The sequence below is a fragment of the Corythoichthys intestinalis genome, chromosome 20 (genome assembly GCF_030265065.1).
Source record: "Corythoichthys intestinalis isolate RoL2023-P3 chromosome 20, ASM3026506v1, whole genome shotgun sequence".
Classification (NCBI taxonomy): domain Eukaryota; kingdom Metazoa; phylum Chordata; class Actinopteri; order Syngnathiformes; family Syngnathidae; genus Corythoichthys; species Corythoichthys intestinalis.
The window spans coordinates 25,117,648-25,361,508 of NC_080414.1; the positions used below are offsets into that span (position 1 = coordinate 25,117,648).

Here is a 243,861-nt window from a genome sequence, read left to right on the forward strand (position 1 = left end):
AACAAAACAAAATATTTTTTTTTGGTGCTTTTTAATTTTCAGTAACTTAAGCAGGAGTACGAACTATATTTTAAATATAAAGAAGGGCGTTTGTCTTGTACTGTATTTACTCAAATAAAGGTGGATTTTGTAAAACCTTATAAGAGGATGACAAATTCCATTGTTTACATTTCCCAAAAAACTACAGTGGTATGAAAAAATATCTGAACTTTTTGGAATTTCTCACATTTCTGCATTAAATCACCATCAAATGTGATGTGCTCTTTGTCAAAATCACACAGATGAAAAAACTTTCTGCTTTAACTAAAACTACCCAAACATTTATAGGTTTTCATATTTTAATGAGGATAGTATGCAAACAATGATGGAAGGGTGAAAAATAAGTAAGTGAACCATCACATTTAATTTGGCAGCAAAAACCTCAACCAGACGCTTCCTGTAACTGAAGATCAGTCTGGCACATCGATCAGGACTAATCTTGGCCCATTCATCTCTAAAAAACTGCTATAGTTCAGTCAGATTCCTGGGATGTCTGGCATGAATCGCTGTCTTTATGTCATACAACAACATCTCAATGGGGTTCAAGTGTGGACTTTGACTTGGCCACTCCAGAATGTGTATTTTAGTCTTCTGAAACCATTCTGAAGTTGATTTACTTCTGTGTTTTGGATCATTGTCTTGTTGCAGCATCCATCCTCTTTTTAGCTTCAACTGTCCAACAGACGGCCTTTGGTTTTTCTGCAAAACATCCTGATAAACTTTTGAATTCATTCTTCCATTAATTATTGCTAGTTTTCAGAAGCAGCAAAACAGCCTCAAATCATGATGCTCCCTCCACCATGGTTCACGGTGGGGATGAAAAGTTGATGTTGATGAGCTGTTCCATTTTTCCTCCACACACGACGTTGTGTGTCACTCCCAAACAATTCAACTTTGGTTTTATCAGTCCACAAAATATTTTGCCAAAACTTCTGTGGCGTGTCCAAGTGCCTTTTTGCGTACATTAAACGAGCAACAATGTTTGCTCAGACAGCAGTGGCTTCCTCTGTGGAATCCTCCCATGAACATCATTCTTGGCCATAGTTTTACATATAGTTGATGTGTGCACAGAGATATTGGACTGTGCCAGTGATTTCTGTGAGTCTTTAGAAGACACTCTAGTGTTCTTTTTTTTTTTTTTTTTTTTTTTTTTTTTAACCTCTCTGAGTATTCTGCGCTGAACTCTTGGCATCATCTTTGGTGGACGCCCACTCCTTGGGAGAGAAGCAACATTGCCAAACTCTCTCCATTTTTAGACAACTTCCCTGACTGTCAAATGATGAACATCCAGACTTTTAGAGATGGTTTTGTATCCTTTCCCAGCTTTATATAATCAACAATCCTTGATTGCAGATATTCAGATAGCTCTTTTGACAGAGCCAGACAATTCTTAACAGGTGTGTGTTTTATAGTGGGCGGGGCAGCTTTAAACCACTCTTCAGTGATTGGGCACACACCTGACTTAAATTGTTTGGTAAAATTGGTTTTAATTGCTCTTTAAGTATCCTTAGGCTGAAGGTTCACTAGTTATTTTTCCCCCTTCTGTCATGGTTTGCATGCTATTCTCATTAAAATATGAAAACCTATAAATGCTTGGGTGGTTTTAGTTAAAGAGCATATGACACGAGAAAAAAAGTCTTAAATGGCATTATTATGTGAATTAGAATCATATTTTGAGACGATTCGACTATATACAACAATTTAGCAAAGCACAGATGACGAGAAATTAGTCTTTTAATCTGCCGGTTAGCCACGCCTACCATTATAGGGCTATAGCGTCCCCAACAGGTGGATGACGTCAGCGGTAGACTGGGCTCATCGGTTTTACTATTCAGCCCATTGAGGGGGAATTATTCAGAACGAGGAAAACGCGACGAAGACAGCCTCAAAATGTCATTGTTTCAGTCTCTCTACTACAATATTTTTACAGGATATTCTTTTTATCCAAGTATTTTTCCCCAATAGCTATATAAATGGCTTGAGAAGGACCAGTCAGCCCGTCGAGGGGGAACTATTCACAACGAGGAAAACGCGACGAAGAGAGCGGCAAAATGCCGTTTGGCTGGCGTGATGTGAAAAATAAACGTATTAATCCGCAAAATCAGCTGAATCCTTCTTCCTCATACACAACAGTACACTGTAGCGTGAAGAGGACGTCTTCTACTGTACACGTCACAGCGCCCTCCTCCTCAATGCAAGACCGAAGCCGGAAGTCACTCATTTTCATGGCGCGGGATTCAAAAAACTAAATAAAAATAGCGATCGCTTCCACACACATCCAAGTGGCCCATATCATTCAGGGGCATAAAATACCGCGTGTATTATGAAATAAACAAGCTTTTTCGTGTCACAGGGACTTTTAGTTAAAGCAGACACTGTTTTTACATCTGTGGTATTTTGACAAAGATCGGGTCACATTTGATGGTGAATTTATGCAGAAATGTGAGAACTTCCATAATGTTCAGATACTTTTTCATACCACCTTATATCAGGGAATGCTGACAGAAATCAAATCTAAATATGACATATTGGGAAAACACATCATCGCTCTCGACTAAATGACCTTGCACGGTATGAATGGAGTGAAAACTTCTTCACTTATTTATTCCCAGCTGTATAATTTCCATTATCGCAGACATTATGCTCAATCAGCGGCTAATGTTTCATGCTGACAGTTGAATCTTAAACCAATATAAACTTCAATAAGCGTTTTCCAAACTGACAGCTTAAGATGGTGAGCGCCCAGGGTAACAATGTAATATTTAAATGTGGGTGGGATATGTGAAATGTATGGGCATTTAGAGACCTCTGAAGAAATGAACAGAGTTTGAGTTTAATAGCTTTCTGTTGTATGGAAATGCTTTTCGAAAACTCTGCACTAGTCAGTTGCATTTCCACCAAGCATATTAATAACTTGCTTTCTTGTCACATTATGTTCTGAAGGTCTTACCCAACCAATATTGCACACTGATTCCATTTCAGGAGTATGAATCGTATCCCAAATGATGAATGAGAATGCTGCCTATTCCATTTGGGAAATACAGAGAAGTAATTTGAATACAGTTGATTAGAAAATTGCAAAGGCGTAGCTGGTTACAAACCGTTCTGACAGCCAGTGGGTGCAAGCACTGAGGGGATAAATATTGTTTGTCATATAACTGCGAAACTGAAACAATGAACTGGCCCATATCTATCCACTTTGTTGTGTCGTAACAAATTGATTCTCAGCGGAGGAAAAAAACTGCACGCTCACATCAAACCTGCCTAATAACTTCATAAAGTCGTTCCGTTTATTGTAATACAACGTTCAACATGATATACAGTACAGTAAGGGAGTACGGTTAAGCACACAGTTTCTCTTGGCTCTTTATAAAAATGTGTGTACATTTGCAGTCATCCAGGTCATTGTAATCCTTAAAAGTAGAATACATTACATTACATTATGTTACAGCCTATGATTTCCTTATTTAGAGTTTTCGTATTCATGTTTTTATTTCATTCATTCATTTTCCATGCCGCTTATTCCTCATTATTTTATTTTTTAAAATTATTTTTAGTATTTTCCTTACCAATGATCCCCTGGTAGCAAAACAGCTCATTAGTGGCAACTTTTCAAATGGAATGAAACCATCTGTGGTAGAGAAAAGTCAGGACCTTGCTGTTAGATTGTGACATGTTGATTGACCTCCACTTCAGTTAAGACGGGACCTTTGTACTTTGACAGAGATTTTCTTTTCACCCACACATTGTCAATCTAGTAATTCTCTCTATATACAGGTAGTCCCTGGTTACAAACGAGTTCCGTTCCTACGCTGGCGACGTAACCTGAATTTCCATGTAATAATAATAATAATAATAATACATTTTATTTCTAGAGCGCTTTTCATGCTACTCGAAGACGCTTCACAAGAGAGATGACTGTTAGGATTAGGTAGGCAAAGTTGATTTGGACCAAAATGCGAGCCGGAAACAGATGAAGTGTGAAGTGGTATTTATTGTACAAGGACAGAGTGTTGAGCAGCTGGTGGGTTGAATGGTCAATGGCTGTGGCTGCGAGGGCTTTGATGGGTGGGTGTCCTGATGACAAAAAACAGAATTAGTAAAAAGTTCAAAGACCAGAGTCACAAACTACAAGCTTAGTTGGCCGATGTACCAATGGTGACTGGCAGAATCATCTGGCACCTGCTTGCTGCCCAGGCCGCTCCTTAAAAGCAGAGTTGATTGTGATGAGCTGCAGGTGCACTCCCAGGTCTGCCAAGGTTGAGCTCATGCCACATAAAACAGGAAGTGTAACAACAATAAAAGCCAGTAGAGGGGAGTGTGGGCTAGGACCACCACAATGACAACACAATAGCTCAACAACAATAACAACAAAACAATTCTAAAATTAGATTAAAAGCAGGATAAAAGTACTAAAAAATCAAGAGGTCAAGAGAGAGCTAAGGATCATGGTGGGGAGGAAAGAGTAAACAAGTGTGTTTTGAGTCTGGATTGAAAAGTGAGAGGGTAAATATAATGTTAGGATCGGGGGGTGGGAAGTAAGTTGGAATGAACCTTTTAAGTACCCATAAAAACCCCTTAAATTCCAGAATAACTATCCAAAAACATGTATCATACGTCATATTAATAAAGGAAGTAAAAAATGAGATAATCTACTTACCATCAATGTTGAGAGGTGGTATTGTTAAGCCCCTTTCAGCGATAGAATGAACTCCGGTTAGGTCCCGGGATATAAACAGGTAGCCCTTATATCTGAAAGCAAATGGCCCCCACGCCGACTGACACAGTTATGATATGGACATTAACTTGGTCGCGTCCAAGTATAATGTCCGGGATTTAAACAGGACGTGGCATGTATGAAAGCAGAATCAGAATAGATTTATTGTCATCATATAAATGTGCAACGAGATTGGAGATGGTTCTCCTTTACAGTGTAAAGGTAATAAGTTAAAAAGGAGGCTTAAAAATATACAAAATAAAAGGCTTAAAAATACACAAATATGTACAAAGGCTGATGACATAAACTTCATGGCGGGCCGATCGACATCTCCTCTTTTTCGCAGTAATCAATCAAATCAATCAATCAAATTTATTTATATAGCTCTTTGCAAAACCTGAACAGTCCTCAAAGTGCAGTAAGATGAAAATTGGTAAAAACCTATTGCAATTATCAACAAAGCAAACTGAAAAGATATCAACATTAAACTGGAAACAAAATGAAATGAAATTGCTAGTAGATCTTAGAGATGAGGAAGAGACAGTCCATCGTCCATCTTTGGAAATACGTGGTTTACTTTGTTGCTGATGACGACCGAAAATGACGTAATATCCGGGTTATAAAATCCCGTCCCCCACCATCCCTGCAGAGAGAGCGCCAAAACGGGACAAATCTGAAAGTGCCAAACCCGAGTAATTCCCGGTACATCTCCCCATGTATGAAAGCCATAACATGGGTGAATCCCACGTCATATTACACAGGAATTTAGCGGGATATAATTATGAAAGGGGCATCAGCAACAACAAAAAAACGACTGGAGACAGAATGTTAAACGAGACTTCGGCATCGTAAAGTAGAATTCACATAAGTTGGGTACGTCGTAACCTGGGGACTACCTGTACATTGCAAAAACACACCTCCTTGAAAAGCTAAATTCCTTTGTTTTTAGCGTAAATCTACTAGAAATGAGTGGAAAGTGAAATTATCTGCAAGTGCCTCAAGTAAATGTGTACTCAGATTTCTTGAAAAATGAAAAAGCTGAAAATAAGCTTAAAATAATTATTTTAAGCAATAAATGAGTATATTTAATCTTGAAAAAAGCTTGTTTGTCAGAAATGTTCTTAATAGAACAGAAAGAATAGATACTTTTCAAAATATTAATTGAAAATTTTTTCTTGATTGAGCTGAAAAAGGACCAACTTTTAGATGTATTGGCTTAAAAGGAACAATTGTAATTAGGGTTGTTCCGATCATGTTTTTTTGCTCCCGATCCGATCCCGATCGTTTTAGTTTGAATATCTGCCAATCCCGATATTTCCCGATCCGGTTGCTTTTTTTTGCTCCCGATTCAATTCCAATCATTCCCGATAATTTTTCCCGATCATATACATTTTGGCAATGCATTAAGAAAAAAATGAATAAAACTCGGACAAATTCAGACATTCAACATACAGTACATAAGTACTGTATTTGTTTATTATAACAATAAATCCTCAAGATGGCATTTACATTATTAACATTCTTTCTGTGAGAGGGATCCACGGACAGAAAAACTTGTGACTTTGTAAATTGTGACTAAATATTGCCATCTCGTGTATTTGTTGAGCTTTCAGTAAATGATACGGTGGCCATCCCAAATGCATGATGGGAAGTGGAGCCATGACTGTGCAACGTGCTACCAATTGCTATATCTTCTCTGCGTTGGGAAATAACATAAGGTGTTAAGACAATGATCAATTGCCACCTTGCCTCCCCACATTGCTTCCCATGATATTTCTAATCATAGGATTGCAAGGCTTTGCCAATTAAAAGAAGGCTCCAAAGGCTGCCAAAGTTTACTCTACTCATTTTGCGCTGCGCCTTTTATCTCTATAGGTAAAACGGCGTCATTACAGATTGAGCGCGACAATGAGTGAGAGGGTCATGCAGCGCATGCATTAATTGCGTTAAATATTTTAACGTGACACATTTTTTAAAAAATTAATTGCCGCTGTTATCGGGATAAATTTGATAACCCTACCTTAAGCCTAAAGTAAAGACTCTGGATGAGTGTAACATATTATGTATGTGACGTTAAATACAATTAGAAAATGATTTAATTAAAAAAAAAAAAAATATATATATATATATATATATATACATACACATATATACATACACACACATATATATATATATTAAAAAAAGGCATGGCCGATATTTTTTTGCCGATTCCAATACTTTGAAAATGACGTGATCGGACATCGGGACATCTCTAAAAATAACTATCCAAAAACATGTATTATACGTCATATTAATAAAGGAAGTAAAAAAATGAGATACTCTACTCATCATCAATATTGAGAGGTGTTACTATGAAGCCCCTTTTAGCGATAGGGTGAACTCCGGTTAGGTCCCGGGATATAAACAGGTAGCCCTTATATCTGAAAGCAATTGCCCCCCGCGCCGACTGACACAGTTATGATATGGACATTAACTTGGTCGTGTCCAAGTATAATGTCCAGGATTTAAACAGGACGCGGCATGTATGAAAGCAGAATCAGAATAGCTTTATTGTCATCATACAAATGTGCATCGAGATTGGAGATGCTTCTCCTTTACAGTGTAAAGGTAATAAGTTAAAAAGGAGGCTTAAAAATATAGAAAATAAAAGGCTCAAAAATACACAAATATGCACAAAGACTGATGACATACATCATGGCGGGCCGATCGACATTTCCGCTTTTTTCGCAGTAATCAATCAAATCAATCAATCAAATTTATTTATATAGCCCTTTACAAAACCCGAACGGTCCTCAAAGTGCAAAAATAGCTATCTGAAAAAAAAAAAAGCTTAAAATAATTATTTTAAGCAATAAATGAGTATATTTAATCTTGAAAAAAGTTTGTTTGTCAGAAATGTTCTTAATTCAAGAATAGATATTTTTCAAAACATTATTTGAAAGCAATTCTTTCTTGATTCAGCTGAAAAGGAAGAACTTTTAGATGTATTGTCTTAATAGGAACAATTGTAATATTTATTTAATATTTAATCTTGAAAAAAGCTTGTTTGTCAGAAATGTTCTTAATTCAAGAATAAATATTTTTCAAAACATTATTTGAAAGCAATTCTTTCTTGATTTAGCTGAAAAAGGACCAACTTTTAGATGTATTGGCTCAATAGGAACAATTTTAATATTTACTTAAAGTGGAATAATCTGACGCATCTAAAAACTAGTCTCTAACACTCAAAACAAGATGAAGAAAATTATTTGACTAGATTTAAGAAAAAATAATCTTATTAAGACATTATAAATCTGCAGTGAACTGAAATAATAGCTGTCATCTTTTAACGAGCATATCAGTGACTTACTCTGGTCCTGCACTGCGAATTTCTACTGTCTTAATCAGATTACTTTTCTTAATCAGAAAAGTAAATTTGCTTACACCCACCATTACACAGCACTGCATGGGTTTGCCTTCTGGAATTATGTTTCTAAGAAAACATTTTGCTTAAGGATGTTTCTAGGTTTTGAGTACATTGGTCAAGTTGTTTAAAGAAAATCCTTCTCTGACAAATTTACCATGTTTAGAACTGATGAAGTAGTAGTCAAAATGAACTCATCTTGTTTTTTTTTTTGTTTTTTTTAGATGAACATTGATTGCATGATTAATTTGATAAATGCTATAGAGAAAAAAAATGTGTCTAACCATGCATAAAATGTGTATAATATAGAGGTCATCTATCAGACTTAGTACATAGTTCATTTGAAACAAACAAAAATAATGATTAAATGAATGATATTTCCCATTGGGATGTCCTGTTTTTAAACAATTGGTATGTAACTGATTTGGGTTTTACTATATAATTTGTCCAGTTGAAGACCTTTTTATTCATTTGTAATCACAATAATTGGTCTTCCGCTCTTGATCACAACCTGAATTTGTAAAATTAAACAGTTCTCCAGTGACTTTGAGCTGCCAGGAGCCCATTTGACTCAGAGAAAAGAGAGGCATCACATTCATAACTGGGCGAGGGCAAAAGGATTTGTTAGGATTTATTGCCATGTGAGCACATCCATGCTCCGATTGCCCGCATTGCTTCCAAGACTTTGGCTGATGAACTACACCATCCCCTCCAGAGAGTGCTAAAGCCTAGTGTGAGTAATTATGGTATGGTCTTGGGACAAAATAACTGTACAGTATATCTTAATGGCTCTTCCTCACATTGGATCCCTGGGTAGTCATACGCACAAGAGAGAAATTTTGTGAAGTGGGGCTGGTGGGGGCTCCAATAAGCAGCAGATTGGTGATTCTGAATGACCATAATAGAAGCCTCTTTGTCTTGAGCTTGCCTCAAAAGGAGGATGGTGGAAAGACTGAAGTCAAAGTGAAAACTGGTGAATTATAAGATGCTGGACTTTGAATTTGAAAGGTCCTTACACTTAAAGACAGAACATGGATTATTTTGTTTGAAATATACAAACTTCCCCCCCTTCTTTTTAACCTGTCCTGTTTAGCTGCTTGACACAGAAAATGGAGATCTGGGTGTCCTATTGGTCTGAACAGTTTTAATATATCACATGGGAGAATGACATACTCCCATTGTGATCATTCAACATAATTTGTTTATTAGTAGAAAGCTGTGAACAGGAAAGGGTTATGAGGGAACAGAAGAAAAGATGGAGAGAGACAGAAGAAGCACAAACAACACCAAGAAATAAATTACGCCTACACTAACTATGAATATGTTGGTGCTGTTGCATTTCCAGTGAACATCGTGTGTGTGTGTGAATGTGTGTGTGTGTGTGTGTGGGGGGGGGGGGATCTGAAATAAAAGTGATTGAGAAGAGTGGAGTGTACACAAATCAGCCATGTGGTCTAGAACCTAGTATTTTTGTGAATCCCTTGTGGGTGTGAGTATGATGGCATCATATTCTATGCTGTCTCATCTGTAATCCTGACACCAAGGTTTTCTACTCTATATTTTCAAGTTAGCAGGGTTGAATTAGTTGGCGGAGTTGTTTTCAACAAATTCCGTGCAGTTTGTTAGTTATTTGTTAGCTGCAGGGCTCCGGGGTGGCTTTGCTATCAAGGGTCAATGATGCTTGCTAGCATGCCAATAAAAAACTGTGTTTATTAACAGATCTAACATAGAGTCAAATAAATTCAAAATGCAGATCATAGTTCGAAATACCGTATTGGCCCGAATATAAGACGGCCGCGATTATAAGACGACCCCCTCTTTTTCAAGACTCAAGTTTGAAAAAATACTTTTTGAACACCAAATTCATTTCTATACAGAAAATAATTAAAGTACATCTGAAATAAATGATTATAACAATACATTTGAGAGAAAAAGCATGTCATTTTGCTTCATTCAAATCTTAATAGCTGAACATTTAAATATGTAAACTAAAGTGCAATCACATTCGTAAATGAATGGCTTCTGGTTTTTGAAATGTAAATAAACCAATCTATTGTGATAAAACAACAAAATTGCAATAACTGCATTAACCATCAAAGTGAAGTCTTAACTGTAACTGTAGTCTTGAAACAAATCTGAATAACGGAAAACATTGCAATAAAATAATGCAAACTGGTTAAACTTGAGAGTAGCTGAGATCTGTCAGGACAGAACATCGCTTCAATGATATCTGGTGCCATCTAGCGTCGTGAATGGGTATAATGTCTCGACCGCGACTATAAGACCACCCCTACTTTTTTAGTCTTATTTCAATGCAAAAAACACTGTCTTACATTTGGGCCGATATGGTGGTGTTATGGTGTTATGGTGTTATACAATGTCATACCAAACCACTGTAATTCATTTCATCCGACATAATATCACTCTACCCTGCTTGCCTGGATTGCCTGCTCCCTGCAAAACTGCTGGATTACAAATGTTGCTTTTCATACTACACTTATTGACATGCAATTGTAAGTTTTAATAACTTTATCCGGAAAACATAGCAAAAACTATTGATTCCATGGGACATCATTGATTCTCATGTGTGTATATGTTCTTTTTTATTGGCATGCTAGCAAGAACCATTGACTCGCACTGGCTTAGCCACTCCAGAGCCCTGCAACTAACAAATAACTAGCAAACAGAACAGAATTTGTTAACACCAACTCCACCGAGTAATTAAATCCCCGCTACGTCGGAAATAAAGCCTGACATCAAAAATACTGAACTTCACCTTAAAAATGATGTGTAATACATGTTTTTGGATAGTTATTTTGAGATTTAGGGGTAGTTAAAGGGTTCATTCCGACTTACACAGAAATTTGGGTTACTTCCCTAGCATAGGAACGGAACTAATTCGTAACCCAGGGACTACCTGTATCCGATTTTGAAACATAACCTACTGCATATACTTAAACTCATAAATCATTTGACCACAAATACATAAAAATATAGACACAAAATTTGACTTATAGTATTTCCGAAAGTGCAAGATAGTTTGTCTTTTTTTTTTTTTTTTTTTGGAAATGAAGGGTTCAGACAAATGCGGCTATGTTAGTTTCAACACTTGGAAGCTGTTGGAAGTTGTGCTGGTTTTCTGTCAAGATATACTGCTATTAACATAAGTTTGGCACCGTGGCAGAAGCATATCGTGAGCCAGAACGTCCACAGCCAGAGGCAGATCTTAAAGATGTTAGTAACGTGCAAGATACTAGAGGTGGCTCTCCTCTTAATTCTACATTTACACAAAGTTCCAGCAGCCATGAAACATAGTACACTGTGGGATTGGAGCTTCATTTTTAAAAGTCTTGCAAAGTTTTTTTTTCCCCCAATGCTTTGTCATGGTTTATTTTCAATGATTGGCAGGGATGCTGAATCCTGTAGCTTCCAAATCACACGATGATTCTGCCCACGGTTTATCACGGCCGCTCGTATGTTTCCTCCTGGCCATTGCGTTCTGATGGAGTCCCTCAATTTTCATATGCTCTGTCAAGGCTTTTTAACGAATGAAACATGCATGGTGGGCTACTTTGGAGGACGTTTGTGGGCCCAGCAGGAGGGCTTCAGTCAATCCGGCTCTAAAATTGCTCTGACCGCGGGGTGGGGGGGGGGGGTGCATAGTGCCCATTAGTTTTTCTTGACAGCTAATTCACAAATTTACTGTACCAAAACTTTCTATAGTCTGTTAATCACAAGCGCACACACACTTGACATTAAAGGTTATGAACGGTGTACATCTCAGCAGGTATTGTTGGTAAAAAAGACATGCAAGCATGGCTTAGAGTAAGAGTAGTTGGGGAGTATGTGTTCTTTTCACTATATATATATATTATAGTGCAGTACTTTCCTTGCCGGTGCAGGGCTCTAGACTGCAACAAAATGGTTGCATTTAGCGATTAAAATTAGAGCCAGTGTGAGTATTTTTTTCATCTACGTGCACATGCACAGCCAGTAATATTGCATATTTTTTTCTGATGAACTGCTTTATGGTTAAATCCACTAGTAGGCAGTGATGTAATTAGCTGGTTTGCCAAGGGAAAATATAACAGTAGAAAAAGAAGGTGGAAGAGGGCGATGTGTGGACTCTGGAGCGGGTTATAATTGGGGTAGCGCAAAACCTTGACAGCACTTGCAAACAACTCCTCTAGAGCAGTGATATTTTGGGGCTGTCATGGGCAACACGGACTTTCAACTCCTTAGACAGATTTTCGATGGGGTTGAGATCTGGAGAATGGCTAGGCCACTCAGGACCTTGAAATGCTTCTTACGAAGCCACTCCTTTTTTGCCCTGACTGTGTGTTTGGGATTATTGTCATGCTGAAAGACCCAGCCACATCTCATCTTCAATGCCCTTGCTGATGGAAGGAGATTTTCACTCAAAATCCCTCAATACATGGCCCCATTCATTCTTTCCTTTATACAGATCAGTCGTCCTGGTCTCTTTGCAGAAAAACAGCCCCAAAGCATGATGTTTCCACCCCTATACTTCAAAGTGGGTATGGTGTTCTTCGGATGCAATTCAGTATTCTTTGTCCTCCAAACACGAGAACCTGTGTTTCTACCAAAAAGTTCTATTTGGATTTCATCTGACCATAACACATTCTCCCAGTCCTCTTCTGGATCATCCAAATGCTCTCTAGCGAACCATAGACGGGCCTGGACGTGTACTTTCTTCAGCAGGGGGACACGTCTGGCAGTGCAGGATTTGAGTCCCTGGCAGCGCATTGTGTTACTGATAGTAGCCTTTGTTACTGTGGTCCCAGCTCTCTGTAGGTCATTCACTAGGTCCCCCCGTGTGGTTCTGGGATTTTTTCTCTCCGTTCTTGTTATCATTTTGACGCCACGGGGTGAGATCTTGCATGGAGCCCCAGATCGAGGGAGATTATCAGTGGTCTTGTATGTCTTCAGTTTTCTAATAATTGCTCCCACAGTACTGTGGTCCTAGCTCTCTGTAGGTCATTCACTAGGTCCCCCTGTGTGGTTTGGGATTTTTTATCATTTTGACGTCACGGGGTGAGATCTTGCATGGAGCCCCAGATCGAGGGAGATTATTAGTGGTCTTGTATGTCTTCCATTTTCAGTTGATTTCTTTACACCAAGCGTTTTACCTATTGCAGATTCAGTCTTCCCAGCCTGGTGCAGGTCTACAATTTTGTCTCTGGTGTCCCTTGACAGCTCTTTGGTCTTGGCCATAGTGGAGTTTGGAGTGTGACTGACTGAGTTTGTGGACAGGTGTCTTTTATACCGATAATGAGTTAAAACAGGTGCCATTAATACAGGTAACGATTGGAACCTCGTTAGACCTCGTTAGAAGAAGTTAGACCTCTTGACAGCCAGAAATCTTGCTTGTTTGTAGGTGACCAAATACTTATTTTCCACTCTAATTTGGAAATAAATTCTGTAAAAATCAAACAATGTGATTTCCTGTTTTTTTTTCTCCACATTCTGTCTCTCATGGTTGAGGTTTATCCATGTTGACAATTACAGGCCTCTCTAATTCTTCAAGTAGGAGAACTTGCACAATTGGTGGTTCACTACTTATTTGCCCCACTGTAAAATCACGCCAGCAGCCCTCCCCGTAAAAAGGGTGCCAGTGGGCAACACGGAAGAGGTCTGTGGAAGTGTCCAACCTGCGTCATTCTCGGGACATCTCTACATGCGTGAAAGCGATGACGCGAAATCCCGTGTCATCTTACACGGAAATTTAGCAGGATATGTTTGTGAAAGGGGCTAAAGTGACTTTCTTTCCAACACACCTGCTGTCACTGTTTCAAAGGGGGCCAACAGGAGGAATAAGTCTGACTCAGGGGCTCGACACACTGATGGCGAAATGCGAAAGTCATCGCCGTTGAGCTAAAAGCCAATGCACGGGGTTCAATGTGACCGCAGCGGTAAGCTGCAGCGACACGGCACCGCCCTCTGCCTGTGCGTCATCGCTCGTCTGATTAGCTATGAACTTGGGAGGGCATTTTAAAATTTTCGGAGTCTTTTCTGAGCGCCAATAACTTACCACACTGCTGCTTTTTTGTTTATAGCCTGAAAATCATGCCGAAAGGTATCATAAAGTATATGCTGGTTGCATACTGGTAAATGATATGCTCCTCCATGTTGACAAATTTGATGTCAATTTACGGGTTGGCCAGTGTCCTCACAGGTGATTTGTCGATCAATAAATCCGTTTCTAATTGGTTGCAGTGCCAGATGACAGCGACAGAAAAAGAACAATATTCCCATGTTAACCGAATTTCTAAGCAGTATACTGGTTGATGTCAAAAGTGACAGAGAATAAAATATAGATTCATAAGTTTGTAGTTTTATGCATTTTATTATTAAAGTATTTATCAGTTAAACAGGGAAAATTAGAGGACAACTTTGCATGTGGATTTATAGTGTGCGCCCCTGAATCTTCTGCATATGCCCCTAAAATTTTAAGTTAGGGGCCACTGTGATCCTAGAAAAAAATTGTTAGTCTGGAGCCCTGCGGTGCACACTGTATCAGGTCGTAGTAGAACGCAACATGTCTTTTTACTTTTATGAGGATAAAAAGAACATGAGCCCAAGTACACAATTGTGGGGGTTGTTTAAAACATTTAAGCATACACAACCGTTGCTCACATGGAAATGAATGTCAAACAAGTCAAGGGCTGTGATGCCAATTTGAGATGGTTGAGTGGTTTATCTAAAATGGTGAAGGGGAGGACCCTATAGGAATGACATTGTCACCACTTCCATTTCCTGAACAGAATTTATAACAGACATCCATTTTTAAATGGCAACGGCAGATGTGTGCGTGCTCTGCGTTGCATATGTGACCATGACCTTTCTTTATCATGATTATCTGCATCAAGATACCAGGTAACCTTTTGTTAGAGCCATGTGACCAGTTAAACATCAAAATTAAATAATTGCCAGCAATTTTATCGATTTACGGTTGAACATTCTTCTTTCCGACAATGTTTTAGGTAGGTTTCGTCTGTTTAAAAGGGCTATAAGAAAGCATAACTTTTAGTGCATTGTTGGTATTTAGAAAAAAAAAAAAGTTTATTGAGCGAGATTCAACCGGATGCGAAAAGGCTGCCCTCCATTGTTTTGTAATGTGTACTTCATTCAAAGGAGGAAATCATGATGAATGTGATTCACCTTGAGTCAGAGTGATTTGAGTGTTCCCTTAAAACACTGCAGCTTTAGAGCATTTATCTTTCTGCTCCGGATATGCTTGCCATGCTAGCTTTCACATTTGCCTTATTGAGTGTGCATTGACATATTTTACCTGACTGCAAGAGCACATTCCCTCTTCTATATACCAGGCCATATAGCCTATATTTGATAGTGCCATAAAACGCTCCCACGCTTTAGAAAAAAAGGGGATATAAAAAGCTTTAATAAAAGGTGCTTATGCCTCACTGTAGCAATCTTTGAGTCGCTCTGTGTGATGGTGCCTTTACAGTCAATGCATTTCTATTGCTCTTCATCAGCAGCTATATGTATGTAATGCCACAGTTCAATGTAAATGAAAAAAAAAGGAATATGTGCATATATCTAAATATATGTGAATGTGCAAAAATAATCAATTTACACTGGTGAATATTAGACAAAGTATTAACATCAGGTGTTGACTTTCAGCATTATTTGCTGTTGAAAAAGTGGGAATGAAAACCTATGAGTCAAACATACATTTAAGCTATACCATTAAATCCACATACTGGGGAAAAAAATATGAGATTTTAATATGTCTTTACTTTGCTTTTGTCATAGTTTACAAGACTGCAAAGAAATCTGAAATCCCAATTACCAAGGAGAAAGTAAAGACATTTTTTTTCTCCGTCGAATTTGAGGAAATTCAGAACACGTAAAATGTTTGAAAATGGCCAAAAAAGCTATACAGTATAACATAGAAATAGTACATGTTTACCTTTCAAAAATCCTTAGCAACCTACTTTCATTCAAATCAACTGACCTTCATTGTGGCATGAAACTTGCTTGAACGGGCAACTTTTTGAAAGCCTTTTTCTCAATGTTTATGATAAATCTGCTTACAAGAGCACAGCCAAACACAAACTAAGATGCAAACCTTGAGGCGAAAGTTAATGTGGTGAAAGTTAATTCATGAATATTTTCAATGTAGGGTGGCCTGGTTCAGTGGTTGAGTAGTAAATCTCCAACCCAGAGGTTCTGGGTTTAATTCTCTGCCCTGCATGGTGGTGACCTCGTCTAAATATCCTTGAGGAAGACACTGAACCCCAATGTTGGTCAAGATGCTGCGCCTAGGGTTGCCACCTTTCAGAAATAGAAATAAGGGACACACACCCCTCGCGCCCAAAGCCTTACGGGCGAAAAAAATGGGCATCCCCAAAACTCCTAAAATGCATAGAAATGTATCTATTTTTAGATGAGAAAACTGTATTGTGCACTATGTGGGCATGGCAGTTTCCTTGCAGCAGATTGTTTTGTTTTTTTCTGCAGGTTAGATAAAACTAGATAAACTCCGCTTATGAGTGTAACGTGCACAAAAGGCGCACTCATTGATTGGACAAATTTAGAAGAGGAAATATCTCCCTCCTGGGAGAGGAGAGAGCGTGGAGCCGCTGTGACACCGCACAAGCGCACCCTGCTCCGCTTGCATTCACAAGCGAAGCAGGTATACTTAAAGCGGACTGAGATCCACGATTTTTGAGCGGACCAAAATTTGTTTGCTTGGTACGAACTACAGTTCGGATGCGCGTTCACATTTACAAAACGAAACTGACTATCTGAGAAAAGGAACTCTGGTCTGGTTGAAAAAAGACTAAACAGTGCTAGTGTGAAAGCACCCGTAGTTTGGAGACATCTGATAGTCAATAAGCATAACTGCTGTGCTAAGATGTGACCAGCCCTTGTACAAAGGCTTCTACATTCACCTTGATGGCAACATGCATATTGGCCCAAAACCGATATTGAAAAACTGATGTCATTGTTTTCCGATACCCTTTTAAAATGCTTTTATCTGCCGATTTTATCGGCTACCAGATAATATTGGAAAACTTTTTTCTTAGAAACATTAAATACACACATTAGAGGACTACATTATCTCATTTTAACACTGAGTGAGAAGCAACTATTTTTGGAGAAATGACTCACATCCTTCTAAGTAAAAAGGTGCTATTTTCTAAGTTGTGTATTCATTCTGAATGTTTATACCCAGAAACAAAGATGTTGACCTTTTATCTCCTATTATACAGGAGAAATGATTTAATTGGCCTCTCGGTTTCAGTATTTTTAAAGGTGAGAGCACACACAATTTGAAAAAATGTGACTATTTTAGGATGTCAACAAACAAAACACAAAACCAATGTAGCTGAGCTATCAGCTACATAATGTCTGTTTCTTATGTTTCATTTCTCTCTGAAAGGATTTTGGTGTTTTTGTAAATGCATTTGAACTCGCTCAGCAATACTTGTCAAAGCCAATTTAAATGGTGTGTGTAGAGGAGGAATCGGGGGACATCTAAATGCAGCAGATGACAACATGTTTGCCCCCGCATGTATTGGCAATGTGACTTCTCTCACTTGTTTTCACACCACGGACCCTTTCTTCTCTTTATGCTCGCTCTCGTCTCTTCTTAACATTCACGTTTTTTCCTCAGTTTTCTTCCCCCTCAGCCTCTATCTCTCTCCCTCGACTGCCTTTTTTTCCTCTGGTTGTTACATTAGCATAATGCAGCCTTTGCCTGGCAGTGAAAGGGAGCGTATCCAGCCCACACTACCCTCACTGAACCAGCCGCAACGCTGCAAACTGTCAAGGCGCACAGTGACAGCGGCAACCTTCCTCACACATATGGGAAAGATGTTGACAGGATTATAATTAATGGATTCCAGAACCCACACTGAACTCACAACAAGTTAACTTCTGTAAAGCTGCATTTGTAGACAAATCCCACACAGCCCAGTAATGTTTGTGTAAAGATCCAGTATAGCAAAGCGATTCATTTGCATCTGCTCTTAGAGTGCGTTAGCTCATGTCATGATTCCAAGTAAGGCTAGAAGGTGAAGGCTGTGAACCTCTCATCTTGGAATTAAAAATGTATATCAGTCATGTGTAGATATGGAGGGCAGAGGACTTTGCAAGTTATAAAGTATCACTGTTATACACTCGAACACCAAGAACTGTCTGTGAGGTACAAGATCATAAATATTGAAAAGGCACACAGATACTTTGAAATAAAATATTTGAACTATTATTGTGAATGATGTGATGACTTGTAATCATATACAGTAAATACACCCTACCGTAATTTTCGGACTATAAGCCACTACTTTTTTCCTTCATTTTGAATCCTGTGGCTTATAGTCCAGCACATCTTATTTGTTGATTTATTTGGGTTAATAAGTAACACTTTATTTGACAACAGCGTTATAAGACTGTCATGAGATTCTTATTATTATGATATTACACTATCATGGAAATTACTGAATGCTTATGACAGATATTATTAATTGTCATCTGGCAGCTTCATGGTTTTTCATTTGGTCTTATGACAGTCTTATGACGCCGCTGTCAAATAAAGTGTTACCGGTTATATGTGTTGACATCCTATAATACAGTGAGGACAGCTGCGTACTATAGTCCAGTGCGGCTTATCCATGAACAATTACCGTTTTTGTGTCTAATATGGTGGCGGATTTTCGTCAGGTGCGCCTTATAGTCCGAAAATTACGTTATACAGAGCTAACATTAGAATTCACTGCATGTCATTGTCATAACTATGCTTATTTAGAAAGGTTGATCACATCAAAACCCATTTTAAATTTGGTTCAGATATATACAAATGAATATGTACTGTATGTTGGTAACTGCCGAAAATGATCAAACTATAGTGATGCTCGCTACTTCGCGGCTAGGGGCGGATCTACCAGGGTGGCATGGGGAGGCAACTGCCACCCTAAAAGACAAGCTTGCCATACAAGTTGCTACCCCAGTCGGCACGGATGGAAAAATAATTAAGCGTTTTTCAATTTGACATTTACTGCCATCAATAAAGTAGTGGAGTCAGTGAGGATTATAATAATAATAATATTTTATGGAATTATGTTTCTCTATCAGTTCGTAAATGTCACTTGTGCCATTTTGTAGTGTCCACATTTGATGTCTTCGCAAATTCTTACTTGATATGTACACACATCTGCTATATGTTGACACAAGGGGTGTAACAATTAGTTGATGTGGATCAATACTGTATATCAATTAGTTACGCACAATTAAATGTAATTTGATCGAAATGCAAAATAATTATGATTTCAATACCCCGCTTTGTATAAAAAAAAAAAAATGTCGGGGTCCGCAAACGCGGAAACAAAGTTGGACCTGAAAACAGACAACAAACAACCGAGAGACGCGTTTGACGGTTTATTAAATAAAAAACAAAACAAACTCGCGAATTGTGGAAAAAAGGGGAAATATCAAAACAGGTCCATGATAGATGGTCGACGGAGATCAATATTATAAACGCGAGGGTAAAGCAAGGTGGTAGGCAGGAAGCCAATAAAACAACTAAAAATACACTCAAATACCTGCACAAGGTAGAGGAAAACAAAACAAAAGTGGCAGACGATCAAAACCCAAGGCAGGGGCGAAATTACAAAATGCAAAGCGACTCGAAAGTTCAAGGTGTCGAATGGCGACCAGCAAAGTAATATCTCGGCACCCTTCTCTTGGATCGCCTGTGTCTTTATACAACTGCTGATGAGCAGGAAATTAGCTGCAGGGGCAATGTCAGAAACGCACCCACAGTCTGTAACAAAACTTAATCTGACCAGCAGCAGAAAGTGACAAAAAAATTATTATTATTATTATTATTATTATTATTATTATTTTTTTTTTTTTTAACGAAACATTGACATCCACATATAATTGATTTGAATTGTCTTACGGTAAATTGGAACATATTTTATTAAATGTGAGATTATTAGTATTAAAGAGTCAACAATATATTATACTATGATGAAATATTTGAAGTCCTGCCAACCCCATAAATATTTTCCTAGATCCGTGCCTGTTCGCGGCTCAATTTTTGCATCGCGGACTTTGGGGAACAAAAAAATAGTCATCTAAAATTCAAGATTGGGAAAAAATATTCATCAAAAATTCAAAACTGAGAAAGTATGGCATGAAAGTTGCCTATGCGCTAGCACAGGGGTTGGGAACCTATGGCTCGAAGCCAGATCTGGCTCTTTTGACGGCTGCATCTGGCTCGCAGACAAATCTTTAATTATGACAAAAAAAAAAAAAAAAGTTTGTTTGTACTCCTTTGCGCATTGCGCGAAATGGCGACGGTCACCGGTCATACGCTGGTGTTGTACAGTAATGAGCAGACATGACTTTTGCGGTGTATATTAACTTTTTTAACGCTCCGACAACACTCCCACACTTCGCAATAGATATCATGAAATAGCAACCTAGATATGCTACATTTGTTTCCCCCCAAGTCCCATGCCATTGGCGGCGTGAGCCCAGGGTGACCATGGGTCCATATACTACAACCGCCGACTAGAAGGCCGGTTCACAGCAATTTTAGTGGGAAAGTGGCAAACATACTGTAATTTCTTGAATATAAGACACACCCGTGTGTAATGGGCACCCCAAATTTACTTGTAAAATCTAGGGAAAATTATTGTACCCATTTATAACGCGCACCCTAATTTTAGCACCAATAAATAGAAGAATACAAGAAAACAGAGCTCGTGTACAGATACAGAAATGTCATTTTATTGACTGGTGTAACACAGCACAAGCATAGCATATTGGTAGTTCAAAACATTACCATAAACTGACAATATTTACCGTAATAATATGATTTGACAACTTCTCCAATTTACCAGAATCTAGGAGAAAACAAAACTGATGTGACTTTTCTTTTAAAGGCTGCTGTATAACTTACTCGTTTCATCATGATTAATAAATGTTTCTTCCATGGATTGATACAGTAAAATGAAAGTGAGAACGTAAGTCGGAAATCCGAGACAGCTCATCGCTGTCGACACTGTGACATATTGGTATTGTTATGTTGTGGCACTGGTGGATCCATGGTGCTGTAATGTCATATCTATGTTGTGATTGTCTATGAGCCAGAGGGCCGCTGAGGCTAGACAAAAGAGCGCCGCATTATAGACTGTCGGCATTTAAGTTCATTGAAAGCAAGAAATAAACCGTTGAACACGGCACTCGAAGTATTCTAGTTTTTTTCAAGACAAGATAAAACAGACATGACAGTAACAATAGGAACTATTGTTATTTGGGTTTGAGTGTCGCGAGGGACAGATATAGTTGACGGACACACACAGGAAGTCTGTGTTGTTACGTTTGTTATGCTCTGAGTTGCGGAGCTGCAATAAACGTTGACTCAAATGAGTTCAAGAAACTAAATTCTGTGCTTTATGAAGAGTGAAAAAAGCAGAATTTAACACAGACGAAATCATTCGGCCGATCAGAGTGAAGTATTACCGAAACAAAATGGTGACGTCAGGTACCGGAATGGTCGGCAACGGATCGCCTCATACGTTTCTTCAACACAACGTGGCCGTGTCAATTAAAAAAAAAAAAAAAAATATATATATATATATCGGTTTATATATATATATATTTAATATATATATATATTTCTGTCTCCATCAATGTACCCATTTATAGTGCGCACCATGATTTTACAAGTTGATTTTGGGGAGAAAAAAAAGTGCGCGTTATATTCGGGAAATCACGGTACATGTGGTTGTGCCTATCTATCTATTTATCTATCTAGCACTTGCATACGCAACGCAGAAAAGACAGAAACACTGTTCAAGTGGGGTTGCCGTATTTTGCTGTCGAAAATAGCGGCCGATCTGCACGTGTGTAGTTAGTAAACTTTCCCCTTTTGAGAATATGGCAAAAAGAAAAAAAGACAAGCAGTATCGTACTTTTCAGCAGGACATAAGGACATCAATGGGGCACCGTTTTTTTATCTCGCTTTGAATGAGTCAACAGACTTAAGCTATTTATCGCAGTTCAGTGAGATTGCAAGGTTTTGACTATGAAAGGGACAACAAGAGGGGAGGATTTATTTAAGTCCTTCACTAAGTTCGGAAAAGAAAAATATCTACCGATGGATAAACTTGTTTTGGTGTGCACTGATGGTGGTCTGTGCATAGGTTTCTCAACGCCAGCATGAAGCTACCAAGTATCAACCAGACTACAAAGCCATCAACAAAACCATGCAGCACCAGTCGCATTAATGGTAAGAAATACTCATCATAGATTAGCAACAGCATAACTATGTTATTAAAAATAATTCAGAGACTTATTGTACTTTAAAAGTGTTGAAATTACTAGGGCTGTCAAAATTATCGCGTTAACGCGCGGTAATTAATTTTTTAAATTAATCACGTTAAAATATTTGACGCAATTAACGCACATGTCCCGCTCAGAAAGTATTCTGCCTTTTGGTAAATTTTACAGCAAGGCTTTTTATGCTGTCCAACAGCGAACTCTTGTGGTTGCTTTGCGACATGGTTTATTGTTTTCTTACCAGTTCATTATGGCTGCACGACGTCTTGGGCTGATAATGTTGTGCTTATATGATCCTTGGACAAGATTTGTCCGTAAGTATGGTTGTTGTAAAGAATGTACATATTATGTTAGTAAGCGAAATGTTATATTTTTTGTATGAGACGCTTTTTGTTTATGTTTAGTGAACCTGTATAGCGTGCTAAGCTAACGTTGTTGCTAATGCAATGCTTGTGTACTTTTATTTTGTAGTTTTACGACGGTCTAAAGAGGACAATGGTTTGAGACCATTTTATTAATAAATTAGATGAAAAAGGAAGAAGAATTATTAAGGCGTCGTTCACTAGCTGTCTAGCTTTGGTAAAAGTAGACGCTTCGGAGTGAGGACAGCATAGACAGATTTAAATGACAGTAGAGTGAAATGCCCACTACAGTCCTTATGTACCGTATGTTGAATGTATATATCCATTTTGTGTCTTATCTTTCCATTCCAACAATTTATTTTACAGAATATATATATAATTTACAGAAAAAATATGGCATATTTTATAGACGGTTTGAATTGCGATTAATTAATTTTTAAGCTGTAATTAACTCGATTAAAAATTTTAATCGTTTGACAGCCCTAGAAATTACACAAAATGCATACATTACTTGTGTTTTTAGTTTTAAACATATTGTATGGCTCTCACGGAATTACATTTAAAAATATGTGGTGTTCATGGCTCTCTCAGTCAAAAAGGGTCCCGAACCCTGCGCTAGCAGAAGGCAGGGAGAGTCTGCACAACTCAAAATCCACCTCTCTGATTCGCTGGCCAGTATGCATGTACACTTACACCCCCCCACACACGCCTATAATATGAGAGAGAGTGAGTGAATGAAGGTACAGTATGTATTAACTATATTCTTTTATGTTATTTATATTATTTTATTTACATGTTTCAAACTATTCTTTAACATTCTAATGATAACATATGCATTTATAGAGTTTTATATACACTTATTGATGTTATTTATTATACAAAAAATATGTTAGAAATGGGGGCGGAGACACTACTTCGCGGTTTTTTAACTGGCGCTGTAGGTTCTGGTCCCCATTAACTGCGATAATTGAGGGATGACTGTACACTGTGTTTTTACACAGATTTGAATTCTCTTAGAACTCATGTCATGACCCCACGTCAGAAGTTGTCATAGCATGTTTGTAAGGTTAACAAGGACCAAATCCTGATGTGATCCGAGTCAATAATAATAATACGTATTTTTGTTATGCAGTAGTTTATTGTAAAAGGATTGGCAAATGTATTTGATTATGTCACCTGCGTTACTTTGCACCCATTTGGTGAAATGCTTTGAATTCAACGATGAATGTCACATAGTTACAACGATGGATTTGCGTGGGGAAGTTGGAGTCTAAAAAGTGGAAGAACAAAGCACAGGAAAGCAAAGCAGGATTAATCTCAAAAAGAATAATTGATTAAACAAACAAAACAAAAAGGCAGACAAAGAAATGACAGAATCAAAACACACAATTAATGAGCCAGTCATAATAATGTAAAAAAAGTAGAATGAACAAAAAAAAAAAAAAAACACAGGGAAACAAAACACTAATCGCAGGGAAACTTGACATGAGACAGCTGCAACAACAATGGTGCTTCACAGACTGCAAGAGTGAAGGGAACTAAATACAAGCAAACTGGACAAGACAAGATTGCCAGTAGGGACACAAAGAATAGGTGGAGAAGGAAACCTAACAAGTAGACAGCACATGAAAACACTACATCAAATGAAACAAAATTAAAATCCAATCTATACATTTTCAAAACACAGAAAATGAATACTATAGTATAGTGAAATGTATACTATACATATAAAAACAGACGTAGATTAATGTATATATGAAAATTGACAGGATTTGATCATACCATATGAGTTCGTAAGTAACCTCAGCACAACAAAATCTGTGACCGTGGTCATCAACTGGAAATGGATGAAGCAGTTGAAGATAGGGGAGTCTCGGTTCATCCACTTATAGCTGCTGCAGGCCAGGACTGGACCCAAGATAAGAGATGGATGGACAGAATTATCTATGACCCACAATTCCTACATTTTGGCTATAAATAATTGAGTTAGGGCAAACACTGACTGACTTTTTAAATTTTCTGACTAGCAGACAAAGTTTTTGTAGTTGGACAGCTAATTCCTAATGCAACATTCTCTTGAGGCTGTATTTATTTATTCTTATCATAATTACTATTACTATTATTATTATATATTTTTTTTACTATTTTACAAAATATGGGCCTTCATTCTAAATAGTACTTAAAATCTAACACTAATTCCTGTCTTTGGAAAATTTGGTAACTTTATTTGACAGTGGGTTCATAAGACTGTCATAAGAACGTCACTATTATGACATGACACTGTCGTGTGCATTAATGTATAGTATGCTTATGACAGATGTTATTAAGTGTCATCCGGCAAATTATGTCACTTTTGATGCAAAGTTGACACTGTTTCTGTCATGACAACTTGACACTGTGGCTGTCGGGCTGCAGCAATGGGTTATTTAGGTAATTGATTAATCGATCAACTAGTTAGTTCGAATAATCGAGTAATCAGATTACAAACATTTAATGCATTGCTGAATACATTTTCGGCTTTGTAAAAGACACAAGTGTTTATGCTTGCAATAATATTTATTTTGGCTTGCTAAGATTACACTTTCAAAAGAACATAAAATGCGAATGTAAAATTACTGAGTGTTTCTTCATTTCACAAGAGCCATATCTACATTTAAAAATAAATTCAAATTCCTGAGCATAGCGTCTATGGAGGTAGATTTGTGTCTTTATTATTCAATCAAAAAAAAAAAAAAAAGTTGCTTCAATCAAAATACATATTTTCAATCGAAGAAAACGTCACTTCAAATATAAAAAAATGTGTTTGAATGCAAAAATAAATTTGAAACTCAAAAAAATATATTTGAAAACTATTTTTCTTTGATTGAATTTTTTTTATTTAAGTTTTTTTTTTTTTTTTTTTTTTTTAATTGAAACACCATTTTTGATTGAAGTCATGTAATTTTGCGTTTGGACCACATTTGGCTAGGACATTTGTGTCATTATTATTCAATCAAAAAATAAGTTGCTTCAAACAAATGTCACACCCCCGTACCGGTGCTCTATATTCGGCTTGGATTCCAGGAGACTCCAATGGCTGGATGGAGCCCTGGTGGCCATTATTCTTGCTTCATACTTTTATGCCATTGGCGTAATCACCTGCCACTCAAACACACCGGAACTAGCGTTGAAGTTGAATCTTTGTGTCAAAATGATTCAATCGAAAAAAAAAAACCTTCAAAACTTTTTCAACTTCAAAAAAAAAAAAAAAAGTGTTCAAAACTTTTTCCACTTTGAAAAAAAAAAAAAAAAGAGTTTAAAACGTTTTGCTTTTCAAAAAGAGTGACACTTCAATTAAAAAAAAAAAATATATATATATATATATATATATTTCGAATAAAAAAATATATATATTTTCAAAAAAAAATATTTTTGCAAATGATTTTTTTCTTTGATTAAAAATAGTTTTTTGATTAAAGCAACTTTTATTGCGATTGAATTATTTAGACACAAATGTCCGACCCCCAATATGGCTCAAACACAAAAAGGATTGCTTCATCTGCAGAAAACAGTTTGAATGAAAAATAAAGTGTTCAAATGTGAATTTCTGAGTCTCAAATATTTTTTCACATTCAACCCTTTTTTTCTACGATTGAATTTTTAAAAATTTTTGATTGAAGTATTTTTTCTTTTGAAAAAATATATTTTTTTGTTTGAAGCAACTTATTTTTTGATTGAATAATAAAGACACAAATGTCCTAGCCAAAATGTGGTCCTAACGCAAAATTACATGACTTCAATCGTAAATGGTGTTTCAATCAAAAAACAAAAAAACAAAACTTGACTTAAATCCAAAACAAAAAAAAAATTCAATCAAAGAAAAATAGTTTTCAAATATATTTTTTTGAGTTTAAAATTTATTTTTGCATTCAAACACATTTTGTTTTCTTTGATTAAAAAATATATATTTTGATTGAAGCAACTTTTTATTTGATTGAAGCAACTTTTTTTTTGGATTGAATAATAAAGACACAAATCTACCTCCATAAGCCTCAAGCGATATATAAAAAAAAATAATAATAATAATGAATGAGGATCTATGTACAACAAAATAACAATTGGCTAATGTGCAAAGCAAAACACAGCTTAAATGCTACAAAGTTTTTTTTCTTTCTTTTTTTACAATATTCTTAACAAATTGTTCAAACACATATTCCCACAAAAAAACTGCAAAATATACTTCTAAACTAAACATCGAATGCATAAACAAACATATTAGCTAAAATAAAAACAAAAAAACCAAACCCTTATGTTGGTCTTAACTGGGAGCAATTGGATTCAGCCATGCTAGATGAGTTATGGCATATTCACTGTTGTCACTAGAGGGCCATGTATTCACCCAAATCAATAAAACTAAATGCAACAGTTTCAAAACAAACCATGACAACCTCACTCTAATTGAACAAATACTCGAAGCAGCTAAATTTGATTCGAAGGTTTTTTTCGAATGAAATGACTCGAGTTAATCGATTAATCATTGCAGCACTAAATGATTGTGGTGGTTGACACTTTTTCTATCATGACAATGCAACATACACATAATGCCACTTTTGATGCGAAGTTGACATTTAGTTGAAATATCTCTGTACTGAGAATTTGACAGAAGCCAAGACAAAATTACCAAAATTACAGAAATCAATGAATGAAGTCCTGGGTATATTAAAAGATTTGTATCTTAACATGGCATGAAATATGTTACATTGTTGGTTTTGAGTGTAAATGTTAAGGAACCATTTTTATTGTGTCGTAAATGTATTCATTTTATCACGTGTACCGACAATGAGTTTAAAACTCATATTTTCCGTCTTTGAGTGATATAATTTGAACTTTTCATTGAGGTGTCATTAAGTGTAATTACAGCGTTAAAACAGGTTATGACAGTAACATGACTGATTTCTCAGAGTTCAAATAAAGTGGAAACATTCAAACCTTCTATTAAGATGTCATAGGTTCCGCATAGGTACCGCAGGTCTTAATGCACAAATCCGATTTTTCCGTGTTTTTCCTGCTCGAGTGAGGCATTAACTTGACTGTCTGAACGTGACAAGGCGCATAGAAGTGGACTATTTCAAATTCGATCTGGGCCACATTTTTGTAGAATGTCGCGGTGGTCTGAACTTTCAAGTCCCCCAAATCGGAATTTATGCAGAAATTACGTCATCAAAGAGCGAGAGAGGCAGGGTGCTATGGTTGTGGTGCAGCTGTGCGTTAGCGCCTAGCTTGCCTTGAACACGGATTTTGGGGAATGGTCGAGCTTGACAACAGTCATAAAAAAATAATATGGGTTGAGGATAAGCCGCTGGGAATGCTGGGTTTTCTCTCTGCTCCCTATGAACTATATTTTAAGATTGCTAACACAGCCGAGAGTCGGGCCAAACTGTCCGTATGTGTGTGTGTCATGCACGTGCACGCCAAAAAAACAGATATGACAAAAAATCGTATTTGTGCATTAAGACCTGCAGTATGAACCTAGTCAAAGTGTCATTTCACTGACAAATCAGTTTGTGACAGAGTCAAACCTTTGGGTGGGAGCCACACGGTACGATACAATTTGCGATATAAAGACTCACGATAATAATGATCTCACAATATGGCGATATGACAATTATCGATGCATGGGTCAGGAAATCATTCTACAATATTTTACTGTACAAGTAGTAAACAAGAAAAACTGGTATTTTCATCCTTCTGCTGGAAATTGGGTTGAGTTTGTCACTAGTAGACGTCCAATTTATTTTGACCTAGGAGGGTGGCAGCGAATCAACCTTTGTTCATGCGCTACCATCCCTCCCACTTCAAACGGATTGGACATTTATGGCAGTCAGTGGCATCAATGAGTTAAATCTGGGGCGTTTCAGGTCATTTGCTGTTGATTTTGGGCATTTATGACTCACTTCCAGTTAGGCCTGAACGATATTGGAAAAAACTATTGTTGCGATTTTTTTGGGGTGTGCAATATATTGCGATATTATATTGCGATAGTAATAAATTAAAAAAAAAAAAATAATAAAAAAAATATACATATATATATATATATATATATGTTTTTTTTTTTTTTTTTTTTTAAAGAAATGTTCACTAGATGACTTGAATAGCTGTTTGGAAATACTTTGCATGACACACCGTGACCACAGTGTATTCATATAATACCGTTTCATTAGTGAATGATTAGGATTGCTGTATGAAGGGATCCAGGAAGCCATGTCTGCTCAAAATAGATAATTTATTGAACACAATATTTGACACTTCAACAGCAGCAAATATATTACATGACAAATAAAAGAGCAGGTGCATTCGTCCCCCAAGTTTTTGACAAAATATAACAATAAATAAAAACTTCTGTAAAATAACAACAAAGTTGTAAACATATTTGAACAAAAATATTAAATATGACAAATAAGAGTTGTTCACAAACTATAACAATAAATAAAAACCTTAGTAAAACAACAATAAAGTTGTCAACATATTTGAACTTAAATATTAAATCTGTCAAATAAAAGTGCAAGTGCATTAATCCCCTGAGTTGTTTGCACAAAATATAACAATATAAAACTGTAAAACTGCAACAAAGTTTTAAAAATATTTAAACAAAAATATTAAGTATCAAAACTTTATGTGCAGCTGTACTATAGTTATTTGAAAAATACGATTTACAATTAATTTAAATATAAAAGAAACAAACTCCATTCAGCTTGTAAATAATTGAACTGAATAACTGCAAATAACTGTGATGAATAACAGAACCATTTTAACTCCCAAATTTCCTTCCTTCCTGATAGCTGTCACATGAGTAAAAAGAAAAGACATTCCTGCAGCTGTGTTATGTATTTGTCTGCATATCGTCCACCTTCCTTGCTCAGCAATTCTCAACTGGGTCTCATAGGTTTTTGGCCAAGACTACTAGTTTATCCACCATTGCAGGCTTGAGACAAGAACGTTGGCACGTAACAATGTTCCCACCTGGACTAAAAAGCCTCTGATGGGAGGCTCGTAGCAGAAATGCATAGATACCTGCGTTTTAAATGGTCCCATATGTTCGACGGATTACTTCTTGTTGAGGCAACCACGGCGAGGCACTGTCAACAGGGCTGTTTTTTGTTCCTTATAATCTTGTCGATAGCCAAAATACTTCCAAAACTCCTTTTGGAGACAGTCTTCCCTATTCAACGTGTTGCTTGCTTTCACTTTGAAAACGGCCCCTCCTCCCTCCGCTCTGCTGTTCGGCCCCTCCTCCCTCCACTCCGCTGTAGCAGGGGAGGGGGAGGAGCCGATGACTGCGAGTTGGAGGGAATGAGAGGCTGTCCTTCCTGCTCCTTCCTCAAAACAAACGTTAGTGGATTAAAAAAAGTGAAATGAAAAAACTATCGCACGTCCTTGCGATGGGACTATTGCGCATGCGCACATCGCGATGGCGATGTTTAAACGATATATCGTTCAGGCCTACTTCCAGTTGATGTTGGGTTACAGAACAGGAATGGACTCAAGAATGTCCCCAAATGAATGATAGGTGACTCAAAATCAACAGAAAGGAACCTGTAAATGCCCTAAAATGAACAGAAAGTGACCTGGACAAGAAAGTGACCTGTACATGCCCTGAAAATCAGAAAGACTGGCTGGGATTGTTCTGGTTTCGAATCATTCTCTCCTACCAGTCTAAATGGCTTGGGTGCCTAGCGCAGTCAATGGCAGCCACTGATTTAACAGAGACACTGTTCTAGTGGAAGACTTTGGTAGCAACATGTAGGTTCTTAAAAAAAAAAAAAAAAAAAAACGCACACACAATAACAACTTTTTAAAACGATATGGCGGTAAACACTCAGGTGACTTGAAGTTCCGCTCTGAGACCCCAAATTTGGTCAACTTTCAAAATTGTCCGATATGCATGTGTGATACATAATTGGAAAGATTAAAATCTCCATTTTATGGGGGGATAAAAATGTTGAACAGGAGGGCATTTAAAAAAATAATAAAACATTTTAAACAGCGAAACCCTATCTGGAGGTGAGAGCACGCGAGAGCAGATTTAAAGACGCCATGACTTTAACGAGATATTATCGCACACTTACCTTGATTGGATCCAAAAACTCCATGTAGCATGTATTACTGAGTGTCAAGACACAGCTGTGAATGGCCACAGCTGTTTTTTGGGGCGATTTTATGGGTGAAACATGGTAATATAACAAGAGTCGCGACGCAGAAATCGCAGACATCAAGAAGTCGTCGAGATTTTCTTTTTCATATATTTACCCTTTTAAACATTTTTTCTCAATTTTTTTTTGTTTGGATCAATTATTTATCATCTAACATATCGGGGAAAATGCGACAGTGACAAAAAAAAAAATACAATTAAGCGATAGGTATGAGGTAGATATCCGTGACTTTTTTACAGACACCTTTTCATTGTGACGTCATTTGTTTAAAAGTTTAAAATATGCGAGTGAATAATTTTGTAAAGTTTTTTTTTTTTTTTTAAACGAAATATTAGACATCAATAAATGATTCTTAGCAAAATTGACGGACATTTTTAATCATAAATATAATTACCTTTGTGGCTGGGTTGAAACAAAACGGTTTCGCGACGTCTGTAAACAGGAGTTTCCAGGGTAAAACGGACAAATTAAAAATAGTTCGGGGGCTTAATGCGCCATTAATCTGCTATGGCAGCGTATAGACATATTGTTCTGTCAAACACAACACAACAGTCGTTTTGGCTTAAAATACAGCAGTTTCTTTTAAAGAGGAGTGCAAGAGCAGAAACTGCTTTTTAAGTCGTCTGTGTTTTCCGCCATATATAGATTCTGAACAGGAGTATATCGATAACATTTGGGGGACAATGTATCAGGATATACTGTATATCACCATTTCAATATACTGTCACACCCCAAGTCATGCCTGTCTCATGATGTCTGCTACGTCATGCTTACGACAGGGAATGTTATTGTCATGAAAAAATATCTTCAAACAATGTCAACTTAATATCAAACGTGATCTAATTTGTATGTCAAGTAATGACACCAAAAGTGACATAATTTTCTGGACGACACTTAACGACATTTGCCATAAGCATGCATTAATGATCATGACAGTGTCATGTAATAATAAGGACAGTCTTTTGAACCCACTGCAAAATAAACTGTTTGTGAACATTTTGAATAATTAAGAATACACCGACATTTGACTTCCCGAGTCCGTACTTCAAAAATATTTTTTTTACACAATCTCCTTTGTGATCCTATTAAAAGTAATATATACAAATAAAAAATATATGTAATAAAATAAAGATTTGAATGATCCAGAAAGTATCTAATTAAATCACATGCAATAAACCCACCAAATGCTTTTGCAATCTGTTAGAGTGCACAAAGAATTTAGTGCCTGCTATTTGGGATCTTAGTAAATCAGGCACTATGTAATTCAGTAAAAAACGAATAACACTTGATTTACATGATAAACAAACCCATTTGTTTGTAATGAATTTGTGAATTTTTTCCCCCCTCACTGGATGAGCTACTGTGTGTAAACTTAGCTAATTAAAAAAGTTGGTCTTTGATCCTCATGATTTCGACTAAAAAGCGACTTTTTCCAGTTGAAAAGAGTTGCTGAAGTCGAGGGGGTGTGCAAGCCACTGTGGACATGTGGTTAGCAGTGCCTTGAAAGGCTGAGGAAGAAGTAACATCACTCGCAAATCTCTCGAGACTTCATTTAGTCTTGGTCTTCATAAGCCAGTGTATAGCTATAGTCAAATACGTACATGCTTAACAAGCCAAGGCAAGGCAAAACAATAATTGTAAACAATTTGCCAAAACTCAGCATTATACCTAATTTACAATGGTCAGAAAATTATGACCATATAGAATTCATGTCTAATATAATGTCAAATTAAGGCAAGTTAGCATTAAGCAGTGGCAAACAAAATAGTGTGGTGGGAATGTGGTAAAACGGCCTAGAAAACACCTAATTACAAGGCCGCCTTGAAGATAACGTATATATCAAGGTTACTGAGTAAATGCTCAAATTTAAAAAAACAAGCATAATTCCCACACATAACCTTCCACGGTCATACTTGAATGCATCCTTGACATTCAAGCCAACCACAGTGTTTTGTGTGTCAGCCAAACATCTAGTATTTAATTAGGTTCAAGCACAGCAACAGTTTTCTCAAACTGGTTATCATGTTGTAAAACAAATGTACCGCTTTCATCCAAGCACAGCACTGCTTGTGTCACATGAAATAAAAGCATATCTTAACATTGCAGCTTTCCTTCACACTTTAATTGAGTTTTTTCAGGATTTGATGGACGTGCTGCAGCTACAGCCGCAACTTATCATTTTGAAAGATTCATATGGTAACAAAATTGAAGATTGTGGTGGTGACAATGCTACATTTTCAAACAAGGGCATTTTTATATGAAGACGCTAACAAGACGGACTATCACACAATTGGCAGTAGGAAATACATTTTTTGATCATTTCAACCCTACATTTTCTCACTAAAACGGAATTGAATGAAATCAAATACCGTATTCATCCACTGCCTCGACTGCAGGTGACTGTGCGCTGGATCCTGCGTCAGTTTGCCAGATGCAGCCGGGATTATCAATCTGACAGTCCAAATGAACGCGCAGACCGGACAAAAGCTCAAAATCTAAAATTTAACGGTTGACGTGTGACGTCACAACAGCGAGAACCCTGAAGGCGGGCATCTGCGCTGCGACACTAAACAGGAGGACACACATGACGCAGGACACAGCATCCCGGTGGACGGCAAATTTTTATGGTAAGTGCTTTGTTTAAAGTCATAATCACGTATTCTGTATTGCTGCAAATGTTTCAATGTTGGAATACTGTTAAGGATCCTTCCCCCTGCGTCCTGCTCCTCCTCCTTGTGTTTGTGTATGTGTGTCACTGCCTTGATAGCAGGATTGGACAGATGGGTGAGCCTGGGACCAGGTGCCGGTGATCATTGTCAGCAGCTTACTTAAACGGGTCCTTGACCTCACATCATCGCCAGATCACCAACTGAACTGCACAAGTTTGTGACTCCAGCTTTTAGCTCACAAAGAATCTTGTAATCCTGTAACTGACTTCATTTTTGTTTTCTCTCCCTAGATCCTGTACTGCTTGCCTGCCAGAACGCCTGCCTGCCCGTTCACCTGTTCAACCACCAAACTGCCCAACGGATTCTTCGGACACTGTCTGTCACTCTTTCTAATGGTCAATAAACTCTTGGTATCACTACCAGTTTGCCTCCCATCTCTGCGTATAGGTCCCCCATTACCTCAAAACATTATGAAATACAATATGTTGTTAACAGTCTAAAAATGGTTCATCTTTAATGCTTGCTCCAATTAAAATATTTTGTAAAAAACATTGTTCTAATGTTATGGTGCGTTAATATGTTAGCATTAATAAATGGCATGAAAAAGAAAGTGTTGTTATTATTGCTTTGAATAGACAAATTTAATTTGCAATATAAACACATTACAGTATGATACATTGAACCAATTGGAGCCCAGATTTAATAGTGAAAACATTTTTTATACAAATCTGGCACAGACTGGCTAAAATGTGCGCCATATCTGGGCCATACATTAATGTGGTTTCTGCTACTTTGGACCAGAACTGGCCCAAAAGTGTTTGCTGATCCGGCAAGTGAATGAATTCTGAGTCTGGCCCACTGTTCATAAAGACACTAGGGCAGATCTGTTTTACGAAATTGCGCAATTTCCAGAACATCTGACCCATGTCCGCTCCAGTTATACTTTGCTATCTGGGTAGGTAGTTAGATACATAGCAGATTCATGTGATGAAATGCCAGAATACTACTAGAATTTGTTTGGCTAAAAGCTAAGACAGTGATGAGTAAATTGTTGAACTCCTGTTAATTTGAGTGAGTTGGAGTTATTTTTTTAATTTATTCAGTGAGAAATTTTGATGTTGAAATTTATGTGTCTATGGGTATTTTATATATATACTGTATATAAAATATATATATATATATATATATATATATTAAAATCATCAAAACATCACCCTTAAATTCAAATGTAACAATATTCCGAGTTCTCTCGATTATGCTTCTGACGTTCATGTAGCATTAGGCAACTTTTGCGCCCAGCATTCCCACACACTACATAAAAAACGCTTTTCTTAAAAAAACAACTAAATAAACAAATCCAGGTATGAACCAGCAAGACATCTCAATTAATGTATTCAGTTTAGGTCGAGTCTAAAGAATAGTCAAAGTAAAGTTGAACTGTAAAAAGTTCAACAAGCACAAATATATTTTTTATCAAATATTAGTGTTACAATGCAAATTGATAATGTCAATCAGATTTTTTTTCTTAAATGTAGTCAAATATTTTTTTCCATCTTGTTTAGAGTGTTAAAAACTAGTTAAAAAATTAATGTGTCAGATTATTCCATTTACTTTAGGTAAGTATCATTATTTGCTCTTATTAAGCCCATAAAGCTAAAGGTTGGTAATTTTTCACCTAAATCAAGAAAAAAATGCTTTCAAATACTGTTTTGAACTATATCTACTCTTGAATTAAGACATTTTCTGACGAACAAGCTTTTTTAAAAAAGATTAAATATACTAATTTATTGCTTAAAATAGGTGTTAAGAAAATAGCGATCTGAAAATAATCTGAGAGAAATCTGAGTAAAATATACTCAAAAATTTCACTTATTTCTAGTAGATTTACACTGAAAACAAGGGAATTTAACTAGTTTTAAGGAGGTGTGATTTTGCAGTGTATTAATTATCATGGACATTAAAAAATTAAGATCACCCTTGGAAAGCGGAAAGTACCAGCAATATTTTTTATTACTTGTAACTTTTGTACAACTTGCTGTTGTTGCTAATTTAATATTGCATGACGGAGTATTAGATTTCAATCATTATAAAAGTATTGAACTTTTCCTCTGCATCCCAGCTGTTGTGTGTCACCATATGTGGCATGTTTGCAAAGGCGGTGGAATTAGTTTAAAGAAGTGGTCGTCTTGGTTCTATTGTATGAGGTCTGAATATTTGAGAGGAAAAAAAAAAAAAATCTCATTTTCTCTGTTACTGCAGTCCTAACAGGCTGGTTCTGCATAATACTAATGCCAGACACTTTTCAACACATTCCAATAAAATAATAATAACTAACCCTGCACCTCCTTAGGACCTGTTGCTATTATAATGAAAAGAATTTGGCACAAAGCAGAATCCAATTCTGAGTGCTGTAAGGACTCGCACGCATTAACCAATTCCAATTGAATTTAATGCATCTTTATTTAGCAAAGTGAAGAACTTTATGATGCCTTATAGCCATTATTTGTAATCTTTTTAAACGTTTATAAAAGCTGACATAGAAAAAAAAGCATGGAGAGGTGAAGAATAAGCTTCTCAATTAGTTTGTCTCTTATTTATCCGCCTACAAAAATCAACTTTGAAACCCTTTTCCAGCAGTTCTTACTTTAGTCCAGAGGTGAAAAGTCAAACTTAATTATCATTCCAATCCCCTGAACTCATTACAAAAAGAGTCAGCGGAGTCCAATGATTTGCCAGGAGTAAATGAGAAGCTACTGAGAATAGTTGAAGAGTTTGACCCTTTAGACTCAATTAAGAAAACTTTATCTGAGGTAGTAGTGGTAGGCTTATCTAAGTGAATCTGAGTATGGTGTAGTTTATTGTACGGGGCAAATGTACACGTACGGAATGGCACCAAATGAAATGATTCACAGTCTGTAAAGTGCTGCAACAGAATTCTATGAGTTGCTGATCATCATCAAATAGTTTTGCTACAATTCAAAATTGGAATTGTGTTTTACAGTGCAGTGGAACCTCTAGATACGAAGTTATTTCGTTCCAGGACCTTGTTTGTAAGTGGAGTTGGTCGTATGTCGAGCAGGTTTTTCCCATAAGAATTAGCAGCCCAAAAGCCTACATGAAATCCTTAATAAATACTGCTGGTACTATTACAAATTGCAATTACACATAGCAAAACACATAAATTATAAATACAAATCGGAATAATACCTTAATATAATAAGTCATTCACTCCCAGCCATTTTCACCGGCGCAACCTTCGCTCTTGGCCGTTTTACTGGATTTTGACTGATTTTGCAAGGCCCACAGAAAATTCTGTTCTATTGCTATATAAACATGGAACCTACCAAAAGAAAGATTAGACTGTCTTCTTTCAGCAGGAAAAAAAAAAGTTAGTTCATATGTTTTCCCATTCTTTAGAAATCATCATTAGAAAATAGCTTAGTTTGAGCAATTTTCCAATATCTGATGAAAAAACAGAGAAATTGAGCTTTTTGAAAAAGGATACACTGGGGCAAATAAGTAAACCACCAATTGTGCAAGTTCTCCAACTTGAAAAGATTAGAGAGGCCTGTAATTGTCAACATGGGTAAACCTCAACCATGAGAGACAGAATGTGGAAAAAAAACAAAAAAACAAAACAACTAATATCACACTGTTCACATTTTTTAAAGAATTTATTTCCAAATTAGATTGGAAAATAAGCAGGGTTGTTCCAATCATGTTTTTTTGCTCCCGATTGATCCCGATCGTTTTAGTTTGAGTATCTGCCGATCCCGATATTTCCCGATCCGATTGCTTTTTTTTTTTTTTGTGCTCCCGATTCAATTCCAATCATTCCCGATAATTTTTCCCGATCATATACATTTTGGCAATGCATTAAGAAAAAAATGAATACAACTCGGACAAATATATACATTCAACATACAGTACATAAGTACTGTATTTGTTTATTATGACAATAAATCCTCAAGATGGCATTTACATTATTAACATTCTTTCTGTGAGAGGAATCCACGGATAGAAAGACTTGTAATTCTTAAAGGATAAATGTGACTTTGTATATTGTGACTAAAAATTGCCATCTAGTGTATTTGTTGAGCTTTCAGTAAATTTTACTGCAGCCATTTAACTTCTTCCCAAATGCATGATGGGAAGTGCAACAATGACTATGCGTAGGGGCACCAATTGATATATCTTCTCTGCGTCGGGAAAGAACGTCGGGTGTTAAGAAAATGATCAACTACTACCACCTCTTCCCACATTGCCTCCCACATTATTTTTAATTGCTGAGAGAGGTAGTGAAAGGCTTTAGCCACATAAAAAATGGCTCCAAAGGCTGTCAAAATTCTCTCTACTCATTATACGCTGCCTTTTAGCGCTATCTATAGGTAAAACAGCGTCTTTTTAGATTGAACGCGACAATGCGTGAGTGGGTCGTGCAGCGCATGCGTTAATTATTTAAGGTGATTAATTTAAAAACAAATAATTACCGCCGTTAACGCAATAAATTTGATAGCCCTACTTTAAGCCAAAACTACTCTGGATGAGTGTAAGACATTTTGTCTGTAACGTTAAATACAATTAGAAAACGATTCAAGTAAAAAAATATATATATATATACAGTTTATTAAAAAAAAGCATGTCCGATATTTTTTTGCCGATTCCGATACTTTGAAAATGACGTGATCGGACCTGATCGGGACATCTTTAAAAATAAGTATTTGGTCAACTACAAACAAGCAAGATTTCTGTCTGTCAAAGAGGTCTAACGTCTTCTAACAAGGTCTAACGAGGCTCCACTCGTTACCTGTATTAATGGTACCTGTTTTAACTCATTATCGGTATAAAAGACACCTGTCCACAACCTCAGTCAGTCACACTCCAAACTTCACTATGGCCAAGAACAAAGAGCTGTCGAAGGACACCAGAGACAAAATTGTAGACCTGCACCAGGCTGGGAAGACTGAATCTGCAATAGGTAAAATGCTTGTTGTTCAGAAATTAACTGTGGGAGCAATTATTAGAAAATGGAAGACATACAAGACCACTGATAATTTCCCTCGATCTGGGGCTCCATGCAAGATCTCACCCCGTGGCGTCAAAATGATAACAAGAACGGTGAGCAAAAATCCCAGAACCACACGGGGGGACCTAGTCAATGACCTACAGAGAGCTGGGACCACAGTAACAAAGGCGACTATCAATAACACAATGCGCCGCCAGGGACTCAAATCCTACACAGCCAGACGTGTCCCCCTGCTGAAGAAAGTACACGTCCAGGCCCGTCTGTGGTTCGCTAGAGAGCATTTGGATGATCCAGAAGAGGACTGGGAGAATGTGTTATGGACAGAGGAAACCAAAATAAAACTTTTTGGTAGAAACACAATTTTACATGTTTGGAGGAGAAAGAATACTGAATTACATCCGAAGAATACCATACCCACTGTGAAGGATGGTGGTGGATGAAAATTACCTTATAGTAATTCCTTGTAACAACAAACTCCGCGTCAGCCCTTCTGCATTCGGCAACTGTAATTTCACCTCATTTTGGTCACTCAAGTGGCCAGTTTATCAATCTACACCCCACGTTAACACAGGCTGCGCAGATTGGCTGCAGATTGCCAGATCCACAATGGCGCTTTCCAAGCATATACATATGGCAGAAAACACAGACAAGACTGAAAAAGCGGTTTCTGCTCTTGCACCCTTCTTTAAAATAAACTGCTGTATTTTAAGCCAAAAGACCTGTTGTGTTTGATAGAACAAAATGTCTATATGCTGCTATAGCAGCTTCATGGCGCAATAAGCCCCCGAACTATTTTTAATTTGTCCGTTTTACCGTTTACAGACGTCGCGCAACCGCTTTTGTTTCAACCTAGCCATTAAAAGAGGGTAAGTAATCATATGTATTATTCGAAATGTCTGTCATTTTTAGCTTACAACCATTAATTGTTGTCTAATATTTCATTAAAAAAAAAAAAAAAAAAAGATTTAAAAAAAAATTATTCTAATTTTTAAACAAATTACGACTCATTGAAAAAATTGGCGTCTGTAAAAAAGTCAAGGATATCTACCTCATAACTATAGCTTAATTGTATTTTTTTCATTACTGTCGCATTTTCCCCAATATTTTAGTTGATAAATAATCGATCTAAACAAAGAAACATTGAAAAAAAATGTTTAAAAGGGTAAATATATGAAAAAGAAAATCTCGACCACTCCTTGATGTCTGCGATTTCTGCATCGCGACCCTTGTTTTATTTCCATGTTTCACTCATAAAATCCCCAAAAAATCCAACTCGGTGATACATGCTACATGGAGTTTTTAGATCGAAATAAGGTAAGTACGCGATAATATCTCGTTAAAGTCATGGCGTATGTAATTTTGCTCTCGCGTGCTCTCACCTCCAGATAGGGTTTTGCTGTTTAAAAAAATAAAAAAATAAAAAATAATGCCCTCCTGTTCAAAATTTGTATCCCCCCAGAAAGATTTTAAGCTTTCCAATGATATATCTTATATGAATATCGAACAATTTTGAAATTTGGCCAAATTGGGTGTCTCAGAGCGGAACTTCAAGTCACCTGAGTGTTTTCCGCCATATACTACTATATATAGGCGCTTCCAGGAGTTCACACAACCAAGCAGAGCACAGAAAGTCCCGGGGTTCTATCTACGTCGTGCTGAATTAATTTTGGGAGAATCAGTTGATTTGTCTGGTTTTTTTTGGCAGTTTAAAACGTTGTCTACTTCAACAGAAGTTAATGGTGTTCTGTCTAAACCCTAAGTCTGTAGCGGCAAATGTCAATGATGGTGCCGCACATGTTTCGCTCAGCAAACTTGTCTTTAATTTTATTATAAATCTCAGTGTTATTTTTGTCAACAATGACGATAATGAAAATATTTCGTCAACGAGCACTGTTTTTCACGACGATACGATAATGAATCAAAAAGGTGCTTTGGGAGACTAAAACATAATGAGACGAAAGTTCGGTTTTTCGTCTAATGAGACGAGCCAAAATGCGCAATAGATTTTGTCACATGTTCACAATATGTGACATTTTATGTGTAGTTAGCCTGCATTGTAACAGTATCTGGCTGTGTCACTCACGTGACGTGCTGCTGCTCTCCAGTCTCCCACACACGGTAACATTTGTTTTCTTATCTTGGCCGAAGAGAACATACGTCGCTTTAGCCTTTAAAGGTCTGTGCTGAGTAATCACCACACACTAAATGTAACTCGGAGCATTACCATTAGCGTAATGCAAAAGCGAATGCTTTGCTAACAGCATGCGTCCCCTTAAACTCTCGGACAGGTTTTTTTTTTTTTTTTTTTGTACATACAGTACATGGCGCCAAGGTGAGTACAATTGATTGAAAATAATGTAGTTTTCTTGTTGAGTGTGGTTGATGTAGTCTTTGTAGACACTACAATATGTGCTTGTCTGTCAAAGTTCATTTGAAACAGTTGGAAGCCTTTATTTTTGGAGTAAATTTTTTTTAAATTTTACAAACAAAAACATTTTCAGTAAACGGCGACTAAAACTAGACGAAATTAAGTCTTGTTTTGGTCAACAAAAACTAGACGAAGGCAAACATTTTTTGAGATGACTAAAACATGACTAACAAGTATTATCGTCCAAAAGTCTAAGATTAAAGCAATTAATTAATATTAATTAATAGGGCTGCCAAAAAACATCACTGATAAAAATAATAATCATACAATTTTATTATAGGGATTCCGAAAATAGTTTAAATGCAAGAGGTCACCCGATATTCAAAGCTTATTCATATTTGTTAGGTCATTCATTATTGATAGAGGCTTATAAGGTGATTTGCAAAAGTCACAATGAGAATTGCACAAGTTAAATGCTTATTTTGACCGCTTTTCACAAATTTCGAAATTTTTGTCTTTACTGGGAAACAATGTGCTGCCTTCAACGCAATTTCCAGCGGATAAAGTGTACGCAAAAATCAATAAAACCAAGTGGTAAAATAAAACTTTACAGGCACAGCGTGCATCGTATGTCAACACATGCCGCAAGTCACATGGGAAGAATTGAATTAGAGTCACAACAAAAAACAAACACAAACTCAAAACCTCAACAACATGAGGGACCTCAATTAAACAGTGGACAAAAAGCTTTATACATTATTAAAATAAGAATATTGTTAATTGCAATTTATATGCAGATTTATCTTTTTTAAATCTGCTTATAATGTAATATGAGTTAATTTCTATTGTTTCTAGAAGTACAGTAACAAATTAGTAATGCAATAGAGCAGAATATGCCCAATCGATTTATTTATTTTAACACAAATCTATCCGAACAAGGTTAATTATTAAGTTAAACAAATAATTCTTATATTAATTATAATTCACTTTACACAAAGAGCTGCTTCATGTCATTAAGTTGACCTGCAACTCGACATTGTTGTAATTATTGTGAGAAACCTTTCACATGACAAGTTGCTCACACAGAAGCTTCCACTACCATTATGAGCGCAGAAATAAATAATACTCTATAATAGGGTTGTTCGATATTATTGGTCGCCCTGTAGTATTAGCCGATTAAAGCATTTAAAATATTCATTCATGCATTTTCTGAGCTGCTTATCCTCACGAGGGTCGTGAGGGTGCTGTGGCCAATCCCAGATAACTATAGGCAGGGTACACACTGACTAAATTGCCAGCAAATCGCAGGGCACAAGGAGAATTTAAGATAATATTATTAAATATTGTAATCAGTCTTGCACATGTTTGCATGATGGGTTGTAAGTTAATGTACAGTACAAGCCTACAGCCTTTGTGTGTGGTCATGAAGAGTTCTGGTCCACCTCAAGAAGTCAGGAAACAAAGCGAACATGATTCAGAGTCTGAGGCTAAAGGCGAGCATTCGTGTGAAGCAATTGGTCTGCAACAGTACGTTTTCTTGTTTATTACTGTTATTGTAGTATAATATATTGTGATTGAAATACATTTACACAGAAAACTTGATTATAAATGTCCAAATAATGAAAATAGCTTAATTTACAATTCATGAATTAAGTACCTCGAACACCACCTTGACAAAATAGTTCTCCCTAATCTGAGAAGTGAAAAAGAAAAAAAGTGTCAGTGAAATGATTTTCACTTTAATCCATGTGTCCTATGATTGCCTGCCTGTATTTGTAATTCTTTCTCATCTCATCATTATTAAAGCATCCCAACGGGACATCAAAATATGATTACAATATAGGCCTGCAAGGAGGACTGAACGGGCCCTCGCAGTTTGGCGCAACTCAGCGGGCACGGAGGTGAGGGTGGTGGCTTCTGTTGCCACTAGTTGGCGCTGCAGATTTGATGCAAATAACCGCTACATGACTCTTTAGGGTACAACTCTCACCAAGCAGGGGAAGTTTGGCGCAGATATGTTATATATTTACCAAGGTATGACTGTTGTGGCGAGACAAAATGGCGCTGGTCTTTTTCACTTTCTTGTTTTTGTCCCCTCTGCTTCAACGAAAACTCTAGTTCCCAGCAGGGGGCACCAGGCCTAATGGGTAATATTTTAATGCAGTCGTGTTCAGGCTGGGATACCTCATGTACATGCCAGATATGAAAAGATTGAACATTGTATCAGGGAGTTATTAGTCATTTACTGAATTTGGCATATTGCCAAAAAATGGCTGACTTTGCAACCCTGCCCAGGTCAGGCCCGTGAATGAAAACTCAACATTTTGATAACTTAAGATCTCATATGTCTCATGAACAGTCTCGCCAATTTTGAGGAATCATCTGACTCCTTAGGTGGTAATGCCTCAGATAGGCACCCTATAACTCGATATAAATTTCACATTCAATCCAAAATACCACATTTCCTGTTAGGTTTGGAATATGGGTTCAAGAGACTTTTGGAGCAGTTTTGCACAAGGTATCGACTCCCCAAATTTCATCGCTCTTCTGTTAAAAAAGCTAATAAGACAGGAATTTTTGAAACTTTCAAGGGGGCGCCAATGAGCCATTTTGTTATGTTTTTCCGGAAGGTCGCCAAATTATCGAAATTTATGCCAAACCTCATGTACAGTATGTGCACATTTTCGTGCATGTTAAGGCCTCCAAACTGTCCATTTTCTTTTGCCATGAAAAAAAAACCCTTTGCATTCCAATATGGCTCTCCCGCCAGTTGATGCTCGGGTTCTAATAATATGTTAAGTCCACGACCGCATATTCGGTATCGGTTCGATATCCGCATTTGATTTTGGAGTTGGACAACATTGGGATTTCGGTTAAAAAATCATTATCGGACAACTCTACTCCAAAACATATATTATCAATACTTCTGCCAATAATTGTGCATCTGTAAGAGAAATGTTCTTTATACTATTAGTCACAGCAATTCCAATGTGTGGTATCATCCTCCTCAATTCGTTTCAGATCACAGTCTCGCAGGCAAAATGATTCACCCATTTGTCTATTGAGGTTTACTAAAACCTATCGGGTCTCTTTTTAGACGGCTCCTTTTTAGATTCCAGTGACGGATCAGGGAAATAATCTTAGCCTGTGTTGCCATGACAATTCAGCTTCACTTACTTGACGGTGAGCAAAATTATGATTTCTGGTTTACTACTGAAAGGACAGCTAATCTGTAAAAATTATTTTACAATTCAGAGGATGACTGATTATGCAGTGCCTGACGTCTTCGCAGACAGCTCAGTTCCTATTCCTGACGGTGTGATTGTTTTTCCGTCTCAGTGGCTTGTGATTAAATGGCGATCAGTTCTACTTTACCTTTTACTGAAAGTCAGCTGGGATATCTGACCACACTTGCCAGAAAATGAAATGTAGTTTTATATATATATATATATATATATATATATATATATATATATATATATATATATATATATATATATATATATATATATATATATATATATGTATATATAAAAAATCAATAGAATAAGAAAATAGGAGAGATAAAAGTATCCTTTGGTATTACAAAAACAGTGACACAAATTTCTCTCTTTGAGTTAAATATGTCAGTATTGTAGTGTATGCAGATAGGATTAAAAAAAGCTATTAATTGGCACTATCTATTTACTTTCTGTGAATGAATAGAGCTTGTAAAAAGCCCTTAAAGTACCTTGAAGTTTGAAAATGCAAGCGAAAGTCTATTTACTGACATCATCGCCCCTTTATAATGTAATGATACTAGTATATAGTGTCGCCTGACATTATAAATAATGATTTTAACAACCCATTGTTCAGGACGGAATGTTTACCTAGGGTTTTCAGTTTTGGCAAGTCAAATAAGGTAATGCAAATTTGATCAAATAAGCTATTTGGAGAACATCAACATCTTAAGGAAGTATTCAGACCTCCTTTCAAAATGTTTCACATTCACCTCAAATTACTGGAATGGAGATAATTGGCGCACATTTTCCCCTTACGTGTACCCTTTGTATTGAGGCTAGAGTTGCTTTCATCAGACCTAAGAATTGTGTTTTTCTCATCCTAGAGTTCGTTTTAAAGTTCTGTTTTTAACTATTTCCCAACTTTATGAGGTAATCGTGTGTGTCAAGAAGCACAGAACAGACATACTAATGAGAATGACAAATTGGCTTCTCCAAACAAGTCAAGAATAAGCTCTGTTGAGTTCTCTGGACTACGAATGCCAATGCTATAAGCATGAAAGTTGTTAGACAGTCTTGTTGGGTATTGTTCTCTCTGCACATTAGCAAAGGGGCCAAATGAGGCTTCATAAAGCACTGAAGCTTTCAGCCAGATGTGTTGAACAAGGTTTACTTCTTCAGTTCAAATACATGAAACCCAGGGGTCAAAAACTAGCTTTGAACATTCATATTTAGGATTCTGTTTTCATTAACTAAAAAAACATGCACTGTGCTTCCCCAAAAGAATCCAGCATAGAGCATGAGATTATTGCTATGCTTTTAACTTTTGTTTTCTTCAAAGTGGTCATTTGTCTCAATAATGTAACTACTGTATTTTCATCACCATAAATCATACCTAAAAAGGAAAAAAAAAAGTGAATGAGAGCCGCATGAGAACCTTAAAGGGAGAAGGTTGCGTGGTATTGGGGGCGTGCCCCGAGTAGCTGTAATGTTCAAGTGTGTGCGTTTGGCTAAACAAGATTGATTAGGCGAAGGACCCTCGAAAATGACATCAGCTGTCAAGAGACATGCTTACAATGCCAAGTTCAAACTCAAGGCCATCACCCACGCGAAACAAAAAGAAACTGCCTACTATGGTGGTTCTTAAAAGGAAGACGCTGCCTAAACAGCTGCTGTGTTTGATGGAGACCTAGCCCAGCAGTCAATGAGGATACAAAAGATGAGGACTTTGATGGATTTGTGGATTAAGATTGATGTGAGCACTTTGTTAAATTCGTTAAATAAATGTATAAATGAAATCCGTTTTGCTTCCACTGCCTTATGAAAAAAACCAAAAGAAAAGAAAAAAAAAATGCTAGCACGCATGCATGATAGCGTGTGTTTTTCATGGACGCAACAATGCGGTGCGCTCTGTGTGTATCAATTACAAAGATATCACCCGAAATTGAGCCTGCCCCTTTTAATACAGTGCATTCAATAGTTGCAAAAATACGGTACTCAGTTATATTTTCAGACAAATTTTACAAAAAAATAATACTTTTTTCAGACATAGAGTGGTCCCTCGCTATTTTACGCTTCAAACCTTGCACCCTCAGTCCATTGCAGAATTTTTTTTCAATTAATAAATGCATAAATAAATACAGATGAGCTGTCCCGATCCGAACACGTAGTCTCAATCTCCCTCCTGCTCCTTTTCTTGGTCAGGCAGTGCACTGGAGTTGCTTATTAAAGTTAAGGATGATTGACAGAAGTTAAAGTTTGATCTTGCCAGAGATGCAGGGAAGCCTACGCTTCAAAGTGCCGAATGCGTCAATATTCGTTTAACTTGTTAAACAGTTGCTGTGGCAACTCATTGTGTGTAAGTAAGAGCTTGAATGGATTTGAGTGGACACACTCAATGAAGCATTTAAAAAAGACAAGCATTTTTCTACTTTATTCTTGTTTAAAAATAATCCGGTGGGACAGTGAAATGTTTAAAACTTATAATTACAGCATTACATTTGAAGTGCTCAAAAACAATTTATGAAAAAAATATATTTGGCGGAAAACGCTTACGTGACTTCAAGTTCTGCTCTGAGACCCCCAATTTGTCCAAATTTCAAATTTCAAAATTGTCCAATATGCACGTGTTATACATCATTGGAAAGCTTAAAATATTTATTTTCTGGGGGAAGAAACATTTTGAAAAGGAGGGCATTTTGATGAAAAAAATATATAAAAAAAACAAACAGCAAAACCCTAACTTGAGGTGAGATCACGCGAGAGCAGAATTAAACTCGCCATGATTTCAACGAGATTTTATCGCGTACATACCTTGTCTCGATCCAAAAACTCCATGTAGCATGTATCATCGAGAGTTAAGACACAGATGTGAATGGCCACAGCTGGATTTTTTCAGGATTTTATGGGTGAAACATGGTAATATAACAAGGGTCGCGATGCAGAAATCGCAAACGTCAAGGAGTAATTGAGATTTTCATTTTCATATATTTACCCTTTAAACGTTTTTTTCTCATTTTTTCTTTGTGTGGATCGATTATTTATCATCTAAAATATTGGGGAAAATGCGACAGTAACGAAAAAAATACAGTTAAGTGATAGTTATGAGGTAGATATCCATGACTTTTTAGAGACGCCATTTTTTTCATTGTGATGTAATTTGTTTAAAACTTTAAAATATGCGAGTAATTTTTTAAAGTCATTTTTAAAAAAAAAAACGAAATATTAGACATCAATTAATGATTCAGAGCTAAAAATGACATTTTGAATAATAAATATAATAGCTTACCTTCTTTTTATGGCTGGGTTGAAACAAAAGCGGTTGCGCGACATCTGGGGGTTTTCAGGGTAAAACGGACAAATTAAAAATAGTTCTGGGACTTAATGGGCCATGAATCTGCTATGACAGCATATAGACATATTGTTCTATCAGACACAACAGTTCTTTTGGCTTGAAATACAGCAGTTTATTTTATAGAGGGGTGCGAGAGCAGAAACTGCTTTTTCAGCCTTGTCTGTGTTTTCCGCCATATATATACAAGTTGTTTATTTTAATTACTTTTACTAAACATGTCTTATATGTATTTCTTTGCAACGATAAGTCTGAATAAATACATTGAACACACGGGGCGGGGTATACTACTTTGCGGTTTTCCTCTTATTGCGGCGAGTTCTGGTCTTCATTAACCGTGAAAAAGGAGGGATCACTGTATACAAGGCGTGTAACGGTACACAAAAATCTCGGTTCGGTACGTACCTCGGTTTTGAGGTCACGTTTCGGTTCATTTTCGGCACAGTAAAAAAACAAAATGCAAAATATTAATGTGCTAGTTGTTTATTACACACTTCTGTGCTTTCGACAATAGGAACATTAGCCTATACAAAGCTAGAATTCTGCTCAAAAAGTAGCGGGTATTTAAAGATAATACAGCAACAATTCGCCTTTCAGACCCCGCGTATTGGTCAGCTTTCTGAAAGATAGAAAAAATAAATCCTGTGATAAAGAGAAAAGCAATCCCAATGACAAAGATTTTAACGTGTATTTTACAAATGAAATGCCTCAATGAAACATTTTTTTTCTTATGAACGGTTTTCAAAAGCTTTATTGGTGGATTTTCTCAAGTTAAAGCGCCACACAGAAATTAATAAATTTAATTGTGTAAGCAGGATGTGTGTATTATTATTTAATTACAGGTGTTTTAGCTCATCTCAATTTATTTTATTTAAATGGGCTATTATTTATTTTATTATGTGTTTATATTTTACAAATGTAATGTAGTATTAATTTATATTGTATAACTTTAGTTCCTATGTGAATATTAGTTCCTACTTGTTATGTTGTGGTAGGAGCGTTTTATATTGAACACGGGGCCGTGTTGGTTATTATTATAGCAGAGAAGACAGCCGTAAATCAACAAAGACAAGTCAACTGTGCCCGATCTACCACTCAAGAGATCTGATGGACTCAAAAAGTAGGTTACGATTGCATATTAGTTTGAAAATCGACCTGATCCACCGTATTTTTACACGAGTGACTTCCGGTCTGAGGGCCGTGTCATTACTCGTCTCGAGTCAAATAATAAATTCTGCAGTTCTTTTAACGTGCATCGCGTTGAGCCGCTTCTGGGACGTACCTAACACGCGACCGCCCTGTGACTGGTGTGCATTGACTGATTGACTCTAACGCCCGCGTTTCACTGCGTTCTCGCGGCGGCCACGTTGTCGCGCTGTTGACGTTTCTGGACTGTCCTACCGTGTTGGTCCTCATTATAGTAGAGAAGACGGAGTAAATATAATCAACACAAAGAAACTGTAACCCGATCGATTCACAGCCTCAAAAAGTAAGGGTTATATTACGTCAGAAACTCGTTCGGTACTCGTCCGTTGCGAACAGACTACCACGTACCGAAACAGTTCAATACTATTACATGTACCGTTACACCCTTACTGTATACTCTTTTTTGCTAACTGTAGGTTTACCTTTTTCTTGTACATTGTGACGTAGATGCTGCTGCTCGTCAAAGAAACTTTCAAATTTGATGATGAGTATACAGGGTGATTCAAAAAGAATGTCCTAAAATCATCACACATATGTCAAAAATTGAAAAGATTACAAAGTTCAGGCCTGGACACCTGTGTTGAACACAAATTTTTTACATGGAATTCTTCACCAACACACCTTAGCATGTTGCGGTCCACCATGTTGATTTGAGAGGAATTCTCATATAAGCCTGATGTTGTCCGTGCTGCTGATGATAGCCACATTTGAGTATGTACTAGTAAAACATGAAATCAAACTTGAAGTTATGTTGAACATATGTATCAAAGATAGTGTTTTGTAATGTTTTTCCTTGTTAAAAGATCGCTTAATGATTTAGGCTTATTGTTTTTGAATCACCCTGTATATTTGTTTGGTTCGTCTGTGCAGATGTGGCTGAGGGCTTCAGTATTAAGATACATGCATCTTAACATTTCGTTTAAAATAAACTTTCTGATTCTTGGAAACTTGATTATGGATTGGTCTCCACTTGATTCGCAGAAGTCAATTATTAAATGAGAGTTAATCAAATGTTATCATTCCAAAAGTTATCCACGTTTAAGACTAAATCACACATTAATTAGTTATAATCCCCTTTAACAGCAAAACCATCTTTTGTTTGACTAAAAGGTCTGAAGGGTTTGAAGCTTAATATTACAAGTACAAAAGTTACACTAGGTAACTTTTCAACCTTTATAAAATATTTTCATAACATTTGTGATATGTCGACTGGCAACTAGTTGAGTGACACCTCATTTATATCTTGAGGGGGTCTGTATCGCTTTCATCGGCACTAATTAACTTGAGGAGGGTGGCAGGAACCACGACACACACACACACACACACACAAAAAAACACAAATGTGCTGACTGCTTTACGGCATGCGTCACTTCCCCCTTTCCCCATTCATTATAAAGACGGAAGTTGATGCAAACACTTTTGCGTGAATGCTACAAAGATGGCAGAGCAACAAGAGACAAAAAGTTTTGTCTGAAGAGGAAAAACAGAGAAGCTACCAGGGTATACAGAATAAACAATGACCTGGCTTTCACTCGCTGGCGTGACACCCCCCTTACTCTCCCGAATCTGTCAGTGCTGACGAGTTCGGGTGGGGTATGGGGATTTGCTAAACTAAGCCACACGGTTGCTAACCGTGATATGCTATTGTTTAGCCTCAACTGGATTCATTACCCTATTACTATTTGTCCTTCACACAGAAACAGAAATGTTGTTTAATCCATCTGCAGGCGACCGGGAGACTGATTTTTGATTCATGGATGATTTTACAACACTGTTTGGGTGTGCACTGGTCCTCATGGGAAACACAGTCTTCTTTAAGGCAAAACAGTCCAGCGTTTGTCCACCGGCGTCGCTAAAATCGACCAAACTGAAAAATTGCAAAGTGTTTCTTTAACCTTTTAATATTACATACAACATTAAAATACTACAAAAATATTATTTTCGTCTTAAAATATTAGTTCACATTCAAGAAATAAACGTCATTTATTAAACTCAAACTGGTTTCCGTAAGAAATGATGGACATCATAGACCTTTGAATGTTTGGAAAAATAAGGATAAAAAGTGAGTGGTTTAAGAGGACAGCGTTTCACTGATGGACAGGGTGGCTAAATGAAATCGCGGTCCCCTAAATAAGGGCGAAGATGGAGCACTGAGCTAACTGACAGGCGGCTCAGGGATGTCGGTAACCCAAAGCATATTACAGAGCCATCAGGCTGAGTGACACCTCACCCAGCCCTGCTTTATAGCAGCCATGATGAATGGCAACTCCTTGTTCTCCCTCTTGAAATGACAACCACAGAATATCAAACGCCAATTAAAGAGGAGACAGGCATGGCTGAAGGAGTGGCATCTAATTCTGCTAAATATGATAGAAAGGTGGGGGAGACTCCGGAGAAAGGGGTCACTTTGTGTGGATGATATGTACACACTGTCAGGATATTAAAAGAGAAGCTTGTACACCTGTAAATGGTTATATATATGAGCTACGTGTCCTAAAAATAGAGAACTGAAAATTGTGTTTTTAATGTATTTTCTGAAGTTTTTGTTTTCTCTATATTCACAAATTATTTCATATTTAAAATCTAAATTAGGAGCCTTGGGGACTATGGGGTTTAACTGTGTGGTATTATGCAGAACACTGAAAGCCTTTTTGTCACAAATGTTTTGAACTTTGAATTCTTACAAAAATAAGAAATATATATATATATATATATATATATATATATATATATATATATATATATACCGACTTGTTTTGGCATACTTCCGAACATCCAAACACAATTACTGACTTATAAACTAAAGTTTGAAAAAGATCATACAAGGCCAGATTGCCAACGTGGGCGGTGGCACGCTACATGTACAGTTAGGTTTGTGCAGTTTACTCAGGGACGCATCAAGCCTAATGAGCTGGTACATGGATGCTGGGCTCATATTTCAATTCAATTCAATTCAATCTTTATTTCATTAAATATCAGAAAAAAAATATTTACTTTAACATTTAAAATGCATACATTGTATATGGCGGAAAACACAGACAAGACTGAAAAAGCAGTTTCTGCTTTTGCACTCTTTAAAAAACTGCTGTATTTTAAGGCAAAACTGTTGTGTTTGATAGAACAATGTCTATATGCTGCTATACCAGATTCATGGCACATTAAGCCCCCAAACTATTTTTAATTTGTCCGTTTTACCCTGGAAACCCCAGATTACAGACATCGCGCAACCACTTTTGTTTCAACCCATCCATAGAACGTAGGTAATTAATTATATTTATTATTCAAAATGTCTGTCATTTTTAACTTAGAATCATTAATTGATGTCTAATATTTTGTTTGAAAAAAAAAAAAAAAAAACGACAAAAAAATTATTCACTTGCATATTTTAAACTTTTAAACAAATGACGTCACAATGAAAAAAATGGTGTCTGTAAAATAATCACAGATATCTACCTCATAACTATCACTTCATTGTATTTGTTTTTGTTACTATCGCATTTTCTCCGATATGTTAGATGATGAATAACCAATCCAAACAAAGAAAAAATAAAAAACAACATTTAAAAGGGTAAATATATGAAAAAGAACATCTCGACGATTCCTTGATTTCTGCATCCCGACCCTTGTTATATTACCATGTTTCATGTATAAAATCCCTAAAAAATCCAGCTGTGGCCATTCACACCTGTGTCTTGACACTCAGTGATACATGCTACATGGAGTTTTTGGATTGAAACAAGGTAAGTACGTGATAATATCTCGTTAAAGTCATAGCGTCTTTAATTCTGCTCTCGCGTGCTCTCATCTCCAGAAAGGGTTTTGCTGTATAAGAATTTTTTTTTTTTTTTAGATATGCCCTCCTGTTCACAATGTTTCTTCCCCCGGAAAATTGAGATTTTAAGCTTTCCAATGATGCATCACGCACACATATCGGAGGATTTTTAAAGTTGGCCAAATTGGGGGTCTCAAAACGGAACTTCAAGTCACCTGAGTGTTTTCTGCCATATACAGTATGAAAAGGAGCAGAGAGAAGAGCTGGTATGATGTTTTCAGACCCTTTTCATGGTGAACAAAAATAATTCACAATCACTTTCCTTTATCGTCCCACTTTTATGAAATCTAATCTACAATTATTTTCACACAGAATGAACGCTAGCACGAAAATACTTGCCAAAGATCACGAGCACAGTCTACAAAAACTAAGCCCTCAGTGTTAACGATAGTGTAACCTGTTACAAAGTGACCTTTGCACTGCTGGACTCAGATTGAATTATGCTTTCTTCCACTCTGTCTTTGGAGAGGATTTAATCTTTGATCCTGTTATATGTGCCTTTGTGACCTTTGTGGCCACTGGCATAGATGTGACTAGATTCACTGCAGGATAATACAACTTTTAATAAATATCTGGTACATCCATTCTTCCAGTTACTAGCACAACCTTTATTTTTAGAGCTTATCCTGTGCAGGGTCATAAAAAGCAAAAGCCTTAGCAGGGCATAAGTAAGAGACTGTGTACATACAGAACAACATTCACACCAACAGCCACGTTAAGTACTCTGGAGAGAAGCCAGGCAAACTTTGAAAAAAAAAACATCAAAACTCAGTTGGAAAAGTATGATACTGTATATTAACTACACAAAAGAAACTTGTACAGAAACGGATAACGTTGACAGAAGAAAGAAAGGACGAATAGGCAGCAAATAGCTCATCTATTGAAAATGATTTAAAAGCAACAAAATGGAAGTCCCATATTTTCTCGTTTAAGCAGGGGCGGAACTTAAGGGGGTGCTGGGGTGCAGATACTTAAATATCTGCAGAAATGCGAGGAGTGTACTCACTTTTGTGATACACTATCTACTTTTACCAATTATTTATGATTATTATTAACATTGATTATTTACTGCAATCTAAGGAAATATTAATTTAAACAATATAGGTTAGTCACAAAATTGTGAGCCGAAGCATTTTTAGGGCTGCAGCTATTGATTATTTAAGTAATTGATTAATCTACCAATTAGTTAGTTCGAATAATTGGGTAATCAGATTAGGAACATTTAAAGTGTAGCAGTAAAAAAAATAGGAGATTTAAAACAAACGCTTGCTAAGATTGCATTTTCAAAAGAGCACTAAATGCGAATACAAAACAAAATTTTCTATTTTTTTTTTTTCCCAAACGATGCAGAATTGTATTTAAAATAAAACACCAGAGCTTAGCCTCAAACGGTATAAAAATTTAAAAATAAATGAGGATCAAAGTACAACAAAAGAACAATTGCCTAACTTGAATAGCAAAATATATATAGATATATATATAATACTCCCACAAAAAAAAACAAAAAAAAAAAAAAGGCTCAATATTCCTAAACTAAATAATTAATGCATAAACATATTATCTCAAACAAAAACTTATTTAAGCCTTATTCTGTCCTTAACAGGGAGCAGCTGGATTCAGCAAAGTTAGGCGAGTAATGGCATATTACTGTTGCCATTAGAGGGCAGTGTATCCACCCAAATCAATAAAACTAAATGCAAACATTTTCAAAACAAACCATGACAACGCCACTCTAATTACACGAATCATTGCAGCACTAATTTGTCGCCATGCAATTCTGAGCTACCACCCACCCAACGACCACCAGTGACTGTAATTCTAACAAATTTATTACATCACACTAAAATGCTAATCACACAGTACTATCCATAGTTGTTTTTGCTTGGAAAATTGATGTTATTGTGTTAGTGCCTTATATTAAAGGGTATGAAAACGCAAAGGGGGTGTGAGACATCAATAGAACCGTTATGTGCCAAGATAACAAATATTGATAAAGTTAACAAATGAATCAATCATTAATGAGCAATTATCGAAAATAGATCGAAAATGACGAACATTTCCGAAAGTGTTCCGGAAACAGCCAAATGGGGCAGGGACGTCACTACAAGTGAATGAAAGTCGAGGCGGAGCCAGGTGCCATTGTTTTTTATCGACGAGAGAGTAGCGTTCGGGTTTGTTTGACCAAAACATCACTAAAATGGTTCAAAACTGCTGTGCTATTTGGTGTACAAAAAGCTGGACTACGCAGACAATGGGTAAAGTTCGTCCGTGCAAAGAGGGCTAATTTTCTAGACCCAACCTCCGGCACGGTTTTCTGTGGTGCGCATTTTCCACCTGAAAGCTTCTCGAACTATGGACAAGTGAAGTTTTGCTAAAAGATTGCTGCTCAAAGCAGATGCGGTGCCCACCATACACGCGCAGCCACCTAAATGTCCCGAGATATCAAGAAAGAGGACGATTACTGGCAAAGGAGGCTAAGGCTAAGCAAAGGCCCGAAATGGCCGGAGTGAGTACTCTTTTATAGTAAAAAAATATCACGCATTGGATACAGGACTGGACACATGTATAAATTATCGCTCGTAAAATATATAGAACAAATGCTCTGATCCCATTCATATTTGTGTCTGTTGGCAGAGCGAAAAGCTATGATAGGGCAATGAATGATAATTATTCTGTACTTTATTTTGCGGTCACGGTGTATCAGCTTCACAAAAAGAAATGCAAAACAAATCATTCGGTGTTTCCCACACGATCTGCTGCCGATGTTTCATCAGTGTCATTGCTCCCCTCAATGACCGTTTCATTACGCGGCATTGGCGTTTGTTTGGGCTCAAATTGGAAACCTAAAACACCAATTAAAGCTTCATAACTTTCCTCGTCACCATTAGATGAACATTTGTTACGTCCTTCTACGTCGGATTCGTCGCTGAAACTAGAAACAAAACTGTCTGCCATCATCGCCGCCATTCAGTATTAAAGCACTGAGCTTTTTTCTTGTTGAAGAAACACCCCTCACTGTCAATTCTGAATTCTCCTTTATTGACAACGAGGGGTGTTTCTTCATGAAGGGAACCTGGAATATGTGCAGGACGAACACAATGCAACAGCATAAACAGCTCAAAACACCCCTAATTCTCCCCTCACTAGAAGGGATTATATTGATGCAGACAGGCGCTGCCCCCCTAGTGGCCGGTGGCACTCTCTTCACTTGTAATGACGTCACGCACACAATCTGCCAGATCTCGGGCGCCGGTCGTTTTAGCTTGACAATCGATCCAAATTTCTCTCATTTTCTTGTGTGTAATTACACGAAGTCACATGATATGAATACAAAAGGCATGCGTTTATGGATAAATGATGGAATATTAATATTTCCCCAGGGGTTGACATACCCTTTAATGTAGATATATCTTGTTCTGTAAGTATAAATGTAGTTATTTTTAAACCAAAATCTATTTAATCTTTTAAATAATCCTTTGTAGGAGATTTGACGTTTGAAAATGCGTCCTCACACATCTTTGGCATTTGTAAAGGATTGCAGAGAAGCACAATAAATTGCTGGCATTTGTCCTTGAATCACAGTTTCTAAAGGTGGCTCTTTTGCTTGGCCCCACATATAAACACCTAATCTACGGGAGCAAACAGTCTGTTGCTTATCATGTGTGGCAACGTTTCTTGGTCTGCAGACAGAAGGGTGTCTATGACCTCTGAGAAAAGTCCTATCATGAACTCTCCCTATCTGCTATAGCTTTTTAAGATTGATGTGTTAATCCATTAAAGAAGATAGATTTGGTGGGAGTTTATTTCAATGAGGTCTGATGATAAATCATAGGGAAGCTGTGTGAGTGTGTGTATGTATTGGTCTGAGTCAACCAATAGCTGCCAAGTTGGTACGCTTATATATTCAAACTTGAGCAGTAGTCATTCTCTAAGTAAAGACGAAGTGAAGAGACAACCTTGCCCTACAGTGAATGTAGATTTTACAGGGGTCTCTAAAGTCCCAGTGAATATAGCTGTTTTTGTAAAAATACAATACCGCTCCAAGGCTGTTCTTGTAAACGTTCAGTGTCAACAATGTATATACTAGTACGAGGATTTATGAACCATTAGTCACCTGCTTACATTCAGCTTATGTAATAACAAAAGGCTAAAGTTTCAGCCTCAGGTTCGTGCATTATTATTTTGAATGCTGTGTGTGTGTGTGTTTAGTGTATTACAGTGTTCTTTTTTTTCACCCTTAGGCCTATGTGTGTGCGGGTCAGCGGTTTTGTGGACAGTGGGCGGGAAGTGTAAATTTATTTCAGGTTTAATTAGGTTTTGAACTCAGCACAAATCCTTCTTTGATGATGGTTGGACGGTCAGCATCAAATCCAAAATGTGTTTTTATTTTGTTTTTGTTTACTATTCATAAATAATCACTTAAAATCTCATTTTGGCAAGGCTTATTCCAGTCGCCGAAGGTGAAGATATGAAAACACTAGTAGTAGGGATCGGTTTTCTAAGTATAGTACACATCTTCAGTGTGTATGCCCTGGTGTATCAAATCAGATCATCTACAGCGGAGTATGCACATACTCACACTTAAAGAACACTGATCTTCTAGGCAGAGGAGCAGAGATAATATATTATACATGCTGATAAACAACAACTGTGACAACATTGAAGAAACAAAGCAAGACACGTCTTACCTCCAGTTGTTACTATGCGGTAAATGCCAAACTTCTCACTGGATGCTTGAGACCTGTGAGTGTTGTTCAACACACCACTATTGGTATCAGTCAAACTGCTGCCACACCACAAACACTGCCACAGGGGTTCAGCACCGCAACTCGATAACACTTGTACATGAATGGCTAGGGAGATACTGTGTACAGTGCCTTGCAAAAGTATTCGGCCCCCTTGAACCTTGCAACCTTTCGCCACATTTCAGGCTTCAAACATAAAGATATAAAATTTTAATTTTTTGTCAAGAATCAACAACAAGTGGGACACAATCGTGAAGTGGAACAAAATTTATTGGATAATTTCAACATTTTTAACAAATAAAAAACTGAAAAGTGGGACGTGCAATATTATTCGGCCCCCTTGCGTTAATACTTTGTAGCGCCACCTTTTGCTCCAATTACAGCTGCAAGTCGCTTGGGGTATGTTTCTATCAGTTTTGCACATCGAGAGACTGACATTCTTGCCCATTCTTCCTTGCAAAACAGCTCGAGCTCAGTGAGGTTGGATGGAGAGTGTTTGTGAACAGCAGTCTTCAGCTCTTTCCACAGATTCTCGATTGGATTCAGGTCTGGACTTTGACTTGGCCATTCTAACACCTGGATACGTTTATTTTTGAACCATTCCATTGTAGATTTGGCTTTATGTTTAGGATCATTGTCCTGTTGGAAGATAAATCTCCGTCCCAGTCTCAGGTCTTATGCAGATACCAACAGGTTTTCTTCCAGAATGTTCCTGTATTTGGCTGCATCCATCTTCCCGTCAATTTTAACCATCTTCCCTGTCCCTGCTGAAGAAAAGCAGGCCCAAACCATGATCCTGCCACCACCATGTTTGACAGTGGGGATGGTGTGTTCAGGGTGATGAGCTGTGTTGCTTTTACGCCAAACATATCGTTTTGCATTGTGGCCAAAAAGTTCAATTTTGGTTTCATCTGACCAGAGCACCTTCTTCCACATGTTTGGTGTGTCTCCCAGGTGGCTTGTGGCAAACTTTAAACGAGACTTTTTATGGATATCTTTGAGAAATGGCTTTCTTCTTGACAGTCTTCCATAAAGGCCAGATTTGTGCAGTGTACGACTGATTGTTGTCCTATGGACAGACTCTCCCACCTCAGCTGTAGATCTCTGCAGTTCATCCAGAGTGATCATGGGCCTCTTGGCTGCATCTCTGATCAGTTTTCTCCTTGTTTGAGAAGAAAGTTTGGAAGGACGGCCGGGTCTTGGTAGATTTGCAGTGGTCTGATGCTCCTTCCATTTCAATATGATGGCCTGCACAGTGCTCCTTGAGATGTTTAAAGCTTAGGAAATCTTTTTGTATCCAAATCCGGCTTTAAACTTCTCCACAACAGTATCTCGGACCTGCCTGGTGTGTTCCTTGGTTTTCATAATGCTCTCTGCACTTTAAACAGAACCCTGAGACTATCACAGAGCAGGTGCATTTATACGGAGACTTGATTACACACAGGTGGATTCTATTTATCATCATCGGTCATTTAGGACAACATTGGATCATTCAGAGATCCTCACTGAACTTCTGGAGTGAGTTTGCTGCACTGAAAGTAAAGGGGCCGAATAATATTGCACGCCCCACTTTTCAGTTTTTTATTTGTTAAAAAAGTTTAAAATCATCCAATAAATGTTGTTCCACTTCACGATTGTGTCCCACTTGTTGTTGATTCTTGACAAAAAAATTATATTTCATATCTTTATGTTTGAAGCCTGAAATGTGGCGAAAGGTTGCAAGATTCAAGGGGGCCGAATACTTTTGCAAGGCACTGTATGTGTGATAAATGGCAGCATATTACAATTCACTTTGAGGTCACTTTTTCCAGTTGGCAAAAGTCCTAGCACTCCACGAGGGCAGCACTTTTGTCACCAACCCATATTTTATCTGAGAAAACCAGGTAAATTATCTCGAATTATGGTTTTAGATATCTTCTTTACCAACATTATTTGCATGGAGGTAGTCCCGTTTCTGAACGAGTTCCATTCAGACGCTGGGGACGTAACCTGAATTTCCGCGTAAGTCGGAATTAACCCCTTTAGTACCTCTAAATACCAGCCAAATTTCAAAATATTTATCCAAAAACATGTATTGTACGCCATTGTACTGTCCTTGCCCAGATGTTAGAGCGAAATCCTAGCTAGGCAGCGAGCAAAGCTCCGAAAGGACAGGGTTGCAGACTTAATTCAGCTGCTCATGACATCATCACTTGCAGAATGAAACTAAAATTAAAATGCAATTAAAGCCATTAAGCAATTCAAATTTATGTTTATAAATAACAATCATAACAGTCGACACAAATGATTAGCATGTATCAGTTAGCGTCGGCTTATCATCAAGAACGATCACATTAACTCGCCACCCTCTTCCGACTGAGGACCATGGTCTCGGATTTGGAAGGGCTGATCTTCATTCCAACCGCTTCACACTCGGCTGCGAACCGTTCCAGTGAGAGTTGGAGGTCACGGCTTGATGAAGCCAACAGCACCACATCCAACCCTCATTGGGGACGAATTCGACTTACTGCCGGCAATGTGGACCAAACTCTGACAATGGTTGTACAGGGACCGAACAGCCCTTACCAAGGGGCTCGGTGCCCCGTACTCCCGGAGGACTCCCCACAGGACTCCCCAAGGCACGCGGTCGAACGGCTTCTCCAAATCTACAAAACACCCGAAGACTGATTGGGCAAACTCCCATGCACCCTCAAAGACCCTGCCAAGAGTGTAGAGCTGGTCCACTGTTCCACGGCCGGGACGTAAACCACACTACTGAATCAGAGATTTGACTTCCCGACGGACCCTTCTCTCCAGCACCCCTAAATAGACTTTACCGGGGAAGCTGAGGAGTGTAATTCCTCTATAATTGGAACACACCCTCCGATCTCCCTTCTTAAAAAGGGGGACCACCACCCCGGTCAGCCAATCCAGAGGCACTTTCCCCGATGTCCACTCGATGTTGTAGAGACGTGTCAGCCACAACAGCCCCATAACATCCAGAGTAGGGTGGTCCATAAAAACAAATTTTTGAATTTTCTTGCTCCCTGGGTGGATTCTGTTTCCATTTTGGAAGAAAACAATGTGTGCAAAATTAGAAGCTAATCAAATGATATTTAGAGGTGGCTCAACAGTCTACAAGTTTGAGATTCTCCCTCAGAGTGCATATTGCATCATCATCATGAGGAAAATGAGAAAGAATGCAAAATTGCAATGAAGGACCTATTTGATGTGGCACATGCTAATGCAATGTCATTAATTAGCATTCAAGAAGACAAAGACTTCTTAATTGTACATCAAGAACCTGGCCGCCGCGGCTCAATGGGTGCATTGGACATCAAACTTGCTGCAACTGAAGCAAGGTCACAAAAGCGAGAAAATGAGCTGAAGAGGCGCAGACAAAAACACATTGATGAAGCTGAGGCGTCTACAAGTCAAGATGTATTGGAAGAATCCTCATCAGCACATACAACTAATCTAGATGAAGAGGACTCTTCATCAACTGCGGATTTAGATATAGAACAAAGACAGAAGAAAGAAACTCCACAGACGAAGCAGTGTCGACCAAAGAATGCTAGGACCCCAGAGCTTACAGCAGCTCTGGATAGGACAGGTATGACTGATAGGAATTTGTAGTGGCTGAAACTGACAAAAGTTTGGAACATGCTCCCAGTGAGATTAATATCAGCCATTCGAGTGCAAAACGATACAGAGAAAAACACCGTCGCCAACAATGGATGGATCTACACAATGCATTCAAAGCTGAAGGGAAAACTTGCATTGTGCATTGGGATGGTGAATTATTGCCATCTCTCCTTTGTTCAACGAAGCTCATTGACAGTCTTCCAGTTTTGATTACAGGGTTAGGGTCTCTACTGGAGAAACTCAGCTTCTTGGTGTTCCAAAACTAACTTCAGGAACTGGCGAGAACCAAGCTACAGCAGTTTATGAACTGTTACAGGAATGGTCTTTGGAATAAAAAGTTGCAGGCTTTTGCTTTGATACAACTGCATCAAACACAGGACGTCGGGCTGGAGCGTGCATTCCTCTAGAACAGAAACTTGGACATGCAGTCCTTAATTTAACATTCTTGGTGCAGTATTCGCTACATGCTCTGGAGCTTCCTCAGGTCCTGATGTCCAACTATTCCGTTGGTTCCAAAAGAACTGGGAATCCCTTGACAAGTCCAAGTATCAAACTGGGGAGGACTTAGGGGTGCTGCAACCTGACAGGGAACATATCCTAGAGTTTGCAGAATCCAAGTTGGCACAGGGTACGCACACAGATGATTACAAGGAATTTTTAGAGTTAGTGGTTGTTTGCCTAGGAGGAAACGTTCCTGATTTCAATTTCAAGAAACCTGGAGCTTTTCATCATGCCAGACGGATGGCAAAAGTGTTATATTGTCTCAATATTTGGATGTTCCGTGGTCAAATTAGACATCTCACTAGGGCTGAAGAGTCATGTGTTTGTGATGTGACTATTTTCTCCATCCTCATATATGTGGAAGCATGGTTTTCTGCCCCTGATGCAGCAGTTGCTCCTTGAACAGACTTAGAGACACTGAGGAAACTGCACTCTTATCATAATGACCGTGTTGGAAGAGCAGCCAGAGACAAATTGCAGAATCATCTGTGGTATGTATCAGAGGAACTTGTGGCATTGTCCTTGTTTAATGAAACTGTTTCAACACTGACAAAGCAGTGTATAGTGACAGCCATGATCCCTGAAGAATCAGATGAAAGCAATCAGTCTGCTGATGAGGATCCCCCAAAACGTCTCGAATTGAAAGGTGCCATGATTCCACCACTTGAATTGTTTGCAACTCACAAGTCCATCCGGTTGCAGAAATACCTGGAAATCAACAGCGACTTGCTTAATGAAAACCCTGAAGACTGGAAACATAATGCTTCATTCAAGGCAGGTCTCACAAAACTAAAAAATCTTCCAGTTATCAATGATGTGCAGAGCGAGGGGTCAAACTCATTGAGGATTTTAATGCTCGACATACAACAAAGGAAGACCAACTACAGTTCCTTCTGGGTGTTGTATCACAACACCGTAAGATATTTCCCACATCTTCAATGTCTCTTCTAGCATCTGGACAACAACGAGTGCTTGGCAAGCATGATACCCCCATCTATGAGCGGCTAATACCCAGTTGTCTGACGAACACTGGGTGGGATCCAGGTGCCTGATAGATCGGGACCTTGAGCCACCCCTAAATATTATTTGATTGACTTCAAACTTTACACACATTGTTTTCTACCTAAATGGAAACAGAATCAACCCAGGGAGCAAAGAAATTCTTACTTTTAATTTTCACCCTATGGTAGTGGACCACCCTAATCCAGAGCCTTTAGGATCTCCGGGCGGATCTCATTCTGCGCTATTTCTCGTGTGCGCAAATACATTCTTCTTCGTGTGTACATGCGGTCTTACTCGTGTGTGGAAGTACTACCTGCTGTGTGCTTCCTGGGGCAAAATAAGCATGCATAACAAAACAAAACACCACAATTAAAAAAATAAATAAATAAAATAAAAAATAAAAAACACTGGCGAAAAAATGGCGGACGAGATTCCGGCATCGTAAAGTCGAAATCACATAAGTCATGTACATCGTAACCGGGGACTACCTGTATATCATGTGTTAAAATTGTTATGTGAGGAAAGGTACTCGGAAGGGTAATTCAACACTTGTTTTAATTTACATCCCAAACAGGTAAATTAATTTAAAAATGAGAAATACAACACAGTTAATATAATAATAACAGAACTAGGTAATTTACTCTGGAGATGGCATTGAATTAAATGGCTTAACGTTTGTAATGCAAGATATCGCCTAAAGGCTTGTATACCACCGTAATTTGTAAATGAGCGTAGCCCACTATTAAGTGGTTGCTTTAGTGACTAATGTTGTTTGAGTTATCTGTTAGGTTATGGTAGATGGTCTAATTCCCTCTTATCCAATTTACAATGTGATGATCGCTTCAGCTTCACTTCTGTTGTTCAGATTAATGAGACAGACATGCTCTTTTGACAGGAAAATAGATAACATGCTGTAGAGCTGACTGTAGGTAGCAAGCACTATTCGTTGCTGAATTACTCAAAGACAACCAAAGCAAACATTTTATATACAGTTCCTGTAAAAAATTACTTTCTCGTGATGGCAGTTTTGTTCCCATTTTGTCCATTTATAAGTGATACTCTGCCAACAGGCAGTCTTAGTATGTTCTCTGTAGCACTTTGTATTTATGATGTATTAATTTGGATTTTTTTTCAGACAGGTTGTGTGTTAATATGTTGATGCAACAAATCTAATTTGGCACTTGCAAATGACAGTTTCAAGATCCAATTTTGATCAGCAAATCCAATTTGTCAGCAGCGTGAAGAATGTCTTTGCGCTCCTAAAATTGTAAAGTTGTCGATGCTGGAGCAGGTGCAGAAGTCTATTACTTTACATTCCAAAAACGAAATGACAGGTAACTAACAATAAATTACTAAATACATAAGTTTGCCAAAGGGGGAAAAAAACTGAAGGCCAATAGGTCCTTTTTCAAAGGCATGTTTTCCAAAAAGACATAACTTCCAACAATAAAAGTTTTACGGCAAATATTTGTCCCATTCTAGAGCTAGATAATTTGTCTGGCTGTAGTACAATACCTCTAAAATGACGCATTTCAGAGTCAAGGACCCTCATTGCTGACCAGTGTTGTCACATATTACTAGAAAAATAATTGAATTGCTGACTGTGCTTCAAAAAAGTAATCTAGTTATTTTACTGATTATTTTCAAAGTAACTAAGTTACTTTAAAAGTAATGTATTGGTTACTTTTACCATTTTTTTCTCTCTTAGCTGCCTCAACATAAGAATGTCAACAGAAAAATGTCATTGCATGTAATTGACTTTCCAATAATTGAATTTAAAGGGGAAGATCAGAATTATTCCCAAAAGGCTTTATTGTCGAGTTGGTGGGGGTTTAATTACTGATGGAGTTGATTTCAAGCACCATTGACTTGCGCTAGTTTGGCCACTCCGGAGCCCTGAAACAAACAAATAACTGACAAACTGCATGGAATTTGTTGAAATGAACTCCACTGACTAATTAAACCCACGCTAACTTGAAGACTAAGCCTAATGTCAAAAATTCTGAACTTCGGGTTAGGGTTTACGGGTTAAAAGCATATCAGTGCTAATGTTAAACAATGCAAATTGACTGCACAATAATCAACAACACACATATAAATTGCACAGTGAAATAAACACAAAGGTGGGGGTGGGCGCGAATGCGCGCACAACCTGGAAGTACGGCGTACACACATGCCGTCGATTTGGCCACAAAACTTGGTGGCAACTACGCACTTTACACTCAGTCGGACTTACAACACATCCCAAAGGTGCTCAACGAACACTTCACCTCACTGCATAAATGTGCAACACCAATATGATGTAAACAATGCTCACCGATGACTACCCGCCGCTACAGCAAAGATACAAAACGGCTCCAACCTATCGCTGGAACCCTCCAAAATGAAAGAAAAATATGTACATTCATGGACGTGCACACAGATCAACATTCCAAAGCATATCTCAACAGGTGGCGGCACTCAGCTCAAATGAGCACCCGCAATCCTCACACTTCCCAAAACGCTTAGCGTGTGTGACTGGAGACCAAAACAGGAAGTAACTATGAGCAGTTACAGATGCGTAGTGGGAACCTTTTTAACACATTCTATTCAAAATGCTCTTCATACATGACTACAATATTCTTCATTCTACATACATTATGAGGCAATAACAAAATAGTAACGCACAGACACCAAGGAAACTAACTTTAATCAGATTACTGGTTACGTGTTAGATTGCTCGTTGCTTAAAGAAAGTAATCAAATTACAATAACACGTTACTTAGTCATGCACTAGTGACAATACTGTTGCTGACATATGGATGTGCATGAACATGGATGCAATCCTGTGGACCACCTGCATTGCCTATAACTTCAGGTATGTTGTGAGTGCAGGTGACTCACTAGCCCTGAACCTCTGAAGTTCTTTCGCACGCGACACATTTCTCAAATAAAAGTCTTGAATCCAAGCTTTATGTTGATGCCTTTCTTTTGGTGAAGCTTAACATGATAAAAAAACAAAAGATGAATTCAGAACTTAACATGAATGTGACGTTCAAAAGACTGACGCTTCCAGCCTGGTTCATGGCTTCTGTTCTGTCTTTGGGTCATTGCCGCCACCAGGTGTTGACAATTATTGCCAATTGCGTCACAAAAATGGGCAAACTCTACTAAATAAATTGTTACATCACTTGAAAATTAAATGATAAATTCCAAATATTTATCTAACCACATAAATACACAAATTTCACTCACAACATAAAAAATGGCTCTAACATGTTACTAGGTGCCAAGCTTTGTCCACCACAATTCAGCTTTGAAGGCCTCAACCAAACAACAGCCCTGACAGAGAAACACGAATGTGTCACTTTAAAACAGAAGACGCCTGATAATCTCCAACAACAACTAAACCTGTCCACCTGTGAATTGATCTAGTAAGTGCACACGAAGGAATCCAACTTATTTCAAGCTACATTGCCTTTATGATCAACCTGAGCCAGTCGGAGCATCAACAGGAACGACCGCAGATCTACCTGTCTCGTTTAATGATTCCAAGGCAATCAATAAATACGTGGAGGGTCTTAGACCATTTAGTCTTGCCTCAACGGAATTCTCAGCAGAGAAAACAATGTCTGAATCAAGGTAATTCACGCAGGAACACAAATTAGCGTCCTTCACTATTGAAAAACAACAACAGCCTTGCTATTCTTTTAACTTAACATATGAACTGTGGAAAGTTTTTAGTATTGTTCCTGGTTACTTCTTTTTTATATGGCGTAAAACACTCAGGTGACTTGAAGTTCTGAGACCCCCAATTTAGCCAACTTTCAAAATTGTCCGAAATTCATGTGTTGCATGCATCATTGGAAAGCTTAAAATCTCAATTTTGTGGGGGAAGAAACATTTTTAAACAGGAGGAAGTCATTAAAAAAAAAGAATATGTAATAATAATAATAATTTTTAAACAGCAAAACCCTATCTGGAGGTGAGAGCACGCAAGAGGAGAATTACAGACGCCATGACTTTAACGAGATATTATCGCCTACTTACCTGGTTTCGATCCAAAAACTCCATGTAGCATGTATCAATGAGTGTCAAGACACAGCTGTGAACGGCCACAGCTGGATTTTTGGGGGATTTTATGGGTGAAACATGGTAATACAACGGGTCACGATGCAGAAATCGCAGACATCATGGAGTGATCGAGATTTTCTTTTTCATATATTTACCCTTTTAAACGTTTTTTTCTTTTTTTTTCTTTTTCTTTGTTTGGATTGATTATTTATCATCTAACACAGACATGTCAAAAGTCCGGCCCAGGGGCCAAATGCGGCCCGTGGTAAAATTTCATCCGGCCCCCAGCTTCTGTCATAAAATCAGTAACGTCTGGCCCACAACCAGACTTAATAAATTGGTCAACATTACTGCTACCAGCATATGAAGTACCTTACACACTAAATGCTGCTCCACATTTACCCACTAAAAGACAGCAGCACTCTAAGCAACATTACCCTGTGTGACCCTTTACTTCCAATTTTCTAATTGGCGACAATTAACAAAAAAAAAAAAAAAAAGTTGATGCGACGGCCAACGCTTCAAGGATAGGTGGAAATTGGACTATTTCTTCACTAAAATATGCAACAACTGTGTCTGCCTCATTTGCAAAGAGACAGTCGCTGTTGAGTTCATGTAAGGCGATATTACCAAACAAGACACGCTGATATGTACGACAAGGTTATAGGGAAGATAGGCAGCGAGAAATTGCAGCAACTTGCAGCTAGTTTAATTTCACAGCAGCAATATTTCGAGAATGAGCCCAAGAGTTGAAAAAGAACGCCACAAAGGTGGTTGCAAGATTGTTGAAATTATTAATTAACAAATAACAATTAAGCGAATGTGACACACTTAATGGCTTGCTAAAATTTGCTGAAATATATTGTTCTACGTAAAGGATGTCAGCCAAGGTCGGCCCCCCACATTTTTACCACACCAAATCTGGCCCCCTTTGCAAAAAGTTTGAACACCCCTCATCTAACATATTGGCGAAAACGCGACAGGAACAAAAAATAAATAAATAAAATAAAAAAAAAATAAAATGCAATTAAGCGATAGTTATGAGGTAGATATCCGTGACTTTTTTACAGACACCATTTTTTTCATTTTGACATAATTTGTTTAAAAGTTCAAAATATGTGAGTGAATAATTTGTTCAAGTCATTTTTTTTTTTCAAACGAAATGTGAGACATAAATAAATGATTCTAAGCTAAAAACGACAGACATTTTGAATAATAAATATAATAAATTACCTTTGTTTTATGGATGGGTTGAAACAAAAGCGGTTGCACGACGTCTGTAAACATGGGTTTTCAGGTAAAACCGACACATTGAAAATAGTTCGGGAGCTTAATGCGCCATGAATCTGCTATAGCAGCATATACATATTGTTCTATCAAACACAACAGTTGTTTTGGCTTAAAATACAGCAGTTGATTTTAAAGAGGGGTGCAAGAGCAGAAACTACTTTTTCAACCTTGTCTGTTTTCCGCCATATACTTTCAATGACAACCAAACACACACCCATGGAGTTGCTGAAATGCATTGTAATAGACTCACTTGAACACAATAAATAATGTTTGACAACACAGTTTTGAGATTTCAGTTAAAAGAGTTCCGATGACTAATTTAGTCAAGCACAAATCCACTTGGATGTGTTATGGAGGTGACAGCGGCGAATACAAATGGAGGAACGCTCTGGCCTTTGCCTTGATTTCAATATCAGCTCGGATCTGCCCTTTTTGTCGCTCCTGAAAAGACAGTCTTTAAAAACTCATCATCCTTCTCCACCGGCTGCTGCGGCAAACAATAAAACAAACACCTCTTCCATTTTCTGACTGCGCCTTGCCACCGTTAAGTGAATTATGGTGCGAAACATAGACAGATAAGGGGTGAGGGTTATGGAAAGCAAACCTCAGTTTGCCATACACGTGAACTTAAGACAATGCATCCTCTCAGACCTAAGTGGAAAATTGATGGATGATGAGGGAGAAACATTGGAGGAGATAGACTGAGAGAGCAGACAAAGACTGGGAGAGTGATGCATGACCCCCAATTTCTCAAGGCTTTGTAATAAAAGGCTGCTGTGTGGTGTTCTTTATCTCTGTCACATTAAAAGTAAATAAGACTAATAGCACGATGCTAAAAACTCCACAGGGTGAGACTGCTCCAAAAGGGAACAGAGCGTGCAGGCTGTGTGTTTTTTACTCACAAGTTATACTGTTATTTTAACACCATCTACCCAAACGGCTTCAGTGTTATTATGGCTCCAAAGGCTTGAATGATTTCAGCATCATCTCCAGCATACACTGAGCTGTCTGGGATATATAGGCGATTTCTTTTAACTGCAAGCGGCTGCCTCAGCTTAGTTTGATGATGGATGAAAGCTTGCAAATAATGTTGAGTCTAATTCATCACAAACTACCAGCACTTTTAATCATGCATGAACCTGGGCACAAGAAAATCATTACCAAATAGCATTTTTAAGGGGTGTAGTTAAATCCGTTTGCCATTCCACGAACTCTTTAAATGAATGCAGCGAACTGAGTCTCAGTAACCGAAACATGGAGGCAAGTGCTTTTCCGTTACCAAGTCCTGCCTGACATACATCATGGTAAGAAACAGCAAACCAGCAATGTCATGTGTGTGTGCGTGCGCATTTCTTTGCCCCAGGCACAAAATTGCAAATGAGTCAATTAACAGTCAATGCGATCTTCGAGGGTGAAGGTCTAATGAAAAAGTTTTCCTTGCCTAGACAGACGTTTACATTAAGTTATAAGCAAACGTGATGTGGCTGTTGCAATACACAATGACTAATTTGTTTTGGGTCACACGAGAGTTGGACTATCTGTCACTTTCACTTGAACTTTTATTTGTTCTGCATGCTTCTACAATATTGTCTGCGAAAGTATAAGAATAATAAATATTTTCTTTTCAAAAACTCAACCCATCTCTCAGTTGAATATAAAACAGAAATAATAATGAAACTCACTCTCTGTCAGGTTTGTAGTGCCTGATAATACATTTTACATGAACAATGCTCAGTAACACAAGAAAATAACCATATAGACTAGTGAAATACAGTGGGGCAAATAAGTATTTAGTCAACCACTAATTTTGCAAGTTCTCCCACTTGAAAATATTAGAGAGGCCTGTAATTGTCAACATGGGTAAACCTCAACCATGAGAGACACAATGTGTCCTCTTCTGGATCATCCAAATGCTCTCTAGCAAACCGCAGACGGGCGTGGATGTGTACTGGCTTCAGCAAGGGGACCCGTCTGACAGTGCAGGATTTGAGTCACTGGCGGCGCATTGTGTTACTGATAGTAGCCTTTGTTACTGTGGTCCCAGCTCTCTGTAGGTCATTCACTAAGTACCCCGTGTGGTTCTGGTATTTTTGCTCATCGTTCTTGTTATCATTTAGACGCCACAGGGTGAGATCTTGGATGGAGCCCCAGATCGAGGGAGATTATCAGTGGTTTTGTATGTCTTCCATTTTCTAATAATTGCTCCCAAGCGTTTTACCTATTGCAGACTCAGTCTTCCCAGCCTGGTGCAGGTCTACAATTTTGTCTCTGGTGTCCTTCGACAGCTCTTTGGTCTTGGCCATAGTGGAGTTTGGTGTGTGACTGACTGAAGTTGTGGGCAGGTGTCTTTTATACCGATAATGAGTTAAAACAGGTGCCATTAATACAGGTAACGAGTGGAGCCTTGTTAGACCTCGTTAGAAGAAGTTAGACCTCTTTGACAGCCAGATATCTTGCTTGTTTTAGGTGACCAAATACTTATTTTCCACTCTAATTTGGAAATAAATTCTATAAAAATCAAACAATGTGATTTTCTGTTGTTTTTTCCAAATTCTGTCTCTCATGGTTGAGGTTTACCCATGTTGACAATTACAGGCCTCTCTAATCTTTTCAAGTCGGAGAAGTTGCACAATTGGTGGTTGACTAAATACTTATTTGCCCCACTGTAACTATTTTATACGTTCCATGGTACGCTTTGGGGGGGTTGTTTCTCATGTGAGGGGCATGAACCTCAATAATAAAAGGCTATAATAGTCAATATAAAACATGATTTTCCATCTAACTACATCCATTCATCCATACATCCATTATTCTAAACCAACTGATGTTTATTCAGACCAAGGATTTTTTTTTTTTTAAGTCACAGAACTTCTGTGAATAGGCTGGATGGAGCATTAAAAATGAATTATTCTCAGAAAAAAGGGGGTGAAAAACTCCAGCAACTATATTTTTTTTACTGGGATGAGGCAAGAAACACCATATTTTTCCAGTGCTCTGCCACAGGATAACATGTTTGTTGAATTGTGTAAGAGAGAGAGAGCGCGCGAGAGAGAATCTGTCCTTCACAGCTTCTCTAATCAGCAGTGCATGTTTTATTTAACAAACAGATGACAGAGCCATTGACAACAGCCCCCCCCTCCCCACACTAAAAAAACAGGAAGCAAAACAGTCAGAGCCAGAGTACATTATACTGTACATAAATCTAAGGCTGAAAGCTTATTTGTTTGTTGTCTGGAATCTAGCTTCAGAGTTAATACATAAACAAACTCAAAACATGCATTACAACATACAAGTTAAATTGCAACTTTTATAAATTTGCGATATAAGTTAATTCTAGGTTGTGAAAAACATTCCTAAACAGCAAAAATATTTTTTACATTAACCATTCTATTGTTGTATTGCATGCTCTGTAAAGTGAATAATAATCTTGCATAGGCCCTGGGCATAGGCGAGCTAGGCGGTAGCCTTGGGCACCATCTAGTCGGGGATAAAAAAAAAAGACTCGGAAAGAAAAACAACTCTCATATAATGCTTCCAGAACATTTCCTAAAATACCAAGGGAGAGGATTTGCTAACTGAGTTAGCAGCTAAAAAATTGGAAAAAAGGAAAATTGGGCACTTTAAATGGGACTTCAATGCAAGGGGCGGAATCTATATTCACTCGCTTCAGGTGAATCATAAATAGTGACGGGCGTACACTTTTAAGTTGTGAAAAAAAAACAAAAAAAACAAAAAAAAAAAATATATATATATATATATGGCGGAAAACACAGACAAGACTGAAAAAGCAGTTTCTGCTCTTGCAATCCTCTTTAAAAGGAACTGCTATATTTTCAGCCAAAACAACTGTTGTGTTTGATAGAATAATATGTCTATATGCTGCCATAGCAGATTCATGGCACATTAAGCCCCCAAACTATTTTTAATTTATCTGTTTTACCTTGGAAACCCCCGTTTAAAGACGTCGCGCAACCACTTTTGTTTCAACCAGCCATAAAATGAAGATAATTAATTATATTTACCGTATTTTTTGGACTACAAGTCGCTCCTGAGTATAAGTCGATCCAGCCATAAAATGCCCAACGAAGAGAAAAAAAACATATACAAGTCGCACCGGAGTATAAGTCGATTTTTGGGGGGAAATTTACTTGATAAAATCCAACACATAGAACAGACATGTCATCTTGAAAGGCAATTTAATATAAAAATACAATAGAGAACAACATGCTAAATAAATGTACAGTGTACAGTGTATGAACAACGAAATGTGAATATACTGTCCTACGTTAAGGCTCGGTCGTGGCTACACAGCGAACTCCCAAAAGACAATGCTGGACGTCCGTATAATTTGCTGAATCAATTTGGTCCTCGATAGAAAACAGGTTCGCATCAACGTAAATAAATGATAATTAGGTACTATTAGTAATAAGTAACAGGTTAGCATGCGTTCGCTATCATTAGCACATCGTTCAAACAACCACACAACTGGCTCTAAGTGTCTGATCACGGGTGGAAAACACACAACAACAACAGAAAAGATGATACACGCAGGCGTTGCCTCTGTAGAGATGATTTAAAAACATAAACAATGAAAGTAGGTTCGCAGCCGTCTATTCTCTCTAGCTAACTCGCCCAGTCAACTCACTCAGAGCTACGTAGCTGTCCGTCTTCTTCTGGCGTGTCACGTAAACAAGCGCGAGTGCGCCCTCACGTGGGCGTGAAAGCGCCACAAACTAAATGCATCCATTTCAAGATAAAAAAGTCAATAATACAATTGAACATACACAGCCAAAGGCAGAACACAAACGTGGCCATAGCTATAAAGAGTTATTTAGATAACTATAGCATAAGAACATGCTAACAACTTTACAAAACCATCAGTGTCACTGCAAAACACCAAAATAACATGTGAAATTATATCATAATGTGTTAATAATTCCACACATAAGTCGCTCCTGAGTATAAGTCGCACCCCCAGCCAAAATATGAAAAAAAAAACGCGACTTATAGTCCGAAAAATACGGTAATATTTAAAATGTCTGTCATTTTTAGCTTAGAATCATTACTCGATGTTTAATATGTCGTTTAAAAAAAACAACAAAAAATTATTGACTCGCATATCTTAAACTTTAAAACAAATTACGTCACAATGAAAAAAAAGTCCCGAAAAAAAGTCACGGACATCTACTTCATAACTATCGCTAAATTGTATTTTTTTTTGTTACTATCGCATTTTCTCCAATATGTTAGATGATAAATAATCGATCCAAATAAAGAAAAATTGAAAAAAAAGTTTAAAAGGGTAAATATATGAAAAAAAATTCTCGACCACTTCTTGATGTCTGCGATTTCTGCTTCCTGACCCTTGTTATATGACCATGTTTCACCCATAAAATCCCCAAAAAATCCAGCTGTCGCCATTCACAGCTGTGTCTTGACACTCGGTGATATGTTCTACATGGAGTTTTTGGATCGAAAAAAGGTAACTACGCGATAATATCTCGTCGAAGTTATGGCGTCTGTAATTCTGCTCTCGCGTGCTTTCACCTCCAGATGGGGTTTTGCTTTAAAAAAAAAAAATGTTCAAAATTTTTCTTCCCCAAGAAAATTGATTTTAAAATTTCCAATGATGTATCACACATGCATATCGGACAATTTTGAAAGTTGGCCAAATTGGGGGTCTCAGAGCAGAACTTCAAGTCACCTGAGTGTTTTCTGCCATATATAATGTGATACTTCTACATATGAATTTAATTCGTTCTAGGACCTTCTTTGTAAGTTGAAATGGTCGTATGTCGAGAGGGATTTTCCCATAATTGATTGTAAGATACATCCTAGGATGCACTAGGACCCATCAACAGTGATGTGCCTGAGATAATCGGGGGTTTCGGGTCTTCCAACATCATACCACCTCCTTTAGGTGACCCAGCCAGGGTTGATCAGACCCCAGCTTGTGTCCCAGTAACATTGGCCCACAGATCGCACCTCTTGATCTCTGCTGCCTCCATGGTGGTCTTGATGGCTTTCCTTTTCTCAGCCACTGTGATGCCCAGAAGTGTGAGCGCCTTGCATAGTGAGTGGCCCGCAAAGCCTCTACAACCCACTTCAATGGGCTTACAACGTGTCTTCCAGCCTCCTCTCTGGCATTGCTCAACAAGCTCCTGGTACTTTGACCGCTTCTGCTCATTCGTCTCCTCGATGCGATCCTCCAAGGGAACTTTCAATTCTCTCAGTAGCACCTGACTTGAAGATACTGACGTAAGCACAATCTCTGGTCTCAATGATGTTGTTCTAATGTGGTCTAGAAAATTGAGTTGCTTGCCCAAGTCCACTTGAAGCCAGTCCAATGCTGAGGTGAGCCCGGCAGCTGGTTTGGGCTGTGACTGAAGCTGCTCTCCAGCCCTGACAAAGGTGATTGTTCTCTTGTCGGGTTGTTGTTTGCTGCTGTTGTTTTTAGCCACGGCTTTAGCTATGGCTTCAGCAATGGTCTTCAGCACCTGGTCGTGCCGCTACTGGTAGTGACCCTCCCCCAGAGCTTTAGAGCAGCTGCTCAGGATATGCTCCAGCGAGCCTTTCTTGGAGCACAACATGAAGACTGGAGAGTCATTCAGGTCCCAGAGATAGAGGTTGGCTGGGCTGTGTAGGTCGTCATAAACAGCCTGGACCATGAACTTAATGCACTGGGGTTCTGCCTGCCTGATCTCAAAACAGGTCACCTTCCTCTCCAGTGGACCCTCCCACCTTGTACATGCTCCCTGCTGCTGCATCCCCACCATCTTGTTGGTTCGTTCCTCCTCAACCTCTGCATTAACCTCCTTCAGGACTACCTGGCGTTTGTCCTTAGCACAAGCATTCTCATAGCCCAGCACGGCCTGTTGCCACTCCACATAAGGATACATAATTACATTAATTTGTTCCACAGCACCGCGTGGCTGACGTGACAGCGTGAGATAAGAGCAAAATATATTTTACTTTCTCTTTTAATGTTCTGTAGTTGTTGGCGTCAGCTGCGGAGGACAATAGGCGTGTTGTGTTGCACATGTTCTGAAATACAGTGCCCTCCATAATTATTGGCACCCCTGAAAAAGATGTGTTTTTTTTAGCCTCTAATTGTTTTTTTTTAAATTCAAATAATATGGGACCTTAATGGAAAAAAAAAAGAAAAATCCAACCTTCAATACGAGTGCATTCATTCAGTGGGGAAAAAATCCCACATAAAGAAAAAATTATTTGACATCAAATAATGTGTGTCACAATTATTAGCACCCCTGGTGTTAATACTTTGTACAACCCCCTTTTGCCAACAAAACAAGGTCTGGGGACTGAGATGGCCATGGGAGGAGCTTGATTTTGTGTCTGGTGAACCATTTCTGTGTAGATTTGGCCATATGTTTAGGGTCATTGTCTTGCTGAAAGACCCAGTGACGACCCATCTTCAGCTTTCGGGCAGAGGGCAACAGATTTCGATTTAAAATGTCCTGGTATTTCAAAGCATTCATGAGGCCATGCACCCTAACAAGGTTCCCAGGGCCTTTGGAAGCGAAACAGCACCACAGCATCACTGACACACCCCCATACTTCACAGTGGGTATGAGGTGCTTTTCAGCATGCGCATCTTTCGTGGCACGCCAGACCCACTTAAAGTGTTTGTTGCCAAAAAGCTCAATCTTGGTCTCACACAAAAATACACAGCCTGGGACCGTGTTTGGTCAGATGAGAGAAAGTTGGCACCAAATTGATGAAGAATACTCATCAAGTCCATGCCTCAGAGACTGCAAGCTGTCATAAAAGCCAGAGGTGGTGGTACTAAATACTAGAGCTGTGTTTTGATTGTTATTCCTTTGTTTCTTTCTCATGATTCCATATTTTTTCCTCAGAAAGGAGTGATTCCATATAGATTTCCCTGCACTTGCTCTATAAAAGTAACATTTACCGACCACCACAATGTTTTTTAGCCCTTTCTTTTAGTGGTCTGAATGCTAAAGAGTTTTTGAACTAATTCATTATTTTTTCAAGTTTTTTATCTGAATTTGTTCTACATGCTAAAATGTCTGAGTGAGTGCTCGTCCGAGACTGGTGATTGCATACTTTTTGCTAGGGGTTGTGTTATGGTGGAAGATTTTGATAAAAACTTGTTGGTTCCTTTTTTTTTTTTTAAACATCGACACCTTTTTCAAACGATATCTCAATTCTTGGCAGGAGCATATCGATAATTTTTTGGGATACACAGTATCACGATATTTCACCATTTCAATATTTTGTCACACAAAATAGCATAGCATAGCTAAACTTTCGCCTAAATTCTTGCTTTTGGTGTAAATATGCTGTTAGGAATTTTTCTAATCCTTTTCTCAAAAAAAGCAACCTATTTAATTTGAATGTGCTTTTGGTCACCCCAATCCCCTTAAATTGAATTAATTATGTAAGCCTGATCACTGTTAAATTTGGTTAAAACAGAGATAGTGTGAAGTTTTTGACTTTTTAAAAGTTTTGTTTTTATTATTATTCTCTCTCTCTGCTGTGTGTTATATTTAATCCACTGCCTTTGCCAGGCTGACCAAAAGGAGACTTTACATTTAGATTATATATACACTTTCGTGACATTGCCACTTTACTTGATTTGAACGTGAGCAAAGGTGTTGATCAGTTTCCACTCAAGCAAAACATTAAATAATTGAATCTTCAACACTCTAGCTACTCAAGTCAAGGTGAGTAATTTGGGGTTTGGAGCAACTAAAGCTCCCATCGGTGTAAACACACCAATTTTAGGTAAGGAAAACAATTACTGACGTCGGAGAGACAATAAACAGCAATGAGGCTGTTTTTTTTTTTTTTTTTTTTAATTGTTCACTATGTGCCAAACTGCTGCTTGCTGTGCAGCGAATTGAGTTCACAGCCAAAGTACAGTGTGTGGGCCAAATCAAATACTTGGTTGTACAGCAAAGCAAAAATAAATTAAAATCAAAGTTCTAAATTATAAAAGTACCTTGATTTTCAGACTATAAGCAGTTATTTTTTTCCTCGCTTTGAACCCTAACGTACACACTTATAGTCAAGTGCGGTTTACATATGGATTTTACAGTCTAATGAGCTGCATGCCTTTTGTAAATATGGCTGCGTCATATAGTTCAGTGCGGCTCATACTGTATGTGAACAAATACTGTTTTCTTATAAAATTTCCGCTTATAGTCAGGTGCACTGTATAGTTGAAAAAATACAGTACATAACTTTAGCAATAATTCAGCAGTATTTTTGCATTTCATTGGCAAATTTGTTGTTAAATTATTCATTAGCTAAAATCCAACCACAGTCATCAAGTAATATGATATGCTACAGCAAGGTCGTAGGTTTGCATAGCGACGGTAGGGACATAACACTACCAACTTTTCAGGATGTTCAAATTGTCCCCACCAACTTTTACGGCAACCTTATTTGCATTATGTAATGTGTCCAGTTATACAGGCAATTTAGATTGTCTTCCCATATGTTGTAAGGAGAGAATTGACCCTACCATTATCAACTGACTTATTGTCATTATGTTCAAACTTGCATTTACCGGTACCCCTTTTCCCGTACTGAATGTGCTAGTCCATTTTTTTCCCCTGAAGTTTGATTGGCTGATTTCTTGACCCCTCCCCTCCCTTCACACACACACACGCCGCTCACAGTCGTTGTTCTGTCAAATTTTTCACCCTGATAATATTTCGCTCCCGAAACTTTTGTGGTGGTGAATAAGCACTCTTTTACATTTAGTTGTACTCATAATGTTATCCAAAGGTGCTAAATAAACGACTTACATCATAAACATACACTTGCAACATGAATATGGCACAAATAAATGCTTAAATACACGGTGAAGACATTAACAGTGAGAGAGCGGCGTGCAGCTGAGTTGTGTGCAGCCACATGGCAGGATGTGTCTGAGGAGAACTTTTGTACATGTCCGTCCATGATCAAACGTAAGTAAATATACCTTTCTTTATCGAAAGTTTGTAGTGTTTACTTTGGAACCGCTGCATTCGCATTCATTTTTAACATTAAGCACATGTGCAAAACCGTTCATTTTTGCATTCCTGGATAGTTAAGAGATGATGAACAAGTTTGTATTTCTTGTGTATGTTAATATAATTTGTGTTCAAATATTGCAATTTAAATTTGCCTATAAAATCCAGACACTTATTCTGGAAATTTTCAAAATGTTTCTGTAGTAGTTTTTGATAATAAAGGTTTGAATCGAACGGTGTACCACCTAATCCCATACATACAGTATGCACTGTAAAACCCCACTTCCTTAAAACTAAAAAAAGAAAAGGTTTCTTGAAGTAAGAAAAATAGTTAGCTTAAAATAAGCTTTACACTTATTTTAAGCAAAATGTTTGTATATTTAATCTTAAAAAACGTGTTTGTCAGAAATGTTCTTAATTCAAGAATCAATATTGTTCAAAACATTATTTGAAAGCATTTTTTTCTTGATTTAGGTGGAAAATTACCGACTTTCAGATATACGGCCTTAATAAGAACAATTACTGTATCAATATTTACTTAAAAAGTGGAAGAATCTGACGCCTCAATCTTTTAACTAGTCTTTAAAACTCAAAACAAGATGAAGAAAATTGTTCAACTAGATTTCAGAAAAATGATCAGATTAAGAAGTTATGCTCTAAATTATCACTGTGAAAGTTAGTATAGGTCAATAAAGATTTATTTTGCATTAATGATATAGCCTATCAATTAATTAGGTTCATATTCATATCCATGATAGCCCTTACCCCCGTTCAATAATGTTTTTGGTTAAAGATGTCCCGATCGATCGGGTCCAATCACGTCATTTTCAAAGTATCGGAATCGGCAAAAAAATATCGGACAGTCCTTATAAATATATATATATATATATATATATATATATATATATATATATATATATATATATATATATATGTGTGTATATATTAGGGCTGTCAAAATTATCGCGTTAACGGGCGTTAATTATTTTTTAAAATTAATCACGTTAAAATATTTGACGCAATTAACGCACTAGGCCCGCTCAGACAGATTTAAATGTCAGTACAGTGAAAGGCCAACTTGTGAATTGTGTTTTATGGAGTTTTTCCGCCCTCTACTGGCGCTTGGGTGTGACTTGCATATGTTATGTGGCGTAATGTCGCCCTCTGCTGGCGATTCAGTGCAGCTGATTATTTGGGTTTCGGCGCGCTTTTCTGACGTGATTATATGTCGACGCAAACTCACAGTAATAGACAGTGCTATTCAGACCAGCTAACGTCCGCATCCAATATTCAGTGGCAGTTCTCATAGCCCCATCACACTGTTTGTGTCTAAAACATGCATCGCTTGTGAGTTATATTCCTCCTTTGCTTATATTCATGAGCATTAGATAGTTATTGATGATGTGTATTTGAATTTGTTCACATATATGGTGAAATGCATTTACATTGTTAGATGCTTGTGAGCTAATTGGGTAGTGCTACTGCTCAAATGGACACGTGTGTGTACATTTTATGTTATTTTGTGATTTATGCAAGTTATTGACATATTGCCTTGTTATTTTCAGTTTTACAAAAATACAAGAAACGTGCTCCTGTCAAAAACAGATGACTTCAGTAAAGCCCATGCAACTTTGCCACACCGTCTGATTTCTGTTTGGAACTTATGTTCACTATCTGTCAATTTGTGTACTCACACACATTGAGGACAGAATAGGGCTACTAGTTTATTTTTTGATTGAAAATTTTACAAATTTTATTAAAACGAAAACATTAAGAGGCGTTTTAATATAACATTTCTATAACTTGTACTAACATTCATCTTTTAAGAACTACAAGTCTTTCTATCCATGGATCACTTTAACAGAATGTTAATAATGTTAATGCCATCTTGTTGATTTATTGTTATAATAAACAAATACAGTCCTTATGTACCGTACGTTGAATGTATATATCCATCTTGTCTTATCTTTCCATTCCAACAATAATTTACAGAAAAATCTGTCATATTTTATAGTTGGTTTGAATTGCGATTAATTGCGATTAATTACGATTAATTAATTTTTAAGCTGTAATTAACTTGATTAAAAAATTTTAATCGTTTGACAGCCCTAATATATATATATATATATATATATTTTAATTAAATCGTTTTCTAATTGTATTTAACGATACAGAAAAAATGTCTAACACTCATCCAGTCTTTAGTTTTGGCTTAAAGTAGGGCTATCAAATTTATCGCGTTTACGGCGGTAATAACATTATAATATTTAACGCTATTAACGCATGCGCTGCACTACCCACTCACGCATTGTCGCATTTAATCTATAATGGCACAGTTTTACGTATACATAGAGCTAAAAGGCAACGTAAAATGAGTAGAGAGAATTTTGGCAGCCTTTGAAGCCTTTTTTTAATTGGGTGAAGCCTTACAATCCCTCTCTCAACAATTAGAAATGTTGTGGGAAGCAATGTGGGGAAAAAAGGTAGAAGTTGATGTTTTTCTTAACACCCCATGTTATTTCCCAACGCAGAGAAGATATATCAATTGGTACCACTACGCACAGTCATGGTTGCACTTCCCATCATGCATTTGGGGAGAAGACAGTACCATTTACTGAAAGCTCAACAAATACACTAGATGGCAATATTTAGTCACAATTTACAAAGTCACATTTATCCTTTAAGAATTACAAGTCTTTCTATCCGTGGATCCCTCTCACAGAAAGAATGTTAATAATGTAAATGCCATCTTGAGGATTTATTGTCATAATAAACAAATAGAGTACTTATGTACTGTTTGTTGAATGTATATATTCGTCCGAGTTTTATTCATTTTAATCTTAATGCATTGCCAAAATGTATATGATTGGGAAACATTATCGGGAATGATTGGAATTGAATCGGGAGCAAAAAACAAACAAACAATCGGATCGGGAAATATCGGGATCGGCAGATACTCAAACTAAAACGATCGGGATTGGATCGGGAGCAAAAAAAACATGATCGGAACAACCCTATTTTTGGTCTTATTAATGTGCCGTCCCCAGCAAAAAGTGTACATGCAAGTTATGCTTTTATATCGTCCCTACTAATATTGAGACCAAATGTATGCCCTTGTGCTACAGTTATTGGCCACACAGGTTCCAGTTTCTAATGAGTAAGAAGTTTTTTTCACACATGCTTACATCATTAATGATTACAGTAATTGTCAGACTATAAGCTGCTACTTTCCTACCCCGCCTTGAACCCAATGTAATACACGCCAATGCATGACGAGCTTGAATATAGATTTTTCCAGGCTAGCTGCTGGGCCGTAGCCAACATATTTGCTAGTGCTCTTCCCTGCAACAATAGCTATTTTCACCACTAATATTTAAACACTCACACTAATTCTCTCTCAGCTGGCGGTTTGTTTGTGGGAAGGTACTTGACTTGCCAGGCTTGGACTTGGTGCTGATGTGGATGAGGTGGCTGTAAAAGATAGCCTGGGATGTAAAGAGGTGGAAGGAAAATATTTTAGAAGAACATCTACAAAGAGAGGTAAGTGGGATGTTACATTATATTAGTCAAATAGCTGTTGATTATGAAACCAGCATGACATAACAGTAATGGCGCCTAACTTTAGCAGCCTACTGTACATGGCTCAATAAGGTGTTCCGATCCAGCCACTTTGAAAATATTTTAGAAGAACATCCACAAAGCGAAGCAAGTGGGATGTTACATTATATTAGTCAAATAGCTGTTGATTGTGAAACCAGCATGACATAACAATAATAGCGCCTAACTTTAGCAGCCCACTGTAACTGTCTCAATAAGCTGTTCGGATCCAGCCACTTTGACAGGCAAGGTTGAAAAACAAAATAATTTCATGAAGCACTGCAACTACACAGGACCAAACAATACCAAAGAATTAAATATATGATAATAAAAAATGTGAAAACTGAATTATTTTTTACATGAACGGAATTGCCATTTTAATGAATTAATGACACATTTAATAACAAATGTTTGCATTTAAATCCATGGCAATTTCAGTCCCCCATACTACAGAACTATGAAATTATTAATTGCATATTTAATGCTGTATTTAATTAACTTTGGCACTTTTAGGCAAGGCGAATTTATTTGAACAGCACAATTTAACACAAGGTAAAAGTGCTTCACATCACATGAAAATCAGAAGACACAATTTTAGTCCTCCATACACTTTGTCCAACTCTCAATTTGACTGAAACTAATCCAAACCTGGCTAAATAGTTAAACTATTTCTAAAACATCAGGCCTGGCTAATGACACAGTATAATTTAGCTTTAGCAGTATGTAATCTAAACTCTTATGTAAGTAATGGCTAGCTTGCACTTGCGCTAAGTATACGTGTTTATGCAATTATTATTTATTTTTTTTTTTCATCACAACAAACCTCTGTCTTTTTCACATTTATGCTCCTCCTCTATCTTCTTCTTTCTAAAATGCAACCCAGAGGGCTTTGGTCTTTTCATGACGTCGCTCAATTGCGGAGGATTGCATATAAAATAACACCTCCAGGTAGCTCTCTGGTCTGCAGGGGGTGAGTGGGATTAGAGACTGTGGTGAACTTTAACTTTTTGAATACTGCTAAGATCAAATATCATTTGAACATTTTTTTTCTTGATGCCCTTTTGGACCCTGCGACACCAGGGTTTCCCTTACATATTAAATACTGTGGCGCACCGCCACAACAAAATAGGAGCCGCCAGGTAGCTCTCTGGTCTGCAGGGGGTGAGTGGGATTAAAGACTGTGGTGAACTTACCGCATCACAGGAAACGGGAAAAAATAATTCTTTTTTTTTTTTTTCAAAAAGACTTATTACTATATGTATTGCTGTTCTTTTGTTTTATTGTCTTGTATAACTTTTTGAATACTGCTAAGATCAAATATCATTTGAACATTTTTTTTCCTTGACGCCCTTTTGGATCCTGCGACACCAGGGTTTCCCCTACATATTAAATAATGTGGCGCACCGCCACAACAAAATAAGAGCCGCCACGCCGTGCAAAAGAGATGTTTTATTTTTTTTTAAGGCCGTTTCAAACTAACGACAGCCTATTTGTGAAGGGTTCAGCGGCAACCTATTCATTGTGTATTGTAATGTCCATAAATACACAGGGCCACCTTAAAAAGTGACGATCGGACGGGGAGCTGTGACGTAGAGGGAAGCGAGGATGAGATAGGGGTCGCATGTCGCGGAAGCCCACCGTTATTTTGTTATTCCTTTTCTTTATTATTGTTGCCACAATAAAGTGGCTAAGCCAATACAGACTCCTGTCCTTCTTCCCCCCATCCGGGACATTACTGTATTTTGAATCGAACTTTTCGGCGAAAGTGAGCATTGGATGGCCGTCTTGGATGGAAAGGCAAGTTTGAATGAATTTTGCGCCGAGCGGCAGGTCAGAGTGCCGCCGCGCTAATGTGTCAACAACGCATTCAATTGCAGAAAATGCAGGGCTGTTACAGCGGACGGATATATGCAATCACGGCTGACGAAACCTTGATAAATGTGCTTTTTTTCCCCAAGTTTCACGAGCTCTGGGACACTCGAAAAATGTCTTTCATACCTCTCCTTGCTAAGCTAAATGGTACCTCGATGTGCGTTTGTGTGGAAAAGTAGCTCACGAGCAACAGCAACCAAAAAAAAAAACTATTCACCTTCTCACCGAAACTAGTAAAACTCTACACGGCAGTTAGAATTTCCCCCTACACCTTGAAATGGCTCCATTACAAGGACGTAGGTTTGGTCTCAATATTGGTGGAGACGCTATAACAGCATAACCTGCATGCACACTTTTTTCTGGGAACAGGACATTAATAAAACCAAACTGATTAGGTGAACGGGGATCAGGATTTAATTTCTCGCCAATATGAACCTAATTGATGGGCTAAATGATCAATGCAAAAATAAATCTGCATTGACTTGTACTAACTTTCACTGCAACTTTATGACGTTTCAATCAGATGATTTTTCATAAATCTATTCAAATTATTGTTTCCATCTTGTTTTAAGTGTTAATGACTAGTTAACAGATTAATGGGTCAGATTATTCAATTTACTTTAGGTAAATATTACTATTTGTTCTTATTAAGCCCATACATCTAAAGGTTGGTCATTCTTCACCAAAATCAAGAAGGTAAATTATTTCAAATAATGTTTTGAACAATATCACTTCTTGAAAGAAGAACATTTCTGACGAAAATAAAACTTTTTTTTAAAGATTAAATATACTCACTTTTTGCTTAAAATAAGAGTTCAGATTATTTTCAGATAGATGTTTTTTTTTTTTTTTTTTTTTAATTTCAAGAAATCTCAGTAAAATTTACTTGACGCACTGGCAGACAATTTCACTGATTTCTAGTATAATTACACTGCAAACAAGTGAATTTAACTAGTCATCAGCCAATCAAACATCCGTTTGAGGGGGGAAAATGGTGTCATTGTAAGTCTGAACATATAGTGCCTTGCAAAAGTATTCGGCCCCCTTGAATCTTGCAACCTTTCGCCACATTTCAAGCTTCAAACATAAAGATATGAAATTTAATTTTTTTTTGTCAAGAATCAACAACAAGTGGGACACAATCTTGAAGTGGAACAACATTTATTGGATAATTTAAACTTTTTTAACAAATAAAAAACTGAAAAGTGTGGCGTGCAATATTATTCGGCCCCTTTACTTTCAGTGCAGCAAACTCACTCCAGAAGTTCAGTGAGGATCTCTGAATGATCCAATGTTGTCCTAAATGACCGATGATGATAAATAGAATCCACCTATGTGTAATCAAGTCTCCGTATAAATGCACCTGCTCTGTGATAGTCTCAGGGTTCTGTTTAAAGTGCAGAGAGCATTATGAAAACCAAGGAACACACCAGGCAGGTCCAAGATACTGTTGTGGAGAAGTTTAAAGCCGGATTTGGATACAAAAATATTTCCCAAGCTTTAAACATCTCAAGGAGCACTGTGCAAGCCATCATATTGAAATGGAAGGAGCATCAGACCACTGCAAATCTACCAAGACCCAGCCGTCCTTCCAAACTTTCTTCTCAAACAAGGAGAAAACTGATCAGAGATGCAGCCAAGAGGCACATGATCACTCTGGATGAACTGCAGAGATCTACAGCTGAGGTGGGAGAGTCTGTCCATAGGACAACAATCAGTCGTACACTGCACAAATCTGGCCTTTATGGAAGAGTGGCAAGAAGAAAGCCATTTCTCAAAGATATCCATAAAAAGTCTCGTTTAAAGTTTGCCACAAGCCACCTGGGAGACACACCAAACATGTGGAAGAAGGTGCTCTGGTCAGATGAAACAAAAATTGAACTTTTTGGCCACAATGCAAAACGATATGTTTGGCGTAAAAGCAACACAGCTCATCACCCTGAACACACCATCCCCACTGTCAAACATGGTGGTGGCAGCATCATGGTTTGGACCTGCTTTTCTTCAGCAGGGACAGGGAAGATGGTTAAAATTGACGGGAAGATGGATGCAGCCAAATACAGGAACATTCTGGAAGAAAACCTGTTGGTATCTGCACAAGACCTGAGACTGGGACGGAGATTTATCTTCCAACAGGACAATGATCCAAAACATAAAGCCAAATCTACAATGGAATGGTTCAAAAATAAACGTATCCAGGTGTTAGAATGGCCAAGTCAAAGTCCAGACCTGAATCCAATCGAGAATCTGTGGAAAGAGCTGAAGACTGCTGTTCACAAACACTCTCCATCCAACCTCACTGAGCTCGAGCTGTTTTGCAAGGAAGAATGGGCAAGAATGTCAGTCTCTCGATGTGCAAAACTGATAGAAACATACCCCAAGCGACTTGCAGCTGTAATTGGAGCAAAAGGTGGCGCTACAAAGTATTAACGCAAGGGGGCCGAATAATATTGCACACCCCACGTTTCAGTTTTTTATTTGTTAAAAAAGTTTAAATTATCCAATAAATGTTGTTCCACTTCACGATTGTGTCCCACTTGTTGTTGATTCTTGACAAAAAATTAAAATTTTATATCTTTATGTTTGAAGCCTGAAATGTGGCGAAAGGTTGCAAGGTTCGAGGGGGCCGAATACTTTTGCAAGGCACTGTAATGAAAGTAATTGACTTAATAACGGTAGGGTCAATTCTATCCTTACAAAATATGTGAAGACAATCTAAATTACCTCTGTAACTGAACTCATTATATAATGCAAACAAGGTTGCCTAAAAGTTGGTGGGGAAAATTTGAGCATCTTGAAAAGTTCCTAGTGTTATGTTCCTAACATTCCTATGCAAACCTACGCCATTGGTCCATTAACAGAAGGACTAGTATTGTTGTGTTAATATAGTACATTAAGGACTATGAGATGTAAGTAGTACTATTGGTACGAGAAAAAAAAAGTATTATTTTGTAGGGTAATGTAACTGTAATCAGCTACGCATTTTACGCACATGTACTGTAGCTGAGAGCTACGACATTAGCCTGGCTAATTAAATATTTCAAATAGATCTTTGTTATGGTTCTTCTTGGGTAACAAAATGTTAAAAAAAAAAAAAATTCTCATGATATGACGCAATTTTGCCATGGCACGACATGGTGAGGTGGTCCGACTCCGATGCAGCCCACCACCGCAGCGTCAAAAACCCTGGACACTCCTAGCATTTGCCTGCTCGCCCTAGGGAGCTGGATGTCTTTTCGTGTAAATATCCAATGGTAAAATGTGGACACTTGCGATTTATAGTGGGGTTATGTAGTAGGCTAACAAAAGCAGTTTTCTTCTGATTCTTTTTGGGTGCAGCTTAGAGTTGGGCTCACCTTGTAAGTGCAGAATTATATGTGGTGCTTATTGTCAAAAGATAGTCCTTCTCACAAAAGTGGCACATTTTTTTGTACTAGAAATCTCTTATCCACAGATATTTTAAACTAAATGCAAAGCTTTGTCCTCCAAGGAGAAAAGTAGACTCATTCAACATAAAATACATTTTATGTGGTTCCTTCCTCATTTAACTTTATAATTACTTGCCTTTGTACATTTTTCTTTAGTGATCCCACTAATGGTTAAGGGAAAGTCAGAACAGTTGGCGTTTTGGTCTTCGTGAAAAAGAGATTCTTAAATGTCTCTGATGTGAAATGATCAAATAAAGGACGCCATCAAGGTGATCCTTTGATATCTCATCCCCATGTCTACAATTGTCTATTTGGATTACTAAAGACATACTCAGACATTTCACAAAACATGATTTCTAAAAGACTGATGGCAGATTGGTAGAATAGTCTATGCCCAACCGAAGGCTGTGGTTCAATCCTGAGCTTTTGTAACAATGTCGAAGTCTCATTCATTCTGGGATTGTCAACGCAAAATGTCTTGCAAACATAAGAAAATGACATTAAAGGTTGAGCAAAATAAAGTACAAAGAATCATACAAGGTCACCATGAGGTAGAAGCATTTTTCGTGATCACAAAAGGGCATACACATCTTTAAAATAAGAGCTGATCAATTCAAAAAACTTATGTTCGATTGTATTTTAATATCCTTAGGAAAAGGGGGCAGCAAAAATATTTTGAAACATGACACTGGGGCCATCATAGTTCAGTGCAGGTTTTCAGACGGTGAATATGTTTGCGTTAAAAAAAGAATAAAAAACCCATGTCAGAATTAGTCCTCCTCCAATCCAAGGAAAGGCGGTAGAGGGAATGCGCCTAAACGAACAACCAATATTAAGCAAAAAGAAGACAAAACCAAAACCGACAAAGTTATCATTGATCACTATTAAGAAAGTTTTGGCGAATGTAGAGAGTGAGAATTATCAAATGCAGTAACACTAAAACTTTATGAAGTGTATTTGTGTTATACTTTCAAATTGGGAAATATTTACTTTGCTCTCGCCCAAGGCTGAAGTAATTGAAACACTGAATGGGTATTCATTTTTGCACTATTTCAAGTAGAGATGTCCCGATCCGATATTTGGATTGGATCGGACGCCGATATGGGCAAAAAAATGTGCATCGGTATCAGATCGCCAACACGGGTAAAATTCCGATCCAGACTGCCGATCCAGTATTTTTTAAAAATCCGTTCCGGGTTTTCCAGCGCACCGATTTACATAATCCATTCCAGTTTTTGCTTCGGTTTCCCTAAAACCCGGTCCGCATTTTACGGCACACCTTCAACACACTACATTTACATTACCGTCTCCCAATTTACCAAGAGACTATCGGTAAAAATGTCAGCTGATCATTTCACCTTAAAGGACGACAAAGACGAAGAGGCAGAGTGCAACATATGCCACAATAAAGCGTGGTAAAGCTGTAAGAAGTTTTAATACAACCAACCTAATCAAGCATTTAGCGAAATACCACAACAAACAATATAAGAAGTATGTTAAGAAAACTGAAGACAAAAAGAAAGGTCCTAAGCAACTAACACTGGCAGAAACTTTTGCTATGCATGACAAACTGGCACTCAACAGTCCCAAAGCCCAGGGAATAACAAGAGTCATTGCCGAAGAATTCATTCTGGATGACGAGCCATTATCTCTCGTGACTAAAGACGCACCATCCAACACTTAGAACCACGGTACAACATGCCGAGCCGTCATTACATCCTTGAGCGATTCGGCCGTGGAAGATTCGAGAACGATTCACAAACATCCACATTCCGATTATTGAAATATGTCAAGTAAAGCGGAACTAATACACAGCGCGGTCTTCGGGACGCAATGAGATACGGACCACATTGTGTCCCGAGAGTAAACATCATGCTTGTCATAGACTCGGCTTGTCATAGAGGTAACGCCAATGCTCAACTCACGGCTTTAGCTCATCTCATGCCGCTGGATAAAAAAACACAACAATACCTGACTGCTGCTGCTGACAGCAGCTACAAACTATGTCAACATCGTTTTACTGTAGATAACAGATATCATATGAATATAGAACTAGATGCAAAATGACAGACTCAACGGCGTTAGCAACAGCCACCATCTTAAAGCAGAATTCCCTAGTAGGCTGTTGTGAACCTTCCAAGCGAACCTAATTAACGTTTTATCTAAAATACTCATAAATCAGCAAAATCATGACTTGAATCTATCTTCAAAACAGTTTTAAAACTTTCACATGTCGAAAGTAGACAGAAGGGAAATTATGGAATAACGGGAGCAATTTTAACAACTTTAACAGTTGTTTCGCAAAATTAAATGAATTGTATGTAGTTTAAAGCTGCTGATACAGAATGGGGACTTGAGTATTTTATTTACTGTTTTAAAATGTTAACTTGATACTGAAATAGTAGTTTACTTAAACCTGAGAGGCTTTTTATACAATTTTTGTAACTAATGCACGAAACATTAAAAGCATCTAATAGCTTTGGGGGTTTGTGGGATTTTCCACTGAGGTTGTTTGTGTGTTTTGCTTTTTTAAGACAGTTTACAATATTATATGCATGTTTTACTGACTGACTATGCCATTTCTGTTTGTTATTTATAATGTTTTGTGTTTGTCACTGAATAAACAGGTCAGTTTCTTGTTACCAACCATTGTGTGTTATTCAAACTCACCTAATTCAGCTGGCTAGTTGTTATCAAGAGTACTAAAACCTTTTTCAACATGAGTCTGACAACTAAGTAAGGAGGCTAAATAACTTTAAACTTAAACACATGCTCAGATAGGCCGGTATCGGTATCGTCCAGTATCGGTATCGGATCGGAAGTGCAAAACAATATCGGTATCGGATCAGAAGTGCAAAAACCTGGATCGGGACATCCCTAATTTCAAGAGTTTTTTCAGTTTTGGAACTATTTGTACTTTTTATTTTAATTTTATTCAATACAAAATATATACAATATCTTACATGGGAGTGTATGCTCACTGGTAATGGTTACAGTTACTGTAATCCAACATTGAGAATGGTACTATCATATTTTTATAAAAACGTTTCCAAGGTTGCCCGCTGGGGTGTGCTACCCGACTTTAAGGGCATTTTCACGCAAGCACAGTTTGGTCGTTTCTAAACGGACCAATGTTCTTTTTCTCAGATAGTCCGCTCCGTTTTGTAAATGTGAACGTGCAACCAAACTTTAGTTCTGACGAAATGGCTTTAAGCACACCTTGTTTTGCTTGTGAACGCAAGTGAAGAAGGGTGCACTCTCCTGGAAATTATGTCAATTGACAGTCAAAAATGTCACGAAAGTGGAAACAACTGCGTGCCTGTGTGATTTGGGGTACCACGCTGTTCCCTTTTATGGTTTAATTTTCCGCTATGCATTTTCTATATCCTCCAGTTTGCTCAGGATCGAGTCGGGAGAAGCTAACCCCGCCGCTGGCCGAGCGGCGACTTATGCTACATTGTGTACATCGTCACAGCGTGCTCCACGTTCCCTCCACTCCTAGGAGAGAGGTATTTCCTCTTCTATTGGTCCAATCAATGAGTGCGCCTTTCGTCCACGTGATGCTACTCGGAAAGTTGGCGGTTGGCGCAGTGTGAATACTGAACCTTTTCAACTGGTCCTCTGCAAGTGTTGTTGCGAGGTAGCTCTCTAACCGGACACTGGTCCTAGTCTAATGTAAAAGTACCCTAACTGTTGCCTCAGACAATCCCCACAAAAAAGATTGTGTTTCTATTTTTGCACATAAACTGTGAATTAAAGAATGTTAGTTCAATAAAAAACACAAATTCACAAGTTTGTTGTTTTCTTCTGTTTATTTTGCACAATAAGAGTTGCTTTTTGGTTTTAGCCAACAACACAAAAATTAACTTTCAAATGCTCTGATTAAAAAAAGACTTTTTGTTTTTCTGTTGTACCAAAACCGTACCAAACCGTGACCCCTGTATAGAGGTATGTACTGAACCGTGACTTGTCTGTAATCTTACATCCCTAATGTAACCGGTGTTGCATAGAGCTGCGCTGCGTGACGCGATCCCATCCCCCTTGTCCAGGTCAGGAGTCGAACCCACATGCACGACGCATCTAGCACAGCAGACAGATGCTCTGACCTCCAAGCCAAAAGCCCGGGCTCGCAGCTTAGCTGCCAGCACACCCACATGAAGGCATCGGGAGTGAGGTTTCCACACACCACACACTACGGACCTGCGTGTACCCGTTATACTCAACCACCCGAAATCTTCACTGCCGATCCGGGTCACAGCACCAGTATGTTGCATGGATCTGTGCCGCGCTACCCGATCCCTTCGTCCAGGTCACGACTCGAACCCGCGTGCACGACACGTCTTGCAAGGCAGGCGGATGTTCTGACCTCCATGCCAAAAGCCAATGCTAGCAGCTTAGCTGCCAGCGCACCCACTTGAAGTCATCGGGAGTGAGGTTTCCACGCCCCGCACACTACGTACCTGCGTGTACCCGTTACACTAGTATGCATAAAAAATAAAGCTTAAGGGACTTTTTCAGCTAGATACTGTTCCAGTCACGGCAATACATGGAAAATGCAAACAAAGTGTTTGAATTAGAAGGTCATGTTCATCTCAGTCTTTTTTCTCCGTTCAATCAAAGACACGGGCCGAGCTAGATAAAGACAAGACTCAGGGTGTTGACTCAGCGCTGATGGGTTCAGTGTGTCAGATGATTGTTGTGAAGATGAAAAAAAAAAAATCACAACCAGGGAAGTAGCACGCATTGGGTGTGCTGCTAGATATGAAAATGCCTCGAGGCAACGCGTCTGTGTCACGATAAGAGAGTTTCAAGCCAAAGCACGGGTTGTGGGAGAGTGTAAATATTATTTAACTTAGCTTAACGTGCTTATGCTCAGGTCTACCTCGGCTCATTATCCGACCGTCTGTCTTATGCAAGTTAATTAGCAGTGCTTAATCAGAAAGGTGGAAAGAATGGTCACCTTGCAGCTGAAAGTTTGAGAGTTGGCAAATCTAGATCTTATTATTTTCAAACCAGAATTGAAAAAAAAGTTTGTTATCATTCTCATGAGTCATGACAGAAATAAAACCAATGTTTTGAATCAAGTTAACAAATTTACCATTAAAATTTAACATGGCAATTCATTTAAGACCTGAAAAGATTAAAACAAATTGTGCATCACCTTATCTATATGAGCTTTCACGCAATTTAATCTCGGACAAATATCATTGATGTTTTATCAAAAGTCATCTTTGTGGTTTTCCCAAGACTAACTGCAAATAAAAAGGTCGGCTGGTGGAGAGACATCACAGTTCCCTGAGGACCTCTGCCAGCCTCTGTACCATATGAAAGACAAACAGAGTATGTGCAGCAGAAATTGAAAGAGAATCGTGAGGTGCAAGATTAGATAGTCTGGAGGAATAAACATGGAGCATCTGGTGAATACATCTCTCAAGTGACACACCCGTGTAGCCCATATAATCTTGTTTTGTTTGAATTGCATACAGTATGCCCTTGGGAGTGAAGTTATACACTGACAAGCCCGAGATGAGTAGCAGCACATTTGAGATAAAGCAATTTTCATTTAAAACTTGTGGAGGACTATTCAATGGTTGGAACTTTAACCATTATGCACTATATGTAAGGGCCAAGTCACAAAGATACAGTGGGGAGAACAAGTATTTGATACACTGCCAATGGGTTTTCCCATTGACTGTGTATCAAATACTTGTTCTCCCCACTGTATATACTGGATAATATGCCTACCTCATAGTCAAGACGTTTTTCATTCCAGACTGAATTCCGTTGCAGGCTAGTTTTATCCAGTGGGCTTTAATTTGTCCAAAGGTGTGAATGTTATTCTAAATAGTTGTCTGTGTGTGAAGTGCTATAAATGTAACTACTTGGGCTGTGAAACGATTACATTTTTTTTAATCGAGTTAATCACAGCTTAAAAATTAATTGTAATTAATCGCAATTCAAACCATCTATAAAATATGCAATATTTTTCTGTAAATTATTGTTGAAATGGTCTCACTGCCATAATAGGTCAGTATCTGAAAGCTTCCAGAAGACACAAACAGAGAGGAAGGACAACTTTGTGTGTGCCTATATGTGTCTGTCATTCACCATGCATGTGCCTTAGGATTATAGCAGTGCTTCTCAATTGTTTTCTGTTACGCCCTCCCCCCGGAAAACAACGTTTTGCATCTCCCCCAACTCTGCCACCAATTTAAATAGTATAATTTGTGTATAAAATTATTATTATTATTACAAATACACCCTTCCATAACATTGTGTCCTTTTTAATATTAAAGGAAAAAAGTAATATAGATCAACTTACAACAAAGTATAACTTTATGAACATTGTTTTTTTTTTGTAACAGAAAAGACTGAAAGCACATCAATTTGGCTGAATTAAAAAAGTCAATTCAAATTGATTAGCAACATTAACTCATGAGGACAATATGCCAAACAATTTGACCGAAAAAACAATAATTATTGGAACAAAAGTGACAGTGTCATTGGACAGAGGTACAGTTTTTATTTTTGCTGCAGGCAGTATCAGCTCCTTTGCTATGGTGTAGGGTTATTTTGCACTGAGCAACTTGGTAGGCCACCTTGTATGATGCTAACAGTGCTCGCTACTTTACTGATGTAACACTGACAAAGTGAGACGAAGGTGGGCAATATTCGACACATTTTCACTGAAAAAAAAAAAAATCAAGCGGGTTATCAGTTTGTTTGGGGTGTAACGTTTTTAAGTGACTTCTTAAGTGATTTGGCTTCTTGCTGTCCATTCCAAACAATTTTAGACACAGTAAACAGACTGGTCTTTCTTCGTCTTCCACTGTATTAAAAGTCAAAGCCAAACGCTTTGTACGCTTTGTCATTTTTCCTCGTCTGATCTCTTCATATCTCGAATGCTTGTTGCTGTGTGCTCTTATTTTGTTCAAAAAATACTGCGCACACTTGGGAAATGAAAGCGTCACTGCCACCCACTGAGTGAAAGTGCAATTACACTTTAATCTAGTACGGCAAAAAACGGTATGTTCCCCAAGGTCACGTGTGCCTTCACCGGGATCGCTCTGCGCCACCCTGGGGGGTGTGTGCCCTATTTGAGAAGTACTGGATTATGGAAAGTGCACTTAATTTCAAGTAAATGTCCTGTTTGAAGGTACAAAAAATGTAGAAGGAAGAAAAAAAAGAAAAAAGAAAAAAAAAAAAAAAATGCACAAGGATGAAACCCTAACCCTAACCTAACCCTAACCTTTTTAGTTAAAAATGCAGGGCCCATAAATGGCAACACATTTTGTTCCATATGAACAAAAGAAGTCATATCAGGAGAGTATAATCTGTATTTAGAACAAGGCTTTAAAGTGATAGAGAGCGCTTTGAATGAGATAGTACCTTTTCTCGTAGCCACCGTCTAACTCAATAGTGTCCAAACTATTCCACATAGGGCCGCAGTGGGTGCTGGATTTCATTCCTACAAAACAAGACATCTTTTCACCAATCTGGTGTCTCACAAGTGTAATCAGTTGATTGCAGTCAGGTGCTGCTTGTTTTAGCACAAACACCCTTGGTTAAACTGTCTGTGCTCGATTGGTAGGAACAAAAACCAGGACCCACAGCGGCCCTTGCAGACAGGTTTGGACACCCATGGTCTAACTGTTTGCATTACTCGAACACACTTAATATAATCAATCAGGGAATGGTATCGTTTCTCGTATTTACTGTTTGACTGTTTGTATTACTCTAACACACCCAATATAAAATAAATAGCACTTTTACCATAGTTTAACGAAACAAGCAGCATATAGGGCATAAGAGATAAACAACGCCTTCTTATCACGGAAGCCCCGCGGAACCCCCATGGAAGTTTGGCCTTCTGGCCGGATTGTCGGGGTCTCCCCAGCCCGGGTCGTTAGAGCTACGCCAGCGTGGTTTTGGCGGCTCGGCTGGCGCGATTCCGGCAGTCTGGCTAGAAGGTAAGAGTCCTTCAACCTACATGTGAGAGTATGCAAATGATGCATTTCTTAGACATTAGATAATGTAGAAAATGTTTTAACACAAAAAATTACACCGGTTGCAAGGGCAGCCCTTGTGTGACAACCGTGACGTAAGTCAAGCCATGCGCATATGGCACACAAACCCTGATACACCCAAAACTGGTTAAAAGTAGCTAGGAGAATAGGCACACTTTCGTTATAGTTTCTGTACCTGTGCATTGTCTCCGTCTTTCACCTTTCCCGAATGAGACCTAGAACTCGCCCGCTTCACTTCCTGGGTCAATTAAAGCTTGTTTCTCCAGTAGCTATGTATACAGTTGATAGCCACCTCACTGTGGGTATTGGTTTCTCGAGTCGGAAGGTCAATAGGAGTTACTCACATTTAATTGGCCAAAATAGTACTAGCAATTGAACATGAAATGAAATCGTCTATTTTACCTACGTCTGGGAAATATTGGCTATTATTTGTTTTCCAACAGCATAACACGTTGCTAAAATGAAATTCTGTGTCTTTTCACTTGATTAAAAAAATGATCATTTCCTCTAGGGTGCACATGACTAAGGTATTGTCAATCCCTTAAACCTGAATGAGGACTTTCTCTCAGTCACCTCAAATTACTTGCACGTAAACTGTCACGTCCAGGTCACATAGTCAGCAGTCATGTCAGACTTTTTTTGACTACTGGCAAAATTTTCAGCTGTCTGGGTTGCTGCTCTCGTCAGCACTGATTGCACATAAGCTTGTGGAGCAGCTCAGCAAGATCAAAGAATGGCCGTGCAACGGGAATTAAAGCAAAAGGGAGTAGGAAGTTGGAAAGGCTGCCCAACCCTGAAGGAAGTAGGTGCAGCCTGGGGGTGGGGTTCCTCTCAATTGTATTGAATAAGTGCAATGTGATAGGTGGGAAGCAATTCTTAAAAGATCTGCAGGTTGGCATTGAGGAGGGGGTGCATCAGCTGGTTAAAAGTATTAAAGGTAGTAGGTCAGATGAAGAACACAACAGGGGGATTAGGACTGAAGCCTGGTTTATACCTGGTGGTTTGAACATTCCATGCAGAAACGAGACGCACGGAGTTCAACCGGCACACGTTTTTCACAACGTATAGGTACTCTCGTGAAACGATAATCTCCCAGACTACAGGTGGCAGTAAAAAGTGTGTCTGCGGCATACAAGAAACCTCATACTGGAGAGAGAGAGAGTGAGATAGTGTGGATAATCCATTTTTATGCGTGGGGAAGCTCACGGCTCTCATCAAGGAACAACAATTTGTTTGTTGTTTGATGTCATTCTCATTCCAGTGGTCTTAATCGGGCGAATCATACAAATGTTTGTTCTTGTGAACTTCTGTAATTAGTCATCTGTCAAGTCATCTCCGCCCCCTCCACTCGTCTCTGCCAATAGCAGCTCGTACATCATGAGTTCAGTGCGAAAACATCCATGGTGTTTAAAAATTTCAACAGGTACGCTGTACGGAAATCTAAAGTGTTCGTGTACTGTGCGGAAAGGTATGGCCGCTGAGATGACATGATTTTTCCGCGTGAAGCCTTGCGGACCATGTGGATACGTCAGGTAAAAACAGGCTTAAATCTGTAGCCTGTGACGCTGATTGATCACAAAACGAGGTAAGTGTGCAGTCCTCTGTTACATGATAGGATAGTATCACGTGTAAATATAGAAATTAAAAATCGCTTCAATGTATACTGTGTCAAATTTACAAAAATCAGTATGTGCTAGGTCTGAACGATATTGGAAAAAACTATTGCTGCAATTTTTTAGGGGTTTGCGATATTATTTTGCGATATTAAAAAATATGTATTTACAGTGCCTTGCAAAAGTATTCGGCCCCCTTGAACCTAGCAACCTTTCGCCACATTTCAGGCTTCAAACATAAAGATATAAAATTTTAATTTTTTGTCAAGAATCAAAAACAAGTGGGACACAGTCGTGAAGTGGAACAAAATTTATTGGATAATTTAAACTTTTTTAACAAATAAAAAACTGAAAAGTGGGGCGTGCAATATTATTCGGCCCCCTTGCGTTAATACTTTGTAGTGCCACCTTTTGCTCCAATTACAGCTGCAAGTCACTTGGGGTATGTTTCTATCAGTTTTGCACATCGAGAGACTGACATTCTTGCCCATTCTTCCTTGCAAAACAGCTCGAGCTCAGTGAGGTTGGATGGAGAGTGTTTGTGAACAGCAGTCTTCAGATCTTTCCACAGATTCTCGATTGGATTCAGGTCTGGACTTTGACTTGGCCATTCTAACACCTGGATACGTTTATTTTTGAACCATTCCATTGTAGATTTGGCTTTATGTTTTGGATCATTGTCCTGTTGGAAGATAAATCTCCGTCCCAGTCTCAGGTCTTGTGCAGATACCAACAGGTTTTCTTCCAGAATGTTCCTGTATTTGGCTGCAACCATCTTCCCTGTCCCTGCTGAAGAAAAGCAGGCCCAAATCATGATGCTGCCACCACCATGTTTGACAGTGGGGATGGTGTGTTCAGGGTGATGAGCTGTGTTGCTTTTACGCCAAACATATTGTTTTGCATTGTGGCCAAAAAGTTTTTGGTTTCATCTGACCAGAGCACCTTCTTCCACATGTTTGGTGTGTCTCCCAGGTGGCTTGTGGCAAACTTTAAACAAGACTTTTTATGGATATCTTTGAGAAATGGCTTTCTTCTTGCCACTCTTCCATAAAGGCCAAATTTGTGCAGTGTACGACTGATTGTTGTCCTATGGACAGACTCTCCCACCTCAGCTGTAGATCTCTGCAGTTCATCCAGAGTGATCATGGGCCTCTTGGCTGCATCTCTGATCAGTTTTCTCCTTGTTTGAGAAGAAAGTTTGGAAGGACGGCTGGGTCTTGGTAGATTTGCAGTGGTCTGATGCTCCTTCCATTTCAATATGATGGCTTGCACAGTGCTCCTTGAGATGTTTAAACCTTGGGAAACCTTTTTGTATCCAAATCCGGCTTTAAACTTCTCCACAACAGTATCTCGGACCTGCCTGGTGTGTTCCTTGGTTTTCATAATGCTCTCTGCACTTTAAACAGAACCCTGAGACCATCACAGAGCAGGTGCATTTATACGGAGACTTGATGACACACAGGTGGATTCTATTTATCATCATCGGTCATTTAGGACAACATTGGATCATTCAGAGATCCTCACTGAACTTCTGGAGTGAGTTTGCTGCACTGAAAGTAAAGGGGCCGAATAATATTGCACGGCCCACTTTTCAGTTTTTTATTTGTTAAAAAAGTTTAAATTATCCAATAAATGTTGTTCCACTTCACGATTGTGTCCCACTTGTTGTTAATTCTTGACAAAAAAATTAAATTTCATATCTTCATGTTTGAAGCCTGAAATGTGGCGAAAGGTTGAAAGATTCAAGGGGGCCGAATACTTTTGCAAGGCACTGTATATTTTTTTCAAAAATTTTCACTAGATGACTTGAATAGCTGTTTGGAAAGACTTTGGATGACTCACCATGACCACAGTGTACAGTGATCCCTCGTTTTTCGCGGTTAATGGTGACCAGAACCCGCCACGATAAGTGAAAAACCGCAAAGTTGCGCCCCCTGGTCCCCAAATTTGTATTTTTTTGTGTGTGTGCTCAATGTCTTTATTCAGATTTAGCATTGGAAAGAGATACATGTAAGATGTTTTTTCTCACTTTTTCCCCAAAGTATGATTTTAAAAAATGTGTATGTGTGTGTATATATTAATAAATGGTTTTAAGCACTTCAAATGTAATAATTATGATCAGTTTTAAACATAACTGTCCAACCAAATCATTTTTGAACAAGAATAAAGTACTGTAGTAGAAAAATGCTTGGCTTTATTAAATACTTCTGTTTATCTACCTTAGCTGTGACATGTAGAAATTACAAACTCCTCACGATCACTTCTGGCATTTATTTTATATGTCTCCAACGTCTCCACACACAGGCATTCATTCCAAAGCGGCTTCCTTGCAGAAACTGTTTAACAAGTTAAACAATGATTGACACTTGCTGCGCTGTGATGTCCGCTTCTTTGGCAAGATCAAAGACAACCAGCATCGTTAACTTTAATAAGCAAGTGCTGCAGTGACTGTGAGGTTCAAAGAGATGGGAGAGGGAGGGTGTGAGGCTGTGCAGAGCAGAAAGCAAGGCATATGTGGATTAAAAAAAATAAAAACTATCGCACGTGCACATCGCGATGGCGATGTTTAAACAATATATCGTTCAGGCTTAGTATGTGCTATACAGATGTCAAGTCATTCATTATGATCATTAGCAAGCGTGCGAGTGTTAGTTTTATTACTAAAACTTCAGCAAGGTTCATATTTGCTTCTTTAAACTTAACTGTGGCACACAAGTTGGTACCGTGCAGGTTAGATCATTCCCTCCCACACAGTACTAGCAATCTAAAATTTCTCCTCCTGATATTTACCATATTTTTCGGACTACAAGTCGCACCTGAGTATGAGTCGCGCCAACCATAAAAAGTCCAATGAAGAGAAAAAAAACCATATAAGTTGCACCTGAGTATAAGTCGCATTTTGGGGGGAAATTTACTTGATAAAATCCAACACATAGAACAGATGTCATCTTGAAAGGCAATTTAATATAAAAATACAATAGAGAACAACATGCTGAATAAGTGTACAGTGTACAGTGCATGAACAACGAAATGCGAATATACTGTCTTCACCAGGACGCTACGGCTCGGTCCTGGCTATAAAGCGAGTTAAACTCCCAAATGACGATGCTGGACGTCCGTATAATTTGCTGAATCCATTTCGTCCTCAATACTAAACAGGTTCGCATCAACGTAAATAAATGATAATTAGGTGCTATTACAGCAATGACACAAACGGTTAGCATGCGTTCGCTAGCATTAGCACATCATTCAAACAACCACGCAACTGGCTCTAAGTGTCCACACAACAACAACAACAACAGAAGAGATGATCCACACAGGTGTTGCCTCTGTAGAGATATTTTACAAGCCTAAACAATGAACGTAGACTCGCAGCCGCCGTGTTTCTCTCTCGCTAACTCACCCACTCACTCAGAGCTGCGTAGCTGTCAGTCTTCCTCTGGCGTGTGAGCGCTCTTCTTCGTGTAAACAAGTGCGAGTGCGCCCCGACGTGGGCGTGAAAGCGCCACAAACTAAAAGCATGCATTTCAATATATAAAAAGTCAATAATACAATTGAACACACATTGCCAAAGGCTGAACGTGAACGTGGCCATAGCTATTAGGAGTTATTCAAATAACTACAGCATACATAACATGCTAACAAGTTTACCAAAACCGCCAGTGTCACTCCAAAACACCAAAATAACATGTGAAATGATATCATAATGTGTTACTTTCACACATAAGTTGCTCCTGAGTATAAGTCACACCCCCAGCCAAACTATGAAAAAATGGCAACTTAAATACGGTAATTGCTTTGTGACCATTTAATCATGTTTGTTACTTAGCTTTCCCAGCAATTATTTATTATTATCACATACATCAGCCTCAATGAATAATAATAATAAAAAAAAAAAAACAGTTTAAAAACTTGGTGGTAAATAAAGTAATTTACAAAAACACTACAATAGTGTTTCATTATAACTAAAGACCATCTGCACACGGTATTTTTCCCTCGTCATCCTTTATCAAAAGATCAATTAAGCTGTAACAAAGTAAGTGTCTAATTTGCATAAAGTTTCCTTCATTTATCATTACATTGCTTTCCATTGTCACTACTTTTTCAAGGGACGGCTTAGTCAGCAGATGATGCACAACACTCACCTTTTCCAGAGACAAAGAAAGTGCCCAAGCAGAGTAAGAGCAAACATGGTTTTCTATTGATCACTCGTGACAGGAACCTTTTGAAAGAGCTCAAGATCTGTGTGTCTCTGAAAAACATGAACGAGACGGGTATTGATTACTAAGAATTATGTGCCAGCCATCCATAATACATCAAAGGAAGTAGAGTTGTGTACATGGGAATTAGCAGGACCAATTCTTAAGACTCGTTAGGATGAAGCATTATTTCATTGGGGGAGTGCGTCCAATTGTTTGGAGTTTCTTCGAACAGGACCTTCCTGTGTAGAGTCCCTATGCACTCCTGTGCCTGGATGGGTTATGCGCACATCCTACAAACTGTGTTAACTTAAAACTCTTAATCATTAGTTCTTAACCTTGTAGGAGGTATTGAAGCCTGAAAGTTTTCTACGTCCATTCCCTGAACCTTTTGGATAAACAAAATAGGTTTTTGATATGTTCGTCACGTCCATCCACCATTATTACATTGATACATTATATACACATCCACCTATACCGTAAAGAACTTTAAATATGCATTAACGGACGAAATTCAAACACCGCCGCGTACCAGTGTTGTTAATAATGGCGTTAGAGTATAACAGTGTTGTTTTTTTTCAGGAGTGAAAAATTCATTACTTTTCCCATCTTTGCAACGCCGTTGTTGTGACCGTTACTGAGGATGTAAAGGGGTGCGTTACTACAATTTGGTTGAATGCAGTGCGAGTTGTTGACAGTTGATTGTGTCACACATTAACTTCCTCCTGCCCAGAAAGAGCAGAGCGGGAGGGTGGAGGAAGGATTGGGGTGGTAATGCCATTGCAAACGTGATGATGATTGGCTAGGTGGGCGGATCATGCCCTGCTTAGTAACGGCACTACTTCTCGCCCATTGAAATTAAAGGAAAGAATGAGTCAGTTTACCCATTTAAATGTTTTGGGTATTGGTTTTTGTACTAGAATTATTTTCAATATTTAACATTGTTACTTTATGGAATATTTAAGGATAGTGTTCTGCTTATTGTGCAGTATGCCTATAATACAGTTTGAAATTTGCACTGGTTAATGGTATATATAATAAGTATTTAGTCAGCCACTAATTGTGCAAGTTCTCCAACTTGAAAATATTAGAGAGGCCTGTAATTGTCAACATGGGTAAACCTCAACCATGAGAGACAGAATGTGGGGAAAAAAAAAAAAGAAAACCACATTGTTTCATTTTTATTAGGGCTGTCAAACGATTAACATTTTTAATCGAGTTAATTACAGCTTAAAAATTAATTAAACGTAATTAATTGCAATTCAAACCATCTATAAAATGTGCCATATTTTTCTGTAAATTATTGTTGGAAAGGAAAGATAAGACACAAGATGGATATATACATTCAACATACGGTACGTAAGGACTGTATTTGTTTATTATAACAATAAATCAACAAGATGGCACTTACATTATTAACATTCTGTTAAAGCGATCCATGGATATAAAGACTTGTAGTTCTTAAAAGAAAAATGGTAGTACAAGTTAAAGAAATTTTATATTAAAACCCCTCTTAATGTTCTCGTTTTAATAAAATTTGTAAAATTTTCAATCAAAAAATAAACTAGTAGCCCGCCATTGTTGATGTCAATAATTATTTACACAATGCTCATGGGTGCTGAAGCCTATAAAATCAGTCGCACCCAAGCGTCAACAGAGGGCGGCAAAACTCCATAAAACACAATTAACAAGTGAGCGTTTCAATGTACCGTCATTTAAATGTGTCTGAGCAGGGCATCTACGTTAATTGCGTCAAATACAGTGGAAAGAACAAGTATTTGATACACTCACAATGGGAAAACCCATTGGCAGTGTATCAAATACTTGTTCTCCCCACTGTATTTTAACGTGATTAATTAAAACATTTAATTAACGCCCATTAACGCGATAATTTTGACAGCCCTAATTTTTATATAATTTATTTGCAAATCATGATGGAAAATAAGTATTTGGTCAATACCAAACGTTCATCTCAATACTTTGTTATGTACCCTTTGTTGGCAATAACGGAGGCCAAACGCTTTCTGTAACTCTTCACAAGCTTTTCACACACTGTTGCTGGTATTTTGGCCCATTCCTCCATGCAGATCTCCTCTAGAGCAGTGATGTTTTGGGGCTGTCATTGGGCAACACAGTCTTTCAACTCCCTCCACAGATTTTCTATGAGGTTGAGATCTGGAGACTGGCTAGGCCATTCCAGGACCTTGAAATGCTTTTTACGAAGCCACTCCTTTGTTGCCCTGGCTGCGTGTTTGGGATCATTGTCATGCTGAAAGACCCAGCCACGTCTCATCTTCAATACCCTTGCTGATGGAAGGAGATTTTAACTCAAAATCTCTCGATACATGGCACCATTCATTCTTTCCTTTACACATATCAGTTGTCCTGGTCCCTTTAAGGAAAAATAGGCCCAAAGCAGGATGTTTCCACCCCTATGCTTCACAGTGGGTATGGTGTTCTTCGGATGCAATTCAGTATTCTTTCTCCTCCAAACACGAGAACCTGTATTTCTACCAAAAATTTCTATTTTCGTTTCATTTGACCATAAGACCTTCTCCCAGTCCTCTTCCGGATCATCCAAATGCTCTCTTGCGAACTGCAGACATATCTGGACGTGTACTGGCTTCAGCAGGGGGACATGTCTGCCAGTGCAGGATTTGAGTCCCTGGCGGCGCATTGTGTTACAGATAGTCACCTTTGTTACTGTAGTCCCAGCTCTCTGTAGGTCATTCACTGGGTCCCCCCGTGTGGTTCTGTATGGATCTTGCATGGAGCCCCAGATCGAGGGAGATTATCAGTGGTCTTGTATGTCTTCCATTTTCTAATAATTGCTCCCACAGTTGATTTCTTGACACTAAGCGTTTTACCAATTGCAGATGCAGTCTTCCCAGCCTGGTGCAGGTCAATTTTGCCTCTGGTGTCCTTCAACAGCTCTTTGGTCTTGGCCATAGTGGAGTTTGGAGTGTGACTGACGGAAGTTGAGGACAGGTGTCTTTTATACCGATAATGAGTTAAAACAGGTGCCATTAATACAGGTAACGAGTGGAGCCTCGTTAGACCTCGTTAAAAGAAGTTAGACATCTTTGACAGCCAGAAATCTTCCTTGTTTGTACGTGACCAAATACTTATTTTCCACTGTAATTTGGAAATAAATTCTTTAAAAATCAAACAATGTGATTTTCTGTTTTTTTTTCCCCCACATTCTGTCTCTCATGGCTGAGGTTTACCCATGTTGACAATTACAGGCCAAGTTGTCCAGGCCCTGAGGTAGCAAAACGGCCCCAAATCATGATGCTCCCTCCACCATGCTCCACAGTGGGGATGAGGTGTTGATGTGAGCTGTTCCATTTTTCCTCCACACATGACATTGTGTGTTACTCCCAAATTATTCAACTTTGCTTTCATCAGTGCACAAAACGTTTTGCTAAAACTTCTGTGGAGTGTGTGGAATGCCTTTTTGCGAACATTAAACAATTTTTTTTTTTCGACAGCAGTGGCTTCCTCTGTGGAGTCCTCCCATGAACACCATTCTTGGCCATAGTTTTACATATAGATGATGTGTGCACAGAGATATTGGATTGCGCCAGTGATTTCTGTGAGGGTTTAGAAGACACTCTAGGGTTCTTTTTTTTACCTCCCTGAGTATACTGCGCTGAACTCTTGGCGTCATATTTGGTGGACAGCCACTCCTTGGGAGAGAAGAAACAGTGCCAAACTCTTCTCCATTTGTAGATACATTTTCTGACTGTCGATTGATGAACATCCAGACTTTTAGGGCCTTTACAGCTGCTGCTCCCCGTCTGTGGAACGCCCTCCCAGACCACCCCAGAGCCCCGCAGACGGTGGATGCATTTAAAAAAGGACTAAAAACTCACCTTTTTAAAAAAGCTTATTTTAGCAATTTTTATTTGACTGTTTTATTTTTATCTGATTGGTATCTAATTTTATCTGTGCTTGTGTCTCTTTTGCTTTTACTCTTTTATTCTTAGTCTTCATTTTATTTATTATTATTTTGTTTTTTGCCAATGTGCACTTTTTGAGATTTGTTTCTCAAATGTAAAGTGTGTTATAAATAAAATGCATTATTATTATTATCATTATTTAGGTTTTGTATCCTTTCCCAGCTTAAAACAAATCAACAGTCCTTGATCGCATGTCTTCAGACAGCTTTTTTGACAGAGCCATGATGCATATCAGACAATGCTTCTCATCGAGACATTTCTTACCAGGTGTGTGTTTTATAGTGGGCAGGGCAGCTTTAAACCACTCATCAGTGATTGGGCACACACCTGACTTAAAATGTTTGGTAAAAATTGGTTTGATTGCTCTTTAAGTGTCCTTAGGCATAGGGTTGACTAACTTTTTTTCCCCTTTCTGTCACTGTTTCCATGCTATCCTCATTCAAATATGAAAACCTACACGTTTGGGTGGTTTTAGTTAAAGCAGACACTGTATTTTCATGTGTGTGATTTTGACAAAGATCTGAACACATTTGATGGCGATTTTATGCAGAAATGTGAGAAATTTCAAAACGTTCAGATACTTTTTCATAGCAATGTACATAAAGGGAGATGCGTATTCTATTCCCATGCACATACTTTGAGGAGCCGTTAATGGTCAGCAAGCTTGAGCTTGTTCACAGCTTTGTTAAGGTCACAACAAAGCACAGGGACAAAATGCATACTCCAGTGAAGTGCCTGAGTGGAGATTTAAATTCTTTTTCAAATTTCTTTTGCAGAGTAGGCTTGCTAACTCAGCCACACGTCTGCCAGTGAGCATCATGCTTCCAAAAAAATGTCAGAAGATGGTTTAAAAATTATTTGAAGGTAGCGACTACCATTGTATTGCAAAAAACTCAAACACACGAGGTCATAATCAGTCAAATGTAATACTATTATTGGTCGTGTTTTACATTCAATTATTATTTTGTGAAATGCAATTTGGAACAAAAAACTCTCGGTTCAGACAAATTAGCATTAAACTGTAGTTTGTATTTTCTGAGAAATATTCCCAAATTACGATAATGAGGAACCTTGCGCCAGTCAGCTCATACTGTATGTATTTGTATGTTTGTATGCATTGTACTGTTTATACATTACACAGTATATGTCCCTTTATAGGTCTAAACATTAATTACATTTGTATAACATCTTATAGAAATGTGTTCTTGTTGTACAGTTGCTGTACTGTTAATTTTATGAAGAAGATGTCTGCAATCAAATTTTTTTTAGTAGGTAAAATGCATGCTCAATATAGGTTTTCAGTCAATTCTTCCGTCTTTCCCCTAATGAGCTCATTTGTTGTTTTTGAGTTCATCAACTTACTACTGCATGGTGAACGACCTCACAATCAGCTTTGTTGACCCTCAGTCTTCTGCTGGTCTTTGTAACATACTAAATGTTCCATCAATGTATTCATTTTCTGTAGCGCTTGTCTTCATTACAGTCATATGTGAGATGAAGCTTATTGCTAGAAACTTCGGGATACTGATTAAAACCAATTTAGAAATCAATCTACCGTATTTTTCGGACTACAAGTCGCACCTGAGTATAAGTCAATCCAGCCATAAAATGCCCAACCAAGAGAAAAAAAACATATACAAGTCGCACTGGAGTATAAGTCGAATTTTGGGGGGAAATTTACTTGATTAAATCCAACACATAGAACAGACATGTCATCTTGAAAGGCAATTTAATATAAAAATACAATAGAGAACAACATGCTAAATAAATGTACAGTGTACAGTGCATGAACAACGAAATGTGAATTAACTGTCCTACACTACGGCTCGGTCCTGGCAATCCAGCGAACTCCCAAAAGACAATGCTGGACGTCCGTATAATTTGCTGAATTAATTTGGTCCTCGATAGCAAACAGGTTCGCATCAACGTAAATAAATGATAATTAGGTACTATTACAGTAATAAGTAACAGGTTAGCATGCGTTCGCTATCATTAGCACATCGTTCAAACAACCACACAACTGGCTCTAAGTGTCCGATCGCGGGTGGAAAACACACAACAACAGAATAGATGATACACGCAGGCGTTGCCTCTGTAGAGATAATTTATAAGCATAAACAATGAAAGTAGGTTCGCAGCCGTCTTTTCTCTCTCGCTAACTCGCCCACTCACTCACTCAGAGCTACGTAGCTGTCCGTCTTCTTCTGGCGTGTGAGCACTCTTCTTCACGTAGACAAGTGCGAGTGCGCCCTCACGTGGGTGTGAAAGCGCCACAAACTAAATGCATCCATTTCAAGATAAAAAAGTCAATAATACAATTGAACATACACTGCCAAAGGCAGAACGCGAACGTGGCCATAGCTATAAAGAGTTATTCAGATAACTATAGCATAAGAACATGCTAACAACTTTACAAAACCATCAGTGTCACTGCAAAACACCAAAATAACATGTGAAATTATATCATAATGTGTTAATAATTCCACACATAAGTCGCTCCTGAGTATAAGTTGCACCCCCAGCCAAAATATGAAAAAAAAAACGTGACTTATAGTCAGAAAAATACGATAAAATCTAGAGGGACTTAAGTTATTTTCCAATATTTTGAACTGTTTCATCTATTAAGATTAGAGGTCCACCGATAAGGGATTTTCAAATGCCGATGCTGACATCTAAAAAAATCTTCTGCCGATATCCAAAGCCGATTTTGTAAGCCGATATTTGAGGCCGATATACTTTGCTGTACAACGTTCAGCCTTGACATGCCATGTCATTGTGTTGGCATCGACTGAGCGAATATTTTATTTGAGGGGAAATAAGGAATATTTTGGAACCATGAATACATAAAGAAAGCTTGCCTCCTGGCGAAATACACTTCAATGCCTGCATGGAGCATTTTTTTCCTGAGTAACAGTAAGAGTACAGTATCAGCATTGATAGTGCACCCCTAGTCCACATTTTGGTGGAATTGCATGTCATACTTAGGAGAATGGTAGCTGTGAATTATTAGAGGACGATACGGAGCAATGATTTTTCTCTTGCTCCTCTTCCCAGCTTTATCAATTTCCAGGAAAGAAAAAACTTAATACATTGATCTCGTTTTTTAACTTAAAAAAAAAAAAAAAAAAAAACTAATTAGCTTTTTTCTGTCTACATCTTTGGTATGCAGCCAACTGTTCATCTGTCTAAATGAATTACTGTGGTCATATGTTCTTACCCTGCTGTCAGATCAAATGATATCCGGAACATATAAATTCTTAATTCAGAGAAAACACAAAATATGCATGAGAAATAAATATTGCAATTCTATGATGGTACAGTCTGTGTTAGATGAATTTAAAATGTAGACAACAAATGTATTGATGAGGTATTTCTTTCATGGTAATGTTGATTAAAGAAAGACATGCAGATGATTCAAAATGCTGACATTGATTCACTTTGATATAGATAACTGATGATCACTGAATTTTGTGTCTTTGTAAGCATCTTATGAACTATCAAAGGAAAATATCAGATCTCAGAGTCGAACTGAAATCTTTAAATTGCTGCTGACTGTTGTTTTTAAAATTACCTTTTTGATGAACTTATAGTCCGTCATGAAAATGTTGGTGAAACTCACTGATATTATTGTTATTGGGGATGTAAAAACAATGATAGACATTAATGCCAAATAAACAATAGTCCTGTATTTCAACTGACCATTCACTTGCCTAGTGGCAGCTTGTTAGTGGTCAATCTTCCTGTGCAATGAGACAATCGTTAGAAAACATACTGTATGTCAGCGCATTGTTTTTAGCATATGACAAGTGTTGGCGGAAACCTCTTTCCTCCTGCCATCGGGCAGGTGAAAAACCTCTTGGTATGCAGGATGGTGGTTCATCTGCCACACCAGCAATAGCAACCCTGTTCTGACCATCCCCAGGGACTGACTCAACAGATAAAGAGATTGATAACAAACATGAAGAGTTCAATTGCTCCAATTCAATAGATAGTACTGTATGTAGAATCCCATTTTGAAGAAAGGGTTGGTGAAGAAAAAAAAAAAGACATATAATTGGTGATGTATCCATGAAATACAATCCTTGATTGAAAAGATTTCCCATTTCATAAATTTTTATGCTTTCATCTTAAATGGCAAAGCAGCAATATCTGCATCAACTTCCAAAGAAATAGTATAAATGAATGTCTCCTGTATAAATATACTGTATATTTATTTTTTACATGTGTAAAAATACTTTTTTTATACTCAAGCTTTAATATGTATCTAAACACATTCTATAATTTTAAATGTTCTACATTTAACATCAGAAAATGTGGTGTCTAATATGCATGACTATGCTTGCATGCACATTTACGTACGCAAGTAGCTCAAAACCCTCGCATTTTTCAAGGTTGCTAAAAACACTTTGATGTCAAGGAGTGCCAAGACACCCACAAACACATCATAATTCCTGGTGGAAAGCAGAGAAAAACACTTTCCTACATTTAACTATTTGCATTAACAAACAGTGTGTGTAAACATTAGGTACACGTTTAATTTAAAGAACAGTTGAAACATAACATAACATTCTAAATACAACATATTTAGAGGGTTTTTATTTTTTCTAGGGTGCCATTTACACGTAGTAGAGAGAAATATAACAGAGGGGACATTTTGTGCCAAAGTTAAGCCTCAGCCTAGCTTTGCTAACGTAATGGCTAACAAGACTTTGGATACATGATGAGAAATCTATAATTTTACTAACAAACCTTTTGAAATGATTCAATTTAATTAATTTCTTTGACATAGGGCAGAAAACACAGACAAGGCTGAAAACCTTACTGCTCTTGCACCCCTCTTTAAAAGAAACTGCTGTATTCTAAGCCAAAAAAACTGTTGTGTTTTATAGAACATTGCGTCTATATAACGCCGTAGTAGTTTCATGGTGCATTAAGCCCCCGAACTATTTTTAATTTGTCCGTTTAAGTCTGGACACCCCCGTTTGCAGGCACTGCGCAACCGCTTTTGTTTCAACCCAGCCATAAAAAGCAATTATATTTATTATTCGACATGTCTAAGGCTGCAGCTATCGAATATTTTAGCGGTCGATTAATCGATGGACTAGTTAGTTCGAATAATCGAGTAATCGGATAAGGAACATGAAAAATTAAAATGCCTGAGCTAAGCCTCAAACGGTATAAATTTATTTTAAAAAATGAAATTGAAAAACAAAAGAACAATTGGCTAACTTACAAAGAAAAAGTACGCTAGCTTAAATGCTACATAATGCTAAAGTTTTTTTTTTTTTTTTTTACAATGCTTTAAACAAATGGTTCAGACACATATTCCCACAAAAAATGCCTTTTTATACTTATAAACTAAATCATGAATGCATTGAAAAACATTAGCTCAAACAAAAACTTAACTTACGTTGGTCTTAACAGGGAGCAGCTGGATTCAGCCATGTGAAAAGAGGCAGACGAGAGAGCAGTGTATCCACCCTAATCAATAAAACTAAATGCAAACACCTTCAAAACAAACCATTACAACGCCAGTTTAATTAAACGAATATTCGAGGCAACAAAATTTAATTCAAATATTTTTTTCTGATCGAATGCTCGAGTTAATCAATTAATCGTTACAACACTAGAAATGTCTATCATTTTTAGCTTAGAAACATTAATGGATGTCTGCTGTTTAGTTAAAAAAAAAAATAAAAATCATGGCTATCTACCTCATAACTATCGCTTAATTGTATTTTTTTTTTTGTTACTGTCGCATTTCCCCCGATACTTTAGATGATAAATAATCGATCCAAAGAAAGAAAAATAAGAAAAAAACTTTTAAAAGGGTAAATATTTGAAAAAGAAAATATTAACCACTCCTTGATGTCTGCAATTTCTGCATTGCGACCCTTGTTATATGACCGTGTTTCACCCGTAAAATCCACAAAAAAGTCCGGCTGTTGCCATTCGCAGCTGTGTCTTGACACCCGGTGAGATATGCTACGTGTGGATCAGAACAAGGTGACTACGCGATATCATCTCATTAAAATCATGGTGTATTTAATTGTATTTTAATTTTGCGCTCTAATGCTCTCACCTCGAGTTAGGGTTTAGGGGTTTAGTTTTTTTTTTTTTTTTTTTTAAATGCGCTCCTGTTCCCCCAGAAAATTGAGATTTTAAGCCTTCCAATAATGTATCACGCATGCATATAAGACAAAATTGAAATTTGGCCAAATTGGGGGTCTCAGAGCTGAACTTCAAGTCACCTGAGTGTTTTCCGCCATATAGCTTTAACAGAGTGGACACGTCATGATTAACCACACTGAACGTACTTCAAAAAACTGCAAAAGCTGACTTTTAAAGGAGGTAAAAATGAAAATTTGCTAACCACATTTGAATTTTTTTTCTCCTCTGGTGTGATATTATTGCAGAAGACTGTTGCCATTAATAAATGGGGAATTATCTAAAAGGGAAACTAACACGACAAAGTTGATGGTCACACTGGGGATGAACAGAAAATGTGTTTGGTTTTTTTTAATTAAATAATATACTGTATTTTAATTTAAAAACTACACATGATTAAAGATAGTTTATCCAGGACATTAAAGTCAAAACTATTTATTTTGGATAGTTTTTCTACTCATATTAGTTATTTTATAAACCAAATTTGAATGAAACACACTGGGGACATGGACAATTGGACAATTCCAACCTTTCACCAGAAGTCATTAAAAAAAACAAAACAAACAAAAAAAAAATTAGGAGCACATATCCTTGAATTTGTTATTTAAGCCAAGTGATAGTACACACACAAAAACTAAATAAATAAATAAAATACATAAATTTAAGTTGAATGAGTATTTGTCCGACTTTAGTGAAAATACAGCTTAAATTTATACTGGGGACACAAATGGCACCCTATACAAAAAAAAAAAAAAAAAAAAAAAAAAAAAACAAGAAAAAAAACAACAACCCTAGAAACAACTACAGTGATCCCTTACTTTTCGCTGTTAATGGGGACCAGAACGCGTCGCGATAAGTGAAAAACCGCGGAGTAGCGCCACTCCCCCCATCAAATGTTTTTTTTTTTTTTGTGTGTGGGTAGTTCAATGTATTTATTCAGATTAAGCATAGGAAAGAGATACATATAAGACATGTTTTTTCCCCCCACTTTATTCCCCAAAGTATAATTTAAAAAAAAAGGTTTTATGAATCTATATATTTCAATAAACTGTTTTAAGCATTACAAATGTAATAATTGTTTTAAACATGTTACTGTCCCACCGACTTATTTTTTTTTTAAAGAATAAAGTAGAAAAATGCTTGTCTTAACTAAATGCTTCATTTAGTGAGTCCACCAAAATCTGCTCAAGCTGCTCACTTACACATGAGTTGCCACAGCAACTGTTTAACAAGTTAAGCGATGATTGACGCATCGGGCGCTTTGAAGCTTCGGCTTCCAGGCCCTAATTGTTAACTTTAATAAGCAACTGAAGTGCACTGCCTGTCCAACAAAGAGCAGGGAGAGGGAGAGAGGGAGATTGAGACTACGCGATCAGCTCGGGGCAGCTCATCTGTATTTATTTATGGTTTGTTTGTTTTTTTTTTATCAAAAAAAAAAAAAAAAATCTGCAGTGGACTGAGGGCGCAAAGTTTGAAGCTCAAAATAGCAAGGGATCACTGTATATCAGAATCACCATGGATGGCAAGCAGTGCTGTCTTTTACAGAATACTTTGAGATAAGTTGAGGGTGTGCATTGATAATGGAATAACCTTAAAACAAAGGAGTTTGAAGTCAGCGGGGAATATGCTGTTGAGCTGAGAAAACACACTTTTCTACAATCGTTTACAGTTTGACATCTTGTTTCATGCTTCAGTGATTTTGAAATGGAGAGCTGTAACCAGCCTCTCACATTTCTTTGCAGAAGTTGAGTGTTAGTCCTTTGAGTGTTTTTCTAAATATGTGGTCTTAGCACCTTTCCTAAGCATGGCAGTCTCAGAGGCTGCATTTCAATCTTTACAGAGCTAATTCCAGAGTGAAGACGGCCCGTTTAAAGCAGACATTAACAAGGGCTTCGACAACAGTATCCGGGGACAGCTTCTTTTTGCAACTCCATTCAATGACTACGAGCTCTGGTAAAAAGGATAATATGGTTTTGGATAAGGGGCAAAAAAAGAACGAAATCACACTTTGATTTGAGCATGCTGTCTTGTCAATTGTGCAACAAGTAGAAGAAATTTGACCATTTAAGGCTATAATTAATAATATTCACTAGGTTAACTACACATAGTGTTTTACTCTGCACCAGTGCCCCGCCTTGGCCACCATTTAAAGCTCATTCAGCTAAAATCAGAATTACAGGTACTTGGAGGAAATGTAATTACCACAAAACAATGTCATCTCTATTACCGTAAATAAGGTATATTTCAGAAATAAGTTGTGTGCGAAAGTTAAACATTCTTGGATCTTCCAGAGGTAATGCTAATATGTTCAGACACAAGCCATAATGCGGGGATTAAGAATATGAAAATAAAAGTTGGCATTTAATCTTCACATACTGCCTTAAATAACAGGATTCTCTGGTAGCTCATCTGCAGTTTCAGCTTTGAATATAAAACTTTCATCTGCCTACATGTCACATACGATTTCGTCTCTCAAAAGACAACCGCATTAGCATTGCATGTTTACATTTTTAGTAAAATCTTTGGTCTTAATGCTCCCTGTGACAATTTAAAATACTCTGAAGGAAAAGAGAATGGTCAAAATTGACAAATCTCAATACCAAAGTTATGTATATAGTATTGCTATAATAAAGATGTAATTCATGTGTAGGCTCACTGTACTAAATATGGTTATGAGTGTCTATATATACAAACATGCTGTTGATGTGTTACCTGCCTGGAATAATCAGCTCAAGGTGCAGCCAGAGATATCCCACCCACTTCAACACCTTCACTGGATCAGCTCAGCTTATTCCTACATAAAAACTTATTCATTGCATGTATATTTTCTAAATGTGATTTATTTATTCAACATGATTATAGTGACACTCAATTGATCTGGCAACTCTTTGTAGACATCTTTTTTATGCTGCTTGTTTAGTGTTATTAAAAAATAAAAATAAAAAAAAAAAAGTTTAGAAGCTGAAAGCGAAGAAGCTTCAAATTCTGTTTTTCAGTTCATTAAAATACGGTGACAGGCTTTTGAACAAGTTTACGAAAACAGGAACGAGTCAGGGGAGTCTGATGTCTACAAAACAAGAAGAGGAAAACATGCGCCAAAGTGAGGAAAGGATAATGAGGAAAATGTGAAATTAATCAGTGTCGAGTAAATGATCCAAAGGTAAGACAGTATCGTCAGGCAGTCATGAAAACACATTTTAGGTAAACCACTGAACTGTAAGTGGCATCATGGGGAAATGTCCCCATCTTTAAATCACAGGCTTAAATTTCCCCTCCAAGATTAAACTGAGCATATCTTAAGGTAGACACCCAATTTGTCCCAACATCGATTAAGTAGTTCCATGTTATCCTCACTGTGCATTGTTAAAATATTATGCTAAATAGATGTGTCCCTTGAATTATGCAGGAGGAAAAAAGGCATTTTCTGAGAGAGATGCACTAACACAGTTTTGTTCATTCTAAATGTCCGACGTCAGGGTGGTACATCGTCTCCCCGGATGAAAACTGAATTAAATGTTCAAACAGACGTTAAACTTTTTTAACCCAGTGCAGTATATGCGCTAAATAAAGGGAATTTAACTATGGCCTAGAGCAGACATGTCCAAAGTCCAGCCCGGGGGCCGAATGCGGCCTGTGGTCAAATTTCATCCGGCCCCCAGCCTCTGTCATAAAATCAATAACGTCTGGCCCAAACACAAACTTTTAATAAATTGGTCAGCAGTACTGCAACCAGGATATGAAGTTTACACACAAAATTCTGCCCCTCATTTACCCACTAAAAGGCAGCAGCACTTTAACCCTTTATTGCCAAATGTATCACGTTTCATACAACTAAAATTTCATGATATTGAGACTAATTTAGAAATTTGACATTTCTTTTTGAAAAAAAAAAAAAGTGATGGATGCAATTCAACACATGCATCTGCAGGTTCCATGAGAAAAAAAAAACACATGATTTAGCATGGGTTATAGATATAGAGCGCTAAGTTATTACACATATTCATTTTGACTTTTCTTTTTACAAATTTGAAAAAATAAGGTTTCATTAGGACCTTATTTTTCAAATTTAGGGATTCTCTGATAATTGCTTCATGTTGGAGGTATTTAAGGGCTAAGCAACCTTATTCCGTGTGACCCATTACTTCCATTTTCTAAAATGGTGACAATCAACAAAAAAAAGAAAGTTGATTGTGACGGCCGACGCTTCAAGGATAGGTGGAAATTAGACTATTTCTTCACTAAAATACCCAAAAACTGTGTCTGCCTCATTTGCAACGAGACGTCACTGTTTTTAAAGATTTCAATGTGAGGCGATATTACCAAACAAGACAGGCTGACATGTACGACAAGATTACAAGGAAGATACGCAGTGAGAAATTGAAGCAACTTGAAGCTAGTTTAATGTATGTAATGTAATGTAAATGTTAATGTAATGCAGTATTTCGCAATAACCCGAGAGTCGAAAGAGAAAAAAAATAATTAAGCAAACGTGACACACTGAATGGCTTGCTAAAATTTGCTTAAATATATTGCTCTACGTAAAGGACGTCAGCCAAGGTCGGCCCCCCACATTTTTACCACACCAAATCTGGCCCCCTTTACAAAAAGTTTGGACACCTCTGGCCTAGAGGTTTAGAACGCTCTTTAGGAAATACAACTCTGCTCCGTATATTATGAAAATTTTGCTTACAATGGTGGATTGTAATGCTTGTCATGACGTTGGTACACGTAGAGCCAAGTACAGTGGTACCTCTACATACGTTTAAGTTAATCCGTTCCAGGACCTTGTTTGTAAGTCGAAATGGTCGTATGTCGAGCAGGATTTTCCCATAGGAATACATTATAATTCCATTAATTCGTTCCACAGCCCAAAAACCTTCACTAAATCCTTAAAAAATACTGCTGGTACTATTACAAATGGCAATTACACATAGCAAAACAAATAAATAATAAATCAAAATCGGAATAATAAGAATAATAATAATAATCATAATAATAATAATTCCTGTATTAATGTAACGAATCGGGTTCTAATGTGGCGGACATTTTTTGCTGACCCTGAACGCACCGCGGTGCTGACGTGCCAGAGGCAGACCAGTGAGCTTGAGTTTCACTTTGAATGTTTTCTTAACACCGTCAATTGCGGCAGACAGAAGGTGTTTTTGTTTTGAATAAGTTGTGAAATAAATGATAAAAACGTGGCGAAGTTGGCGATTTCTCTGGAGATGTTACCACAAAAGGAATTGTCAGCTTAACTTATAAAGACTGGCGAACGATGGTCGGAGGAGGACCGTGGAGATGTATTTTTGAGCCATTTCACGGATGCCCACCCTACGCTCATATTTTTCTGTCATTTGCATCTTCATTTAGAAGGTAAGCGTCAACTTTTTCCTTGTTTCACCACCTGTACCAACCTTTTCTGAAACCAGTGTTGATTTGTCACACAAGAAAATCCGCCGTGCATTCGTCTGCGGTGCTGCCATTGTCGTCGTATTTCGAGCATGTCGTCGGATGTAGAAACAAATGGCGAGTCAAATTTTACGTCAGATGTCGAAAAGTTTGTGTGTCGAAGCGATCGTATGTAGAGGTACCACTGTATTTCTTTCAAACTTACTTAATGTATGTACTAGAGACGTCCCTATCGATCGGGATCGATCGGGTCCGATCACGTCATTTTCAATGTATCAGAATCGGCGAAAAAATATCGGCCATGCCTTTTTTTTAATATATATATATTTTAATTAAATCATTTTCTAATTGTATTTAATATATTAAACTCATCCAGAGTCTTTAGTTTAGGCTTAGCTTAGGGTTATCATAAATATCCCAAAAACGGCGGCATTTATTTGATTGATAATTGAGTCATATTAAAGTATTTAAAGCTATTAATATTTGCGCTGTAGGACCCTTTCACTCATTGTCGCACTCAATCTGTAGTAACGCTGTTTAGCCTGCAAAGAGAGATAATAATCAGCATTAATTGAGTAGACGGATTTTTGGAAGTTTTGGAAGCCATCTCTCATTTGATTAAAACCTTACAAACTCTCTCCCTATGATTAGAAGTGTCATGGGAATCAGTGTCGGGAAGCAAAGTGGTAATAAAACATTGTTATTACACCTTAACTTCTTTCCTAAAGCACAGATGGTATATCCATTGTTAGCATGACTCACAGTCATGGTTTTACTTCCCATCATGGTTCCACTTTCCCATCATGCCTTGGGGCATGCTGCAGTATCTGAACTGAAAGCTCAACAAATACACTAGATGGCAGTATTTAGTCACAAAACACAAAGTCCCAAGTCTTTCTATCCGTGGATCCCTCTCACAGAAAGAATGTTAATAATGTAAATGCCATCTTGAAGATTTATTGTCATAATTAACAAATACAGTACTTATGTACTGTATGTTGAATGTATATATTCGTCCGAGTTTTATTCATTTTTTTCTTAATGCATTGCCAAAATGTATATGATCGGGAAAAATTATCGGGAATGATCAGAATTGAATCGGGAGCCAAAAAAAGCAATCGGATCGGGAAATATTGGGATCGGCAGATACTCAAACTAAAACGATCGGATCGGGAGCAAACATACATGATCGGAACAACCCTCGTATGTACTGTTGGTACTGAAAAGTCCACCAACCACTGCCATGCAGTGGGAGATAACCATGTAATGATGTAATGTAGTTTTTGATACAAATTTAGGGATAGTAAGAAGTGTAAAACATCAGGGGTGAACAAGATACACAATGACACTATGAACTTAAAAACAAGTTAGAAAAAACAAGTCAAACAATTTATATAATAAAGAGAAATATATAAATGTCACGTACTTAATTAAAAGACTTGGAATTTTAAGAGGAGTTTTAAAACGAACAGTGACGGTGCCAGACCAATGTTCACTCTAGTTTTTCATGTGTCTGAGCAGACAGATAAGCTACCTGAGCACACTGAGGACCACTGTGAGCAACATCAGATGTGTATACTGTGGCCACACACCATTATCACACCTGTTCAAAACCATGGATCATAGCAAGCTACATGGCTTATTAAAAGAATGAAATTACAGCAGCAATTTTCATGAGTTTACTTTTAATATAATTGATTTGGCTCACTTAAAATGAAAACGACAGACATCTTGTTGTTCATGAGATGTGTACTATGTTGTATCTGAGAGTGCTGCTTTGGCCTGGGTAAGGTCCAGTTGCAGCATGGGTAAGTTAAAGTAAGTAGTAAGCAGTGTTGTCAGTAACGCGTTACTACACGCGTTACTGTAATCTGATTACTTTCTTCAGTAACGAGTAATCTAACGCGTTCATTTTTCCAAGCCAGTAATCCGATTAAAGTTAGTTTCCCTTGTGCCTGTGCGTTACTATTTTGTTTTTGCCTCATAATGTATGTACAATGAAGAATACTGTAGTCATGTACGAAGAGCATTCCTCATCGGGGGGAAAAAAAAAACGGGTCACGTGTTTTACGATGCTGTTTGAGGCTGTCTGCCACGGCGGTCAAAAACATAGCATTCTGACGAGACAGTGAGGCTAACAGTGAAAGGCAGGATATAAACCGCAAATGGATGCCTTTGCTTACTGGAAATACAGCCATTACTTCATATTTCTGTCCAGTAAAGATGACAAAAATATATCCGTGCGTTGCAAACTTTACGCTGGCTGAAAAAGACTGTCGGCCGCTTAAAAACTCTACATTCAATTCAACAAGGAAGCACTTGAAATTACAAGACAACGCGAAAAAACTCCAAACCAAGCCTACAGGTAACAAGACAGCTGACACTTCTACAGTTTGTAACCAGCCTTTATGCACATTTTATTGTCGGTGTTTGTAACCATAGGCGGACTTTTACTTTTGTGGGGCTGGAGGCAAAGCATGTTGATGACTGAAACAAAAGTCAAAAGTTTGGAAACACCTAAACATTTTTACGTTTTATATATTTTCACTACTATTGTAAATCCTCTCTGAATACATCAAAACTATGAACGAACATGTGGAATGGCAAAAAAAGTTAAATAACTGAAAACAGGTTTTATATTCTACATTCTTCAAAGTATCCAACTTTTAGGTGTCGCCAAACTTTTGGCCAATACTGTATATATACATACTGTATATATAAAACTGTTCAAGCTCAGTTGTTGTTGGTTGTGTTTGAAAGCTTAGGTTTACAGAAATTCTAAATACCCATCTTGCCTCCACAGGTGTAATTTTGGCTTAGCAAAGCAAAAGCTAGTGTCTTAGGTGCTAGTCACATGATCTGCTCGAAAAATGATTTTGATCCATTAAGAAATACGTTGTAGGATTCTTGTTCATTTCATTATTTTTTGTTGTTTGTTTTATTGCTTTACAACTTTTATGGACAATATTTTAACAGCCAAGTCTTTATTTTAAAGGGGAAGTTCAGAATTTTTGACATTAGGCTTTATGTTGGAGTTAGCGGGGGTTTATTTAGTCGTTGGAGTTGATTTGAACAAACTCCATGCGGTTTGTTAGTTTTTTGTTAGTTTCAGGGCTCCGGGGTGGCTAAGCTAGCGCGAGTCAATGGTGGTTGAAATCAACTCCATCGACCAATTAAACCCCCGCTAACTCAAAGATAAAGTCTTATGTGAAAAATTCAATTACATGCGATGACATTTTTTTGTTGTCATTTTTATGTTGAGGCAGCAAAAGGAGAAAAATTGGTAAAAAGTAACCGATAAGTTACTTTTAAAGTAACTTAGTTATTTTGATAATAAAGTAATCGGTAAAGTAACTAGATTACTTTTTTGAGGTGTAATCAGTAATTAAATTACTTTAAGTAACCTGTGACAACACTGGTAGTAAGTTAATGAACAACCACAATTGGACTATATCGAACTTCCGCATTAAAACTATTCAAACAATAAGGACACTCAAGATTCCTATTCTCTATGTCTAAGCAGCTATAAAGGACAGGTTAAAAAAAAAAAAAAAAAAAATCTAACTTGGTTTCACCGCTTGTTCTTCAATTTGAAAATACTTACTAACAATAAACGTTATTATGAGTTAACATAATTTGATATTAAAACCCCTCTTGATGTTCGTTTTTATACAATTTATTCAATTGGTTTAACTAGAGGGTCGCCATTGTTGTCGACGTCGCAGGGCGGTGACGACAATGTGTTAATTCTAATAGCCATTTGTATCTCTTCAGTTTTGTATTTACTCTTCTTTATACTATGAATGAAGTCCTGTTGTTCAGTTTGCACCACTTGCATGAACTTGCAGGAGCTTCTATATAATTTGTCTTTCATTGTATTTTGTTACATATAGAATTGTCAAGTACTTGTATTGTTTTTTTAAACAAGAATGTAGCATATTATAGAAGAACATTGAACAAACTGACTATACAGGCTACAGCCAAGCGACAACAAGCTTTCAGTTCATCAATCAATACATGTATTGTTCTATGTATATCCTTACCTGACTTGTCGGTCACCTAGCAACAGTCTGCATGCATGGGACAAATGTGCTCTTAAATGTGTTGCTTAGCACTGTGTGTTTGTGTCAACACAAATGAATCAACACAAATAATTTAATGGCTTATGGAGTGGATTTTTTTTTTTTTTTTTTAGCAGAACTTTAAAATCAAGAGTAACAGACTGGGGAAATTGGGTGACAGTGTAAAACTACCTGAAACATTGAGATGCTGAAAAAGACAACTGTGAGCTTACTAGATACCCAGGATGAAAATGCAGAATAGCACTGAGCAGCTAAAGTATTTTCTGTCTATTTCTATTTTTGTCACATTTTTTGCAGCCGCATTCTAATAATACTAACCTTCTATTGAGTCTCCAAGCAACATAGTACATGGCATGACTTTTGAACATGGATCTAATTGATGAACTGAAAAAGGAAGACTTCAACTTTGACAAGTTGTTACCATAGACTTCATAGTGATATTGACGGGACACATTTAAGTAGGGGGCCGCCCTACACTCTGCTTTAGTCGGTCGAAGTCCATCACAGTTATTCTCAAACATATGCAGAGATCCAACGCCGGATTTAGGTTGAAAAAGTACGTAAGCTGTACCGCATACAAACAGGAAGGATTGTCTCAGGAGTGATTTGTTCGAAGATTCAAGATAATTATTATATTTTTCGTACCATGCATGCATTTTGAAACGTGAATTTATTTATTCACAATAATTTTCAACGTAAAAAGCTCTTTGTCCGTGTTTCCACTCGGTCAGCTTTGAGGAGATAGGCCCCCTATTAATCGGCCCCGCACCCCGTGTCCCGTCAATAAATTATGTAGTCTATGTTGTTGTCCTGTGAATTTTCTAGCCTCTGAGATATCATCAGAGGCAAAACCAAGGCGAGGTATTGGGTGTGTAAAATAATGTTGGGAAGGTCTGAACCAAGGTGTGAGGATTAACACCCAAGACTGGTATCTTCTGTGCCGTCATGTTGAAAGCAATTGTTGCTTTCTGACATATGAATGACAATGAATTGTGCTGATGTCACGCATCCTACCATTTGCTTGTGGAAAGTCAGTAGCTCACTCTACTGTTGGTAATAAGTGTGCAGCAGGAATTCTTTCTAACTTTGCCAGCACCCCTCCGACACTTGTGTGGATAAGCAAGACAGAATGAAAACCATTTTAAATCTTGAAAATGACATAATCTGTATCAAAAGAATCTGTTAAGATGCAAAAACAAACAATAATTTAAAATAAAATGCGTAGTCCATGCAACCAGCAACTCATAAATGACACATTAGTGACTTCGTTGTGACTCATCACAAAGGCATTTTTGCTGCGTCATCTCTCGTTTCAGTCACTATTCATTATTATTTCATACTTTGGCAGTGTTGGTACAATATGTTCTTAGCAGACAGTTTGTGTCAAAACATGAATTTAACATCAGGGATTGGTGTCTGCCTCAGAATCAAAGGGTCGCAGCTTCTCTCTACAGCTGTCACTTTGCGCCAACGTTCAGTCTGCACACTGGAAAGCATCCATCACAGAAAAGGCAGACATACCAATTTTTACTGTGACAGTAGCCTCAACAGACCTGACTGTACTGTAGCTAGAGGACATGTTGAGCTTTCTCTTCCAATTTCTTGGCAGCAAAGTCTCCTTTTCAAACCATGACTACCATTTCAGTTGAGTCTTTTCTTTCACAACATTGCTGCATAGCCTACCCAAAATCTACATAGCTACGAGCATAAGGATTTCTTTGCTATTTATAAATCAACCTTATTTGTAAGTACAGCAACAAGAAATACACATAAAATGTGGAGTTATCTGGTTTCCTGATGGTGCACCATCTGTACAAATACATCTGTGAATGACTCTGAGGGACAGACATCCTTAGCCAGCATAATTCATTTTAGCAGCAAGCAGTATATTATTCTCTCATTTAACTGGCACATTTTCCTCAACTAGTCACATGCATTTTAAAGTTTATGATTATTATTCAAATATTTGTATTTTTTCCATACTCTCCGTCACACAAAATGCCACTTGATACACAGCCAAGCTCCACACCATCAAACCCTCTAAACGACAACTACTGTAGAAAGTCTAGAATAAGCTTAAACCAATCACAACCAATTACAGAAAAACACTCTTAACACAGCAAATTACCTCTGACATCTCATGCACACTTGCTCCCGTATGCTCAAGAAAGACAGGTACAGAACATGAGGGTGACAAATCCTACATCGTTGTTGCGCCCTTCCTCCGGATCTCACCTTCTCAACACCTTTACAACTGCATGAAACTGGACACCAATAAATCACCGTCCAAACCTTAGTATTTGACACAAAAAAAGTTGCATTTTTCTATTTCTATTTAATTATGTACACAAACGAATAACACATTTCAAATTACAATCCATCTATGTGGTCTACAGTTGTATGAAAAAGTATCAGATCCTTTTGGAATTTCTCACATTTCTCTATAAAATCACCATCAAATGTGATCTGATCTTTGTCAAAGTCACACAGATGAAAAAGCAATGTCTGCTTTAACTAGAACCACCCAAACATTTATCGTTTTTTTATATTTTTTAATGAAGATACTATGCAAACAATGACAGAAGGGGGAAAGATAAATAAGTGAACCATCACATTTAATATTGTGTCACCCCCCTTTGGCAGCAATAACTACAACCAGATGCTTCCTGTAGCTGCAGATCAGTCTGGCACATCGATCAGGACTAATCTTGGCCCATTCTTCTCTAAAAAAAACTGCTGTAATTCAATCAGACTCCTGGGATGTCTGGCATGAATCACTGTTTTTAGGTCATGCCACAGCATCTCAATGGGGTTCAAGTCTGGACTTTGACTTGGCCACCCCAAAACGTGTATTTTGTTCTTCTGAAACCATTCTGAAGTTGATTTACCTCTGTGTTTTGGATCATCGTCTCGTTGCAGCATCCATCCTCTTTTTAGCTTCAACTGTCAGACAGACGTCCTCAGGGTTTCCTGCAAAACATCCTGATAAACTTTTGAATTCATTCTTCCATTAATGATTACACGTTGTCCAGGCACTGAGGTAGCAAAACAGCCCCAAATCATGATGCTCCCTCCACCATGCTTCACAGTGGGGATGCGGTATTGATTTTGTTGAGCTGTTCCATTTTTATCTCCACACATGACGTTGTGTGTTACTCCCAAACAATTCATCTTTGGTTTCATCAGTCCACAAAATATTTTGCCAAAACTTCTGTGGAGTGTCCAAGTGCCTTTTTGCGAACATTAAACGAGCAACATTTTTTTTATTTATTTTTTTTATGTATTTTTTTTTTTTTTTATGAGACAGCAGTGGCTTCCTCCTTGGATTCCTCCCATGAACACCATTCTTGGCCATAGTTTTTACATAAAGTTGATGTGTGCACAGAGATATTGGACTGTGCCAGTGATTTCTGTAAGTTTTTAGCAGACACTCTGGGGTTCTTTTTTTACCTCTCTGAGTATTCCGAGTACTTTTGGCGTCATCTTTGGTGGAAAGCTACTCCTTGGGAGAGAAGCAACAGTGTCAAAGTCCCTCTGTTTGTAGAGAACTTCTCTGACTGTCGATTGATGAACATCCAGACTTTTAGAGATGGTTTTGTATCCTTTCCCAGCTTTATACAAATCAACGAACCTTGATCGCAGGTCTTCAGACAGCTCTTTTGACCCAGCCATGATGCACATCAGACAATGCTTCTCATCAAGACAATTCTTGCCAGGTTTGTGTTTTATAGTGGGCAGGGCAACCACTCATCAGTGATTGGGCACACACCTACCTGACCTGAGGCAGAGGGTTCACTTACCGTATTTTTCGGACTATAAATCACAGTTATTTTTTTTTTTTTTTTTTTTTTTTTTTCATAGTTTGGCTGGGGGTGCGACTTATGTGTGAAATTATTAACACATTATGATATCATTTCACATGTTATTTTGGTGTTTTGGAGTGACACTGATGGTTTGGTAAACTTGTTAGCATATTCTTTAAGCTATTGTTATCTGAATAACTTAATAGGTATGGCCACGTTCGCGTTCTGCTTTTGGAAATGTGTGTTCAATTGTATTATTGACTTTTTTATATTGAAATGCATGCTTTTAGTTTGTGGCGCTTTCACGCCCACGTGGGGGCGCACTTGCACTTGTTTATGTGAAGAAGAGCGCTCACACACCAGAAGAAGGCCGACAGCTACGTAGCTGAGTGAGTGGGCGAGTTAGCGATCGAGAAACACGGCTGCGAACCGACGTCCATTGTTTATGCTTGTAAAATATCTCTACAGAGGCAACGCCTGTGTGTATCATCTTTTCTGTTGTTGTTGTGTGTTTTCCACCCGCGATCGGACACTTAGAGCCAGTTGTGTGGTTGTTTGAACGATGCACTAATGCTAGCGAACGCATGCTAACCGTTTGTGTCATGTCATTGCTGTAAAAGCACCTAATTTACATCGATGCAAACCTGTTTGGTATCGAGGACGAAATTGATTCAGCAAATTATACGGACATCCAGCATAGTCACTTGGGAGTTTAGCCTGCTGAATAGCCAGGACCGAGCCGTAGTGAGGACAGCATATTCGCATTTCGTTGTCCATGCACTTTACACTACACTTATTCAGCATGTTGTTGTCTATTGTATTTTTATATTAAATTGCCTTTCAAGATGACATGTCTGTTCTATGAGTTGGATTTTATCAAGTAAATTTCCCCCAAAAATGCAACTTATACTCCGGTGCGACTTGTATATGTTTTTTTTTTTTCTCTTCGTTGGGCATTTTATGGCTGGTGCGACTTTTACTCAGGTGCGACTTGTAGTCTGAAAAATACGGTACTTATTTTTCACCCTTCTGTCATTGTTTGCATGCTATCCTCGTTAAAATATGAAAACTTATAAATGTTTGGTTTTCGTTAAAGCAGACACTGTTTTTACATCTGTGTGATTTTGACAAAGATCAGATCACATTTGATGGTGATTTCATGCAGAAATGTAAGAACTTGCAAAAGGTTCAGATACTTTTTCATACAACTGTACCAATAGAAAATTTAGAGACATGGCATTGTGGACATCAATAGCATAAATACAAATAGCAGTATAGCAGAAAAAAAGTCAAGGGCATGTTGAAAAGCAGACAAGCCAATAAATGCCACATATACTGAAATACAAAACATACAATAAGCATACAAAGTAAAGGTCTCACTAAACCTACCAATAGCTCTGTGTCTTCCTGTTCCACATACAGCATTGTATGAAAAATGAGGGCAACTCAAAGATAATAATTATATTAAAAGCTTGCAGTCTCGAGACATTCTTTTTTGACACACCCATTTGTCATGCTTGCATAGTGAAATTTCCTCCACTGATAAATGCATTTTTGGATCAACAGCATATTGTATCACGTCATTGATATTACCTCTGCAGGGTAAGAGTCAACATTTGAGAGTGCCACACTAAATGAGAGAATATTGACTTGTCTGAATCTGCTGCTGACCTTCAGGAACGCCTTTACTTAGAGAATGTTTTATCTAACTGACTACTGGCAAGAATTATTTCGATATCTGTAAAAACTCTGACAGTGTATTAAACTGAACCAACAACAAAGACAACCCAAACATGTTGCTTGACTCCATGTTTTGGGAGCTCCTTTTTATTTACAAAATTGCTGACTTTGAGTTGTACTTGCTGCAGTGTAGTTTTATGGGTCCTTGTGGGATTGGGCTAGTAAACAGGAGATGAGACAGTAAATTCCTACACTGTGAAACCGTCAACTACGTGACTCAGTTAGGGCTGTTGGGATGCTCCTGGATATCCAAACCAAATATATGGCTCAGTGGCTAGAAAGCAGGTTTGTGGGACATCTTTGTCTCTTTTTTTAATCCGACTTTTGACTATCCTGAAAACAATTCCCATTAACTATAGTGAAGCCTATACTGCAGACATAAGTCACATAAAAGTATACATGGATAAATGACTAGACACACCACTTTTTCTCTTGGTTGAGGCAGTGGTGTTGATGTGTATACAGACCCCAAGCTATTTATCTCTATCCAGGGATTTATAGCTTTCTATATGCACCCATCTACACTCTATCATAACTCACCATTTTGAAAGCTTTTTGTAACCTGCCGACACATTCCCTTCTGCCTTGCTCTCTAAGGATAAACTGGTCAAAGTAGTGTCAAAATAAAAGTGACAGGGGGTGTTAGTGTGTTTTATACCTGGTGACGCAGCATCTCAGTGTACAGTACTGTCAGTGTAGCAGATCCATCATTGTAAGCAGTATAATAACACATGAAAGCACACACACACTGTAAGCAAGTACATCCAATATTCTATCAGAATGTCTTCCTTTTTCTAAACGCTAATTTACTGTGCCTCATTAATGCATTTGAATAGCTATTGAATAAATTTCACAGTTATTAAAAGGGGACATACTGTCACCTCTCGGAGGTCTTGCTAATGTTTTGTGTTGGTTCATGTCGGATTCTTTTATGTTGGTAGTGGCGTTACTCCTTGATGGTACTTTACTTCCTGCTCTTGCCAATCAGGCTGATCGTGTCCACCTGTGACCCTCTGTAAAAATAGTCTGCATTTAACCTTGCCCTGTGTCGGTTTGTGCTATCCTGCCACGTCCTACGCCACATACCTTTTTTGACCAAGATTCATGTTTTTGAACCAATGCTTTTTGTTTCTTGTGGACTTTTTACTCAGTTGATTGGTGCCCAGCTGTTGCAGTGACTTTTTTTTTTTGTTATCTTCCGTTTTTTGAACCTGGCACCATGAACTGGAAAATAAAGCTTTGTTTGGATTGAACTGTTGAGCATTTGGGTCCTTTGGTGCATCCTTGTCACATACATTAAATTTTAAAACATTAAATTTTAGGGCTGTCAAAATTATCGCGTTAACGGGCGGTAATTCATTTTTTAAATTAATCACGTTAAAATATTTGACGCAATTAACGCACATGCCCCGCTCAAACAGATTAAAATGACAGTATTGTGCCATGTCCACTTGTTACTTATGTTTTTTGGTGTTTTTTCGCCCATTGCTGGCGCTTGGGTGTGACTGATTTTATGGGTTTCAGCACCATGAGCAATGTGTAAATATTGACATCAACAATGGCGAGCTACTAGTTTATTTTTTGATTGAAAATTTTACAAATTTTATTAAAACGAAAACATTAAGAGGGGTTTTAATATAAAATTTCTATAACTTGTGCTAACATTTATCTTTTAAGAACTGCAAGTCTTACATCCATGGATCGCTTTAACAGGATGTTAATGCCATCTTGTTGATTAATTGCTATAATAAACAAATATAGTACTTATGTACAGTATGTTGAATGTATATAACCGTTTCGTATCTTATCTTTCCATTCCAACAATAATTTACAGAAAAATATGGCATATTTTATAGATGGTTTGAATTGCGATTAATTACGGTTAATTAATTTTTAAGCTGTGATTAACTCGATTAAAATTTTTAATCGTTTGACAGCCCTATAAAATTCATACCTTTGTGTGAAAGTGTACTACTTTCAATATTAGAGAATTTTTGTTTGATCTTATTTTTTAATATCTACACTTAATAAAGTGCCTGTGACTCAACAAAGCATGTTTATTTTAGGGTTGCAGCTATTGAATATTTTAGTAGTCGATTAACAATTGGCTAACTTAAATTTAAAAAGGCCATTAGCTTAAATGCTATTAAATGTTAAAGTTTTTTTTTTTTTTTTTTTTTTTTCCAATGCTCTTTACTCTTTCACTCCCAGCCATTTTCACCAGAGCAAGGCCGTTCGCTCCCGGCCGTTTTTTCTGGATTTTGACTGATTTTGCAAGGCCCACAGAAAATTCTGTTCTATTGCTATATAAACTTTGAACCCATCAAAAGAAAGATTGGACTCTCTTTCAGCAGAAAAAAAAAGTAAGTTCGTATCTTTTTCCATTCTTTAGAAATCAGCATTAGAAAATAGCTTAGTTTGAGCAATTTTCCAATTTCTGATGAAAAAACGGAGAAAATGAGCTTTTTGTAAACGCATACATTTCAAACATAACTTTGACTTTAACAAAGCTATTTTTTGCATTAGTTACATCCCAAACATCTGAATAATGTTTTCCTTTTACAAAATACTATGAACAACCAGACAAATAGAGCTTTAGATAGAATAGTAACAATTTATTCACACACAACGACTGAGAGATGACGGTTTGTCGCCGAGATGACGCCGTTGTTGCCACGTCAGCCGTGTAAACTTTTCCCTCATCGTTGTCTGTCTCACAAAAATGGATTATTTTTGCATTTCTGCGGGGTCTGCTAGGCGAGCCGCTCCACGGGGGGTTTCACTCGTTTTGCACGATCGTCCAGCGCCTGGTGTCCCAGGCGTCCTCTCGTTGTTTTGTCCGGACGGAGCGCCGCCTGGGCTCAATCCGCCAGCGCTTTGACAATGCTGGCCGGCCGTTCACTGCTGTTGAATCGGCTTGTCTAGTCTTCCAAAATGCGTTACTGCCCTCCAGTGGGCAGTTTTATTGCTTTAAAATTGGTTTGGAGCGTTTTTTTTTGTTTCTCAGATACAGCGGAAGCTATATATGCTTCTTATAAAAAAAATTTTAAAAAACGCAAAAGACGTGTAAATACGGTTGCGGGACAGTTGAGCATTTAAAAATAAAACGTATTTATACGGTTCCGGGAGCAAATGAGTTAACAAATGGTTCAGACACATATTGAAAAAAACGGCTAAATATACATATAAACTAAATTATGAATGCATTAAAAAACATTAGCTCAAACAAAAACTTAGCTTACGGTGGTCTTAACAGAGAGCAGTTGGATTCAGCCATGTGAAAAGAGGCAGACCAGAGGGAAGTGTCAATCAATAAAACTAAATGCAAACACTTTCAAAATAAACCATTACAACGCCACTTTAATTAAACAAATACTCGAAGCAACAAAATTTAATTTGAATATTTTTTTTCTAATCGAATACTCGAGTTAATCAATTAATCGTTGCAGCACTAGTTTATTACACGCAGTAATGTATGCTCCTGAATGAAATGTACCGCTTGAATGTGTGTGGAAGCGATCGATGTATTTATTCAAATTTTCGAATCCCGCGCCGGACTAACTCCTGTGGCATAAAATACCGTTCGGTAGGTTTAAGAAGTCGGTGGTTTTGATCATAATGCAGTAATTTACCCCTGTCGTACTTAATAAATGCATTTTTAATATTTCATATTCCATTCAGCACATGACTTATTTGTCTTGACCATACAATTTATTTAGCAATTGGCGAAAAATACGTTCTGAATCCTCCTCCTCCATTGGGCTGAATTTTAAATCAGCTAAACTCGTTACTCTGCCAACGTCAACACCAGATGGGGGCGCCAGAGCGCCATAATGACAGGACTAGCTAAACGGCAGATTGAAAGACTCATTTCTAGTCATCTGCGCTTTGCCCAATTGTTGCATATAGTGGAATCGTCTCAAAATATGATTTTACTTCACATAATAGTGCTATTTAATATATTTTTTTATCGTGTCACTGGCACTTCAAATAACAAGAATCATACAATTCGGTACACTTTACAATAAGGGGCCCTTAATTAACATTGGCTAATGTTTTAGACAATAACTAATGTTTAAGTAACATTATAATAATTCATATAATCCCTTAAATAACATTAATATATGAATTACCATTAGTTACTGCATTAACTCATGTTAAGTGGTCCAAAAGCATTCAGTAATGGTTAATTATGGTTAAGGGGAAGCACTTACGCATTTATAACTCCTTAGTAAAGGAACACATGTGCAATACTTTACAATTACGGTCCAAACAGTATTCAGTAGTAGCTAACTATGGTTAATACTTATAAGGCAATTGTATGCACATTTTAGGATGATTATTAGGTAACTAATGTTAAATAATACCATACTGAAAGTTAGGTTCGCAGCACCCAATCACTCGCAATGTTTTTCCCAATTTGGAAGAATATATTCACTTGTACCAGTACACATTAATAACTGTGTATTAATTCAATAATGTATACGTGAGTTAATATTAGGTATTGCAGTATATATATATTTTTTCAACGGTACTAAACCATTAGTTAGTTACTGTCTGGTTATGCCTTACTAATGTTAACACAAAGTAGTATCAGTGTGCAATATATCGTCATAGACTTTTTAAAGCTTTGTGCTGGAAATTGTGGTGGTTTAACTTAATTCTGGTTGGCCGTTTTATATAGTATACATCTAGTCCACAATATTGTTTAAATAACATGATATATAATACTGCCTCACCATGTATAACTGTGGTACATAATGTTGGTCTTGCTGCAAAGAGTGCAGTAACAATAAACGACACAATGAGGACAGTGACGTCTTACCATGGTTAAAAATGAAATTCATTCATTAAAAGGAGAGAGAAAAAAAATAAGATATGTCACTTACATTAGATTAGCGTGAACACACAAACACATACTGTATAGTACATGTGACACCTTATCTCATATAAGAGGACGATGATGATGATGCTTTGACATTTAAACTGTGTCCTCCATCACATTAAACTCACATTTCATGTCTTGAAGATGAACTGTGTAACATAGACCCGGGGGAGATTGTTCTCTGTACAATTCCGGCTGTGTGCGTGTGTGTGACTCCCCTCCTCGTGACTCCATCAATCAGTCTAATTACACATCAATCCAGTTAATTCTTCATTATCATTAACCTTGACAGCCCCCCACACCCCAACCCAATAACACAGGCATCTGCTGGTTCCTTCAAATCCTGCCATTTGACTATCACACATACACCAAATGCATCATTGAGCTCTTGGGTAAATACAAATGCAGAAGTTCTCATTCTGACTACAGTCTGTTTCTCATCAGAAGTATAATATGTCTTACTTAAAAGATTTGAACAATGACAAAAGGTGCTGCTCATATTTAGCTCAGTTAATGAACCCCTGCTGCTGAGTCCTTGTTAATGGATTATCCATTATGATTACTCTATGATAGCCTCCATGCCCCATCAAAGCCTGACATTTGTCATTTCACATGGCGTAGCAAACCTTCCTGGTTATTACACATTATTCAATAAATCTTTTTTAATTGCATATAGACGGGTAAAACAGAACACTTTTTTTTTTTGCATCACAAGGAACGAAGACATTAATTATATTGGCTCTCAGTAGAGCACGGGCTGAGACCCAACAATTGTGAATATATTGTATCAATCCAGCTGTCTACTCTGTCTATAAAATAATGTATACATCATATAATATTATGAGGCCTTGTCTAATGTACAATGCACACAAAGTAGATTTAAATTAAGAACTGTAGCGCCGAGACAGTTTATCAGGATCAATGTTTTTGGCTGGCATTATGTATTGTACATGACCAAAAGCTCACCAAACACTGTTTGAGTTACTTACATGGAGCAAGTTCACCCAGCAACTTGGCAGAAGATATTTTTTTGTAGTTCGGTACTTACAGAGCTTAGTGCTTACTCTTCCTCTGATTTGTGAATTTTATGTAAATTAAAAATTAACACATGGTAAAAAGCAGAGGTGGATAGATTAGCCAAAATTTTTAAGCAAGTAAGAGTAGTGTTACTTCAAAGAAATACTACTCAAGTAAAAGTCGGCATCCAAAAAATGAACTCAAGTACAAGTAAAAAAAGTATTTGGTGAAAAGAATACTTAAGTAATGAGTAACATTGTGAGCAACTGCTTAAGATGTTTGATTTTTTATTTTTCAAACAATGGTATTTTTTCAGTACAAATTTACCTATATCACCTTATTATTATACTGTACTATAACATATGACATAGCTACATTGAGCCAAAGAAATACAAAAAAACAATAAAAACATTGATTTCCGGCGAGAGAAAAATATCTACAGAAATGAAGTATTATTCATCCAAAGAGCATGAGTGCCCTCTAGTGGAGAAAACATATTTGCTATCATTATCAGTACACAAAAAAAAAAAAACATGGGAAATTAAAATCCGCACTTTTCAGTCATGATGACGGCGACGCTCTATGTCAAATATTTATTTTTTTTACGGTGCTTTAAAGACACCATGTGATTCAACAGGCTGGCGTGATCATATAACGGCAAGTTTGAGTCTGATTGGTATAATGGAGTCATGTGATTATTGTTGCGACATGCATCGGTGAACCTGGTAGACCCACTGTTGAAGTCTCTGGCACAAAAAAAATGTAATACAGTGGCACCTCTACATATGAAGTTAATTCGTTCCAGGACCTTGTTTGTAAGTCGAAATTGTCATATGTTGTGCAGGATTTTCCCATAGGAATACATTATAGATCCATTAATTCGTTCCACAGCCAAAAAAACGACACTACATTCTTAATAAATACTGCTAGTACAATTACAAATTACACATAGCTAACCACATTAATTATAAATAAAAATCGGAATATAATAATAATATTACCTTATTGGCCCGAATGTAAGACGGCCCTGATTATAAGATGACCCCCTCTTTTTCAAGACTCAAGTTTGACAAAAGACTTTTTGAGCAGCAAATTAATTTTTATACAGAACATAATTACAGTACATCTGAAACAAATGATTATAACAATATATTTGACAGAAAAAGCATGTTATTGTGCCTCATTCAAATCTTAATATCTGTACATTTAAATATGTAAACTAAAGTGCAATCACATTAGTAAATGAATGGCTTCTTGTTTTTGAAATGTAAATAAACCAATCTATTGTGATAAAACAACAACATTGCAATAACTGCATTAACCATCAAAGTGAAGTCTAACTGTAACTGTTGTCTTGAAACAAATCTGACTACGGAAAACAATGCAATAAAATAATGCAAACTGGTTAAACTTGAGAGTAGCTGAGATCTGTCGTGACAGAACATGGCTTCAATGATATCTGGCGCCATCTAGCGTCGTGAACGGGTATAATGTCTAGACCGCGAATATAAGACGACAACCACTTTTTTCAGTCTTATTTCAATGCAAAAAACAATGTCTTATATTCAGGCCAATACAGTAATTCCTGTAATAATGTAACGAATCAGGTTCTAATGTGGCGGATGTTTTTTTTCTGTACCTGAATATGTGACTGATGTGACAAGAGAGAGGAGCGGTGCGGTTGAGTTTACTTTCGCTTTCAATGTTTTCCTGAGTACACAGTCAATTGCGGCGGACAGCATGCGTTTTGTGTTGGAAAAGTTCTGAAATAAATGATAAAAACCTGACAAAGCTGGTGATTTCTTTGGCGTTGTAACCATAATATTTAATTGTCAACTTAACTTACAATATAAAGACTGGTAAACGGTGGTCGGAGGAGAACCGTGGAGATGTATCGTTAAGCCACTTCACGGATACGCACCCCACGCTCATATTTCTCCATAATTTGCATTAGGGGTGTGACAAAATATCGAAATGCTGATATATCATGATATTTTGTATCCCAAAAGATTTTTGATATGCTCCAGCAAGAATCGAGATATCATTTTAAAAAGTGTCAATGTCTTAAAAAATAAAATAAAAAAAAAAAGGAACCAACAAATTGCTACCAAAATCTTCCACCATAATAGTGTCTCAGTTAACTCTAAGGCTGCCTTGACTGTGCTTGACACCCAATCCATTTAGACTGGGAACGTTCGTTCATTCGAAACCAGAACATTCACAGTCATTCTGTCAGATTTTCGGGTCACTTGCTGTTCATTTTAGGGCATTTCCTGTTGAGTTTGAGTCACTGCCTATTCATTTGGGTGATTCCCAAGTCGCTTCCTGTTCTGTAACATAAAATGAACAGGAAGTGACCCATAAATTACCTCAAAATCAACAGGAAATAACTTAAAATCAATAGGGAAATGACCTTAAATAGCCCAAAATTACCACATTGCCTGGCACTGGCTGCTACTGACGGCAATAGGCGTTCAATTTGGACGTCTACTCGTGATAAACTCATTCCAATTCACAGCAGAAGCTTGTTTTGTTGTTTATTAGTTGTTTTTAGAATATCCTAGAATGATTTCCTGACCAGTGTATCGATAATCGTTGTATTGCCATATCGTAAGATCATCGTTATCGTGAGCTTTGTATCGCAAACCGTATCGTATCGTGAGGTACCAAGAGGTTCCCACTCCTAATTTGCATCTTCATTTAGAAGGTAAGCATCACATTTTCTTTGTTTCGCCACCTGTACCAACCATTTTGAAACCTGTGTTGATTTCTCTCACAAGAAAGTCAGCCATGTGTCCGTCTGCGGTGCTGTCATGTGGTCGTATTTCAAGCATGTCGTCGCATGTAGAAACAAATGGCTAGTCAAATTTTACGTCGGATGTCGAAAAGATCGTGTGTCGAAGCGATCGGATGTCGAGGTACCACTCTATGTTGAATAAAGAGGAAAATGTAACGACTAGTGTAGCCCAAAGTACAGAGTAGGAGTAGCATTTCTTCACTAATCTATTCAAGTAAATGTAAAAAGTATGGCTTGGTAAAACTACTCTTACAAGTACATTTTTTCACAACGTCTCTAATGAATGTAACATATTACTAACTACCTCTGGTAAATAGAAAAATCAAGAAAGTGGCCAGCATGGAGCGTTACCAACTGGGGCAGTGCGGGTCAGCAGCTTGAGCAGAGTGACTAGGGTGCCTGAGTGGATGTGTTATAGGTCTGAGGATTCACCAGAGGGATGCGTAGGGGAGAATCAAGTTGAGTAACACACATCAAGTTCATATGTCAAAGTTGCACCTTCTAGGTCAGTGGTTTTTTACCTGTGTTCGATTGAACTCCAGGGGGTTGGTGAGGGCATGTCCGTTCTGATCAACACACTCGTAAGATTCACAATGGTAGTGTTCTATTTTGACACCATTGGTTGCATTTTGTTGGTTATAATCAATATTAGAAGGAAAAACCTTTTGAGCATTTTAAGTAAACAAAGGAAAAGGAATGGACTTTGTTGGGAAAGTGATATGATACATAAAGTAGTAGCAATGTGCTATACTGTATGTCATCATAGACTTGCATGGTGGTGCAGTATATTTTTGAACTTGTCTCTGTAAGACACAAACCATCACATTGAATAGCAGTAAATATTCACTGAGTTACTGTGTGTTTTTATTTGTTTAATGTGTAAGCAGCAGGATTTTCTGGTCAACTGCTACATAGCTTTTTTTGTAGTGATGATGCATAGAGCTGGTAAACAGTGAACACTAATCTCGAAAACTATTATGCATGATTTGTGTTACAGTACCTGTGACTCAGGTGGATATAAACCGTTTTTTTAATTTCCAAATATTGAAACAAAAATGTTCATAAAGTATGTGAAAAGTGCAAAAGCTGCACCAACTTTGATAAACATCTTCAGTAGTAGTTGAAGGAAAAAGCAACTTTCCAATGTTTAGAAAAGATTTAATGCTTGCAAAACGAACGAACAAACAAACAGATAAACACAAAACACCACATAAGCATGAATGTGAACACATAACCCTCCAGAAATCAATAACACACTTGGAATCTTATTTTCCATTGATCGCCAGCAGTTGGCAGCAGCATAATCCAATCCTACAGCTGGATTATATAAAGTTATCCGGACTCAACATATCAAAGAGTGACAAACAAACATGTTTCAGCCCATTACTCACTAATCCCATTACCAAACCGACAGGAAGCTTTTATTTCAAATCCTGACACTTTCCTCTGCTCTTTGGTCACCTGCGCCAGTCATCTGTACAGCAAAAAATCTTGTGCATGAAACTGCTTTAGCTTCATAAAACACAAGAAGTGACGGCAATTGCTCCCATTTGAACTCATAAAATCAGAAATTAGAGCATGAAGTAAGTAGAATTGAGCTAATTTAGGACCAACAAACCATGAAATTGCCATAGAAACGGTGCAAGCGTGGCTTTTTTTATCAACTAGTAAACTTACAATTTGCGAAAGGTAGTTGCCTTTTCTCTATATTTCTGGGGGGAAAAAAGAGGTAAAGGTGCCACGTGATAGAGGAATAAATAAGTCTGCAATCTAGAAAAAAAGAATAGAAATACTGTATGTTTGGAGAGTTGTTTTGAAATGGATAACAAGACACATAATGAGCAAATTTTGACTACATGCAATATCTGCGGTTGTACTTAACTGTGAACACATTGCTTCGAAGATGACCCTGCATAAATCAAAACCTGCTCTATGTAATAGGTCTTGTCAGACTCCCAAAAAAGTATTTTGTTTTGGACAGAAAAAAACGCCCCAAGATGAGTTTTGTGGTAAAATATTTAATCTGTCAAAATATTCTATTTTAACGCAAAATGTGTGGCACAAATAACTATATGCAGGCAAAACGTAACTTTGGCGTTTTAAACCAAAATGTGGCTTCCTGAGGTGGATTGACCGGTAACTACTGTGCTTATAGGTGTACATTTAAAACTTGAAATATAAAAATCATTTGTGCATTTAAAAAATGAAAACAAAATGCGATTAATCATTAGTTAACTATGGAGTGCATGCGGTTGATCTTTTAATCGCTTGACAGCACTAGTGTTAAAATTTGATAAAATAATGGGCCAAATCAAGGATTTTTTTCTTTACTATGAGTTAACTATGTAAAAATGTGATTAAGTGCAATTAAAAAATATTTAATTGATTGACAGAATATATACTATATATATATATATATATATATATATATATATATATATATATATACACACACACACACAGTCGTACCTCGACATATGATCGCATACACAAACGATCCTTTCAACATCAGTTTTGAATCCTCATTTAGTATCTTGACATACGACGACATGCTCAAGATACGATGATTTATGGCAGCGTCGCAATTTTAGCGTTTTCCCAGAAGACGGCCGCACGGCGGATTTCTTGTTAGAGAAATCAACATGGGTCCCAAGGTTAGTGCAGGTGGTGAAAAAAGGAATGACCAATGAAATTAAGATGGAAATAATAGAAAAATATGAGTGCGGTGTGCGCGTCAGTGAACTGGGTCCATCCGATCAGAATATGTCTACGATTTCGACAGTCCTCGTCCGACCTCCGTTTGCTAGTTTTATAAGCTAAGGTGACACTTATTGTTATTGTAAAATCGGCAAGCACATCACCAGCTTTGTCAGGTTTTTAATTATTTATTTCAGAACTTGTGCAATCAACACGGCCACAGTCCGCCATAGCCGACGCCAACAACAACATGAAAAAAAGTAAAATGTCTTCCGCACCTCTCTCACTCTGTTGTCAGTCACACAGGAACAGCATGCAAAACACAACCGCCACTTTAGAACCCGATTCGTTAAACTATTACAGTATATGATAATTTTTCCATTTTGTATTTCTAACTTATTTATTTTGCTATTTGTGATTGTACCTGCAGTTTTTATGAAGGCTTTAGTGTAGGTTTTTGGGCTGTGGAAAAAAATGATCAAATTATAAGGTATTTTTATGGGAAAATCTTGCACGGCACAATCATTTCGACTTACAAACCAGGCACGAATTAAATCTGTTTGTCGAAGTCAGTGTTGTCACAGATTACTTGAAAAAGTAATGTAATTCCTGATTACACCTCAAAAAGTAATCTAGTTACTTTACTTTATCATCAAAGTAACCGAGCTACTTTAAAAAAGTACAATCTCATCGCATGTAATTGAATTTTTGATAATTGTATTTATATGGGAAGATCAGAATTGTTCACATAAGGCTTAATCTTCGAGTTAGTGTGGGTTTAATTAGTGATGGAGTTGATTTCAACCACCATTGACTCGCGCTAGCTTAGCCAGTCCGGAGCCCTGAAACTAACAAATAACTGACTAACTGCATGGAATTTGTTGAAATCAACTCCACCAACTAATTAAACTCCCGCTAACTCGAAGATTAAGCCTAATGTCAAAAATTCAGAATTTCGGGTTAGGGTTAGCAGCATATCAGTGCCAGTGTAAAAAAATGCAAATTGACAACACAATAATCAACAACACACAAATGCACAGTGCAATAAACACAAATGTGGGGGCGGACGCGAATGCGTGCATACAATCCGATAGTATGCCGTACACATAAGCGGACAATTTGGCCACAAAATGTGCTGACAACTAAGCACTTTACACTCAATCGAACTTACAACACATCCCAAAAATGCTAAACGAACACGTCACCGAACAGCATAAATGTGCAACACGAATATATGATGTAAACAATTATTGCGGACTACGCGAGGACGAGTGGGAGCGACGACTACCAGCCGTTGCAACGGCAAAGCTACAAAACAGCCAGGAACGTAGGGGCTCCAACCTATCGCTGTAACCCTCCAGAATGAAGGAAAAATACTCATGCTCATTCATGGACGCACAGATCAATATTCCCTCGCACATCTCAACAGGTGGCTTACTCAGTCCCAAAACAGCGCGTGACTCAAGACCAAAACAGGAAGTAACTAAAAGCGGTTATCATTGAATTGAACATTTTGTATTCAAAATGCTCTTCGTACATGACTACAATATTCTTCATTCTGCATACATTACGAGGCAATAACAAAATAGTATCGTACAGACACTAAAACTAATCAGATTACTGGTTTGGAAAAATGAACGCATTGGATTGCTCGTTACTGAAAAAAAGTAATCAGATTACAGTAATGTATCACTTACTGTGTTACTGACAACACTGGTAGAGGTACATCATTGCTTCAAGTATAGTGGAGTTGTAGTATCTGCTGTAGAATTATTCTTACAAGTCATTTTCAATGCCATCATTTGGGAAGGAAAAAAAAATCTAGCTTGTCGAGCATCAACACACTAGGATTCTTGAGCACATGCTTTACATGGAGAGTCACAGTAGGTGTCACATGTTCTTCCAGGTCTTCATCCATCTGAAACGGAATTGTCACTGCTAACCTCTCTGCAATTTGTCAAGGTTATCTCGTGGCATGTTGATAGGTTGTAAATGCCCAATAAATGCATAGACATGGTAGCTTTATATTCAGTCACATACCAACTGCATATGAATGTGTTTATGAATAAATCATGATTTCCTCCTTCACACTGATAATACTGAAGAAAGAAAAAAAAATCACTTCTAACACATTTGCAGTCAAAGTACTGGTATTCCAAAAATACTGCGAAGCTCATAACATTAGAGCGTTGCGTGATCAGTCGTGTCAACTTGAAATGGGTAATGTCTGTCCATTATTTGGGAGACTAATTCCATCCCAGACATGTGTCTGTGGGTTACAATAACCATCCGTGTACATCAATCATAATAGCCCAGGCCCTGAAAAGAAAGGTTCTACCACAAACCCAAATGCCTTCCTAGCTCTATTAAATTTTCAATAGGCACTCATACTAACAAATAATTGAAGTTTAATTCTCCATTTTAATTACTCTAAATAAAAAGGTACAGGCACAAAATGAGGAAATTCCCCAAAAAACAAACGTTCAGATCAAGAGAATGCCAAATAACATGCTTGAGCAAAACTCATTGTTAAAGCTCTTTCTTTAGCATTCCAATCACGGGTGCTTTTACAAAGGAAGCAAGACACCTGTCACCTAACATGGTGTTGCTTTTAAGTTCCGAATTTACTGGAAGCCTGTCTCCTGTAGTTGGTCACCAAAGTAGCCTGCTGAACCTGGAAAGTGACAAGAAACAGTGAATCATGTTGGAGCTACTTTTTTTGTATAGATTCTCCTCTTTGCGACACTGGAAATAAATTTGCCATTACCCAAAAGGAATTGTTTTGCTTGTTAACTAGCCCTACTTAAACTGTAACTTAAAAGTGAGTTCCAAAAAATCGGTTATTAGATGCATCGCAATTCGATACATGACGATTCGATTACGATTCAGAAAGCTTCAAAAATGATGATTTTCCCTAATAACTTTATGACAGCCGCTCGTAGCGGAACGAAATTCAATACACGTCTGCTGCTCGGACACCTTTAATGGACGCACGCACAACATTATGATGGATGCTGACGGTTACTGAATGAGAGATTTGCTCCTTTTCAAAAGACTGGAAAATAAATTTGTGTATGAGACAGGCAGGGACCCGGCGGTCGAGCTTCTGTGCGCAAGTTATTTTTTAGAGCGAGAGGGGAAGAGAGATAGTTCGTTGCTCCTTGTCTTTCAGTTGTCCAGCAGTAGGTTCAAGTCGTGTTAATTGGAAAAAGTCCTTAGTGTTTTGCTAAGTCCCGTGTCCATCTATCAGAGGTGAATACACAAACCCTCTTGTACTGTTTAGCCTTTATTGTTTTTGTTGTTTTTGAGATCTCACTAGTTAGCGCCGAGCGCTATGCTAATTAGCGACTTCGCTAACATATACAGTGGGGAGATTTGATACACTGCCGATTTTGCTGATTTTCCCACTTGCAAGCCATGTAGGGGTCTGTAATTTGTATCATAAGTTCTCTTCAAATGTGAGGGACGGAATCTAATACAAAAATCCAGAAAATCACATTATATAATTTTTAAATAATAAATTTGTATTTAACTGCATGAAATAAGTATTTGATACATTACCAACTAGTAAATATTTCGGCTCTTAGTTCTTTTTTAAGAACCCCTCCTGTTCTCCACTCATTACCGGAAGTAACTGCACCTGTTTGAAGTTGTTACCTGTATAAAAGACACCTGTTCAAACAAACAAACTCCAACCTCTCCACAATGGTCAAGACCAAAGAGCTGTGTAAGGACATCAGGGATAAAATAATAGACCTGCACAAGGCTGGGATGGGCTACAGGAAAATAAGCAAGCAGCTTGGTGAGAAGGTAACAACTGTTGGAGCGATTATTAGAAAATGGAAGAAGTTCAAGTTGACGGTCAATCTGCCTCGTTCTGGGGCTCCATGCAAGATCTCACCTCGTGGGGCATCACTGATCATGAGGAAGGTGAGGGATCAGCCCAGAACTACACGGCAGGACCTGGTCAATGACCTGAAGAGAGATGAAACCACAGTCTCGAAGAAAACCATCGGAAACACATTACGCCGTCGTGGATTAAAATCCTACAGCGCACGCAAGGTCCCGCTGCTGACGCCAGTGCATGTCCAGACACGTGTGAAGTTTGCCACTGACTATCTGGATGATCCAGAGGAGCAATGGGAGAAGGTCATGTGGTCGGATGAGACCGAAATTGAACTTTTTGGTCTAAACTCGGCTCGTTGTGTTTGGAGGAAAAAGAAGGATGAGTACAACCCCAAGAACACCATCCCAACCGTGAAACATGGAGGAGGAAACATCATTTTTTGGGGCTGCTTCTCTGCCAAGGGTACAGGACGACTGCACCGTATTGAGAGGAGGATGGATGGGGCTATGTATCGCCAGATCTTGGGTGACAACCTCCTTCCTTCAGTGAAGATGGGTCGTGGCTGGGTCTTCCAGCATGATAACGACCCAAAGCACACAGCCAAGGCAACTAAAGAGTGCCTCCGTAAGAAGCATCTTAAGGTCCTGGAGTGGCCTAGCCAGTCACCAGATCTGAACCCGATAGAAAATCTATGGAGGGAGCTGAAAGTCCGTGTTGCCCGGCAGCAGCCCCGAAATCTGAACGCTCTGGAGAAGATCTGCATGGAGGAGTGGGCCAAAATCCCTGCTGCAGTGTGTGCAAACCTTGTCAAGGACTACAGGAAACGTTTGGTATATGTAATAGCAAACAAAGGTTTATGTCCCAAATATTAAGTTCGATTTTTGTGACATATCAAATATTTATTTCAAGCAATTAAATGCAAATTTATTATTTAAAAATCATACGTGATTTTCTGTTTTTTTGTATTAGATTCCGTCCTTCACAGTTGAAGAGAACTTATGATACAAATTACAGACCTCTACATGCTTTGCAAGTGGGAAAACCAGCAAAATCGGCAGTGTATCAAATACTTGTTCTCCCCACTTTATTTCCATGTCAAGTTGTGCATTGTTTGGTGGTGTACATAAATTAGTCCAGATGCAGAACCTTTAAAACTAGGATTAAGTACAGCGGTGACACTACAAACTTGCAAAATAGTACAGAAATCTGTGAAAACAAAGTATATTGGTTATGGTCTTATTTCTAAAGACTGTTTCCAGAAAATGTGGAATTCATTCCACCAGTGTCAATTGTGTTGTATTGTTGGAGAAATACTATAAGTACTGCCTTTGAAACAGATAATGTTTTAGCACTTTGCACTAGTAAAAAAAAAAACAAGCAGTTTAAGGGCAACTTTTTGTTGTATGGGCATGTTTCCATTGTTCCTGTTGAATCATTAGGATATTTTAAATACATAATGGACATAAATTTTTTTGGCTACTTTATTAATTAGTCATGTAGGATGCATTGATGATCGTGATAATTGTGATCATCGTCAATACCGTGATCATCATTCAATAATGGAATCGTAGCACCCTGAATTATAATCGAATCGAATCGTGGGGTGCCTAAGATGGCACACCACATTGTCGAGCACGGAGAATATTTTTTATAAGTTCTACAGTATATTTTTCTGGAAAATGTGGTACAAATCGCCACAAAACAAACTCTCTTCGCTATCAGAGAGGAGGCTGTACTGTGACCCTTCTCCAATAGTACATAACTAGCCAAAATGGACATTCGTTGACACATATTAGGTAAGAGAGGTCGATTATGAGGTGTTTTTTTTCTGGAATGTGATGGATGCAATGCAAATTTACCATGTCATTCTTCTAAAAAGCATGTCCAATGATGCCCATCTATCTCAATCCATTCAGGTTGGGGGCAGATGACCTGTCAATAAAGTTATCCTCTCTCTCTTGGAGTGCACTTAAAAAAATGCCAAAATAAATAAATGAATCAGCCCTTGAATGGAGTTGACAACACAACAGTGATTGTGCTTTTGCCACACTACTGTGTTGACTGCTTTAGTAAAGGGCTCCAGAATGAAACCAAATGGTTGCATTTTATGAACAAAAATTAGTGTATTTATTTCATTTGCTCGCATATGCGCGACCAGCAGTGTTGTTAATAGCGGCGTTAGAATATAATGGCGTTATTTTCTTCAGTAGTGAGACATCTAATGCATTACTTTTCTCATCTTGGCAACGCTGTAACCGTTACTGAGGCGGGAAAGGCATGCGTTACTATGCGTTACGATGTTGGTTAACTGACACAAGAAAAGTCTGAAAAAGACGGACTCACGGAGACGAGAGAGCAGAGCAGGAGTGTCGAGGAGGCAAGGGAGTGTGACGCCTAGGGATGGGAATCAAAATCCGATTCCAATTCGGAACCGGTTCCGAGTGTTTCGAGGCCTCGAAATCACAATGAAAAAGCCTTAACGATCCCTTTAACGATTCCTAAAGACGCGTATTGCGTCGTGACATGTCTTGTTGTCCAGACGCATCAAACTAGCATGGCGCCAAGAACCACTCGCTCCAAAGTTTGACTACACTTCACCAGGAAAGAGTGTGAAAATGAAAGGTTACTAAGGGTAAGCACGAGCATTGCAGCCATAAACATAACAATGACAGCACGTAGGTTCAAACGCTCGAAAGTGTGTCTTCACTTCACGAGGAAAAATTACAACAAAGCAACTTGCAGTAATTGCAAGGTGGAGATAACTGCATCGGGAGGGAATACGACTGCGCTGTCCTCACAGAGAGGCTAAGGCTCAGTCCTGGCTATACAGCTAGCTAAACTCCCAAATGACGATGCAGAAGACGTTGGTATAATTTACTGACTTTATTCAACCGTCACTTGAAGAGTGAAACTAAGAATAGAAATGAAACAAATCAATTTCGTCCCCAATAACAAACAGGCTTGCATCAACGTAAATCAACGATGATTAGCTGCTAATAACAGTATGGTTAGCATTCGTTCGCTAGCATTAGCACATCGTTCAAACCACTACACAACTGGATTTAAGTGTCCGATCGCGAGTGGAAACACAACAACAACAACACAAAAGATGATATACAGGCGTTGCCTCTGTAGATATTAACATTAACAAAGAACGAAGGCTCATAGAAGTGTTTCCCTCTCTCACTAACTCGCTCACTCGCTTGGATGCGGCATTTCTTCTTCGGGTGTAAGCGCGCTCTTCTTCACGTGAGCGCGTTCTTCTTCGCGTGAGGAAGTGCAAGGGCGCCCCCACTTGAGCATGTAAGCGCCACAAAAACTAAAAGGCATGCATTTCCATGTAATGGTAAATAATACACGTTAACCCAGTAGTCCCCAAACTGCGGCCCGCGGCCCAAATACGGCCCGCCTCCACATTTGGTCCGGCCATTTTGATTTTTTTTTTTTTTTCCTCAGTCGTGTTATTTATTTCCTGGCCTTTTCCATGAAGAATTCAGAGAGGGTTATTTGGTTATTATCTATTTAATTAATAGTGTTTTTATTATTAATTATTATTATTATTATAATATTATTATTTTTATTTTATTTACTTTCATTCCGTGAAGAATCCAGAAAGGGTTATTTGATAGTGGCTTTCTCAAAAACAATAATTTTTTACATTTATGCACTTCTGCAATCGTCACACTTTTTCTGTTACAAACTGACCCCGGCCCCTCATCAGAGAAGGGAAAAGTTATGTGGCCCTCACAGGAAAAAAATTGGGGACCCCTGCTTTAACACATATTGCCAAAGGCAGAACAACAACCTATCTGCCAATATATACCAATATTTTTTATTTCTATTAGACAAATGTTTTAGTAAAATGTTACACATTCTTGTGTATTTGCCACTTATTGCCACAGTTAACATTGAGGCTTTGGGCCTCTTTTGATCTCGTTGTGAGTTTGTAAGGTTGTGATTTCTGATTAAACAAACTCAATGCCAATCAAAACGTTTGTTCTTCTTTCCCCCCAAATTAGAATCGATAAGAGAATCGATAAAGAATCGAATCGTTAAGCAATATCGATAATGGAATCGGAATCGTAAAAATCCTATCAATTCCCATCCCTAGTGACGCCGTTGCAAATGCGATGCTTCTATGCTAGGTGGCTCCAATAATACCTTACTGTAGCCGATAGCCTACAAATTACGCCCACATGATGCTCCGGTAATCACATATATACAGAACTAGATGCAAATGACAGACACGGTGGCATTAGGAACAAGTATAATAAAGAACGTGATGCGTTAGTAAACAGCCGAAATCTTAAAGCAGTAGACTTCTCAGGGAGGCTCTGTTGGAGAGAACCTTCCTAGCGAACCTAATTAACTTTTTATCTAAAATGTTCCTAAATCGGCAAAACTTCAAAATCTATCTTTAAATGATGAAACAGTTTTAAAACTAATGCAATAACGGGAGCAATTTTAACAAATTTAACGGTTGATTCACAACGTTCTATGACTTCTACAAATAGCAAAGGTTACTATCTAGTTATCGCAATATCCCTGTGTCTAGTTAAGTTTAGGGTAAAGAATTGGGCAAGGGCCAATTGTCCAAAAAACCCTTTAAACTTTACATTGTGTGCTTTTTTTTTTTAGGAAAAAAAAAAACATGAAAATTATCACCAGTTACTTTGCGAAGTAACTAATTACGCTTACATTCAGGTAACTGAGTTACTAACGCAATTACTTTTTGGGAGAAGTAATTTGTGACTGTAATTAATTACTTTTTTAAAGTAAGATTAACAACACTGGCGACCAGTAACATTGTTTTTTTTTTTGTTTTTTTTTTGCCGACATACACCTTCACGGTTAAATTCACTAGCTGGCTGTAATGTAACGAGCTGGTTTGCCAAGGGAAAATACAACAGAAGAAGAAAAAGAACGTGTAGAAGGGCGATGTGTGGAGCGGGTTATAATTGGGGTAACATGAAAACTTAACAGCAACTCATTGCGAACAATAAGTGACTACTTTCTTCTCCAACAAACCCGCCGGCACGGTTTCAAAGGAGGCTGAAAGGGTAAATAAGTTCAACTCAGGGGCCTGACACAGGGGAAGCGAAAGCCAATGCACGGGGTGTGATGCGACTGCAGCGGCAAGCGACAAGCACCGCCCTCTACCTGTGCATCATCGCTCATCTCTGATTAGCAATTAATATGGAGGCCATTTAAGAATTTCTGTGCGCCAAAAACTTCCCATAATGCTGCTTTTTTATTTTTGAACCGGAAATCATACCGATAGGTAACAAAGTAAGTGCTGGTCGCACACTGCTAAAATGAAAGTTCCTCCATGTTGACAAAGTATGGCTCGTGTCCTCACATGTGATTTGTCGATCAATAAATTTCCATGTTAACCTAATTTCTAAGCATTACACTAGTCAATGTCAAAACTGATAGGGAATAAAATATAGATTCATAAGTTTGCAGTTTTATGCATTTATTATGAAAGTATTTACGAAACTATGAAAATTAGAAAAAAACTTTGCATGTCACTTTACAGTGTGCACCCTTGAATCTTCTGCCTGCGCCCCTGAAATTTTACGTTAGGGGCCACTGTGCTCCTTAGTAAAAACATGTTAATCTGGAGCACTGAGTAGTTTGATTTAACTGCTCTGAGATTGAATGCGATGAGGGAGGAGACACAAATGTAGCATTCATTCGGGTAAATAAAAGAAGCAAAGTAAAAGAAGTGACATCAAACCTATAGGCACTTCTTCATTCAAAGTCAAAAAGAGGTTGCGAAAGCTGCTAAACAATACAGTGGTATGAAAAAGTATCTGAACCTTTTGGAATTTCTCACATTTCTGCATAAAATCACCATCAAATGTGATCTGATCTTTGTCAAAATCACACAGACGAAAAAATTGTCTGCTTTTACTAAAACCACTCAAACATTTATAGATTTTTCAAAATTTAATGAGGATAGTATGCAAACAATGACAGAAGGGGGAAAAATAAGTGAACCATCACATTTAATATTGTGTGCCCCCTTTGGCAGAAATAGAACATTTTTTTAAGACTGTCATCTCAATTAAAAAACACCCAGTGAGTTTCTCATGGGGATTGGAGCTTTTTATCATGTGGTGGTACGCACATGTCATCACAGGAATGAACTGATGTTAAGAAAACAACTCTCACCTTTTTTGTTGACCACTGAAGGTGTTCAGCAGTAGTTGAACTGCACACTGTTTGGCTAAAATTACATAATTTTGAAAATTATTTCCAAAAGAACTGAATATGGACTGTCTCACTGGTTTGCTTTGCACACACACTCACATGTATATGTATATATTAATCCATCCCATGAAGAGTGCACAATTCAAAGTCAATTCAATAATGCATCACTACGTTTAACATGAATAAAAAAATAAATAAAAAGAAGATTACACAAACACACAGCCAAAGATATTGGCAACAATTCTCAGCTTCCTGGCTGACAGGAAACAACAAATTAGGAAGGGGTGACTCTCATCATCTGCACGGATACTGCACACAAGCATATGCCTTCTTTCCACTGCTTAAATTTGCAAATGACACGCATGCCATCTGTCACATCCAAGATGGCAACAATTCTCCATATCGACCGAAAAAAAAATAGACACGGTACCTGCAAGAAGCATTTAGGCCTTCTCACGCAGATGCAGGATTCTTCAAAAAATAAAGCTCATTCGGATTTGGAAAATTTCACAAAAAGCGTAAAATTGGAATTCAAGAATTGTTTTTTTTTTTTACATGGACCAAATTGTGTTCTTATCGTTTCAGTTGTGATATTTAAAGGTGCACAATGTACGATTGATGTCAAAACATGGTGCTGCAAATTTATCAAAACAAGCACAAAATGCCCTCCCCTTTTGGGTTGCCAGAATACCGCTTCATACTGGAGAACCTGCAAGAAAAAATAGTGGCAAACAACGAGTCCTCTGCAGAAGGTACATCTTAATGTTAATTTTCATGCGAGATGTTTTCAGTGTAAAAAATGCCAACATTTAGTAATGAGTATAAAAAGAGCTGTAACACGAGAACCAATTTAGTTTATGCCACCGTGACCGAAGTGAGGGAGGGCTACTTTTCTCAATGTATAAGCACACTGGCAAAGAAATATACAGTGGGACAAATAAGTATTTAGTCAACCACTAATTGTGCAAGTTCTCCCACTTGAAAATATTGGAGAGGCCTATAATTGTCAACATGGGTAAACCTCAGCCATGAGAGACAGAATGTGAAAAAAAAAAAAAAAAAAAAAACATAAAATCACATTGTTTGATTTTTAAAGAATTTATTTGCAAATCATGGTGGAAAATAAGTATTTGGTCAATACCAAAAGTTCATCTCAAGACTTTGTTATGTACCCTTTGTTGGCAATAACGGAGGCCAAACGTTTTCTGTAACTTCACAAGCTTTTCACACACTGTTGCTGGTATTTTGGCCCATTCTTCCATGCAGATCTCCTCTAGAGCAGTGATGTTTTGGGGCTGTCGTTGGGCAACACGGACTTTCAACTCCCTCCACAGATTTTCTATGGGGTTGAGATCTGGAGACTGGCTAGGCCACTCCGGGATCTTGAAATGCTTCTTACGAAGCCACTCCTTTGTTGCCCTGCCTGTGTGTTTGGGATCATTGTCATGGTGAAAGACCAGCCACGTCTCATCTTCAATGCCTTTGCTTATGGAAGGAGATTTTCACTTAAAATCTCTCGATACATGGCCCCATTCATTCTTTCCTTTACAAAGATCAGTCGTCCTGGTCCGTTTAAAGAAAAACAGCCCCAAAGCATGATGTTCCCACCCCCATGCTTCACAAGTGGGTATGGTGTTCTTCCGATGCAGTTCAGAATTCTTTCTCCTCCAAACACGAGAACCTGTTCTATTTTGGTTTCATCTGACCATAACATATTCTCCCAGTCCTCTTCTGGATCATCCAAATGCTCTCTAGCGACCCGCAGACGAGACTGGACGTGTACTTTCTTCATCAGGGGGACACGTCTGGCAGTGCAAGATTTGGGTCCCAGGCAGCGCATTGTGTTACTGATGGTAGCCTTTGTTACTGTGGTCCCAGCTCTCTGTTGATCATTCACTAGGTACCCCCGTGTAGTTCTGGGATTGTTGCTCACCATTCTTGTTATCATTTTGACGCCACTGGGTGAGATCTTGCATGGAGCCCCAGATCGAGGGAGATTATCAGTGGTCTTGTACTGTATGTCTTCCATTTCCTAATAATTGCTTCCACAGTTGATTTCTTTGCACCAAGCTTTTTACCGATTGCAGATTCAGTCTTCCCAGCCTGGTGCAGGTCTACAATTTTGTCTCTGGTGTCCTTCGACAGCTCTTTGGTCTTGGCCATAGTGGAGTTTGGAGTGTGACTGACTGAGGTTCTGGACAGGTGTCTTTTATACCGATAATGAGTTAAAGCAGGTGCCATTAATACAGGTAACAAGTGCAGCCTCGTTAGACCTCGTTAGAAGAAGTTAGACCTCTTTGACAGACAGAAATCTTGCTTGTTTGTAGGTGACCAAATACTTATTTTTCACTCTAATTTGCAAATATATATATTTTTTTAAATCAAACAAAGTGATTTTCTTTTTTTTTCCCGAATTCTGTCTCTCATGGTTGAGGTTTACCCATGTTGACAATTACAAGCTACTCTAATCTTTTCAAGTAGGAGAACTTGCACAATTGGTGGTTGACTAAATACTTATTTGCCCCACTGTATATACTGTAATTTGGTAATGCATTGACAGCATCCGCAAAGATGAGGTAATTGTGCCATCTATTTTCATTTCGATTACCGGCTAAATATATACACTCGTACAGACTTTGTTCTTGCCTCGGTCAATGGAACCACATGCTAAATAATGTAGCACAACCATGCCAAATGAATGCATATCCTTGTTTTGCTTTTCTTGTTGTCTTGAATTGTTTGAGATTTGTAATTTACTGTCAAACAGACTGTCAACCCTAGTTTACGGGGCATACAGAGCTGTGGCAACCCGGACAAAGACTGGAAACTGGTCTCGTGATTGGCTGATGATGAACACGAAAGCTAAACAGGAAAAAATTTGCGACACCTAAATCATCTTATAAAATGGGAAAATCTCACCTTTATTACTTATTGAAATAGTATGGCAATTTCATGAATAATTGAAGTGCAAATCTTACATTGTGCACCTTTTAGAAAAACATTTTATAAACAACTGCTTCCTCATCTCTCGCAGGGAGATTATACAAACAACAGTAGCTCAGTGGTAAGAAATGGGGGGAAAAAAGTCCATGAAAAATTATAAGAAAGTAGCACCTCTCAATGAGGAGCAAGTTCCTCCATACGGGACTAACTAAAACCTCTGATTCATGTACTGCTTTTCACATGGAACAAATAGATATTAAAGTAGACAGCATCCTCATAACGCTGCACGTACAGGACAGCTTACATCAAACATTGTCAGATGTCATTTGGCTCTTGATATTTCACCCTGGAGGCTGAGATATAGCCATAAGCTGCTTTTGTTCCCACACGGGTCAGCGGAAATGCTTTTGGATTGAAATGTTCAAACCAAAGAGAATATCCTCCATGGGGGTAGGATAAAATATTGATATTGTGATATTGTTACAGAGCCAAAAAAGACCAAGATAAAGATAAAACACATTTTTTGACTTAAGCAGCCTTGTGACTATTAGACAAACTTTGGGATGCTAAATTTCAATAGTTACAGTATATCCCACTTCAATGATACACAGCCTCAGATATCGATACAATTGCAGGCCGATGCTATGATTGTTTGCGACCTGTCCGAGGTGTTAACCTCTTCTTGCCCAACGTCATCTAGGATAGTCTCAAGCTAGCCCTTGTGAGGATAAGCAATAGAAATTTTTCATCAATGTTACCGTTGTCAAGTGACTCCAGCCAAATGAGAACTGACACCATATTGTCTGTCAAACATACTGCGTATGCGCAAATTAAAGTAAATCATTGCAGAGAAAAAAAAAAAACAGATCATATCGTGTTATTTGACTATTAATATCAGTTAACAGTTTAAAGTTAAACGTAAATTCAGTGCTAGCTAGTTTAAACAAGCCATAACCGCTTTTGGAATCTCACATCTTGGGAACTGTTCATGACAAAGCCCATTATGATAGCAAATGCTTTCAAACTAGCTTCATCAACTCTGTTTCATGGTTGTTGTTTTTTGTGACTTGTCTTGTGACTTTTTGATTTTTTTTGTCCGTTTGTTTAGGGGAATAAAAAGCTGAAAGCTGCTAAAAATGTAAAATCACAGGTAGTCCCTGGGTTACAAACGAGTTTTGTTCCTGGGATGTAACCCGAATTTCCGCGCAAGTCGGAATTAACCCTTTAAGTAAAGTGGTACCTTGACATAAGATCGCTTCGACACACGATCTTTTCGACATCCGACGTAAAATTTGACTCGCCATTTGTCTCTACATCCGACGACATGCTCGAAATCCGACGATTTACGACAGCGCCGCAGTTTCTTTGTTTTCCCGTAAGACGGACACACCGCAGATTTTCTTGTGAGAGAAATCAACATGAGCGCCAAGAAGGTTAGTGCGATGGTGAAAAAAGGGGATGCTTGCCATTGAAATGAAGATGTAAATGTGCGCGTCTGTGAACTGGCTCGACAATACAGCCTTAGAATGTCTCCTATCTAAACGGTCCTCCTCCGAACTCCATTTGCCAGTCTTTATAAGGTGACAATTATTATTGTGGTAATATCAGCAAGGAAGTTGCCAGCTTCGTCAGGTTTTTAGGCATTTATTTCTGAACTTGTGCAGCACAACACACCTTTTGTCCCCCAACAACAGTGAAACAACAGTGAAACTAAAATCTCTATCGCACGCAGCTATTTCACTGTGACGACAGCAAAGCGGGGCGATCTGGTACAGTATGCAAAACAAAAACAGCCACAAAAGCACCACATTAGAATCTGATGTTACATTATTACAGGAAATATTATTATAATTATATTATTATTCCGATTTTTATTTATAATTTGTTTTGCTGTGTGTATTTGCCATCTGTAATAGAACCAGCAGTATTTACTAAGGTTATAAGTGTAGGTTTTTGGGCTGTGGAACGAATTAATGGAATTCTTATGGGAAAATCTTCCTCCACGTACAACCATTTCGACTTACAATCAAGGTCCAGGAAAAATTAACTTTGTATGTAGAGGTACCACTGTACACAGAAATACCCCCTAAATCTCAAGATAACTATCCAGAAACATGTATTAGATGTCATGTTAATAAAATAACAAAATAAGACACTGTACTTACCATCAATGCTGGTGGATGGTGAAAAAGTTGTTCACAGTCGGAGACACAAGAGTTCTTGTTTCACTGATGTTTACTGTAGTTCTACTTTTAAACCAGACACACCGTAGAGCACTTTGGCCAGATAATGAAAAAACAGTTAAGTCAATGTGACTTATGAATCGTATTTACAGATTGAATTCAGCAATTTAGACAAGGTTGGGCTGCTAGTGCTAAAACGTTGCTTGCTGCATCGGACTCTACTTTCTTAGCAGAAAACAGCGACCTCACCTAAGTGTGCGCTAACTGAAATTAAACTTATAAATCTTACCATTTTAACTTCAACAAACAAATTATTAACAACATAGTCCAAAGAATTGTACAATGACAACAGAAAAATACGGAGCTCAAGCACACACTACACTGTTACGTGACACACACAAAAAAAAAAAAAAATGCCTAGAGACAAAATGGAGGACGAGACTCCGGCACCCTAAAGTCGAAATCAAGTAAGTTGAGTACGTCATAACCCGGGGACTAACTGTACTGTCAAAATTGCTTAGCACAAACAAGTTTCTGTCTGATCCACACTAATACCCTGTTTGTAAAGCCTGATAACAATTACATGCACTGACACAATATTTCACCCATTTAATGCATATCCCAAACAGAAGATAATAGGTATGCACAAGCATTCTCTGCTTGTCAGAAATGAATGGGTGGGCACACATGGGTGGGCCTAAATGGACAATGAGATAAACACTGCAAGCTGACATGTCTCTATCACCATGTGTCATCTTAAATGAGGAGAAAGCTTCCTGTCCACGTTGTATCTGTCACGCAACACTGGCAACAATAATCAATCTGACATGCCATCTGCTTCCGCTTCATAACCATCTGTATTTGCAATCACACCCTTGATAATTTTTTCACTTTTTTCCCTTCATACCCCTGCCTCTGCTCCCCCGAACCCATCTTCTCTAAAGACTTCCCTTCCGCAATCTCTCAATATTGTGTTTCTAATATTAACCGTGGCACTAATTGATGGAATTGTATATAGAGAATAGAAAGTAGATGACACGAACAATTATAATCGCATCTGCCACGGTGGCACCCACTTCAATACTCTCCCTATAAAAAGACAGACTGATAAACATCAGTAATACCATTAATAAGTAATACCTAAAAACATGCAGTAAATGCTTCATTCTTTTTGTGTTTTTGAAGAAATAAGAAAACAGCTGCTTTTAACATCTGGAGTCGAGATGCAATTTTGTTTTAACTAGTTAATTGTCACTTTTTTATTCAAAAGTGGATCTCATAAAATTGAATCTAATATTCAGATGTTTCTACCCAGAGAAAGGTTTGAAATAGATGGGACATCAGTTGCTTCTGTTGAGAGGTTAGGGATTTTATCTCACTCCAAAAGAAATGAATGGTAATCAAGTTTATGGCAAAAACAAGCCCTCACACAGAGCAGAGCATAAGTATTGAGCTCCTTCATCAAGGCAAAAGCATCTCACTTGACTCATTTGGAAGACTAATTCGCAAAGGCTGTGGGACATGTGCTTTGAGGTGTCCTTTGAGTATCCTCAGACCTCATATTGAACATGAACTCACTCATTCAGCACAAAATACAGAAGCATATGGTTTGCTATGAGTAAGTAGGCGAATCATGTTTATGTACATAGAGAGAGTTGCCAGAAACTAATCACATAATAGGTTGGGGATGGGATTCCTGGGGAAAAAAATTAAAGATTCCTCTAAAAAGATGAAATACCTACACTCATTTGCACACCCACTTCCTCCCAATTATCATATTGCTCTCATAAAGTATCCTTTCTTACTATATCGTGACAGCATCACTGCAATTCCTTTTGTGACTATGACTTAACGAAAATGCAAACATTCATCTAATGTTCCTTCATTAGAACATTTTCTGCAATGTATCACTTTAGCAGCTGTTAGACAAAACACTGTGTCCCGCCACATTTCAGTGTAGTCTTGGCTTTCCGACATCAAGGAACATTTTCATCTTGGCCACTTTTACATAAAGCGTGTGACCCAGGCATGACGCCATGCCTGCATACTTCTTTCAGAGTCCACTGAAGAAATAAAGTTAATTTATTGAACTGACATGACCCATTTATTTGTAAGAGACCACACCAAACAAAGACACATTTTCAATGGCAAGGTTTGTTTAAAATATTACAATTAAGGCAAGGCAAGGCAAATTTATTTATATAGCACAATTCAACACAAGGCAATTCAAAGTGCTTTACATCACATGAAGATCATAAAAATCACATTGAAATCAATACAACGTAAAAACCAAGACAAAAGATCGCATTTAATCACAAATAGAATAAAAATAAATAAATAAAAATAAAACTAAAATATAACAAAAACTACTACTAATGATAATAATTGAAATCAGCAATGGAGATAAGCACAAGAGGAATAGAAAGCAGGTAGATTGAAATATATAGCCAGTTATGGATATGCAGTGCTAAACAAAAGCGTTTTTAGCCCTGATTTAAAAGAGCTAACAGTTTGAGCATACTTCAGACGTTCAGGTAACTTGTTCCAGAGGTGAGGAGCATAATAACTAAATGCTGCCTCACCCTGCTTAGTTCTTGTTCTTGGAATATGCAGAAGACCCGTTCCAGACGACCTTAGGGGTCTAGATGTGTCATAGGAATCTAACAAGTCAAGCATGTATTTTGGTCCAAGGCCATTAAGTGTTTTGTTGACGAGCAGTAGTATTTTATAGTCTATCCTTTGACTCACTGGAAGCCAGTGTAGCGATTTCAAAACCGGTGTAATGTGGTCCAGCTTCCTTGTATTTGTGAGGACTCTGGCTGCAGCATTCTGTACTAGCTGCAGCTTCCTGACTGATTTTTTATCAAGACCCGTAAATATACCGTTGCAATAGTCCAATCTGCTGAAAATGTATGCATGCATAAGTTTTTCCATGTCTTGTTGAGTCAGAAGCCCCTTAATTCTGGTTATATTTTTTAGGTGGTAATAAGCGGATTTAGTGACGGACTTTAGATGGCGATCAAATTTTAGGTCTGAGTCAATAATTACGCCAAGGTTTCTGACTTGATTTGTAGCTGTAAGTGACATTGCCTGCAAGTTGCCTGCTTATCTTTGACCTTTCCTTTTTTGGCCCAAAAATGATCACCTCTGTCTTCTCCACATTTAACTGGAGAAAATTCTGGCACATCCATTCACTGATTTGATGAATGCATTTACTCAGGGAGACTAAGGGACTATAATCATGTGGGGACACAGAAATGTACAGTTGTGTGTCATCTGCATAGGTGTGATAGGAGATGTCATACTGTTCCATTATCTGAGCTAACGGAAGCATATAGATGTTAAATAAGAGTGGTCCAAGAATTGACCCTTGAGGGACTCACTCACACACGTGAATTTGGTTCGTTCTGACTGATAGTTTCCGATTGACACAAAGAAATCCCTGTCATGTAAATAGGATGTGAACCACTGAAGAATAGTGTCAGTAAGCCCTACCCACTGTTCCAATCTGCTGAGTACTATGTCGTGATCAACCGTGTCGAATGCGGCGCTGAGATCCAATAGTAACAGAACAGATGATTTGCCTGCATCGGTATTCCGACGAATATCATTTAGGACTTTGATAAGCACGGTCTAGGTGCTGTGTTGTGGCCGAAATCAATTAAAGAAGAAATATGCCTAAACCCTCCTACTGCCTTTGCTCAGCCACAAAGTCTAGCACTGTCCCACTCAAAAGTTGTCTCTTCCTAACATCGGAGAACAGTTGTTGGATGTAGTTTGTCATTTATGTACTGTAATTAATTCTTTGTTTACTGCTTGTCAAATGTTAGTATTTCATCTTACGGTGAAGAAAAATGAGGAAGTGTCGTGTAGTCACATGATAGCTACGTTGTCAACATCTATGCTCCGAAATGGTACATTGCATGCTGTATTCAGACTTAGAGCGACCCACTCATGTAGGGGTCCCCAACCTTTTTTGCAACATGGACCGGTGTGATTTGGGTCTTTTTTTTCACGGACCGGTGTTCTGTCAAATTTTGCACCCTTATAAAATGTTTCTCCCAAAGCTTTTGTGGCGGTGAATAAAGCCCTCTTTTATATTCAGTTGGACTCTCAATGTTATCCAACGGTGCTAAAAAACTATTTACATCATAAACATACATGTGCAACACGAAAATGGCGTAAATTAATGCTTAACGACAACGCAAAGTTAAGTGAGAGAGCTGTGTGCAGTTGTCATGTGCAGCTAGCATGGCAAACGTACGTTAATATTCATTTCTTTAAAGAAAGTTTGTAGTGTGTACTTTGGATTCGCTGCATTCACGATCATTTTTAACGTTACGCGCATGCCAAATTAGTCAGAACACCGGCAATGTGCGGCAGAAAAATACAGCAAATATAAAACAACATTTGTTTTGAGACCCGTCGCGTTAAGTGCAGGGAAAATACAACTCACCCGTTGAATCAGTGGGAGGCCTGAGCTTGTTTCGTTGAGGTGGTCCCAAGATTGGAGAGTGAGAGAAGCCCGCTTCACAAAGATAGGATGTTGGAAATTGTTGCACAGTTTTCAGTACTCTCCTAGCGATGTCAGGATATTCCGAAATGACTTTAATCCAGAACCTTGGTAGAGTTGTTGTCTGAAATGTATGTTTAAGGTCGCCGTTATTTGCGATCTCTACAAGCTGATATTCCTGTTGCACAGACATGCTCGAATCACTCGGTTTATTTACATAAAGGTCATGAATCCACTCCTTTGCAGTTCGTGGGTCTTTAGTGACTGGGAAGTAGCCTAGATTTTGTTTTCTTCGAGGTTGTAGGCTCATCTTTTGGCTTTTCAGGTTCCCCTTTTCCCGTAAAAAAATCTGTCCAAAGACATCCATATTTCAGTCATTGTAGTGTGGGGCTAATTATTTCCTGGAACAAATGTGATGGGCAACGACCTACATCATACGTTATTATCGAGGCCAAGCGCACATAGATATACAAAACAAGATGTACTGCTAACAGTCCAATCAGTGCATTTCCATGACGACCTCCTATCCTGTAGTTGTATATTTAGAGTAGACAGGGATATTGGTGTGTTAAGCGGCAAAGGCCAAAGTCAATCGGCCAGAATGCAGTCGTTAATAAATTAATTATTATGTCTGCGCGGCCCGGTACCAAAGGCGCATTTAGTGGTGGTCGTTGGGGACCCCTGCACTAATGTACCGGAGTTGTGGCTAGGTAAAGCACTGGTAAATTTCTAGCTAATGTCCGGGTCGACAGAGCTGCCATATTGCGTTAACACATGAGTGTGTACCGGGTAAATATCGAAACATTTTAGAGCAGTTCTGAAAAGGGTTTACGGGCCTGGAAATGACAATAGCGTACTGCACTTGACACGGCACCTTTGCTCATTAATATTCATGACGTTAGGAACTGCTGCTAGGGGGGTCAAACTCGTGTTTGTCCCTAATGCTGGATGCATGTAAATAGTGCACGAACCAGATGTTTACTGACCTAAACCTACCAATTCTGTCCAAAAATGATGTCGCTGGTGCAAAATTCACTGGTAAAGATGAGGAAGAACATACAAACGTTCAGTTAAAGAGATGGCTTGAGTGTCGATGGCTGAAAAAGACGGGAAAAAGTTGCCTGGCACGGCCATACTGTTCTCACTGTATGTTTATAACCCTGTGAGAAGAGTCTGGGACCCAGCTCCACATTGGCCTCTCGAGCCAGAACGAGCATATCCGTGCAATCAGATTTGTTTATTTGCGTCACGTGTTCTTAACGAACAACGTCACTTTTGCGCTTCGGAAGTCATCTCCACAACAACAGAGATGGCGAATGGGAGAGCCGAGAATAAGTTCCAATCCGTGGTAAATTCGGTTTTAAATGACTAAAAACAGATTGTGCCACTAAAACTCCAGCAGCTGACCACACTGGAAGCATTTCTTTTAAAAGAAGATGTGCTTTCTTGCGCTAGAGTTTCTATTTGCTTTACCAACGTCACGTCCGCCCGTCGCCGATTGGTCCACTCCACTGTCTGTTTACTTTGGCTTGCTCCGGACTGGGAATTTGACCCGGTGAGTCTGGAGTTCCAGGCAAGAGAAAAAGAGCCGACCTGGTCCAGAGGTAGCTTTTTTATCGACACCTTTTTCTTGTGTGCATTGCCTTACGACACTGACGATGACATTCTCCAGTTTCAATAAGCTATCCTCTACCACCATATGCCCTGTCTTTCGTATATATTATATCCTCTGTCTTACGTCTCTGAACGTTCTTGGGGGTAATTTATATTGCGATTTTTGTGTAGCGACCGCAAATGCTACTCAGAGACAGTTAACGAACACTTTTAATTTTTTCATCAATCACAAATCTTAATTCTATTAATTTATTTACACTTCTCCCTTCCTAAGGTTGTTTCTTTTCAACAGAAAAGGTAAAGCTGTTAAATCTAGAGCCTACCTGTAGGCATGAACAGGCTTACAATAAAAAGACCAAGGCCAAACATGTCTAATTTATTGAAATATCTGTATTTTAGAAAAATATGCCAACATGATTGTTGTGATGTATAAATATATATATTTTTTTTCCAGGTCATTCATTGTCAGACAGAAGCAGCACGGCAAAACGACACGCTAAAAAAGAAGTAAAAATATCAAAATGGGGCAGGCAATGGATTAGGATTGTTGATCTGTAGGACCGTGGTCCCCAACAAATTTTTTACTGCATATGAAAGTGAATGGCTTCACTTAGCTGGTGTTAAACTGGTCTTTAGGACATCCGCACAAGTTGATCCCTTGTTCACATTTTTCCCCTCTGAGTTTTTGGCTTCGGGAAACATATGAAGAAAACGACCGGTTTTTGCAAGCTCCATAGCAACAGTGTTTACTCTGCATGTTCTTTTTTGAAAGATTACCAGCAGAAAACAAGTAGTACTAGCATTGGTTGTATGCAAGCGCGCTTATATGTAGACCCCCTTCCGGTTTACAATTGTGACGTCACACAGCCTTGCGGTCTAAAAATAGCATTCGTGCTTTACGCTATTCAGCATATATACATAGACTACAGTTTACAGTATATGTACAAGATATCAGTGTAAAATGAAAGAAAACCTTGCCTACAACCTGTTAATTTTCAATTCCATTTCATTCATCCACATCAGGATTCAGACATTCAACCCCAGCCCCAAATCTAAGTCTTTGCATGCGGAGCTACTTATGACAACAGTACCCCTAATGTCTTTTTGTTCAGTGTTTTCTTTCCATGCTTTCTTTAGTACCCATCAGTCATTATTAGACACCAGCAGGAGCTCTTGACCCAAATAGAAGAGTCTCTGGTCCGTGTGAGACTGCACTTATCTACACATGATTGCGCTCATTTGTCTAATGACCAATCGTCACTCCTGAATTCAGGCTTGTGTGTGTGGGTGCGTGTGTGTGCGTGGTGTAAGAAACAGTCTAATAATCGAACTTGTTATGCTACTCATACGCACCTAAAATATTTTACTCATTAGTAAAAGATGACTTGATGAGCAACTCCTGCATAATTCATGTTGTGTATGCAGCAGTGGAGACGGGTGTTGAACATAAAAGGAAGTGAAACAACATCATTCGGTCATTGCCATTAACGCTTGTTATGGTACTTTCACAATCTTGCCGTGTGCTGGATGTTTAAATTGAGACTCTCTTGATGGTCACAAATCCAGCTTTTTAAGCCTCATTGAGCCTTAGCAATCAGTATTACTAATAGCTTTAAATCTGAGAATGTAATGGCTTTGCAAATGGGTGTCAAAGTGCAGCACTGCCTTCAATTCCACTTGACTTCTTAGCAGATTTGTAAAATTGACAAAAAATCTGAGGTCAGGTAATAAAACAGGTTTAACTGGACTCTTTAGGTGTGGATAAGCAGTTTGTATTTTTGTTTTCCCGATTCAAATACTTTTTCAGATTCTGTTTATACTGATTGTCAATTTTATCAGCCTGAAACAAGCGGTTACATTCCTAAATGACTAACTAGTGCCATTTTGAATTCTAGTTTTACAACCATGAAACAGGGACGTTTGATGAGTGTTATGTTCTAAAAGCATTGTTTTTTTCAATGGTGAAAGATGAACAAAGTGTCAGAGAAAATGAAATGAAAATAAGAGGAAAAGACAAGTCCACTATATTACTGCAACCCTTTAACACAACTATATGCCTTTAACACCTGAGCCTATTTTGTCAAATTTGCATGCCATTGATGTTGCCTTTATATAAAAAAAAAAAAAAAAAAAAAAAAAAAAAAAAAAAAAAAAACAATTGTCAAATTAGGTCTCATTTTATCAGAACACTATAACCTTCATATCCACGCTGTTGTTTTCTTCACTGACTAATTATTACATATTGGACCCAAAAAGACCAAAACAATATTATATATATATATATATATATATATATACATATATATATATACATATATATCAAAACAATTGTGTCAAAATTGGTAATATTGATGTCCCGTGGACAACCAAACAAGCTCAACAAAACGTTTTGTAGCGTGATAATATTTATTCAACTAGTAGTTAGGATAAACATTCACCATAAAAAAATGAGACTGAATAGTTTTATATTTGAAAATTAAACAAAAACAGCAGGTGCTGTCATAGGTGTTTTTGTCCTTTCTACATACTATGGGTTCGTGCAAAATAGTGAATATATATACATAATTAGGGATGGGAATCAAAATCCGATTCCAATTCAGAACCGGTTCCTAGTGTCACAATGAAAAAGCCTTAACAATCCCTTTAACGATCCCTAAAGACGCATATTGCGTCGTGACGTGTCTTCTTGTCCAGACGCATCGAACTAGCATGGCGCCAAGAACCACTCACTCCAAAGTTTGGCTACACTTCACCAGGAAAAAGGGTGAAAATGAAAGGTTACTATAGTTTAGCACGAACGTTGCCGCCGTAAACATAACAATGACAATGACGTAGGTTCGAACGCTCGCAAGTGTGTCTTCACTTCATGAGGAAAAATTACAACAAAGCGACTTGCAGTCACTGCGAGATGGAAATAACTGCATCGGGAGGGAATAGACTGCATTGTCCTCACCGAGACGCTAAGGCTCAGTCCTGGCTATACAGCTAGCTAAACTCCCAAATGACGATGCAGAAGATGTTGGTATAATTTGCTGACTTTATTCAACCATCACTTGAAACTAAAAATAGAAATGAAACAAATCAATTTCGTCTCCAATAACAAACAGGTTCGCATCAACGTAAATCAGCGATGATTAGCTGCTAACACAGTAATAACAAACAGTTAGCATGCGTTCGCTAGCATTAGCACATCGTTTAAACCACTACACAACTGGATTTAAGTGTCCGATCGCGAGTGGAAACACACAACAATAACACAGAAGATGATACATACAGGCGTTGGCTCTGTAGATATTTTACAAACATTAACAAAGAACGTAGGCTCGTGGCAGTGTTTCCCTTTCTCACTAATTCGCTCACTCGCTTGAATGCGGCATTTCTTCTTCTTCGCGTGTAAGCGCGCTCTTCTTCGCGTGAGGAAGCGCAAGGGCGCCACCACTTGAGCGTGAAAGCACCATAAAAACTAAAAGGCATGCATTTCAATATACTGGTAAATAAAAACAGGGGTCCCCAAACTACGGCCCGCGGCTCCATATTTGGTCCGGCCCCCTGAACAATTCCAGAGAGCATTTTGAATTTTTTTTGTTTTTTTTTTCTCCCTCAGTAGTGTTATTTATTTCCTGGCCTTTTTCAGTGAATAACTCAGAGAGGGTTATTTGGTTATTATCTATTTAATTAATAGTGCTATTATTATTTATTATTATTATATTATTATTTTTATTTTATTTACTTTTGTTCCGTGAAGAATCCACAGAGGGTTATTTGATTGTGGCTTTCTGAAAAACAATATTTTTTTTACATTTCGCACTCCTGCAATCGTCACACTTTTTCTGTTACAAACTGACCCCGGCCTCTCAGCAGAGAAGGGAAAAGTTATTTGGCCCTCACAGGAAAAAGTTTGGGGACATTGCCGAAGGCAGAACAACGACCTATATGCCAAAATATACCAATATTTTTTATTTCTATTAGAAAAATGTTTCAGTAAAATGTTACACATTCTTGTGCATTTGCCACTTATTGCCACAGTTAACATTGAGGCTTTGGGCCTCTTTTGACCTCGTTGTGAGTTTGTAAGGTTGTGACTTCTGATTAAACAAACTTGATGCCAATCAAAATGTTTGTTCTTCTTTTTCCCGAAATTAAAATCGATAAAGAATCGAACCGTTAAGCAATATCGATAATGGAATCGGAATCGTAAAAATCGTATCAATTCCCATCCCTATACATAATATTATTTAATATATATAACTTTTTACAATAAAATTTATTTTCCTCAAAAATGTGTAAAACTGGCCATAAAATGAAAACTACATACATTTTTTAGCCTTTGATTCCTCAGAGGCCTTGGGGGAACTGCCAGTAGCAGTTCCTCTCTGGCTGGAGAGACAGGCCCACATTGCATGTCTCACACATCCCGGCAGTGCTCATTTGACAGAGTTTGCAGCCTTGGCAACCTATGCTGGCTCTCTGCGATTTTGATCTATGACCACACTGGAATCTCCAGCTCCAGCATCTCCACAGCCCTCTCCAAGACATAGGTCAATTGAGGAAGAAGACAAGGCAAGGCAAGGCAAGGCAAATTTATTTATATAGCACAATTCAACACAAGGCAATTTAAAGTGCTTTACATCACATGAAGATCATAAAAATCACATTTAAATCAATACAACGTAAAAACCAAGACAAAAGATCGCATTTAATCACAAATAGAATAAAAATAAATAAAAATAAAACTAAAATATAACAAAAACTACTACTAATAATAATAATTGAAATCAGCAATGGAGATAAGCACAAGAGGAATAGAAAGCAGGTAGATTGAAATATATAGCCAGTTATGGATATGCAGTGCTAAACAAAAGCGTTTTTAGCCCTGATTTAAAAGAGCTAACAGTTTGAGCATACTTCAGACGTTCAGGTAACTTGTTCCAGAGGTGAGGAGCATAATAACTAAATGCTGCCTCACCCTGCTTGGTTCTTGTTCTTGGAATATGCAGAAGACCCGTTCCAGACGACCTTAGGGGTCTAGATGTGTCATAGGAATCTAACAAGTCAAGCATGTATTTTGGTCCAAGGCCATTAAGTGTTTTGTAGACGAGCAGTAGTATTTTATAGTCTATCCTTTGACTCACTGGAAGCCAGTGTAGCGAGTGTAACGAGCACTTATTTTATTGTTATTTCATAGCACATACACAGTATAGCTGTTCTTGATCACAACACAAAAATGTAGCAGCATAGACTTCATAATGTATTGACGGGACACGGGGCAGGGGGCCAATTCATAGGGGCCCTATCTGCATCAAAGCTGACCGAGTGGAAACACAAAGAGCTTTTTACATTGAAATTTCTTGGGAATAAATGCTTCAATTCCTGAATCCTCTATAGATACGGACGTAAACCAATCTCGATTCTTGGTGAAAAGCAAAAAAAAAAAAAAAAAAAAAAAAAAAAAAAAAAAGAGTGGTTAGCATTTATTTATGTAAATATGTCGAATGTGCGCTGGTCTCTAAGCCACTGTGGCACCGCCTTTTTATGTTGAAATTCTTGTGAATAAATGCTTAAATCCCTGAATTCTTTTTAGATATGGCTGTAAAACAGTCTCGATTCTTGTTTAAAAGCAAAAAAACGGCAGTTAGCAAATATTTTACGTAAGTATGTCGAATGTGCTGCTAGTCTCTAAGCCACTGTGGCGCCGCCTTATCACCACAAAGAGCTTTTTACGTTGAAATTCTTGTGAATAAATGCTTAAATCCCTGAATTCTTTAAAGATGTGGCCGTAAAATAGTCTCGCTTCTTGGTTAAAAGCAAAAAAACGGGCAGCTAGCATTTATTTTACGTAAATATTGCAAAGTATAACGCCAATTATGTAGCGGCTAATTCCTCCCGTTGATTTTGTCACGTTTCAAAATGTATGCATGGTACGAAAAATATAATAATTAACTTGAATTCTCAAACAAATCACTCCTGAGACAATTATTCCTATTGTATGCTGTACAGCTTTCAAACCTTTTCGCTTTCAAACCTTTTCAACCTAAATTTGGCATTGGGTTGCTGCATGTGTTTGAGAAGAACTAAGACTGAGTGTGACTAACTGAAGCGGAGTGTGGGACGGCCCGTTTTCCGAAATTTCCGGGTCCGCAGTGAGTCAGCAACACACACACTTTTGTGAAATATACGATGTTTATTGTAGAAAGAGGAAAAAAAACAAGAACAACAACAACGCTAGATATTGACTGTCACTTCCAACATCCCCGCGCTACTGTTAAAGCACACAAAATATTCCTTTGAGCAATCAAAACTCTTACCGTTGACAAACAGGCGGAGAGCCGACACCCCGGTAGAGCTGCAGAGGAATATAGGCCGAGCGATCCATACGACATCCACGGCAGACTCTAACCGAAGAGGGAAAAGTCCCCAGCTCTTATAGTGGTGCATCACATGAGAGAAGAGATGGTCAGCCCCTTCCCTCAGGTGACGAGCCACTTGCCCAATGGTATCATTACACATGTTTTGAGATCCAACGGTTTCGTTACACGTGGTTTGACACATGTTTTGTAATCACACATCACAAAGATGTCAAAGTGACGAGGAAAACAAGGTAAAGGGAATCCTACATCACAAGGACGCCAAAGTGGCGAAGATAACAAGGTTACAGTCATAATAGGGAATCAATGCAATATGCTGATTCATTCCGGGTCATACTATATTTCTCCCATCAGCCCCCAACAAAGTAGCAGTAGTAGTCACAAACGCTGTATAATCAACAATGTATGGATTACTGCACATACATGAACATAATTTTATATATACTTTGAAACACGACTTTGACAATGTTCCACTGTTCAAATATGGTTGCTAAGCCAACGAGGCACGCATCATACATAGTAGATTGGCATGCGCACATTTGCGCATTAACACTCTGTATATTGTACTGTAGGTCAAGACATAATACAAACATGTTTTATACATAAAGTACCGTACAAAAAGTAAAAATGAGCTTGACAAAAGTACAGAGAGAGTGTTCAACTACTGATAAACAATCGATATCTTTCTTCACCAAAAGTTGCTCCTCCCGTTACGGCATTCCTCTCAAACTTTCATTAAACCTCTGTGGAGGTTTTATTGTCCTGAATGACCGTCTTGCAGGCATTTCCTCGCAAAATAATATTAAAACCTGTCGTTATTTGCTGTTTTTTTACCACTCTGACTTCTCCTTTTCTGTGTGTTTCTAATGCAGTAGTTCAACGGGTTGCATGCGTAAATGCGGCACTGCCAGCTGGAGCTGATTCGCTGGTTTCCTGGCGGTAGGAGAGTGAGATTACAGCAATGACACCTATTTGGCTATTAACTCATTTGCTCCCAGAAACGTATAAATACGTTCTATTTTTAAATGCTTCATTGTCCCAAAAACGTATTTATACGTCTTTTGCGTTTTTTTTTTTTTTTTTTACAAGAATAATCTATAGCTTGCGATCTGTCTGAGAAACAAAAAACAAGGCTCCAAACCCATTTTAAAGCAATAAAACTGGCCACTGGAGGGCAGAAGCGCATTTTGTAAAGACGCGTAACCTGATTCAACAGCAATGAAAGGCCGGGCATCACGGTCGGAGCGCTGGCGGCAGTATGTCAGGCGGCGGACGACCGAACAAAACAACCAAGAGGACGCCTGGAATGCCGGGCGCTGGACTACTGAGCAAAACGATTGAGACCACCGGTGCAGCGGGCTCGCCAAGCAGACCCTGCAGAGATTCAAAAAGAATCCATCTTTGTGATACAGACAAACGAGTTTACACGGCAGACGCGGCAACAACGGCGTCATCTCGGTGACAACAGGCGTCATTTCTCAGTCAATTGTTACTTTGCTATCAAAAGCTCTATTTGTCTTGTTCATTATGATATTTTGTAAAAGGAAAACATTATTCAGATGTTTGGGATGTAACTAATGCAAAAAATAGCTGTGTTAAAGTTATGTTTGAAATGTATGCGTTTACAAAAAGCTCATTTTCTCCGTTTTTTCATCAGAAATTGGAAAACTGCTCAAACTAAGCTATTTTCTAATGCTGATTTCTAAAGAATGGATAAAGATATGAACTTACGTTTTTTCAGCTGAAAGAAGAGAGTAATCTTTCTTTTGGTGGGTTCCATGTTATAGCAATAGAACAGAAATTTCTGTGGGCCTTGCATAATCAGTTGAAATCCAGAAAAACGGCCGGGAGTGAAGGGCCTTGCGCTGGTGAAAATGGCTTGGAGTGAATGAGTTAAGCGCAACCTCTCAGATTTCAGGAATCGTTTAAATATTTTTGATACCACAAATCGTTTAGAAGTTATGGTAGTACAAAGTACGCATGTGTCAATTTGTCACTGCTAACACATCCGTCGTTAAGGGGTTAATCCATAAAGACGACAAATAGCTTTGAATAATTTCACTTTTGTCTGCAAAAATGAAAAGAAATTTTTGAAGAGTTCTAATTTTAAAGAATTACATTTAGAATCTACATTACACTGTCTTATTCAACAGAAAGAGGAAATATGTTATGAATAAAGTGTTCAAAACACATGGATTTAGTCAATGAGAGAACTGTAACAACATTGTCAGTCCTTCTAAAACATGATTTCTTAGCCTTTCCTTGCAGACGCTTTTGCGCAACGATTCACCCGGGGTTAAATGCGCTGGCTGTACACAATCTTTGCAGTATTTCAATTTTAGTGTTTTTGTTAGTCCATCTGCACCAAAGAGAAGTTCATGTCTCAATTCACCACTTTGTTCACCCTCTAGCTATGATTGACCTTTGCTTGTTGTGCTTTTTGCTGTAAAGATCTCAACATCCTCTGTTGACGTGCAGAAAGTGCTTTGGCTGAGCTTTTCACTTGAACAGGTCAATAAAGTCTGCTTGGTTGCATAGACTGGACGATAGGACAGGATAGTGGTAATATACAGTGATAGCTCTTCTGCCCTTCAAGTCCATTATATATGAGGTTAGTTTTATATCGAGCTTTATATCTGGGAACTATTTTGTAGTGAAAGAACGTTTGATACATACGACATACCATTTTTGATTCACCATACTTCAGTCATGTACTGTCACATCATTTAGTGTGCCTTACTATATTCAACTAAATTTTCTAGAGAACTGAGTAGTTTATTCTGTGGCGTTTGTGTGCCCTATATGTAGCAAGCACTGTAACACCGTAGGAAGGGCCACGAACAAATAAGTTACCATTGATGTGATGATAATTATTCATTTAGATTGTCTGGTGGCCTTTCTGACACCCAATCTATCTGAGGCAGTTGTGTTATAAATCTGATCTGACAGAATGTGTTTGAAGGAGAGACGAGTGGGACTTCAAATGAAGGCACCAGAAGCTAAATGATTTAAATAAACAAGAACATTGCCATACCACTGAGTGTTGTGAGTGCAAAGCTATGCTTAATTGTGGGATTAGAATTTCGAACGATATCATTCTGCGAAAACAACGACAACAAAAAAACTATATCTAATTTAAAGTATAAAATAAGAGTGTGACAATATCTCGATACAGCGATATATCGCGATATTTTGCAACCCGATGGGTTATCGATATGCTCCCGCCAAGAATCGATACTTTTATTTAACATATTGGCCATACAATGGAGTATGGATGCTGTAAACTGCTCAATGTTTGTTGAGCAATTCCTTGGCAGTCCACTAGGGGCGCTCTGGAGTGGCAGTGAGGGTAAAATGCGCACAAGTTGTCTAGAGAAGAAGAGAAGCTCCAAGTGAGTTGAAAAAATAAAAAAGCTCTGTGAGAACGGTGGAGGGAAAAAATGAGAAAAATATTGCTACAAATCACACATGGGGACACACTTTAGATTTTACACCAACAAGAAAGGAAGTAAGGTGAACAAGGACTTTGCTGTATGCAAGAATTGTCTAAGAAAAATAAGTTTCACTGGGAGCTGGTGACGTAGTGGACACTGGAGTTTGTGAGCTTTGCTTTCATCACTTGAGGTAAGAAAGTTTTGCAATGTAATTGACTTTTTAATTTACAAGTATTATTTTGATGACATTTGGTGTTGAATGATATAAAATAAACCAGGACCCTAAACTGGATGAAAATGAATATCGAACAAGCCCACATGAATTTACCGATTTATTTGAGAACCAATTTCCATCTAGTTTACTACACAAACTGTTATTACTGTCATTTTGATACAATAAGCTATAAAAATGGTTTGAATAGGTTCCAAGATATATAAAGTGATGTGCATGATAATTAATGTAGCCTACATATTAAAAATAGGTAATTATTGAATTTTTAATTTCTATACATTCAGTTAATATTTTTTTTAATTCAATACTTCCAACACAAAACAAAAAAAAATCAGGATTTCAACTCAAACGCTATGAAGTAGCTAATATTTTTTGTTTTATTTTGTTGTTTTTAAGGTGAGGAAGACTGTGACTGAGCAAGTCTGACATCTTAAATGCTGAAGCAGATAGCGGAAGTGCTCAAACCAAGCAACAAAGTTCATATACGAAGAAAAGACCCACCAATTTTATCATTGCCCCACTCCAAGCTCAACTGCTGACACCTACGGCACTTTTTATTTATTTATTTATTTAAAGATTTAAAACTTTAAAGAAATTAAGGGTGCCATTCATCGTGATCTCTCCAAGCGATATCAGTGGTCGTGGTTGGTTTCCTCTATATGTGCAGGGGCACAATTTGCAGTAGATTTATATTTTACAGCAATGTTGCACAGAAAAGGTGTCACTTTTTAATAAATGACTTAAACAGTATTTTTTTCTATTTTCCAATATCTTTTTTTTTTCTTTTCGTTTCAACAGTTGTATCGTAGAATTTCATGTATCCAATTTCTGACCAATATATCGATAATCGCTGTATCGTGATATAATCGTTATCGTGAGCCTTGTATCGCGAATCGTATCGTATCGTGAGGTGCCCTGAGGTTCCCACTCCTAGTATAAAACTAGTAAATCATTAGTAGCATAGCTATGTTTACTTTTTTAAAAAAAACTAAAAAACAATTACTCAACGAGCATTCAAAGTAATTAACTGACTATACAAATCAACAATGACATTTAAAGTGCCTATGACAGCAAACAGCATGTTTATTTCATATTTCACATGATACTTTATGCTCCTGAATGAAATGGACCGCTTGGATGTGTGTGAAAGCGATCGATTTATACTAGTGTATTCAATTTTTTTAATCCTGCGCCATGAAAATGAGTGACTTCCTGGATTAAGGAGGAATGGGACTGTGACTTCACCCGGGTCAACATCTCACAATACAGCATTGCTTTATAGCATGCAGATGGACTGCGGATTCAGCTGATTTTGCAGCCAAATGTGCTGCAGGCTTTTGTTGTTGCACCAGGGAGAAGCGTGTGAGCCTTTTTGGGTTTCAAAAAAGTTTCCATTCCGCGGAGATTGACCAAAACAAGTCCGACAACTCTGGGAGTACGAGGAAGTGAGTAAACATTGTGTTTTGTATAATGTGAAATACTGGGTTCATGGCCCACGTTTTAATAAGGAGGTGACTTGCATTTTGTGGGGCTGACAATGCTCCTTGTCCACCGAGAAGGCCACTCGGCAGACGACGGCGGCTCGCGCACACCCCCCTCAGTCCTCTTTGCGTGCCCGACGGGAGAGCGCTATACTCGGCTTATGCTCGTGCGGTTCTCCATATCGTCCAGACTTCCAGCGCCCTCTGCCCTCTTCGTGTGCCCGGCAATAGACCACTATCCTCGGATTGGGCTCGGGTAGCTACACACTCCTCCGACATCGGCCGTTTTTTCCGGCGGTCATATTTCAGCTGCTTCCCCGGCAAACGAGCTCTCCTGCCTGCAGCAGGGGAACGATGAGCTGTAAACTGCTCGCCGCCGGGGGGATTGCCGATCGGTGAAGACAATCGACAACTCCGCAGCTATGTGACATGATCCGGTGAAGTTTTGTGTGATTTTTTTGCTTCAAAAGGCGAGAATAAGACTTGGAAACGCCGCTCGTTTCGGGTTGGCATGTCGGCTAGCTGTCACGGCTCCTGGTTTATTAACGCTCTCTGAAGCCGGAGCAGGGTAATGACAAAAGCCGGACGAACTACTCTGGTGGCATAAGATATTGTTCGGGCGACAGTTTTGACCATTATGGAGTAATTTTGCCATGTCGTACTGAATAAATGCATTTTTAATATTTCATATTCCATTTAACACAAGACTGTTATTTGTCATGACAAAACCATTTATTTAGCAATTGGTAAAAATACTGAGATAAAACGAATATCCTGTAAAAATATTGGAGGAGAGAGATTGAAACAATGGCATTTTGCTGCTGTCTTCGTCACATTTTCCTCGTTCTGAATAATTCCCTCTCAATGGGCTGAATTCTAAATCAGATGAAATCGTGTCCCAGCCGACGTCATCCTCCAGCTGAGGACGCTAGAGCGCTATAATGACAGGTGGGGCTAAACGGCAGATTAAAAGACAAATTTCTCGTCATCTGCGCTTAGCCAAATTGGTGTATATAGTCGAATCTTCTTAAAATATGATTCTAATTCACATAATAATGCTATTTAAGATTGTTTTTATGCTGTCACAGGCACTTTAAAGCTTGAAGTAATAGTTAATCATGAGCTTTTTGACTATTTTTCAATAAATGTACATGTTACAGTACAGTTTTCACATCATCTAAGCCAAATGCCTTCCTTATAATTGAACTTTAATAATTGTTTGCCGTCTTATTTCTAACATAATCCTCCTCTAGCAATATTATATCTGTCTATACAGATAATGATGATCTTGAATTTGATTCGACACCTACAGTGGGGAGAACAAGTATTTGATACACTGCCAATGGGAAAACCCACTGGCAGTGTATCAAATACTTGTTCTCCCCACTGTATTAGGAAAACAAACATACTGAGGGAAGTTACTCATGTCACGTGGTGCATGGTATCTTGGCACTGTAAACTTAAATTATTCTGCTTCCAGCTGTTGTGTTACGAAATGCTAATGCTAGAGGGTCCATTTGACATTTGCCTTAAACACATGCTGTCTACTTTTAAAACGCTTGGTATAGGACCAGAATGCATATGCATTATACATGCTTTCACTTCATCACCTCCAGGCGCCTTGTGAGTGATCTTTAAAACATGCTATGGTAGTGGATGGTTTGTTTCAGTGATTTTCTGGTCGACAAAAAGGGAATAGTTGAACAATATACATGAACTTATTGCACACATTATATATTTATATTTGCCTCTTTTCAACCAATGTCCAGGACATGTTATCACAAGTCTGATGATAAAACTACATTGTAGATCAATGACCTGAGGTCTCTGCTGTCCTGGTACCCAGAGTGCTAATGAATATCCTTAAACTTGAACAACTGTGGTTCGCACAGAGGTTCATTACATAACTCCAAGTTCAAAACAGGGAGACTGTTTCTCCCAATTACAGTCTTTTAGACTACACTTTGCTAGCACGGACATTGGAGTCTGCTAGAAGACCGATTGAGTCCCCAGTGACAATGCTCTCCCTTTTTATACAAGGTATAATTGTAATTCATTTAACATACAAGGGAGAACATTTCTTACAGTTTTTGCAACAACAGCAACAATTTTATCATCAATATGATATTCAAGTGTCAGCAAAACACCACTAGGTAAACATATTTTATGTCTTATTGCCATTTAACATTTTTTTTCAAGGACTGGATGTAGTGGATGCAGTCTTGCATGCAACCGCCGAGTTTTCAAGTGAATGTGTTCCCACACACTGCACTTGGCAACTTCAAGCTCCCTTTATACTCACTGTTTAAATCATGCAGCTTCTTCACTGGACATACTGATGCCACAACCACACTTGTTACACCATAGCACAAAAAGACAATGTAACATATGAGTGGGAACCTCTTGGTGCCTCACGATACGATACGATTTGCGATACAAAGCTCACGATAACGATGATCTGACGATATGGCGATACAACGATTATCGATATATCGGTCAGGAATTAATTCTAGGATATTCTACAAACAACTAATTAAGAGAAGAACAAGCTTCTAGTGTGAATTGGCATTAGTTTATAACTAGCAGACGTCCAATCCATTTGAACTGGGAAAGTGGCAGCGAATCATTCGCTGCCATCCCTCCCACTTCAAACGGATTGAACATCTATGGCAGTCAATGTCAGGCAATTCAGTAATTTCGGGCCATTTAAGGTCTCACTTGAACAGCACCACTCTTGGCAAGGTGATGATGCTGGAACTTTTGTTTGGTGCCGCTCCAGTGAGATTTACAAAGATGATGCCTGAAAAAGACATCAAAATTCCCTCAGTCCTTAATGATATGGGGCTGCATGTAGGCCAAGGCACTGGGGAGATGGCTGTGGTTAAATCTTCAATAAATGCACAAGTTTACATTGAAATTTGAGACAGCTTTCTTATCCATTCAATTGAAAATATGTTTGTCATTGTCCAAGATGACAATGCATCATGCCACAGAGCTAAAACGGCCTGCAAATAGCCCAGATCTCAACCCTATTGAAAACCTGTGATGGAAATTGAAAAAAATGGTCCACAGCAAGGCTTTGACCTGCAAGGATGATCTGGCAACTGCAATCAAAGAGAGTTGGCACCAAATTGATGAAGAATACTCATTAAGTCCATGCCTCAGAGACTGCAAGCCATCATAAAAGCCAGAGGTGGTGCTACTAAATACTAGAGATGTGTTTTGATTGTTATTTCTTTGTTGGTTTCTCATGATTCCACATTTTTTTCCTCAGAATGGAGTGATTCCATATATATTTCCCTGAACTTGCTCTATAATAGTAACATTTACTGACCCCCACAATGTTTTCTATTGATTTCTTTTAGTGTTTCTGAATGCTAAAGAGTTGCACTTTTGAACTAATTAATTATTTTTTTCAAGCTTTTTATCGGAGTTTGTTCTACATGATAAAATGTCTGAGTGAGAGCTCGTCTGAGACTGGTGATTGCATACTTTTTGCGAGGGGTTTTATCATGGTGGAAGATTTTGATAACAACTTGTTGGTTCCTATTTTTATTTTATTTTTTTTTTAACATTGACACCTTTTTAAAACGATATCTAGATTCTTGGCAGGAGCATGTTGATAACCTTTTGGGATGCAAAGTATCACAATATATTACCATTTCGATATTTTGTCACAACCCTTATGTAACAGTAGTTTTTTTTTTTTGTTTGTTTTTTGTTTTTTTTAAATAAAAGGAAAAAGCAAGTGGAAAACAATGTGAGCAGGCATGTCCCAGCAGGAATAATTTCTATATTGGTCTCTTCTCCATGCACCTTCATTATATTTTTGTTGGCCAAATTATTTCTTTGTATTCCCAGAATGGAAACGAGTAGAGTTTTTTAATAGTGACTTCTGAAATGTTTGAGTTCCAAGATCCACATCTTATCTCTAAAAGCTGTGTTAACAACATCATGAAGAACTTTCTGACATGTGCATTTTGTGCCATTTTTGATGATTCCTCTTACACTGACACTTTTCTCCAGGGGATATTATTTATTCCAACCAAAAGGGGCAATCTATGCATTACCAGCTATGGACTTAATGGATTTAATAAAGCAATTCATTATAATTTCTGGGAGCTAAATGACTAAAATTGACTTTAAGCCATACCTTCAACTGATGAGTAACTTGGAGGCATATACTAGTACTTGGTAAGATGTTCTGATTTGGCGCTTTTATTTAAGAAGCGGAAATAGAGCAAATGGCTGGATGAACAGATGGTGAAAAGTCTTACTCAAGGTTTGTAAGGTACTAATTAGGGATTTCCCGATCCCATATTTTTGCACCAGAGTCACCCAATTTTGAGAATCTGCCTATAGACCCTACCCACGTGACGTCACAACTCCGCTCTCCTGACTGGTGCCGCCCACTTGTCCGGCAACACATCGTGTTGACCTGTTACGGCTACGTACATTCCTCCTATTTACGACGTGTTTTTCTGCTCGTTAACATTAATAATCAAAATGGTGAAGGCGTGTGTGGCGGTCGGTTGCAATAACAGAGAAGATAGACGGAGAGACTTGAAGTTCTACCGGATTCCGAGAGACACGGAGAGGAGAGAGCGAGATGGGCTGCTGCAATTCGACGAGAAAACTGGGCTCCAAACGATTACCACAGATTATGTAGTAGTCATTTTATATCTGGTAAGATGCATTTAATATATATTTAGAGGGTTTTGGGCTGACAACCACAATTAAGATCATTGCTAGGCTAATCGCCGACAACATATACGTATGTATGTAGTGAGTGCTATCGCTAAACCATATAAACATTAAAAGCCCTAGCTCCATTGACAAATGACATGAAATACATTAGACTTGACAGTGGATGCTAGCAAGAACAAAAGATTTTGAATTGAAAATTTCGTAACTCACCTTCCGAGCACAAGATTCCTGCTGAATTTTCGTGTACGAGGACCTGTTTCACCCAACCAGCAACGTAGCATTTATAAGCCTCCAAGCTCTTAAAGTTTTTCAAACTTTTGTGAGAATAGGCTGATTTTGTGTGGACAAGATAGTTGTAAATATCAGGGTCAGGCAGAGACGGTGAAGGCAGCCGGTCAAAAATCATCGATTTAGGCATCAAATATGGATCTGGCGACTGTATAGAACGAAGCTTTTCCACATAACGCCTTTTATGCAACACATCCAGTGAGTTTACGGCATCAGAAAGCACCGGGTCTTCCATGAAATGCATTTTAAATTCCTCGATCAATTGAAACCAATGCTAATACAGAGACAAAATGACGGACAAGTGGGCGGAACCATACAGCGAGCACGTGGTTTTATGACGTCGGTGGATAGGCTCTATAGAGTCTCGATCCGATACAAAAAAAACAACAACAACAAAATTTTTTTTTTTTTTGTTATTTGAACAAAAGTTCCAAACATTTTACAGTACTGTACTTTTTACATTACTTCCTCTTTTTCCAGAAGTGTTGCGGAATATAAAACATACATATTTTTTAGGGCTGTCAAACGATTAAAATTTTTAATCGAGTTAATTACAGCTTAAAAATTAATTAATCGTAATTAATCGCAATTCAAACCATCTATAAAATATGCCATATTTTTCTTTAAATTATTGTTGGAATGAAAAGATAAGACACAAGACGGATATATACATTCAACATACGGTACATAACTACTGTATTTGTTTATTATAACAATAAATCAACAAGATGGCATTAACATTATTAATATTCTCTTTAAGCGATCCATGGATAGAAAAACGTGTAGTTCTTAAAAGATAAATGTTAGTACAAGTTATAGAAATTTTATATTAAAACCCCTCTTAATGTTTTCGTTTTATTAAATTTTGTATAATTTTCAATCAAAAAATAAACTAGTAGCTCACCATTGTTGATGTCATTACACCATGCTCACTCCCCCAACCCATCAAATTATTTGGACCCAAGCGCCAGCAGAGGGCGCCAAACAACTAAAAACAAGTAACAAGTAACAAGCAGACATTACATTGCTGTCATTTTAATCTGAGCGGGGCATGTGCATTAATTGCGTCAAATATTTTAACGTGATTAATTTAAAAAATTAATTAACGCCCGTTAACGCGATAATTTTGACGGCCCTAATATTTTTGTTTCCTTTGTCAATGCCATTGTATTTCTGGATTATTTTGTTACTTTTTAGCCCTTAAAAAAAAAAAAAAAAAAAAAAAAAAAAAAAAAAAAAAAAAAAAAAACATAAATTAGGCCTGAATGACATTGGAAAATAATTACTTTTGCTTTGGTTGCACGTGTGTGCCTAACATTTTTATCAATATACACCAGCAATTTTTTTATTGCATCACCTTCAGAGGTGCTTGGAGTAGCCAAAAATTGTACTGAAGTAAGAATAGCGTTACTTCAAAATAATACTACCCAAGTACAAGTAAAAGTCGTCATCCAAAAAAAATTCAAGTAAAATGTATTCCATGAAAAAACTAGTCCAGTACTGAGTAATTCCTTATAACTTATTTAAAACAATTGCATATTTTTTCTCAGCATAAGGTCATCTATATGAACTGTTATTATTATTATACTATAACCTATTAGATGCTCATATTAAGCTAAAAATATACCAGAATCATTGAACTTCAACTGATAAAATGGAAATTGAAACTCACCCATCCTAAGAGCATGACTGTCCTCACAGCGGCTGTTTACTAACGCCGGTCATTTCGCATCTATTTCTGTATACATGTTGTAACGCCGCCGTCTGTCATTTCGCATCAATTTCTATATTCATGTGATATCTACAGTAGCATTATGTGGCTGAGGCATATGTTTGTAGCAACTAGCACTGAGCATTGTTTGGAGCGGCTGTAGTCAAGTTTTTTTTTTTTTTTTTTTTTTAATCTAGCGGCTTAAGTTGTCGGTCCGTTCCTCATTGCGTCCCGAAGACTGCACTGACTGTGTTTTAGTTCCACTTTACTGGGTATAATTAAATAATCGGAATTTGGATGTTAGTGAATCCTTCTCGAATCTTCCACGGCCGAATCGTGAATACGGTAATCTAAGAATCGGAAATTTCGCACGCCTCTATGGTGATGTAACTGTATTGTTACGTCTAATTGGTATAATGGAGTCATGTGATTGTTGTTGCTGCGTATGATTGGTGAGACTGGGTGAGCCACTGTGCTGGTAAACATGAAGAAAAAAAAAAAGTAGTGACTCTAGTACAGGCTAATGTAGCGGAGTCAGTGTAGCGTTTTTCTTCACAAATCTACTCAAATAAAAGTAAAAAGCATGGCGTGGTAAAACTAGTCTTATAAGTACATTTTTCTCAAAGTCAATGTAACGGAGTAAATGTAACGCTTACAACCCACCTCTGATTCAGCTTTAACGTCATGCTTTTAATCACTCTCCATAACATTTACATAATTCATACGAGTCCACTCAAATTCACTCACGCTTTCACGCTCACGCTGCCAAGAACAGCCTCTAGACAATGAAGATTGACTAAACGATAATTGACACATTTGTGCCTTTGACCGTAGAGCTTGCCCTCACTGGCCACATCAAAGCTACAAACCTGTCAATCATTGTTAAGTAAGTAGCAAACTCCAACTGCCTGCCGACCAAGAAAAGCAGCAGCAAGGAGAGTGAGAGGACGTACGAGCATGATGAAGCGGAAAAACATATAGATTAGGGGTGTGACAAAAGATTGAAATGGTGATATATTGTGATACTTTGTATCCCAAAAGCTTATCGATATGCTCCTGTCAAGAATCGAGATATCGTTTTAAAAAGGTATCAAAAAAATAAATAAATAAATAAATAAATAAAAAGGCTGCCATTGACGGTGCTCGACACACAATCCATTTAAACTGGGAAAGTTCGTCCATTTAAAACCAGAGCATTCACAGTCATTCGGTCCGATTTTCGGGGCATTTACAGGTCATTTCCTGTTGATTTTAAGTCACGCCTATTCATTTGGGTGATTCCCAGGTCACTTCCTATTCTGTAACGCAAAATAAACAGCAAGTGACCCATAAAATACCCCAAAATCAACAGGAAGTAACTGAAAATCAGCAGGTAAATGACCTTAAATGCCCCAAAATGGTTAATTGCCTGGCATTGGCTGCCACTGACAGCCATAGACGTTAATCCGTACGAAGTGGAGGGATGGCAGCGAATGAACGAATCATTCACTGCCACCCTCTCAGTTCAAACGGATTGGACGTCTACTACTGATAAACTCATTCCAACTTACAGCAGAAGCTTGTTTTTCTGTTTATTAGTTTTTTGTAGAATATCCTAGAATGATTTCCTGACAAATGTATCGAAAATGGATTTATCGTTATATCATCAGATCATCGTTACCGTGAGCTTTGTATCGCAAATTGTATCGTATCGTGAGGTACCAAGAGGTTCCCAATCCGAATATAGATATTTATATACAGTATTTATAAATTTTTATTTCATAAAAACCTGATCCTTTTCACCAGATTCTGTTCCTTTGAAAACTGGTGCGATCGGATCGGGACATCCCTAGTACTGAGCTTAAGAGAGCAGAAGACGTTCATAGTCAACGCAAAGGAATACAGTACAAAAAAAAGATAACGTTCAGATTACAACTCTGGAAACCCATAACGGAACCAGACCCCCCAAAAAATAAACTGATTTTAATCTGACATCTGTGAATTTGGTGGATCAGGTATTAACATCTGATCAATTTTACAACTTTCTTAACTATTAGCACTGTAATAATGGAGCCTGGGGGCTGCTTCTCCATGCACATCCATCATCTTACAATAGAAGGTGACCCGAGTTATCCAGGTAGCAGTCTCTCACAATCATTTCTGCTTCAAAGCAGGTGAGACAGGGCAGCACATGTTAAGCGCAAATGCATTTATTATAGTATATCTTTGTAGATAGGAAGGCTCCTGGCGTGTGCTATTGTGAAAAATGTTTTTATATCCATGTGAATTTGAGGGCGTAAGGATTTACTTCAACTATTATCATTTTAAATAATTATTATCAATTTTTAAATATCAGTAGGTCTCCCTCTGGCCAACCTTTTACCCATAACCGTTTTTTGTTTAATCTTTTCAGCACTTCTTGGTGTGCCATACCTTGCTTACTGACAATACTGGGGGGGAAAAAAACAAATCTTGGTGGTGGTAAAGACTAAATTACAGGCAAGAAACACAAAAGGGAAAAGGGCTCTTCTCAAAATTCTATCAGAGTATAGCTATTGAAGCTGCTCTTGTCAGAGACACAAATGACAAAATGATGGGTGCTGATGGGCGTGAATGCTCTATTTCGGTGTGCTGTAGGATGTAAGTGCAGCCTTTGATACAGTAGATCACAGTGTGAACAGCAGATCCTATCCATTCTCTAATGATACAGGAAAATACCTTGTTTCTGTTACGTATTAGTGCTTCCGATCAAAAGTATGAAATAGTTAATCTTAAAACACAAACATCAAAAATCTATCAACTAACTATAAATTCTGTAACTATGAATTCCTTCCACAGTTAACTGGTAGGGAACATGGTAAACCACATTTAAAGGTATAGGGTTTCTTGTTTTAGCTGTTACTGTTACTAAGGTTTTAAATAGGTCAACTGAAAAGGGTGAAAGCCTTAGGTAAATGTAAATGCACTGAACATCTCCAGCTTTTGGCTGGTGCCTATTACCACCTATGCACTCAAGACAGTCAAAGTGAGATGTGACAGCAAGAATCAGAAGGAACTCAGATGGTGTAATTTCACACTGATGGTATTAACACATCTGTTTTGTCACCTTCAAACTCAAAGGAACCAAAGTCTTACCTTAATGTTATCAGTGTTATTTGTACTCTGCAGAAGTCTCGATTGCTTCATTGGGTTCTTTTCTCATCCTCCCATCTACTAACCCTAGATGCCTTTGCTCCCAATTATAAAATTTGCATTGTGTGTCTAAGAGGCCGTTTACATGGTGACTCTCCGAGAATACGAACAATTTCATTTTTGCATTTGTATGGGCCCGTCTCCATTCGAACAATGTTGCAATTCCGCATGAAAACGATGTAGTATTCATGCCAGGCCCTAGGGAGCAGTGCAGATTTACAAGGCGACAGCGAATGATGCACTTTGACCCCACCAAAATTCCTCAGCCCGGAAAAAAATATGCCTGCCCACTCGAAGCGATGTCATTTTTCTGTTGTTCAAAAAGGCACAAAGATGGAAACATTCAACATATTTAATTTAAAAATATTATTAAAGCAGTAAATTAAAGCCGACATTCTGCCATATTTGCTGTTTTTATGTTTGTATGTAGCACCGCTGCGCACGCCCAAAGTGACGTGTACGAGTGCTGACGTTATCGGCGCGGTGTCGCGCCGCAGGAGCCTTTGATATGCATGCGTAGATAGCGCCCATCAATCCCCCACAATCAAATTCTTCCACTTAGAAGGCAGGATTCAGAATTTTTCGTCTTCCCCTTCAGTCTTCGCCGACACCGTTTGCACACGAGGCAACTCCGCAACACAGTCATTGCGTCTTTGTCTCGCAGAGTCGCCATGTAAACTGCCCCTAAGTCTATAAGACAAATAATTTTTCTTTTTGGAGACGAAATGCTGATGTATTCCAAAAACAAGATATCCTTCATCAAGTCATTGATTGAGTCAGCTGCCATCTTACAGATTTAGCTATTGTAGAAAAGCCAAAACGGCACACTTTCACATAGAAGTAAAGGTTGTTCTTTAAAACAACAAACTAGTAGCCTCAAATTTGCCTACAGCTGGAAAAAAGCTCAATTGTGATAGCTGCTCTCTACGCAATCATTTGACAGAAAATGTTATGTTTTACATCACAATGGATATCGCAGTTGTAATTTTTTTTCTTTTAGTTTTTTTGAGCAGTCCTTATTGTGATTTACTTCTTATTGATGTTTTATTGATTGAATGAAAGAGGTCTGTTGAACCTTGGCAACGGATAGACACTCAACTGAGTGCCATTGTGGTCAAAATCATTTAATGTCATTTTCTTTAAATGACATGCCAGCATTTTTGATGGGCAGCTATGTTATGTTAATATTTAAGCCATTACTGTCTTACCCTATTTGGGATATTTTATTATAATACAGTGGCTGAAGGGAAAACAGACTGAAGTGGTTTTCAAGTGTTCTGTCAACTCGACAAAACTCCATCCAAACTTGAAATCTAAGTACCTTCTTTAAATATCCAGACCTATGCAGATTTTCTCACTCATTTGTGAAATTCTTCAGCTTTCATGCTTCTTCTGGGATATGCTCATTAATCTTCATTGATGAAAAACATGACAGCCGCATAGTCAACTCAGGTGTACAGAAATTTATAATGTTCCATCCTTCATTATTTGTAACACAGTTTGTATACGAACACACTGAACATGTAATTTGGCGCTTATCGTTTTTCTGTGAAATATCTTAAACCTTAAGTGGTTCGTCACACATCGAAAAAGAAACACATTATGTCTGAACTCGCTTTGGCAATGAAATAAACTTCTTAAATTAAGTGAAACGGTGGCACATCACTCATTTATGGAGCATAATGAAAGATGGAAGAATCAGTCGGATGTGATGTTGGGCCATAAACGATGCCTGGTGCAGCACCTACGTACCCTTAGTGATAAAGCTGCTAAATCCATCCACTTTAACCTTCTGGCCTCAGCTTTGATTCCCCTCATCAAACATCCTGCCACCCTACTGTTAGCCACGTTTTCTGCCTGTCCTACCATGACACTCCTACCATAATTCTTGAGTCTTCCAAGTTGTGAGAGGATGAACTATTAATTTAGGTGAAGTGCCACTGTGTCTTTACCTGCTGTTCAGCTCAGCCAAGCAAGCCGAGCAGTGCCCTGAATAAGAAAAAAAAGACGACTGCCTGTCATCTTTCACCTGTCTGGCATATGCACACCTCAGGGCCCTCATCGCATGCACTCGTCTTCCAAAAATATCCGCTGTGACTGGTCAGACAAATTCCAATATTACAGCATAACTATCAGCAGGATAGTTATGGTGGCCAAGAGTAAATCTGGAGTCATGAGTCAATGCCTTAAGTGAAGGAGTGTGTGGAAGATAAAGATGGAGGAAGAGGAGAGTGAGTCAAAATGATGAAGGCTGTGCAATAGCAGAGGGACAGATAAGGCAGTTAAGCCTTGACGTCTGAAAGAATGTACTTTGTCTTAACCAATAGAATATTTTTCTTTCACCAGTTTACAGCATATTTTCAAGATTTTTCCTAATGCAGCGTTTCAGTTGCCTATGCAAATCAGTTTCATGTGAATTAAACATTTGGGTTTTAGTTTTTGCATGTTGCTTGTCTTATCTGTTCAATTACAGATGTGGTTCTATCATAGGTTTGGTTACAGACAGGAGTTTGTTCAGATAAAGGTACAATAACATTTGTTATGGGAAGACATGCATGCATGCATGCATGGATGTATGTATGTATGGAGAGGGCAGTTGTTACAAAGCCACTGATAAGAAGCTAACAGGTATTTTAAGCTGCTAGTGTCTCTGGAGTCCCAAGAAACTCTCGATACAGGATTCATCCCAGGCTTGCAGTCATGCATAAAGCTGTATTTCAGCCACCCCTAACTAATCTCACAAGGAGAAACGTTTGCGGTGGGTTCAGAAATGCATGAAGAGTTTTATTCACTGATGAATGCCTTGCTATTTAAGATGGTCTAGACTCTAGATGGATGGAGTTCTGGATGGTTAACTTAGTACTTTGTCTCAACAAGGCTGTGACTGAAACTTCTGCACCCATAATGTTCCTTACACATTTAGATCATGAAAGAAGGTCCTAACTATCCTGAAAGTGGGAATTTACAGATGATAAGCTTCATTTTAATTTCACAGAAGGCAAAGCCAGGAATAGTGAGTGTGCAGGATGTTAGGTGGTGTCTAATGATGCGATTGGATGTTGACATCGTGAATGCACCGAGAGGAATTACAGTCTGTTTTGAGCTCTGATCCGAGATTTAAGTAGATGTTTTTGAGAAGATGCTATAGCTAAGACGATGATGATGCAGAAAATGAACTTGTTAAATTGCTAAGCCAGAGACTGAAAAGGATGTCAGTAATGATTTTACAAAACAAACCAAAAACAAAAGTCATGCTGCATAATGACAAAATGACTCACAACATGGAATGCATTAATTTAAGTGCATGTGACAGCATAAAAAAAAAATATCTTAAATAGCATTATTATGTGAATTAGAATAATATTTTGAGACAATTCCACTATAAACAACAATTTGGCAAAGCACAGTTGACGAGAAATTAGTCTTTTAATCTGCTGTGTAGCCACGTCTGCTCTAGCGTCCCCAGCTGGAGGAAGACGTCGGCAGGGTCATGGTTTCATCTGATTTAGAAAAAAGTCAAAGCAGAATTCCTCCATAATGGTCAAAACTGTCGACTTCTTGCACCTCCCGAATGATGTTTTATGCCACCGGAGTTAGTCCGGCTTTTCTTATTTCCCTGCCCCGGCTTCAGAGAGCGGAAACAAACCAGGAGGCGTGATAGCTAGCCGACATCCTAACCCAAGCCTAACAGAGTTTCCAAGTATCATTCTGGCCTGAAATGAAGCGAAAAATCACACAAAACTACCCCGGATCACACGGTGGCGGGGTTGTCGAATGTCTTCGCCGATTGGCAACCCCCCCTGCAGGGAGCAAGTTACATCTAGTCATTCCCCTGCTGCGGGCAGGAGCGTTCGTTTGCCGGGGAAGCAGCTAGAGAATGACCGCCAGACAAACCGACCGACGTTGGAAGAGCGCATAGCTGCCCGAGCCCAACCTTAGGATAGTGGTCTACTGCTGGGCACACATGAGGGCTGAGGGGGCTGAAAGTCTGGACGATATGAAGAACCACACGGGCATAAGCCGAGTATAGTGTTCTCCCGGCGGCCACGCAAAGAGGACCAAGAGGGGTGTGCCACAAGCCACCGGTCGTTGGCAGAGTGCCATTCTAGGTGGACGAGGATCATTGTCAGCCACAAAATGCAAGCCACCTCCTTATTAAAACGTGTGCCATGATCCCAGTATTTGACATAATACAAAACACGATGTTTACTCACTTCCTCGTAGGTGCAATGGTCCCACAGTTGTTGGACTTGTTTTGGGGTGAATGGAAACTTTTTGAAACCCAAAAAGGCTCACATGCCTCTGCCTGGTGCAGCAACAAAACCCTGCAGCACATTTGGCTGGCGTGATTTGAAAAATACACAAATTAATCCAGAAAATCAGCTGAATCCACAGTCCATCTGCATCCTATAAAGCAATGCTATGTTGTGAGGTGTCGGGTGACGTCATCCTTCGCATTCCTCGTCAATACAAGAAGGAATTCATTTTCATGGCGTGGGATTCATAAAATTTAATATATAAATTGATCGCTTCCACACACATCCAAGTGGTCTATTTCATTCAGGAGCATAAAATATGAAATAAACATGCTTTTTGCTGTCTTAGGCACTTTAAAGTGGCATTAAAGTGCCAGGAGTCTAGCTCTCTTTTCACCACCAACGTCGCGTTGCCGTATCGAATGCACCAATAGGAGTGTCGCACTGACACAGTACAGTGGTGCCAACAGTTGTCCGAGTCGCGTTGCCGTATTAAACGCACTGATAGGAGCGTCCTGCTGACAGCAGTAGTAGTGACGCTACAATACATTTATGTTGAATTTTATTTGGTGCGCTGCATAGATTTTCTTGTGCGCAGAGCATATTCAAGCAGTGCGCGATTGATCACGCGCGCAGCTTAGAGGGAACATTGGGCATTGAGAATGTGTATGGTGCAGTGACTTGACATGCAGACAACAAGCACTCTTCAATGACACCAATATGAAAATGAAATATCCACTCACTTTACACTCCCGCTTCATCTGACATAGAAAGGTATTTTTTATTGTTGTAGGTTTCTGAATCAAGAATCAGTCAAGAAACTGGATCACCATGGCTTACAATCATGTCTTCTTGATTACGTGTTGAGTAGGGTTTTGCAGTATTGGCTTGGTGCCCATACATACTGTAAGCTTTAACCTTTAACACAAGCCTAAACCTACCACGGCTACCCACCTTACACACACACATGCACACACTGCAGTCTATCATAATCCTTATAAATGCTCCAAAACATCCCAACTTGTTATGTTAAAAAAATGTATGTTAAACCGTTGGAACTCCTTCATTCTTAACAGTCTCACACCAAACTTATTTTTCATGATTTTCTGCATAGCTTGGTGCAATTCAATCTATCCACTGAAACTTGAATAGCAAAGCACATATGTGTGACTAAAGTTCTAGTATACTAATGAAGCTTTATACACCGAAACTAAAGCGATAAAGTTCAAGTTATGCCTGCTGCAGTGAGACCTTCATCAATAGAAATCCAGCTATTTCAAGCTTCCTCTGTGAAATGCACCCCAGGTTGCTGTTCCTGACAGCTGCTCTCTTGTTTGAACATCAATTTCATTTTCAGCGCCCTTTTACGTCTGCCTCACTAAATCTTTCAGTAATTATGACACATAGAAAGTGCTCTTAAGGGAAATGCTGCTAATGAAATTTGGTCTGTAGGGTCTCTTTTGTACAGTTACGTGTCAATGCAGTGGAATTGCTTCAGGCTAATAGCGAGCATTGCTTCTCTAATTGTGTGTTGGGTGTGATAAACATCCAAACCCATGCACTTCTAAAAAGGAGTTCTATTGTGCTTTTTGAGGAATCGAAAATGGGTCTGATTTCTACACTGGAGACTATTAATTTTACCAGTAGGAATTTAATCTCACCTTAATTATTTGATGTCAAAGTACCCTCGAACCTCGAGCTGCATCATATTACCAGTCCGTCAATCAATTGATACTGGGCAGCAGAGAAAGATTGGGGGAAAAAAACATGTCATGTTTTCTGTCGAGCACTTTGTTGCGTCACAGTGGCCTTTAATGATAATGTTGTTGCCATGGTGGGATGCACTGTGGGATAATACAAACATACATAAATTATAAATACTGTGCATAGCCACTTTGTCATCATAGAGTATTGTTGAGATTCTATTGATTTTTGTAAAGAGAATGGCAAACAAAATTTGGTCATAATAGAAAAAGGTATGACCACAACACTTCACAGCCTGACCTAACTTTGAGTTGAAGCATCTAGAGCTAAGCAGTCAGATAAACATCTCAAATCTCATTTAATCACTTTCTTTTCACTTCGGACTGCTTTACAAACGAGCCATTCATCACTTTATATTAAATAGCAATAAAATACATCCAAAAGAAGTAAGAAACAGATTATGACTTGTTCTTGCTGCTCCTGTCACATCTATTGCCTAGTTCTAACAGAGCTTTATTCTGATGTTTGACAGGCACCTGAGGCAGCATTCTTTTTCCTTGTTAGGCTGATAGGTTGCTATTTATGCACAACTGATTCATCGGTCTGGTAGCCCCTTCACCACTGCCACCCCTCTGAGCAACCGCTTTTACATCAAGAAAATAGGACAGACTTCACATAAATAGCCCAAAGTAAAAAATCACACTACATCATTCAAACAGAGGAAGAGGTCCAGAAAGAAAAATGTACACGCAAACTAATATTAAAAAAAATATATATTTGTTGTTGAATTACTGCGTGCATACCACAGAGGTCTGACATTGAGTGAAAACAGACAAAAGCTTCCTGAATACTGCGATGTGCATTTTACAACTTGTCTACAATGCACCAACTTGCCAGGTCAATTCTTTATATGGTTATATTCCCTTCAAAATCACATCTGGCTGAGTCTTACGCCAGAAGACGTCGACATTTGGGAAGTCGAATCTCGGATTCAAGAGGAGCAGTGTGGTTTTCGTCCAGGCCGCGGAACAGTGGATAAGCTCTATACCGTCAGCAGGGTTTTCGGGGGGGGTCATGGGAGTTCGCCCAACAAGTCTAAATGTTTTTTGTGGACTTGGGGAAGGCGTTCGACCGTATCCCCCAGATAGTCCTGTGGGGGGTGCTCCGGGAGTATGGGGTATCGGAATTCCTGATACGGGGAATTCGGTCCCTGTATGACCAGTGTCAGAGTTTGGTTCGTTTAGCCGGTTGTGAGTCGGATCCGTTACCAGTGAGAGTTGGACTACGCCAAGGCTGCCCTATGTCACCGGTTCTGTTCATCACCTTTATGGACAGAATATCTAGGTGCAACCGAGGCACTGAGGGGTCCAATTTGGTGGCCTCAATATTGCATCTCTGCTTTTTGCAGATGATGTGGTGTTGTTGGCTTCATCAGGCCGTGACCTTCATCTCTCACTGGAGCGGTCCACAGCCAAGTGTGAAGCGGTAAGGATGAGAATCAGCATCTCTAAATTTGAGACTATGGTCCTCAGTCGGGAAAAGGTGGAATGCCCTCTCCAGGTCAGGGATGAGGTCCTTCCCCAAGGGGAGGAGTTCAAGTATCTCGGGGCCTTGTTCACGAGTGACGGAAATGGAACGAGAGATCGACAGGCGGCTCGGTGCCGCATCTGCAGTGATGCGGACTCTGCATCGGTCCGTCGTGGTGAATAGGGAGCTTAGCCGAAAGGCGAAGCTCTCTATTTACCGTTCATTTTACGTTCCTACCCTCACCTATTTCGGTCACGACCCACAGCTCGTGACCGAAAGAACAAGATCCCGGATACAAGCGGCCGAAATGAGTTTCCTCAGTAGGGTGTCCGGGCACTCCCTTAGAGATAAGGTGAGAAGCTTGGTCATCCTGGAGGGGTTCGGAGTAGAGCCGCTGCTCCTCCACATCGAGAGGAGCCAGATGAGGTGGCTCGGACATCTGATGCCTCCGGGGCACCTCCCTGGCGAGGTGTTCTGGGCACGTCCCACAGGGAGGAGGCTACGGGGCCGACCCAGGACACGCTGAGGAGACTGTCTCCCGGTTGGCCTGGGATCCCCCAAGAAGAGCTGGCTGAAGTTGCTGTGGAGAGGGAAGTCTGGGCTTCCCTTCTGAAGCTGCTCCCCCCGCGACCCGACCTCGGATAAGCGGGAGAAGACGGACGGACGGATGTATGGAAAGAAAGAGCGTGAAAAGAGCACTAATTGTGTGAGATCGTTCTCTCTCTCTCTCTCTCTCTCTCTCTATCTCTCTCTCTCTCAAAATGTTGACCGCTTATTTTTTTATTTTTTTTAATTTATTATACTGTGAGCAATTTTACCACAAAAATGGTGCTAAAAATAAGGTGTGCTTTATACATGAGTATACAGGTAGATTTCGGGTGCGCATTATATACGGGCGCGCGTTATATTTGGGGAATTACAGCAATCTTAATTTTAAAATTTACAGCGTTTTAAACATATTTGGATGGGCAATATCAGTGCTTCTTGTGTGTGCTCATGTGTCAGCACCTTACCACAAAGATATTTGTGAATGTTATCCCTTGTTTTCCAAACTATAACAATTTAGTATTTTTTTGCATTGCGCTAAATTGCCTAAACTGATACAGAAATTTAGCCTGGATATTTTGAGGCAAAGAACATTTACAAGGCTTTAACTACCTTTCCTTTGCAAGGAATACATTCCAGGAGAGGTATGGAGAGAGAGATGAGAGCTATAATGAAGTACAGTAAAGCAAGGGATAGGAATATGTTGGGCAAGACACTCAAACTATTCTTTACCTTGATTGGCTGTGACTCAAGAGTGGGAGAAAGATCAACTACATTACTCATGAGCAAAAGTTCCGAAACATTGCATTGCGTTGTCCAACAACTATATTTAGACGGAACCTCATAAATGCAAACACCAGCCCATAGTGAAGAAAAAGAAGGTCCACTAATACTACCTATCATAAAAGGTATTCATCAGTGTTTTCTATAGGTACTGTAATCTAGAATCCGTTTGCCTTGGATGATCATACCACGGAAACACATTCCACTTTAGTTCTGAGGATCAATGTTACTGAATTGTTTGTTCTTCCTCCTTTTGGGGGTTGTCATTTTATATGTGTCTTAATCAGACAAAGGCCACTCCTTTTAGCTAATTTCTCCAGCCATTCCCTTCTTGTCTTTCTTAATTTTAACCTCCCAATGTATCCAACTTGGGAACAGCATTGAATTTGGCTTCAAAGGGTTTGATCCTGAATAACTTGTTGTCATGTGAAATATGGGTCGGATCAGATGAGAAGTGGTCCATACCACATTAAAGGTGTCACAGAGCAGCACATCCCATCTGACTGGGCTAATGGCACACTACACAATTGACTAGTCGCCAGTCAGTCAAAGAGCACATCCAGACAGACAACCATTCACTCTCACATTAACAAAACCACTGAAATGGAACTGAACTTCCATCGACTCCACCAAAGTCAGGTGAATGAAGTGACTCCTAAATCTGAATAATTAATTTGCAATGACTCACACAGCAAGATAACTTGTAATTAGCACACAGAATCATACATATAATACAAGGAAATTGCATCTACTAGTAGTACGAATAATTTGACTCAGAGTGTAATTGATCATGTTAAATGCAGTGCTTGGACTTCATTAAAAATCATTTCAAAATCAGGTTTTATAATGTATCACAATTAATCAGATTTAATACATATGAAGAATCCAATGAAATAAAGAAACTAGCTTTAATGGCATTAGAGTAGCTGAGGCTAACATTAACATTTGTCCATGTCAGCTGAAACATACAATGCCCTCCATAATTATTGGCACCCCTGGTTAAGATGTGTTTTTCAGCTTCTAAAATTTTTTTTATTCAAATAATATGAAACCTTAATGGAAAAAAAGAGAAAAATCCAACCTTCAATACAAGTGCATTTATTCAGTGGGGAAAACATCTAAAGATGCACTGATACCGATACTAGTATCGGCAGCGGGTGCCGATCCGGCCCGAAATGGTGGTATCAGTATCGGCGAGTACCAACAAAGACGGCGCCGATACCATTTACCGGTCCATTATTATAACATTTGACCACAGCTTTTTTCTCCTCCTGGCGCTCACTACACTCTGTCTCTGTGTTGTGTGATGACACGTGAACACCAAGCAGCTATCGCTATTGGCCTGCTCCAGACCAATGAGAGCGGGCCAATAGCCACTCCTGACCAGAGGTTGCGCTAGACATTTTCGTTGTCTGTCATTTTGACTGACAGGGTCATAAAAATCCGGTCATAATCTATTTTTACCAGTCACTGAAATTTTTAAAATGATAATGATGACATATTCAATAGTATTTAGTTTTCATTCATTTTTAATTTTGTAACGCTTGCTTGGCGGCGAAAAATTAGACACTGAAGTTGTATTTTTCTCCCTCTTTTTACTCTGCTTACCGCCAACAACACCAACAAAACAACTCCACTCCCAAAGAAAAAGAGGCAACCATATAGACCCCAATCACCAACGTCACACAATGATCTTAATTGTGGTTGTCAGCCCAAAATCTTCTAAATATATATTAAATGCATCTTACCAGATATAAAATGACTACTACATAGTCTGTGGTGATCGTTTGGTGCCCCGATTTCTTGTCGAATTACAGCAGTCCATCTCGCTCTCCTCTTCGGTAATTCCAGCTCCAATAGCATATATTTAAAAATGCTACCGTTCACAAGTTCGTAGTTGGATCACGGCGATCTCGGCGAACCACCGTCTGTCACAATTCCTCCCTCTCTCGGCCTCTCCCGGGAGTCGAGCTGTCATCATCATTGTGGAACGCAAACTATATATGTTCGATATATGTCCATCAACGTACAAGTCAAGTTGTCTTCTCTTTTATAACAGCATTTCCCAGCTGTAAACAAACGAATAAAAACTTGTAACACTTGGATATATGCGGTGCATTCAAACACGATTAGCAACAGGCGGCTAGCAGCAGTAGCAGAAGCTAGTTGTTGTAAAAATGATTAAACTTCGTAATTACAATCATCATCGTAATATCAATAGCAAAGGCAACAAGTCGTTTCATGCGCCAGATTTTAGGTTTCGTATTTTTAGAGCACATTACCTTCCATAACAGCGGGGGCATGACTGCAGGAGCTGTCAGTTTTGTCCATCTCCTTATGACGAGTACGAGCACCCATGGTTTGGAAATCGACATGGTACGAAGCATGGAGGCCTTGGCTTGGTTCTCCACCCGCCTACATCAAAATAACATTCCCGGGATCTTGTATAAAGACCTTCCAACTTCTATTCCACCGCCATTGACTTCAATGGTAAACAGGCGGAAACGGAAGGGGAAGGAAGACATAAGGAAGTAAACCGGTACCTCGAAAACTTGTCTATACACAGGCGGCAATCTAGTCCACCAATTGGATCACGCGCTAGCACACCGGGTGCACCAATAAGAACCTCGCGTTGATGTGTCAATCACGGTGCCGCCGCCAGACCCCGGTTACACTACAATATTCTGACAGAATAGCCAACGACGTCATGCATTAAGAGAGACAATAGCTAATTAATGTGCCACCCTGTGGTCTGGGGTGTGAATTGCAACCTGTCAAAATGACTGACGGACTTCAGTTTTTTCCGTCACCGTTTTAAAAAACCGGTCAACGACGGAAAATTTCCGGTTAACGCGACCCCTGCTCCTGACCAATCAAAAGGGGGCTTTTTCATATGGACGAAAAACAAACCAGGAAATATGGCGGCGCCGCGGCGGTCGGGAAATATTTCCAAATAGAAATCCCGTCGATTAAAATCAATGGCTGCATGCAAGATTTGCGGCCTGAAAGTTTGGAGATGTGGAGTTAAATCGGCCAGTTTCAATACCTCGAACTTGATAAAACATTTGAAGACGAAACCTGAACGAACACAACGAGTTTGAGCCTGCAAGAGCAGGACTGCTATCCAGAGGAAGAAGGCCGCTGGACCGGAGCAACAATCTCTGGTCAGTTCACTTCGTCTACTTTACTTTTATTGTCTTTTACTGAAAGAAATGCCGCAGTAATTTGGGAAGTGTTTCCAAAGTATTGTTGCCACCTTTCAGAAATAGAAATAAGGGACTCCCACCTCCCGAAAAAAAGGAGAGGCGGGATGCTGCGGTCAGTTATTATTACTTATAATTGTTAGCGTCCGCAAATGCGGAAACAAGGTTGAACCTCGAAGCAGACAACAAGCGGGGGATACATAAAAGGGTTTAATGATGGCAAACAAAAAATAACACGCGATCGCGGGATAGTAGAAATAACAAAAGGAGTCCGTGACAGCAGGTCGATGGACAAACTAAGACGAAAGGCAGCGGTTACAAACGAGAGCAGCACACTAACAGAAAAACCCAATGCAGGGGCATAACAAGCAAATGTAGCGAGATTATTGTGCCAGATGTCAAATAGCGATCAGCAAGGCAAATATCTCGGCAGCCTTCTCTGAGATCACCCGTGCTTAAATGCTGCGTTAATGAGCCTGCATTAGATTCAAGTGCCACGCCCCCACGCCCAGCAACAAAACACAATCCAACCAGCAGCAGAATGTGACAATAATTTCATGAAAGTTGCACTGTTTGGACTTTGAGAGGTTTAAAAAAGTTTATTCAGTTCATTCAGAGTTTATTATTATGAATTTATTTTTACTTTCTTACTGTTGGGCTAGTATTATACATGTTTTATTATTTCACAAATTTAGCACTATTTTGGCCTTTGAGAGCTAAAGGTTTATTCACAGGGGTGCACATAATTTTTTTGCCCAGGTTCTCAGAGGAGGACCTGGAGATGTGACTTGGTCCTCATTGAGCTTGAGAGCCAACCCGCCTGATGCGATAAATTTATGACAAGCTTTACTTAGAGCCAATTAACTTTAATTAATTATATTAACAATTAATGCTTGATTAACATCAACTGGCACAACAAAATTGCCATTACTTTGAAATGTAAAGAAATAAAAAGCACCAATTCAAAATCAAGGGCATTATGCGGCTCCCACATTAACTCCAAGCCTTTTTAAAAGTGGGATGTCCTCCTCATAAGACCTTATTGAACGTGGATGTTTAGCTTTGTAAAATGCGAGCAAAAACACGTTTGTCAGTGCATGTCGCTGTTCATTACCTTTATTCCGCCACTTGTCCATAGGGCGAGCGGGGTCCTGTTTGACATCGATAGTTTGCTTAATTGCCACATGCTCTCTGTTTTTTTCGTGCTTTTCAAAGTTTGGATGGCTGAAATTCTTTGACCCTACATAAAATGCGCTGCTCTTATCGGCGACATTGGGATTCTCACGGCACATTTTGTACCGCATTTCCGTGCGAGCATCATTTGCTTCTAGCCATGGTACCTCCTACTTTTCAGCAAAAGTCCTTTTTTTCGGTAGCTCCGGTGACGTCTCTGTCGTCTGTCTGTCTTTTGACGGGGGTGGGGGAACACGGAAGTAATTACTCAGTGTGGCCTGCCTCTTTGACATTTTGAAAAGTTATTTTCTCGTGTCCGCCGCAAATACGGTGGTCAGCCATCGGTACGCAAAAGCGTATGGAAGTCGTTGAGGGCCAGCGCGTTTGTCTACGTCCGGTACGCATGCACGCATGCGGACCACTTATGTGCACCCCTGTTTATTCAACTATTGTCTACTAGGGTTTAGTGTACTTTTTCCCTATTTTGCAAAGGTAAGCAACAGCCTGACAAAGCCTTGATAGCAATGATTTCACATCCAATTATGTAGCTCTTTGGAAGAAAAAACATATATATGTATATATATAAACGGGGTGGTATCGGTATGGTATCGGTATCTGCACAGCCAGGTATCGGTATCGGGGCCAAAAAATGGTATCGGTGCAACACTAAAAACATCCCACATAAAGAAATAATTATTTGACATCAAATAATGTGTGTATGGGGGTGGGTCAGTGATGCTGTGGGGCTGTTTCGCTTACAAAGGCCCTGGGAACCTTGTTAGGGTGCATGGCATCATGAATGCTTTGAAATACCAGGACATTTTAAATCAAAATCTGTTGCCCTCTGCCCGAAAGCTTAAGATGGGTCGTCACTGGGTCTTTCAGCAAGACAATAACCCTAAACATATGGCCAAATCTACACAGAAATGGTTCACCAGACACAAAATCAAGCTCCTCACATGGCTATCTCAGTCCCCAGACCTCAACCCCATTGAAAACCTGTGGGGTGAGCTGAAGAGGAGAGTACAGAGGAGAGGACCCAGGTCTCTGGATTATTTAGAGAGATTCTGCAAAGAGGAATGGCTGAAGATCCCTCTTTCTGTCTTTTCCCATCTTGTGAAACATTATAGGAGAAGATTAGGTGCTGTTTTGTCGGTAAAAGGTTGTACAAAGTATTAACACCAGGGTTGCTAATAATTGTGACACACATTATTTGATGTCAAATAATTATTTCTTTATGTGGGATTTTTTCCCCACTGAATAAATGCACTTGTATTGAAGGTTGGATTTTTATTTTTTTTCCATTAAGGTCCATTATTATTTAGAAAAAAAATATTAGAAGCTAAAAAACACATAATTATTATAAATCCAATAATTATGGAGGGCACTGTAAATGCAGGCAACCCAAGCACGGGTACAGAGATATTTTACTTGCTGATCGCCATTTGACACTTGTACCTTCGAAGCCCATTTGTACTATTTGCTAGCTTGTTCGTCAGCTGTTTTTGTTTCTGCGATTCCTCTACTTTGTACAGGTTTTGAGTGTGTTTTTTGTTATCTTATTGGCTCTCTGCCCACCGCTTAGTTCAGTTTTATTCGATGTCAATAATACAATTGAAGACACATTGCCAAAGGCAGAACGCCAACGTGGCCATAGCTATTAAGAGTTATTCAGATAACTATAGCATAAAAAACATGCTAAAAAGCTTACCAAACCATCGGTGTCACTCCAAAACACCAATATAACATGTGAAATGATATCATAATGTGTTAATAATTTCACACATATGTCACTCCTGAGTATAAATCGCACCCCCAGCCAGACTATGAAAAAAAACTGCGACTTATAGTCCGAAAAATACGGTAATGTGTGTGTGTGTGCTCTCCCGTGGCCAGGTGATGCAATTTTTGACGGGGGTAACTACATTGGGAAGACACCGGTGGTGGCTGTGTTGTACAATTAGCGTCTTTAGTGGGGCAAATTGAAACTCCGCTCACCATTTTGGCAGTGCTCTCTGGAGTTTCATGGTCCACATTTTCAAACCTTGGTTCTTGCTCAGCAGTTGTTGACGCTTTTGAAAGCTTAGGTTTGGAAAACAAAAACAATTACATATATCCATCTTTCCTCTTCGGTCCTCGGGTGGTTTTGGCTAAGCAAAGCAAATGACCATTTAAGGTACTAGTCACATGATCTGTTTGAAAAATAATTTTGACCCATTATAAAAATCCTTTTTTTTGTTCATTTTATTCATTTTTGTTGTTTGTTTTAATGCTTTACAACTTTTATAGACAATATTTTACAACAAAACTCTTAATTTTAAAATCATATATAGCAAAGTCAATTGCATGCAATGACACTTTTTGGCCACTGGGGGGGACTCCGCAGTTGGTTCTACATATTTTACAATATACATTCTATATTTATTTCTATATATTAAAAAAAAAAAAAAAAAAAAAAAACCTCACAATTTTAACATTTTTTTAAAATTTCACCCATACATTAGTGTAATGGTAAACAAACTTTCAAATGCTGTGCTTGTTTTTCCTGTTGTACTGAACCCGTACTGAACCATGACATGTATCGTCACACCTCGACTATACGTATAAAGATATATTTTTGAATCTCTCTGAATCTCCTGCCTCTCCTGTCTTTGCTCTAGTTGTTTTGATTAAAAAACACACAAGGTACATGGATAAGTTATTCAAGAAAAGTTTAGGACAAGTAACTTTATATGGTAATTGGTTATTTTGTAGCGTCGACAAGAACAACGTCAACTTGGTGATTAAAATGCACACTCAGCAAGAAAATAGTATCATATTTTCAATTAATTGTACACACCAGGACACCACGAACTGTACGTAAAAAAAAAAAAAAAAAAAAAAAGTTGCCGGAGAGATTAAGATGACGATCGCCACGCTAAATGTAACAGGCACGAAAATGGGTCAGGGGTTAAAAAGGTGAGAAGGGTGTGGAGGAAATGTGTTCCGGCGTTCTGCCAAAATTGTGCCTACATGAGGCGAATTTGACAATTTTAATTTTTCACATAAGGCTTAATATTCGAGTTAGCGGGGGTTTATTTAGTTGAAGGAGTTGATTTCAACCACCATTGACTCGCGCTAGCTTAGCCACTCCGGAGCCCTGAAACTAACAAATAACTGGCAAACTGCGCAGAATTTGTTCAAATCAACTCCAACGACTAATTAAACCACGGCTAACTCAACGATTAAGCCTAATGTAAAAAATTCTGAACTTCCCCTTTAAAATAAAGACCATTGAATATGGCCATTAAAATGTTGTCTATAAAAGTTTTAGAGCAATAAAACAAACAAAAAATGAATTAAATGAACAAGAATCCTTCAAAGTATTTCATAATGGGTCCAAATTATTTTTCGAACAGATCATGTGACTATAGCACCTTAGAGACAGCCGTTTGCTTTGCTTAGCCAAAACTACAGCTGAGGAGGCAAAATGGATATTTAGAATTTCCTTAAACCTAAGCTTTCAAAACCTTCAACAACAACTGAGCTTGAACCGAGGATTGAGCACGAGCAGTATCACAAAGTCCTGGCTGTCTTGTTACCTGTTGTGCTTTAATTCCAAGTGGTGCTTGAATTGGATACTTTTAGCGGTCGACAGTCTTTTTGAGCCAGCGCAAAGTTCGCAGCGCACGGATATATTATTGTCCTCTTTACTGGACAAAAATGTGAAGTAATGTCTGTGTTTCCAGTGTGCAAATGCAGCCGTTTGTAGTATATCTCCTGCCTATTTCATTGCATCCTGGCGAGGTAGCAAGGCAATGTTGTTTTGGCCGCAAACTCCCAGCGCTCACGGCTCACGCATCATAGTAATACACGTGACCTGTTTTTTTTTCCATCCCCGATTAGAAAATGTGACATGTGATGTCACTCCCATGACTACAGTATTCTTCATTCTACATACATTATGGGGCAATAACAAAATAGTAACGCAAAGGCATCAAGGAAAGTAACTTTGATCAGATTACTGATTTAGAAAAATGAACGCGTTACATTGCTCTTTACTGAAAGAAAGTAATCAGATTACAGTTATGCATTACTCACATAGCGCGTAACTGAAAACACTGCTTTTATATTACCGTTAAATACACAAGCTTGACGCTAACTTAACGGGAGCTATTTTTTCACCGGAGATTTGGCTAGCTCTGGCAGTGTTCAACGCAAGCTGCAATGAGCGGCAGTAACTTTGTCTAACGCAAAATATGAAAAAATTGAAACCATTACTCACCAAATTCAATATGCTGGCAAATGCATTCATCTAAACAAAATTGGGAGTGAGACCTCTCCTCGTCCATCGATCGTGAATTTGTGCTTAGGACAAGATCATCTGTCGCAATTAGCAATCTTTGACGCTCTCTTTTTCTCCCCCTGCATTCAAACTTGTTTCTCTCTCAGCGGCTGTGATTAACCTCAATGTAGTTGCTCTCCTAGCTAAGCCTTGCCTATCATTCGTCTTTGTACGTTTTTAGCAACTTTGAAAGGAAAATGTGTGTTTTGTTTTTGGCGAACTTTTTCATGAAGCTAAACTGTTGAAGCTACTCACGTGGAAAAATACGATTGTACAACATTTTAAATGTATTCATTTGGTATATTTTAGTTACCACGATTTGAGAGATCAATAAATTGAAGAAAAGTACGCCTTGTGTTTGGAGTGTTTGTTTTTGGGTTTGCTGGAGTAGCGTCACTGATACACGCAGCATCAGAAGGGGAAGGGGTAAGCGCTGCCGCGCCAAGCCACTTCTGGCTGCATTTTTGACACATGAAAAATAACAAATATGTACTACTGTACGACGGAAAATTTTAGTGGTTTTGTAACCGTGACATTTTCATAGCATGGTAAACCGTGAAGGTACTGTAACTGGCACATGCCTACACCCGACCCCCCCACACCCCTCTTAAAAATTTTCTCCTCGGATCTACACGATTCTTGTAGGTCATCCTTTTTTACTTCAAAACGGCGAATTTTGCCGAAAGGTGAGAGATTTTCATGCCTGATGTAATGAGAAAGTGAATGCTATGCTAACTCTTTGAACCACATAGGTAAGCCATTATCATCGTGTTTGCATGTTTGCAACAATGCCCCCCCGCTCTGCTCTCTTCCAGGCAGCTGTTATAGAATCAGACGACTCGCGCATCATTCAACCAAACTGTAGCAACGCGCCCCTTCACATCCTCAGTAACAGTAACGGCGTTGCAAAAACGGGAAAATTAATTAATTAGATTACTCACTACTAAATAAAAATAACGCTATTAGAAACGCCGTTATGCTCTAACGCCTTTATTAACAACACTGGTAACAAAGAATTATAAAATGATATAAGGCACGTTACAAAATCGGCTCATCTTAGAAGCGGATGTATTGTCCATAATTATACCATCGTTGAAGAAAACCTCAGACAAGTGGATCCCAATTTTGTGTTGTTTTGATTTATAGGTTTCTTATGAGACCTTTGGAATTTGCACAAAGCTACATTTGGCAAATTAGGAAGTTAAGCGGTAGCCTGGAGCCGTTTGTCTGATTATGATTTTAGCTGTATTTTGTTCTGTAGTTACAGTCTATTGCTTTTTATTAGCTCTGTCCAGGGTATAGCTTCTTTTATCCAAGTGGAGATTTCGCTTTAAGGTGTATCGAAATACAACCTGAATGCCAGAGGTACTGCCTGACATCATTTGTATGCATATTTGGTGCAAAGTAAACTAGCATTAATGCAAACGGGTTTTGTAAATCAGACAAATGATTAGCCAAATCAAATTGTATCCTTGATGAATTCTCTGTTCTGCTGTGTTAAAACGCCCAAGCAAATCAACGTATGTTCCTTTTGAATGCATTTGAATGGAGCAACTAAAATTTGATGGAGATAATTAAAGGGAAAAATGATTTATAGTTCATGAAATGCATTGATTTCTCCCTTTTTGTACGGTTAACTTGTTTTATTTTTGGCAGTGAAAATCAATCTTTCCTGCCAGCTGGAGCCAAAATATCTGAAAAAATTTTGCTGATTTTGATTGCTAGGCACAGACGGACCCTCCTGCATACATGCACACAAACTCATAGAGTTTCCTCACTGAAGCCATGCATTTCGATTTAAGTATTTTTATTTAAATAAGATGGAATTGTGAATAATTTTTGGGAGAATGCTCAAATATTTTAGATAGAGTATGTTCCACTCCCTGTCCTAAAACTATCATCTATAATGTTCAGCACCACCACCATCCTGCATGTTTTTCCTGGAGCATATTGTTCAATATAAAATTAAATAAATAACAAAGAACTTTACTATAAAATAATACTAATCCAAAATAAAAAAAATCCTCGTGAGGAAAAGCGGCATGTAAAATGAATGAATGAATGAATGAAGTATTGAAGTCATGAAGGCAACTAACATTCAATGTAAAAATGGCATATGAAATCATGTGACGTGTATTTGGTCAAGTGTTTTACTTTTTTTTTTTAAGTTTTGTTTGTTAAGGTTTATGGATGGAAAAGGCGTTGTGAGATTTGCAGAGGTTTTATAAAAAGATGTCGCTAAGCGCTATCATTCTATGTAATCAACTGTAACAATATTGTAATGGTTAAAGGAAAACAACTGGCACTGTGAATTGTACATTCAAATTAACTATAAAAGTCGACATTCATTAATGTGACAATTGCATCTAGACCAGGGGTGGGCAAACCGGTCCTCGAGGGCCACAGTGGGTCCTGGTCTTTGTTCCAACTGATTCAGCACAGACAGTTTAACCAATGAGGTTTCAGTGGAAACAAGAAGCACCTGACTGCAATCAATTGATTGCACTTGTAAGAAACCAGATTTGTGAAAGGCTGTACTCATGATGGGTATGAACAAAAACCCGCACCCACTGCGGCCCTTTGTGGAATAGTTTGCCCACCCCTGATCTAGACAGTTATTGAGTGGCTAGGCATAATGGGTATATATAGTAGTCCGGATGATTGTCTTTACATCATTTATCTGTGGCTGGGATGACATAGAAGTACTCTCATAAAGGATGCTCCGTTAAGCTGGATTCATCTTCCTCTCGTTTGCAGCCATTCATTGACAATCCCTTTTTAGTTTGCAGTATCGCTCATGCTGGGGTCTATTGCTTTACGTTGCTTTTGATGAAGGCCTATTTGGACCAGGCTCCAATAAGGCACATTGACATAATGAACAATTAGTTTTTTAAGTGATTAGGTTTATTTTTGGTCTGCTGAAAATATTAGTAGAAATACAATCTTTTAATGAGAGGTATTGTTGTACAATGTACTTGACCATTACCACCTTTCAGATTTAGGATCTTGCTAGATTTTTTACATGTAATATTGCGAGTAGTATGTGTTTAATGCAAATACAAACATAGGGAAGTGATTGCCCATTGTCTTAAATAATGGCCCCAGAGTCTGGACACCGAGGCTGCCAGATGGCAATGACTGAAACAGACCTGATGAGCTGGCTGTGGTCTTGCTAATCCTATGGGCCTTGATGACCCATTTTCCACATTATGTATCCTGGATGGAAAATGAAAACTACCTCTACAGAGCCAGAAAATAAGAGCCAGAGTGGACACATACAAAAGACCATTAACGACATCAGCAAAGCAGGGAGTTCAGCGAAAAACATTTTAAGTGCCAAAATGTGGAATAGATTAAAGATAAATGAAGAGGAAATCCCAAATGCTTTTAATATTGAACAAAACAAAAACATGTCAGAATATAAGTGATGCATGCTAGGTTCACTCTGTGGGCAGTCTGGATTCCTGCTGACAGTCTGGCTCATGTGCCAGCTCTGGAAGTAATGTAATTTTAGAAGCACATTCCTTCCACAAGGAATGAGTTAAAGCCATAAAGACCAACTGGTCGATTCACAGACTTGATGTTAAAGTGGCATATCACTGAATCTTTTACACCAAAAAACACATTAAAGAAAGAAAATTTAATGACAGGTTTTCCGACTTATATTTTTTTACTTGGAGTACAGTGGCCCGTAACTTAAAATTTTAGGTGCACAAGAAGATGATACAGGGGCGCACACTGTAAATCGACAAGCAAAGTTTTCTAAATTTCACTGTTTAACCGATACTTTCATAATAAATACATAAAACTACAAACTACGTGTCTTTCCTCCCTGCTGCTGGTTTCCGTCAGTCAGTCTGTCTGTCTGCTTTTTTTGTATTTCCTCTGTGGATCAACCGCGCTGGTCTCTCATACAAAAAATGGATCCGATTAGTTGGTCTATCCGTGCAATTGGCAAGATTTTTTTCAACAAGACACGGTGCACCAGGAGAGCAGTCTTGCCCGGATGGCACCTTCGCTGATGGTTACGTGAGAGATTCATGGGATCACTGAAAATCAGCGTGTCTTACAGTCCTGTCTGTGGAAGATATCAAGGATATTTGGCTGTTTGGCGTGACAGTTGTGGGGTTCCTTCTGCTTGGCTTAGAAAGTGCCCTGCTCTACCGGAAAGTTTCCAAGAGGGCAGCTTTCAAATCAACATACTGACTACAGCTCTAACGGTGCGAGTCAAGGCATAGGAAGATCGCGTCGAGGCTCGGATCGAGAACTGGCTCCTTGGACCCACGGTTCAGTCCGAGGAGAGCTGGAGAAAAAGTGGATACTATTATGCGTCAGGTGACGAAATTGTCAGGGCAGGTGAGTGAACTGTCAAGGCAGTCCGCGACTATTGGCAATGACTTAAGGTACCTGAGATCTTGCCCACGCCATGTGGAGCGCGAATTTGACTGAAGACCAACAGTATTTGGACATATTAAATTACTTATTCGGCTTAATTTGATTATAAGTTTCCTTTCCCTTCCCAAACCCCTCCCTTCTCCTGGGGAGAGCCGCGCAGATGATCATATATTTTGCCCTTGATCTCTTCCCAAGGCCAGTTGCAGGGCTCCGCAAATCTTATTTTGTCTACAGACACGTACAAATATTGATACACTTGCACACACACACGCTAACCCCCCCCTCAGTCTGCCACCGCCTTTTCCTCACTATCACTGATTTCCCCCCTCCCTCCAGCCATGACTGGCAGTTCTCCTTTTTTTTCGCACAAAAAAATCCCTGCACGTGACCTGTGCGTCGTGTCATACCCATGCTATGTTGTATGATTTATGTGTGTCTACTTGTAACTGAAGAATAGAGGAAAGTGGCGGGGCGGAACAAAGTCTGCAGCGGCCCGATGCTCACTCATCGAACGGAATTTCGTAGTATCTGTTGTCATCTTGTGAGAGCTGGTGTCAATGACAAATAAATCTCTGAATCTGAAAATGCTTAGAAATTAGGTTAACATTGAAATTTTGTTCTATTTCTGTCGCTGTCACCTGGCACTGCAACTAATCAGCAATGGATTCATTGATCGACAATCACCTTCGAGGACACTGGCCAACCAGGAAATTGCCACACTTTTTCAACATGGAGGAGCAAATCATTTTAGCTGTGTGCGATCAGCACATACTTTATGGTACCTTTAGGCTTGCCTTCCAGGACGTAAATAAAAAAGCAGGAGTTGTTGGCGCTCAGAAAAGAGAATTTTAAAATGCCCTCCAAATTCACAGCTAATCAGATTCGAGCGATGACGCAGAGGCAGAGGCCGGTGCGTGTCGCTGTCGCTTTCCGCTGCTGTTGCATCGCACCCGAGTAAATGCATTCGTCAAATCAATGAATGGATGTGCCAGAATTTTCTCCAGTTAAATGTAGAAAAGACAGAGGTGATCATTTTTGGGCCAAAAAAGGAAAGGTCAAAGATAAGCAGCCAACTTAGCACAATGTCACTTACAGCTACAAATCAGGTCAGAAACCTTGGCGTAATTATTGACTCAGACCTAAAATTTGATAGCCATCTAAAGTCCGTCACTAAATCCGCTTATTACCACCTAAAAAATATAACCAGAATTAAGGGGCTTCTGACTCAACAAGACATGGAAAAACTTATGCATGCATTCATTTTCAGCAGATTGGACTACTGCAACGGTATATTTACAGGTCTTGATAAAAAATCAGTCAGGAAGCTGCAGCTAGTACAGAATGCTGCAGCCAGAGTCCTCACAAATACAAGGAAGCTGGACCACATTACACCGGTTTTGAAATCGCTACACTGGCTTCCAGTGAGTCAAAGGATAGACTATAAAATACTACTGCTCGTCTACAAAACACTTAATGGCCTTGGACCAAAATACATGCTTGACTTGTTAGATTCCTATGAGACATCTAGACCCCTAAGGTCGTCTGGAACGGCTCTTCTGCATGTTCCAAGAACAAGAACCAAGCAGGGTGAGGCAGCATTTAGTTATTATGCTCCTCACCTCTGGAACAAGTTACCCGAACGTCTGAAGTATGCTCAAACTGTTAGCTCCTTTAAATCAGGGCTAAAAACGCTTTTGTTTGGCACTGCATATCCATAACTGTCTATATATTTCAACCTACCTGCCTTCTATTCCTCTTGTGCTTATCTCCATTGCTGATTTCAATGATTATTAGTAGTAGTAGTTTTTGCTTTATTTTTATTTTTGTTTTATTTTTATTTATTTATTTTTATTCTGTGATTAAATGCGATCATTTGTCTTGGTTTTTACGTTGTGTTGATTTAAATGTGATTTTTATGGTCTTCATGTGATGTAAAGCACTTTGAATTGCCTTGTGTTGAATTGTGCTATATAAATAAATTTGCCTTGCCTTGCCAGTCTGTTGGCTTTCAGCTCAACGGCAATGACTTTCGCATTTCGCCATCGCTCATTCCCCCTGGCGGCCTCCTTTGAAACAGTATCGAAAAAGTGACTGCTTTCTTGGAAAAAAAGCAGTCACTTATTGTTTGCAGTAATAATTATAACCCGCCAACACATCGCCCTTCTACACATTCTTTTTCTTCTGTTGTATTTTCGCTTGGCAAACCAGCTCATTACATTACCACCAACTAGTGGATTTAACCGTGAAGGTGTATGTCAGCAAAAAAAAAAAACCTAAACAACAAAACGCAATGTTACTTATATGTGGGTAGATGATAAAATTCCTCGCACTGGCTCAAATTTTAGACGCAAAATGCAACCATTTGGTCGCAGTCTGGAACCTTGAATGAACTGAAGGCACACAAAATAATCGTCATACAATAATGAGCCAGCAACAAAGTGCTGTCGACAAAATATCAGCATAAAACTAATTACGGAACACAATAATTAAACTAGAAAAGTGGATGCGCTAGTACACAATTTAACACCTAAATAGAGATGCACATTGAATCTAATCATCATAAGATTAGAAAACAGCAGCAAATAAGCAACAAGCAAAATAAATGAAACTCCGAAAGAAAAGCTAGTACAATAAAGTATACTAAAAAGGCAATTGGGGCAAGCAAGGACCAACACAATGCCAAGCCAGTTTCTTTGAGGACAAGTGCAGAAAATGTGCAAAGACTGAAAAAGTTAGCGCTGAATTGTTGAATCATAGCAATACATTCTTTCACCTCCTCAACTGAAAGGATGTCTTGGGCGGCAAATCTCTGGGTTCCTGGGCAGTACCCCTCCCAGAACACAGAGATTAAGTGTCAAGTGCTATCATTGACCAGTTACGCAATTGCAACTTCCTCATTCATAATAACCTATCCACCTGGCTATTCCTACAACTTACAATGCCCCCTAAAATGCATCGTCCGTTGGGTGCTTATGCATTTTATGTTATCTGTGCTTTGTGTAATAATGCATGGTGGAACAGCTGGTCGGCCATGCAGCATCAGCATGATTGCCAGCCCTGACACATTGTAAGCTCATGTGACTTCAAACAACAAAGACTACATTAGAACTCAGAGCACATTCTGTCAAGGTTGAATTGTGAACATAAATAACAAAAAAAAAAGTTGCACAGCATGTAATGTTTGCGTGCAACCACAATGTGGTAAGCGAGATGTACTGCAATCAGTAGGTTGCCCTCTGGCAACCACGAGTCGGTTAATGGCAATCAATAGCCTTCATTGTGAAACCTGAAAGAAATGGAAAAAGCCATCAGCCGTTTAATACATGGTGTTCTATAAGAGCTTGTCATTTACACACAACAAACAGTAAGTAATAATAGACGAAGTCTGGTACAGTGTTCTCAGGATGAACATTGAATGAATATTGCCAATAGAAAGTTGGATGGAACAGAATTACAAACCAAATACTGTATTTTTCGGACTAAAAGTCGCACCTGAGTATAAGTCGCACCAGCCATAAAATGCCCAACGAAGAGGAAAAAAACATGAGTCGCACCGGAGTAAAAGTCACATTTTTGGGGGAAATTTACTTGATAAAATTCAACAAATAGAACAGATTAGGCCTGAACGATATTGGAAAAAAAACTATTGCTGCAATTTTTGGGGGTTTGCGATATAATTTTGTGATATTGAAATATATATATATAGATAGATAGATATAGATTTTTTTTTTTTTTTTTAAAGAAAATTTAAAAAAAAATTCACTAGATGTCTTGAATAGCCGTTTGGAAAGACTTTGGAATACTCACCATGACCACAGTGTGTGTGCTCAACATATTTATTCAGATTTAGCATCGGAAAGAGATACATATAAGACTTTTTTTCCTCACTTTTTTCCCCAATGTATGATTTAAAGAATATATATATATATATATATATATATATATATATATATATATATATATATATATACACATTTTAATAAATGGTTTTCAAGCACTTCAACTGTAATAATTATGATTAGTTTTAAACATAACTGTCCCACCAAATCATTTTTAAACAAGAATAAAGTACTGTAGCAGAAAAATGCTTGGCTTTATTATATGCTTCTGTTTACCTAACTTGGCTGTGAATCTTGGAGTGACATGTAGAAATTACAAACTCCTCACGATCACTTCTGGCGTGTATTTTATATGTCTCGAATGTCTCCACACCACTCCCCCCTCCCTCCACACACACCCACAAATTCATTCCAGCCCGCGCTTCCTTGCAGAAACTGTTTAACAAGTTAAACGATGATTGACACATTGCTGCCTGTGTGAAGTCCGCTTCTTTGGCAAGATCAAAGACATTGTTAACTTTAATAAGTGAGTGCCACAGTGACTGAGGGGCCATTTACATGGTGCCTCTCCGAGAAAACGAAAAATTTCAAATTTGCATTTGTATTTGAGTCTCCATTTGAACAATGTCGCAATTCCGCATGAAAACGATGTAGTATTCATGCCAGGCCCTAGGGGGCAGTGCAGATTTACAAGGCGACAGCGAATGATGCACTTTGACCCCACCAAAGTTCCTCAGCCCGGAGAAAAAATATGCCCGCCCACTCGAAGCAATGGCCTTTTTCTTTTGTTCAAAAAGGCACAAAAATTGAAACATTCAACATATTTAATTTAAAAATATTATTAAAACAGTAAATTAAAGCCGACATTCCGCCATATTTGCTGTTTTTAGTGTTTTGTGGCACCGCTGCGCACGCCCAATGTGACGTGTACGAGTGCTGACGTTAGCGGTGCGGTCTCGCGCCGCAGGAGCCTTTGATATGCATGCCGAGGAAGACCCCCCCTCAACCCCCTGCAATCGGATTCTTCCACTTTGGAGGCAGGATTCAGAATTTTTCGTCTTCGCCGACACCATATGCACAAGAGGCGAGTCCGCTACTCAGTCATTGCATCTTTGTGTCGCAGAGTCGCCATGTAAACTGCCCCTGAGAGCTGGGTGAGGGAGGCTGTGCGAGCGAATGAAGCAGAACAAAGGTTTGTGGATTGAAAAAAAACATAAAAAACTATCACACATCTTTGCGATTGGACTATTGCATGTCCACATCTCGATGGTGATGTTTAAACGATATATCGTTCAGGCTTAGAACAGATATGTCATCTTGAAAGGTAATTTAATATAAAAATACAATAGAGAACAACATGCTGAATAAGTGTCCAGATGTTACATAAGGCATGAACAACGAAATGCGAATATACTGTCCTCACCAGGATGCTATGGCTCAGTCCTGGCTATACAGCGAGCTAAACTCCCAAATGACGATGCTGGACGTCCGTATAATTTGCTCAATGAATTTCGTCCTCGATACCAAACAGGTTCGCATCAATGTAAATAAATGATAATTAGGTAATATTACAGCAATGACACAAACGTTTAGCATGCGTTCGCTAGCATTAGCACATCGTTCAAACAACCACACAACTGGCTCTAAGTGGCGTGTTCTGGCGTGTCGCTCTTCTTCGCGTCAACGAGTGCGCCCCCACTTGGGCGTGAAAGCGCCACAAACTAAAAGCATGCATTTCAATATGAAAAAGTCAAGAATACAATTGAACACACATTGCCAAAGGCAGAACGCGAACTTGGCCATAGCTATTATGAGCTATTCAGATAACTTTATCATAAAAAACATGCTAACAAGTTTAGCAAACCATCAGTGTCACACCAAAACACCAAAATAACATGTGAAATGATATCATAATGTGTTAATGATTTCACGCATAAGTCGCTCCGGAGTATAAGTCGCACCCCCAGCCAAACTATGAAAAAAAATGTGACTTATAGTCCGAAAATTACTGTAGTTCGACCTAACAGTAGTTATGTACTTGGGCACATAATGAAAAAAGTTGACAACAGATTGTTAAAGGTAAGATGCAGCCACAGTCCAGCAAATTAACAGCAATTTCCAGCTTTTAGTCAACCTTGTCTGTTCCGTCTTGAGAATATCTTGTGGTTTTGACTTAGTATTTTATGTTCTAAAAGAAGAACAGTCTCCACGGATGTAAAAGCTTTTTGGCTTTCCCGTTCTGCTTCATAACTAAAGCAAAGTACAGGACACATCCCAAATGCCACTGTCATTGGGGAACTGCACTTATGGCTTATTGAAATGGTGCTTAACTAACTTGTGACATTTTACTTTCTTCTTGAGTCCATATATTTTTCTAGGCTCCTATGCTCTAACCAATCAACCAAAGACATGGCATTACTCTTGCAATTCACATTTTCACCCTAAATATGTGCCCCATCCCTCTCCGAATATTAGAAATAAAATTATGGTTAAAACCAAGTAGACAGATATGTAGTGTTTGATTGCGTGTAATGCACATAAGAGTATTTCACAAACACAAAGTAGTAAAAATTCTTCCACAGCACCACTTGTTTAAAAGAAAGGCATCAATACATGGATCTGTTTTTAAAATTAGTCGAATGTTAAACATTACCTTTATTATTAAGGAGGAAAAAAGTGAATCAGATGGATGTACTGTAAGTGTACACATTGAAGAAAAAAGTTGATTTTCTCTTTTCACAAGTTCTTTAAATATCTTATAAACAGGAAATGACACACTGTTAAAAATAAAAAAGAAAAATGAAAGAAAGCAATAATCACCTTGGCTACATTTATTAGGAAAGCAACATAAATTTGGACGGCCAGGACTTCCCGACCTTTCAACGCAAACAATTTTTATTATTCCAAATGCAAATAGGCAGGCCCACATGTTAACCCATGAAGTGGCTCACAAGACAGTGGAATTTTTCTAGCAGCTGTGTCATGTTCTCTGCTTTGTCCTTGCTTCAGAGAAGAAGCTGAGAGCTGCACTCTTATTTTATCCAAATAAAGTCAGAAATAAGAAACAATATAAAAGTGAATATATCATATTAAACGATATTTTCAGGTTACGACACGCCAAATCGGGAGGGGGTGCCTCTTGTTACGAGTGAAATTTCAGGTTATGAAAGGCAAAAATACAGCACAGTATGGGGAGTTGTGTGTATGGGCAGCTACTCGCAGCTCCCAGATGTTACTGAAAGTAACATACTCATAGCTGCTCCGCCATTGGCTATTGCCGACCATCTTCCTGGCTTCCAATTGGCTAACACTACAGTGTTTGTGCATATGGCATCCTTTATTTATCCTTTATTGTTCAATAATGTAATTGTAACATGTATTTCGTACATGTTTTGATACATTTTTATTCTTTATATAAGATTTGTGTCTGAATTTTGGGGGGCTTGGAACGGTTTAGGGCATTTACATGGAAAACACATCTCCACTTACAGAATTTCCAGGTTAAGAAAATACTTCCAGAACCAGTTAAGTTCGTAAGTAGAGGTACCACTGTAATGCAATGTAAAACCATCATTACGTTAGAAGAGTACAATAAATTATGGCTACTGCTAGTATGCTACAATGACTAATGGTTTTGTTGTTCTCTATACCGGTTGTATTTATGCCAATCCGCGATTCTAAAAAATATGTTTGACAAGAAACCGTGCAATAAAATCCATTATATCTCCTTATTACTCTAGGGAGTGTCATTTTTGCAGGTAGCCCTCTTGAGAGCATCCGTAGAGAGGCTATGACAGAATGTAATGAGTCTGTCGCAGACATGGCTCCCAGAATGGCCTCCAGTTAACAACATTTTGTGCTAATTAAAATGTTAATCAAACCATTGCTGTAGCTAGGTATGCAGTGGCTGAGCATCTTTCTTTCTTGTTCATTTTTCTTCTTATATTTAAAACCACAAATGTCAGACCAAACGATGGAAAATGTGTGTTGAATAAGCTTTGGAATTGTCTCTTTAATTTCCAAGACGAGAGCATTAAAGCCCAGATTTCGAACGGCATTGGTAAGTATAGGGAATTCATGAGCGATACATGTGAATAACACTATTAAAGAAGACAAAACCTACAATAGTCAGTGAAAAAAATATATAACTGTAAAAATGTTCAAAAGGAGCAAGGGGAAATGCTGTTGAAACACTCTGACAATGCATCTTGGTCCAGAAAAGTAAAGGGAATCGAATAAAAGAGGGAAAGACAAAGAAAAAAGTGAAAGAGAAACCCTTAGTGGCCAGAAGTGATATTTTCGGAAAAGTCCACTGCTGGCTCCAAATCAGTCCTTGTGTCATTCAAACGCCTCAAAGTTTCATTGTTCACAATCTAAGTAGTTGCATATTTGTTACATCTCAAAATATGAGTGAAAAATATCAAGTCACCTCTGATTTGCCCTGTCCCTCCTCATTATGATTGTGCACAGCAGCACCATTTTCTATTAACTTTCTTTTTTCAAAACACCAACCTTTTCTCCTCTGGAATGTTATATTTATTTTAAAAATGGGTTTGCCACGTCTGAAAATAACGAACCTAAAAACTGTGCTACTATCTACCTCTAGATTGGACACCTGCGGTGTTGCTGAGAGGATTTACATCTTATAATGGAAGACTGCTCAGTCATTAGCTTTCTGAGTCCTCCACCTCCCGCTCTCATTTAAATCAAAGGTTTGTTTAGCATTTATGCTGAATCCTGTACAGCATTACATGGTGCCTATACCAATTCAGTACATTTCTAACTCACAAAGCAGAGAGCGATAAAAAGCTCAAGGTTAGCCATAAACAAAAGCAGAGAACAAACAGCCAGTCACACACAAGCTAATGGACCTTATCTTGAATTAAAGCATTTTGGGGGATGTTGGAAAAACATACATTCATAATAATACATATTTGGAACATGAGGAATGCTGAAAAATATATGGACACCAGCAAATGCACTGAGTTGAAGTTAGAATGTGTTATTTGCTTATGCCTCAAGAAGAAGTGACTTTAGAAATTTCCCTTGCAGGGTACGCCAGAGTGAGTCACTCGCATGATTGGTTTGGCACAACCCATCCATTTGGGAACAGCAGTAGCTGGATATTGGTGCACTGACTGGGAATTAAAGCTTCTTAACTAACTTAAATCACCTGTGTTGTTCTGCCCATTAAAAAAAATAATAAAAAAAGTGAAACAATTCAATAGCAGACAAATTGGATTAGGGTTTTCTCACTCTTATCAAGTAAGAGAGGAGTTAGAATAAACCCAGTTTTTCTGCTTTGACGACTACACAGAGCAAGGAAAGATCCTACTTGGCTTGTGCTATGAATCTGAAGAACTAATGCAAAGAAACTCCATACGGGCTGAATAATTCCTTGTCCCTGAAGGGGAAAAAATAGAAAATATCACATTATAAAGAATTGAAAACACCCCAGGATATCATGATAATGTTAACAGTTTCTTGTTAGATGCTGGATAAAATGTCTCTCTTGCATTGACCGCAGCCAAATTATGTTCAATGCTGACAGCAGTGTCACCCAGAAAACATTGAGCCTAAAGTACACTATAACCCCCAAATGCCATGTGATTTTTTTGTTTTTTTCCATTGACTTTCAAACCAAAATTACAGTAGAAATGATGAAAACATGGAGAGCTTGTTTCACACGATGGTGATAATATAGAGCTGATGCAATCAAGCTGCCCTTTATGGGGCCTGCCCAATTTCGGTCATATATCAGTAACCTCCATTTATGCGGCGTGTGAGGAATTGTAAAATGTTAAAGGCTTTTACAATGCTTTGAAATGTACCTTCTTTCAAGATAATTAACTAAATATTTGATATTTGTGCCTATATATTTCATATATGCCAGTAATTTATTTCAATAGAACATATTCTTGATCTCTACCTTGAGTGGACGCAAGTTCAGACAAACAGCTCTTGAGAAAGAAGGTCCTTGAGAAATTGAAAATGATAACCTCAGACAAATATTTATTCTGAATATATGTGAGTGCATACAAAACACTGAGAATAGAATTTTCTTACTACAAGCCACTATACTTTTTTCTCTCCATCTCTCCAACCCTGTGGCTTTTATGTTTAACGTAGCGGCTAACTGAATAAAGCTATTTTTGATCAAATCTTTATGTGTACATCTCTGTATATAAATATTAGACATGAACACCTGCTGCTGATAGAGTGGTGCGGTGTGTGACTGTTGGCTGGTGCGGCTGATTATCAAGTGCCCTGTATAGTGTGAAAATTATAGGACACATATGGCTACATTTCACAATTTACTCACAAATGCAAGAAAATACATTTTACCAGAATGTGGATTCTGTCAAGGTGATGATTCTGGAATATCTATTATGTTTATTATGTTTTTTTTTTCTTTTCTTTTTTACATGAAGCATCACTTAGCATCTCATTGCAGACCATCCACCATTACACTTGCTAGGAGTGTCAGATACCCTACTTGAGTAAGTTTGCCATCTGTTGATAATATTTCAACAGCAGGTGATTTGTCATAACAAACGGTTGTAATGGTGGGTAGGAGAAATTTGCTTTTTTAATATTGGATGCAGTAGTGGGCATTTTGAGAAATGATATGTTATATTACATCACAACTTAATAATTATTTTTAAGACAGGTGGTATTGGCCCTCCTCGTAGGACCAGAGCTAAAGGTCAACTAGCCTTTGAACTAATCATTTAAGTATAGAGATACGCATTAGAGGCAAAACACACGGAAGGCGACGTCGCTCGCGTTCCATACATTTCCTATGGAACGAGTGCGACGAGGTGAAAATCGTCAACCCTCTTGTAGCGAACCGACACATGGTGTTCGTACACGTGAAATTTCAGTCTCGTTCACGTGCACACGCGGACAGAGGTGGGTAGTAACGCATTACATGTACTCCGTTACATCTACTTGAGTCAATTTTTGAGAAAAATGTACTTCTAATCATAGTTTTACTAAGCTATACTTTTTACTTGAGTAGATTTATGAAGAAAAAAACGCTACTCTTACTCCGCTACTTTACGTTACGTTACATTTTTCCTCTTTATTCCACATATTAGACCCATTAAGGTTTTGGCCTGCCAAGAGTACCCCTACCGATTTCACCAATGAGACATCGCAACAATAATCACATGACTCCATTATACCAATCAGACGCAAGCTTGCCATTCTATCTTCACGCCAGCCTGTTCAATCATGTAGTGTCTTTAAAGCACCGGGAAAAAACGTAGTATTTGCTAAATAGTGCTGCCCACAACAGGACTCGAAAGCACATATTTTAACCTCTCTCCCAGTTTTTATTTGGCACCGATTGACCATGGAAAATCGGAGGTATGATCCTTTTAATTTCAAATTAGTAATTATGAAGGAACTCCTCACTATTCAAACTAGGAACTAATTTCTCCACCAGAGGGCACTCATGCTCTTTCGACGAATAATGCTTCATTTATGTATTTTTTTTTCTCTTGTCGTAATTCAATGATTGTTGTTGTTGTTGTATTTCTTTGGCTTAACGTGGTTATGTAATGGGTTATTGTACAGTATCCTTATAATAGATAACTTTGTGCTCAGAAAAAAATACAATTGTTAAAAAATAATAATAAAAAAATATAAGCAGTTACACACAATGTTAGTCATTAATTGAATATTCTTTTCATCAAATATTTTTTCACTTGTACTTGAGTACATTGTTTTGGACGACTACTTTTACTTCAGTACTATTATTTTGAAGCAACGGTGCTCTTACTCTAGTAAAACTTTTGGCTACTCTGCCCACCTCTGCACTCAGATCAACAAAACAATATACAGTAAGAAATGGTAATGGTAAATGGTGCTATACTGTGCATAGTGCACTATATCCATTAGTTACATTACAGAAGTGAGCAATTCGGATTCTACACAAAGTGAGTTTTTTTAGATCACACTCATGATTTATTTATTCAATCAAAACTGTTAAAATTTAATGATCTTGTAAAATACAACACAATAATATTTTTATTTAAAGCATTTCATAAGTTATTACCCCTCAATTTAAAATGTCTTTTTACAATGCAAGAGCAATCTCATAATTTGAGAAGATTTGCCAAATTTTCAAGACCAAAATTTCGTACTACTTTCTGCGTGTCTGTATATGGGGTAAAACTGTGGAACAGTTTGGGATTACATTATGAGCAGTGTCAAAGTATCCAGAAATTCAAATTGCTGTATAAACATCAGGTCTGGTCACGATATACAGAAAGAGGTCTTTAAATGTCTTGGGTATATGTAGAAATATTACATGTTTTATGTATGATATTTAGTACATATATAATAGTTACTCATATGTATTATTAGTGATATATGTATATATATATATATATATATATATATATATTAGGGCTGTCAAAATTATCGCGTTAACGCGCGGTAATTAATTTTTTTAATTAATCACATTAAAATATTTGACGCAATTAACGCACATGTCCCGCTCAGACAGTATTCTGCCTTTTGGTAAGTTTTACAGCAAGGTTTTTTGTGCTGTCTAACAGCGAACTCTTGTGGTCGCTTTGCGACATGGTTTATTGCTTTCTTGCCAGTTCAATATGGCTGCACGACGTCTCGGGCTGACGCCTACGTTGTAATATTGTGCTTATATGATCCTTGGACAAGATTTGTCCGTAAGTATGGTTGTTGTAAAGAATGTACATATTATGTTAGTAAGCGAAATGTTATATTTTTTGTATGAGACGCTTTTTGTTTATGTTTAGTGAACCTGTATAGCGTGCTAAGCTAACGTTGTTGCTAATGCAATGCTTGTGTACTTTTTTTGTAGTTTCACTACGGTCTAAAGAGGACAGTGGTTTGAGGCCATTTTATTAATAAATCAGATGAAAAAGGAAGAAGTCTGATTATTAAGGCGTCGTTCACTAGCTGGCTAGCTTTGGAAAAAGTAGACGCTTCGGAGTGAGGACAGCATAGACAGATTTAAATGACAGTAGAGTGAAAAGCCCACTACAGTCTTTATGTACCGTATGTTGAATGTATATATCCATCTTGTGTCTTATCTTTCCATTCCAACAAATTATTTTACAGAATATATATATAATTTACAGAAAAATATGGCATATTTTATAGATGGTTTGAATTGCGATTAATTGCGATTAATTACGATTAATTAGTTTTTAAGCTGTAATTAACTCGATTAAAAATTTTAATCATTTGACAGCCCTAATATATATACATATATATACAGTGGGGAGAACAAGTATTTGATACACTGCCAATGGGTTTTCCCATTGGCATATACTCTCTCTATATATACAATATATATACATATACTGTACATATACATATGCATACATATACTGTACATATACATATACATACATATATATATAGGTGTTATTATGATTACTGCAACTATTATTATCATTATTATCGATTGTAATCATTATGATTAGTACAGCAGTTGTAGGGAAGTGACTGCATTCCTATGGAATTTTTGGAGTGAAATGGGGGTGGGACACAAAAAAGCTTGGCTTCTTCCCACACCTTTTCAAGCTACACGTGTATGTATTGTTATTATTTTTGTTACAATCATCATTACTGTTTTATTTTTATTTTATTTTTTTTCCATACTTGTTGTTTTTTGTTGTTATTGCTCGAAATAAAAATCAATCAATCAATACTTATATAGCGCTTTTCCACCTTTCAAGGTGCTCAAAGCGCTTTACACCATCTCGCCATCCACCTACTGGTGACGCAGCACGAGGAGCAATGTGGGGTTCAGTGTCTTGCTCAAGGACACTTAAACGAGTTCATCAGGGCGGAGTCTTGAACCCACAGTTGGGGGACAACTACTCTACCACTGAGCCATGCCACCCCGGGAAATTGTTGTATTTCTGTTGCTGTTGCCTGGCACTACAACCAATCAGCAACAGATTTATTGATCGACAAATCCGCTGGCCAACTCGGAAATTGACAACCATACGCCAAACGTTGTCAACATGGGGAAGAAAAAACTGTCAACATGGATGGTTAATTTTACTTTCGTATCTCGTGTATGTGTGTTGTTTCAAATATTGCATAACATCGCATGTCACAAAAAAATAAAATTGAATTGAAAAAAAAAAAAAAAACTGTCAACATTGAAGAGCATGTCATTTTAGCAGTATATGTGCAAACAGCACATACTTTATGACACCTCTCGGCATGATTTCCAGGACATAAATAAAAAAAGCAGCAGAATGGGAAGATGTTGGTGCGCCGAAAAGACCGGAAATTTTGAAATGCCCTCCAAATTCATAGCCAATCAGAGACGAGCGATGACGCACAGGCAGAGGGTGATTTGTGTTGCTTTCCGCTACAATCGCATCTCCCCCGTGGGTTGGCTTTCAGCTCAACGGCGATGACTTTTGCATTTCGCCATCGCTCGTCGCCTCCCATGTGTTTTGCCCCTTATACTCAAAGTGAAAAGTGATCACACTTTACCGGCATACATTGATATTGGACCAGTGAACCATCATTGACTGAATGAACGCACACATGCAGTCAGGGTGGTCATGTGCACACTACACATCTCAATAGGCAAATTGAAGAGGAGCGCTGGAAAAAGCTGTCTAGGTTATGGGATCACTCTCAAACGATATTCTGCTGAAGGGAAAGAATCTCATTTTGTATGTATAACTTCAAAAAGGTCACAAGGAGAGCAGACAGGCATGAGAGAATTTTTGAACCATCAGGAGACGAAGCCTGAGAGAAGGAGGCTGCTGTCCTACTCTGATATTCTCGTAACACCTACGGTTAGTGTCTGATGACATTGTTCCATCACATGTGCCAGGTGATGGATAGAGTCAGAAATGTTTTTACTGTTATGCCGTAAAACTTTAGGTTTTTTATTATATTTATGATATTTACGTGCACAGTTAAACTGTGATTTAACTCTGAAAAATTATGCAGCATCCACAACTACTTTCTCCCACCTCCTGCACGGTTTAGGAAGAGTTTTATGTGACACCGCCCAACAATCATAGCAATGTTGAAGGTAAATGGTAAACGGAACTTTTATAGCATGTTTATCTACACCCTTACAGGCTCAAATTCAGCGGTCCATTCACACACCAGTATGAAGATGCTGCTGCTATGTGAGATGCAACCATGTCCAATGACATTTCAAACAACTCATCCTTTGGACACTGGACAACCCACTCTCAGAGCTACAACATGGCCGTGGTTAGTAGCAGAGGTGGATAGAGTAGCCAAAATTTTTACTCATATAAGAGCAACGTTATTTCAAAATAATATTACTCAAGTAAAAGTAGTCATCGCAAAAATGTACTCAAGTACAGGTAAAAACAAAAGTATTTGGTGAAAACAACACCTAAGTAATGAGCAACATTGTGAGGAACTGCTTACGATTTTGTTGTTTGTTTGTTTCTAAACAATGGTCTCTGCACAAAGTTATCTGTGTGAACTTTTATTATTATACTGTGCTATAACCTTTTACATAATCACATTAAGCCAAAGTAATACGCAAAAAAATCATTGAATTGTAGTGAGAGAAAAAAAAAAAGATCTATGGAAAGGAAACATCATTGGTCTAAAGACTATGAGTGCCCTCGAGTGGAGAAAATAGTTCCTAATTTGAACAGTTGTATAGTTATTCGTTCAATCACAGTTCCTATTATGAAATTAAAAGAATCATATCTCTGGTTTTCCGCCGTCAATTGGTGCCAAATAAAAACAGAGAGGTTAAAATCTGTTGCCTTTATCTCCAGACTCACCACTTTGGCGACCATTCCGCAGATCAAATTCCTAGGGCGGAGCAAGCCACAGCAAACAGCAGAGTGGACCAATCAGCGACGAGCGGACGTGACATTGCAGTGTTTCCCACAGGATTTTAGGAGACTGTGGTGGGAGGGTCTCTGACCATAGGATTTTTTTAAACTGTGGTGGTGGGCTGCATCGGAGTCGGACAGCCACACCATGTCATGCCACGGCAATTTTTTTTTTTTTTCCATTATTTTTTTCCCCCAAGAAGAACCATAACAACGATATATTTGAAATATTTCATTAGCTAGGCTAATGTTATAGCTCTCAGCTACGGTACATGTATGTAAAATGCGTTGCTGAGTACAGCTACGTTACCCTATGTAATAATGCGCATTTTTTTCTCGTAGCAATAGTACGACTTACATCTCGTAGTGACTCAGGGTTGGCAAGAGCCATATTTGACCCCCCCCCCCCCCCCCCAAAAAAAAAAAAAAACTGATACAGTATGTCTGGAGCAGCAAAAAAATAAAAGCCTTGTACAAACCTTATAATTATCAATACTAGCTATATTAGCCTACTATAAAAATGACTAAGTTGGCTAGAAATACATAATTAGCCTTCATGATTAAATGTTTATTTTCCCTGCAGTGGATCCTATAGCGCACCACGTGACTACTCTGTTGTACGATGACACCACAAGTTTAACTTCATTACAATATTAATGAATTGAAAGAATGTTTGTATCATGTTAGTCCTCCTAGAAATCCTATTAAAACAAAAAATATATTTCCCTCCCCCATCTTTTTCCATTTAAAAAAAAAAAAAAAAAAAAGCTCCGAAGCAGCACTAAAGAGCCGCATGCGGCCCAAGAGCCGCGGGTTTCAGACCGCCGTCGTAGCCCTCCTTTTTTCTTTTTATTTGACCCTCATAAGTACTACATACCACAACAATAACAGTCCTTCTGTCAACTGACCCATTTACAGGACAGGGGGAATTCTAATGGCCGTGTAAAGAGTTTTTCTTGATTCGGTGAGAAGTTGAATAGTTTTTTCCCCGTTGTTCGTGAACTAAATTTCCACACAAACGCACATCGAGGTACCATTAACTTAGCAAGGAGAGGTAAGAGAGTCATTTTTCGAGTGTCCCAGAGCTCGCGAAATTGTGGGGGGGGCGCATTTATCCAACTTTCGTCAGCCATAATTGTCTGAAGTTGGCGTGTCGGTGTTGTGCCGAAAAATAGCCACTCCACGCGAAATGTCCCCCCGACGGGAGCGCCCACACGTCACTCGTACAAACAGCCTTTTCTTACCAATCGATGGACATGGAAACGACGTTCTTGTACCGTGAATATGTATCATTTTACTCTGCTTGAACTAATAAATACTTTACTGTGACCAACGCTCTGAAAATAGAGCAAGGCTTTATTTTGGGCCCCGCCTCTCCGCGCAAGTTCAATCAAAGTTTGCTTTCCGTCCGAGACGGCCGTCCGCCGCTCACTTTCGCCGAAAAGTCCGATCGAAACTATTGTAATGCCCCGGATATGGGGAAGAAGGAGAGAAGTCTGTATTTGCTTACCCACTCGATTGTGGTAACAATAATAAAGAAAAACAATAACAAAATAACAGCGGGCTGCTACGACATGCGACAGCTATCTCTCGCTATCTCGCTCGTTCTCCCATTCTTCCTACTCGTTCCCCTTGCGTCTCTTAAATAAATAAATAAATAAATAAATAAAATACTACTCTAAAATGCTGCTCTCGCTGGCGCGGGTAGTAGAGTGGAGTGGGCTACAGCTGTGTAATCGGCTGACTGACGCATCTGATTAGTATCTTTTTTTTTTTTCGGGGGGGGGTGGGGGGGGCGCGCCATAGTCTCGTCCATTAGTGGGAAACACTGCATTGGTAAAGCGACAACAAACTCTAGAGTGAGGAAGCACATTTAAAGCAGCTTTTAAAAGAAATGCTTCCAGTGCTGTCAGTTGCTGGAGTTTTAGCGTCTCGATGTGTTTTTGGTCATTTAGAACTGAATTTACCGCGGATTGGAACATATTCCCAGCTCTCCCGTTCGCCATCTGTGCTGTTGTGGCGACGACTTCCAACATGCAAGAGTGACTTTCCTCTTCACGAACATGTCACACAAAGAAACAAATCTGATTGCATGGATACTTTCGTTCTGGCTCGAGAGGCCAATAAGAAGCTGGGTACCAGACTCTCCTCACGGTGTTTGAAAAATGCAGGGAGAACAGTCTGGCTGTGCCAGGCAATAAAATCTGCGCTTTCCAGTAATGTTGAGGGCGGTGCTCTATTTCAAATACTTAATTTTTTACAGTGCTTTAAAGACATCACATGATTTAACAGGCCAGCGTGATCATTGAACAGCAGGCTTGAGTCTGACTGTTATAATGAAGTTATGTGATTATTGTTGCGATGTCACTTTGGTGACACTGGTAGAGCTACTGTTGGCATCACTGGCAAAAATAAATAAATAAATAAAAACTAATAAGTAGAATAAAGAGGAAATATGTAACAACTGGTGTATCCCAAAGTAGCGGAGTAAGAGCAGCGTTTCTTCTTCACAAATCTACTCAAGTAAAAGTACAGGTTACAAGTTAGGCCTGGTAAAACTACTCTTAGAAGTACATTTTTCTGAAAAAGTTACTCAAGTAAATGTAACGGAGTAAATGTAACAGGTTTTTACTCACCTCTTGTTAGTGGTATGTGAGATAAAAAGTTTCAAACGGATTTTAAAATGTTGTTAAACTACCGTAATTTTTGCAATCTAAGGCGCACCTGTCTATAAGCCGCCATCCACCAAATTTGGCACAAAACAGCATTTGTTCAGCGATAACCCGCACTAGACTATAAGCCACAGCTATCCTCACTGTATTATGGGATATTTACACCAAAATATATTAACTGGTAACACTTTATTTGACAGCGACATCATACGACTGTCATAAGACCAAGTGAACCACAATGAAGCTTTGAACCAATTGGCTGCAAAGCTTCATTGCTTCAAGAAGCTTCATTTGGCCATCACTGATCACTTGGGGGAGACCGTCAACCTCTACTGCCACCTGCTGTTAACACTGGTATTGTCCAACATGGCTCCTAGCATGCATTGTGGACACAGATATAAATAAGAATTAAAAATCATGTTCTGTGCTAATTATTTCTTCAGTTAGTGTTCCAGTGGTTTGATTAATTGCTAGTTATGGTATATGGTAACACTTTATTTGACAATGGCGCAATAAGACTGTCATTGGACAATCATAATTATGACATGAAAATGTCATGAGCATTAATGAACACTTACAACAGATGTCATTTTAGTGTTATCCGGCAAATTATGTCACTTTTAAATGGATGTTAAAGATCCAGCTGGACATAAATGGAGTTAGTGACCAACAGTTCATGACCATCTGACATCAACATTCAGTAACGCCCATGATAGTGTCATGTCATAATTATGACGGTCTTACGACAGTCTTATGAGACCACTGTCAAATAAAGTGTTACCTATTAACCCCACTAAATCAACAAATAAGCCAACTGGACTATAAGCTACAGGATTCAAAATGAAGGGGGAAAAAGTAGCATCTTATATTTAGAAAATTACGGTAATTCAAAATAATTTGTATTGGTGCTTTTTGGGCACCAAATTTCAATTTAATGGACGATTAAAAAATAAGTGACAAACTCCTTGCCCATATTATGAAATCAAATAAGTTAACAGGTAAATGAAGGTTTAACTGTAAAGCATACTTGGAGGGGGGAAGATGAAGACAACTTTTAAACTCTTAGAAAGTTTATAAGGCAGTTCTAGGGTCACTGGTGAGCTGTTGCCTATTCTGGTTAATTTTGGGCAAGAGGCCAGGTAAACCCTATAAAGATCAATACTGAACTGCCCAAAGTAGTGCCCTCTGCTCTAATGGAAGTCTCAATCAATGACCAGAGTGCAAAGAAACAAATGCCTCACTTTCACTAAGTCCCTTGAGAACTCTTCATTGGCTAAGACCTCTTTCCTGGCCCAAACAGCTCCGTTGGGTCTGGTGTACTGTCCATCTCCCATAATGCTGTTGGTCAGTCACACATGCTGTACTGTATGAAGGAAACCCCTGAATATGCATCATAATGTTTAGTACTCGCAATAATGGCAGATTTGCTAGACAGTGATGTATTATTTAACCCTTTCTGTCACAATGGACACAGCATTTTTATCTTTTACTATGAAAACACCAGTGTGTACACTGTCAAAATTTCCTCATTAAAATGTCTTCAATTTCTATAGATAAATCTGAATTGTTTTAATCATATTGCCGTTGGTTAAATTACATTGATATACACATGACTCATCACAAGAAAAATATGGAGTACTGATTTTCAGAATGCTGATAACTTCTCTCAAGAGTACCAATGGTGCAATGTTTTTTTCCAGTTTCTAATAATGTGGTGTCATCTCAGTCTTACTAATATGCAGCTTTGCAGTCCGACCACAATTTACACAAGACTGCTGAAAGTTAATTGCAATCAGATTGAGTGTTCATGTCTGTACAGCTGGAAAATTTATCGTCACATTGTGGAGAGATAAAGGCAGATAAACCCATGCAAATAGCCAGTCAGTGTGAGAAAATGAGTACATTTTCTAGCTTGAGTCTTCTTCTTTTCCTTTCGGCTTTTCCCTTCAGGGGTCGCCACAGCGAGTCATTTGTCTCCATCTAACCCTGTCCTCTGCTCTCACACCAAATACCTTCATGTCCTCTGTAACTAAACCCATAAACCACCTCTTTGGTCATCCTCTAGACCTCCTACCTCGCATATACTCACTATCTCTCCTCTGGACATGCCCAAATCATCTCAGTCTGGCCTCTCTGACTTTATCTCCAAATCCTCTAACGTGCTGTCCCTCTGATATGCTCATTCCTGATCCTATCCATCTTGGTCACACCCAAAGAGAACCTCAGCATCTTCATCTCTGCCACCTCCAGCTCTGTCTCCTGTCTTTTTCTCAGCGCCACTGTCTCCAGACTAAAAAACATCGCTGGTCTCACCACAGTTTTTTAAACCTTTCCTTTCATTTTAGCTCAAACCCTTCTTTCACACATCACACCTGTGACTTTTCTCCACCCGTTCCAGCCTGCCTGCATACGACTCTTTACTTCTTTTCCACACTGTCCATTGCTCTGGACTGTTGAGATACTCAGTCTATGGCTCCTTTTGAAAATTCAATTTAACTAAGACACACGTAGTCTTAAAAAAAAAAAAAAAAAAAAAACAGCAAAATTAAGACACATATGGTCCTTTTTTTACTGTCAACACAATTACCATATTTTCCACACTATAAGGCGCATCGCAGTATAAGGCGCACCTTCAATGAATGGCTTATTTAAAAATTGTTTTCATATATTGGGCGCACCGCATTATAAGGCGCAGCAGTAGTGGTAATAGTGGTAGTAGTTGGGGTGGCATTATGTATCCATTACAGCTGCGCTAAAGGAAATGTCATGCCATGATTAACCAATACTATTCCATATACAAGGCGCATCAGACTATAAGACGCACTGTTGTATTTGAGAAAACTTTAGACTTTTAGATGCACCTTATAGTGCGGAAAATACAGTATTTCAATTACCCTCTGCCACTAGGAAAAAAAATCTAAGCCTCAAAGACAAAGTTTGTCAGAAATATAATAAGTTTCTGTCAAAATCGTATTTGTTGAAAAATAAATGGAAGAAAATTAAATAAACCTTTGGAATAGAGGAAAAAGCAAGATCTCATAAAATGCAATAATATCAAATATTCATTAGTTTACCCTCACATAAATCTTCTACATCTATTATTTGCAAATTAAACATCCCATTTGTTTTGGACAGAGATCAGTGATAAAAGTAATCCAATGCTAATGAAACCACCACTCTTCTTTCCCTTAGACATGGTTTTAACTCATCCTTCAGGCATACAATACGGATGTAGCATAAAAGTATATCCACAGCTTTAATGACTTCACTTGCCTCTCCAAAGGAACAAAACACCCAGTATGATATTTGTGTCAATTATGTTGCATATTGTGCAATTTCAAATTGTACTACTCGTACTATGTGTTAAAGACTTAATGTCTTCTTCTACATATAAATACTGTAAAAACATAAGAATATTATGGTCCACCTTTGAAAGTAGTCATTGGAGACATTTGGAAAGACTGTTCTGTAAAAGAAAAACACTAGGTGAAGTGAAATTTAAAGGTGCACAATGTAAGATTTTCACTTGGATTACTGTATTTTTCGGACTATAAGTCGTAGTTTTTTTTCATAGTTTGGCTGGGGGAGCGACCTATACTCAGGAGTGATTTATGTATGAAATTATTAACACATTATGATATCATTTCACATGTTATTTTGGTGCGTTGGAGTGACACTGATGGTTTGGTAAACTTGTTAGCATGTTCTTTATGCTATAGTTATTTGAATAACTCTTAATAGCTATGGCCACGTTCGCGTTCTGCCTTTGGCAATGTGTGTTCAATTGTATTATTGACTTTTTTATATTGAAATGCATGCTTTTAGTTTGTGGCGTTTTCACGCCCTCGTGAGGGCGCACTCCCACTTGTTTACGTGAAGAAGAGCGGTCACACACCAGAAGAAGACGGACAGCTACGCAGCTCTGAGTGAGTGGATGAGTTAGCAAGAGAGTAACGCGGCTGCGAACCTACGTTCATTGTTTATGCTTGTAAAATATCTCTACAGAGGCAACGCCTGTGTATATCATCTTTTCGCGATTGGACACTTAGAGCCAGTTGTGTGGTTGTTTGAACGATGTGCTAATGCTAGCGAACGCATGCTAACCGTTTATGTCATTGCTGTAATAGCACCTAATTATCATTTATTTACGTTGATGCAAACCTGTTTGGTATCAAGGACGACATTGATTCAGCAAATTATACAGACGTCCAGCATCGTCATTTGGGAGTTTAGCTCGCTGTATAGCCAGGACCGAGCAATAGCGTCCTGGTGAGGACAGTATATTCGCATTTCGTTGTTCATGCATCATGTAACATTATACTGTACACTTTTTCAGCATGTTGTTCTCCATTGTATTTTTATATTAAATTGCCTTTCAAGATGACATATCTGTTCTATGTGTTGAAATGTAACAAGTAAATTTCCCCCAAAAATGGGACTTATACTCTGGTGCGACTTATATATGTTTTTGTTTTTGTTTGTTTTTTTTTTTGTTTTTTTTATTCGTTGGGCATTTTATGGCTGGTGCGACTTATACTCAGGTGCGACTTGTAGTCCGAAAAATACGGTATTCATAAAATGACCATAATATTTCAAGAGACATTTATGAAACATGTTTTTTTTAAATACTTCTAAAAGGTTTCTCAAGGATAAAGTGGAGATTTTTCCATTTTAAAATAAGATTCACGCGTCGCAATTTTTTTGTTTGTTTTGCTTCAGTGTTCATCATCAGCCAATCACGAGATCAGTTTCCAGTCTTCGTCCGGGTCACCACAGCTCTGTAAAATAGGGCTGTGCCAACTTTGACAGTCTGTTTGACAATCAGTTACGAATCTCAAAGGATTCAAGACAACAAGAGAAGCAAAACAAGGATATGCATTCATTTGGCGTGGTTGTGCTACACTATTTAGCATGTGGGTCCATTGGCCGAGGCACAGATAGAGAAAAGAAAGTCTTTACTTGTGTATATATTTAGTCGGTAATTAAAATTATAATGGAGCAGTTAAATTGTCTTTGTGGATGCTGTCAATGCATTACCAAATTATATATTTCTTTGCCAGTGTGCTTATACGTTGAGAAAAGTAGCCCTCCTTAACTTTGGTCATGGTGACATAAACTAACTTGGACCTCGTATCGTATCATAGCTCTTTTAATTGTCATTACTAAATATTGGCATTACTAAAGTTAAAACATATTGCGTGACATTTAAAAATAAGATATACCTTCTGCAGAGGATTCGTCACTTTCCGCTTTTTTCCTGCAGGTTCTCCAATGTGAAGCTGTATTCTGGCAACCCGAAGGGGGACGGCATTTTGTGTGAGTCAATATTTTGATCTAGTTGCAGTACCATTTTTGGCCATCTATCCTACATTGTCCACCTTAAAGGTTTACAAGACAGACCAGCCATGACGAATGGTCCAGATATGTGAGCAATGACCAGAAGACAGAGCTGAGGGTGACAGATAAATGGGAGTTGATGTTGATGTCATAGAAACAGATGTATGTTGTAAATTTGTTAATTGCAATTAAAACTATGACATAATCTTGTCAAAAATAGTTTTGCGACTTACATTATATTTTTATTATACTTAAATTATATTTTCTTGTTCATGGTCACGTAGCCCATTTCAACTTGACAAATATTCAGGATTATGGTGGTCAGACCACCAGGTAATTGACCATCACCAACTAGGATGTGGCGTGTGTGGTCAATATAGATCCAATGCAGCTGCAAGACATTTAGTGAGACCTCTAAAATATCTCTGATAGCGGGACAGCAACCCATTGTAGGACTAAACTGACAACCATGATGACAAGGTATATCTGAAAGCAGTGAGCTAAATACTCTTTTAGTAATCACACAGATGAGAAGACACAGCTATGTACAACATGGTGACAGACTGGGAGGATTGGGTGACATGGAGGAGAGGAAGGTGGAGCTTAGGACAGAGTGGAATCTGATAGGCAGGTGAAACAAATCACACCAGATGAAGAAACACATCAGACAGAAGGGAAAACAAATTACTCCTGTTGGAGAAAAGATTTTAGGTGGATAACAGCAAATCCAAGCATTAAGCAAGTCTCTTTTCCAGTTGAGCTCCAGCTGGCATAGAAGCACGAAAGGTCAGCTTATTCCACATCAGGTTGCCTAAGAACTACAAGTGGCAAAAGCACTCTAACCCCTAATTCACACCACCTGCAGATGCGACAAGATTGGCTGCGTTCACGAGGTCGTAAGTGTTCTCAAGCATATTAATAAAGCTGACAATTTCCACTGCTTACGGAATGGGCTACGACGTGCTGCATGTAATCATAGGCTTGATGCAGAAGTCTATTTTTACCGGACGGCGTAGCCAGACCGCATGAAGTTGAAACAATACCCCGATGCTGGAAAGGTACAAAATACATTTCAGATTTTTTGTTTATTCCAATTAGGGCTGCAGCTATTGATTATTTTAGTAGTCGATTCATCAATGAACTAGTTAGTTTGAATAATCGAGTAATCGGATAAACATGGGTAAACCTTAACCATGAGAGACAGAATGTGGGGAAAAAAAAGAAAATCACATTGTTTGATTTTTAAAGAATTTATTTGCAAATCATAGTGGAAAATAAGTATTTGGTCAATACAAAAAGTACATCTCAATACTTTGTTATGTACCCTTTGTTGGCAACAACGGAGGCCAAACGTTTTCTGTAACTCTTCACAAGCTTTTCACACACTTTTGCTGGTATTTTGGCCCATTCCTCCATGCAGATCTCCTCTAGAGCAGTGAAGTTTTGGGGCTGTCGTTGGGCAACACGGACTTTCAACTCCCTCCACAGATTTTCTATGGGGTTGAGATCTGGAGACCGGCTAGGCCACTCCAGGACCTTGAAATGCTTCTTAAGAAGCCACTCCTTTGTTGCCCTGGATGTGTGTTTGGGATCATTGTCATGCTGAAAAAGCCAGCCAGGTCTCATCTTCAATGTCGTTGCTGATGGAAAGAGATTTTCACTCAAAATCTCTCGAAACATGGCCCCATTCATTCTTTCCTTTACACAGATTAGTCGTCCTGGTCCCGTTGCAGAAAAACAGCCCCAAAGCATGATGTTTCCACCCCCATGCTTCACAGTGGGTATGGTGTTCTTCGGATGCAATTCAGTATTCTTTCTCCTCCAAACACGAGAACCTGTGTTTCTACCAAAAAGTTCTATTTTGGTTTCATCTGACCATAAAACATTCTCCCAGTCCTCTTCTGCATCATCCAAATGCTCTCTAGCGAACCGCAGACAGGCCTGGATGTGTACTTGCTTCAGCAGGGGGACACGTCTGGCAGTAAGGGATTTGAGTCCCTGGCGGCGCATTGTTTTACTAATAGTAACCTTTGTTACTGTGGTCCCAGCTCTTTGTAGGTCATTCACTAGGTCCCCCCGTGTGGTTCTGGGATTTTTGCTCACCGTTCTTGTTATCATTTTGACGCCACGGGTTGAGATCTTGCATGGAGCCCCAGATCGAGGGAGATTATCAGTGGTCTTGTATGTCTTCCATTTTCAAATAATTGCTCCCACAGTTGGTTTCTTTACACCAAGCGTTTTACCTATTGCAGATTCAGTCTTCCCAGCCTGGTGCAGGTCTACAATTTTGTCTCAGGTGTCCTTCGACAGCTCTTTGGTCTTGGCCATAGTGGAGTTTGGAGTGTGACTAACTGAGATTGTGGACAGGTGTCTTTTAAACCGATAATGAGTTAAAACAGGTGCCATTAATACAGGTAACGAGTGCAGCCTCGTTAGACCTCGTTAGAAGAAGTTGGACCTCTTTGACAGCCAGAAATCTTGCTTGTTTGTAGGTGACCAAATACTTATTTTCCACCATGATTTGTAAATAAATTCTTTAAAAATCAAATAATGTGATTTTCTGGGTTTTTTTCCACACTCTGTCACTCATGGTTGAGGTTTACCCATGTTGACAATTACAGGCCTCTCTAATATTTTCAAGGGGAAGAACTTGCACAATTGGTGGTTGACTAAATACTTATTTGCCCCACTGTATATCCACATATGAAAGGCGCTCAGGTCAGATTTGAAAAGATAGGAATAGGACTGTTCATACAGCTTGACAATATTAGATACAGTATGTGTCACAAAGTGGCAAAGAAATCCACTATTGGCAGAAATACATGTGTAAAAAATAAACATGTGAAAGAAACAATTCAAATTTGAAAAGTGATGATAGTTTCCACCTGCTGATGACAAGTCACATGCATACGGATTGCTTTCAAAGTGCAGAGGTGTCGGCTAGATATATGATATTTATCCACATTTGAATGAGGCCATGTCACATTTGAGGGGAAAAAAGGAATTGATCTGTTTACAATGCATGAAAAATCAGATATGTATCCCATATGGGCAAAGAAATCCAATATGACCTGCAGTGTGAACATAGCCATTGAGTGTCTTCTCTAAGAGCCATAAGATAAAAATAACTTGTCGAACCGTTCCAAACTTGATTTGTAATTACTGTCCACAATTTGAAATATTTTATAGTACAGTGCGCCAGGAAATATACTCATTTTGTAAGGAAACGTGAGGTTTCTGATGTTGACATTCATTTATTTCTTTCCGACACCTTGGTCATACATTGGTTGTCTCGGGTATTCAGGAAATGTAAACAAAATGATCAGATGGGGCCACTTGAATGCCACTGATGTCAGTTTATGTAAATGAAAGTGAATAGACGACCAAAAGATGCAATGCATATGCAGTGTAAATTCAGTCCGCATGTCAATCATCACTCTTGTTTAATGTCATTTATGTATGCTATCCAGGAGCTGCGACTGGTAAAGCCTCAGCATTTCTCAAGTTTAGTCATCACAGTGCACAATATCAGACTTAGATTACCAAACTCAGAATCTGCCTTGATTTCCGCAATGCAGCCAGAATTACCATATTTTATGCAAATAGGATATGCGTAATATAAAATATATCACAGAATAGCAGATAAATATGATTCCACTATTCAAAGTGATCCCACATTGATGAGGACAGTAGGAACCTAAAGTCATATAAAGTACCAAAACAGCATTAATGACCAACAGCATTGTCACAACAGTTACCATACAAAATGGAAAAAAATACAAAAATACCATGTACAATTGTCCTTCACGGTTATGATTCTTGCCTTACACAGCCACGCTGTTATTTTTTGCTTTTTTTTTTTTTTTTTTTTTTTTTTTGCCTCTTTTGGGATGCGGGGGTATGGGTTGGGGGTCGTAATCACAGCTTTGGATCTTATATTTAGAAATCTACAATGTTTTTACCTTTAAGAAGATCTAAACATGAGGAATGTGAGAAAATAGCCTCTATACACAGTATGTAATGACTTATGTCATCCATTAGATATTTTATTTAGAACATAACCCCCGATATATGTATGTATATATATATATATATATATATATATATATATATACACATCTATTATATATATCAAAGTAGCAAAAATACTGTGACTACATATAAATGAAAAGAATAAATCATAAAACGCTACAAAGCCCAAAGAAAAAAGATTAAAAAAAGAACAACCCAAAGAGGTCAGCGCTAACAAGGCAAGTGGTATTCACGAGCCATGCACATGCTATGTTAACAGAGTGTGCTTATGTAACATGCATATCTGATCCAACGCTTTTCACCTACTATATACAATATATATTCCTGGCAAAACGTGCTGTAGATACCATAACCTGCTTGACATTTTCTGAATACAAATATATGGGTTATGAGGGCTTTTAAGAATTTCAGTTACCTTCTGCCAGTCTGCTGTGCAGTTATGAGTAAAGAGTCGTGATATGAAACAAAACTGCATTGAAAAGTTTGCACTGGTGTCATAATTTTCATTCCACCCGTATAAAAATTCTAATAATGTACTTTATATATTCATAAATACTTGTTTCATTCAAGATACTGCAATAGAATTTATACAGGAGGCCAAATATGAGAATGTTTCATTGAGACGACATGCCCATCTAAGTGTGCCAGATCAGCAAATATCCTTGGTCGCAGGCATAATAAGTTCTTCTTCAGTCGTGAAATGTTTTCTAGGCTTTAGCAATCTTAGTGTGTTCGCTTTTGTTGATGTGGTGGTCCTCAGTCATTGTTTCTGTCCTTCATGCTCGCACGTTTTTCTTTCAAAAAAATGTCATCCAAGGTACATAGTTTCTTATGTGTCAAAGCAGCTTTAAAGGCTTCATTGCCTCGTTTGCTAGTTTTTGGCCACATACTATACAAAGCTGACTTGGCACCTGAGAGTCATCTGTTGCGACAAACACATATTTTAGGTTGGAATTTTGGTATTGTCTGTTCAAAGAAGTTTTCTCTGAGGTTTTAAGATCCTCTTCTGGCTTGTCAGGTGGCCTTCTCCTCGTAAAAAAAAAAACTCTCCAAAGACCTGTTTTTCATGGGTTCATGGGTCATCTTCGCTAGCTGTGTGCTTATTATGACCAGGAACAAATCTGATGCACCTACGTCATACATTATTATCAAGGACAAACGCATATATATATATATATATATATATATATATATATATATATATATATATATATATATATATAGATATATAATTAGTGCTGTCAAATTTATCGCGTTAACGGGCGGCAATTCATTTTTTTAAAATTAATCACGTTAAAATATTTTAGGCATTTAACGCATGCGCGGAATGACTCGCTCACGCATTGCCTCAAACAGATTACAATGACGCCGTTTTTTGTACATTGAGAGTGAGGAGAATACCACCGGCCGCTTGGGGCAGTGCCATTCCATACGAATGTTAGTCCTCCTTATAGTGGGAGAGTTAGTCTTCCTAATAGTAGGAGAATTAGTAGTTGTGAGACGTTTATGCTGTTGCATTGTGCTGTTTGTGCTCCACACATTTCTCCAAGTTTACTTTTAGTGGCAATTATGTCTCTTGTTGTATTTTGGGTAAGATATTTACAGAGATGTTTATGTTATAAAGGCGAGTGGACACAGGCGTTCATTGGACCGCGCCGTTTATTGGCATAAGCTTCGGCAACTCCTTCACAACAAACAACAGTATCATTTAGTGAAACCACAACAAAAATAATATTCCTATCTCTCAAAAAATAATGTTCTCAAAAAGAAAAGCACTTCAATCTGTATTAATGAGGCCCTATTATCACACAGTTAAACAACTATGCTAAGAGAACTGGCGTTCCCAATCAAAATAGCAATGCAAAACACACATAAAACTTATTCAGACTTTGGTCAAACTCTGTTCTTATTATTCTTATTATTATTATATTAACTCTATTTTTGATTGAAAATTTTACAAATTTTATTAAACGAAAACATTAAGAGGGGTTTCAATATAAAATTATAACTTGTACTAACATTTATCTTTCAAGAACTACAAGTCTTTCTATCCATGGATCCCTTTAACAGAAAGAATGTCAATAATCTTAATGCCAAGGCGATGGGGCGGCGTAGGGTCGGTCGCCAACGGGCTAACACTCACAAGGCATTCACACGATTACTGGGTTCTAGATCACAGAAATTATTTGTGTACATTCTACCCCTTTCTATCACTTATCTTATAGACTCCCCCACCTTTTTCCCCCTCTTTCCCTGGTCAACAGGCCCCCCACATGGTGTCAACCGGAAATACATTTAGCTGACAATAGCACCAACATATTAGTAGTTAGTGTAGTTAGGCGTTCAATGTATTTCTTGTTGTTTGTGTTTCTTCTCTTTCTTCTCGTGTTTCTTTTCTTCTGTTCCCCCATAACCCCTTCCTGTTCGCTGTTTTGTCATAATAAATGAGGTATGTTGAATGATCACAAAAGGAGTATGTCAGACTCTCAATGTGAAACATTAAAACTGTTCAGACTCCCCGGGCACTTAGACTTCCATTCTCCGTGTCAAACAGCTGAACAGGACAGGTTAAAAAAAAAAATGTATATATATATATATATATATATATATATATATATATATATGTACTGTGCAAAAGTTTTAGGCAGGACACCTGCCTAAAACTTTTGCACAATACTGTATATTTTCATTATATTATGTATATACAGGATATACTGTATGTATATATTTTCCCCAAGTGGAAGCTTCCATGATCCTTATAAATTTAATAATAAAATATATATATATATTAATGCCATCTAGTGGATTTATTGTTATAATAAACAAATACAGTACTTCTGTAAAGTATGTTGAATGTATATATCCATCTTGTGTCTTATCTTTCCATTCCAACAATAATTTAGAGAAAAATATGGCATATTTGCGATTAATTACGATTAATTAATTTTTAAGCTGTGATTAACTCGATTCAAAATTTTTAATCGTTTGACAGCCCTAATATATATAATAGATGCTAGCTCCAATGGTGACATCCTATCCAGTTTTAGTATTAGATCTAAATTGGTATGTCAAGAGGCACAGGTTAAAAGTTAATTTAGCCAGAACGCGGCCGTTAATAAACTATTTATTATTTTTCTGTGGCCCGGCAGCAAATGTGCCACAGACTGGTACCAGTCTTACATATACAGAATATACATATACATATAAATTAAGGATGCAACAATACTCGTTCTTCTATTGAACCGTTCAGTACGCCCTCTTCAATTCTACATTCGATTCAAATGAAAAGTTCCCAAAATGTATTTTCCGAAATTATTTTTGTCGTCTCTCTCGCTAAAACGTCCAGCGCAGCTTTTCCTTGAAAAAACAAACTCTGCTGCTAGCAGCCCCCCTCCTCCACTCCTCCCTTAAACTGCATGAAAGGTGGGAGCTGTGGGGCACGCAGATCCTTGCTTGTGAGGAAAGATAGAAATTTATGGAGGCGGCTTGCCAGCTTCAATATCCTACAGATCCGCTGTTTGGCAGCACTTTGGGTGAACTGATATGCCATCCCCACTCGTACACATTAAAGAAAGACTGTTTTTTCGGGTACGTACAATAAAGACTGCCAATATATTGTTGTCGACTTGGCTACTATGAATAACCTCGTCTTGACAACAGACAGGTTAAGACCGTGGGTTACAGAGACCTAACTCACGGTTAAATGATGAACAATGAGTGGCAAATTAAGAGCGCTGTACTTCAAACTCGCCCTGTTAATGAAAGTCGATTGTCAAATGCTGGTGTTGTGCAGTCATGAGCAGACGTGACTTCTGTGGCGTTTGTTAACTTTTTTTTATGCCCGACAACACTTGCGCACACACAGTAGATATCATCAAATAGCAACCTAGATGTGCTACATTAGATCCCATGCCAGTGGCTGTGTGAGCTCAGAGTGATCATGGGACACTTAGTCCATATACTACACTGATGAATTAAAAACCGCCATGACTGAATGGAAGTTAATCAGGCCAAATCAACCCATACCAGTGACTATAGATAATGCTGCAAATATTATTAATTTAGTACTTAACACAAATGAACTCGGACCACAAATAGGATGTTTTCCTCATGTGGTAAACATACCTGCTAAGAGAGTAATAACAATCAACAGTGTGCACGCCTCACTTTACAAACAGTAAAGATTGTTCTCAGCACTTTTATACAAAATTTCTTCAGATCAGTAAGAAGTAAGCACATAAATATTATGCACCATAATGCATGTTTATATGATGGCATTGTTATTTTTGCTTGTTAGCAAAATAAAAACATTTAACACTTTTATTTTTTGTTTCAGAGCATTAAATGTATTGAATCTAATCGAAAATTGTGTCCCTCGTATCGAAAATCGTACCGAACCGTGACTTAACTGTATCGTTGCATCCCGGATATAAATACATATTATGCATCTTAATGACCTGTTGTTTTTTTTCAACCATCCCGTTGCGCAGATACATAATATATGAATTCGGAATAAGTCACGACAGATGAATAATGGACAGTCAAGAAAAGTGTACTGCGTATTTATCTTGAAACTTGTAGGGATTTCAATAAATGACTGAGCATCAGTTTTTCATCTTATGAGTTTTGTTACTAGAAAGCATTCTTGACCTCCTATTGTAATAACAATGTTGTCAAATGCATGGTTTTATTTACAAAACATTAAATTTCAAGTATTCTTAATATTTCTTCACAGAACAAGCATTGGAGCAGATCAGTACATATGCGTCATATGACAAGTCAGTAAATCTGACTCAGTAAATTTTACTTATATGGCAGAAAATATGAGGTAAGGCTGCAACAACTAATCGATTAAAAGAATAAATCAGTTAGGCAGCTGTGAGCTATCCCGTTTGGGTCCTTGTTTGTGTAGAATGTGAGGCTACGTGCACGCCAGTGATTAGAGCATGAGAGAATTCACTGCTACACTCAGGTTGGGTTACTGAATCAATAATATTACGAAGTGTCGAGCGTTAGATTGTCTTTTTTGTTGTTAGATCCAGTGTGCCTCTGTCAGAGGTGAGTAAATGAAGCCAATTGTGTTGATTGTATTCTCTGGTGATGAGATGTTACTACTTAGCACGGAGCGCTAAGCTCGTTGGCGATTATGCGAGTCAGTGTCTGAAGTGTCTGTTTGTTTTATAGTTTGTAGAAGCATATTAGAACTTGACCTATTGTTAGTAAGGGTGTAACGGTACACAAAAATCTTGGTTCGGTACGTACCTCGGTTTTGAGGTCACGGTTCAGTTCATTTTCGGTACAGTAAAAAAACAAAATGCAAAATATAAATGTGCTAGTTGTTTATTACACACTTTTGTGCTTTCAACAATAGGAACATTAGCCTATACAAAGCTAGAATTCTGCTCAAAAAGTAGCAGGTATTTAAAGATAATCCAACAACAATTTGCCTTTCAGACCCCGCCTATTGGTCAGCTTTCTTTCTAAAAGAAAGAAAAAAAAAGAAGTCCTGTGCTAAAGAGAAAAGCAATCCCAATGACAAAGATTTTAACATGTATTTTACAGATGGAATGCCTCAATGAAACATTTTTTTTTTCTTATGAACAGTTTTCAAAAGCTTTATCGGTGGATTTTCTCAAGTTAAAGAGCCACACAGAAATTAATAAATTTAATTGCGTAAGCAGGATGTGTGTATTATTCTTATTATTTAATTACAGGTGTTTTAGCTCATTTCAATTTATTTTCTTTAAATGGGCTATTATTTATTTTATTATTTTATTTATTATTTATTTTATTTTATTATTTTTATTTTATTTATTTTTATATATTACAAATGTGATGTAGTATTCATTTATATTGTATATTTTATGTTGTATAACTTTAGTTCCTACGTGTATATTAGTTCCTACTTGTTTTGTTGTGTTAGGAGTGTTTTGTATTGAACACGGGGCCGTGTTGGTTATTATTATAGCAGAGAAGACAGCAGTAAATCAACAAAGACAAGTCAACTGTGCCCCGATCAAGAGATTTGATGGACTCAAAAAGTAGGTTACGATCGCATATTAGTTTGAAAATCGACCAGATCCACCGTATTATTACACGAGTGACTTCTGGCCCTATCCTAGCTAGTAGTATTGACACAGGAGGGCCACGTCTCGCGTCAAATAATAAACTCTGCCGTTCTTTTTGCATGCATCGCGTTGAGCCGCTTCTGGGACGCATCTAAAACGCGGTCGCACTGTGACTGGTGTGCATTGGCTGATTGACTCTAACGCCCGCGTTTCACTGCATTCTCGCGGCTGCCACGCTGTCGCGCCGTTTACGTATCTGGACTGTCCTACCGTGTTGGTCCTCATTATAGTAGAGAAGACGGAGTAAATATAATCTACACTGTAACCCTATCGACTCACAGCCTTGAAAAGTAAGGGTTATATTACGTCAGAAACTCCTTCGGTACACGTCCGTTCCGAACAGACTACCACGTACCGAAACGGTTCAATACTATTACATGTACTGTTACACCCTTAATTGTTAGATTGTAAAGTTGTCTCATTTCTTTTTATAAAGAAACCACACACATGAACCCATTCATATTACAGCTTAGTCTCTTTTCAACACAAACCCCCATTAAAACTGTAAATTGTCATATAAGAGTGTGTGCTTTGAAATTGGATTTGGATTGTATTGATGAACAATTGTTTTAAAAAGACTAATTCATTACAGCCTACCTTCTCCTTGTTGAATTTTGTTGTTTAGTTTAAAGAAAATAAACGAGTCATTGACACAATTTATATCAGTGCTTTGCCCACAAGAAAAACAATGTCAATCAGCATTTTTTTTTGAATGAACAGGACGTCTGACTGATTTATGTACTGAGAAATTATTTGTATGTTTTATACTCAGAACCTTTATTAAAAACCTTAACACGTTTTATGTACTTAAAACAGTACAGTTGTAGACTACAGTTAAGTCAGTAGGCTGTAATAAAATATTTTTGAATGAAATAGTTATCCATCCAATGTGAGGCTTAGCCCAATGGTACATAAAGCTGAGTAGGGACCAGAAGTCTTCCCTGGTGCTCTGCTACTTGAAGAAGAAACATGGGCAAAAAATTAAAAATGAAGTATTAAAAAGAAAGGGGGAAAAAATAACAAGATCCCAGAGGCCACAGATCTTTGGAAGTAGCCTCTATCACTTTCTCAATTTTTCTGACCATGACCTGGGGTACCTTTTTACTATTACAAATCTGTACATGTCTTCACAGAATTAAAAGCTAGCAATAAAAGTGATCTAACTAAAGGAGGATGTATTCAGCTCCCTAATGGTGCACCAAATCAATAACAAATCAAAACAATAGAGTGGAAACAAATTTCTATGCAAGAACTTCAATGCAATTGCATCAGCTTTGTATCTTTCACTGTGCTGTTCAAACGAAACATGGCGGCACAATTTAATGACTGAGCACACTTCAAGATGTGCAAACAGGAATCTGTGCACAATAATTGGTGCATTAAGTAAAGGATTTCACCGTTGTCAAACTTGGTTGTGATTTTGAAATGTTATTTTTAGTTCGGTAATAGATTATTGTTTTACAAAAAGGAAAATCATGGTCCTGATTTTTGAACGGTTCAGAAAAATCTGATTTTAATTCTAAAAGTTGCGCACTCCTTTCAATGGCATACTTCTAGAAGCTGTCAACTGGTAATCAGTAGATATTGAAATGCACAAGAAGTAAGATTCTCATCATAAAAATATGTCAGAACTTTTCTTTTTTTACAGCTTTTTTGATCAAGCTACATATAATTGAAGATTAGCATCTGTAACATTATTTCTCTAATAGAGCGAGAGCCCTGTGCCGCATTGATTCTGTCCCAAATGTCCTTATGCAAACGACTCTAATCTAAGCTCTTAAATCAACTCCCAACATTTTATCGTCGTACAAAATGCCATCCTTTATCTTAGACACTTTAATACCCGGTGTTTTAGAAGCTAGGTGAAACCAGATTGAACCAGCAAACTGCGACTGAATTGCTGTTTCTTCCTCTGCACATAACATGCAAACAGGTGGGAAAATTATACATATATATATATATATATATATATATATATATATATATACATATATACTGGACTGTCTCAGAAAATTAGAATACACAATATTCTAATTTTTTGAGACAGTCCTGTGTATATATACAGGACTGTCTCAGGAAATTAGAATACACAATAGTCTAATTTCCTGAGACAGTCAGGAAATTAGAATATTGTGTAGTCTAATTTCCTGAGACAGTCAGGAAATTAGAATATTGTGTATTCTAATTTCCTGAGACAGTCCTGTATATATACACAGGACTGTCTCAAAAAATTAGAATATTGTGTATTCTAATTTTCTGAGACAGTCCAGTATATATATATATATATATATATATATATATATATATATATTGCATCTGCATTAGATGTGATCACTAAAGCTGCTTTTTGAAGTTGCCCAGTTTTTATATTTGTCTGGAGTACTGCTCTTTTCTCAGTTACAGTACTAAACAACTGTAAAGGAATATGAAATGTAAAAAACTTCATTAAGTGTTGTAAAGTAATTAATGAAAGCTAGCAGTCTTCTGTGCTTTTGCTAAGCTCTATTTGAAACTACAATACAAGCATGACAGTCAATCACAACAATACAAGAGCCACACTGAAATAAAGAAGATTTCTGTTTCACTGACAAGAAAGATAAACACTTTGCTGCATGACAGGCTTTTAGGGTCAATCGGTGAGACTTGTTTCATGACTCAGTAGTTCAGCATGGTAAATACAGTCAAACGGAGTACAAGTGAAAATGATTCTGGAAAATGAAAAGACCAGATTTTTATTTTTATTTTTTTGCACTGTATTTTTGCCACATAGGGTCATACAATATGCAAATGATTATACCAGGCATGAAAATGGTTCAGGGGTTAAAAAGTGAGAAGGGTGTGGAGGAAATATGTTCCGGTAGGGCTGTCCCAAACGACTAATTTTCTCCCGATTAGTCAGCCGTCTATTTTTACAATTAGTCGACTAATCATTTTTATTTTTTTTTTTTTTTTAAACTAATTTAGCAAATTAAATTTTTGTTGACACTTATTAATTCACAAAAAATTTTGGGAATTCTTTATTGAAGTACAAATAAACATGTAAATAACAATATTTAATCACACATAAACAATGAGGTCAAATGCTGATAGTAGGCCTGAACGATATTGATAAAAACTATCATTGCCATTTTTGGGGAATTAGCGATATTAAAACGAGAACATTTTTCACCAAATAACTTGAATAGCTACGTTTGGGATAGCTAGCTGCACCTAACGATTCGATTATGATTACGATTCAGAGGCAACGATTCGATTCTAAATCGATTATTGATGACACCCACAACCCCCCCCATCCCCCCCCCCCCCCCCCCCCCCAAGCTATTAGCTGCTTTCAATGTTTCGTACGTTAGTTGCAAAAATGGTACAAAAAGCCTCTCAGGCTTAAATAAACGACTATTTTAGCATCAAGTTAACAGCTCAAAACAGTAAATAAAACACTCAAGTCCCCATTCTGTTCAGCTTTAAACTACATTCAATTAATTTAATGCTGTGAATCAACTGTTAAAGTTTTTAAAATTGCTCCCGTTATTCCATAATTTCCCTTCTGTCTACTTTAGACATGTGAAATTTTAACACTGTTTTAAAGATTTTGCCGATTTAGGAGTATTTTAGATAAAAGGTTAATTAGGTTCGCTACAATACAGCCTTCTAGAGAAGTCTCCTGCTTTAAGATGGCGGCTGGTTACTAACGCCGGCATGTCTGTCATTTTGCATCAAGTTTTCAATACGTGTGCTTCTAACGCCGTTGAGTCTGTCATTTTGCATCTAGTTCTATATACATATGATATCTATTACCTACCGTAGCATGATGTGGACGTAGTTTGTAGTGGCTGTCGGCAGCAGTCAGGTATTGTTGTTTTTTTATCTAGCGGCATGAGTTGAACCAGAGCCGTGAGTTGAGCATTGTCATTACCAGTGTAATGACAAGCATGATGTTTACTCTCGGGATGCAATGCATTCCGTTCCCCATTGCGTCCTGAAGACCGCGGTGACTGTGTTTTAGTTACGCTTTACTTGACATATTTCCATAATCGGAATTTGGATGTTTGTGAATCGTTCTCGAGTCTTCCACGGCCGAATCGCTCAAGGATGTAATGACGGCTAGGCATGTTGTACCGTGTTGGATGGTGCGTCTTTAATCACGAGCAGGGAATCAAACAACTCCAAGGCCTTGTCAGAGATAATGGCTCATCATCCAGAATGAATTCTTCGGCAATGACTCTTGTTATTCACTGGGCTTTGGGACTGTCGAGTGCCAGTTTGTCACGCATAGCAAAAGTTTCTGCCAGTGTTAGTTGCGTAGGACCTTTCTTTTTGTATTCGGTTTTCTTAACATACTTCTTATATTGTTTGTGGTGGTATTTCGCTAAATGCTTGATTAGGTTGGTTGTATTAAAACTTCTTACAGCTTTACCACCACGCTTGACTTTATTGCGGCATATGTTGCACTCTGCCTCTTCATCTTTGTCGTCCTTTAAGGTGAAATGATCCCACACAGCTGACATTTTTACCAAGTAAAAGTAAGTAATGTAGGTCTCTCGGTAAATTGGGAGACGGTAATGTAGTGTGTTGAAGGTGTGCCGTAAAATGCGGACCGGATTTTAGGGAAACCGAAGCAAAAACTGGAATGGATTATGTAAATCGATGCGGCGGAAAACCGGACTTTAAAAAAAAAAAAAAAAATGGATCGGAAATCTGGATCGGAATTTTTCCGTGTCGGCCGATCCGATACCGATGCGCATTTTTTTGCCCATATCGGCGTTCGAGCCGTTCCAAATATCGGATCGGGACATCTCTAATTTATACAACTCTGTTTAATCCAGGATCTGCACACTTGCTGCGTTTATGAAGTAAAACAAAAGTTTGAATGTTGAAAAAAGAAAAACAATTGCACGTCCCGCGATGTGACTATTGCGCATGCGTACATTGCGATGGCGATGTTCAAACGATATGTTGTGTAGGCTTAGCGGATAGCATTTATTAGTGCGAAAGAATGGAATGGAAACAGATTCAGTGACTTTGCCTTTCCAACATGATTCAAAACAATTCTTAAAAAAAAAGTATCTAGCATTATTATTATAGTATACTTCTACTATATATAATAGTGTAACAAGGTGGAAAGTTGGGGGGTATTATAATAAAGGGGTATTATAATAATTATAATATTGATTGCCGATCATTTTTTAAAAAGGGTATTATAATAATTATAACATTGATTACCAATCATATTTTTAATAAAGGGTGTTATTTTGAAGTTATTTTTAGTGTAGAATCTAATTCTGTAGTATTGTAGTATGATATTATAGTATTAATTCTGAAGTATGTGGGTTTAACTCCAGAAATTGTTATTTATATGACAAACGTGACATGCTTTCATTTTGAAATGTTCACCGGAAGTACAGTCGCTACACCGCTAACAACTTTAAACGCCGCAAAAAGCATATTTCGTCATTGCTTGTGGTGTCGCTAATAGATTTTTTCACTTTTTCGTTTGCAAATGCTGTTAACCAGCGATTTTTCATGTTTGATGTGTCACCTTTTAACCGCAAGTTTGCGTTTTGGAAAAGACTGCCAATGTTTTATAGCAGGCTAAAGTGGGTAGTCTTTTTTACCCATTAGTCTCAATGTAGCAATGCTAACGTTTACAGTGTTTAATATAGATGTGTTTCCTTATTTTGTTTGTGTGAACTGTAACTCTACGGCGTGTTGATGATCAATAAACATCTGGACACAACAACTGGAGTGTCATATGTCATCTACACTCACGCACAAATGTATGCACGCGGTGATAATAACGCAGCCGTGAAAATTACCGCCCTCGTTTTTATTTACCTTGCGATAAATTGACTCATTGCATACCGCGACAGGCTTAGCAACTTCAATAAAACATGTCGTTAGTTAGATAGAATTACTACCCCTCCCAAACATTTTTCCTCGGATCTACACAATTCACGTAGGATACCCTTTTTGACTTCAAAACGGCGAATTTCGCCGAAAGTATAATATTAGGCTCGAGCGTATGACGTGGCACTCGCGAGGTTTCCGCCGCTATCGCCATTGTGGAAGCGAGAAACATAAACTGAGGCATTTCAACACAGGTCGCTCTTTAAAAATGGTTGGAAATTATTGTGCGGTAAAGAATTGCAACAACCGATCGAATAGAAAGGAGAATGTACAGCTCGACGGAACACCATTGAGTTTCTTCCGGATCCCTACATGGAGAAAAGGCGAGGGAAAGCTCATATCTGAACTTACCAAACGTCGAAGAATGGCATGGGTGGCCTCGATCAGAAGGAAGGGCATAACGTTTGATTCTCCAGTTACACACTGAGTTTGCTCTATGCACGTCCACTCCGGTAAGTTAATTTCGTTTGTTTACGCAAATTTCAGTAACTTTACGCCCTAAGTCGCCCTGTTGTTAGCTATTGCTACAGCTAAACAACTAGCATGCATACATGTGCATTGCCTTGATAAGACATCATTCCTGTCGTTGCTAAATGAAAAAGCTGTAATATTTTGACGTGAGAGAGTGGCAAAGAATTTGTACACAGGCTACATTTTATGCAGCAAAAGATTTGTACATCCGTGGTCACAGACTAATGTAAACACACATTGCCTACCTTTGCTAGAAAGATGGTGTTGCCGTTTGCTATGGCCATAAAGTGAAGATCCTGCACCCATCCGCAGCAAAACTGTTCGTAGCTTTGTAGCGATTTGTATTTTCGGAATTGCTGATGAGTGTAGTAACATATACCAAACACTAAATACAGCGTGATGTCCATTTCGCGTAGTGGTGGAAGCTTGTCGACATCTTTATTCCATTTGTGTTCGGCTTGCTCGTGAGGGTCAACATTGTTCACATCCTTAAAATTGCTCACATATCTGTCCTTTGCCGTGGTAACAAGTTTGTCTCTGTTTCGAACTGGCAAGTTTTCCTTACATTTTTCCATCTTTGGCACTCGTAGTTGAATTGTATTTGCCGTTAAGTTTAAATGTCCCGTGATGCAGACGTGCTTCCGCAATGGATGCGTTGTCGCAAATCTCGCACGATCCCGTGCTGCTGTGACGTAAACGCTCGAGCCTAATACTGTAAGTAACCTAAAACTAGACAAAGGGGTCAATGCTGAACAATAATTTCAGTGCTTTTCAAACTTTTTTTGAGCCAAAGCACACTTTCATTAAAAAAAAAAACCAAAGCACACTTTCATTTAAAAAAAAAAAAACACAAAAAAAACAAAACAAAAAAAACAATCCCAACGCACGCCACCAGCAAAAAATAAAATAAAATTGAATTTCTGTATACTATATTAACAGTATAAAGTCGTATTGAATATGAATCAAACTAACACAAAGAAAAACACATTTTATAATCATATTTTTACTCACTCAGTGTGACACTTGGCCTGGGCTTGGAGTAGATATCACTGCATCCTCGTTGAAAGTTGCTGTTTTCCTTTACAGTCTAGCGTACCCCAATGAAAGATCGCTATTGCTTATTGCCTTACTCCAGAGACTCTTCGAGAGGAAATGGTTTTTGCTTCCTTGATTTTTGTCCATTTCTGAATTAGCATATTTCCTTTTTAGAAACCTTTGCCATCACTGTCACTGTTGTAGTCTCGCAAGCTAACCGCTACGGCTTGCCACAACGCCACTCTTACCTCTTACGCATCACAAAACAAAGTAATTAGCGAACTATTGACACCTACTGATATGGAAGAGTATTGCATGATGACGTACCATTGGACGGCACAGACACCACATTATACACGTTTGCGGATTCATTTTCCAAAAACATTTTTTAAAGCAGATTCAAGCGGATAATTTTGTACGGCACACCAGACAGTAGGCCACGGCACAGTGGTTGAAAAACACTGTACCATGTTATTAGTATTGAAACAGTACAGTGGCTTGCAAAATCAGATCAGAATCATCTCTTTTGACAAAGTATGTTTAAAAACACTCATAGAATGTGCAGACCTTTTAGGTAAACCATATTTGTAAGCTAACTGCTAAATCTCCCATACAAGAAAAAAAAAAAAATCACTCCAACTTGGCAGTGACTCTCCTGTGAACAGCTCTCTGCCAGTCAACCAACAGATTGCTTTGGGCCATTCCAAAACCTTAATCTTCTTTTGGTGAAGCCATT

General features: G+C 38.2%; 1 protein-coding gene and 1 long non-coding RNA gene across 3 annotated transcripts; one reads left to right on the forward strand and one right to left on the reverse strand.

Moving 5' to 3' along the window:
• Window positions 1-100,347: 100,347 nt before the first annotated feature.
• Window positions 100,348-243,485, reverse strand: LOC130908721 (protein FAM200A-like). 2 transcript variants are annotated; one of them, XR_009061639.1, is made up of 4 exons: window positions 243,102-243,485; window positions 157,156-157,287; window positions 156,882-157,062; window positions 100,348-100,729 (listed from the first exon to the last, which is right to left on the reverse strand). XR_009061639.1 is itself a non-coding variant. In XM_057824462.1 (4 exons), exons 2-4 carry the CDS (start codon window positions 157,246-157,248, stop codon window positions 139,861-139,863), a joined length of 324 nt encoding a protein of 107 aa, XP_057680445.1. In that variant the 5' UTR covers window positions 157,249-157,287; window positions 243,102-243,485; the 3' UTR covers window positions 139,378-139,860. The 2 variants fall into 2 exon arrangements, 1 of the variants encoding a protein (XP_057680445.1); XM_057824462.1 differs by lacking the exon at window positions 100,348-100,729 and adding an exon at window positions 139,378-139,910.
• LOC130908722 (uncharacterized) lies at window positions 224,954-225,844 on the forward strand. Its single transcript, XR_009061640.1, has 3 exons — window positions 224,954-225,131; window positions 225,482-225,534; window positions 225,604-225,844. It is a non-coding gene; the product is annotated as an uncharacterized LOC130908722 (long non-coding RNA).
• Window positions 243,486-243,861: the final 376 nt, after the last annotated feature.

Bases quoted from the DNA above. Each gene is read 5' to 3' on its own strand.
- LOC130908721 (XM_057824462.1), bottom strand. From the start codon at position 157,248: ATGAGCCTACAACCTCGAAGAAAACAAAATCTAGGCTACTTCCCAGTC. The intron at 157,063-157,155 runs GTAAATAAACCG...CATACATTTCAG, and splicing joins AGTGGATTCATGACCTTTAT to ACAACAACTCTACCAAGGTT. The intron at 139,911-156,881 runs GTGAGTTGTATT...GTCACTTTCCAG, and splicing joins GCCTCCCACTGATTCAACGG to GTTCAGCAGGCTACTTTGGT.